The sequence below is a fragment of the Peromyscus californicus genome, unplaced genomic scaffold (assembly GCF_007827085.1).
Source record: "Peromyscus californicus insignis strain IS unplaced genomic scaffold, ASM782708v3 Scaffold_5__1_contigs__length_169319896, whole genome shotgun sequence".
Lineage (NCBI taxonomy): Eukaryota > Metazoa > Chordata > Mammalia > Rodentia > Cricetidae > Peromyscus > Peromyscus californicus.
In genome coordinates this window covers 95,545,204-95,833,561 of record NW_026294573.1, presented here as the reverse complement: position 1 = coordinate 95,833,561, position 288,358 = coordinate 95,545,204, and the positions used below count along the sequence as shown (strand labels likewise).

At 37.9% G+C, this 288,358-nt stretch overlaps 2 long non-coding RNA genes across 4 annotated transcripts; both read right to left on the bottom strand.

Moving 5' to 3' along the window:
* Nucleotides 1–55,734: 55,734 nt before the first annotated feature.
* Nucleotides 55,735–59,701, bottom strand: LOC128097201 (uncharacterized). Its single transcript, XR_008213806.1, has 3 exons — nt 58,871–59,701; nt 58,089–58,152; nt 55,735–57,332 (listed from the first exon to the last, which is right to left on the bottom strand). It is a non-coding gene; the product is annotated as an uncharacterized LOC128097201 (long non-coding RNA).
* Nucleotides 59,702–121,725: 62,024 nt separating this feature from the next.
* Nucleotides 121,726–219,483, bottom strand: LOC128097750 (uncharacterized). Of its 3 annotated transcripts, none has more exons than XR_008213971.1 (7): nt 219,194–219,483; nt 205,666–205,785; nt 199,083–199,161; nt 147,639–147,929; nt 126,799–126,911; nt 125,441–125,486; nt 121,726–121,833 (listed from the first exon to the last, which is right to left on the bottom strand). It is a non-coding gene; the product is annotated as an uncharacterized LOC128097750 (long non-coding RNA). The 3 variants fall into 3 exon arrangements; XR_008213969.1 differs by lacking the exon at nt 219,194–219,483 and adding an exon at nt 218,401–218,646; XR_008213970.1 differs by lacking the exons at nt 121,726–121,833; nt 125,441–125,486; nt 126,799–126,911; nt 147,639–147,929; nt 219,194–219,483 and adding exons at nt 189,015–194,439; nt 218,401–218,646.
* Nucleotides 219,484–288,358: the final 68,875 nt, after the last annotated feature.

Sequence of the window (288,358 nt, the reverse complement as noted above, 5' to 3'; positions counted from 1 at the left end):
CAGATTATAGACAGATGCATTTATAGCTGGGTTTGTGTTTACCTTTCTCCTCTAGTAGTGAGCAGAGTACCTTAAAATTCCGTGAACACTAGTTAGTAGGGGTGAAAGCACTAGTTAGACACTAGCTCATCCTCTCCATGTTCAATGAGATATTTAAGTGTTACTTTCAGCAATAGGGCCTTAACATCAGTTTGTAAATAGTAACCGATAGCCTTGGCAATAGCCTGGGTTTGGGGGCGGGGGGTGGGTTATCATGGGGCTGCTTTGACCAACAACTCAATTTGATATAACCTATTTCTGTCACTTGTAGTTTCAAATGATGGCAAGACATGTCAAGTTGGGGTTTTGTCTCCCCAGTTATTTGGTACTTCCATTTAGATTTCTTTCATACTTCATTATGTTTCCATATACCAATCAAATGGACCTATATTTTAGCTGTCCCTCCCCATACTCCCTCCCTACCCTCATCTTTCATCCGCTTCCCTGTTTGATTCTCCCATACTAGGCTCTTCCCTAGGCAATGTTCATTTATAACTATCTATTCTATTTTCCCTTTCTAGGGAGATCCTTCCCCCACTCCCAGTCCCTTACTCTAAACCTAACCTCTGTGGATATATACACTGTAGCCTGTTTATTGAAGGTTTAACAGCTAGTATACACATATATCCAAATACATACCATATTTGTCCTTTGTGGTTTGGGTTACCTCACTCAGAATGTTTTCTTTTTCTAGCTGTACCCATTTACATTTACCTGTGAATTCCATGATTTCATTCACTTTTGTTAACAACTGAGTAATTACTCCAATGTATAAATGTACCACATTGTCTTTATCCATTCATCCACTGATTAGCATCTAAGCTGTTTCCATTTTCCAACTATTATGAATAGAGCAGCAATGAGCATTATTGAGAAAGTGCCCCTGTAGTAGGACATAGAGTCCTTTGGGTATATGCCCAAGAGTATATTGCTGGATCTTGAAGTGGAACATTTCTCAGCTTTCTGAGGAACTGCCACACTGATTTCCACAGTGACTATACAAGTTTACAGTCTCTCCAGAAATGGATGAATGTTCTCCTTACCCCACATCCTTGCCAACATGAGCTGTCCTTTGTTTTATTGATCCTGGCCATTCTGATGGATATTACATGAAATTTCCAAGTAATTTTGATTTGCATTTCCTTGATAACTTTCCTTCATTTCATTTTTTCTTAATTGGAAAGAAAGCCCACATTCAAACTTTTCTTTAACTTCTGGTATTGTTTAATAAATTATTATATTATCTCTAATTTTATTAAATGTCTCCCCCATCTGCTCCCTCAGCCTGAGAGCATTCCCTTGAGAAAGAGAGCACATATTAGCAAAATGAATTTGATCAAGATTTAAAGGCCTTTATCTTTGACCCAAGGCTCCATGGAGTATATGATGCTTAAATATCAGGATTCTCATCACTCTAGGAATATGTGCTCAGTTACATATAGAAAACTCAAGGGTCCTGAGGAATGGTATATCTGATGTGATTTCTCTAGCAGAGGAGAACAGTACTTTTGATGGGTTTCTGTGACTGAAATAGTTGTAACTATCAGGTTTCCTGAAAATATGACATAATCCATCCTTTAATAGGCATAAATGAGTAACAATACTATTAAATTAAAGATTAAGTAGGTCATTGTGGCTAGGCCATCACATCATACCACTAAAGACTGTCATGATTTTATAAACTTAATATAATGTTTGTGCTAAATCCAAGAATCTCATTGTAACTTTTAGTCATTTCTGTACAACCTACCCTGCTACATAGCAATTTCCAACAACTGTTTTCTTTGCTCATTATTAAAAAATATCAGGATGCAACTTGGCATTTCTGATGGACCAGCCAGGAGTTACTGGCATGGTTCCATTGAGCTAGTGAGTCAGCTGTGTTTGGGGCAGCTGAGATGGGTCAGTAAGCCTAGCTTCTTCACTGTTTGCTCTTTCAGCTCTGCCCAAATACCTAGTCTTGATAGCAAGAAAGGACAATAATCCCACTGTGCAAAACATGGATGCTTTGACCATTCTGAAGGATAGTTCTGGAACAGAGTCATGCCTATCATATCCATTTGCTTAAAACAGATTCTAAGACCAGGTCAAAATCAAGGAGAGTTGATAACTCAATTGCATGAACAGAGAGAAAGTGACTTCCTGTGAGCCAAGTAGCAGATTACAAGGAAACAAAATCTCAGCTGTGATCAGAGATAGTTTGATTGCAAGATAGCAATAGTTGTTGAATAGTGAGACCAAATGGATATACCCATATCCATTTCTCTTGGGAAGTACTATGGATGAAAATTTGCAGTTTAACATACAATTTTAAAGTATTGTACTTTAATATAAAAATCATTAAAAATGTTATATAAACTCACCAAAAACAAGAACATTTGTATTATGAAAATCTCTTACACAGTAACTGGTTGCATGTTTAATTATTGTTTTCATTAACTTTAAGCACCTGTGACAGGTTGTTGAACAAGTTTCTGGAACCAATTTTGTGTTTTGTAAATGGACTAAGTTAAAAAAAAATAGCTAGTTTATAAGTATACTAACTTACTGTTAGATTAAAAACCCTGTTTGCTACCACTAGGAACTAAAAGCAATTATAAATGAAAATCTTCCTTGACTGAAAAATGAGCTAGCTGGTAATATCAGCATACTAACACTTATAGTAAACTTTCTTGTCTGGACTGCCAGCTCACAAATAATGACACAGAGACTTATTAATTATGAAAGCTTAGCCTTAGCTTAGGCTTGTTCTTAACTAGCTCTTATAACTTAAATTAACCCATTTATAGTAATTACATTCTGCCACATGGTGTTACCTTTCTTCCATCCCATACCTTCTGTTTCCTCTCTGTGTCTCCCTGGCAAATTTCTGTGCCTAGCTTCCTCCTCCCAGTTTCTCTCCTCTCTCTCTCTCTCTCTCTCTCTCTCTCTCTCTCTCTCTCTCTCTCTCCAGAAGTCCCTATACCTATCTCTCCTGCCTAGCTCTTGGCCATTCAGCTCTTTATTACACCATTCACAGCAATACATCTTCACACGGTGTGCAAATATCCCACAACAACCACCAGGGAACTTTATTGAATTTACATAAACATGAGTTTCTTAAAATAAAAAGTACATTATAATTACTGTTCATTAATTATCTTCCTACTTTTAAAGAGTCCATAATATTTTCTGAGACTGACCTATCTTACCATAATTTTGTTCAATCCTTTTCAAGTTTTAGTTTCCCCAAAGGTACTAGATCAAGTTGATCCTCAGGAAATCAGAAAGACTCACGTAATGATTTCATGATCTTCTAGCTCATCAATAATTTACCTCAGCCTAACACTTAAATTATTTTAAGTCATTCCTTTCAGAACAGTGTAGGGAAATACAATATTTCTTTCTAAAATTATTTCTGCCTTATCCTTCCTTCTACCTGCTCTTTCCAGACCACAGTGGTTTTCTGTATTAAGCTGGCTTGTGCAGATTAATTGGGGTAAGACATGAGTTAAATCATTGTTTAAGCTACCTTAATCCTTTAATTCGAAGAGAATTACAGATGCTATCTAAAATCTAACTTATCCTATTAAAGAGGATATGGGGAACATTTCTCTTGTTATAAGAACTATAAGGTTGGAATTTCATGGCCAGAGTTTCTATTTCTTAACCTTGATCTAGCCCTTGAATTTAAATGTGCAATGATTGCGTGCTTTCACAGTCTCTGTGAGTCTCTGTGCATCAGCCCTGCTGCATCTGAAAAAGGCTGTTTCCTTGAAGTCATCTACTACCTCTGGCTCTTACCATCTTAGGTGGGTGGATATGGAGGAGGGGGTAAATATAGGAGGAATTTAGAGAGAGGAACAAATGTGATCAAAATATATTGTATGAAATTCTCAAAAATAAACAAAATCAAATAATAAATACATATGAAACAGTGTAAGAACTGTGCAAGAGAGAAGTAAACCAAACATAATTTTCTCCCTAAGCCCTCCTACAATTTACGATTTTAGAAAGTTTTAGAAAAGACTTTTTCTAATATTTAATTTGTAGAATCATGAATTTGGGGAGGGGACTGGACCTGCCTCAACTGAATGTACCAGGCTGAGCTGAATCCCCAGGGGAGTCCTTACCTGGAGGAGATGGGAATGGGAGGTGGATTGGGGGGTGGGTGGGCAGGGGGGGTGGAAGGAGGGAGGACAGGGGAATCTGTGGCTGCTATGTAAAATTAAATTAAATTATAAAAATAATAATAATAATAATAAAAAGAATTTGGGAGGGGGATATTATGTATTGGTTTGTATTGCTTTTGTTTTGTTTTTTGTGTATTGGACTCTGTTGATCATGAACACAATAGTAATTACATATTTCCTCAGAGTTTAACAAGCCCTATGCCTGACTTTTTTAGGTTTCAGCTTGAAGAGCTACTTTAAAAAAGAACTCTGGTTACTCATTATCTACTCCTTACATGATAGGTTTTCACTCTCAATAACAGTGTTTACAGCAGTTTTCTGGGTTGCTCTGGCCAAACACTAACAGATGGCTTAAAGCAGCAAAGGCTCTTTATCTTATACTTCTGGAGCCTAGAAACACAACCCTGAAGGATCTTCAATGTTTTTCTGAGGGTTTGTTTTGTTTTGTTGGTTTTTCCAGATAGGGTTTCTCTTTGTAGCCCTGACTGCCCAGGAACTCACTCTGTAGACCAGGCTGGCCTGCCTCTGCATCTCTGCTGGGATTAAAGGCATGTATCACCATCACTGACCTTTTCTGAGGTTTTTAAGAGAGTTGGTCTCATGTCTGTATTTCTTTTTAAAAAATAGTATTTTTATTAACTCTGAAAATGTCATACAATATATTTTGAAGATATTGGCCATCAAGCTCATTCCAGACCCATCCCCATCTCCCTATCCATCCAATATTATGCCTTCTCTTTTTGTTGTTTAAAACCCATTGAGTCCGATTGTTATAGGGCAACTCCATCTAAAGTACTTTTGTGTGTATGTATATGTATATAAATATGATGTATATTTTAGGAAGCTTCTGCAGTAGTAGGTTTCAATAGGACTTTTTCAAATGCCATTAGAGTTAGTTGTCCCTTTCTATATTCCCTCCCCTCCCCTCCCCTCCCCTGCCCTCTCAACTTTCACCCCATATTAGTTAATAGTGTTTTATAGTTTGAGTGTAAAACGTCTCCCACAGGTTTAATATGAACACTCAAGCACTAGCAGGTGGCACTATTTAGGGATGTTCTGGAAACTTCTAGAGGTGCATCCTAGCTGGAAAACTGGTCACTGGAGGCAAGTCTTTGAAAATAATATTCAATTATCTTTCTAGACAGAGTTTTCAGGTTCCTAACTGCAGGATATAAGAAGCCTCTGGCTACCCAACACAAAGCTATTGTGCCTGCGATGTCTTCCCTAAGATGAATGAATAAATTCCATCTGTAGTTGTGAGCCAATACAACCTTCCACAATTAAGTTGTTTCAGGTATTTGGTCACTGTAGTAACAAAGATTTGGTCATAACTGACAATCATTGGCATTCCTGGATGCAGTTGTGATCTTCCAATTTTTGCCACCATTTTCACAGGATGTTCTCACAGCATTTCTGTGTCCAAATGTCTCAAAGGCAGAAGTCATGTTTGATTACCTCTACACAATGATTATATTTACAAACTGTGTTTCTAAGACCAAATCCATAGATACTAGAGATTGGGAGTTTCATCATCTTTGCAAAGCACTCAGGCAGGGTCATGGTCTTACTCTTATCAGTGATTCTGAGTATTCCCGTTTCCATTGTGTGAAAGCACTATTCTTCATTGGCCCCTTATATTGAGAATTCAGGGATTAAACTGGATTTTTGGCCAATATGTTATAAACCTGAAGACCTATCTTCATGTTGGCAGTTTGTCTTTTGGAGTTCTCTATAGAACTATTTTTCTGTGCACTGTACACACCTATGTTTGAAATTCAGGTCACTTTGACTAAGAATTACCTAGAAAGAGGAGCTCTTGAGTTAGCATAGGGAGTAGAATCCTATTGATTACTTATGCCAGAGTTAAAGCATGAGGAAGCAGGAGTTCTTTGGGTTTTGAGCCAAAAGTATATGACAAGTGATTTCTTACCTTTACTACATTGAAATATATAACATGCACTATAATTTTATTGTCTCAACTCACCAGAATCTAACATCAATGTGACCAAAAAAATGGCCTGTATTATTCTCTATCTTATCTTAGTGATCAGAAGACTGATAACAATAGTAGGTAAACAATAAAATTTGCTGGATGCATTAATGAATAGATGAAAGAATGAAATTTATGTACTGGGTTACATCTTTCCTTTTATTATATTTACTGTTGTACTCTTTATTTTTTCTTCAGTACTGGGAATTGAACCTATACTCTTGCAGATATTAAGCAAGTGCTGGACCACTATTCTAAGCCTTAGCCTCTTTTTTACTTTATATTTTGAGGTGTAGTCTCATTCAGTTGCTCAGGCTAGCCTGAAAATCCCTCTTTAATCCAGGCTGGTCTTTAATCTTCAATCTTGCCTCAGACTGCAAGTAGCCAGGATTGTAAAACTGTTCTACCAGGCCAACTTTCTTCTTTGTGTTTTATGCAAACTTTTACTTTGACTTAAAAAAATCATCATCTTTGTGAAATTCAAAAACTGAGATTCTACTTGGGTAAAATTGGTTTAGGAGAAAATCAGTTTTATAATTAAATACCGATTCTAACTAAAAACTGTATGATTTTGGTAAGGTGCTGATTCATCTCAAGCCATGTTCCTCATTAACGAGAAGGGACACATAGAATTGTTGATTATTTAAGAACTAAATAAAATTGCCTAAGGTAAACAAGCTGTGTTTTGTCTCCTCTTTACAATACATTGTGTTTTTCTTTGGTTCAAAATGCCTAGAATAATAAAAACATGAAAAAAATAAAAAGTCTTTAATTCATCATAAGTATCAATGGGAAGAAATAATACTATTTCAAAATGTTTAATTTCCTTTGGGTTCAGTTTAAATTAAATACATAATTACATTTTTGCAAATCTTAATTACCCAAATGAATATTTTAAAATTACATTTTAATTGAAAAATCTTTATTACAGACATACATCTCTCATATATATTCTTTGTACTTAGGATTTCAGAAATGGACATATAGGTGGTCTGTGGCATGCCAATTACATCAGTAATATTTACAGGCAAAGAATAAGTGGATTGTTATTTCCTAAGTCATGTATTATCTTTTTAATTTATTTGTGTGTGAATGTTTCAGTGATAAAATTTTATGATGAAAGAAATAAATATAATTCTCTTAAAATCAAAATTGTGAGCTTTTGTTTCTTTATTTATTTTGGGGATGGCTGTTTTGTTTTATGAAGGCAGAGTCCCATGTAGTCAAGCTAGCCTCGACCTCATTGTATAGCAGAGATGAAGTTAAACTGCTGGTCCCCTTGGGTCCTCCTCAAAAACACTAGGATTGAAGATACCTGTCACTGTGTTCAACTAGAATCTCTCTCTCTCTCTCTCTCTCTCTCTCTCTCTCTCTCTCTCTCTCTCTCTCTCTCTCTGTCTCTCTCTCTCTCTGTCTCTCTCTCTCTCTCTGTCTCTCTCTGTCTCTCTGTCTCTCTCTCTCTCTGTCTCTCTCGTGTGTGTGTGTGTGTGTGTGTGTTTGTGTGTGTGTGTGTGTGTGTGTGTATTCACATGTGTTTGTGTAATAGCTTAGTTATGTGGGCATGTGGGAAAGCCAGAGGTTGACATTAAAATGTCTTTCTCAACCCCCTTTTTACCTTAAAATTTGTGGCAGTGTCTCTCATAAAACTTTAAATTCAGAGTTTTTGGTTAGCTTGTCTGTCTACCAGTCCGCTGAGATTCACCTATCTCCTCCATTCTAGTGCTAGGATTAAGGCACCCCCACTACACCCAACTTTGTACGTAGTTCTGGGGATTCAAATTCAGGTCCTCATGCTTGAACAGAATGTGTTCTACTCACTGAGCCATCTTCCCAGCTCCAAGAATGGCATATTTGAATGGGATTCTTATCTTTATATGTTCAGATAAAAGAAATCATGTCATTTTTCAGAAAATGGATGGAACTGTAGAGCCTCATGTTAAATGAAATGTCAGATGCAAAAAGAAAGATACATCTTCTCTCACATGTACAAAAACAAAAACAAAAGCCGGGCGGTGGTGGCGCACGCCTTTAATCCCAGCACTCGGGAGGCAGAGGCAGGCGGATCTCTGTGAGTTCGAGGCCAGCCTGGACTACCAAGTGAGTTCCAGGAGAGGCGCAAAGCTACACAGAGAAACCCTGTCTCGAAAAACCAAAAAAAAAAAAAAAAAAAAAAAAAAAAAAAAAAAAAAAAAAAACAAAAACAAAGATCAAATAAAAACAGGAAGATAATCTGTAAGTAGGAAAGATACCACTGGGAGTGGGAAGGGGGTCCTTTATACACAAAGGGGGCCAGTTGTTCAAATTCCGAATCTTTCACTACCTACTTACCAATAGTTCAGGTTGTGAAGAGAATAACATGGAGATGTGACTCTTGGGAAGTATCCAAATACAAAAAAATTGAATTATTCATTCTAAATAAAATTTACTATGTCTAGTGCCATTTTATTGTAATTATGCACACACATTAACTTTACCAATAATGTGCTTCATCTAAAGTTTCCATTGAGTGTGCATGATGCCTCAGCAATGCAGAACCTCCTCTCTCTTCTGTCTTGCTCTCCTTTCTAACACACATATTCAGCCCCCTTCCCACTCCCAGTGGCACCTTCCTTACTTGAAGGTTGTCTTTTTGTTTTTATTTGTTTTATTTTGGGGCATGTGAGAGAAGATATATCTTTCTTTCTGCATCTGGCTTATTTCATTTAACTTGAGACTCTGCAATTCCATCCATTTTCCTGAAAATGACATGATTTTTTTTATCTTTGTAGGTTAATAATACTCTAATGTATATAGATACTATCCTTTCTTTAGTAATTTGTTTGCTGATGAGTACTTGGACTGATTCCCTATCTGAACTGCTGTGAAGAATGCTGAGATAAGCTTGGAGATGAAAGTATCGTTTTTCAAAACTTTTACATCAATTGTACTCTGGTGAGTTGGGCTAGACTGCAATCAAGTGGCACTTATTTTAGTCATGTTTCCTTACACATAGAGCAACAACTTAGTAAACGGACATCTTGAAAGCTTTCTCTAGACCTTCATTTGTATCCATGGAGCTCTATGTATTTGATGGTGAGAAATATCAATAAGTTCAGAGAAAAACTGTCAGGAGACAGACCCAATATCTCTCAACCACAGAGTAGAACCGACCTAAACACACACCCCAATTTAGAAATACATATTGTTTTTCATTACTAGTGCCTAAAGTATTTACTGGCTTAAAATAACATAAATTTACTATCTCACAGTTCTATAAGTAAGAAATATGTCAAGAAAATAGATATATACATCCAAATATAACAGGAATGATGAATGAAATTTCATGTGACTTGGGTGTGACTGATACTTTCAGTCTCATGTTGACTGTGCAATAAAACCTCTAACTCATTAATAATAAAATTATTATCCCAGAACTCTGGACAATGTTATTTGTAGTTCACACATTGTAGATGTGGCTTTTTGTTTAAATTTCCCTATGAGATGGGGAAACTTGAGATATGTGCTCAGAATCTACAGTTAGGTAGGAATGGCTCATATTCTAATGAAGAATCTGAAAGCCCAGGATGGTCTAAAAGTACCTCTTAGTTGCAAAACACAACTGAATATAACAAGACAGATCGCATCACTAATGCTTAGATATATTGGAGGTTTCCAGAGAGACTATATAGAGGCAATTAGCAAATTGACAACACAAGGGATATAAAACCAAGTTGAGACGGTCCAGATGAGTGGACACCATAATGCATTACCTTATAAATTATACAGGTGCATGTGGAGATGCATTTACTGGGAACTTCAAACTGGTGCAGAGAAGATCAAAACTCTGAATTTACCCATTAGTTAAATATTATTGGTGTGTATAATCTGTATACTTTAGAAAACTTGATATCCATTAATTGTTTTAAAGATTCTTCTAAGAATTAAAAGAGAGACAAAACACTGAAGTGCCTAGTACGTGGAATCAACAAACCTACTATGCCTTAACAATTTCAAAAGGTTGATTGATTAGCATCCAAGTGTCAGCTAAGAGTGCAATGGAAGCAATGAGTAAGATCATAGGTGTGACTGAGGGGAAAGACACTTGACTCTGAAGAGAAATGATGGTTTTGATGAGATGGCATGAGGAAAAAAAACAATTTCACTCTTAAAGAACATGAAAAAGGATACATAGTCACAAATTTAAAGTATGAATTTGAGGGGAAAGGAACTATTGTTACAAGGCACCCTCATAGCCCTCTATTTATTTTCTAATCCTCTAATCCAGGAAATCAGTGCAATTATCTCAGGTATTATTCTGATAGAAAGACTTATCTTTGTATTGATGGTCTGGCAAACTGAATATTTTATACTAAGCTAAGTATTATAACTGAAGCAATAAATTAGAGAAAAGTGAGGAGGCAGAGAAATATAGACAGAAAAAGAGGGGGAAAGAGAAAGAAGGAAGGGGCAGGGATAGAGTGGGGATGGAGAAAGGAGGGGCACAGATAGGCACAGGGATGGGTCCACCTGGTTTGGGATCAACTGACAAGTCTTCCTGTATGTGGAATCTCTTTAGCATTAGCCTATTTCTGCTAATAGACTTTCTACTTAAGAAAAGGCAGTAATGAAAGTTATTGTTTTATGAATGATAACAGGAAGGCTGCAGGTCTTTGTTAACAAGGATCTTATTTCTGGGAATAGCTCACCCTTTAACAACCATCTTCACCAACAGAGTGAACATCGCTACTTAACAGATGCACATACTTTCTCATTATTTATGCATTTATATACATATCCATCTTACTCTATGACTGACTTCTGTCAATTAACAATGCATCTTCAAGTTTTTATATGGTAAGTAGCGTATTTCTTTCATGAGGTATATGCTGCATTTTATATATCATTTAAAATACATTTAAAAATTTCACCCTCATATATGATGAAATATAATCATAACATTTGCCATTTGTCCCTTCCAACTCATCTCATTTCTCCTGAACATATCCCCTCTCAACTCCATGTCTTTTTATTTTTTTGACAATGCTACCCATATAAACACAGGTGTCAGGTCCACCCAAACATGGGGATCCTACAAGTGTCCACATCCTCAATTAAGAATGATTCTCCCTCTCCCAACCACTATCCTCTGCCAATAGCTACTTAGTATGGAGTGAGACCTAGAGATCATCTTCTCCATCTGTGTCTGTTAGCAGGAGATTGTATAGCTTGATCCTGTACAGCTTAACACAGCAGCTGTGAGATTATGATTCCAGTAGGCATGTCATGCCTAGAAGACAGCATTTCTCAGTGTTCCTCCCCATCCTCTGGCTACTACAGTCTTTCTGCTTCCTCTTCTGCTATGTTCCCTATGCCTTAGTGGCGGGGTTATTATAGGTTCTCCATTTAGAGCTGAGCTCTGAGTGTTTTATTCTCATCACTTAGAATCATTATACATGTGTCCATTGGCTGCTGTGCACTGCAAAGAGAAGCTTCTGATCAAGGCTGAGAGCAACTCATTTCTGTGAATGTAAATATAATTAGTTAGAAGGCAATTTGACCACTTAGAAAAATAAAAATAATAGACTCTACCCTAGAGCCTATAACATCCCAGCCATAGGCCCTAGACAAAGCTTACAACACCAGGCATGAAATCCTCTCCTGTGGAGCAGTCCTCAAAGCCAATCAAAAACTAGTTAGTAGCCCCAAAACAGTCATGTCATGATTGTACCAGCAGACATGTGTAGACTGGTAGGTCAGTATCACAATATGCAGGACCCAGTACTGACTAAGACTACTGATGTCTTTTCAAACCCAGCAGCCTGAGACACTTCCAGTTCTATGAAAACCAACCAGCAGGGAAGAAGTTTGTGGTCAGCTGGAGATTCATTCCTCCATATCCTGCAGCCAGTGTGCATGCTGTCTTCAGCAAAGGGGTCTCTCTATGCAGTGCGGTGGCTAAGCAAGAGCATTGGCAATGGCTTGTGTTGTTTCAGAGACTTCTGTAGTCTCCCTGACCGATAACTTGTCGGGATGTATTCCACATCTTTTTCTACAATTTTCATTTAATAACCTGTGTTTTCTGGGGGCCACATTGTCCACCTGTGCAGGGTAATTCAATTTGATTTGCTTTTCAATGCATTTTAAAATTTGCTTTCTAACTAAGATGTTTGTGTAAGGTTTTCCGCAGACCCTTTGTTTCGGTTGAGCCACCTGCTCTTCTCTCGTCTCCCACAACCTCCCATCCCCAGCCACACTTATTCCTTTAACTCTCAGTATCTCTCCACCTCCCTTCTTCTCGTGTATGCTCACTTGCCTTTCACCTATTTTAAAAAGTTTTATGACAAAATACATCAAGTTTCCGTAAACCTTTTCATATCCACTTCCTTCAGATTGCCCAGCCTCTTAATCCGTGATTTCTCCCATACTCCTACACCCCTCCCGGTTGAAGCCTTCCCACTCTAGTGTTGCAGCTCACTGCTTTCATTTGGCCTATAATCTATTATCCCTGTTCCTAAACTTGATTAAAGTCCCTTTGGACTTTCCAGGCTTCCACTTGTGCTTCCAGTTTGGTTACACAAAACCAAAAACTGGAGATAGGATCTTCACATGAGCAAGTGAAAAAAAAAATGTGGTTTTTGTCCTTCTGGGCCTAAGTTTCCAACCAATAGAATTTTTTCCAGTTCTATTCACTTCCTGCAGATTTAATTATTTCAACTTTGATTATAACTGAGTTATACTCTGTTGAGTATATGTGCCACATTTTTCTTATCCATAGACTTCCATGTCTAATTCCTAGATATTATTGAATAAAACAGCCATGAGTATGGGTGTGTGTCTAGAGTATGATATAAAGTGCATTAGATATACATCCAGGAGTGGTACAGCTGGAAAATGACTGTCCTATTTCTGGTTTCTTTGGTTTTGTTGCTCAATTTTCTAATAGGTCTTTGATAATAAACCCAGAGCCTGATATTGGTGTAAATGTTGAAAGATCAGAGAGACAAAGGAACAAGCCAACTCTTACCTCTAGGACTCCTCAGCCTGAAAAGCCTCTAGTTGCTGTCTCCTCACACCTTATATATCTTTCTCCACCCAGCCATCACTTCATGGGATTAAAGGCATGCATGCTGCCCAAGTACTGGGATTAAAGGTGTGTGCCACCTCTGCCTGGCTCTGTTTCTCTCCTAGACTGAGTCAATCTCATGTAGCTCAGGGTAGCTTTGAACACAGAGTTCCAGACAGACCTCTGCCTCTCAAGTGCTAGGATTAAAGGTGTGTGCCACCACTGCCTGGCCTCTATGTTTAATCTAGTGGCTTTTTCTGTCCTTTGATCTTCTTGCAATTTTTATTAGGGTACACAATATATCACCACATGGTTCTGTTTTATTTTGGAAGACTCCAAACAGAATTCTACTAGTTGTACTAGTTAACACTCATACCAACAATGGACAAAAACTCCTTTTCTGCCACATCTACATGAGCATTTGATATCATTTATATTTTGATGATGATTATACTGATTGGGCAAAGTGGAATCTTGAAGTATTTTTTATTTGTATTTCCTTGATGACTAAGGCTGTTGAGCACTGTTTTAAGTGTTTCCTAACCATTTTATTTCTTCTTTTAAGACTTTTATGTTTAATTCCATAGTGTAGCCAGTTTTCTCTGGTCCCACCAGCCCTATGGTCCCACAGTCCACTTATAAAATAATCACTCAGAAACTTATATTAATTATAACTGCTCAGCCATTAGCTCAGGCTTATTACTGACTAGCTCCTACACTTAAATTAACCCATAATTCTTTTTTATGTTTAGCCACATGGCCTAGTACCTTTTCCTAGTTCTGCCTTGTCATCTTGCTTCCTCTGTGTGTGGCTGGCAACTCCTGACTCTGCTCTTCCTCTTCCCAGCATTCCTTTAGTCTTCTAGACCCCATCTATACTTCCTGCCTGGCTACTGGCCAATCAGCATTTTATTAAACCAGTGTACAAAAGCATTATCCCACAGCATTTCCCTTTTTCTGTCTAAACAAAAAGGAAAGTTTTAACTTTAACCTAGTAAAATTACATATAACAAACAGTTATCAAGCAAGAATTATAGTTACAACATCTAGTCTATTTTGTATTTGGCAAAATTAAAGAAAATATTCTATCTATCATATATTTGTGAGTCTAAAGTTTCATATCTAATTTATCTTTTATCTTAACCAAGGAAAATTATAACTATCTGGTCTTCAACTACATCAAATGCCCCAGAAGGATATAACATAACCTAAGTAAACAAGAAGAACATTGTAAGCAACTTCCAAAAATCTAGAAAGACAGAGACAGCTGGCTACCTGGACAGTCAACCAAAGTTCCTCTGTAACATTGGGGCATCCATCTTCAGCCTATAGGCCTAGATTATTTTAGCCAATTCTCCGTGTATCCTGTAGAATATCTGGCAGTCTCCTCTGCAAAGCAGGAACCTGAAGGACCATCTCATCTTGCAAAGTTCAGTGGTCACCTTCCTATGGGTCCTGGATGTCCAGTTTATGTAACATACTGTCAATCAGCTGATGCAAGGGCACTTTTTTGCCCAGTGGTTAACTTTTGCCACAAAGAGAGCAAACTCTATAATGAGTTTCTTCAATGCCCATCATCTTCCTTGAACTATTTGGTGCTGCTGCCAGGAGCAGATGTGTCTCAATGTCCAGAAAAGTCTAAGTTCTTAAAACATATTAAATGTCATATTCTGTAGGTCTTTGAAGTGTTTGAAGATTACCTACCTAACTGAAATATATCTACATATATCTAGAAAACTTAACTAACATGACTACAAGTGTGATTATCATAGATGACTAATTATTAATCTATTTAATTATCCATTACAATTTAAATGAGTTACATAGACATAATACCTTAAACAAGAGTAGAAATATACATACAATATAACAAAATTAATTTAAATTTGTGTCAATAAACCAAAATCCATAGCAATGTAAAATATTTTAAGCAACTTGTTGCTCTTTAATAGTGGATTCAATAATCTACCCTTTTATCCTATTATATCAATATCCTATATTTCTATATCATATCCCCCTTTCTTCTTTTAGAAAGAGATTGACTATGACCAATAACAATTTGTAACCAATATCTAAACAAAGACAAATACCCATAGTCTAGTTTTTGGGAATGTGAGTGTAGTTTTCTAGGATACTTCCTGCTGATAGGTGGTGCTGGTAGTCTTATGGGGATCCTTAGAAAATTTGAGATAATGGTCAAGTCCTGGGAAGACCAGCTATAACTTTTGTTGACAGGTGCCATCTGTTAAGGTTCAGGAGGTCTGGCTTGATCAAATCTGATCCATCTTGACCTGGAACAAATCCATAGCCTCTTGCTTCCTATGGGAACAAAAGCAGAGCCTCCTTTCCAAAACAACATAGCCTTAGATCCAAATTTTGAAGTCAAGATAGCTTTAAAATATACATATTGGTTTAACTCAGGAGCCTTTATAATTAAATGTCTTTCTGTAGTTAAAAATCCCAAAGACAAAATGATCCAGACTCTCTGTGTAATTTCCACCTTCATGTGGCTTATTTTTTATATTACTTTTACTTTCTTTTTAAAGACTTTATTTTTTAAAACTTTCTATTTCTTTAAATAACTGTCTATATTCCTTTTTCTCTCTCTCCCAAGCCTACATACATTTTTACACACACTGTAAATTATTTAGGGTTTATCCCATCTGAATCTAATTTATTGTGAATCTATTGCTTTAAACTGCAGCATGACTAAGGCAGCTTCGGCTGCTGGCTCCGCCCACCTCAACTTTCCAACATGGAAAAACTACGTTTACAGCCAGCTCTGGGAGAATCGTGATCTCTGCTGACTGTGGGAGGCATTGGGTCCATGCCTCCATCTAGCAGCATATAGGCCAGAAACCTCTTCTTTCTTTCCTCTTTTTTTTGTACTAGCAAAAGCTATATCCATCATACACCATGCTTCATGGCTTGGAGACACCTCTGTGTAGAGCGGCAGGAATCTGCCATGCTGCACTCAAGCCCACATACTGTGAACCGGCCATACTGTAGCTCAAGTCCACAAGCCATGGTGTCTCTGTTCCTTGGCATCTCTACATCTCAACCAGCATGAGACATGATGTAGAAAGCTGTTTTGGGCTCCATTATTGTGGGTTTAGAAGCCCTTTTAAAACTCTTTAGGTCTTATGGAAATTCAAGAGCCCTGCATTGGGACACCAAATGTAACCAAAAGTTTTCTCTGGTCCCCCCAACCCCATAATCCCGCAGCCCACTTATAAAATAATCACTTAAAAGCTTATATTAATTATAACTGCTCAGCCATTAGCTCAGGCTATTTACATATATATATATATATATATATATATATATATATATATATATATATATATAATTTATGCTTAGCCACATGGCTTGGCATCTTTTCTCAGTTCTACCTTGTCATCTTGTCTCCTCTGTGTGTGGCTGGCAACCCCTGACACTTCCCAGCATTCCTTTAGTCTGCTCACCCCACCTATACTTCCTGCCTGGCTACAATCAGTGTTTTATTAAACCAGTATACAAAAGCATTATCCCACAGCACTATAGTCTCTTTTTTATTAGGTTATTTATTTTCTTGGTGTTTAGTCTTTTAAGTTCTTTATATATTCTAGACACTAATCTACTATAAGATGAATGGCTGGCAAAATTCTCCCCCACTCCATTCTGTGATCTGCCTATTCACTAACTTCATAGTTCCCTTTGTTGGACAGGAAGTTTTTCATTCCATCACATCCCATTTGTTAATGGTTGGTCTTATTTCTTGTGCTCCTGGAATTTTATTTAGGAAGTCCTTAGATGTGCCTGTAAGTTGAAGCATGTGCCTCCTTTTTCATGTAGACTTTAAGATGTCAGGTCTGACATTGAAGTCCTTAATCCAATTACTTGAGTTTGCTCATGGTTAGAGGGAAGAATCCAACTTCTATATGTTTTCTATATGTTGAAGTTCAGTATTTTTTTACCAGTGTATATTTTTGCCATAATTGTCAAAAATCAAATAACTATAATTGTGTCTACTAATATCTGGGTCCTCAATACTATCCCATTGATCAGTGTGTCTGTTTTTATTACTACAGCTCTGTAATGTGAAATCAGGTATAGAGTACGTTCCATGGTATGTTTTTTGTTTAATATTGCTTTGTCTGTCCTTAGTCATTGTGCCTCTGTATATTTTAATTTTTTTTATGTCTTTGAAGTATAGCTTTGGAATTTGATGGAGATTACATAGAATCTTCAAATGGCTCTTGGTAGGATATTTATTTTCTCAATATTAATTCTTCCAATCCATAAGCATGGGATCCCTGTTCATGTTCCAGTGTCTTCCTCACTTTCTTTCTCCAGTGTCTTAAAGTCTTCAATATTGATGCATACAGTTTCATAAAATGAAAATTTTAATCATCAATATTTTATTTTAATATTTCACTATTGCTGAAATATATACTGTTTCAAAAATCAATTTTTTTGCTTTCCACAATAATGAAATTAATATTCTTGATAATATACATATACACATGAGCACACATGCATACAGGTATACATGTATAACACTTGAAATTACTCCTTGTATGAGTACTAATATTTGGGGGACCCCATAAAAGAGGGGGGAGGATCTTAGGAGGCAGAGGAGTTGAGGACATCGTAAGAACACAACCCATAGAAACAACTAAGCAAAGCTCATAGGGGATCTCAGAGACTGAAGCCACAATCACAGACCCTGTATGAGTCTGAGCTAGGTCCTCTACATGTACATCATGGTTGTGTAGCTGGGAGTTTTTGTGGGACTCCTAACAGTGGGAGTGGGGGATATCTCTGACTCCTTTGCCTGCTCTGAGGACCCTTTTCCTCCTACTGGTTTGACTCGTCCAGCCTTGATATGAGGGTCTGTGCCCAGCTTTAGTGTAACTTGTTATGCCATGTTTTGTTAGTATCCCTGGGAGTCCTGCTCTTGCTTTTTTTTTTTTTTGAAGGGAAATGGAAAATGAGTGAATCTGGGGGGAAGGGGATGTAAGGGAGAGGACTAGGAAGAGTGGATGGAGGGGAAACGGCAGTCTGAATGTAATGTATGAGAGAAGAATCAAAAGAAAAATATCACAATTCTCATTAAGAGTATGTACATAGTATTACTATACTCACAAATTTTTCCCTAGTTAGATGTACCTATTTTCAATGAGTTGTTTCTTTCAAATATTCATGATCTTGTTCTTGAAAGCATAATATATCATAAATAAATTTTTCTCTCATTAAAATTTTTATTTTAATTTCTGTTCCCCAATAATTGTATTATTCATTTGAAATATATACATAAACTTCATTTCACTTGCAATTTTGATATGTAGAAACTTTAAAATGGTTTTAGAGTATAGTGTTTATATATGTATTTACATATGTCTTCATACACATAAATGTGCGATTCAATGCTATATAACAAATTTGTGAAGAAAAGACGATAAATTGTTAATATAACTATTTCAGAATGGAGTAGCATAATTTGACCAGATTAAGTATAGAGGAATAACTCCCTATTTCCATTTTCAATGTCTTATTTTTACTAGTATTGAGGTTAAAATATTACAAATAAATTTCACCAGGTTGTCTTTGAATTAAATCTTTACTTAAGATCCCGAATTGTTTAAATTGCATATAAATGACTACTACACAAAGAAATTTACATCTTTAGTTCTGGGATATTTTGGTTTCTATTTCTCCTGCTCCAACTTCTACCTTTGTTCTGCTGTCTTCTTGACATTTCCTGAGAGGCTAGTAGAACTGCTGGAATTTTCTCACTGTCCATAAGCTTTTCCTTAGTCATAGAACTGTGTTCTGAAAGATGACCTTCGGCTCAGTGTTCCAGTCCACCAGCCTAATTTCTGTATTTCCTCTCAGTGTTACCCCGTTTATTTAGCTCTCTCTTTGTACAAATAAATATAATGTCAAAAGACAGCTAAACACTTACTTTCACTCAGAAATATGTTTTTTTTTCTTGTCCACACATGTTTCCCAATGATGCTGATTATACTCATTACAAAGTTTCCTTCTGTTTACCCTTAGGCTAAGTTCTATTTATTATTTTTGTTTTTCCTGAAACATTTGGTGACTCCTGATATTCCATTTTGGTTTATAGATGTGAACAAAGGTTCATCAGCATAAATGTTTGACATATTCTCTATCAATTTGAATAATAGGATAATTTTTCTTACAATGCCCTTGGCATCACTCTTCTTTGGAAATGAAAGTCCTTCTTAGTAAATTCCCCTTAGGTTATGCTAATGGATTATTTTCCAGGTACGTGAATTCTGAGTCTCAGCAATGCTGTATATATAACATCCTCAAGGGCATTTTTGGAGCCTGTGATTGTGTCTAACCAACAGCTTCATCTGCTATTTGATTTCAGGGATGGATGCTTCAAAATTGCTATTGATTGAGGATAGCACACTTTCAAGACTCATTCCAAATGCACACACAATCATGTGCATGTTTTTAAAATGATAACTAAAATGACAGAATTATTTTTCTGGACGGTACAGATAACCACATATATGAACGCACATTTTGCATAGATGTGTGAAAATGTAATAGGTATTACATATAACAAGTAAGGAACTTATACACATTATTCACTTCCTTCTAAATCCAATTTGTTGTATTTACCATTTTATAGACTTTATATTTATGAGAATTGACCATTTTATAGACTTTATGAGAATTGAATAACCAGCTGAAACATCAATATAAATAAAATATGTCCAAATATTCGCTTTCCATTAATTCAGTGCCACAGCAAGCATTGTTTCCCACCTTCATCTTGTTTCATTTTTTCACTTATTTCCTCCTTCAGTTTTTCTTCTCATTCCTTTCTTTCCTGTCTCTCTCCCACCAAAAGGAAGAGGGTAAGGGAGACAAACACTGTATTTTAAATTTAGACAAAAAGAAAAAGGTAATTTAACTGTGTTGTCTATAGGAGTTTTACAACTGTTTTGTGAAGAACTTTAAGAGATTTGCCTGAAATCCTTTGAGATTAGTTTTCATAAGAAATGCTACAATAGAACAAACTTCAGCCATGGATTGTGGGACTATAGGAGTCTGTTATTCACTGAGAACACAGTGTTAAACCAATGCTTTACATATAACTTCAGCCATGGATTGTGGGACTATAGGAGTCTGTTATTCACTGAGAACATAGTATTAAACCAATGCTTTACATATAATTTTAGCCATGGATTGTGGGACTATAGGAGTCTGTTATTCACTGAGAACACAGTGTTAAACCAATGCTTTACATATAACTTTAGCCATGGATTGTGGGACTATAGGAGTCTGTTATTCACTGAGAACACAGTATCAAACCAATGCTTCTTTACATATAACTTTAGCCATGGATTGTGGGACTATAGGAGTCTGTTATTCACTGAGAACACAGTATCAAACCAATGCTTTACATATAACTTTAGCCATGGATTGTGGGACTATAGGAGTCTGTTATTCACTGAGAACACAGTATCAAACCAATGCTTTACATATAACTTTAGCCATGGATTGTGGGACTATAGGAGTCTGTTATTCACTGAGAACACAGTATCAAACCAATGCTTTACATATAACTTTAGCCATGGATTGTGGGACTATAGGATTCTGTTATTCACTGAGAACACAGTATTAAACCAATGCTTTACATATAACTTTAGCCATGGATTGTGGGACTATAGGAGTCTGTTATTCACTGAGAACACAGTATTAAACCAATGCTTTACATATAACTTTAGCCATGGATTGTGGGACTATAGGAGTCTGTTATTCACTGAGAACACAGTATTAAACCAATGCTTTACATATAACTTTAGCCATGGATTGTTGGACTATAGGAGTCTGTTATTCACTGAGAACACAGTATCAAACCAATGCTTTACATATAACTTTAGCCATGGATTGTGGGACTATAGGAGTCTGTTATTCACTGAGAACACAGTATTAATCCAATGCTTTACATATAACTTTAGCCATGGATTGTGGGACTATAGGAGTCTGTTATTCACTGAGAACACAGTATCAAACCAATGCTTTACATATAACTTTAGCCATGGATTGTGGGACTATAGGAGTCTGTTATTCACTGAGAACACAGTATCAAACCAATGCTTTACATATAACTTTAGCCATGGATTGTGGGACTATAGGAGTCTGTTATTCACTGAGAACACAGTATTAAACCAATGCTTTACATATTACTTTAGCCATGGATTGTGGGACTATAGGAGTCTGTTATTCACTGAGAACACAGTATCAAACCAATGCTTTACATATAACTTCAGCCATGGATTGTGGGACTATAGGAGTCTGTTATTCACTGAGAACACAGTATTAAACCAATGCTTTACATATAACTTTAGCCATGGATTGTGGGACTATAGGAGTCTGTTATTCACTGAGAACACAGTATCAAACCAATGCTTTACATATAACTTTAGCCATGGATTGTGGGACTATAGGAGTCTGTTATTCACTGAGAACACAGTATCAAACCAATGCTTTACATATAACTTTAGCCATGGATTGTGGCACTATAGGAGTCTGTTATTCACTGAGAACACAGTATCAAACCAATGCTTTACATGTAACTTTAGCCATGGATTGTGGGACTATAGGAGTCTGTTATTCACTGAGAACACAGTATCAAAGCAATGCTTTACATATAACTTCAGCCATGGATTGTGGGACTATAGGAGTCTGTTATTCACTGAGAACACAGTATTAAACCAATGCTTTACATATAACTTTAGCCATGGATTGTGGGACTATAGGAGTCTGTTATTCACTGAGAACACAGTATCAAACCAATGCTTTACATATAACTTTAGCCATGGATTGTGGGACTATAGGAGTCTGTTATTCACTGAGAACACAGTATTAAACCAATGCTTTACATATAACTTTAGCCATGGATTGTGGGACTATAGGAGTCTGTTATTCACTGAGAACACAGTATTAAACCAATGCTTTACATATAACTTTGGCCATGGATTGTGGGACTATAGGAGTCTGTTATTCACTGAGAACACAGTATTAAACCAATGCTTTACATATAACTTTAGCCATGGATTGTGGGACTATAGGAGTCTGTTATTCACTGAGAACACAGTATTAAACCAATGCTTTACATATAACTTTAGTTCTTTCGTTTTTAAAGACTATTTAAATATTTTATGTTAAATGTCTTCTACCTTTCCATTTTTGCCGTAATGTGTCTCCATTTCAAGTGTTTAGCCTCAAGTGTAATTACAGAGGGTTTTCCACATTTTCCTCCTCATTCTCTTCAGATTTGACTTAACAGTGGAATTTAAGTTTGCCTCAGCTACATCAGAAGTGTGTGAACAGACAGCCAGTGGAATGCCTTTAATTTGTGCAGCAGAGAACTTTGAGAACCAAGCACTCAGAGACTTCTAGAGTCCAGAAGTTTCTACATCTTAAAATTAATACTCTCCTAGCATAGTGAACATGTACATCTGCTACTCTGAATATTTTAATGAGCTAATGTCTACCATATGCCAATAGCAATCTGCACTTACACTGCTCTGGTGTCTGTGACCTTAACTATTTAGCAGGCATTACCTTCAATAGTGGAAACATGAAAGTACAATTTTCTGTTCAGCTCCTATTTCTCAAAACTGTCACTTAAAAATGGAGAGTGACTTCCCTCTCTTCAGTTCTGGCAACCTATAAAGCATATTAAAATTGTCTGAACATGTTTTATTATCCTGCATTACCTGACTTCTTTGCCAAAATGATTCCTGTGAATACCTGCCACAAATACTTGACATTTCTCCTTGACATTTTTCAAATGCATTCTTAACCTTGACATCCACTACTCCTACCTCCTTTCAGGCAACCATCAAGTGTCTCCTGGAGCTCTTCAAGGGCCTCTTACTTGTTTCTCTTCTAATCTGTCTCCTTTGGTCTATATTTCCCACTGCTATTAAAACATTCTTTATAATGTAACAGCCAGATTTTAATTCTTTGATCCAATTCTTTACTGCTTCTCTGCCATCTTCCACTATTCTTATAGTAAATTCTGAATTTATTCCTATCTTAGTTTCTAGGATCCAAGGCATTTTCTTTTCCATCTTCATCTTTCATTGCTCTCCACTTATTCTCTTCAAGCTCTCAGTGAACAAAAACTACAAGTATTCTCCTTCCCAAATTGTTCTGCTTCTGCCTCTCCATTCTCCTACATTGACCTAGATTCTCATGAACATTGAGTTGATACTTTTCCTATATGAACATAACGAATCTTGTATTCACCAAACTTTCTTTTAATTATCTACGTGCATTATTTTCTTCTATAGTGGAAAGAAAAGTACCTGTAGGTCAGAGAAAAGCATTATTCACTGTTTTATCCAGGACTTAGTATAGTTTCAACTTACAGAAAGTTCTTATTTCAGGAACATGGAAGTATGTTTCTGTGTCAAAATGTTTGCCTGATTGAATCGGGTTTCTAAATTGACTTCAGAAATGGAAAGCTCAGAAAGTACTCATAAGTATGGCAGTGGGATACAATTTAGACTTATGCATAGTCCTGAGTCAGCATCATGTTGTAACATTAATAACTACTAATGGTTCATATACATCCATGAGAGCATAAAAGCTCACACTCAAAAAAGAACCAAATAAACTGTTAATTAAAAAAAAAACAATATAGCATAATAATTCTATCTTTTGCCCCTGGCACCTGGGAGGGATAATCTAAATCACTGAAATTATTTGAGAAGTAAGCATGTTTTTGTTATTTATAAGTCGTTTATATCACATCTGAGTCTGTGCTAAGAAAGAAAAGTCACATTGACCTTTAATGACCAGAAAAATCCAACCATGTGGTTAAAAGCTTCAGGATTTAAGGTAAACTAATATCTGGGGATAAAGGGATGCTTAAGATTGAAATGAATCATGTGGGCAGTGATTGAATCAGTTAAACCTGATTAAACTCAGTAAAATTTCTGAACACCAAAGATTGATGGAGTTTCTTGGTATTGAGTTTCCTGGCCAGTGAACACATTAATGCACCTTGAACCCACTGGAGAGATTCTGAACACTCCGCACAGGGGGACCACTGACTTCCCTCTATGTCTTTATTGCTTTGACTGATCCTTTAGATTCTTTGCCATAAACTTGTGATTATAAGATTATAATACAATAAATGTACAAATCATTTTCATGTATTCCCAAGCATAAAAGAGACAGGAAGATTTCCTCAAATCTGTTCTGACTTGGGTGAGAACTTCAGATGTTGGAAGAACTCTAAACTTACCACTAGCATCTGAGATGAAATTGGTCCAGATATAATTAGCTTTAACATGTGAGTCTGTACAACCCTACAAGATTAATTCTAGAACTGAATGGTAATATTGACAGTACAGACAGCAACAGTGCCAAAGGTCATTAAATAGGAAGAGCGGTATAATGAGAAATAATGACAAGGGAGAGATGAGACAAACACTGGACTTAGAAATGCACATACTTTAAGGACAATTGTGACAGAAAAACCATCCAACAAAACTGAGAATGTACTATTATTAAAGTAGAAGTAAATGACCTATAATTGAGAAAGAAAGAAATATGAGGAAAATATTGAAATGAAAGCAAAATGCTAAAGTATTTAAGGGAGGAATGATGGATAAGCTCTGATTTTATTAAGAGATTAAATAATGGTACAAAAGAAGCACCAGCAAGTAGATTTTTACTCACAAAAAAGACCTCAAAATGCCAGTGGATGGGGAAGGAACCAGGAAAGGGTATGGGAATGGGATCAGGTTGGGGGAGGATGGAGGGAGAGAGTACAGAGAGAGACAGCTGGAATCTGGGAGCATCTCTGGGATGAGCCAGAAACCTAGAGCAATGGAAATTCTCAAGAATATATGAGACCCAGGACAACCTTAGCTGCAAAACTCTATGTGATTAATAGCTCAAATGTTTTCACATTCAACATGTCAGTTGAAGTTTTGGTTTTTTTTTTAGGTTGTGTAAATTGTTTTTCATCAATAAATTATGTTTTAAATGGAAAAAAAAAGAATATATGAGGGTGACCCTACCTAAGACTCCTAGCAATAGGGGATAAGGAGCCTGAACCAGCCATCTTCTGTAACCAGGCAAGACTTCCAGTGGAGGGACTGGGACACCAACCCAGCCACAAACCCTTTGATCTATGATTTGTCATGCATACAAGATATGCTGGGTGGAGTAAAGATGGCACAGAAATTGTGGGAGTGACCAACTGATGACTGGCATAGCTGGAGATCCATATCCTGAGAGGGAGCTCCCCACTGAGGGCCAGGACCCAGAAGCAGGATACCCTAGAGACCTAGGATAGAACCAAACAGGAATGAGGAGAGGGAGAAGTCAATGAAATGACTCCCAATGACATTCTTCTATACTCACAGATTGATACCTAGCCCAATTGTCATCAGAGAGGCTTCATCCAGCAACTAATAGAAACAGATGCAAAGACTTACAGCCAAACACTAGGTGGAGCTCCGGGAAACCTGCAGAAAAGGGGGAGGAAGAATTGTAGGACCCAATGGTCTTCATATGGAACTCCTAGCAACAGGGTGGGGGGGGGGGGCGCATATCTCTGACTCTGTTGCCTGATTTTGGGACCCATTCCTTCTGCTGGATTGGTTCATCCAACCTTAAAGGAGGGTTGCCTGGTCTCACATCCCCTTGATATACCATGACTGGCTGATATCCAGGGGATGTTCACCTGTATCTGAAGAGAAACAGTGGAAGAAGAGTGGATGGGGGTGGGGAGGGAGGGGGACGGGAAGAGGAGCTGGAAAGAGGTGCAAGAGGGGAAGCTTTGGTCAGGATGTAAAAACAATAAAATAAAAACAGAAAATAGAATGAATACATGCACATATGATCCCTCCCCCAAAATATAAAAAATAAAAAGAGAAACAGTGCTATATTATAACCACAGGCATCGTAACAACAGTAATTGTTATGATATCCAACATTTAATGCCTCACAGTCCCCCTTTTCATGACTGTTGTTAAATTAAAGTAGATTGAGAAAACACCAAATGCAAAGAGTTCTACATTCAAATCTTTGAATAAGTTGTCAAAAAACAAAGCTGAGACTCACCGTATTACCCAGAGGCAGGAATAAATGTAGATGTAACAGAGGGATGAAGCAGTAGTGTAAGGATTGTCAGATGATGTGTGTTGAAAAAAATCAAAAGTATGGAGGCAATAGTGTTATTCTGATAAACAATAATCAAGAAATTGTGTAGTTGGAGTTTTCTCTCCGGGTTCCGCCAAGCCCCAGCAGTTCCTTAGCCCACTTATAAAATAAACACACTGACACGTATATTATTTAAACTGCTTGGCCATTAGCTCAGGCCTATCATTGTCTAGCTCTTACTCTTATATTCAGCCCATTTCTATAAATCTATACTTTGCCAAGTGGTTCATGGCTTACTGGTACCTTAAATCTTCCTTGTCCTGGCAGTGGCTGCAGTCTCCCTTCCTCAGCCTTCCACTTCCCAGAATTCTCCTCTTTCCTTGTCCTGCCTACACTTCCTACCTGGCTACTGGCCAATCAGTGTTTTATTTATACAGATTAATATCCACAGCACTTCCCCTTTTCTTTTTTTTTTCAAAAAGGAAGGTTTTAACTTTTGCATAGTAACATTAAATATAACAAAACAGTTATCAAGCAAGAATTATAGTTACAATATCTAGTCTATTTATAATAACTAGCTTATTTGGCAAAATTAAAGAAGATATCCTATCTATCTTACATTTGTGAGTCTAAGGTTTTATATCTAACTTACCTTTTATCATAACTAAGGAAAATTGTGACTAGTTTCAACTACATCAAAGACCTCAGAAGGATATAATATTACCTGAGAAATGGGAGAAGGATGCAAGCAACTTTCAGGAGTCTTGCAGGGTAGACAGAGACAGCTGGCAGCCTGGACAGTCATCCAAAGTTCTCTTGTAAAGTTGGGGCATCTGTCTTAAACCCACAGGGCTAGAGTCTCTCAGTCATTTTTCTCTGTGTCCTGTGGAATGTCTAGCAGTTTCCTCTGCGAAGCAGGAACCTGAAGGACCATTTTGCCAAGCAAAGTTCAGTGGTTACCTTCTTATGGGTCCTGCATGTCCAGTTGATCAAGCAGTCCAGGCAAGAACAGTTTATTGCCCAAATGGCTATTTTTGTCAAGAAGAAGATTAACTCCATATAGAGTGTCTTCGATGCCCATCCTCCTCTCTGAAGTAAATCGGTACTGCCAGGAGCAGACATGTCTCACTGTCCAGAAAGTCTAAATTTTTAAAACATTTTAAATGCCATATTCTGTAAGTTTTTGAAGTATTTGAAGATTACCTATCTATCTGAAATACATCTATGTATACCTAGAAGACTTAACTAACATGGCTATGAGTATGACTATCATAGATGACTAATTATTAATCTATTTTTTAATTATCCATTACAATTTAAATGAGTTACATAAACATAATACCTTAAACAAGTGTACAAATATATACACAGTATAACAAAATTAACCTTAAATTTGTATCAATAAACTAAAATCCATAGCAATGTAAAACATTTTAAATAAATTGTTGCTCTTTAAAATAGGTTCAGCAATTTACCCTTTTATTCTATCATATCTATATCATATCCCCCCCTTTTTTTAGAAAGAAATTGTATTTATAACTAACCTGTTTTAAATAAAAATATTGTTTTTTTCTGTCCCACACCAGAGGGCTCTTCTGATTTGGGACACAAGAATCTCTTAACCTTTTTTTTTAGCAATATACCTGGGTTTAGAGAGGGAGTGAGCCAATTTCATCTCCAAAGCCAGCTTGGTATATTTGGGAATTTGGGCATAGCTTCTCTTACTACTTCTTGCTGGAAGGGGGCGCTTGCTGGATGGGGACACAAAGAAAATTTTAGGATTATGGAGTAGTCCGTGAGGGTGCATCGTCTGAGCCAGTTGCCTTGAAACAGTTCTGGATGTTGGATCATCTGGGCCTTGGTGTCATTGGAGACCTTTCAGGGGGTCTTGGCTGGTCAAACCTGATGTATCTTAATCTGGAACAAATCTATAGCCTCTGGCTTTTTGTGGAAACAAAAGCAGAGCCTCTTTTCCAAAGAAATTTTTGAAGACAAGGTACCTTTAAAATATACATTTTGGCATAACTCAACAACTTTTACAGTCAAATGTTTTTCTTCAGTTACAAATATCAAAGAGAACATAATCCAGATTCTCTGTGTGATAGCCATCTTTACGTGGCTTATTTTTTATATTATTTTGAACCTATTGCTTTAAACTGCAGCATTCTAAGACTGAAATGGTGTTGTGGCTGCTGGCTCTGCCCACTTCAGCTTCTCAACATGGCAGTGGTATGTTTTCTGCCAGCTCTGGGAGGCATCAACTCTCAGAAATAGTGGGTCTAAGCTTCTACCAAAGCAGCGTGTAGCCCAGAAACCTCTTTTTTTTTTTGTTTTGTACTAGCAAAGGCTAAATCCACCATGCAGCTTAATGTGTCACTTGCAGAGGCCTCATTCCTGCTATACTGTAGGTTGAACATGCATGCCAGGAACCCGCAGTAGCTCAACCTGCAGGCTGCTGCTAACTTGAGAGAGACAACTAGGAAGCTGTTTTTAGCTGTTTTAGAATCTTTTTTCTCAGGTTTTAGGTGGAAACTCTTGCCAACCCATTGGGTGCCATTTGTAGTTGGAGTTTTCTCTCCGGGTTCCGCCAAACCCCAGCAGTCCCTTAGCCCACTTATAAAATAAACATACAGATGCTTATATTATTTAAACTGCTTGGCCATTAGCTCAAGCCTATCATTGTCTAGCTCTTACTCTTATATTCAGCCCATTTCTATTAATCTATACTTTGCCAAGTGGTTCATGGCTTACTGGTACCTTAAATCTTCCTTGTCCAGGCAGCGACTGCAGTCTCCCTTCCTCAGCCTTCCACTTCTCAGAATTCTCCTCTCTCCTTGTCCCACCTATACTTCCTGTCTGGCTACTGGCCAATCAGTATTTTATTTATACAGAGCAATATCCACAGCAAAATTGTATAGTAACTTACAGCTACAAAGAATTCCATCATTTTTGCACTAGGTAAAAGAATATTAATATGCAATATGAATTGCTATATAATAATCATAGTTGAGGAATTTTACTGACTTCCAAATTTACATAGCACTTGTTAACATCCTTGGTTATCAAATAAACAGGTATTCTATTGGAAATACAATTTTATAAGGCTATCTATATAATAAATATTTGAAATTTGTGCTTGCAAATGAAATATTTGCATGAGTTTATCAATACACAATGTGATTATATGAATACATGAATTGTGTAGTTTATGTATGACCTTCTCTGAACAACATCCTACCTTAGAATGAAGCATTTTCATATTTGTTAGAACCTTGGGTAACTTTTTAACACGGTTGAATAAAAATGTATCCATCTGAACACACACATACATGTAGAAAATACTCCTAAGTACTTAAAGATGACTGACAGATTTCATACATTGAAACTGATTAAAACTTCCAGCACATTTTAAAGATAAATGATGCAAAAATTAACTTGCAGCCATGTTAAAATTCCAATTGTCTGGTCTACAAATCGAGTTCCAGGACAGCCAGAGTGGTTGCACAGAGAAACCCTGTCTTGAAAAACTAAAAAAGAACAAAAAATTCCAGTTGTTCAGATTTTAATGTTTATGTTAACTCTTTCCTATCCATGGGGTTCTTCTTACTGGAAATTAAGAACACACACACACACACACACACACACACACACACACACACACACACAGCAGTAAGATGTTCCCATATAGTAAAGGTGAAGAAGACTGAGGTATCGCCTAAATGGGTCCTTGTCCTGCACACAGACTCATGAAATGGGAAGGGCCTCTGAGCTACTTCCATCTTCGTTTTTGTTTGTCTGCCTGCTGCTTGCCAGCAATCAGCTGCATTCAGCTTCGAGCATGAAAACATATGGTTTTTGCACTTCAGTTCTCTCCTCACAGTTTGGAAATCTCTGGAGACATTTTAAAGATCAGGATCAATCTGTCTCAAAGACTGTTAGGAGATTACATTAACCCCTGGTGCACACTGATAGCAGAGCTGGTGACCATGAACCTCTTAATCCTACAGTATAAGAGTTAGCTTTCTTTCAATAACATCTGACCCAAGTCAACCTCCTTAGCCACATAACAGCCTTTTTCACATAATCATTGATCTTAAGCCATGAGTGACCAAGTGAATGCACAGATGCGCAATCCATGAGTGCAACATAGAAGAGAATCGTCCTTTGTTATGCTTCGCCAGTCACAAAATTGGACATTTTCTTGCAAGGGGAACTTCAACATTGCCACCTCGTAGCCAGCTTGTCTTTCTTCATAGCATGTTGATCATATAGCAGCAAGCTCTAGGTCAATTCAATGAGACAGTCAAATTGCAAATTTAAAATTAAAAACAAAATTCCAGCCGGACATAATCAGGCTCTATGGACACAAATTTATATAGCTTAAGCCACATATAGTTAGATATACATTCTAGAAAGTTGAAAATAAGTTTACGAAAATCCGTACAATTTAAGTACAAAATTCTGCAAGGGAAAAGCCTCCTCAAGGATGGACTTAGACCAGTTAGCAATAAATAAACTGAAACAGGAAATAATTGGAAATGTTCTGGAATTCTCTTTTTCCCTAAAATATATTTCAAAGTAGCAGAGTTTACTCTCAGTCCACTTGAGAGAGAATCCCTTAATTTGTTTACATTGTAGTCAATATGATAATAAAAATAAATTCAGTTTATTTTTATGTATTAGTGTTTGCCGCAAATATGTATTGTGTACCATGTGCATGCTTGGTGCATGGAGGTCAGAAGAAAGTGTCAGACCCCATGGAAGTAGAGTTACAAATGGTTGTGAACCACCATATGGGTGCTGGGAAGCAAACCTGGGTTCTCTGCAAGAGCAAGTGCTGTTAACTTCTGAGACATCTCTCTAGCTCCTAAAATAAATTTTATTTTGAAAAAGGAACTATAAAGGGGGAAGGTCAAAAAACAAATAACTCCTCTTTCTGTGGAAATACGATTTTGTCTTTATTTTTTGTGCATAGAAAGAAGTTGCTTATGAGACCCACACAATATTGAGTGTAGACTACATAAACACTTAAGTTGCTGTTGTGAAAGAGATAGAAAATAGCATAATGTTAAAATCCTATCCAAAAAAATAATAATTCTAATAATGTCAGCATGCATGAGAAAGATAGCTGCCACATCACTCAGATTTCTGTTAATTTTAATGTTAAGACTTGTTGTGACACGAAATTTACAGGAAGTGGATTTTTCTTTAGATACTCAGTTATCATATAGTTCTTTAATATATTTCTTCAGTAAAGTTCTTGAATTCTTTTACCTGTCCACAATGTAAGCGAAAACATTGGGAAAGAAACTTTCTGAAGAGATAAGTCAACATAAAGATGTAGGTTCATGGGCTAGAGAGTGGGCTCAGTTGTCAACAGTACTTGCTGTTCTTACAGAAAACACTGGTTGGGTTTCTAGCACCCACATCAAGAGATTCGCAACCTCTTGCATCTCCAGTTCCAGGAATCTGATGCTCTTTTCTGGCCTCCCCAGAAACTGACAAATATTTGGTATACATGCATATGTGTAGGCACTCAGACACACAATAATATAAATAAATAAATCTCTTTTAAAAAGAAAAATAAATAGAAAATAAGAAAATGTTTTTGAAAGATTTAGATTTATGAATGAAGAAAGTACATATACACCAGGGCCTCCTGGTGTCTACACCAGGCCTTTATTGTCCTTTCCGCCCTACATTCCAGTCTCTCCAAACTTACCCTTAATTCTAATGCTTGCTGCCTGCTGGAGCTCCTCTTTTCCTACCCCATCTACATTTGCTGAGGACTTAACCTCTTGCGCGCGCGCACGCACACACACACACACACACACACACACACACACACACACACACACACACACAGCTCTTTCCTGATTCCCCTTTCAGCTTCTCCTTCTATCTCATTTTCAATCCTTTGTGTCACCGGCCAGCCCGCAGAAATCTTACAAGGAATCCCACAGTGACCAGACTATGCTAGGATCCAGAGAGGGTAACAGTAACCAAAGAACAGAATGCCCACTCAACAAAGATGAAACTAAATATCTATGCCAAGAAACACTTCAGACATCATAAATATGGATGCCAGATCCCAGCACAAAAACATGAAAAGTCAAGACATACTTTCCCAGAAACCAACAAACTCTGTTGAAATAGGCTGTGAGAAACACAGTATGCTAAAAACACAAGACAGGGACTTCAAAGTAACACTTAAATATTCAAGGACCTTAAAGAGGATACACATAAAGGCCTTAATGAAGACTGTGAAAATACAAACAATTGAAATACCAAAAATAGAATTAAACAAAGAAATAGAATCACTAACAAAATCCCAAACTGAAATAAAGCTGGAACTGAAAAACTCAGGATGTCAAAGAAAAACCTCAGTGATCAATGCCTTTGCTCAACCCTTATCAGAGAAGTTTCTTCTTGCAGCAGATGGGAATTAGCACAACTAGACAAATGTACACACAATGAGAGACTTTGGAGCACTCAGTCATAAATGGGATGTCGTCACCAAATCCCTCCCCTAAAGGCTCCAGAATCTATGCAGAAGATGAGGCAGAAAGACTGTAAAAGCCAGGTGACAACTGACTCCAAAGAAATAGTGCCTTCCAGACACAATAAAACTGATGAACATATGAAGTCAGAGACTGTGGCCGACTGCACAAGACCTGCACAGGCTCTAAAGAGTTGGGATCTCAGCACCAAAAGGGGAAGTGGACACAAGGTAGCAACCCTAACCGAAAAAGCCACTGAAGTCACAAGGGGAAAAACAATGAGTAGTCACTGGATATATCACCAAGGCAGGTCCCATGCCCAAGAGTAGTTGGCCAACACAAAATAAACTACACATTTTGTTTTGTTTTGTTTGGGCATTTTTTGTCATACTGATTTTTCTGTTTGTTTTGATTTTTGTGTGTTTTGTGAGACTTTTTATAAAGGGGGTGAGAACATAAAGTTGGGTAGGTAGTAATGTAGGGAAGATTTTGGAACACTTAGAGGAGGAGAAAATGTTTTCATATAAATTTTTAAATTAAAAACAGAATTAAGTCTATTTCACTTGCAACTCATTGTGTGTTTTATCAAATTGTCAGGGAAGAACATTTAGAGACAGTTCCTAAAACCTTTTATATATCCTGATTTCTGTCACAGGACCATAGGTCATAGGACCATAATATGTGAAGTATGTAGAGTTTTGGAAATCTCCAAAGTGTCAACTCATTCTACACAGAACCCCTGCAGATTTTTTTTTTAAGAATCCTTTGAAACACTGAATTTCTAGATCTTCTGACTCATTGTTGATTTAAATCCCCAGAAGAAACACCACTATACATGAATTATTCTTGAGAATTCTGTCCACATATATCCATGGATAGAATTTAGAAGATATGTGAGAAAAAAATCACAAAAGTAAAAGTCATCTGTTTCCATCCCTCTGAAGATGTCAGTATAAATCCTCCCAACCTGTGTCACTTTTGATACAGACATCCTACTAATGTACACTTAGGACTTCATGGGCTGTTCATTAAATGCAAATATTGTAAGCTATACTCTATCTTCCCTAATAATGTATACCTTTCTGATAATTTAAGCTCAAACAAAATATATCAATAATTTATGACACTTTGGCATGTAAGAATATACCTGGATGATGAAAATACAGAAATTGTTAAAAGGAAAAAAAAAGAAGCAACATCAACATATCTTGTTTCTATTGTTTCTACGTGAAAGAATGCTGAGGATTTGTGGAGGTGGTTTATTCTAGGCATGCTATTTTCATGAACAATTCTTCAGCCCTGATGAGATAAGCTTCCCATAAAAACTTCTTGTTGATTGCATTGTCACTGAGAAGAGGAGAAGGATGACTTGGAGACATCAAAACTCTAGCTAATTACTTTGAGATCACTGCTTCAGAGAATTTTAATAAGTATTCCACAATTCTCTATGATTCTAAACATGTTGGCAGGGAAAAGAAGTTGATCTCATATTAACTTTTTCAGTTATTATGTCTCTAGTTGCAGGAATAATTATAATATGCCTAAATGCTTGGATATAATGATTTGAACAGGAAAATTGTATCAAAACTTTTACAACGCTGATACATTTATAGTCATTCTATCAAAATCTTAGATTTGAAGTATTATTTCCTGTGGTGGTATTGTGTTCCCCAAAATATTGTGCACCCTAATAAACTTATCTGGGGTCAGAGACAGAACAGCCACTAGATACAAAGGCTAGAAAATGGTGGCACTCACACCTTTAATACTAGCATTCCAGAGACAGAAATCCCTCTGGATCTCTGTGAGTTCAAGGCCACATTGGAAACAGCCAGGCATGGTGACTCACACCTTTAATCTCAGAAAGCGAGCCTTTAATCCCAGGGAGTGGTGGTAGAAAGCAGAAAGATATATAAGGCTTGAAGACCAGGAACTAGAAGCATTTGGCTGGTTAAGCATTTGGCTGGTTAAGCATTTGGCTGGTTAAGCTTTCAGGCTTCTAGCAGCAGTTCAGCTGAGACCCACTCTGGAAGAGGACTCAGAGGCCTCCAGTCTGAGGAAACAAGACCAGCTGAGGATCCGGCGAGGTGAGGTTAGCTGTGGCTTGTTCTGTCTCTCTGACCATCCAGCATTTCACCCCAATAACTGGCCCCGGGTTTGATTTTATTAATAAGACTCTGTAAGATTCCTGTTACAATTTCCTTAAGCAAAATTTTATTATGAATCAGCATATGGTTAAGTCATTCAAGCACTATCAGAATTATTTATATCACATATATTACATAACATATTTAATCAATAATCATCTTCACATGGCAAAAATAGTTTTTAATTTAAAATAAAATGATTCATGGATAAATTCATCAATGCACTCTTGATTAAACATATAGAAGCTTTAGATTGAGGCCACATTTACAGTATTTGGACTTTAAATTTGTCTTCAGAGGTAGCAGAGAGAGGGAAAGTTTCTCTTGTTACAGTAGCCGGAACATCACAGCGGATCTAGATAAGCTTGGATTGAGACATAAATCCAACTGCTTGGCAACCCGAATGTTGTCCTGGAATAGCTTATATATTAGCTATTTATCACATAGACACCAGCAACAACAAACACTACCACAACAACCTGCTAATCGTACAGCAACTCTCAAGTCCCCTTCCTGCACCAATGAAAGACAGGCATCCTGGATGGCAGAACAGAGATTAAACACGGGTTATGGGGAGTAGCAGAGAGGGGAGGCTAGAAGAGAGAAACTGCAAATGAATCATTTAAGGCAGTTCCTGGAGTGAGGGAGTGGCCATCTTAATATGTTTTAGATCAAAAGATATGCTGATTCTTATTAAAAAGATAAGCTTCTCCAGGTGTCATCCTAGAACAACTTCGTCTGGGGAGGGGGGGCGAGGGGTGACTTTTCTTTCGTTTATCAGAGGACAAAGAGTGGTTTAGGATATCAGCCCAACGCTTGTAGTTATGACCTCCTAGGAAAGCCTTTACTGCTCCATTTACACTAGGAACAGGTATGGAAATCTCTAATGCATTCCCTATCTTCAGAACCTCGTTAATACTAGCTGAATCTTTTCCAGCAAACAAAGAAGTAAAGAAACCAAAGAAGCACAAGTAGATGAGCACATTCAAGTGTCATGAAGACATCATCTAACATTGTTGCTCATAGTCTGTAATAGTAGTTCTCAACATTCCTATAGGCGAGACCCTTTAATACAATTCCTCATGGTTGGTGACCCCCCAACCATAAAATTAGTTCTTTGCTACTTCAAAACTGTTATTTTGCTACTTTTATAAATTGTAATATAAATATCTACTATGCAACCCCAAAGGGGTAGCAACCCACAGGTTGAGAAACGTTGGCCTAAAGATTTCTTCTTGGGGACCTCTGCCTGAAGGAAGCTGGGTCCTTGAAAACACCCCAGAAAAAAGCTATCAAGGTGCCTCAGCATGGAAAGCACACACCTGGATTTTAGAACAACACATTCACAAAGAGTAGGGGTCTATAGTTTGCTCATTCTGTTCATCCAAGTGAATATACTGAAATATGTTGTTGGGTGAAGGCTTCTTCTTGGTTCACGTCTAAAAGGAAGCTATTTGGTGGCAAATGACAGATGGTTTCAACTGAAAACGGTGTGTCAAAGCAATGCACACACTTCAAAGAGAAATTAGAGTGGGTTGTCCCCAAGAGAGGGTGGCAACACGGAGGGTTCTATGCTGTGGATTACAGACATCTGTCTGAGTATTTATATTGTGGATGACATATTTATAGGATAAAGTTATCATTTTCCCTCTCAACTCATGGTTTAGCTCTCCGTTTTTAGGGTCTTTTTGGTTTTGGTTAGGGTTTTTTCCCCCATGATTCTCTACAAAATCCTACAAAGGTGTGAGGATGCCAAATCCACAATGTAAATAACATTATAGCAAAGCAAGGTCTTTGAAAATTCAGACCCGCCATTAATGTGCACCTATAGGGAAATTTCCCAGTGCCTAAGTTTTGTCTATATCAGGAACCACTTGTCCATAACCTATGGGCATTTAATCACAATGGAGCATTCTATCATGAGACACAGCTACAATGATATAATCAGAGTTTCTTTGATTACCTCATATCTAACCATTTTCTTGCCAGTGTCAGAAGCATCCACCCAGCTTTTGAGTTGTGCCTGAAGTCCATTTAAATTCCCTAACCACTAGACACACGATCTCAGGAATCATCAGAGAAATACTTCAAAGTACGCTGCCATCTCTGAGTGATGATGTGGCATAACAGAAAGTTATGGGAATAAATATGAGTCTGACTCCAAAACACTTGAGAAATTCTTTATTTCAGGCTTCAAACATCCTTGATGAAGCAATGGAAATCAATCATTTCCTCAGCATGAAGCTTGACCTTCAGAAAAGAGGTTGAAATGATTTGCTGCAGTTTTGTACAGAAGTGCAAAGAGACCTTCATTAATAGTCTACTCAGCTTATGTCATGTTTTTTACCAAAGTGATCTTGAAAAAACCTTTAGGGCAGAGATCAGAATATGATTAAAATAACAACTGATTAGCCATCTTTGACTCAGCTTTTCTAGAATTCCCATGAAAGCACAAATGGAGACACAATAAGTGATAAAATTTCATCAAAATCCTAATAAATAATACTTATAACTCATTGACTGGATCCTTTAAGGATATGCCAGCAAAATGCATGGCCTATACAGTTGAATAAGGGATCACAACTCAGAAAATTCTTGATTTAATGACCTCCCTCATAAAAAGATAGAAAACCCAACCCCCCTTTTACCATATGAATCTTTATTTCAAAGGCTCAACATTCAGAATTTTCATCAGATAAAATTATATTACCACACTTATTTCTAATTACAGATCTAGAATATTTGAATAAAAATATGTAAAGGCAAATCCTGAAAATGAGCATTTTCAACTAGTATACTGAGTGATTCTTCAACAAATTTTGAAGACTACAACACTATCAAGAACAGTTATTTTCTGTTTCAAAATCAAGAATTGAAAAAAACAGCGTGCAGATACCATAAAGCTCCATATGCAAGGTCTTTGATATGTGAGAAATTTCTGCTGAGTTTTCTCCATCTGCCAATAACATTTAGTTCTTATATTCTATGTTCAGATTTCATGAGGATGTTTTTTATTAGTATTGTCTGAAGAATCTTAAGTGTTCTAGGTTCTATTGCTATGAAGAAACACCATGACCATGACAACTATTATAAGAGAAAGCATTTATTTGGAGGCTTTTTTTTTTTTACAGTTTCAGAGGCTTAATCCATTATCATCAGGGAAGGAAACATGGTGGCATGCAGGAAGACTCTGGAACAGTAGATGAGAACTATATCTGATCTATAGGCAGAGAGAGAGAGAGAGACTAGGTCTGGTGTAGGCTTTTGAAACCTCAAAGCCAACCACTCCCAATGGCATACTTGACCCAACAAGGCCACACCTCCAAATCCTTTCAATCCTTTCAAATAGTGCCATTCCCTGATGACTAAACATTCAATTATTATGGAGGCCATTCTTGTTCAAACCATCATATTCCACTCCCTGGCCCCAATAGACCTGTACCCATATCAAAATGCATTCACTTCAACTTCAAAAGTCCCCATAGTCTTTCAAAGTCTCAAGACTACTTAAAAGTTCAAAAAGTTTTCTTCCAGGACTTTATTGATTTCTTCTAATTTGTTTGCCCTTTCCTCTAGTTGTTTACAGCGTTCTTCCCATTTTTTTTGTCTTTTCCTCTACACAAGCCTCTACCTTCTTCATGATGTCATTCATAAGGCTGTTTTCTTCTGCTTCTTCCAATTTCTGATGCTCAGGTCTAGGTGTTGGAGGAGGGCTAGGTCCTGGGGATGCTGTATTGCTATTCATTTTTGTTGTATGTGTTTCTGCCTTGACGTCTGCCCATCTCCTTGTGGTTCGTTCTTGGCCTTATCAGCACACTTGGTTTAGACAGAGCTGACAGATTCAGGAAGTCTATCTCTCTTGTCCAGATGGGAGCTCTCTTGTCCAAATGGGAAGTCTGTGCTCCAGAAGGGAAGTCCTGTACTCACTCATAGGAGGATACTAGATGTGGAACAGGGATGACTGAACTGCTACTCACATCACCAGGGAGGCTACCTGGAAAACAGGACCCCAAGAAAGACACAGGGATCGCCCAATGACAGAGAAATGGAAGAGATCTACATGAACAACCTGGACATGAGTGGGGGTAATGAAGGGCGAGGGTCGAGGGAAAGAGAGCTTGGGGGAGTGGGAGATCCCAGCTGGATCAACAACAGAGAGGGAAAACAAGGAATAGGGGACCATGGTAAATGAAGACCACACGAGAACAGGAAGAAGCAAAGTGCTAGAGAGGCCCACAGAAATCCACAAAGATACCCCCACAACAGACTGCTGGCAATGGTCGAGAGACAGCCCGAACTGACCTACTCTGGTGATGGGATGGCCAAACACCCTAATTGTGGTGCTAGAAATCCCATCCAACTACTGAGGGATCTGGATGCAGAGATCCATGGCTAGGCCCCGGGTGGATCTCTGGGAGTCCAATTAGCGAGAATGAGGAGGGTTTATATGAGCGAGAATTGTTGAGACCAAGGTTGGATAAAGCACAGGGACAAATAGCCAAACGAATGGAAACACATGAACTATGAACCAATGGCTGAGGGGTCACCAACTGGATCAGGCCCTCTGAATGGGTGAGACAGTTGATTGGCTTGATCTGTTTGGGAGGCATCCAGGCAGTAGGACCGGGTCCTGTGCTCATTACATGAGTTGGCTGTTTGAAACCTGGGGCCTATGCAGGATCCCTTGGCTCGGCCTGGGAGGAGGGGACTGGGCCTACCTGGACTGAGTCTACCAGGTTGATCTCAGTCCATGGGGGAGGCTTTGCCCTGGAGGAGGTGGAAGTGGGGGGTGGGCTGGGAGGAAGGTGAGGGGGCGGGAGGGGGGAGAACAAGGGAATCCATGGCTGATATGTAGAACTGAATTGTATTGCAAAATAAAAATAAAAAAATTAAAAAAAGAAAAAAAAAGTCCAAAAAGTCTCTTCTGAGACTCACAGCAATCTCTTAACTGTAACTCCCTGTAAAATAAAAGTCAAAAGGCAGATCACATACTTCCAACATACAATGGGACAGAATATACATTATAATTACAAAAGGAAAGAAATGGAACATAGTGAGGAAATATTGGATCAAAGCAATACTTAAAACCAGCCAAGTTCTGCATCTCTATGTTTGATATCAAAGTGTTCTTCAGATCTCCAAATCTTTTAGCTTTGTTGACTACAACACACTTCTCTCTCTTGGACTGATTCCATACCCAGTCTGCAGCTCTCCTTGGTAGATATCCCATGACTCTGGCATCTCCAACATCTTGGGCTCTCCATTGAAACCCAGGCTTCATCTTCATAGCTTTATGCAATAGCCTCCCTGAGCCATTGTGCAAGAACACCTCTGATGTATGGCTGGCCTTGTGGGCTTTCCTTAGCCTCAGAAGGAGATTCCATAATCCCTTTTTCATATCTTTGGCTGTAAAGTTAGAACCATGTGTCCAAAGCTGCCAAGTTTTGCTGCTTTATGGAACTGGAACTTGGCCCCCTCTTTCAATTACATCTGCATCAGTTTTCTGTTTTTGATAGTTTCCTTCACTGATTAAGCTTTTCTTTAATTTCTTTTCACAAGTTGGAAGCTTAGCTGGATAAAGTCTTGCCCTGAGGTCACCCTCCCTTTATTCCATTTAGGATAAGGCTTTTTAAAAAAATTTTATGTCCTTAAGCACTGGAATAACTCCATTACATTTCCCAGCATTTCTTAATGCTGTACTTAAAGCTCTCCTTAAACTGTACATTTTGTATTTTTCCTTGCTTAGCTTGATCCTTTTCATGACAGGCTCGATGTCTTTCTTTCTGCCTATGGATCAGAATATAGTTCTCAGATACTGCTCCAAGGTTTGCCTGCATGTATTTAAAAAGTATTCATTACAATAACACTTAAGGGTGATTCAGTGATAACAATGGTTATGAACTCTGTCTGGGGAAAATTTTTATTAGTCATTGCTAAGGAGGAGATGGAATTAGCTACAGAAAACACTAGTTTGGGGGCAGGAATTTCTGTTGAGATTGTTCAGTTACAGGCTGTGCCATCCTAGCTGTGGACATCTCCCTTTAGCTATTGCTAAAGTCAAGAAAATCAAAAGAAGATGTAGAAGTTATCCACAGATTACACACATGCAAAGTAAAAAGAAATGTCACCCAAAACAAAAGCCCTATATTTGGCAACATCATTCAAAAAGTAAATTTATTTAATGGTATTTACTGATATGAATATGTCAATGAGCCTTTCCCATAGTATTTTTGGATCAATCAAATGAATCATTTGAGAATCAGAAGTATTCATTTTTAAACTGATTCACATCCCTGGGAAAGATGATTTGTATTCATGAACAACATGTAACTTAGATGAATTATATGTTTTCTCAGACTGGTTCAAGCCTTGTCTGAATATAAAACAGCCTTAAAATTGGAGTCTCTTAAATGTGAGTTGGGTTCTTTTTACTATACAAAGCCCCCATAAATCCATGTATGTGTGAGATTAGTAACTGGGAGTGCATAGTAAGTACCTCAAGGAATAAAAAAGAAATATGATCTATAGGGAGTTGGCAAAAAGGGCAGGGATACTCATGAGGAATCAGGACAATGAATGTTTAAAACAGTAAAACCTTTTCACTCCCCTTCAACTACTGTTGCAGCCTACAGTGTATCCATGAGAAAAATGGGGTTAAATGGAGAATTATGCTATAATTTAAGGAAAGTATTTATCATTCTATACACCTTGAGCTCTTAGATATATTTTGATGAATTTTGAGTTCCAAGGTCCAAATGTGGTGTGATGTGATGTGATGCGGTGTGTGTGTGTATGTGTGTGTGTGTGTGTGTGTGTGTGTGTGTGTGTGTGTGTGTGTGCATGCCAGTGCTACGCTGGGTACCGGGAGTCAAACCCAAGTCTTGGCATACTAGGAAATCACTCTACTAGTGAGCTAAATCCCCATCTCTACAATGAGTGTAATTTAAATAATTTAAAGGTGAATGTGCACATGAAAATGCTTACTTAAAGGTAAACAAATCTAATCAAGGAGGTTCAGGAAATTTTCTGGAGAAAGTACAATTCAAAGTTCTCCTAAAAATCAATGTAACTGCAGTGGGAAGTATTGACAAAACTTTCTGAAATAGAACCAGCACAAAGTTATGGATAAGGAAATAATGAAATCTATGAAAGCAATTCTGAACAGGGACAAATATGCAACCAGGCTAAGAAAATTGATTAAGATTTCTCTTTGGGACTTAATTCAGAGAGGTATTCATAGCAAAGTTTGAAGCCACTGGAAATTTGAGTAACCTTAACAGGTCACAATTAATGGGCAATGGCCACCTGCAGAAGATAGCCAGACAGGGGCAAAATGGTTCAAGAAAACCTACCAACTATGTCACCCAAAAAGATTGAAGAACACCGCAAGATATTGCACTGAGCAGTTAACAACTGAAGAAAGACATTGTACTTTTCCCTTTGATGTGAATGAATACCTCAGAAGAACCACTGTAAGGGAATAATGGTATATTTTGACTTAACACTTAACAAGGGATATAGTTGAAGATAGGGATCAAAGCATGGTGGTAGGAGTACAGAGTGACTAGTCACCTTGTGTTCACAGCCAGGAAGCAGGAAACAGCTAGAAAGTGGGGCTGTGCTGTCAAACCTTTATCTACATAAGGGTCTATAACCATCTAAAACAACAGCAGCAGCTGGGGACGAGTGTTGAAACACATGGGTCTATGGGAGACACTTCATGTTCAAACTACCGTGGTCATGCCATGTTATATCACTCTTTAGATTTACTCAGCCTTTATTAATGATGGAGTCATTTTTTTTTTTTTTTTGGTTTTTTGAGACAGGGTTTCTCTGTAGCTTTGGAGCCTGTCCTGGAACTCGCTTTGTAGACCAGGCTGGCCTCGAACTCACAGAAATCCGCCTGCCTCTGCCTCCCGAGTGCTGGTATTACAGGCATGCACCACCACCGCCCGGCAGATGGAGTCATTTTTTAAGTTTTTATACAAGTATGTATTGTACACTGATCTTACTCCCTCTCATTCTCTCTACCCTCCCCAGCCTCATCTGTCTCCCATCCAATTAGTCACCTTTGTTCTCCTAGACAGTCTTGCTCCTACTTTCTTAAGTACATACAAGGTTTTATACATCTATATGGAATCTGGGAACCACAATGGATTTTTTTTAGTAGACAATGTTATCTTTCTGAAACTGACTTAATTTGTTTACTATGAGTATCTCCAGTAGAACCATTTTTCAGAAAATGCCATAACTTCATTCTTCTTTATGGCTGTAAAGGTCCCATTGTGTATCTACACCAAAATTTCTTTATTCCTTTATTGTTGGAGACCTGACTTTTATTGTGTGGTACAATAAACGTACCTTAAAATTTCCTTACTTGTATTGTTATAGTAGCATAAACTTACCTCAGAATTTCTCATTTAACCTCTTTAAGTATACAGTTCAGTAATGTTAAGTGAATTTGTCTTACTATGTAAACATCCTTGTTACCCATTTGAAGAATTTTTCATCTGCTCAAACTTTGCACTCAGTCAATAATAACACTCCATTCTTCCACCCTTCAGTCTTCAAAAGCATCAATTATAAATGTGTGCATTTTGTGCTCCATGCAGTTCTTGCACGTGGAACCATGTCATTTGTTTTTTGTTTGTTTGTTTTTGCTCAGTTATTTCAATGGCCAAATATCCCAAAAGTTTCTTTTTGTAGTAGGTGTGCAAAAAAATTCCTTTCCTTTTGAAGATTAAATAATATTTCATTGTGTGCAGGTTTCTACTTGTGCTCTCTCATAATGGACATGCAAATTGTTGCATCTATTAGTGGACATGTAAATTGCATTGGTTTTTGCCTATTATGTTGCATTTATAACTGTTCATTCTATATTTTCTTAATCTTGTTCCCATTTACATCCACTAAATGGCCAAAGAATGGCTTTGTTTTACAAAACACAGTCTGATTAAGCAATTGTCTATTTTAAATGTGTAATAGTTCAAACTCACTGATATATATGACCCCTGTGTGTCTCTGGACCTCTATTTGTCATATCTATCCTATCACACTGTGACTTCTTTCTTAGAATGGACCATATTCTTCTATATCTCTAGGCCTTTTATAGAGTTCTTCTTTCTTCAGATCTAGAAAGTTAATTTTCTCTTAGAATAGTTCTCATATTCATGCATGTAGTTTTCATGTTAGAGGACCAGTTCTTTATGGTCTATTATTATGCCGTGACAGTAACAAGACATCTATACTATAGTGCACATATCTACTAATTGCTAATGTTATACATGTAATGTTATTAAACTATTGTGTACCCCTCAAAATTGTCTTAATCCTTACTGTAGCTGGAGTTTTCCTGCCTGGCCCACAGTCAGGACAAATCTCTCTCACCCGCCAGTCCCACAGCCGCTCAGACCCAACCATGTAAACACAGAGACTTATATTGCTTACAAACTGTATGGCCGTGGCAGGCTTCTTGTTATCTAGTTCTTATATCTTAAATTAACCCACTTCTATAAATCTATACCTTGCCACGTGGTTCGTGGCTTACCGGCATCTTCGCATGCTACTTGTAAGGGTGGCGGCTGGCAGTCTCTCTCCCACTCAGCCTTCCACTTCCCAGAATTCTCCTCTCTCCTTGTCTCACCTGTACTTCCTGCCTGGCCACTGGCCAATCAGTGTTTTATTTATACAGAACGATATCCACAGCACTTTACCTTGTATTTAAAAGGTTATGTGCTATTTATCAATCTGCAGTCTTTCGTGGATCTAGGAATGATGCAAGACATTCTTCTGCTTATGCTAATTCAAGGTAATTTCCTGTGCCAACTTCAGTTTTCTACCTCTACTCACAATTAATAGCAATCACATTCAGTTGGTGAAATAGTTGTCATTATATTTACAATGAAAAATGCCAATTTTCAGAATCAGGTAAATTTGACCTGTCACAAAAGATGTTCACTCCTCTAGTAAGCACAACTTTTTAGCATGTGGCAGTCAAGTGTTAGAAAATAGTTTGAAGCTTCCATGAATAAAGGCAGAAAGATTCGAAATATTTCATTTAGACACAGGCCTCATGGCTTCTGCACCCTGATTTAATTAAATCAGATGCCTGTAAAACAGGCATGCATGCTTAGCATTATCAATTTGCTTTCTGTTTGGCACAGGATGAAATGTGTCATACTGAAAACTGGCATAATTCTAATTGACATTGACCCATGTAAACTGTGGATAAGCAGTCCTGTGTCAGTGATTTCATCGCTAGTGGGAAAGGCCTAATTGCCGTAATTTTATTTTAAAATAGGTTACAGCCAAACTAACCCAGATGAAATGGCAACTCATCCTTGGAAATGAGTCCTTAACTTGCTTAAAGCTATACACGCAGGCAAGTAAACCATGCTGGGATAATATGTAAAATCTCATGGGTTCGGAGTCAGAATTTAGAGCCTATGACTTCGTGTGCTGTAAACTTTCTTGGCCTTAGCTGGGGCATTTTATATGGCAGCATCTCAATTTCTGCATCTTCAAAATAAATATTAGATTGAGTTGTCTTTTAAGTTCTCTACAGACCTACAACATCTTGACCTTCAGTGACTGCTAAGATTACATTTTAACATTCAACAATAGGCCAGTAGTTGTTACATTCCTTAATTTATTTCTATTGGAAACTTTGCATTTTTTCAAAGAAATGTCACTTAGAACATATGTCTATGCAAATTTTTATGTGAGTATAGTGATTACTGTAACACAAATAGATATTCTGGAAACAGAATTCAAATACTTTATCAAATAGTTTTCCTTTTTTATTTGTCTGTTTGAATAAAATGACATTCAGGCAATTGACATATTTCCAGCACCTCATACAAATAAACATCTGCCAAAGAAATTTGATTCTGAAGCAGATTTGGAATTATAGCTATTGTTTTGCTTGTTTTAAGAGTTGTTGTTGGCACCATTACAGAGGTACTTTGTTTTAGGGTGACATTGACACATGTCTGCTTAAACGAATTAGCATTCCAATCTACACTGACATTTAGTTGAAATAACAAGTTCATATGTCAGTGTGAATAGACCTAAATCATTCCACTAAAATCTATGAACAATATGGGCTGTATTGTCACGTGTGCCTGCCACTGAAATAGAAGAGTGTTAGCTCTGCATATTAAACACCCAAAGACCATAGCACAAATACATAGGTAAACAGGAGAAAGGGAAGCTGGGTTTTATTATTCATGAAGATCTGATGATAGGCACTTTTTTAAAAAGCTGTTTTCAGTGCAGATTCTGCAGAATGCATATAAAGCCTTTATCTAGTTTACAAGGCTATTTATGTGCTGACCCTTTCCAGCTCTCCAGTCTGATCTGTTGGTCTCTCATTTCTCACTAACCAGTCTCATACATTTTTCTCAGTTGTTTTGTTGTCTTGCCTCTAACTTGTTTGGCTCAAGCAAGTTCTCTCCTTGGTAAACTTCTCCTGTTCACCTCACAAACCCAGCTCCAATATTTACTAATGTTCTTCCATCCAAGAAATAGTTGTAAAGTACATTCATATACACATTTGATGTAGAAGCAAAGGGTGGTCCATGAATCATTTGATTAAGTCCATGAAGCTAAGCAAATATAAACAGTTCAGCTTTTTAACAAAAAAAGGATTATTTATTTTTATTATAAATCTTACTATTTTATAATTTATTAATTATTAAAATTATTATTTGTGTTTTAAGTGCATATATGTATATGTACACGTATGTCTGGCTGCCACTGTAGGCCAGAGAAGGTATCAGATACCCTGGAACTGGAGTTACAGGAAATTGTGAGCCTCTTGACATGTGTTTTGAGAAATGAACTTGGGTCCTTGGAAAGAGCAACAAGCACTCTTAACTGATGAGCCATCTGTCTGTACCTTAATGAAAGGGTTCTAACTAAAGGGAATGTAAAGTGTTAATATGGAGATACAATAACCCATACTAGTGGTGATGTGGAAGCCACAGTAGTTACTATGGTACTGCATCAAGATACACCAATTAAGACGAAAACAGTCATTCATTTATGCACTGGCAGGGGGAAACACATTTGCCCCGTTTTACTTTCCTCAGAGCTTTCAAGTATGACTGAGAACATTCCTCAATAAATCACCTGCAAAACACCCTGTCAAAATAGACAGGAAGAAAAGGTTATGGGATACAATTTTTTATCTTTGATAACAGTGGCAATAGTTAAGGGATACAGTTAACTAGAGGAGAATGTCACTTGATTAAAATTTTCCTCCATTCCTACCTTGTCACAGGAAAGATTCAATTGAAGTCAAAAAAAGTTTAGACAAGTATTTGTTTTCCAGAATAAAGTAAAGTGACAACATAATCCAGGGTGCTTAATAGCAGGCAGCCCCAAGGGTGAGTACCAGTCTATTGGGTTCCTCTTTGTGGCTATTTAAGGGCATTGTCCTCATCCTTTTCTGATGTCATTGGTAGGTTCTTTGGAATAGCTACCTATTTTGTTATTGTTGTTATTGTTTGTTGTTTGTTTGTTTATTGTTTATTGTAACACAACACTGCACATGTTCAAGTCTAGCAATTTCCTTTCTTCTTCCCATGAATACTTAAGTGAAATCCATCAGAGAGCAGCAAAATTTACCATGTTAATTATGTGACAATGATGATAACATGAGCAGATACATGTGAGGATTGTTTCATCCTTACTTCTCATGCTCTAGGACTTAGGGAAGAAAGTCTCACAGGTTTTCTCTTCCTTTTCCTTAGAATATTTCTGGTCCAAAGTAGGTGGATCTACATGGAGTTTGGTCAGACATTTATGCTCTTGGAATCTTGACTCCACAATCTTTCTTATCTGCCTGGCTCGATAATCTAACAGAAACAGTGGGAGAGGCTGATCTACATAGAGACAACACAAAAGAAAAAGGCAAAAACTTACTTTGTCTTATTTTAATGGTTTTACCATGATTATTTACTTATGATATAAATAATATCATATATAGATATGTTTATGTGAGTAGCAAAGAAGCATAATGCTAGATAATTTGGCAAAATCTGAATTGTTTCTTTTCTACTATCAGCTTGATACAGTACAAATTATTTTTATTATTATCATTATTATTATTATTTAATTTTATAATTTAATTTAATTTTACATATCAGCCACAGATTCCCCTGTCCTCCCTCCTCCCGCCCCCCCACCCCATGCTCCCCCCAATCCACCCCCCATTCCCATCACCTCCAGGGCAAGGACTCCCCTGAGGATTCAGCTCAGCCTGGTAGATTCAGTTGAGGCAGGTCCAGTCCCCTCCTCCCTTCACCCAGGCTGAGCAAAATGTCCCAGCATAGGCCCCAAGCTCCAAAAAACCAGTTCATGCACTAAGGACAGGTCCTGGCCCCACTGCCTGGGGGCCTCCTAAACAGTTCAAGCTAATCAACTGTCTCACTTATGCATAGGGCCTGATCCAGTTGGGGGCTCCTCAGCTATTGGTTCATAGTTCATGTGTTTCCACTAGTTTGGCTATTTGTCCCTGTGCTTTTTCCAATCATGGTCTCAACATCTCTCACTCATACAATCCCTTCTCTTTCTCACTGATTGGACTCCCAGAGCTCCACCTGGGCACTGGCCATGGATCTCTGCATCTGCTTTCATCAGTCATTGGATGAGAGTTCTACCATGACAGTTAGGGTGTTTGGCCATCTGATCACCAGAGTAGGTCAGTTCAGGCTGTCTCTCGACCATTGCCAGTAGTCTATTGTGGAGGTATCTTTGTGGATTTCTGTGGACCTCTCTAGCACTTTGCTTCTTCCTATTCCCATGGGGTCTTCATTTACCATGGTCTCCTATTCCTTGTTCTCCCTCTCTGTTCTTGATCCAGCTGGGATCTCCCGCTCCCCTAAGCTCTCTTTCCCCCAACCCTTGCCCTTCATTACCCCCCATCATGTCCAGTTTGCTCATGTAGATCTCATCCATTTCTCTGTTGTTGGGCAATCTCTGTGTCTGTCTTAGGGTCCTCTTTAACAGGTAGCCTCTCTGGAGTTTTGAGTAGCAGTCTAGTCATCATTTGTTTTACATCTAGTATCCACCTATGAGTGAGCACATACCATGTTTGTCTTTCTGAGTCTGTGTTACCTCACTCAGGATGATTTTTTCTAGATCCATCCATTTGCCTTCAAACCTCATGATGTCATTGTTTTTCTCTGCTGAGTAGTACTCCATTGTATATATGTACCACATTCTATTTATCCATTCTTCAGTTGAAGGGCATCTAGGTTGTTTCCAGGTTCTGGCTATTACAAACAATGCTGCAATGAACATAACTGAGCATATGCCCTTGTGGTGTGGTTGAGCATTCCTTGGGAATATGACCAAGAGTGTTATAGCTGGGTCTTAGGGGAGATTGATTCTCAATTTTCTAAGGAAGCGCCATTTTGATTTCCAAAGTGGCTGTACAAGCTTGCATTCCCACCAGCAGTGGAGGAGAGTTCCCCTTGCTCCACATCCTCTCCAGCATAAGCTGTCTTCAGTGTTTTTGATCTTAGCCATTCTGACAGGCATAAGGTGGTATCTCAGAGTCGTTTTGATTTGCATTTCCCTGATGATTAGGGATATTGAGCAATTCCTTAAATGTCTTTCAGCCATTTGAGCTTCCTCTGTTGAGAATTCTCTGTTTAGATTCTCTGTAGCCCATTTCTTAATTGGACTGTTGGGCATTTTGATGTCTAATTTCTTGAGTTCTTTATATATTCTGGATATCAGTCCTCTGTCAGATGTGGGGTTGGTGAAGATCTTTTCCCATTCTGTAGGCTGTCACTTTGTCTTGTTGACCATGCCCTTTGCTCTACAAAAGCTTCTCAGTTTCAAGAGGTCCCATTGATTAATTGTTTCTCTCAGTGTCTGTGCTACTGGTGTTATACTTAGGAAGTGATCTCCGTTTCATACTACTAAAATTACTATTCAGAAAGGGGTTCTATCCAATCTTCTCTTTGTTTTGAACTACATCCCAGTTCCTCAAAAGATACATTCTAACTTCACCATCCCTCTAACCAAGGAATATTTCAGGACCAATACTCATTTGCCTGTTTCACACAGCTAAAGCATTGCTATGCTATAATTAAAGCCATGGTTAAACTACTGTTCTAAATGTCATATGCTATGTGTCATATATTTGGATCAAAGATGTGAAACTAAAGAAGTATTTTAAAGGAGTAACCTCAGTAATGTGCTGACTGTGCTAGTCATGGCATTATGTAATAAGATAAAAGGATTTATTAAAAAATACATGAATGATAAAATGGCCTGAATGCAGATACAGTGTGTGTGTGTGTGTGTGTGTGTGTGTGTGTGTGTGTGTGTGTGTGTGTAATGTAGTGTAGCGTAGTGTTTCTGTCCTGGACTTTAAAATGGATACAGAAAATGTGCTTAAAGTATTATTTGACTATGAGGAAAAATGAAGTTATTTAGTTTGTACGGAAATGGAAGGAACTGGTTATCATTTAGCTAAAAGAATTAAGCCAGACTCAGAAAGACAAATATTGTGTGGCTTGGCTCATGCACAGTATCTATAGAAGGAAGAAGGATGAAAGTAGAAAGGGCCTGGTGAGTTGAATAAGCAAATGCAGACACTTGCTGTCAAACCTGCCCATTGATTGAGTCAGATCCTTGAAACCCACATTGTAGCAAGAGAGAATGCTTCCCCAAGATGAGTCCGTATGCATTGTGGAATGCATGTGTGTCGATGCATGCACAAGTGCATGTGAACACACACACAAACACACACATACTAATCAGTAAATAAATGTAATACAAAAGTTAAAAGAAGGAAGTGGAAAGGATATTATTTAGGAAAGAGAATGACACCAGTAGGAGAGGGACAGAGAATAAGGGAGGGTAAGGGGAAGAGAATATTACCAAAATATATTGTATGTTTATGAAAGTGTCGTCATGAATCAAAATAGTTTGTATGATTAATGCATACAATTAAAAATAAGTAATAAAATGAACAATAAGGAATTCTACATTATACTGATTAGGAGTTAAAAGTAGAAAGAATAAATACCTTACCTCTTTTGTTTTCATTTCTCCTAAAATTTAGAAAAAAGATCATAAAAGATCTTTTATGAAAAAAAATTTCATTTTTATGAAATCTTGTTTGCAGTTAGAATGTACAATAATGCCTATCTCCTTGATTTAGAAAGAAATATATACAAATAGATACTCTGAGAGTGATCAGTGTCTATAATGTGACTTCTCCAGCTGTTTTGACCATATGAACTGCCGTCCACCTTTATTATTATTAATTTCTTCCATTGGTTAATTACAATAAAGGTCATCATTCGTTATTAACATTTCCCTGGTTTTTATTTTTATTTTGGTGTGGTATGGTGTGTGTGTGTGTGTGTGTGTGTGTGTGTGTGTGTGTGGTATGCACCCTTATGAATATGCAGGAAAGAAAATTGGGAAATATCAGATGTGCTCCCCTACTGTCTTTCTTCCTCCCCATTCTCTTGAGACAGGGGTCTCTTATTGAACTTGGGCCTCACCTTTCTGTCTATGCTGGCTGACTGGCAAAGCCCGGTAATTCTCCAGTCTCTTCCCCCAACAGTCCTGAGATTACAAGCATTCAGTTTCTCGGGCATGCGTAGCAAGCATGCTTACCCACTGAGCCATCTCTCCATCTCTTCCATTGATTTTTGGAACAAGAAATATGGTAGATTAAATGAATTATTGTCTCCTTTCTATTCTAGACCAAAGACATATTAGGTAAAGTATAAGCACAGAGTAAAAATTACAAAGAAATCTGTAATTGTGCTTCTTTTTTAAAGACAAATGTCTATTTTTATGTTTTCTTTTTTGGACTCTATGTATATATTTTTGATTGTTGCCTAAATGAAAGTGAAATCAACACAATGCTGTAACAACCCAGGAAATTATATTAGAAGGGAACTCCATAACTCTCTGAGGTTATAAAACTTGTCTATAAGTAAAGACAGCCACAAGCCTATTGGAATTAGTGACAATATGGAATTGTGAATAACACTATAACATCTGAGGATCTGCCTATATGACAACAGAGAGATGTCAGCCAACAAGTCACCAGAAACCATGGAGGGGAGTAACACAACAGTGTGCTTCTACCTTGAGACTGCTGGATTCAGGAAGAAAATGTCAGCCAACTAAAAACGGACAGCTCAAAAATTAACTTAAAAATTAACATAAGAATTAACATAAAAACAAGTTATTGCAAACCTTATGCAACCTGACAAGTAGAAAAGTGTAAAAAAAAAAAAATCAACAACAACAAAAAAACACCAGGCGCCTGGGTCAAGGATCCCTATTTTTTCATACAATATATTCTGATTATGGTTTCCCCTCCTCCAGTTTAGTCTACTCATGACTCCATTTTGCCCAAGATATTTTATGTGACCCTATGTATAAAGGTCTACATAAAATAGGCATGTAATTCACATATTTACTAACAGTAAATCATAAATAAATTCATTTTACAACAGGGAGGGAGGGAGGAAACCTGAGTATTTACATTCCAGATTGGGTTCTTCAAGTGCAAGGCTTTGGACAAATCACTGCATTTCTTACCTACCTGTGAAATGAATCTGTAGACTCTACAGCTTTCTGTGGTTTCATCAGTCTCTAAAATATTATGAAGCCTCTTATATAGAGATAGAAATAACAAAACTTCAACACCATGAGAATGGAGTGACTCCTGATGGTATCAGACACTAGCACAGTTAGGATGTCTTTATTTCTTATTTTTTTATTAAAAATAATATTTTGATACACTATATTCTGATTACAGTTTCTTCCACTACTAACATCTCTCAGATCCTAGCCATCTCTCCTCCCATCCAAATCCCATACCCTTTCTTTTTTCTCTCTCTAAAAATGATAAGAAAAAAATTGAAACAAAGCTAAATAGAAAACAAACAGAAGAAAAAAAGCCAAAGAAAAAGCACAAGGCACATATATAGACACAGTTCTCAGACATAGAAATCCAATAAAAACAGAAAACCAGAAAGCATACTAAAAACACAAAGTATATGTAAGAGAGAGAGAGAGAGAGAGAGAGAGAGAGAGAGAGAGAGAGAGAGAGAGAGAGCGCTTAGAAAACATTACAAGGCAAAAGACCTCCAAAATGCAGTTGCGTTGACTGAGTTCATTTTGTGTTGGCCATCTACTGCTGGGAATATGCCTGCCTTGATGCAGGGGGAGGGGCTTGGACCTGCCTCAACTGAATGTACTAGACTTTGCTGACTCCCCATGGGAAGCCTTACCTTTTTGAAGGAGGGAATGGGGGTGGGTTTTGGGGGAAGGCTAGGGGAGAGAGGGAGGAGGGAAGAAAGGGGGATCTGTGGTTGGTATGTAAAATGAATAAAAAATTCTTAATAAAACAAATAAATAAAAGAGTGGTGTGTACACCAGTAAGACTCTGTTGGAGAAAACTAATTTTTCATTCGCATGTAGTTATCAATTGGAGATGGTTTCTGGGTTAAGGATGGAAGTTTGTATCTACTTTTCCTCTTACCACTGGGATGTCGTCTGTCCCCAACCCCTGAAGGATCTTTACATGTTGCCACAGTCTCACAGTACTTGAGTTTATATGGTCATCAGTCCTAAAGTGTTTAGAAGACCTTGTTTCCATGGTGTCCTCTATCGCACCTGGCTCTTACAATCTTTCTGCCTTCTCTTCCACAGGGTTTCCTGAGCGCTGAAGGAAGAGATTTGATAGAGATATTCCATTTGGGACTTAGTGTTCCAAGGTCTCTCACTCTTTGCACATTGTCCAGCTGTGGGTCTTTATATTTGTTCCCATCTACTGCAGGGGGAAACTTTTAGATGATGACCGAGGAGAAACTGATAAATAAGTATAGCAAAATGCTATTAGGAATCATTTTGTTGCTGTGTTCTTTAGCAGAAGAGTATTATTTGCTTTTTCCCCAGGCCCTGGCCTATCTAGTCTCAGGTTCTTGGTCATCCAAGTAGTATCAGAGATGAGTACCATTTCATGGAGTGGGCCTTAAATCCAACCACATAGTGGTTGGTTACTCCCACAACTTCTGTGGTACTATTGTGCCAACATATTTTGCAGGCAAGACATCATTGAAAAATCAAAGGGTTTTGTGTTTATCTCTCTCCTCTGGCAGTATGCAGAGTTTCTTCCAGTACCATGAACACTAGTCTGTAGGAGTCAAAGCTCTAGGTAGATATCAGCTCAACTTCTCCATGTTCAATGAGTTGTGTAGATGAGTAGTATAGGTGTTGTCTTCAGCAACTGGGCCTTATCATAACTTTGTGGAGAGCAACCAATAGCATTGCCAGTACCTTTCAATGTTTTGGGGTGCCCATGAGGGCCCTTTGGCTAACAACATGGTTAGATATAACTGATTCCCAGATTTGCAGGCTTCAAATTGGTGATGAGAGATGTTCAGTTTGGGCTCAGTCTGCCCTGTTGTTTGGCAAATCCATTTAAATCTCCTTCATATATGTATATATTCTAGGAAGCTTCTACTATTTGGTTTCCATGTGAGTCCTCAGATGTCCCTTAATTTCATCTGTCTCTTCCTACATTCCCTCATTCACTCTCCTCTTCCTTCTCCCTCCCCATTTGGTCCTCTCATTCCAGTTCCCTTATCTCCTGTTCATCTATAACTATCTATTTCATTTCCCCTTCCTAAGGAGATCTTTTGTCCCCCTCTAGTTCCTTACTCTATAACTAACCTCTGTAACATGGATTGTAGTGTGCTTATTGAAGACTTAACAGCTAACATTCACTTATAAGCAAATACATATTTGTCTTTTGGGGTCTGGGTTACCTCACTCAGTACATGTTTTATCTAGCTTTATCTATTTACCTGTGCATTTCATGATTTTAATTTTTAACAACTGAGTAATGTCCCATTGTATAAATATAAAGAAAGTGTAGCAAACTTTCTTCATCTATTCCTCTGTTGAGCATTTGGGCTGTTTCCAATTTCTTTCTATTATGAATAGAGCAACAATGAGCATGGTTAAACAAATGTCTCTGTAGTAGAAAGTAGAGTCTTTTGGGTATAAGGCCAAATACAATATAGCTGGACCCAGAGGTAGATCTATTCTCAGCTCTGCAATTACCCATCACAATCATTTCCATAGTGGCTGTGCAAGTCTGCACTGTCATCAGTAGTGGAGGAGTGCCCCCCTTCTTCCACATCCTCACCAGCATGAGCTGTCATTTGTGTTATTGAACTTGGCCATTCTGATGGGTGTAAGATGAAATCTCCAAGTGCTTTTGAGTCTCGGTTCCCTGATAACTAAGGATGTTGAACTTTTCTTTAAGTACTTCTCAGCCACTTGGGTTTCCTCTGTTGAGAATTCTCTGTTTATATGTATACCCAATTTTTAGTGGGTTATTTGTTTTCTTGATACCCAGTTTTATTAGTGTTCATATATTTTAGATATTATCCCTCTATCATGTGCTCTTGGTAAAAAATATTTTCCCATTCTGTAGCCTATTGTCTTAATGATGGTAACCTGTACCATACAGAAGCTTTTCAGTTTCATAAGGTCTCATTTATTAATTGCTGAACTTAGTACCTAGGCTATTGGTGTTTTGTTCAGAAAGTAATTTACTGTGCCAATACATTCAAGTTAGGGTTTGTAAGAGCCTTTATTTTATTATTTATTTTTTATGTTTATTGAAAATAGATTCTTCCTTAATACAATACATTCCAAGCATAGTTTCCCTTCCCTCCATTCCTTCCAGCTTCCCCTGCCACTTCCCCTCTGTTCAAGATCCACTCCCCCTATGTTTCCTCTTCAGAAAAGAGCAGATCTCCAAGAGGTGACATCCAACGAGAACAAAGCAAGATACAGTAAGGCAAGGCAAAAGCCCTCATACTGAGACTGGACAAGGCAACCCAACAGGAAGAAGAGTCCCAAGAGCAGGCAAAAGAGTCAGAGATATACTCACTACCATTGTTAGGAGTCCCACAAATACACCAAGCTAACAGTCATAACATATATTCAGAGGACCTGGTGTAGACCCATGCAGACCCCATGCTTGCTGGTTCAGTCTCTGTGAACTCATGCGAGCCCTGCTTAGTTGATTCGGTGGCCCTTGTTCTCCTGTGTCCTCCATGCCCTCTGACTCCTACAATCTTTCCTCCCCCTCTTCTTCAGGCTTTCCTGTAGTGGTATTGTGTTCCCCAAAATATTGTGCACGCTAATAAACTAGTCTGGGGTCATGGAACAGAACAGCCACAATATTAAACATAGAGTATAGGTAGTGGTAGCACACGCCTATTAATCCTAGCATTTCAGAGGCAGAAATCCCTCTGGATCTCTGTGAGTTCAAGGCCACATTGGAAACAGCCAGGCATGGGGACTCACACCTTTAATCCCAGGAAGTGAGCCTTTGATCCCAGGGAGTGACGGCAGAAAGCAGAAAGATATATAAGGCATGAAGACCAGAAACTAGAGGCATTTGACTGGTTATGCTTTTAGGCTTTCGAGCAACAGTTCAGCTGAGATTCATTTTGGATAAGGACTGAGAGGCTTCCAGTCTGAGGAAACAGGATCAGCTGAGGAATTGGCAAGGTGAGGTAACTGTGGCTTGTTCTGCTTCTCTGATCTTCCAGCATTCACCCCAATACCTGGCTCCAGGTTTGTTTTTATTAATAAGACAATTTAAGATTCCTGCTACACTTCCCTGATCTCCAAGGGGAGGAAATGGGTAGAAATCTCCAATTTAGACTCTCTCTATATAATATGTGGCTGTGAGTCTCTGCATATGTTCCCATCTGCTGTTGAATGAAGCCTCTCTGACAATGACTGGACAAGGCACAGATCTATTAATACAGCAGAATATCATTAGGAATCACTTCATTGATTTTGTTTTTTGCCAGTCATCATGTTTGGTTCTACCTTCAGTCTCTGGGCTATCCAGTATTTTATTCCCTCTATTTTCAGAAGTTGTCTTAGTTACGTACCATGTTTTACATTTTAATGAAGGTAACTTATTAAAACCACCACTAAGCATGAGTTTTAAAGCAATTATATTAAACTCAGCGTGATTTTTAAAATTAGCTGATTCTGAGACTTTTCTTTGTCAGATCATTAGTAACAATTTTTGCCCAGGACATGTGGCCTCTATAACTAGCCATAGACAGCACTGAGCCTGTTTGAAGAGAAAAACAAATCATGAGTTGTGTCATTTCAGGCTGGCTTTGTCCAACTTGTGTCTCCAAATCTATCTTCATATTAGTGGTGGATTTTTTTCAGGACAGAATATTCACAGAGCTAAAAAGGAAAATATCAAAAACAAAATATGGTGAATAACAGGTTACTCAGAAAACAGAGACCACTCCTTCTAAATTTTGTGACATCCTTCAAATGTAGGAAACTAAGCAGAAAAAAATGGAAAATATTGGTGAGAAAATAGGGAAAATAATTGCTAGTCTCCATGGCATACAAAGATTCCTGTTCTCCCTTCAGATCACTCTAATTGTGATGAAAATAGAATACATTTGTGATCATTGTAGAATTAGGGACTGTAGCAAAGAAAGCAACTGTAATGATTAGATAGTATATATGTAAGATTCATGAAAAATATATACGTAAGTAGAATGTGAATGAAAAACATTTTATTACACAGATACATCAGAATATTATAGTTCTCACCATTCAGAGAAAAAAAAAGTTTCTTATTTGCAAGACCAGTAGACATAGAATCAAGTAGTCTTTGGTGATAAGCACAATATGACTATGGAGATGTTGCCTGATATCTCTGTGCCTCATTTTCTTCAATATGCAAGATGGACATAACATAGTACCTTCACCATATGCCAGGTCACTTTTTCACATTAAATATAACAATCTGTGAAAAGCAACACCAGCCACATAGGACCCTTCAAATGAACACTAAGGGCCGGTTTATGATGTTAACACCATAGCTGTTACCACACACTCAGAAGCTACCATTCCTCCTAAAGTGAAGCATAATAGTTAATTACCAGTGTCAACATGATTAGATTTGGAATCATCTAGGATACATACCTCTGAGCTTGTCTTCATGGTTTGCTGTTTGTGGGCTGCTCCATGTGTGGAATGGGTTCCCTGACTGAATCAAAACAGAATAAGGAGAAATGCAGCTGAGCACATTCATTATTTCCTTTTCCTCACCGTGGATGCAATATAACCGGGTATCTCACACTCACACCAAAAGACATTCCTCATCATAGATGACTGTACCTTCAACTAGACTCTCCTTAGTTGCTTTGGGCAGGTGTCTTCTTATAGCAATGACAAAAGTAACTCATACAGTAAGAAATCTCCCAAGTAGGCATGCATAATCAAATAAATAAGTGAACTTACCTGATTAGTGCTACTTATAATCATTCAAGTTCAGGTGTACACCAAGGAAATAGGGGACATTAAGTCTTTGGGGAAACCTAATATACTTTAATATATTTTTAATATTTTTAGATTATTATATAATTACATCATTTCCCTCTTCTTTCTTCCTCCCAAGCCCTCCTATATACCCACCTTGCTCTTTCAAATTCATGGCTTCTTTTTTCATTAATTGTGATTTCATACATACATGTATATTATAATTTAAGTGATTCTCTGACAAGAGCCCTATGAGTAAGTCACTGAAACAGTTGTCCTAATGTGTTTTCTGTGCAATCTACAAGAATTGTTTATGGAAAATCAGTCAAATATAAGTTAATTGACTCAGTGATCATAAACAGATAATAATAGAATAATCTAACAAGTATGTTTGTGTTTTGTTGCTTGGATATGGAAGAGTCTATGTGATATTACAGCACACTCACCTGGTGGCAAGAAGTTATATGCAGAAGTCTTGAGGTGTGGCACTGACCCAGTGAGTTGAGAAAACAAGAATGACATGCAGCCTAGAATAAGGCACAATGAAAAATATCTAGAGTATTAAAAATAAAAAAGACAGTTGAAAATATATATTCTTATATTTAATTTTTCCATTCCTTAAACAAACTGCCATAGGTTTATAAAATACTTTGATATATTTTGAAATGTGGTTTATTTATTCTTTTCTATTCACTCTCATAACTGAGAAACATCTCTAGTTTAATGATGAGATCTCCTCTTTCCCATACTTTCCCCTCAGATTTGCATTTATCATCATAAAACCACAAGAAGGTTTTCTGTATTTCTTCATCATCTCAAAGGGAAATTACATTATTGAAAATAATATATCCAAAAAGAAAGTTTAAATAAATACATTACCTAAGACAATTGCTCAGAGCTTATCCCAATATTCCCTTGGTGTGTTTTTCTATATCTGTCCTCTACATTTCTTTGAGTCAAATGAGAATAGAATTGTACAGTAAATAAACACTTTACCAAACATATTGTATTAATCAGAGTTTTCAAAGATAAGTTACCAATAAGACATACATTAGGGTGGCTATGATAAGGTATTTACTTTAAGGTGTTAGTCTACACAATTGTAAAAAGAAAGGTGATATTTATGGATTAGCTTTGTAGAGTGGAAACTGAGGCAGGATTTTGTTGTTACAGTCTCCATCAGAATTGATTTCTCCCTTGAAAACCTTAATTGCTCTTAAAACTTTCAACTGGTTGGATAAGACCCATCCATATTGTCAAGCATGATGTCTTTTACTTAACACCAAATAAATACACACTCTAAATATGTTTACAAAATACCTTCTCATGGCAGAATCCATAAATTGACCAAACACTGGATACTATAGGCTAGCCAAAATTACTCAGTTTTTTAGATTTATTTATTTATTCATTTATTTATTTACCCACACACATGCAAGTATCACAGGATGTATGTGGAGGTCAGAGTTCAATTTGAAAAAAAAATCATTTTTTTCCTTCTGCTATGTGGGTCCCAGTGGTCAAACTCAAGTCATCTGGGTTGGCAGCAAGTGCCATTACCTATCCTTGACTTGAGAAACTTCATCATCACACTTATACGTGGTGTTTTAGAATGAAATTGATATAATCCACTTTGAGTATTATATCACTTTAGCTTAGATTGTGATTGTTATCTTAAAGATGGAAAAATCATTTATTCTTCATGCTATATGTATTTTCTTGAGCTACTATGGATTTTTTAAAATTATCTTAACTTTTGGATGCAATTTGTTGTATCAACTTCACTCTGAAACATTACAAGCTTGATGGCTGAAGGGAAAAAGAGATGGTAAATCCCAAACTGGCTTTAAAGTTGTCATGTTCTGATAGTGATTTCTCTATACCACACCTCAGAATTCCATGGCAGGACTGTAGGGAGAATGGTATTTTAAATGTATAAATATATAAATATCCCACATAAGCATATATATATATATATATATATTTGAAAATCTGTTCCCAAGTTGGTGGTTCTAATTGGAACATTGGAAAGGCTTGGAACCATCAGGAGATTGGGCCTTGTGGGAGGAAGCACATCAATGGGGGCTGGCTTTGATGCATCAGCGCCTCATTCAATTTCCTTCTCTCTTTCTGCTTCTCGATTGTGGCTGAAATGTGATAGTTCAGCTTCCTGCTCCTGCTGCCTTACCTTCTCCTCCATCTGGACATCGACTCCTCCAAAACTATAAGCCAAAATAAATTGTTCTTTAATTTGTTTTGGGTCAAGATGTTTATCACAGTCACCAAACAGTAACAAATACAGAACATGCATTGTATCCCAACCAACCAGAGTACGGCAACTACATGGTCATGTCATCACCATGACAAACATACATAATAGTAACATAAAAATATGGAAGTAAATAATCTGAGGAATAAAATTTCTGTCATCAGAACAATTCTCACTATGTGTCAAAATGTTTCAAAAAGTTACTATAGTTTGAGACTTCTATACAATGTTATCTTTCAAATATTCACAGTGCAAACAAGGATTATGAAAAGTCATGTAACTTCAATGTTAATTTCAAAAAATTAATGGTATAAACATGTCTAGCAGTTTTAAATGGACTTTTTTACTTAATTGTTTATATGTTCTGACTAAATGAACTTAAAACATAAACATAAGGAAAATGTGCATTACTGAATGTTGACAAAATGCCTTAAAAAATGAAGGATGATTAGTATATAAAATAAAGACTAAAGTATTTTGGGGTATAACTTCATGTAAAACTTGGTGTTTCATGTACAAAAAAAAAACATGATATCTTTATGATAGGTAAGATCCTGCACCCCATGTATAACTCTGTAATTTTGAAAGTATGAGAATGTAGCAAGCACGGATAAAATAAGTCCAAACAATACTGTTTTAAGAGAGGTTTTACTATAGATACAGAGTTGACAATAATCAAAATGATTGACACAAAGGCTGATTCTCAAACACCTAGTGTGTATTCACAGATACATCCATTTTAGTCATTAAGCAATAATAGAAAGTCTACTAACAGCTTAAGAAAAGAAGATAGAAATGAATTAAGTGTTGTTCATTGATTTAGACTAATTTCTAGAAAGATAGATTTTAAAATAAGTTGGTGCTAGAGAAAATGCTAAGAAGTTAAGAGAACTTACTGCTCTTTCAGAGACCCTGTATCTGTCCCCAGCACCCATATGGAGGATCAAAACCATCATAGGTCTAGTTCCAGGTCAGCTGACGCTCTCTCCTGGCCTCCTTGGGTAACAGACATACATGTGGTGTACACACATACTACGTCTACCCTAATGGAGTGGTTAGCTTGTTTCTAGCATTTACCCAAAGAAATGGAAAGAAGTACCTAAGACCTCATTCAAAGGAATATTACTTTTTGTGAACCCAGCTCAACCCTCGGTCCACAGAAACTACTTAACCTACACATCATTTAAGAATACAGTCCCAAAGACCTACTCTGGATTTTCCCAGCTCCCTCTGACTCATGCATGGTGATCTATATTTACACTTTTGTAAATCCCGTTTCAATTACTTGATGATTTGCTTTCATGATTTCCAATACAGCTGTGTATGTGTGTGTGTGTGTGTGTGTGTGTGTGTGTGTGTGTGTGTGTGTGTATTTGATTTAAATGAGAAATAACAATCATTTGTTAGATGACAAGTCACATTTGAGGTCAGCCATCTTAACTGAAAAGTATCAGCATACAATGACATACAGTTATTACTAACAAAAGACTTGTTGGGTATATGTTTTACTCTCTGTATATGGAAATTCTGAGTGGTTTGAAGCTGTGGTCACTGCTCACAGGTACCAACTTTAGTTTCTACTATAACTTCTAAGATCTTCTTTGGTTGAATTTATTTGTAAATCCTATTCTCATTTTTTAGATAGTGTGGATGTGTGTGTGTGTGTGTGTGTGTGTGTGTGTGTGTGTGTGTGTGTCTTTGATAGGTCCTTTTAGCATCAAAAGATTCAAGTGCTGCTTAAAGATTCAAGGGCCTCACAAAAAGCCTAAAATTTACATTTTAACACACCTCACACATTTCTTAAAATAAATTGTAATGCAGAATACACTTTGAAGAAGAATGGAAAAATGAAATATTCAAACTTTCTAGTTCTGCAAAGAAATATAGCTATCTAAGGTGACTGAAATACAATATTAAGTATTCTGATGAGCTATAGGCAATCCACTTCACTGTTTTCCCTAGTATTTTTTTGATATATAGAAACTGTTCAATTTTTCTCAATAAATCCATCATCAAAGTATTTGTTGGGTCAATGAGATAATAATCAGACTGCAATAAATATTTTGTTTTCAGACATCATTTATAGTATACAAGGAGAGCACATAAAAGAAGTAAATTTATTGTTCAAAATTTAAAAGTCACATTAACTTTTCTATAAAGAAGATAATATGTGAATCTGTGGAGATTATTCTTTAAAAAATAAAAATCTCTATGTGTTCAAGTGTGCCTGACTAATACATTTTGGTCATTATGTGAATAGCTTTGGCTAGAGAAATCTTGGATGTTTTCTCAAGTCCTCACTAGTCACCATTCATGGTACTAGACATAACAGTTACAGGAATATATTCCCTATGCATTCTTGTGGATTTATCATACTTCCAAATATTCATGTCAGCCCCTGGATATGAATTTATTAAATTCCTTGACCACTTTTCCATTTATAAAATACCAAGTTTGGGCCTAGAAGTGATGTTCAAATTTTCTCCGCAAAGACAAACTAAACATGGTAGGGGCTTGTAAATAATTTTTTAACTGAATCAATCAGGAATTAGAAATATAAGCAAAATGCATATCAAAAAAGCCTCTAAATTTGAACTTGTTTCTCTGTGTGTCTAAATTCATTTTTATAGAATTTTCCTAATCCTTTCCCTTATTCAAAATTTATTTTAAAAACACTACAGGAACCATTATACCCAGCAGTGGATATTTCTCTTAACCTACCTACAACTTTAACTCTGTGCCAACTCCAGGTTGTGTAACATTTTGACTGTGTTCTGACAAAAAAGCTTGCTTGGAGTCAGAGGGCAGAGCAAGCCACTAGCTGACCTAAACTAACCATAGAGGTTTGGAGGACTGGAGACAGAGAGGAGACAGGAAGTAGTAATGCAGGGCAGTAAGAGGATCCCAGCCCTTTTGAACAGAGTAAAAGAAGAGGTAGGAGGTGACTAATTGCTGCTTCCCACTTCTCTGATCTTTCAGCTTCTTATCCTGATATGTGATTCCCTATTATTCTTTTATTAAGAAATTTTTTATTCATTTTACATACCAATCACAGATCACCTTCCCTCCTCTCACCCCTCCAGTCTTCCCCTCCTACAAGAAGGTAAGGCCTCCCATGGGGAGTCAACAGAGCCTGGTTCATTCAGTAGAAGCAAGTCCAAGCCCCTTCTCCTGCCTCAAGGCTGTGCAAGGTATCCCACCACAGGTAGTGGGCTCCAAAAAGCCAGCTCATGTACCATGGATGGATCCTGATCCTACTGCTAGGGAGCCCCTTAAGCAGACCAAGATACACAACTGTCTTGCTCATGTGGAGGGCCTAGTCCAATCTTGTGGAGGCTCCACAGATGTTGATCTAAATTTCATGAGTTCCCACAGTTTGGTTTGGCTGTCTCTGTAGTTTTTCCCCATCATGATGTTGATATCCCTAGCTCATAGAATCCCTCTTCATTCTCTTTGACTGGACTCCTGGAGCTCATCCTGGTGCTTGGCTGTGGATCTCTGCATCTGCTTCCATCAGTTACTGGATGAAGGCTCTATGATGACAGTTATGGTATTCACTGATCTAATTACTGGGGTAAGCCAGTTCAGGCACCCTCTCCACTATTGCTTGAATCCTGATTTTTTTTTGTTGATAAAGATTAATTAGATTAACAATTCATCTGACACCCAATGTGGGGCATGAACCCATGACCCTGAGATCAATGCCCAGATTCCCAAGAGGTGGGACGGCAGTTTCTGGTCTTTCAGTGGGATATGGATATTTGTCATCATTTAGGGGTGTTGGTTACAAGTTGATATTGGTAATGGTCAGGAAAAAAGCTGAACATATGAGATTAGATTCAGGGATCTTGTTCTGAAAAAAAGGGGGCATAGAGATAGGATAAAAGGGTAGATTATTGGATCTACTTTTAAACTAAAAAGTAGTTTACATTGGTACGGATTTTTGTATATTGATACAAATTTGAGTTTTTTCTTGTTATACTTCATATATGTTTCAACACTTGCTTAAGATATTTTTGTATATTGATACAAATTTAAGGTTATTTTTGCTAGAATCTACTGTACATATGTTTCTACTCTTGTTCAAGGTATTGTACCTATACAGCTCATTTAACAATGTAATATAAATTTCTAGTCCTTGAAAGTTATTATTACAAACTATGTAGGATAATAAAGAAATTCAGGTTAGTAGTTAGTCACTTATTACAATCAAACTTGTGGTCATGTTTGGCATGTTTTCAAGGTCAAACAAAGGTATATTTTAGATAGACAGGTGGTCTTCAAATACTTCCAGAGATCTATAGAATATGGCATTTAAGATATTTTAATAATATATTTTTATGACAATGAGACATGTCTGCTTCTGGCAGCACCAATCTGCTTCAGAGACGATAGGCATCAAAGAAACTCCACAGGAAATTTACCTTCTTTGTGGCAAAAGTTAGACACTGGGAAAGAAACTGCCCTTATCCTGACTGCTGACAGTACTCTGTGCAAATTGGACAAGCAGGACACAAAAGAAAGTGACTGCTGAACTTTGTCAAGACAAGGCGGGACAGTCCTTCAAAAATCCTGCTTCTCAAAAAACTATGTCAGATATTCTATGCCTGTAGGCTGAAGATGAATGCCCCAACATTGCAGAGGAACCTTCGATGACTGTCCAGACAGCCAGCTGTTTCTGTCATTTCTTAGTTTTCAAAGTTGTTTGCTGTGCACTTCCTATTTACTTGGGTAATATTATATCCTTCTCAGTTCTCTGGTGGAGTTGAAGACTAAAAACTTAAAGTTTTCCTTGTTATCAAATTCAAAAAAGAGATTCACAAAAGAGGTGTAAAGTGTATAAGATTGAGAGACATAAAAAGATAGTTTTGGGTTGGTAATACAAGTTAGGATAAAAAGCAAATTAGGTGCAACACTTTGGACACACCAAGATAGGACAGATAGATAATGGAGTATATTCCCTGAATTTGTCAAGTACAAATGATCTGAATATTGTTGATGTAATTCTTGCCTGTATATGTTTGTATATAGCTATTGTATTTAGTTTTACTATGTTATTTAAAACCTTTGTTTTTTATTTATACAAAAGGGGGAAATGTTGTATGATATTTTGATTATATTCTGACAAATAAAGCTTGCTTGGGGTCTGAGGGCAGAGCTAGCCACTAGCTGATCAAAATTAACCATAGAGGTTTGGAGGACTGCAGACAGAGAGGAGACAAAAAGTAGTAAGGTGGGATGGAGAGAGGATCTCAGCCCTTTTGGATGGAGGAACAAAAGTAGGAGGTGACTGGTAACTGCTCCCTGCTTCTCAGAAATTTCAGGGTCTTACCCTGGCATCTGACTCTCAATTTTTTATTGACAAAGATTAATTAGATTAATGCTTCACTTCAGCATGTTCCACCCTCTCTACACTTACAAGTATTAAATTGAGTAGTTTGTAGGTCTTTACTAACATCTCACAGTACAGTGTCTTTTCATATTATCTTGCTCATAAGTCTTGACATCAATTACTGCAATTAAATAGGTACAATAAAGGTTGAAGCAATGAGCAGCTTATTTAATAAAATCTTTGTAAAATTCTTAGGAAAAAACATTCAACACAGAAACTCTGCTGTCCCAGGAGAATATCACAAGAATCATTGTCTCTTAACAGGGTTCATTAGAAAGTGCCAGAAGTGATTTGTTCTAAGAAGTTAAATAAACTATATTTGAAAACACAAAGTGCAAAATAGATTGTTAAGAAATTACAGCCAAAACATGAATATTCTAAATGTCAGTCCCTTGAGAAAAGAATTTCAATATTTTTGCCTTTAAGGTTTTTATTTGGAAAAAAAATATGATTGTCAATCAAAAGAAAATGCCTGAAGGAACCAGGCCAATTGAGATGAACTGGTATTTTTCTTGCTACATGTTTGCTTCACTGAAATTGCCAAAAATAAAAGGAAGCCTCTGAGCTGGCTCAGGTTCCTGTGGTATCTACATCATACTGTCAACACTTCAGAGATCTTTAGGATAATATTTAGTTTCTGCCAAACCTAACTTGCCATTATTCTCCAGGCACATTCTTAAGATGTGTGAGTCTGATTCCCCATGTTCGTGTAGGCTCATCTGCACATCAATGGTTAACTATAACCCATAACACTCATAAGCAAAGCAGTTCTTTGCAATAAATTAGAAGGCTATAAAGAAAATAGCACAATTGAGTTCAGTGCGAAGATAGCACTCGACCACTCAGGGTCAAGGGAAGGAAGATCTCGTGTCTGTGATGTATCTTGTTTGTTGTGTCAATGGGAAGATGAAGTGGACAATGACCAGATGTCAGAATCAGAAGTTATCCTGATAAGATCAATAGTAGTATACAAAGCAAAACCACATAGTTGGGTAGAAAATTAAATCTAAATGAGAACATTCTTTGCATTAATGTGTACTGTGTAATCATTTTATATTGTCTTCTCTCCAAGATGACTGATTTCGCAGATCTTAAAAGAAAAACCCTGAAGAAAGGCAAATAAACAGCCATTGCTTGAGGGGCTTTTTGTTTGTTTGTTTGTTTGTTTGTTTCAAACTTTAATTCTTTTTAAAGCATTTTAATAATAATATAATTACGACACTTTCCTCCTTTCCTTCCTCCACCCCCTTCCAAGATCCCTCCCTCCACTACCTTCCATACTCCCCACTTTCAAACTGATAGCTTCATTTATTATTATTATTATTATTATTATTATTATTATTATTATTATTATTATTGGGGGTGTGCTCATGCATGTGTGTGTGTGTGTGTGTGTGTGTGTGTGCATTAGTTCCATATCTTGAGTTTTAAAAACCAAATCAGATCAAAAATCAGGATATGATTCTATTAGGAACAAATGATGAACAGATTGATGGTTATATATAATAATTCAATTAGATGAACAAAAATAATCTGAAATATAATTCACTAAAAATAAATAGCTTATAAAATATGGAAATAATGATAATATAAGAATTTTATCTTTATGACCAATGAACTTAAGACCATCATTTGCCATAGAATCTCAAAAGCAAACATCTACACAATTGATGGAAATCAGCATAGTTATAAGCTACGAAACTGCTAAGCTAAGGCCCACTTGCCAAAGAAGCTGAGAGCAGTTTGACAGTTACAAAATGCCTGGTCTAGAAGGTGGTTTAGAGAGTTCTCACTTTAACTGACTTCTTTCGGATGGACACACTACAACTGTGTAGAAAAGACTAATGATACAGTGTTCCCAAATTAAGTGAAATTTCCACAACTCTGTGATCATGTCCAAAGTCACTTGGTGTATTTTAAACATGATCATATGACTTCATCCAAGACACACAAAAAAAGAGGATAGATGCTTATTGAAAATACACTGTACAGAAAAGGCACAAGGAAAGCAATCTAGTGTTATTAATAAGCTAAATTTGATTTAAATGGCAGTCCCTGATTGTAGCGGCTTCCAAATCAAATCAATAAAAAGTATTCTGGTGCAATAACTCTACATAGAGATGCAAAATTAAATCTCCTTCTTCACATTTATGCAAAACACAAGTTGTGAGAATTTGCCTGTATTGGAATTTAATTATTTATTTCAATAAATATATATATTTTTAAAAATGAGGCTTTAGGCAGCATCAGATTTCTCCCCATGCAAATAGCAATTGCTCTTGGGGGAGTGCACAGCTTGATTATTGTTTCTTTGTAATAAAAAGAAAATCTCAAAGAATAACTTCAATTTTTTTAGCCGAAGATAACACATCAAGCACAAAAATACTCTGTAGATATTATAGTTCATATTGCAGGTTTAACAAATTCTTGCTGCTGATGAACAAAATTATCTTATAAAAGTTTTATTAAAATGAGCTTTTTCACGTATTAAAGGAGTGATTAGAATTCTTTCTCAGGGTCATTGTGAAGCTCAAATATTATATATTATTACCTTCTTATGACTTTAGTTTTTATGGCAAACACAAAATAAAACTGAACATTTTCCATTATATTAAACATTAAATAGCACATGATCTGATAATATAACTTCTGATTAGATGGAAATAATTTGCATAAACTGTAAAGTTACTGTTTAGAAAAGATAGGTTAGGTTTTAAATGGTAATGATAATTCAGTTTTAAAGCCTGCATCAGGGGATGTTAAACTTAAATTCCCTCAAAATACAAACAGGTAAATTAATGAATAAACACTACAAATAGAAAACAACTGGGATTCATGTATGCAGCTGCCCAGTTGCCCATAACATTGTTTCCTTGTAGTCATCTAGAAACTCTAGTTCTTACAATGTTCCCTCTCCCTCTTCTTCACTGATTCCTGAGCCTTGAGATCATATAGATGTGCCATTTGGAGCTAAGCACTCCCCACTCTCTTACTCTCTGCGTGATGACCAGTTATGAATCATGTTAATTATCATCTAATGAAAGAGGAAGTTTCTGATGAGGGTTGGGAGATGGGCTAATCTATCAATACATAATTACATCATTGAGAGTTTGATTAATACTATATCCATTTAGCAAAATAATAACAGTAGGCTCTCTCCTAGGGTCTATGACCTATCTAGCCAGAAATGGCTTCCATCTTGTGGAACAGACCTTATATCCAATCAGAAACTGTTTGAGCAGCACAGACAGGACTGGATAGACTTTAGAAAACTTAAAAGATAAGAAAGTGGGTGATTAGGGAGGTTGAGGTAGATATGGGAGGAGTTGAGGGTGGTGTGACCAAAATACATTATATATAAAAAAAAAAAACCCTCAAACAATAAATTAAAATGTTAGTTTAAAAATGTAACACACACAAATAAAGCAACTGGGATAATATAATTGATTAATGATGGAGGACAAAAAAAGACTATGGGATTAAGAGTATCTTTAAATTATTATTTCATTATACTTACCTTGAAATTATGTGCACCATCCAAATCAGAAGCAACACTACTGTCTTAAGAGGGACTAGACAGACAACACTACCCTGGCAGCCTCAAGGATCAAATCATCAGCCCTCATAACAACTATTTTGAACTAATATTATTTCTTTCAGATTTGGGAGGAAAACATATCTAGCCAGAGAAACAAAAAGGGGAAAAAAAAAGACAGTGAATAGACCATTAAAACACGTGTTGAGGAACACTCACCAGTCTACCTAAATTCTGACCATGAGTAGAAAGGAAGATACATCTATAGAAAGCTCCACATGGATCTGGGGGTTCAAAGAGCAGCTCTCCTGACATCTATCAGTAATTATGTTGCTGAAAATATAAGTCACATCAAAACAAACCTCATGCTGACTGACAAGAAACAAAGCAGAATTCTCAGGTTCTTATAATTTAGCAGTTGCATCAGAAGCAATCCAAAAAGCAAGTGCCCCACTCTTCCAAAGACCTAGAACTCTCTGAGTTGATGGGCTTAAACAAGTGGGTGATGGTTCCTTTTTATGGTAACATGCCGAATGTGGAACTTTGAAATAGAAGTCATAGGGGAATAAAAAGGATTTACTGAATTTTCACTCCTCTTACTTAAGGCTGCCTATGTACATTCTAGAGGCATTACCTAACTTTGTAAATAACTAAGGTACCACAGGTCATTATCCATATAGAAAATAAAGCCACAACTTAACATGTGTACTTAAACATAAATTATAAAAATGACAGTAATCATTCTCATGACCACTCAAAATCCAAAGAAAAGTGCTCCATACTGATATTCTTCTATGAAGTCAATGACAAAAGATTATCTATTTTAGTGTATGTATATTGCATACACACTATGTTAGTTTGTATAACAATCTTTGACGCTCCCGCTGAAAACAAATTCATATAAAATTAATTTTGGCCGGGCGGTGGTGGCGCACACCTTTAATCCCAGCACTCGGGAGGCAGAGCCAGGTGGATCTCTGTGAGTTTGAGGCCAGCCTGGGCTACAGAGTGAGTTCCAGGACAGGCGCAAAGCTACACAGAGAAACCCTGTCTTGAAAAAACAAAAAAAAAATTAATTTTGATTTAATTACTCTAAACTTATCTGAGAATACATAGTCTAAAAGAAAAAAAAAAGATTATACCAGAAAGCTTTTATTTTCACTATTGTTAATTAATTGTGTATAGCTAAAGTTTTCCTGGTCCCACCTGGCTCCCACAGGTCCCGAGGTCCTGCAGCCCTTCAGACCCAAATGAATATACAGAGGCTTATATTAATTATAACTGCTTGATAATTAGCTCAGGCTTATTACTGACTAGCTCTTAGACCTAAATTAATCCATAATTCTTGTCTATGTTTAGCCATGTGGCTTGATACCTTTTCTCAGTTCTGCCTTGTCATCTTGCTTCCTCTGTGTCTGGCTGGCAACTCCTGACTCTGCCTTCCTCTTCCCAGAATTCTCCTTGTCTCTCACCCCACCTATACTTTCTGCCTGGCTTATAGCCAATCAGCATTTTATTTATCAACCAATCAGAGCAACACATATTCACACATACAGAATGACATCCCACAGCAATTGTGTGTATTTTCATTGTGATGAATGTCTTCAAGAAAAAGTAAAATCAATACATACAAACAAATTCAACTTTTTGATCAATAATTTTTATGCAGATAATGAATCAAGTTGATTCCAACCTCCATTTCAGTTGTAGTCTAAAAGAGGAAGGTTAATGGTTGATAAAAGATTTATTTCACATGCACAATGAAAAAACTATTAATGAAAACAAAATTGACTTTTTAAATAAATTATATGTAAATATTTATATATCCAATAAAAGGTACTAATATATTCACATAAATAATGTTTTGATCTAAGAAATACAGTAAAAACTTATGAGGGAAACTAGAAGATAATTCTTTGCCAAATCATTTTATTCTGTGGTATCATATTCCATACAAAGACATTTAAAATATAGAAGTCTTAATTTTTAAGGTATAAGCATAAAATATTTAGTAAATGTATTACTTTAATTTTCTTACTATTCTCTGCTAAAAGGTAAAACAAATGTGAATATATTTAAACAGCTATTATGATTTGGACCATAATGTCTACTAAAGATTCATGTGTTGAAGACGTGGACCAAAATGGAGCTCCAGAGAAGTGATTGGAACATAACAACTTTGATCTCATCAACATATTAATCCATTGTCCATGATTTGATGTACAAATGAGAGATGATAGGAATTTAGGAGATAAAACTGAGTTGAAAGAAATTCATCCTTGGGGGCATGATTTGTGGACCAGTCCTACTCCATGCTTCTTCATCTCATGCTCTCTCACCAGGTTGTTGGTTGGCCATGTGCTTGTCACCATTATGCACTTCCTCAACACAAGTTCACAGGCACGAAGCCAGTAGTCACAGACTGAAGCCACTAAATGTGAGTCAAGATAAGCCAAGCCTCCATTAGTTTATATGATATGTATTGTCACAGCAATGAAAGATGACTATGCCAAGAAAAGACAGGTTAATATAAGTAAAATGCTTCACACATGTTCTGTACTTCTAAATTTTATTTAATTTGTCAAGTGTAAACTGTATATCTGGAGGAAGTTCAGTAAGAATTTCTCAACTATGTAATTATTTTCAGTAGAAGTCCAAACTATTTTGTGATTAAAATTATTTCTTAATTTTGTAGAAAATTGAAGCCAGTGTTTCATAGTGTTTTCCAGATTCTGATCAGTAAGAATCAGGAACTCTGGAATGGATATATGTATCATATGTATTAGTATATGGGATAGAATATATTTGACAGAATCAAAACATGATCATTTTACCAGTTGTTTCAGTAACATTATTAGGATCAACTTTCATTGGAACAGCTTGCATCATAGTTTCTCCTCCAAGCTAGCCACTGCTAATATTCAGGATACATAGACTTGCCAAGTATTAATCATGAGCCTCATCTGTGGTGATATTGTGTCCCCCAATATATTATGCACCTTAATAAACTTATCTGGGGTCAGAGAACAGAACAGTCACAATATTAAACATAGAGGTTAGGCAATAGTAGCACACACGCCTGTAATCCTAGCATTCCAGAGGCAGAGATCCATCTGGATTTCTGTGAGTTCAAAGCCACACTGGAAACAGCCAGGCATGGTGACACACACCTTTAATCCCAGGAAGTGATGGCAGGAGGCAGAAAGGTATATAAAGCCTGAGGACCAGGAACTAGAGCCTGTTTAAGCTTTTAGGCTTTTGAGCAGCAGTTCAGCTGAGATTCATTCCGGATGAGGACACAAAGGCTTCCAGTTTGAGGAAACAGGATCAGCTGAGGAATTGGCAAGGTGAGGTTAGCTGTGGCCTATTCTATCTCTCTGATCTTTCAGCATTCATCCCAATACCTGGCTCCGGGTTTGTTTTTATTAATAAGAACTTTTAAGATTCGTGCAACACTCATCCCTGAAACTTATACATAGACCAAGTCATAATCAATGATATGGTCTGAATATGGAGTAAAAATAAATTCGTACTAGAAAACTAAGGTAATGTCCCCTGAAAGCAGGTAATGGAGGTCGGACAAGATAAATTAGTGGTATCTCATTAAAGAAAACTCTCAGGACTTAGCATACAGGTATGGAGCAAAGAAGAACAGAATTATGAGAGGTGGCATCTCAACACTTGTATTCCTCTAGTGTAACACAAATCTTAAAGGGTCTTATTAATAAAATCAAACCTGGAGCCAGATATTTGGGTGCATGCTGAAAGATCAGAGAGACAGAACCAACTACAGCTAACCTCACCTCACCAAGTTCTCAGCTGATCCTGTTACTTCAGACTGGAAGCCTCCATGTCCTCATCCGAATGGATCTCAGCTGAACTGCTGCTCAAAAGCCTAAAAGCTTAACCAGGCTTCCACTGAGAAGTTAGCGAGGTGAGGTCAGCTGTGGTTTGTGTTCTGTCTCTCTGATCTTCCAGTATTCACCCCAATACCTGGCCCTGGGTTTGTTTTTATTAATAAGACCTTTTAAGATTTGTGTTACACTCTAGCATTCATAAGTTAAAATGTAATGTTAACATGATGGTATTAAAGGCAAATGCTTTGATGAGGTGGCTAGGTCATGAAGACTCACCTATATTATTTTACAGAATAAGGAAAAACAATTATTAAGATCAAATTCTTCTAATTTTTTATCTTAATAATTGTTTTTCCTTATTCTACTTTAAGTGCTCAGAAACCTGACTTTATTTTTTAAATGATACTTTGGATAATAGATGATGAAATAGGAAACTTGTTAACACAAGTTACTGCCCTGCCATTAATTAATAATCTACATATTTTCTTGACAAATATGTAAAACTTTTAGAGCTTTAAAAACTTATATGAGACAACTCAAAAGAGAAACACCAGCAAATTTGAGCATCAATTCAACTGTAAACTTCAAGAATCTAAAGCATGTCTTCTATGTAAGAAAGGATAAAATAATCCGATAAAAACAGATTGAGATTTCTAGAATGTGTCAAAAAAGAGCATAAGAAGGCAGAGAATATAAAGAAAAAGCCTAAAAGTAAATAGTAATAGTTATAAGTGCTGAAAATAGAGTAGTTAATAGGGAGGGTGTTTGAAAGAAAATGGTTCAGTACACATACGAAAAAAGAATAAATAAATGAAAGTTATCATAGAATGTTTTATACATAACTCACACTAATAATTGGGGTAATTGCAGAAAAACAAATAGATCAAAAACTAAAGAAAAATTGACACAAGAATATAATTCTGAAAGAAAATGTCAAGATATAAAGCTATTTGTGACAGGCACTCATAGTGAAAACTAGTTAAGTGGATATCTGCTTTGGAAAGTTACATTTTGAAGACAAAGAATCATAGGGACATCTCAGCACATGAAATGTGTCAACTGTGTCAAAAATTCAAATATTTTTATATGTACCCTTTTCGATATCTTCTACAATACAACAGAGAACATAATGCAAATGACTTTTACCAGGGGTTGAGGGTAAGAATTTCCATTTACTCACATAAGCATTCATGCAATGGTAACAGAAATGAATTCTCCAGTTCACTATGGTGTAATCTTTTAGTATACCATCCCATGATTCTACTTTCCTTTAAAAAGGAGAAAGAGAAACCTAAACACAGCAATAGCACAACTGATCATTGTAGAACACTCAAAGCTGCACTCCAGTTTATCAAATGTTATTGTGTTTGCTAATATGTTTAAGAAAAACTGAACAGGATAACAGATAGAGGGTACAATGTCCTCTAAATGTAAAAACAGAAGATCCCTATTTAAAAAGATTCTCGGGGCTGGAGAGATGGCTTAGTGGTTAAGAGCACTTGCTACTCTTGTAGAGGACCTGGGTTTGGTTCCCAGTACTCACATGGTAGTCCACAACCATCCATAAGTCTAGTTCAAGGGGGTCTTCTTTTGGTCCCCATGGGCATCAGTCATACACATCACATACATACACAGATGCAGGATAACACTCATAAACATTAATTTTTTAATTAAAAAAAGAATCTTACATCTGACATTCAGAAGAAAGACAATAATGTCTTATTTATTAGAAATCTTTCTAAAACAAATGCTGGAGAAAGAATAGATGTGATAGCCTAAATATGCTCACACAGCCCAAAGAAATCCACATATCAATTTGAGCATACCAAAACTAATGGAATAAAATGAAATCAATACTAACATGGAATGAAAGCAGTACCAATAAGTACATTCACACTTACAAGTACCTACTTTACAAAATCATAAAGTAATCATAATAAATAGCTTAATAATGTACCTTATGGCCTTCAAATAGGAAACAAGCCAATTCCTAAATCAGTATATGAAAAAGATAATCAACAACAGAGCAGAAATTAATGAAATTAAAATGAAAGCTACAAAGAATGAATGAAACAGTTGATTGCTTAAATATAACAAGAATGACAAACTCATCCAAGCTAAAAGAAAACAAGATCCAAATAGATAACAGTGGAATCAATAGGATACATTTTAATTATATTACACTAAATTGAAAAATCTAAACAACAGGATTAATTTCTACCTTCATATGACCCACTAAAACTAAACTCTGATGAGGTAAACAAATTAAATTCTAACAAGCAATGAGACTAGAGTAGTAATAATCCATCAACTAAAAGTGATCCAGGGTCAAAATGAGTTGTTGATGAATCCTAACAGACTTTTGGAGAAGAGCCAATAGAAATCCTTCCCAAATTATTTTATAAATCAGAAATAGAAAGAATGCTACCAGAGTTTTGTGTGAATCCAGTATTACCCTTTTATTAAATGCAGATAAAGACAAAACAAAACAAAGCAAAGTATAGAACTATCTCCTGATAAAAATAGATGCCAAAATATACAATAAAACATCATAAAAATATTTAAAAGCACATCCACAAACTATTAGCCATGATGAAATTGGCTTTATTCCCAAGATGCTGGGATGGTTCAACACACAGAGCTCAGCTAATCTAATACATCACAGAAAGAAATTCAAAAACAGAAACTACATTATCATCTCAATGGATGCAGAAAAGGCTTCAGACAAAGTTCATAGCCTTTCATGACAAAAAAATCTTTGAAGAAACCAAGATAAAATGCAAAAATCTCAGCATAATAAAGGGTATACATGACAAACCTATGGCCGCCATTCTACTAAAATCAGGACTAAGACAAGGATGTCTGTTCTCTCCATTCTTATTCAACACAGTGCCTGAAATATTACCTAGAACAGTAAAATAAGAGAAGAAAATAAAATGAATACAAAAAGGAAAGGAAGAAGTCAAAGTATTTCTATTTGTAGATATGTTTCCATCCTTAAAAGAGAGACCTTAAAGGTTCCACTAGGAAACTCACAGTTCTAATAAATACTCCCAAACAGTGGCAGGTTTCAAAGTCAAAATCAATAGCCTATGTATATACCAATAACAAACACATTGATAAATAATTCAGAGTGGAAAACTCATTCATAAAACCCCCAAAGCATAAAATAAAATGCAATAGAATAAAGTTGACCAAGGAAGTGAAAAACCTCTATAATTTAAACTTTAAAGCACTGAATAAAGTAGTTGATCATATTAGAAGTTGAAAAGACTGCCCATCTCCATAAATTAGAAAATTTAATATTATAAAATGATTAAATTCCAAAAAAGTCTACTTATTGATCAAATTCAATCTCCATAAAACCTTAAATGTCATTCCTCACAGAAATAATATTAAAACATATATGGATTCACAAAGGACCCAGGGAACCAAATCAATCCTGTGCAAAAGGAATAATTTTTTATGTATCAACATACCTGATTATAAGTTATCCTTCAGAGACACCATAACAAAAACATCATGGTTCTAGCAAAAAAACTGACATGAAGATCAATGGAGCAGAATAGGGTCTCAGACACAAAGCAACACAGCTTCAGGTGCCTGAAAATGACATAGATGATGAAAAATATATTTTGGAAAAATGACAGCATCTTCAATAAACAGTGTTGGCAAACATGGAAAACACTTGCAAATTTATCAAACAAGATCTGTGTCTCTCAAGTTGTATGAAAATCAACTCCATATGTATCTAAGACCATAAACACTGTAACTGGTAAAGAAAAAAGTAAGAAAAACATTTCAAGCCATCAGCATAGGCAAATGTTCTCTCTGGTCGCATAGAGAGCAGTGTCAATAATCAACAAATTGATTTCTCAAAAGTATAAAACTTGTCCAAAAAAAGTGGGGGGAACAACCAAGTGAAGAGAGAGCTGATAGAATGGGAGAAAATCTTTGCTAGCTATGCATTTAACAGAAAACAAATATTTATAATATGTAACAAACTCAAAAGAACTCAACATCAAAAAGTAAAACCCAAAGACCTCAATACAAATAGATCAATGGAATGATCAGAAGGTTGTCCAAAGGACAAACACAAATCATCAAAAAAACAATGCTCAACTTTTCTAACACCCAGAATAATGCAAATTAGGAAGATGAAAATTAAAACAAATTTGAAATTTCATCTCAACCCAGTCAGAAGTAACTAATATCAACAAAATGACTGACAAATGCTGTCAAGGATATGGGGGATGAGGAACCCTTATCCACTATTGGTAGGATTGCAAACTGGTGTAACAACTCTGAAATTAGTATGGAGAATACTCAAAAAAGCTAAAAATAAATCTACTATGTGGCTCAACTATCCCACTCCTTGTTATGTGCCCAAAGGACTCAACATCCTACTCCTCAGACACTTGATCAATTATGTTTATTGCTGCCCTTCTAATAGCCAGAAAATGGAAACAACTTAAATATCCTTCAACCAATGAATGGATAATGAAAATGTGGTGCATACAGACTATAGAATACTATTCAGTTGTAAAGAAAAAATTAATTCATGAACTTCACAGGTAAGTGGATAGAACTAGAAAATATTCTACATAATGCAGTAACCCAGGCCAAGAAAGATAAATAGTGCATGTTCTTCTCACCTACGGTTCTGACCTGCAAATCTCCAAATATGAATACATAACTTGGAATAACACAGAAAACAAAAAAAGCCAAAAGGAACCATGGCAGGGATGAGGGCATAAGGAGTACTAGAAAGGGCTAGCAGGATACAAATGATATAAAGGGGAAGTGGGGAAATGGGTTAGGGGAACGTCAATTGAGGATGATGGAGGGAGATTAATGAGAAGGAGGAATGTTCTCTGCAAGCTACCAAGGAAGAGAAGCAACCTCAACAGGACTTGTACTGGAAACCTGGCCAACTACCTGGGGCTAGTAAGTTCATGAATCTTAGACGAGAGTCTACTACCACCACTATATTAGACCAGGATATTTCCTAACTGTATTCTATGTACTTAACATTATATCCACAGAGAAATGTAGTCCTAACCCCTCATCAAAGAAACTTCTCTTTTGAACAGATGCAGACCATTACAGAAAACCACAACTGGCCAAAATGCTAAGAAAAACTCATTCAGTGCCCAAATCCAGAGGATACATCTGCAATACAACTATGCAACTCAGGCTCAAGGAACATCCAGAAAGACTGTAAGAGCCAATGTAGACAAAATTCTAAACCATCTTATTAAATAAGAAACGCAGAGCCAAATATAGAGTAAAAAGCCCAAGAGATCAGAGCACTAGCCAATAGCCTTTAGCTTACCAGTCGCTGCTGCCCTTCCCCTGAGAGAGAGACCTTCTCCTGTGTGGCCTGTCTTTTTATTGCGTTTCTGTTCTACCTTCTCATTGGCTCTAAACCCAACCATATGATTTCCTCATCACTGCCTATCTATACAGACCTCCAAGTCTCTATAGTTTGTACTGAGATTAAAGGTTTGGGTCACCGCTTGGCTGTGTCCTTGACCACACAGAGACTCTGCCTGCCATGTGATCAGATAAAGGGCATGTGCCACCACCACCTGACTTCTGCTAAATGGCTTGCTTTTAGCTCTGATCCCCAGGCAACTTTATTTATTAACATACAAATAAAATCACATTTCAGCACAAATAAAATATCACCATATTTCTCCCTTCTATTCTAATAAAAAGAAAAAAGGAAAAAACTAATATAAAAAAGCTATATACAATAAGTACAATAACTATATACAATATATACAAGCAAGAAATACATAAACAATGTCTAGTCCATTTGCATTTGACAAACTCAGAGAAAATATTCCATTATTCCATATACCTAATTCACTTTCTATCCTAACTTATATGACAAACAGAGAACTATCTCATAATGTCTTTCAAATTTATACACTTACACCTCTTTAGTGAGTTTCTTTTGGGTGCCATTTGTAGCTGAAGTTTTCCTGTGTCCTGGCCTGCTGGCAGTTGGGACAAATCTCTCCCACTCTCATCCCCAAGTAAACACACAGAGACTTATATTACTTATAAACTGTATAGCCATGGCAGGCTTCTTGCTATCTAGATCTTACATCTGAAATTTACCCATTTCTATTAATCTATTAGTTGCCACATGACTTGTGGCTTACTGATACTTTACATCTTCTCATGGCGGCAGCTGGCAGCATCTCCTGACTCAGCCTTCCACTTCCCAGACTTCTCCTCTGTCTTTGTCCCGCCTATACTTCCTGCCTGGCTACTGGTCAGTCAGCACTTTATTTATCAATCAATCATAGCAACACATTTTCACAGCATACATAAAGACATCCACAGCAAACCAGAGGACCATGGAGTCTGCTATTAGATTGTGTTTCTTAGGTAAGCTACACCCATGATACTTCAACAATATGGCTGCCTAAACAAAACCAGCAGAATGGCCACACTAATAAACACGCTAATGTGGGAGGGGTGACTTTCACAGTGTCCTGCCCCTACACAAAGAACTATTAGCAACTAATGACTACTCACTGAGGAAGAATTAGTCTTACCCAAGGATGAATCCTCTAATTTGTTTTTTCCCTTTTGTTCTTTTTTATTAAGAGATTTTCTATTCATTTTACATACCAACCACAAATTCTCCTGTCCTCCTCCCGCCCCCCAGCCTTACCTCCCAACCCACTCCCCATTCCCACCTCCTCCAAGGCAAGGTCTCCCATGAGGAGTCAGTAGAGCCTGGTACATTCAGTTGAGGCAGGTCCAAGCCCCTCCTCCCTGCACCAAGACTGTGCAAAGTGTCTCACAGTAGGCACTAGGTTCCAAAAAGCCAGCTGATGCACTAGGGACAGTTCCCGATCCCACCGCCAGGGGGGGCCCCTATATAGTTCAAGCTCAACAACTGTCTCGCTTATCCAGAGGGCATGGTCCTAATTTGTTATCTAATAACAAGTTATAGTCTCTGAAATTATATACATACAAACAACACTGGATAGACTCAGCAGGTTTCATTTATACATTTATGCATGTGTATGTAAGCATGGTAATCAAAGAAAAAGATGCCATTAATTTGAGAGGAAGTTAGAGGACAGGCATTGGACCCTCGCTGGGTCACACTTAAGCCACACTTAAGGAAGGCTCCATGCCCAGCAGTAAATGGCCAACACAAACAAACTCAGTGGTATTTTTGTAGATATTTTGTCTCATAATGCTATGTTTGGGCATTTTTTGCCTTACTTGTCTCTTGCTTATTGATTATGATTTCTTATTTTGTATTTTTATGGTGTGTGGGGGAGGGGTGTGTGTGTGTGTGTGTGTTCATGCATGAGCATGTGCACATGTAGGTGTTTCTTGTGCTTTATCTTTTTTTTCTGTTTGTTTTATTCAGGTTGTTTTTTAATTAACCTATTCATTTTCTAAAGAGAGAGACAGAAAGAAGGCATGCAATTGGATTTGTGGAGTGGTGGGGAGAATACGGGAGGAGATGAGGAAGGAGAAACTATTATTAGAATATACTGTGCTGGAAAGAAAACATTTTCAATAAAAAATAAAGAAAAATGGCTGCATCTGGGATAATCAGATTAAGAGAATTAAAATCTCAAAAAGAGAAATGTGCATATTTTCTCTCCTTTTGGGGTCCTAGATTTTTTTATAGATGCATAAAATCATGTATTTATAGATGACATGAAAGTAAAAGTCAAATCTCGAAACAAAAGAGACACATGGGATGAAGGGGATGAAAGAGAAGTACCGAAAGGTAGACGAGGGAATTGGCTCCAAGCTCATTAACAACCTATATGAAAATGCCCTTATGGAACCCAGTAGAATAAAATTTTAAAACTAGGGGAACGAGTTTTGTGAGCCCACATGCATTGCCCTCTGTTCTAGCATCACTTCCGCTGGTGCTCGGCGTTCACAATGACTCCTTGTGGAGTATAGACTGCTCGCCCTATTTCTGGGGTCTAGTCCCACCTCTGTCTCCTTCCTTCCTCAGAGAAATGTCTCTCTTTTATTGGAAAAATTGCTCATTCTCACATCATTATTAAGGATCAAAGTCAAAGATGAGAATAACCACACATCTGCCCCATATTCATTTATATCTCAGGCATTTTCTTAGAGGTATTTCCTTAGTTTCAGGAAACACAAATTGCTCAGAAAAGGGAAATGGCCTCATCTTCAAGGGTTTTCCTTCTGTTTGACTTGGCCATCAAACCAATTTTCGTACTATTCTGTAGTTTTAGAATGGGTAAAGATTTTGTATTTAAAATTCTCATGTCTTTTCAATTATATTTACATTTGTTTTCTGTCATTCAGTACTCTACAATCTTTCACAAGAAACTCTTCCTGTACATTCTTTATTCCTAAGATTTACGCATCTGAGCAGGACAACTGTGGGTAAGCAGGAGGCCTACTGGAGAGGGAAAGACAGGCTGTCTTTGCATCAACATCTGCACAACCATCCAGCTGGGGCTCACAGATGACAGCTTCCCAAAGCTGAAGATGCAGCAGCTTCTTCAGCCTGCACCTATGACAATTTATCTGAAGTCCTATGCTGCCAGTGTCCTGATGACGAGGTGGCAGGACGCACTGCCCAGCCTGAAACGGTGACAGCTTTCTCACTGAACACAGAAAAACTACAGGAGCAAGAGACACCTCCATGCTCAAGAAAAATGAAATCTTGGAGAGGTGTGGTTAAATGAAGTAGTTATAAAGCCGAAGGCTCAGCCTGGAGCAGTAAACAATTGTCCAACCTGCTGGAATAACCTTTGCAGGGATCTGCAGTGACTAATAAGCAGAGCCAGCTGAGGCAGCCAATCCCAGGGTAAGACAAGATTGATTCCAGAGCTTTGCAAGTAAGTGCAGCCCTTACTTGACTGAAAACAGCTCATTACATATTTGAAAATAATAGACATTTAAGAAATAAGGAAGCTGTGAAAGTCCTCAAATAGAGCAAAGAGTTGACATTACTTTAAAAATGATTTTGAAAAGAGAAAAACATATTTAATCTTTATATTTTAAGAGAATCTGGTACTTTTTTATTGCTAGAAGAGTGGAAACATAGAATTCCAAAATGAAACAATTAAAATCATAGTTTTGCTGAAAGTCAGATTTTCTTTAGGAAGCTTTGCATAAAATTCCAATGCATGGGTTCAGGCTACTGAATGCTTTTGCTGTGTAATCAGCTGTTGCAATAGACCTTACTATGGAGGTAGGTGGAGTTCAGAATGATCACAGTTTTCCCCAGCAAAGTAAACTGTAAAATTGAGTCATGAACTTTTCTAGTTTATTCAGTTGAAACTAGCACCTAATTTTTAATTTATTCATTGAAGTTGATAAATATTTATTACGTATATACTTACTCTAAGAACTCTCTTAGGAGTTTTGGGATATAGAATGGAATTAAAAATTGTCACCATAATGGAAGCAACTGACATGAGTTAATAATTACAAGAAAATGGAATGAGAGCTGCCTCAGGCTTTCAAGAGAAGCTTTGCAGATGTGACACATGGCCTTGTAGAGTGAATTCTTATAGTTTTATGTTGCCTTGGCATCCATTTTTTATTTTAATTTCATATCAGAAGCAGGGCTCAGCCACTTCACATAGTTGGCAGGTCTACAACTCTTCCCACCTCTCAGTGTTTTCAGTTCACATGTCGGCCTTCTGTACTTCCTGTTGGTGAGTGTCTCCTGAATGATGGAAAGATACATGAGTGGTTTTGCTGATGCCCTCACTCTCAATACACAAAGGTGTCACGGTGTCTACCTCTTAGTCAGTGTCATCCGCTGGGATTTTTACTTCTTCTCTTTACAGCTACTCATTAAAATTTCCATAAGGAGTATCTTTGGAAAATGACTAGGACGTTCATAAAAGTATGGAACAAAAAATACACTCTCCTATACCCTCTTTCCTGATGTTGAATGTCAAAAATTAAATATACTCAAGCTAAATAGTGTCATATAGATTTTATTTTTATAGTATGTGAGGATGAGAGAAAAAAACTAAATTTAAATTTAGGGAGAAATCATCCCATTTAAATCTCTAAGCGCATAATACAATTTTTAATCATTAGAGCCATGTGCACTTTAATGTTTTCATTTGATTGTCTAAGTCAAAAATGCCTCTCATTTACATTTAATTAATAACATTCACAAATTTGTCACTCTATACCCATAAACAAATGTAAAACACACACCAACAATGAATGTATTTAACTTTTCAACTTTAGACAATACTGATTCTGACTTTCTCTGAAAATATTTTAGAATCGCCGTTTATAATGAAATGCTTTGCTCATTCAGTAATTGTTGAAGAATACCTTTTTTAACCTTGAATAAAATGCAAAGAGTTTCCTGCTTTTGAGGTCTTTGATCAAAATTTGAAAGCATATCAATGGTCCCATAGATAAAAATGATGTCAGTAGATAGACAGATGCTCTGGAAACAGACCCTTAGAATAGTCCATTGAAAGGTTGGCTGCCTCTCTGTTAAAAATTCCCCCCACTAACTCTATTTGACTTTCATTTTTCCCAAAATAGCTTTTCAACTTACAGGAAGTAATGCATAATAATCAGAGTGATGCAATTCAGTTGCACTAAATAGAAAACAATGATCTCATTCTACCTGCCTTTAATTCTACTACTAAGACAATCAATACCTACCCCAGCGTTTAACATTTTTCCAATTTCTTCTAAAACACTTGTTCAGGTACTAAGCTAAACATGGTAGCTGGAACAGGCAGGTAGTTCTTTCTTAGGCAAGAGAACACAAATTAAAAACTGTATAATTGGTCAGAGCTGCTTGATCTGATATTTACCTTATAGAAATAGTTCTTAATAATGAGTTATGGGAAAGTGCCATGACATGTCCTCCCTCCTCCTATTAAAAAGGGGTGGGAAATGGAGGGTAGGGGATAGGGGATGAGAACATAAGGGAATGGGATGGTTGAGCTGGAAAACGGATGGAGTGGGAAAGCAATGAAAGAGATATCATGATAGAGGGAAACATCCTGGGAAAAGAGAGAAACCTGGTGCTAGGGAAGTTGCCAGGAATCCCCAAGGATGACCCCACCTTGAACTACTAAAAATAGTGGAGAGGGTGCCCGAACTGAACTGACTTACCTCAGTGACGAGATCGGTGAATACCCTAACTGTTATCACAGAGCTTTTCTCCAGTGACTGATGGAAGCAGATGCAGAAATCCACAGCCAAACACCAGGCAGAGCTCCACGAGAAGAGGAATTCTATGAGTTAGGGACGTCAATATCATGATGGGGAAACCTACAGAGACAACCAAACCCAACTAGTGGGAACTCATGAATGTTGGATCAAAGGCTGTTGGAGCCTACATGGGACCGGGCTAGGCCCTCTGCGTGGTGAGACAGTCATGTAGTTGGTAGGATCAGAATCCATCCCTGGTGCATGAGAAGGCATTTTGGAGCCCACTACCTATGATGAGACACCTTGTGCAGCCTTGAGGCAGGGAGGAGGGCTTGGACTTGCCTCTACTGGGTGTGCCTCCCCATGGGAGGCCTTGACTTCTTGTGAGGAGGAGTGGGGGTGGGTTGGGACTGGGAGGCTGGGGGAAGGGAGAGAAGAGGGGGATCTTTGATTGGTGTGTAAAATGATTGGAAAATTTTTCTTAATAATAATAATAAAAGGTCTGAGAACTTTCTTCTTCCTTATGTCAATGGTAAAATGGAGAAGGTTCCAAGAAAGATTGGGAAATTTTGCAAGAAAGGAAGCTGAACCCAGTTTTCCCACCATCTAGGAAACATTTACATCCTCCTCTGTTACACAAAGAGAACCCAGGGAAGTTCTTTAGGTGAGTAAGATGCGAGTTTCCAGACTTGAACATCAAGAAGTTGCCTTTGTCCTTCCAGAGAGTTTGCAGGCCAATCTCAGCTGAATCGGCTACATGTTAATGAGAAAAGGGACTAGGACCAGAGGAAAAGCAGTTGTTCTCTATGTCTGAGAGATTCAAAGGCTGAGTGACCTCTAAGAAAGATGCTCTAGTTTCAGCTATCTTTTTGGCAACCAGCCTCTGGGATTGTTGCAGATAGTAGAATCCCAGGAATGTGAATCAAGTAGGGCTACTCCATCAAGGGCAGACTCTGATCCAAGAGCTGCAGGAAGCTCACAAAGTATCAGCCAGAGAAGGCTTTGCAGGTTTCAGAATCCGTGCTGTGCTGAGGAAACTGCAGAATTTAAGTGGGGATTGGGGTGGGTTACACTCCTGTCCTCCATGAAGAACTGCAGTCCAGTCTCAGGATGAATCACAAAAGCCAAATTCAGAAAACTATACACACTAAGATCCTTTTATAAAGTTTGAAATTTAAGCAAAATTAAGCAATATGTTGATTTGCAGTACATAGATGGGTGACATCTCTTTTTTTAAAAAAAAATGATAAGCCCATCAAACCTCATCCAACTACTGAGGGATCTGGATGCAGAGATCCATGACAAGGCCCTGGGTGGATCTCTGGGAGTCCAATTAGCGAGAATGAGGAGGGTTTATATGAGCGAGAATTGTTGAGACCAAGGTTGGATAAAGCACAGGGACAAATAGCCAAATGAATGGAAACACATGAACTATGAACCAATGGCTGAGGGGTCCCCACTGGATCAGGCCCTCCAAATGGGTGAGACAGTTGATTGGCTTGATCTGTTTGGGAGGCATCCAGGCAGTGGGACCAGATCTTGTGCTCATTGCATGAGTTGGCTGTTTGAAACCTGGGGCCTATGCAGGATTGTTTGGCTTGGCCTGGGAGGAGGGGACTAGACCTACCTGGACTGAGTCTACCAGGTTGACCTCAGTCTGTGGCTGTGGAGAAGGCTTTGCCCTGGAGTAGATGGGAATGGGGGGGGGGGGGGGGTTGGGGGGAAGGTGAGGGGGATGGGAGGGGGGGAGAACAAGGGAATCCGTGGCTGATATGTAGAACTGAATTATATTGCAAAATAAATTAAAATTAAAAAAAAAATACTTAAGGAAAAAAAAAAATGATAAGCCTGGCGGTGGTGGTGCACACCTTTAATACCAGTACTAGGGAAGCAGAGGTAGGCAGATCTCCTTGAGTTCGAGACTAGCCTGGGCCACAAAGTGAGATCCAGGAAAGGTACAAAGCTACACAGAGAAACGTTGTCTCAAAAAAAGAAAAAAAAAAAAGATTAAAAAAAAAAGAGAGAGACTGAAAACATGCCTCAGAGGTTAAGAGAAATGGCTGCTCTTCCAGAGGACCCAAGTTCAACTTCCAGTACCCACAGGGTGGCTCATAACTGTCTGTAACTTGAGACCTAGAGGATTTGATGCTCTCTTCTGGCCTCTGTAGACACCAATCATACCTGTGGTGCAGAGACATATATGCAGGCAAAACAGCCATGTAATAAAATAATCTTTAAAATTAAAGAGCAAAAAATAAAATATAATTATAAAAACAAAAATAAATAAGGAGCAAAATAATGTCGAGCATAAAATTTTATATATCAATCACCTTAGAGCGATAGGCAAGGGGACAAAATGAGGAATATCACATGACTAGAGGTAATTAAGAATGAAAACAAGAAATATTCCATTTCTTTTTTTCACAGTGGATATATTTTAAGAAGATTTAAAAGTAAAGTTACGGCCGGGCGGTGGTGGTGCACGCCTTTAATCCCAGCACTTGGGAAGCAGAGCCAGGCGAATCTCTGTGAGTTTTAGGCCAGCCTGGTCTACAGAGCAAGATCCGGGACAGGCTCCAAAGCTACACAGAGAAACCCTGTCTCAAAAAACCAAAATAAATGAATAAATAAATAAATAATAAAGGTACGGTATTCTCTCCTGATGTTATTATTAAAACCCTGAAGATATTCCAAGCAAGCACTATTCCAGCTTTCTTCCGTCTTAACATCCAAACACTTAGACCAGCACCTGGTTTATAAAAGACACACAGCAAATCACAGTGGAATGAGTACTGTGATGTGGAGTGTGTTTGTGACACCTTTGCATCTTTCGTGTGAATGTTTTATATGGAATCTTCATTTCACAAGAACTTTGGAGTAGGAGAGTTACATATTCTTTATATTCTTTAAAAAAGTAGCATTGATTTTAGACTTTTTCATCTCTCTCATAATCCCCTTTACTACCTTCATGGCACATGCATGTGTATATAAATTTATACTCTTAATGAGAAAAGAGTGTGCTATTTGTCAGAAAGGCAAATTCTATAAGCTATATACTTTTTATGTTATATATTTTTGATAGAAAATTTTTTTCATTGCCCTCTTCCCAAAATATCTCGTATTTTTATCACTTCTAAGTAGACTTAACCACACGCTTGATAATCTTTTCTTCCCATTGGGAACAAAAAGGCCAACCCATCTCAACTCAAAACTGAAATGGCAATTCTTCTTGTTAGCATGGAAGCAGAGAAAGACATATACGTTGGATGATGATTTTAATTGTCTGTGGCATCAAATAACATTAATCAGATTCACCCAACATTCCTGAAGAGAGAGACATGGATAAATATGTGTTGGAAATCTTATATAGGCAGAATTACACAAATGCCGTGATTTTCTAGTCCTTGAACACTGTTTTATGAATGTCTTGTAGACCTCTATCCTATTACCACAATTTTTATTTAATTAAGATGGTATTCAAGTCACATGTTCTAGCATGAGCAGGCAAAGGACCGTTATTAAAGTTTTTATATTTCTAAATCCTTGAGAACAAAATTAGAGGCAATGTCTGGATTGCTTCATCTCCTCAGCAAAGTGATCTCATCCACTGTGCAGACATACTCCCTAATTTCACTTTCATAAAGTAATCTGATAAATGGATATAATATTAAACTGACTCCTAATGACTTATCACCAGACCCATAGACTAAGATATCTCTCAACTCTCACCACAGAAGCTTGTTTCTGGGCATCACAGAAACACAAAACTGGTTAAGATGCAGAGAAAAAGAGAGCAGAAGAATTCCATCCCTAAATGTAACATATATACCTCAGATACTCCTCCAATGGTCACTGCAGAAGAGGGCCAGAAAGAGTGTAAGAGCCAGAGGTGGTAGATAATGAAAAAGAAGCAGTGTCATCCAGACACAGTAGAGCAACCAGACATAAACACCTCACAGCTGCTGTGACAGCATGCCCAAGACCTATGCAAGCACAAGCCAGAACAAATCACAGAATACAGAGGGGAGGTGTGGTGATATATTGTGTCCCCCACTATACTGTGTACCCTAATAAAACTTATTTGGGGTCAGAGAGCAGAACAACCTCTAGATTAGACATAGAGGCCAGACAGTGGCGGCACACACCTTAATCCTAGCATTCCGGAGGCAGAGATCCATCCGGATCTCTGTGAGTTCAAGGCCACACTGAAAACAGAGCCAGGTATGGTGGCACACACCTTTAATCCCAGGACTTGAGATCTCATGTCTTGCTTGGGAAAGACACACGCCTTTAATCCCAGGAAGTGATGGTAGGTAGCAGAAAGGTATATAAGACATGAGGACCAGGAACTAGAGGCTGTTAAACTTTCAGGCGTTTTAGCAGCAATTCAGCTAAGATCCCTTGCGGGTGAGGACTCAGAGGTTTTCAGTCTGAGGATTCATAGAAACAGAATCGGCTGAGGAGTCGGTAAGGTGAGGTTGGCTGTGGCTTGTTCTGCTTCTCTGATCTTTCAGCGTTCACCCCAATATATGGCTCCAGGTTTTTTTATTAATAAGACTGTTTAGCAATTCATGCTACAGGGAAGTGGACACAAAGTTCTACTCCTACCTGAAGAGCTATTAGCAATTGTTAACAGCTAGGAGATGAAAGGTTGTTTCTCTAAGACTATAGCCCTTGATCAGTTGACCACACTCCAGTGGAAAAGCATCCATCCAAGAATATTTGAGCAGCACAAATTGGCCTTGATGGGGAGGAAAGAGACAACATTGAGTGGGAAGGGAAGTGGGTTGAATCTGAGAAGAGTTGGGGGAGGGAGGATAAATAAGATCAAAACCCACAATACAAAATTCTAATAAGGTACTAATAAAAAATATATTTTAGAAAACAGGAAAGCCCATAGCTATGTGTTTCTATTCTAGTGATATTTATCTATAAAAAGAAATTGACTGAATCTAGGACCCAATCATCTAAAAGTGAATAAGCACTCCAAAAATTAGCATTTAAAGCAACAGGGCATTGTGATTCTTAGTTATTGATACTACCTCCAAATTCTGTTAAGACTTCACTATCTCTCCAACAAGTTGATGAAGGTTTGTGGAGTCCTGGGTCATTTTATCCATACAAATATGTATATGATTAATTGCATTAAAAAATAGGGTGTTTATCATTTGAGCAAGTTGTTTTAATTTAGAAGATATAATCAACAAATAAGATTTTATTTTATAATAATCTATGCATCTGATATTTATCAAGTACATTATTAGGTAGATGAATTAACACTGAATAATCTTAAATTATCTTTTCTGACAAAAATATAAAATTTTTAATTCTTCCTTACTGAAAGAAAGTTTAAAAATATCTCCATATTTTAATACTTTTAGGCTATTTACTACTTTTCATTATTCTTATATTAGCCCTGAAATCATCTCTAAACCATTAAAAGTTTTAGAACTTATAAATGAGAGAAGACAAATTTAGTTTTTGGTGTGAAGTCTAAAAATAACTGCTTAGTGTATAAGTTTATAAATCAACTTTTCACAAATAATACATGCTTTTTAAAGCCTTCCATGACAAACTGAAAAACTTTTTTTCCTTACTTCAGCATCTGAAATCCCCAAGGCATTAGAAAGTAAGGGCATTGAAAGTTTCCTTAACAGTTAAAAAGTAGCTTGATAAATCAAGAATCATTTATGAAGTTGAGTGGAAAGATCTTCATCCGTGCTGGGAGAAATGATGGAAAGATAAGACTTCTCTCAAATTGTGAATATATGAAAATGATCAAAGGTATTTAGCAAATTATTTTTGCAATCTGAAGTGTGGACCTCAATAACACATCCTGAGATATAAAAATTGCTATGAGCAATATTCTGTATACCTCAGTGAATAAGCCAACATCAAAGATGTCTCTTAGGTTTTGATCCCTGAGTAAAAGCAGTTAGCTGAGCTCTGTGCTATGCTATTGCTTCAGGTCAGAAAGCTTGAACTTCTCCATTTCAGATACTCTGAAGTGTGAAGTCATTAATAAAAATGTAGGAAGTTATTTCTATCATATTCTCCATTAAACCTCATGAGACGTAACATGTAATAAATATAAATACTTCCTGCTAATAAAGCTAAACTATGAATAGGACTTTCCTATTACCACAAATGTGTTATAACTTGCTTCACATGTGGGACAATGCCCTTGTGCATGCATCACACACAGCATCAGAAGAGTGACCCCAGTTCTGAGGGTGGCACAAGACCATTATTTCTAACATGAGGACAATTGTAGGGGTAACTATGTGCCCCTACAGAAAAAACAATTTAACTCTCTTTTATAGCCTTTCGGATCAGGTGTAACCTAGATATTTTATAGCTATGTTCTTAAAATTGTAACTAATGTTACACCTGAACAGTACAAACTAAAAATACAATTGCATTTATGGACTGTGTAGCTGTAAACACACAGGACCAAATTATGTGTACATATGTTATTATGGCAAGAGACCACTTAAATTATGATTTCCTTGATCTACGCATCTTTAGGGTCATGTAAGTATCCTTCTTGGTCTCTTTCGCCTGATTTGCTTCTACATAATTCTATCTTTAAATGCAAACTGGGGAAATGAGTTTCTCTGTAGATAAGAGTAAAATTAGGCTAAGGAATTAAAAATAAGACATGTATGAGTCCATAAAATTTTACAGGCTAACAATCTGGAGACAGGGATTTTAAATCTCACTTCCACAATAATTAGTTGTTTGAGGAACAGTTTACTAAAATGAATTTCCTTAATCTCAACACATGTTAATTAAGATAAAGTGTGACAAGAAGGCTCCTTTTAAATGGCATGAGATGGAACCCATACCTGATACTATTAATGAGGTCAAGAACCTGAGACTAGATAGGTTATAGCCCCAGAGGAAAGCCTACTATTATTTTTCTGCTAAATGAACGTAACAATAAAACAACTCCTAACGACACATTGCTATACACATAGATCAGTGCATCAATCACTCAGTCCTCATCAGAGAAGCAAATGATAATTAACACAGAGACCCACAGCTGGAAAACACAGAGAGAGTGGGAGATTTTGGAATGCTCAGCCCTGAGTTGTATGTCTTTATCACACCTCTATGCTCAAGGCTCAAGGATCCATGCAGAAGAGAATGGAAAGATTGTAAGAGCAGATGTGGTGACATCTCCAAGGAAAGATTGTTTTCCAGCACAGCAAGGCAGATGGACGCATGAACTCACAGAGACTGTGACGCTTGCACAAGACCTGCACAATCTCAAGCCATACAAAATCCCAGCATTGCAAAGAGGAAGGTGGCATGAAGTACCACCCATAGCCAAGAAGAGATGTGCATGTAATAGCTATGAGGAGAGGGAAAATCTGTTTTCTCCAGTGGTATGACATTGAATGAAGCAACCAAACTCCAGGGCAGGCCCCATGCTCAGTAGCACCTGGCTAACACAAACTGAACTCCGAGTTTTTAGTGACTTTTTCCTTTTCTTTTCTTTCTTTCTTTCTTTCTTTCTTTCTTTCTTTCTTTCTTTCTTTCTTTCTTTCTTTCTTTTTTTTTTTTTGAGAGAGAGAAAAGGAACTTGAAGTTGGGTGGACAGGGAGGGTGAGTATCTGAGAGGACTTGAGGGACAGGATAAAATGTGATAAAAATATACTGTGTGAATATTAAAAAATTCCAAATACAAGGATTTCTTAGTTCTCCAATTCTTAATATTTCTGTTTTTTTTCCTTTAGCCTCCACAGATAAATATGTGCAATATGCAATTCACAAAGATGTATAATACATTATTTTTAAATTTATTAGAGAGAGAAAAACCAAACCAAAAAGCATAGCTGAAGGACGCATTTTGACAACATAATGAATACACTTTTTATTAAAGGGTGCACTGCCTAATTTTATGTCAACTTGACCCAAACTAGAGTCATCGGAGAGGAGGGAGACTCAACTGGGAAAATGCCTCCACAAGATCAGATTGTAGGCAAGCTTGTAGGCCATTTTCTTAATTAACAATTGATGGGGGAGTGCCCAGTCCTTTGTGGGTGGGGACACTCCTGGGCAACTGGACCTGGGTTCTATAAAAAAGTTCTGTATGTAGCAAGCCAGTAAGCAGATTTCCTCCATGGCCTCTGCATTGGCCCCTGCCTCCAGAATCAGTCTTTCTTGAGTTTCTGTCCTGACTTCTTTTGGTAATGAACAGTGATATGGAAGTAAAAGCCAAATAAACACTTTCCTCCCCAAGTTGCTTTGGTCATGGTGTTTCATCACAGCAAAAGTAACCCTGACTAAAACAAAGGATAAGAATAAAATTTTAAAGAAAAACTGAATCCGACTGCCTGTGCATTATTTCGGAGCTTTCTGAGAAAATGTGAGAAGAGACGAGAACACAGAGGGAATCCAGTGAGCAAGTGTGTACAGGAAACAAGACTGAGACCATTGCACTATGTAGAAATTCACACCTCCTCAGGGCCCCGTAGTAAGACTGAAGCCACTGGAAGATAGATAGATAGATAGATAGATAGATAGATAGATAGATAGATAGATAGATAGACAGACAGACAGACACATACATATTTCCCAGTGTTTCTTAAAAGCTGCTGCCCAAAGATAGGGCAACAAGTCCCACTAGGCGTTTTTCTTGTGACAGAATACAGGCCCTGTGCATAGATAACTGTAAACCCTCAGATGTCTGTGTTACCCAGACAACATTAAAGGACCAAACAGACTCTTATTAGAAACACTCTACTCTGAGCTTTCGTAACCCTGCTGGGATCGTCGATTTTTCATCAGCCCTCCTGGGTTCTGTTTTAGACAACTCATGCCTTCAACTTTCCATTTCTCCCCATCAATTTTTAAAGAGCATTCATGTTGGCTACTTCCATCATCCCTTTGTCAATTCAGCAAGTTTTGAAATTATGTATTCAGAGTAGAGAGTCTCTTTTGCTCATATGGAAGAGAGCACTGAATTATTTTGTAGAATTGAAGCAATTACCCATTCTTCTGCAGAACTATCATTTTAAAGGTAAATTATGCACAATAATGTGTAGCAGGCTTTTAAAGAGGATATCATTGTATAATTGAAAAAAATGCATGGAGGTAAAGTTGAAAATGTCTTCTGTGTCCCCAGCCTATCTCTTAGTATGACCATTCTACCTCCATACTCTATCCTTAACATAGAGTGGCTATCTGACTATCCAATAAGTCCCTTAGGGCAAAAAGAATTACAGGAATAAAGAAAAATACACAAAGTTTAAGGAATTATTTTTAAAGTATTAAAGTAACATAAAATCCTAAATGTGAATATTCTTAACAATAAAGTACCAGTAAACATAAAGCAAAAGTAACAAAACTGAAAAGTAAAAATCCACAATCACAATTGAAGATGTCAGCACTCCTCCCCATCATCCATAGAACAAATAGAGATGAAAGGTCATTGCACAAAAAGCCTAGAAAACACTGTCAGTTGATTTGACCAAACTGATATTTACAGATTGCTCCCCAGAGCAAAAGGCATGTATTATCATCTTTATGTAAACATAAGAACACACCAAAATGTACCAAACCCCAGGCCAGAAAGCAACCTCATGAATTTTAAAATAATTTGAACCATAGAAAATATGTTCTTTGACAAAAACAGAAGTAAAATAAAAACCAATGATGGAAAACTTAGAAATTACTTCTACTTTTTTTGAGTTGCCTAATTTTTTCCTTTAATTGAAAATATTTTTTTCTTGCTTACCATATTCCGATTATAGTTTCCTCTCTCTCTACCCCTCCGAGGTCCTCCCCATCCTCCAATCAGAATCCATTCATTTCTGTCTCCCATTAGAAAAAAAAAACAGGTTTCTAAGGAATAATAATAAAATAAACTATATTAAAATAAAACAAAAACTAACGCATCAGAATTGGAAAACACAGAAGGAAAAGCATCCAAGGGAAGACACAAGAATCAGAGACCCATTTGCTCACACATTCAATCATCCCATAAAAACACTTAACTGGAAGCCATAATACACACTCAGAGAACCTGGTGTAGATCAGTGCAGGTCCTGTGCATTCAGCCTCAGTCTTTCTGATTTCTATGTGCTTTGATCATGTTGATTTAAAGGGCTATGTGTTCTTCGTGACCTCTCTCCATCTGGCTCTTGAAGTCCTCTGCCTCCACTTTTATAGAGTTCCCTGAGCCCGAAGGAGAGGGATTTGATGAAGACATCTCATTTAAGGTTGAGTGTCCCCAGGTCTCTCACTCTGCATAATGTCTGGTTGAGTGTCTCAAATTAGCTTTGTCCTAATTTGCTGTAGGAGGAAGCTTCTCTGATGATTACTGCACAAGGCATTGATTGATGAGTAGAGAAGAAATCATTAAGAGTAATGTTCTTAGTTTGTTTTTATTGTTTTGTTGTTTTTCTTTTAGAAAAGTAGAATTTGGGGTTGGGGATTTAGCTCAGTGGTAGAGTGCTTGCCTAGCAAGTGCAAGGCCCTGGGTTCGGTCCTCAGCTCCAAAGGAAAAAAAAAAAGAAAAGAAAGTAGAATTTGGTTTTATCCTAGGTTCCTGGATAGTAGTAGTGTCAGGTAGTCTCAGGTTCTTTGTTCACTGTCAAGCAGTGTCCAGTATTGGTCCATCTAGTGGAATGGCCCTTATGTCAAATCAGACATTGCTTGACTCCTCCCACAAGCTTTGTGCCACCATTTAACTAGCATATCATGTAGCAGGAAACCATTGTAGATCAAAGGGCTTGTTGCTGGCTTTGTTTTTCCTTTTCTCTTTTGGTCATCTGCAGAGTAGCTTTCTGTAACAAAGACTCAAAAATGCAGGAATGAAGGTTCAATAAGGGCAAAAGGTCCGGTTCTCCATGTTCTGTGAGTTCTGTAGGTGTTGTCTACAGCAACGGAGACTTGCTGTCACTTTGTGAAAAGCAAGCTATCGTCTTGGCAATAACCTGGGTTTTTTTTTTTTTTTGGATTCCCAGAGGACCCCTTTGCCCAACAACTCAATTAGATATAACACAATTCTGGTACTGGAAGCTTCATTTGGTGACAAGAGATGGCCAACTGGAACTCTCTCTCCCTCATTGTTTGACAATTCAATTTAGTTCACCTTCACACTGGAATATATTTTAGGAAGCTGCTAATGCATTACCTTTCCATACTACCCCTAAAATGGCCCTTAATTTTAGCCCTCTCTCCCTGTTTTTTCTCCATTGTCCCCCCACCATACCCTCCCCACTTAATCTTCCCTTTCCACATAACCCCTCCATCCATAACTATCGACTCTATTTTCCTTCTGTAACAAGATCTGTCTGTACCTACAAGTCCCCTACTCTGTTCCTAACCTCTGTGGTTCTTCAGCTTGTTTCCTGGTGATCATTTACTTAATAGCTATTATCCAAATATAAGTGAATGCATACCACATTTATTTATCTTTCTGTGTCAGGATGAATTTCTCTGGTTCCATATAGCTGACTAAACACTCCCTTGTGTAAATGTACCACATTTCCTTTATACATTCTTTTGTTGAGGAAAATCTAGGTTGTTTCCGATTTCTGGCTATTATGATTAGAACAGATATGAATATGTTGAGCAAGTGTCTCTGTGGTAGGTCAGAGCATCCTTCAGGTATATGCCTAATAGTGGTATAGCGGGATCCTGAAGTAGATCAATTCCCAATTTTCTGAGGAGCTGCCAGGCTGATTTCCAAAGTCTCTATACAAGTTTCCACTTATTCCATGTCCTAGCAAGCATGAGCTTGTGTGATTGATCTTTTTTTTTTTTTATAATTTAATTTGATTTTACATATCAGCCACGGATTCCCCTGTCCTCCCTCCTCCAGCCCCCCTCCCACCCCCCCAGCCCACCCCCCATTCCCATCTCCTCCAGGGCAAGGACTCCCCTGGGGATTCAGCTCAGCCTGGTAGATTCAATTGAGGCAGGTCCAATCCCCTCCTCCCTTCGTCCAGGCTGAGCAAAGTGTCCCTGCATAGGCCCCAGGAAATCCACAAAGATACCTCCACAATAGACTACTGGCAATGGTCAAGAGAAAGCCCGAACTGACCTACTCTGGTGATAGGATGGCCGAACACCCTAACTGCCGTGCTAGAATTCTCATCTAATGACTGATGGAAGCAGATGCAGAGCTCCACACCCCAGGTGGAGCTCCGGGAGTCTAATTGGCGAGAAAGAGGAGGGATTATATGAGTGAGAATTTTTGAGACCATGATTGGAAAAAGCACAGGGACAAATAGCCAAACTAGTGTGATTGATCTTAGCCATTCTAACAGGCTATAAAACCAAACCTCAAAGTAGTTTTGATTTGCATTTCCCTGATGACAAAGGGTGTTGAACATTCCTTTAAGGGTTTCTCAGCCATTTGAATTCCCTCTATTGAGAATTCTCTGTTTAGATCTGTACCCCATTTTTCACTTGTGAAATTTTTTGATATCTACTTTGTTGAGTTCCCTATATATTTTAGATATTAGCCCTCTATCAGAAGTGTAGTTAGTAAATACCTTTTTCCCATTACATAAGCTACCACTGTGTCCAAATGACTGTCTTTTACCTTACAGAAGCTTTTCACTTTCATGGGGTCCCATTTATTAATCGTTGGTCTTAATGCCCATGCTAACAGTGTTCTGTTCAGAAAGTCTTTTCCTGTACCAGTGAGTTCAAGACTATTCTCCACTTTCTCTTCAATCAGATTCATTGTAGCTGGTTTTATGTTGAGGTCTTTGAATCATTTGGAGTTGAGTTTATGCAAAGTGATAAGTATGGATCTATTTGGATCCTTCTATATACAGCCATCCTGTTTGACCAGAAACATTGTTGAAGATGCTGTCTGTTTACAGTGTGTGTTTCTGGTTTCTTTATCAAAAGTCAGGTGTTCACAGGCATATGGATTTATTTCTTTAGAGAGTTCAATGGAGAGTTTTTCAGCCTCCATGAGTTTGTAGGCTTTCTGTTGTTGTTATCTAGCTTTAATCCATGATTGTCTGAAAGGATGCAGGGAGTTATTTCAATTTTCTCGTATGTGTTGAGACTTGCTTTATGTGAGTTTGTGGTCAATTTTGGAGAAAGTTCCAAGAGGTGCTGAGAAGAAGGTATATTCTTTCATGTTTGGGTGAAATCTTCTATAAATATTTGTTAGATTCATTTGGCTTATAACATCAGTTAGCTCCAGCATTTCTCTGATTATTTTTTGTCTGGATGGCCTGTCTATTAGCAAGAATGGGGTATTGAAGTTTCCCACTATCAGTGTGTGAGAGTCAATACGTGATTTAAGCTAAAGTAGTGTTTCTTTTATGAACTTTGGTGCCTTTGTGTTTGGTGCACAGTTGTTAAGAATTGCAATGTTCTCTTGGGGAACTTTTCCTTTGATGAGTATGAATATAGTGTCCTTCCCTATCTCTTTGGACTAGTTTTGGTTTGAAGTCTATTTTCCCATGTATTAAAATGGCTATACCAGCTTGATTTTTAGATATATTTGCTTGGAATATCCTTTTCCATTTGTTTACCCCTTTCGATGTCTATCCTTAATGTTAAGATGTGTTTCTTGGATGCAGCAGAATGATGGATCCTATTTTCATACCCATTCTGTTAGTCTCTGTCTTTTTATTGGGAAACTGAGACCATTGATGTTGAGAACTATCACATCCATTCTGTTAGTCTCTGTCTTTTTATTGGGAAATTGAGACCATTGATGTTGAGAACTATCAATGACCAATGATTGTTTATTCCTACTATCTTGTTGTTTTGGTGGTAGTGATGGCTGTTTTTATGGTTTATGGGTGGTGATTGTGGTGGTGGTGGTGGTGGTCGTAGTGGTGGTGGTGGTGGTGGTGGTGTGTGTGTGTGTGTGTGTGTGTGTGTGTGTGTGTGTGTGTGTGTGTGTTTCTGCTCTTTTGATTTTCTGGTCTGAGATTCTTTTATTACTCATTGTTTGTGGTTAACCTCTTTAGGTTGGCATTTTCCTTCTAGCTCCTTTTGTAGTGCTGCATTTGTAGTTTGATGTTGCTTAAATTTTGTTTTATCATGGAAGGTCTTATTTTCTCCATCCATTGTAATTGAAAGTTTTCCTGGGTATAGTAATCTGGGTTGGCATGTATGATCTCTTAGAGTCTGTAGCACATCCTTACAGGCCCTTCTGGTTTTCAGAATCTCCATTGAGAAGTCAGGTGTTATCCTAATAGATCTGCCTTTGCATATTAACTTGGTCTTTTTCCCTTGCAACTTTTAATATTCCTTTTTTGTTCTGTACATTTAGTGTTTTTAGATTTATGTAGCAAGGAGACTTCTTTTCTAGTCCATTCTGTTTGGTGTTTTGCATGCTTCTTGTACTTTTATAGGCATCTCCTTTAGGCTAGGTACAATTTCCTTTATGATTTTGTTTAAAATATTATCTGTGCCTTTGACCTGGATTTCTTCATCCTCTATTCCTATTATTCTTAGATTTGGTATTTTCATACTGTCTCAGTTTTCCTGATTGTTTTGTGCCCAGGATTGTTTCTAGATTTAACATTTTCTTTGATCAGGGTATCCATTTCTTCTACTGTGTCTTTAATGCCTGAGATTCTCTATCCCATCTATTGTATTCTATCGGTGAGTCTTGCCTCTGAAGTTCTTGTTTGAGTTCCTAAATTTTCCAGTTCCAGATTTTCCTCAGTTTGGGTTTTCTTTATTCTATTTTCATGTTCCGGGTCTTGAACCATTTTATTCACTCACTCTTGGTTGAGCTTTTATAGATTTCTTTAAGGGATTTGTTCATTTCCCCTTTAAGGACCTCTATTCTGTTCCTTAAGGTTATTCTACAGTCTTTTTCTTGAGTTTAGCTATGTTGGAATACTTAGAGACTGGTGTGATAGGGTTGCTGGGCTCTAGTGGAGACATGTTGTCCTGGATGTTATTGATAGTATTTTTACACTAATGTCTAGGCATCTGGGTTTGGGAAGATTATAAGGTGCTGATACCTGCTCTTGTCTTTGTGTGGGGCAAGTTTTGTTCCTTGGTTTCTGTTGCCGTCTCTGGCTCTTAGGAGAGTGTGGTGACTGTGTATTGCCTGGTAGGAAAATTTTTCTAGGATTCTGATAGTGTGACCAACAGGGGTTCCAGGTAAAAGGTGTTTGTGGCTATTGGAAGTTGGCACTTAGGAATGTGGATAGGCTAGTCCACGCTGAGGAGTTCCACAGGAGAAAGGAAAGCAGGATGTTTCACCAGGATCTACTTAGTTCCCTGGTAATGATAGCAGAGGGTGAGGAGAGGATGCAGCAGAAAGTCTGCTACAGAGCTGGGGATGAAACTGGAGGATTGGACTTAGAGGAATAGACGGAGAGGTAAGGATCAGCAGTTACCCTACTGGCTTCCCTGGTCAGGATGGCTTTGGGTTTCCAGGGAGTGCTTGTTGGAAGCTGTGACAAAGCGCTGAGTGAGTGAGGGAGTTAGGAAGGGAAGATTTGTGTAATCCATAGGCTGGGAGAAGAGAGATTTCAGCATGTGTTCTACTGCAGAGCTGGGCATGAGAATGCCTCCAAAGTTTATAAATTAAATACCACACTGACAAGTAGCCAGTGTGTAAAAGAAGTCACAAAGAAATGAAAATATCAAGCAAATGGAAATGAAAACTCCCAATACCAAAGCTGGCCATGTACAATCAACTTAGTACTCAAATAAAATGTCGTGGTATTAAATGAAGACAAATTTAACATCCTGTCAAAAAAGAGTATGTGGTGAATGTCAGTAAGCTTGCACATTTAGAAATTAGATTTTTAAATGGAAATTGAAACCCGAGACATTGATTGGGTGGAGAGAAACAAAACTCTCTCACACAAATAAGCTGTGGGACTGCTTCAAAGCACTGGAGTAAGACTAATAGGAAAAGAGGGGAATTGTTGTACTTCAATAAAGTGTGAATAGCACGGCTCTCAAAAATGGCTATTACTAAGAGTATATGAAACATGTACCAGAAGTAAATATATGGAAAATGCAGCCATTTTTTTTAAATCAACAGATTTTGTAAACTATAGTGTGTAGACAAAATATCTTTAAGTTTAGTCCATGATACAGCTTGCATCAATGGTTTGGTTCTTTCAGGGCTGAATAACTCTTCATTATAAAAATAAACCATTTTATTATCCATTTTAATGCTGAAAGATTTAGATTATTTCTCTTAACAGCTAAAAGTTAGAGTGTTAATTACATTATGTATGTAGATACAATTACTTAATTGCTGTAAGGGGCTAGATTTTACTTTTTAGACTTCCCAAAATATTTCCCAAAATGAAAACTATTATCATAATATCAATGAGCAGTATGTGGAGGTTCTCATTTCTCTATACCATTGCCATGGTGTTATTGCCTAGTATTTAGATTATAGTATTGAGTGATAATAAAATGGTGCTGCAGTACTGTGATTTTAATCTGTATTTCACTGGTGACAAAGATATTAGTTTCTCATAATTGATTACAAGTTGCCACTAATTTAGTAGCTTTGAGGAACATACATATGCTGTCACATAGCTTCTATCATCAGAAATGAGGCTCTTAGGCTGAGGAGATGAGTCAATGTTTTTATGTAAATATGAGAACATGAGTTCAAATCTCCAAAATGTATGAAAAAGCCAGGCATGGTGGTGCGTACCTGTGTTATCTTCACTGAAGTGCATATCTTGGTGGAATAATGCATATAGCAAAAGACACCCAATGTACTTGTGTGATTTCCCCAAGCTCCTGTACAGACATGCACCTACATATACATGTTTATATACACGAACACCAGAGAGAGAGAGAGAGAGAGAGAGGAAGCCAGGCTCTATTGTATCATCTGATTAAACTTTCATATAGCTAAAAACAGATATTAGCCAGGAGTAGCCTATTACTAATAAAGTTTTATGAAATACTCACACATAGGGATAGCCCATCACCTTTGTAATATTTTATTACTCAAAATCAAGTCAAAGATTTTCTCTATCCTCAAAGGAAAGATAGCATGCACAGAAGTGAAGTTAGAGAGGAGGAAGCTAACAGGTCCACAACTAAGATATGAAACATCATTTCATGTAAATATCAGTCATTTAGTGTCATCTGTGGTGAAATAATAATCCACACCTCTGGCCTATATTACCATCAGATTTCTATTTCTTACTCATTTAAGAGGTCTTTATTAATATATTAACGCTTTAGGAGCTCTTTATTAACATATTAATACTAAAATAAGTCCTTTCTCATAAAAATATTATGCTATATTAGTCTATAGACTATCTTTTCATTCTAACATATTTTTGAAATATAAAACATTGTTTGAATTTTACAAAATTCCAACTAATAAAGTTCACTTTTCCTTCAAAGTTCTCATACTATTCAGACATTTTTGGATAACTTTTCTTTAGCAGTTCTATTAGATATCATGATGGACAAATCCCTCTGTGGTGCTGTACTTTTGAGGTCTAGATTCAGCTTCAACTCTGTTCAACTTGCACAAGTGAGTGAAGATTTTCCACTTGTTCTCTTTCCTATCATTGTTGTCCTTATAGAAGAATAAGAAACCCAACTAGATGTTTCACTTTCATAGTGATTCATAGTTTCATGCCATTATATTTAGCCTGAAGTCAATGTGGGTGGTTTTTTTCCCTTCCTTTTAGAGAAATAGACTCTGTTTGCTTAGACATATTTGTCTTCACACATATATGTTTATGAGTCATACATGGAGACTGAATTCCTCTAGGGATACATCTGTGAGATACAGTGTAATTTGGCTGGACTTCAAAGCATTCTTTTTTGTCAGGTTTATGTACTGGTTTCCATTTAAGGTTAAGTGAAACAAGCAAGACTCAAAACAACAAAAATCGCATGTTTTCTCCCATATGTAACAACTAGATTGACTTTACTGAATTTAGTTTGGTTTAAGTAATATTGAAGAGAAGAACTCAAGTATCCTCGGATGCTCTTGAACTCTCTATGTAATCAAGGATGACCTTGAACTTTTGAGTATCTTGACTTCTTAACTCCGCCCACTGAGTGTTGGAAGAAAAGCCTTTGCCCCATTCCCAGTTTGTGTAGTGTTGAGGAACAGACTCAAGGCCTTATACATGCTAGGCAATCACTAAACCTCTTGAACAATATCCTTAGCCCGTGTGTGTGCGTGTGCGTGTGCGTGTGCGTGTGTGTGTGTGTGTGTGTGTGTGTGTGTGTGTGTGTGTGTAAGTCATGAAACTACAAAGGGAATTATGAGACAAGAGATCTTAAGGAAGAAGCAAAAGGGTAAAGAAAATGGGATATATACAATAAGAAAGCAGAATGTGGGCTATTAGATAGGAGGAAGGGAAACAGCTGGGAGAAGGGTAATAGTTGAGAAAGGCAAATAAGAGAAAGTATTTCAAAATGCCATAATAACACACATTATTACAACACACTAAATGATTTCTAATGCCATTGTGCTATACTCAACAATCAGTTTCTTACTTGTCCATCATCAGAAAAGTTTCCCCCAAAGTAGATGGGAACAAAATACAGAGCACCGCAGCTGGACCATGTGCAGATAGCAAGAGACCTAAACAGCATGACTCCATCAATTCCCTTGTCTCTATTCTCACAACTCAGGGAACCCTCTGGAAGAGGAAGCAGCAAGAGTGAAAGAACCAGAGTGGGTGGAGAACACCAGGAAATGGGGTTTTCTAAACACAGTAGGACTAACACACATATGAACTCACAGAGACAGTAGCAACCTGCACAGGACTGTATTAGATAGAGTCCTAGAGCTGAAATGAGAAATGGACACATGCCCCATCCCTAACCAGGAGCTATTTCCAATAGATAAGCACTAGAAAATGAAAAAATAGTTTTCTCCAACTGCATGTCACTGGGTACACAAATCATTCTCAAAGCCAGGAACCTGCATGACAATAGATGGCCAACACAAAACAAATTCAATGGTATTTTTGGAGGGTTGTTTGCTTTTGTTTCTTGATCCTATAATGCTTTGTCTGGCTTTTTTCCTTATTTTTTTCCTACCCTACAGATCTTTTGTTTATATATTATGTTTTCATGGGATTTCTGTGTTGTCATTTTATGTCTCTGCATCTCTATGTGTTTCTTGTGCTTTGCCTTTCATTCCTTGTTTTTGTTTGTTTGTTTGTTCATGTTTTTTGTTTTTATCTTATTTAATAATTTTTTTTTATCTTTAGATGCCTTTTCTTTCCTAACAAGAGAGAACAAGAAAGAACTTGAATTTGGGTGTGTGAATAGGTGGGAAGATCTGGGGGGAGGTGGTGGAGGGGCAACCATAATCAAGATATATTGTATGAAAAAATATATATTTTCCAAATATACAAACACACACACACACACAAAATAAAGAAGTACTGCTTATTTCTTACAGGCAGAAAAAGTAGGAGAGAGCCCAGTTGAATGTAAATATTCTGCAGGTCTCCAGGAAGCAAACTACTTATGTGAGATAATAGAGCACTACAGTGGATGTAAGTTCAAATCTATCAACCCGTTACAGCTAATATTTCAGGATAAGTAAATAAAACACTGAGTAAGCAATTCATCAAAGAGCTAGGATCTGAGGAGGAGAAGGCTGCAGAGTATTCTATCCTTCAACACAGGAAGGTCAGAGCATACTACAAAGTCCCCTCTACCCCCAAGCAAGCCTATATTAACTGTAGGAAGTAGTAATAGTTATTAAAATATCATCACATTACTGTGCTTATGTGTTTCATTTGTTATTGGCCAGTTCATACTCTCAAAATCTTTTATTATTCATAACATTTTGGCTAAGGGTGTACCAGTTGGGAGACTGTCTAGCACCACAAATCCCTGTCTTTGATTCCCCAGTACCACAAGCACTAGGCATAGTTGTACATGCCTGTAATCTCAGCACTCAGAGTAGAAGAAGGAAGTTCAGGAATTCAAGGTCATCTTCAACTACATAGAGAAGTTGTGGCCTGCCTGAAATATGTGAGACCCTGTCTCAAAGCTAAATGATGAAAACATGGCAGTAAGTTTAATGGACATGATATTAAAAAGTGGCTGATGGGACAAACAAGGAAGAAAAAAGATAAACTAAGGCATGTGGGTTTGTAGTAGGAAAAAAAGAGAGACGTCTTCATGCTGGCCTTTGCTTGTTGTGAGAGCTTCACCAAGGTTAGAAACCCTCAGAATTGTGCAATTGTCCAACATTATACTTTCTAAGAATTAATTACTATTTTCATTATTAATGCAAGTGTTGTGTCAGTAAAGAAAAGACAGACCATATACCCTGGCAAAGGACCTACTACTACTCTACTGCTATTATTATCATTATTATTATTATTATTATTATTATTATTATTATCATTATACTAAATTAACATAGTATTAAACTGAATAACTTCTTAATAGCTATTCCCATAGACTAATGCATTTCTCAACACTCATCAGAGAAGCTTTTATTTGCAGTTGATTGTAATTAATATACAGATATGCAACTGGTCAAGTGCAGAGAATAAGGGACTATAGAATTCTAAACCCTAAATGGGACATCTCTATTACATCCCCTCCTCCCAAGGCTCAAGGATCATTCAAGAAGAAGAGCTGAAGAGCGTAAGAGTCACAAGTGGTAGGTGGCTAAAAGTAAACAGTGTATTTCAGACACTGCAGGGAAACTGAACATATAAACTCACGGTGGTTGCACATGACCTGTGCAAGCTCAATCCAGACATAGTCCCAGCTTGGAGAAGGGAGGTGGGCAGACAACTCCACTCCTAGCAGAGGAGCTCTTGGTACGTGATATCTGCCAGAAGAGGGAGAACTAACTTTCTCTAAGAATGTATTCCTTGGTAATCAACCACACCCCAGTGGACATCCAAAAATATACAGGCAGCTCAAACTGGACTTGACAGGTGTTTAAAAACTAAAAATAAGAAGACACAAGTTGGGTGGGTAGAGAAGGAGTGGATCTGGGAGGGCTTAGAGGTGTAGTGAACTACATCCTCAAAGAACTAAAAAAAGTTAAAAAAAAAAAAGGTTCTGGAATAAATTATCTGTAGCTATTTTTAAAATGAGTTTTGTCCCACTCTTCCTGAAAATATTGAGTTAGCATCAAAGAGCAATGTGTATAGGTCAGCTGGTGTTCTTAGATTATAATGTATTCATTAGCAAAAGTGCACTGTGCTGGCAATTAGCTTAGCATATAACTGTCCTTTCACTCCGAGTTCCCCAGGGGATAAATAAAAGCAAGCAATAGCTTCATCGTGATGGTCCTGATTAGATACAAAGTTACAAGCCTGTTCTTGCTGTGTGTGGTTGTTTCTAACCCTGTCCAGTACCGCAGAGGAAAGGAAAAGACACAGGTGAGGTGTGTCAACTCGATGACCACTTATTTGATTTTCTGCACCATAGCAAAGAGTAAAATAAATATGAAAACTGAGTAGGTACAGTGGATAAGGTTATCCATCAAAAAAGTTCCATCTTTTAGTGATGTAAGTCTTCAAAGTTCATATCCAGATAGGAGACTGATTATTAAGTCAGTTTTGTACATTGGAAACAGAAATGTCATAAAGTGCTTTAAAGAAAATGCAATACCTGGACAAATACACTCAGATCACCTACCTGGAAGAATATGATAACCTTAGTGTACAGCTTTCCAGTCACCCACAATTCTAAATTAGTTAAGTGTAGAAATATGAGAAAAATGTTTCTAATTTTACCTCCCAGAATAAAACTCTAAATATAGGAGAGAAAGATTTCAGCATGTATGTTACAAGCAAAGATTATACATCTTTGCAATTTCCCACAGAGCTCCAGCAAAATCACTAATAGGTAGTTCTCCTTCCATTTTACAAAAAGAGAGTTGTTGGTTATAATTAGTTTTGTACATTTTATTGTAAGAGCTGCATTGGGAGTGTTATTGTGCTAGGAGAAATTCTTAGCTTTCTCTTAGCTACAAATAAATGGATAAGCATATTATCATTATGAATGTTTCAAGCCTGAAAGTTACTGTGAGAAATTCCTAAAGGCTGCAAGGCCCATAACAAACTTGTAGTTTATGTAACTAGTCATCAACCTTTCTATAAAAATAGGTTTTTGAAATAGGAGCTTTTATTGAACCTAATAAATATTTTATCTCCAAACTGCTGATATTATAATTAACATCAGTATTAGTAATTAGGTTCAGACCATATACAGCATTTTTTCTTTTTTTTACACAGGTGTGTTATTTAAATGTTAATATTCCAACATTTTCTTCAAAGAGAGGATGAAAGGTTTGAAAAACAGCTGAATGAACTGGCATTGGTTAGACAACTAATTGAACACAAGAAAAAAGTTTCCTTAAAATAAAAATAAAAAAGAACCTTTAAAATACTACCACCAAATTTCCTCCATGTGTAACATGACTTTTTGTGTGTAGAAATAAAAACATAATTTTGTGGAGCATAGAAACTAGTTAGTCTTAATTTTACACTGCCATTTTTTTCAGAAATCATATTTTTAATTATATTTTCCTTCTTCCATATTAAATAGAAATTGTTTCCTTGCTTTAGGAAATTCGAACATAATATATTATCAGACTTTGATAATACCATCTCTTTACTATGGCTATGTAAATACAGCTAATTAATTCACAGCTTTAAATTGGTGAGGTCAGTAAATAGCATGAGAGATTACAAACATCTGGATTGGAAATCTAAACTCTTCAAATCAAAGTGATTAGTGTTGTTTGATGCAAATCTCAGTAAATAAGAACTGTAGGCTATTTGCACAAGTGACATGTCTCAGAACAAATTGATGGCATGTGTGTGATAAACTGCAAATGCATAAAAGTTCTTGATGTTTACTGGAATTAGGTATACCAGATGTCACATTAACATTTGGCAAGTAGCAGCCTATATGAGTGATTAGAGAAAGTAAATAGTCTACAGGGTTTTAATATAATGTGTGTATGCACCAGAGACTTGTGAAACGATTAAATATTTAAATGTATGTACTGACATTGTACCTGGTGGGTGTGTTTAAGGGAAGGTGCCAAAGCAAAAATCAATGATTCATAGAGGTGAGATTTTTCTTCTTGTCCATAAATCTTAGAAACATATGCTTCACTAAAAAGATATAGATCAATGTCTCTTACAGATTTGTTGAAAATGTTAAAAGAAAAGTAATAGGAATACTACGGAAGTGTATTGAGTATCGCATATAAAACATGATGTGCACACAAACACCACATTCTCTCACATTTACACATAGAAGTGTAAAATTCACTGAGGATCCTCCACAGTCTCCATATGGCTAAAGTAAGTTAATGCTAACATTTAGACTACATAGAAGTTAGGTTAGCAACATCAGATCAAACAACACTTGAAAATGGTGAGAAGTTAGCCAGTCACAGAAGCGTGAGGAAGCAAATGTCCAAGTGAGAAGGGTCTAAGATTTGGGCCCTCCACTAGGACTACCTCTCCCTACTATGTAGCTACCTACTCAACCGTAAGTTACTGTATATAAAGTCCCACAAAAATAACAGAGAATGTGAGACACTGAACAAGAGTTTTGAAAAGTAAATTGATAAAAGTTGGGATCCAGGAATCAGATATCAAAAGGAAATGTTTAAAAAACAAATCGCTCTCATGAGACTGTGAAATTGAAGGCCAGGAGAGAAAATGAGAGAGAATCAAAATGTAAGGCTTTAATTACCAAGCACTCTCCAAAACTGATTAACTGTATAAAGCAATGATCTTAAAGAACATTGTGAAATAAAAGAGAAGGTTAAAAGCAGCCAGAATGGCTATGGAAGCCACAACTCTTCAGAATGAAATCTTTAATGTTCTTAGAAAAAAATAACTGCCAACTTTGTAACAAATTCTTTTAAAACAAAAGCAAAACACACATTACCCCAGGCAAAGAGGAACAAAGAGGAACAGGTTTGATTCTAGCAGAAAGACAATAAATAAAATATATAAAATACAATTTAAAGCCAAAGAGCAGCAATCCCTGAGGGACGTCTACAAATGCAAGAACATAAAGTAACAATAAAATTAAGATGTGGGGAACAGAAATATGATGGACATTCAAAAACAATAAAATATTTCCATGTGCATTGAAGATTAATGCATGCTACATATATAGTGTACATTTATATGCCATCAATGTATACATATCACTATTATTTTATTAAAATAATAAAATGATTCATGTATCATAATGTAATTATATGTCAATAATCCTATGTGAAAATATTTTTAATGTTATTTTTAATTATGTATATCTGTGTGAGAGGAGAATGTACACATCCATGGACATAGTGCAGGTGCCCAAGGATGCTGGAACAAGGCTGTGGATCCCTAGTGCTGGAGATACAGGTGACTAATAGCAACCTGACAGGTGTCAGGAAAAGAACAGTGCATGTGCTCAATTATTTACCCATTATCACAGTCCCAAATATATGAAAAGAGTCAGCATCAGTAATTACCAGAGAAATGTGAAGTGAAGCAGACTTCCAATGCCATAACATCCTGACTAGCATATCCTTCAATTTCTACAAGATAGTCCCTAGAAAAGTACTGTCTTTGTGGGAAAAGCAATGATTAAGCTCTATATTTAGAGTAAATGTGTTCTTGGGTGTTTTATTCTGTAAACATGAAAGGTTCTACTAAGTGAACACATAAGAATGTTTGCAGGACATTGTGAATCCTCTGCCTAACTAAACATGTCTGAAGATAGCCACAGGAGTCAGATTACCACCCTTTGTAAGTGTACATGGCTGGAAACCTAAACACTGAAATTCAGTGGATCAGAAAAGTGATTGGTTCCATAATACATTTTTCAATGGCTATGGAGGAAAGTTTCAGAATAAATAAAATTCCAGATAAAAGTGACAACGTTGGGTGGGGCAGGAGGTAGAGGAGTAAAGATTTTCAAAACATGAAGCCTCTGAGATTATTTTATGAGTGCTTTTCTATCCTTGGGGAGCAGGGGAATAGCTTTCCTCAAAAAGGAAAAGACTACAAGCAAATCAAAGACAATGTTTGTTCTAATGTCACAGGATAAGCCAGTGTTGAAGACAATGTTCTAGTGTCACAGGATAAGCAGGTGTATAATGTCACAGGATAAACCAGTGTCGAAGACAATGTTCTAATGTCACAGGATAAGCCAGTGTATTCTGCCTTAGAACCTAGACGATGCTGTGATTTTTGGTGTCTAGTCAGTAGACTTGAACAACAACTAAAGAGCTTAAGAAATAAACATGAAGCAAATTTTAATTCTATTTTGCAAACACATTAAAATATTAAGTTGTTAGTTAAATTCTTAACTGCTTGACAGGTCCCACTGGAAAGAGATAGAGAATAGATTATGTGGAATGACTAAAGGGAACACAGGTTCTTGAGATGGACATGGAGCTGGAACACAGGAATTGTATTCCCTCTTTCTTTGTATATATAAAACATAAACCAGCCGGGCGGTGGTGGCGCACGCCTTTAATCCCAGCACTCGGGAGGCAGAGGCAGGCAGATCTCTGTGAGTTCGAGGCCAGCCTGGACTACCAAGTGAGTCCCAGGAAAGGCGCAAAGCTACACAGAGAAACCCTGTCTCGGAAAAAAAAAAAAAAACATAAACCTATGCATCAAACAGTATGTAGCCATCTGTTCCTACTAAAAGTGTACGTTTTATTTCATCAAACAGTTCTATCCTGGGTAAATTTGGGGGAAGTTTAATTGATCAGTTCAGGGATACCCCACAGACATTGACAAATACGATCAATTGCTCTATTTGAATTTTTTTCATTATGTGTGCTAGCTTAGACAACATTTATTTCAAAATATTTTATATAAGTGTTTTTGTATTTTCCATTGTCCATCTCATTCTAAACAAAGGTTGAAATACTAAAAATGATTTTTTACAATTATTATAGGTGGCATCTTTTTGGATCTTATGTGTGATTTATTCATTAGGAGTGTCATAGACTATGGAAATCCTAAATATTTTCAAAACACTTATCATAAATCATCCAAATAAAGGTCCTGTAGCTTTACCTTATAATCAGCTACCCAGAATTTGCAGAGAAGAGGAGGCTAATGAATGGCCTCAACTTTCTATGGAACACAATCATTCCAAGTGCACTATGTGAATTAGGAAGTAAATTTTTAAAAATTAGCCTGTCCTGCAGAAAATGTAACAAATAAGCACTTAATAACTAAAAGAGTCTTCCAAAGTAGAATTTTTTTCAAGAATATATTTTTTGGGAGTTTACCAAAACATCTAATAAGCTGAAAAAAAACTTTCTGGGAAGAGTGAATTTTGACATAAAGTTATTGCTAGACTTCATATATACATGTGTGTGCATGCATATGTGTGTGTGGTTGGTGTGTATGTATGTGTGTGTACATGTGTGTGTGTATGCACACACACACGTACACTCTCGGGAATCCACCACAAAAAAAGTGTTAATATATGTTTATTAGTTTACACATATTTAAACTAGTTAATGGATTTAGGGAGTTTTTAAGATTATTGAAGACAAAAATTCAGAAAACCTTAAGGAGAAGTATAATAAGTAGAGCTACATGAAACAAAGGTTAAAGAGCTGCACACTTGCTATGAATAAATTCAGTATTATTAACTTACTCGGAAAAATTTTATCTCAAAAGCATAGGCATTACAATATTAAAAGAAAGCCGAGGCACACACAATAAAGTTAGCAACTGTATGTTGAACAAGCATATTATATATAATTAAGATTCATTTTTCCACTCAATAATTCATTTACTCGGCCTTAATGGGAATGGAAAGAAGATTTTATTGTTGGGTAATCATCTTCTAGGTAGTGTTTTGCTAGCTCACATGAGAGCTGTAAACTGTGCTGCCAAGAAGCAAGGCAAATTCTAATTGTCTCACTCTTCTTTTTTACACATAAGGTAAATACCAGCGTCCTAGGAAAACAGCAGAACTCTACTGTTTTATGAGAATAGAAAGGAATTCTTTCTAATAACCCCCTAGGGTGCTATCTCTGTCTTTTGGTTTTGTGAGATAAAAAATAATCTGGAATAAAGATTGCTTGATGGACAGATCTAGTTTTAGTGGACTTCTGGATCTTTATAAGGAGTCCTGAGGGATGAGGATCTACAGAGCTGGGTAGTTAACGCAAAAAAAAAAAAAAAAAAAAAAAAAAAAAAAAAAAAAAAAAAAAAAAAAAAAAAAAAACTGAAGGAAAAATTAAAGGTCGGTTATTGGATCTGAAACCATCAGAATGAGTATGTTTTTCAAATTGAATAATTGGGGTTTTAGTGCCTGAGATAGACTCATCATCTTTTGGTGCTAACAACTTTTTTCCTTTTTTTTTTACTTCCCAGAGAAATAAAATTCATGCTCCTGTCTTAAGTTTGTGCTTTTGTACATTCCATCATTGACGTAATATGCTTTTCTTATTGATGACAGGAGTGCTGAATTCACGGACAGGCAAGATGAGTGAATATGGTATCCTGGTGCTCTTGAATGTGCATTGCAAAAGGTTTGGGGATAGCAGACATTTGTCCTGGGTTCAGGGTGAAAAGGAAAAGAAGCAACTGATCCAGTGACAAAGGTGTAAAAATGTAAAAGGACAAAACCGATCCATTTATAGTAATCATGAATTTTAGCTAAGCTGGATATCCAACCTAGGGCCTAGCATATGCTTGGCAAGAGCTCAAACACAAAGCTATATACCCAATAACTACAGACATCTAATTAATATGTCTCCATTGGGTCTTATTAAGCCTGCATGGAAGTACTTAAGAGAATAGTTAAAGAGCTTCTCATAAAATATTTTCCTACATTTTCTGGCAGAAAGGGACATAGTGACATACCCCCATTTGTTTTAGAAAATGAAAGGTTTCCTGCAACACAAACAATTAAAAGACCACAGTCAAATTGCAAACTCAAAATAAGCGATGCCCACAGTAGTTTGTGGTTCAATGTTAAGCTGTCTCTTCCCTTCTACTCACCCTGGTAATAGAAAAATGAAGTGGAAGAAGAAAGCAACCTGCAAAAGCAGGTAATCACCTAGACTTTGGTACAGCCAGAAGATAATTCACACAGTCTGATTGCATCAAGTATTCCCTTTTTTAGAATAAGTATTCCCATTTTATTTTTTTTTAATTCTATACCTACATTGGTTTTAAAAAGAAAGCTAGTTAACCTAACAAATGACAAGAGTAAAATAGAACAATATAATATTATTTTTTAGTAGCTTCATATTACTTGTTCTTAAGACTGCCTATTTAGAATCTCTTGGCCGGCAGGTTTTAACTGAAAACTGTGTGGAAAGCTCAACCTCACTAGACCAAGAACAAAATAGCAACGAGAAAGCTAAGGACTAACTTTCTGATAAATCACAGAGGCTGTACTCTACCTTATTATACTCAGACTTACAAATTAAAACCTCAGCTCATATTTCTCATTTTCACCTTTTCTATTTTTCCAGGAGGACTATCTGGCATTTTCTTTCATTTTGTCTCATTAATAGTAATGAGTCAAAGTGAAAAGGATTGAATATTGAGCCATCCATTACTGTTAATGGTAACATTGGTGGAGAGCATGTCCCATGTCTAATGATGTCAGCTTTCTTATTTTTTGAAGACACGATTTTCAGGGCTCCTTTATGAAAAAGTATCTTTGAAAAATAATTTTGTCAGGCTAATATGAAGATTTCTTCCATAGTAAACTATTTTATTTCCTTGGTTTCTCAAAAGAAAATTAGTTGGCTTATGTCCTAAAGCATTTTGACCATACTTTTCTCAGGGTGCTTTTAGTTCTGTATTATAGTTTCTATTATAAGAATAAATACATCCCCATGTAGATAATAAGCTGGCTTCTCTCCACAAAAATATAGCCAGGACATGAAATAAATATTCTTGAATGAATATAAAGTAAACAAAATGAAAATTATGTAGTATATTAAAACTCTATTAAATAAAATTCAATAATTTACACAGTTTACTTTTTAGTATCCAAAATATAACATAGATATAGCATATGAGAATTAAGTACACTATGGAATGAGAGAATAAACTGACCCTTTTAGATACATAAAAGAGCATTGTCTCCTAGATCAGATCATGAATTTTCTTATTTCTAAGAAAATGTAAACCAAACATCCCTTAGAAAATAACAGAAATGTTAAATATAATTATGTTGAGAAAATCAAAGGTGATACAAGTGGTGTAATAGTTGACAGCTTTAGAATGGAAGTGTTATTTTCTTTACTAATTGAAATCCAGGCAATAAGAACCTAGGGTGAAACACTGTTAAGATTTTTAGCTAGCTGCCAGTGGGACTATAGACCATGAAAATCCTATACTAAGATCTGAAACAAAATGCTGAGAATTCACTGAGAGTGGCAATGTCTAACTTACTTGGAAAATTGGGACAAAAAGATAGAGATGCATAAAACACCATAATGCATTTGGGTGAGAATTAATCTCAATCGACTCAAAACTGTAAGAAACTTCAAACTACAGCACAAAACAAAACCTTTACAGCCTTCTTTATTTTATTATTTTTAATTTTAATTAAAATATAATTCCTTTAAATAAAGCATTGTAGTTAGAATTTCTTTGGGGTCACAGACTCACAAATAATGACATGGAGATTTACTATTAGTTATCAAAGCTTGGCCATAGCTTAGGCTTGCTCCCAACTAATTCTTATAACTTAAATTAACCCATATTTTTTTAATCTACATTCTTTTACATGGCTTGGTTACCTTTACTCTGTACTGTCTATCCTGCTTCCTCCACATCTGGCTGGTAACTCCTCCTTTCTTCCTCTCCAAGTCTGTCTCTCCAGAAGTTCTGCCTAGCCCCTTTCTGCCTACCTAATGGTCATTCAGCTCATTATTAAACCAATCACAGTGACACATCTTTACACAGTGTAAGAGAATATTCTGTAACAAAATACAATTTACTTCTTTCCTTCTCTTTTCTCCCTCCTACCTCTCTCAGGTACCCCCTCAAATTGATGACATCATCATCATCATTATTATTATTATTATTATTATTATTATTATTATATGTGCATAAATATGTAAATACAACTGGATGAATCACTGTAGCATTACTTGTGTGTGTATGATTTCATGGCTGACCACTTTGTAGGAGAAAACCAATTAGGGGGCTCATCCCTGGGGAAGACTAATTCCCCACCTCTCAGCAGTCATTAGTTTCCTATAGTTCTTTGTCTAGGTGTGGTACTCTATGATATTTCTCTCTTCCATATTAACATATCTATCAATATTACCATTATTTGGGTCTTATTTAGGTAGTCATGTTGTTGATGTGTCATTGGGTATAGCATAAAGGGGTCTAGAAAAGGGACTTGCAAGATACAGGTAAAATAAAGGGAGAAATGGGGAAAATGAGGAATGGGTCTCTAATTGGAGATAGACAAGGAGCTCAACAAAGAAGGAGGAGGAAAGAAGGACAAATCCCACTAAGGATGTTTAATAAAGCTCAATGAACCATTATTTTATATTTACCTATAATTACATGTAATTCAAAGAAGAATATATGAGCTGGACTTAACCAGAAGCCTCCTTCCTGCAGTCTGACTTTCATATTACCATACAGTGCTATGCACGCTAACAAGAGAAGGGAGCAATCAATAGTCCTATCCAGCTGTGATATCTATGAACCACAACAATGACCAGCATGGAAAGATATCCTAAAAGGTACAATCGTGTCACTCACATTTTAGTGCTAAGAAATAGCTATCTAATGAACCTAGGACTTACTCAACAGAAGATGAATCATGTCTGGTACTAGAAATATAGCCAACTACCCAGGGCTAGTAAGTTCACAGATCTTAAAGGAGAACCTACTACCCCCATTTTAACAGGCCAGAATAATTCCTAACTTCACTCTAAAACTTGTACTTATGTCCACAGATAGGCATAGAAGTGACCCCACATTGAAGAAACTTCTCCTTTCAGCTGCCAGAGACCGTTATAGAAAACCAGAACGAGGCAGAATGCAGGGATCAACAGATTTGGGGGATCCCAGCCCCAGCATGCACATCTACAACACAAGTCCTATACCTAATACTCAGGAAAAATTGAGGAAGAGGAGGCAGAAAGATTGTAAGAGACAGAGAACCAGAAAGTCTGCTGAGATTATGTCTCCTAGGAATGACAGAGAAGCTATACCCATTTTAATTTTACTGCCTTATTAATATGTGTGAGTAAAGGTAGGACATCACTGAAGGAATATTTAGAGGGTCTATCTTGTTCATGGCACATCTATCCATCTATCTATATATCTATATATCTATCTATCATCTATCTATTCAACTACTATTTACATACATATATTCTTGCCTCTTCTTTTCTCCCTCCTTCTCTTCCTGTCTCTCTTTCCGAGCTTCCATGAAGTGGCCAGCTTTCCTCTCCCATATGTCCCTCCCACCATGATAGTTCTGCCTTCCCAAAGGCCTTATACCAATGGTGCTCGCCAACCATGGACTGAACATCTGAAATCATGGGCCAAATTAATTCCCTTTTCCTGGAAGTTGACTAGCTCTGATAGTTTGTCATATATTTTTGTTTGATAGAAACCTACTAATGCATTTGCTTTTAAAAATATGTTTTGTCATCTTATAACAGAAGCATAGAACTAAATCCAAAAAGAGAAAATGAATATATACATATGTATATAGAAAACCCCTCATGAATTCACATGTAAACTCTGTATATTTGTTTCTCTAGGCCTGAAAAGCTGCTCTATACCTACTGTCCAAACTTTCCCCGTGTCTGTGAAATATCTTGACTTGATAGCAAAACTGAGGAATGCTGAGCACTTGCCTGCCATAGAAGTTATAGTACTGCTTTATAAAAAAAAAATTATTTCCCGAACATTATCTCTCATGATTCCTTGATCACAAACATGAAGAGAAACAGAGGTACTGTTTGACCCTGAGACTGTTCACTCTGAGAGTGGGAACTGGGTAGGGCCACGATCAAAACTTCTGCATATGCATCCCTTGTCTGATTCCTTATCACACTTCCCAAATGACCAAATCATATAGCCCCACACAAATAGCACAGTCTCACCAAGAAGAAATACTAGGAATATAAGCAAAAATATGCAAAATAAACATTTAAGCACCTCTAAAAGGTTTGCATGTCCATCACAACTTAAAAATAAGAGATTCAGTTTGTACCACAAATATTTCTAAACTAACAATGATTTCCTATCATTTACTTACCACATATATTCTTTTAGATTCTGTAAAGTGCTTCCTGATTTGCTTGTTTGGTTGTTTGTTTTAAGTTTCTATTTAAAACTGAACTAAATTGTTTTTAACTACATTTCTTTTTTTAATAAATATTTTATTTTATAATTAATTTAATTTTACATATCAGCCACAGATTCCCCTGTCCTCCCTCCTCCCACCCCCAGCCTTCCCCCCAATCCACCCCGCATTGCCACCTCCTCCAAGGCAAGGTCTCCCCTGGGGATTCAGCCCAGCCTGGTAGATTCAGTTGAGGCAGGTTCAGTCCCCTCCTCCCTTCACCCAGGCTGAGCAAAGTGTCCCTGCATAGGCCCTAGGTTCCAAAAAGCCAACTCATACATCAAAGATGAGGTCCTGGTCCCACTGCCTGGGGGCCTACTAAACAGTTCAGGCTCATCAACTGTCTCTCTTATCCAGAGGGCCTGGTCTAGTTCCATGGGGGCTCCTCAGCTATTGGTTCACAGTTCATGTGTTTCCACTAGTTTAGCTATTTGTCCCTGTGCTTTTAACTTTTTGTTTTTGTTTTTGTTTTCCAAGACAGGGTTTCTCTGTATAGCTTTGTGCCTTTCCTGGAACTCACTCTGTAGCCCAGGCTGGCCTCGAACTCACAGAGATCCGCCTGCCTCTGCCTCCCGAGTGCTGGCATTAAAGGCATGAGCCACTGCCGGGCGCTTCTAACATTTCTAATGTTCCCCTTGTTAATTCCCGCCCCAGCAGCAGTCCGCCTCTGCTGCAGGAGCAGTGATGTCATCACCTGTCACCAGGTGCCTTCCACCATCAGGTTCGCCACATGCGCATTCCTTAAAAGTGCCTGCCAGGTACAGTTCGCTCTCCTGCCTCTTCTCTCTTACCTAGCTTATCTCTCTTGCCTCTCTTATCTCTTGCCTTTTCCCTGTTCTGTCTCTGTCTGCCCACCTCTCTCATGTTCCCACTCCCACATGCTTTTCACTCTTTCACTCTCCACCTCCTCCTCCTCCCTCTCCCCCAATAAACCTCTTGCACTAACTCTGTTGCGGAGTGGTGTGTTTGCTTAATGGAATACTTTGGCAGGGCCTGAAAAAGACCCACTTTGCCTTTCTTTTTCATCCTTCCACCCATGGTTTATACAGCCCATAATTCAAAACCCACCCTTATCCTCTGAACTGAGTTGACCAATTACACAGCCTGAGTCCCAAAACAAGCTTCTGTGGAATTTTGCACCCTTGAGGAAGCAGGCATTTGTCTAACACAGTGTCCTGCACTGACATACATGGTTTCACGAAGAGGCTGGCTCTGAAGTCACCAATCTGTACTTTGAACAAAATCTGAAAGCAGAAATGACCCGAAACAAAACCCCTTCCCGAAGTGATGATGTGAAAATCATTGAGTTAGGTTCTCTTTCTGGACTGTGAATGTGAAGCAGAAATGAAGAAGAGCAGAAAAACTGACGCTGAGAAAGATGCAGAAAGCCTGTGCTGCCGCCAGACTCCAGAGTGAAAGGTGGTTTAAAAAAACCCTTTCAACTCGCTTTGTCATGGCTGGAAAAAAAAAAAAAAAAAAAAAGGATAGGATTAAAAAGAAATGTTCACTTTATGATTCTGTTTTGATACTAATCCTCACAATGGAACTCCTACAAAGGAGGTTTGGAATAGCATAAGCACTCATCCAGGCCAAATGCTGTTACTAACACAAATCATAACATTTGTTTTACTATCTGCTTCTACCTTAGGACATGACTTCAAGAGTGCAGGGGACAAGGACTTTCTTCTTTCAGTAATTGCTTGTTGGCATAGCAACAAGCACAGTGCTTAGCACATTGCAGATATTCCAGTAAACGTTGAGATGAAATAAATATTAACTTCCTCCCATCACCATTGTTGTGGAACAGATTATTTGTTTAACTATGTAAAAATGTGTTGCATTGGTTTGTGTTGTAAAATAATTGTTTAATTATGTAAAGATGTGTTGCTTTTTACGTTGTCTGCCTAAGACACCTGATTGGTCTAATAAAAAGCTGAATGGCCAATAGCTAGGCAGAGGGGAGATAGGCAGGGCTGATGGGCAGAGAGAAAAGGGAAGCCAGCCAGGAAGAAAAGCAGAATGGACAGTACATAACGAGGTAAATGAACCTCAGAGCAGCACATAGATTGATAGAAATGGGTTAGTTTAAGTTTAAAAAACAAAGAGAGCCAGCTAGAGACAAGCCTAAGCTAAGGCCAGGCATTCCTAATTAATAATAAGTCCCCATGTCATGATCTGGGGCTGGCAGTCCAAGAAAACCTGCTACACACCATCTTCCTCATTTTTCCTTTTTGCCACATTGTATTTAACCACCTCATGAAAACTCATGTGTTCAAGTAACAAACTTAGATTTTGTTCATTGTTAATAACGTAGGAATCACTCCGATTTGCTTTATGTCCTAAAAATTACATGTACTTCAAGAAGCCCCAATATAGTCTCATGCCTATATTTCAGTGATCTCTGTACCTGATATACAATATGGAGAGCAGACAAAGTTATGGGAGTATTGGTACTAATGAAAAGAAAAAGAACAGTCTCTACCTATTGGGTAGAGGAATTGATTTAAAAAAAAAAAAAACCTTCATTTTATTACTAAAAAGGCCTTTGTTATCTAGACCAAAGCATTTGCATTATAAATGAGAAAATTAAGATCCAGACAAGACAAGTAATCAACAGTGCATAAGAGGCTAGCATTGACAGAGCTGGCACTGTTTGAGGGTGTTACTTCCCATGACTATAATAGTCTCTCCTTTACATTATGACACAGGAAGGTGTATTGTGCATGATGGTAAGGTGAACTAACATGAGATATTTATGCTATTTTATCATAAGATAATGTGCAGCCATGTAGCATTAGGTTTAACTTTATTAGCGATAAGCATCTGTGTAATCCATCCTTGGGGAGAAAACAGTTCCAGCAATAATGGTGTTGACTTCATCATTGTCAACAAATGTACTAAATTATTAACGGATATCACAGATGCCAACTAGGATGAAAGACTAATGGCTTATGGTACTCTCATTTATTTGATTTACACATATTGTCAGAGACAACCTTTATGGAGGAACATAGAATAATTAAGCACTTGTCAGAATGGCTAAATGTCACTGTAAAATAAACTAGTAATCTAAAACCCTTGGGACAATTTTCATATGTCACCGACTCTCCTGGGAAGGGAAGTTTTTGAAGCACCATTTTGTAAAATGTAGCTAGTGTGGCAGGCTAAAAGAATCAATAGATTTCATTTATGGATCTGAGAGTAATGGGCCAGGCAAAAATCCAAGTTGTAATGGGATATAATAAGTAACTAAATTTTAGGGAAAATATGAGATATTTATTATGAAGGGTCAAGTACAGTTGAATAGATTTCCCTAAAGCTTCTACTTTATCTGTCCCCCTCCTCTGATTTCCCCTCCATTCTTTTATTTTCTCCTTATTTCACTCTTTTTAGCTTTCATAAAAACTCCAGGCATGGGGTTGGAGAGATGGCTCGGGAGTTAAGAGAATTTATTTATTACTCCATCACAAGGACCAGAGTTTAGATTTTAGTACTCGCATCTGGCAGCTCACAAACATCTGTGACTCCAGCTCCAAGGGATCTGACACCCTCTTCTGGCTTAAACAGACACCTACACACACCTATGCATGCACACAAACAGACATACACACAAAAATAATATTAATAATGATAATAAATAACAAAAAATCCAAAAAATTAATAACCCTAAATATTAACCATTAGTAATAATTTATGCATCCTCTGTCCCTTTCTTCTCTCCACACCACAACCAATCTATTAGATGATTGTTAATTTTGTAAAATTAGATGTTTCCTTTTTTTCCTTTTCATAACATCATTAATATTCTGTTTAAACTGAGTATAGCCAGAGAACTAAGTAGTTAACTTTCTTTCATTCTTTATGAAATTCCAGGCATTGTTTTTTATTCAGGTAACAAGTAGGCAGTATAGTATTAACTACAATCCCTATGCTGTCGATTAGCCTCCCAGAATTTATTTATATGACCATTAAAGTTGTGTATCCTTTAATTACTACTTCCCCCTTCCTTCACTCTCAGCTGTTGGCAACCATTATTCCTGTTTTCACATAACTGCAGTTTTTTTTAAGAATATGCATTGATTATAAGTGACATCACACAAACGAATTTGTGTAAATACAAAATAATTTTTAAAATAACATCATATGTTCTCTGACCTTACAAACACAAACTAGAAATCAAGCTAGGAAGGGCAACAGTAAAATCACAAACAACAAAAAAGACATGGTATAACTAAGGAATGCATGAATCAAAGGAAAAAAATCACCAAAAAATGAATTTGTGTGTAATAACATTTTGCCTGTATGACCTACAAGAAATTACTCAACCACACAGTTTGAATATATCCTATAAGTCTTAGGATCTGGGTTTTCTTCTTGGCTGCTTTACATAATTATTTCACTTCCCAAGCTTCATGCACTTTCTCCAGGCCACAAGGTGTTATAATTTAATTAACCAACATCTCTGCTGTGTTTGTTGCCCTGAGATTGGCAAAGTGCTTGGTCAGAGAGCTGTAATTCCAGTTATCTGTCGTTTTTCCTCCTGCTTGGGTTGGAGAGGCCTTGTTTCTCACTCTAGATATACCCCTTCAAGAATCACTTTGGCATGCAATGTCCCTCAAGGTTCAAATAAATCAGCATAAAGCACAGAAAGAGGTCTTCTTATGCTAATACACAAACAACAGCTACTGTGTGAAGTGGAAAGAATATCTCTATTTTCTTGGCCATAATAAACCTCTCTAGCATCAGAGCAGAAGCTAACACAAATCTCAACATACCTTTCGTGGGGTGGGGTGGGAGGGTGGGTAAAGGTCCCTGTCGTGCTGAGAGTTCTTTCATTCTGATGGCCCATCTGACACTATGTTGTGATGGATGTTTCACACCAGGATGCTCTATTCTCTCTGAAAGTAGAAATTAAATTTCAAATGTGACATTATAAAATATTCATGTCCCAAAGCTGCCTTTCAAATTAAATGGTTGCATGTGAAAGAAGTTTAATTTGCTTCAAAGTTTTTACTACAAAGTGACCAAATTTATGTTATTTTCCTTTCCTAAGAATAGAACATTTTAGATTTGACCGGAATTGAGTTTCTAGTTCACCCTTGATTAAACCAGTTGCGTGTGTATTACTGCCCTGCATATTCTTTTATTTCCCCAATGTTGTAGGAAACTCCCTGAAAGGATTTTGGTAGGGGACCATAACTACATAAGTCTTAAGATATGTCTTTAGGTAATTTGAATAGAAATTTAGTTTTGGAACATTGTGTCATGAAGGAGAAAAATACAAAATTGTTTAAATATGACTTGATATATAACTTAAGATTGTTTGTTTCAAAAGACAGATAATCATAAAACACTGTCAGTTTCAGCTGATTTTCCTTGAAATTTTTAAAGAATCTAAATTGAAAGTCTTCAGAAGAAATCAATTTTTTTTGCATTTTTTTCATTTTTCTTTATTAAGAAATTTTCTGCTCACTCCACATGCTATCCATAGAACCCCCTCCTCCCTCCTCCCACTCCCAGCCCTCTTTCCCAAGCAACCCCACACCCCACATCCTCCAAATCGAGGTCTCCCATGGGGAGTCAGCAGAACCCAACACAATGAGCCTAGGCAGGTCCAAGCCCCTTCCCACTGCACCAAGGCCGTGCAAAGTGTCACACCACAGGCACTGTATTCCAGAAGCATGCCCAAAGACCGGACAGATCCCGATCCCCCTGCCTTGGTGCCCCCGCAAACAGTTCGAGCCAAACAAGTGTCTTCCATATCCAGAGGGCCTAGTCCAGTCCCATGGGGGCTCCACAGCCACCAGTCCACAGTTCATGGGCTTCCACTAGTGTGGCCGTTCATCTCTGCATGTCCTCCCATCATGATCTCGATGTCCCTTGCCTGCAGTATCTCTCCTCTCTCTCATCCAGAGGGTGCCTGGACCGGTCTACTCTGGTGACCAGCCTAGCAAATAACCTAAGTGTCATCATAGAGCCTTTGTCCAGTAACAGATGGAGGCAGATACAGAGATCCACTGCCAGGCACCAGACTGAGCTCCGGGAATCCAATTGAAGAAATCAATTTTAAAAGGCCAAAAGATGCAATAGCAACATATAAAATACAAGGTATTTCTGTATTTGAAACAATAAAACACTAGAGCTTTAAAAATCCACATCACAAAAAGTAGCATGTAAATCTGAGTTAGGGGACCATCCTAGCAAGGCATTTTCCATATCTGAAGACCAAAGATAGAGACATCAAACAGTTAAATCAGAAATCCTTTCAGGATGAAAAATAAACGGAATCCATCCAAATCAAAACATCAGCAAACTTTTTGAATAATTTGACAACTACTTTTTAAAATATATATATGGAAATTCATGAACTTTCATCCCTTTGTAACAGGTTGCACATAAATAAAGAGTATAGAGCTGGCATTATAATACACACTTTCAATTGAAAATAATACAAAAGGATACAACATATGTATCAACTGATTTATATTTACTTAGAATATAATGTGTAAATATGTTTTATTAGTTAAATTTGCTTCTAACAATTTCATATACAAACACACAAACATATATAATGTTTTCTGATTATTCTCACAACTTGCTAACCCATTCTATTTAAATACTTAAACTCTCTTATTGACAGAGGGAAATAGAACAATTTAAAGTTCAAACACCACTGCCAGCATTCCGTCATGCAATCCTGACAGTTGCTTATAATAATTAATCTCATGTAAAGTCAGTCACCATAATGAATCCAGGTATTAAAGATCTTATTGCAGACTTATTACAGAAATGAGAGAATCAGAGGTATTTTGAGTTAGCTGTAGAAAATTCTCCTTATGCAAATAATGACAGCTGTTCAAACATCTACCCGAGTAAAGCCATAGTTCACCGGTCTTTATATGAACATACTTTTGATTATTTCTCAGCCTGGCTTATAATTTATCTTATTTATAATGTCAGGTCCATAAGGATCCAGATTTAAGGAAGTGGGAAGTGTATTGGAAAAGGCAAAAGGAAGCCTTCCTTAAAATTAAAAACAGACCACTATATAAGAGAAATAAAGAAACAGATCTTAACTTTGATTCTCAAGATGTCTGTAAAAAGAACTGTGAGTGGTTAGGGGTAATTTTATTCTCCTAAGCACATTTTGTAGGAATCCCCTGAGCCGCTTGGACATCCCAGGTCAACTAACCATATTACCTCCCCTCTTAGTCAAGAAGACTTCAAATACATTGGCAGGTGCCACATTTACTATGCAGTGACAACGCACCATAGAATAGGGACTCTTCATCAGAAAGAAACAGTTACTCTGATAATCACAATGCCTTCATCTGAAGCTAGTCCATCATCTAATGATAGCTCTACCTCCCTAGATGGGAAACAAATACTGAAAGAATGTTTAATTTGTCTAAATTTTAGCATGCTTAGGTGCCTGAGTGTATATATGCACAACACATGCATGTAGGTGGCCACAGAGGCCAGAAGGGGACATTCTGTCCCCTGGAACAGGAGTTACAGAAGTTGTGAGTGACCCAATACAATTTAATTTTTAATACACTTACTAATTTATAGTATTACTAATATTAAAACCTTGAATTTAAACCGATATAAATAAATACATATATTAAATAAATAATTGAACAAATAAAAAAAAACACATAGCGTAACTCTAGAGTTTTGTGGAGGTTGCTTATCAATGTGATATTTCTAGTTTCACTTTGCAATTTATCCCCAAAAAAAACAAATTTGTAGCCATCCCTAAAGAGCAATATCAGTGTCTGTTTGGACCTGTACCAAATTATCACCTTTAAAATTAAAAGGGTAATAATCTTTCTAGTTACTATATCTTTTTTTTTTTTTTTTTTTTTTTTTTTGGTTTTTCGAGACAGGATTTCTCTGTGTAGCTTTGCGCCTTTCCTGGGACTCACTTGGTAGCCCAGGCTGGCCTTGAACTCACAGAGATCTGCCTGGCTCTGCCTCCTGAGTGCTGGGATTAAAGGCGTACGCCGCCACCACCCGGCTACTATATCTTAATATCAGTTTTTATTTTTTGTTTTTTCATGTTTATTTTTTTCTTTTTTCTTTTCTTTTCAAGACAGGGTTTCTCTGTGTAGTTTTGGTGCCTGTCCTGGATCTCGCTTTGTAGACCAGGCTGGCCTCGAACTCACAAAGATCTGCCTGCCTCTGCCTCCCAAGTGCTGGGATCAAAGGCATGTGCCACCACCGCCTGGCTCATGTTCATTTTTTAACCTATTATTTACAGTAAAACATACATTTGTGGTTTTATACTATTATATCATATTTAAAATATTGCAGACATATAAACATCAATAAATATTGTGATAGGAAACAGCTAGTAATCATCTTAGAAGAAAAATATTACATAGGTAAAGGGAGATATAGGTATCTCTCCTTTCTAGATATAGAGAACACTGGTGCCACCAATGATTAGTGTACTTCAGTTATACTATAATAAAGTGTTAGTAGGTAATTTAATCTACTTACCTTGTTTTAGTAATCTATGTCATATGCTTAGCCAAATGACAAGATTCTTAAGCCAGAAAGATAATAATAGAAAGAGACAGACAGACAGAGGGGAGGAAGAAAGAGAGAGAATATAAATTGGTATTTGGTTCACATAACTATAAAAGCTGAAAAGTCCTAAGATCTTCAGCAGACAGAGACCCAAGAGTTAAAAATATGAACTCCATTCCATGTATTAAAAACTAGGCATTAAGAAAGCCATTTTGAGGGCAGAGGAGGAATGGTGGTGATCCAGGTCAATTATCAGGCACCTGAAATTCCTTTCCTACTCAGATTTCCTACTCTGTTAGATCTTTAATAGATTACAGAAAGTCACACATATTAATAAAAGAAATTGTCTCTATTCAATTAACTAATCTCTATATTAGTTTCTCTCCAAAATATCCTTACAGACACAGGTCAACATTTGATTAAATATCTGGGCACCCTGTAGCCCAGCCAATCTGATGCATAAAATTAACCACTTCTTTGCAACTTCAAATTCCTATATTGGGTTTGTACAGAAGTCCACAGTGAGACTGAATTATGTAAGAGGAATTTTCCTGAATTCTCTCGGTTTTCTTTTGCTTTGAGTTTTCCAAGCATGTAAAATTGAGAATGACTCTATGAGTCATGGTAGGTTCCATAAGTCAATGGCTTCCTATGGAGTGACTGAGGGAAGCTGGTGTTTGGCAATAATATCTGTGTATGGTAATGAAAGTCACAGTGCTGTGGGGAAGCTGACTTAAGAAAGCCAATTGAACATAAGTGGGTTATATCTAAATAATTCTAAAATACTTTAGAATCTTTACATTCACTTTTAAAATGATGACAGTCCTTTAAAAAGAAAAAAATTAATGTATGAAAATATAGGTAGTTTTCTTGCTGCTGCAATTTACATCATGATGAAGAGGAAGGAGATACGGCTTAAATGCCCTTCTCAAGTGGACCCTTGTGAAAATTAAGCCCATTAAACTCAGATGGAATGCAAATGTAAAAGGAAAATCCACCCCATTTTCAGGAGCTCTCCATTCCCACCACCTGGCACTATCTGTTACTATTAATCTACCCTCATTCAGTGGCTTGTTTACATATACCTTCACGGGTTTATGGACAGTGCGATCTTTTCTATTTGGGAATAATTCTGAACAATGGACTCTATGCACACATGTGTACAAGTTTCTATTTGAACTTACAATAAATTATAGTCATGCACAAGCATAGTTATGAATGGTAACTAACACATGTTACTATTGCTACCTAAAAATGACTTCAGGCTGTCTCACCATAGAAAGGTGAGTTGATAGATGTAAGAAACCTAGAAAAATATAAAAACAAACCTTGACAGCTGAGAGCTGTGAGCTGGTGTTGCAGCCAGTAGCTGTATTGTGTCCTTGCTGGTTATAAAAAAAAACTGCAGAATATCAACATCAGGAAAGATTAATCTGTGAGCCTGTTGGAACAAGACAAAAAGGAGAGATTCGAAGATGGCTGAGGAAAGGAGCCCTAAACTCACACCTTCCTAAACAAAGTAAAATAAAGAATCAGGTGGGTAGTTGCATTTTGAGATAAGTAACTGAAAATTTTGGAACTAAGGAAAGGACTGGAGCCATGTTGGGCATGGAGAACAGGACAATAGCATAGAAAAGAAATTGTTCCCCTACAAGTTGTGGAATATTTGTTTAACTATGTAAAGATGTGTTGCTGTTTCACCTTGCCTGCCTATGGCACCTGATTGGTTTAATAAAAAGCTGAATGGCCAATAGCGAGGGAGGAGGTATAAGTGGAACTTCCAGGCAGAGAGAGGAAGTAGGGGGAGGAATTTAGGCTGTGGATGGAGGGTAGAGGGAGAAAAAAGAGACACCCTAATGCATGAAAATAAATAAGAGCAATGTGCTTAGGTAATAAATTCTAACACAACACTGTATTTTAAAATATTTATTGAAAACGCGTTCCCTCGAGTTATATCCAGCTACATCAGGGCTCTACAATGATAGAAATGACCACAGTAATAAACCCAAGTAAGAAAACATAAAATCATCAAAATGCCCAGGGCTGAATATTAACTCTTCCCATTATTAAATTTCGAAGAAAAGAGTCAAATACAATGTGTTTGTGATTATATGCATTATAATAAATTAAATTTAATATTATATAATATAATGAATATAGCAAATAATTCATATAAATATAACATGTCCATACTGCCTCATTTGAACCTTAGCTCTTAAACTGAATAGGTTTGTATTCATGGACAATTTAATTAACATCCCTGGACCTCAATTTCCTAATCTGATAAATGAGAATAGCAATGAGACATATTATTGATGTGAAAAATAAATGATTAATATGTGTAAAGCTTGCAACAGCATTGTGGAGTTACTCTATTATTTCTTACTACTATACTTACATTTTAACTTAAACATTTTTAAAAGTCCCAAACATTCTCTTGCTCCCAGTGTTAAAGGACAGTGCAGTTGCCTCTCACTAGACACTTTTATGCAAAGTCTGTTGTTTCATTAGAACCTATGTGTTTAACCCATTCTGCCCTCAACATTACCATAAGCTCATTTGAGCTATAATTTATAACCAATAAATTTACTAGTTCTAAATACATAATTTGATGAGGTCTGAGAACTACAGTTTTGTAATCATCATCACAGTTATGACAGAACATTTCTGTCTCTTCCAAAAATTCATTCATGCTCCATTTCAGCTAATATCATCAATCCAACCCCCGGGTCCTGACAACTACCAAATTATTTTTTTATAACTATAGCTTTGCATTTTCTGGAATTTCATATAAATGGAAACATACATCATTCAGTCTTTTCTCTCCGGCTACTTTCCCTTAGCAAAATACATTTGAGATTCATCCCTTTTCTTGCATATCTCAATAGTTCGTTTCTTTTTATTATTAAGTAATATTTCATTGTATGGATGAACTAATCTTTTTCACTTCATGGGGAAAAATGGGAGAATGATTCATTTTCTCAGGCAAGTTGGAATAAAAGATAAAACTTCTCAAAAGTCTTGTTTGACTATTTTAAGGTCAGAGAAGATCAAGGTCATCGCATAACTTTGGCCCTTTTGCAAAGACAGATTTCTTGTCCACAACATCTACATTTCTGCCTTTATTAAAAAAAAAAAAACCTCGGCTCTGGAATGTATGTGTATCTTCTATTTACCTGAAAGAATGCACAGTACAACAATGACTGGTGGCTCCAACCACCCCTTGTTTCTATAGAGACAATTTTATTTGCCAGTCCTTGTCAGTCTATCAAATTCTTTCCCGCATGTTATTCTTTACAGCTCAGCTGAGATTCCACTTTCCACATATTGTCTTTCCTATCTCTTCGAGTAGTATTAATTACTTCTTTCTTGGTGTCCCCAAAGCACCACCAGGTATATAACTCGACTAAATTATTCACTTAATAATAATTCATGACCAAACCTAGGCATGCCTCTTTTATGAAAAAGACGGTGCTGTTCAACTTTGCTCCCCCCAAGAGCAAGTGCAACTCTCAGCATCAAAGTAGATATTCAATGAATGTTTGTTTAACAAAAGAAAGAAAACATATAAAAATGCATGCATAAAAGAGCCCTCCAGTTGATGCACATCTGTCATGGATAATGCATGAACGTGAGCACAACTCACTGCTTTAATTGCTTGGAAACCTACTTCTTTTCAGCCCATCGGTTTTCACCAGGACGGAGAAGAAGTCTGTTAAGGTTCTGATAAATCTTGCTGAGTTTTAGGGAAACAACTGCTCTCTGCTGAAAAGAGCACTTAATTATTCACAGTGCATCGGGATTCCTGTGACATGACTAGCAACCAGCTTCTGGCCCTTCAAGAAAGGAAGGATGCATCCGTAATTAAAATGTGACCCATACTGTCTCCTACTGCCAGATTCCCTTGAGTAGTCACTGGGGATGAAATTCTAATTATGACATTTGAAGAAATAAAATCCTCTAGGGGAAGCAGCCTCCAAAGACATACTGGATGTCGACAGCTGCTGTGGAAATTACTTATTTTAACCTTTGCCATAAAAATTGTAAAACCAACCCAGCTCCTTCTCTGTAGCAGACATTTTTGGGAGATGGATTTGTAGGTGTGTTTTGAGGATTAGCCTAAAGCCAAGACAGCATCATTTTTACAACAGAAGTTCCATTAAAGTTTCTTGAATTTCTGTGAACTTCTGTTCAGGAAGTCCTTTTAAATTCTGATGAGCTGACATTTGAATGTTTCAGTAGCAGATGGCTATCAGCTAAAAGAAGTACACAATATTTTATTCTTACTAGCTGAAACCAAATTTGAAAGTTATGATAGATTTTTCTAAATTAAAACTCTTAGAATCTTGGGTCATACATTAAAGACACTTATGAGAAGAAAATGCAAACTAACTTGTATTTAAATGTTTCAGTGACTTTGAAAATCAGATGAAAGTTTCTGTAAGTTCCTACTCATTAGACAGAATATATTTGAAAATCATCATATCTGTATAATACTATGTATTAAAGTTCAATATGATGATGGAATGATCAACTGTCTAAAAGTTGGATCATTTATCAGCTAACCTTACAAAGATTTTAATTAAGAAATTATTTTTAAATAGATAGCTAATTTTTGTTGAATTCTATATCCTATGGGAGATTAAAAAGAGTAGGTCAAGATTTATGACCAACAGAGAACCCATTTGTCCTCTCCAAAACTGTCTTGATTTTGTTTCTTTAATTTATAAAGTAAACTTCTGCATTGCCCTGGCCCAGTAATATGCAGACGATGGATTGCCTTATGCCATGCATCCAATCCAGACAACAGAAGAACATCTAGAAAGTGCTACAGTTTGGGTATTAGATCTTTAGGGGTCCAAAATGCCTCCATGTGAAAGGTTCGGTCTCTGTGCAGGAGCTGCTGAGGAGGATTTCAACTCTTAGGGATAAGGCCTGCTGAGAGGTCTTTAGGGTGTCTCATGCTCCACAAGGTAGTTGTGAAACCCTAAGTAGTTTTCTCCCATAACATGCTCCCACCAAAAAAAGCTGCCTCACCACAGACCAAAAAGCAATGGTCTTATTGAAAAGGACTGAAAATTCAAAGTTACGACAAAATAAACATTTTCTGTTTAGTGGTTGATTATCTCAAGTTATAAACAGATGACAGAAAAATGACAAACATATTAGTACTGAAAGACACCTTGTCATTACTCTGCATTTACAGATGATGACTGAGGATGGAGATTTTAATTTTTTTACTGAAAGATTTAAATCTAATTAGGAGGAATTTTTCAGTGTAGGTTTTCCTCAGTTCTTGTCAGTACTAAAATGATTTATATGTTTGAATGACTCCATTTTTTCTGCTCTAACACCAATTGATACAAATTTTTATTTTTTTTTTAAATAACACAACCCAAACCCATTCACAAAAAATTTCACATTTTAGTGCTGTTTTGCCATATTAACAGAAGGCAGATTTGGATGTGCCTAAGAACTTACCATATTCTCTTTCAAAATGACCTTCTCACCAAAACAGAAAGTCAAGACATTTCATAAGCTCCTGCCTCACTCAACTGTGTCATCATCAACCACTAGTAAATAACTCCAGACAAGTAAAGTGTTAGCTATTTCAGAACTTGATGAATGGCTTTATGGGCCCCTTCTCCTAGCTGTCATTGTTCTGACAGTGTGATTGAATACAGTGCTTGCCCCATACCAATGGGAGATCGCCACGAAGGGCCCTGTATATTTCTCCATGCTGTGGTCACATGCTTCCAGGACAGCCCTGCAGTACTTAAACCAGCAACCTGTTACCTCAAGGGGAAAGTGAAGTCTCATTTTTCAGAACCCCACTAAGTAAAAATTATGGATCAAAACTCCTCTCTTCAAATAGAATACTAATACATCCTTGCAAACCTTGATATTATCCCAGCTCTGAAATTTAATCAAACCAAGTGAATGCTGAACAATGTTCTAATTCATTCCAACTAAGCTCAGAAAACTGTAAGGAGAATATAGCATCAAGCGTCAGATTCCTTTGAATTCAAAAGGTTATCTATCAATCTCCTCTTCTTTTTCTCTGCATCTGTGTTGGACTGTTATAGATCATTCATATGGTGCTCATACTTGCCTAGACACTCTCTTTCACTGAAGATTCAGAGCTAATCCCAATAGACGCACAATATAGATTGGTTCTTACCACCCTTTCTGAAGTCTTGTGTGCCTTAGCTATATCACCCATGGAAAGTCAGAATCCAACATATGAGCCAAATTTGTTGTTTACAACATTGATCTGAGATAACTATACTAACAAAGCAACTTATAATATTTAATGTCCTACCTTTGATATCTTATTTGTTTTCCAATTTAAAGCTATTTTCTTTTCAGTTTTTTCACATTATAAAGCAAAATTCTGTACAGGTCTAGCCCATTAACCCCTAGGTTATATAACCTAATGCTCTTCTCCATTTTTGAAGACTGCCCTACATAGACATGTTCTATTCAAAGGTATTAGCTAATCCTATGATCATTTTCCAGTAGTCATGGTGAGTTAAAGTCTTGGACATAAACATCTTAAAATTCAGTCATAGCTTCTACTGAACTTGTACATGAGAAATTTATATTTTTAACACAAAGAATCACATAAGCAATTCCTCAACTCTCTATTACAATATTGCTCTGCATGCATATTTTAGATGAACTTAAAGCCTTCACAGCTGAATAATGAGAGTATTTTAGAAGTGTGCAAAATGTATATAGAGTTCTAGTGAACTTTTCTCATCTGGGCTGATAGTGTTCCCTACAACAGCCAATGGCCACATGATAAAAACCTCAATATCAGACATGTAAAGCCCTCCTTTAAGTTGTCGGCCAGGGCTGTTGAAGAGATCCCTAAAACATAGGGTCCATTGCTTTTGCCTTGGTTACCAGCCCCCAAGAGGTAGAAGGAAATCCCTACTGATGAAGACACCATACACTTCAAAAACAGTACCCAGTTCCTAAAGTGGAACTGACCTGAAAGCCCCCTCCCTGGAGACCAGCTTTCATGGTACCAGAAGGTTACATGCAAGCTTTTAAAAGAGAAAGATAACCAAAATCCTTCCCAGCTAGGATGTACATCAATGACCAGCAAGGCACACTATCCCTACAGGTACAATAGTGGCATGCAAACCTTGTCAGTAACCACAGCTATCTAAATGGATGTAAGACCCACTCAACAAGAGGGATACGATGCCTGGTCCTGGAAACCTAGGTAACTACTCAGTGTAGGATGAATTGCTAAATGTTCTTATTAATAAAAAAAAAAAAAAAAAAAAAAAAAAAAACAGGAGCTGGATATCAGGGTAAAAACCTGAGAGATCAAAGGAATAGGAAAAGCCACAGACAACCTCACCTCAACAACACCTCAGTCTCCAAAGAGACCTACTTCCTGTATACCCACTCCTATATGCCTTTCTGTTCTGCCATCTCATTTCCCTCTGTCCAGCTACATCACTTCCTCTTTCTGCCCAGATCTGTCACTTCCTGTCTGTCTGTACAGACCTCCAGACCTTTATGGTTAGTGCTGGGATTAAAGGTATGTACCACCATGACTGGCTCTGTTCCCATTGTGGCCTTGAACTCACAGAGATCCAGATGGATCCCTGCCTCCCAAGTGATAGGATTAAAAGCATGTGCTACCATTGCCTGACCTCTATGTTTACTAAAGTGGCTAGCTCTTTTCTCTAATCTTCAGATAAACTTTATTAGGATGTTCAATATTGGGGGACACAATACATCACCACAACTCAGTGCTAGTGAAAGCATGGCTATTGAAGGAAAATCTACAACCAATGATTTACTAAATGAGTAAAATTCCTGACTACAACCTATAATTTTTTGTTCTTATACCCACAGATGAGTGTAGTCTTCATTTGTCATCAAGGATAATTCTCTGCAACAGACAGAGAACACTGCAGAAAACTACAACAAATCAAAATGCATATTTTGGAGCCCAGTCCCAGTGGATACATTTACAAAACACTCCGAAACCTAAAGCTTGGGAACATTGAAGAAGTGGGGACAGAAAGATTATAGAATTGGGGACGGTGATGTGAGATTGTGTCTCTTAGTAACATCAGGAACTACAATTATAAAGTCTCACCAACATGACTGTCTGCTGTGGGATGTCTTTCTCTATGCTGTGAATATGTGTTGCTGTGGTTGGTTGAGAAATAAAGCTGTTTAGTCAGTGCCAAGGCAGAATAAAGTTAGGCGGTACTAGAGAGACAGAAGAAAAAAGGAGAGTGGAGGAGACGCCAGACTGCAGCCCAAGGAGCAACAAGATGCCAGCAGACTAGTAATGCCACAGCCACATGGCAATATATAGATTAATAAAAATGGGTTGAGTTTTAAGACATAGCTAACAAGAAGGCTGCCCCATAGGCCATACAGTTTGTAAATAATATAAGCCTCTGTGTATTTACTTGGGAACAAGTGGCTGTGGGATTCGGGAGGGAGAAATTTGTCCCAAATATGAGGCTGGGCATGACTGGAGAAATTTCTGGCTACAACTGTCTGACCATGAGCTGAACAAATAGAAACCAATTAACATGTAAAAGTCCATGAGGCCTCCACTCTACACAATAACACAAGCGAATGAGTAAATCTGGGACAGATAGGTAACCCTTGGCAGGAAGGAACACACCAATTAGTTGTTCAGTGCCAAATGGTCATCCCTGAAAACATACATATAAGAGTATATGGATTCAAAAGTTTATATTTAGAAATATATTTGTGTATATAAATACATATATGCATACAATGACAATCAGTGACAAAAGAGGCCATTAGTTTAAAGAAGAGTGAGAAGAGGTACATGAGAGGGTTTGGAGGGAGGAAAGAAAGAAAGAAATGTTGTAATTAAACTATAATCTCAAAAATGAACATAAAAATTCAAATAAAAGATGTGTGCAGAAAATGATTATGTTTGAAATATATAATTTCAAGGTGAATGTACCCCTTAACTCCTACAACAATTAGCAATTAAGAAAATGTCTCCCATCGTGCTCACAGCCCAAGCTGACAGAAGGAATTCCTCTACTAGGATTCCCTCTACCAGGAATGAAGTCTGTGTCCTGTGACAAAAATTAATTAGCCCATCCCAGTTTCCTAAATGCCATGTATTGCCTTCCTTCTCTTCCACTGAAGCTTAGTGATTCTTTGTCCTGTCAACAATAGATTTAAAAGCACGAATTTTGACTGCTGATGCCAGTGTCATCAAAATTCCTAGATGTTAAGACCTCCAGTTATAAATATTAAGGATATCTGCACTGGTCCTAACAGCAGCACCATTGGTTGTGTGCTTAGTTCAGATGTGTGTTCTTATGTATGCCCACTGGGCCTTTCATTTCCCTTTGGAACACCATGTCTAGCATCCAAAAATAGGTAAGCAAGTAAATAAATAAGGAAATCTACACTAGCCCTAAACATGAATTCTAAGATGTTAGATATTTATAAATTATTTTTTATTGCTGAGGACAATTTTATTGGAGCAGGGGAAAGGAGGAGAGGCAAGATGTAAATCTCAGCACATGCCCTGAGGAGAGTGGAGACTGGAAAAGGCCATGCTGTTTAAATTGAGCAGGATGGAGGAGAGACACACAGGATCATGAAGCTCTAGAGCAGAGAGATGATCTCTAGAGAAGGAGGAAGGCAGTCTCAAGTGTTAAGGCAACCCATTGTCTGGGGAAATATGCTTAGAAAAAAGACAGAAGAAAAGGAGGAACTCAGTAAAGGGAATAGCTATATGTCTGTGGCCCTCTAAGACTGTGCTAGGAGATGAGAATTCTGGGAAGGAAATGTTCATGAGCTCATTAAAGGGCTGATTATCCCACTGATCTCTTCAGCATGGTTTAAGATGACCCTCTCTTCCTCCAGATCCCTTTATCCAGGTCACTGCCCAGCTGGAATGTTAGGCTAGCCATTTTGTCCTATTGAGCAGAAGTTTTCTCTTGATGGGTCTTCAATGCTCTTCTGCCATTCTCCCCTCTCAAGAGGTAACCCTAAATCATTTAGGACGTGGGCCATAATAGAATACAAATTGCTCATTTTTTTTAAAAAAAAAATCTCATTGACCTTCCAACAGCATGATTCACATAGTGCTGGATTCCTACTTCAAGCTAACTTTCAACATGGATTTTGTGACTTGACTCCAAGTTAGGCAAGGTTATATTGTTTCCTTGAGAAATTAGTGATCAGGACTTGAGGTTCTAGCAACAGTGCAGTGAACCAGGTGGAGGACTCCTAGTTTGTGCACAATGGAAGGAAGTTAAAACCTAAGAAGAGGAAACAGAGGAGACCTAGAGCCTTGACCCCATTAACTTTCTTCTAGAGTAGTATCCGATGTCCAGATTCACTTCTGCCTTCTTGTCACTTAACTCTACACTAAGGTAATGTAGGAATCTTCCTTCATTGCTTAAGATAATTGAAATAGAGTAACTGTCACTATCACTTGAAGACAGCAGGAAGGGTTCCCTTTGTGCTGATGTCCGAAGGTGATTTTTGTATCCTGTCAGTATTGGCTCTGAGCCCCTAGTTCCTTCAAACAGATAGAGCTCACTAACATGAGAAGTCTGGGCTTTCAAATTTCCTGGCTTTTCTATGCATTATTGGAGCTCTAATGTTATTACTGTGAAATATTGGGCTCTTACTTCCAAACTACTCATTTTTTTAAATGCTATCATTCAGGCTTCTTTATTCTCCTCACTGTAAGTATCAGTTATGATCCCAAACAAGTTGTGTTATATTCTGAATCATGTACCATTTTCTTCCATCCAAACCTGGCCCAGAGACAAAGTACAAAGATCGTGCCTTCATTCTTTCTTACTGAGGATCTTACAAAAGTGTCTTACAAAGGCTTTTGGGTTTCCTTTAAAATTCCTGAAATTTCTATGTAGTTCCTCACAGATGGGTTGCCAATTTGGCCACCCAGAAGCACAGAGTAGAATGGACCAGACAGAGCTTTCAGATGGTGTTCGTGGATGTAAGCTAGGAAGAATGAACTTGATTTTTGTACACAGACAAAAGAAAAGAAAAGAAAAATCTGTAATTTTTTTAAAGCTTAAATAATGTTAAGAGTATGTACAGTCCTATACCATGTCTCAGAATCATCTAGAACAAAAACAAAACAAAAGAATATCTTAAACTTAGATTAGACAAAATTCAATAAAAACTTTCTACATTGTTTCATTTACTTTACTTGATATTTGGCCTATTTTTACAATAAATAAGTTATTTTTGAGAGAGAAAAAATAACCAAATAAAAACTTGCAATTGGCTGGGTTTTTTTTCTGCTAAACCTAGAGGTTTTATCTACATTATAGATTTCTTGTAATATTCTGCACTCATGCTGTTTTCACTGTATCTTTATTTCATTTGCTGGAACAGAAAATGGAATATAGATATGTCTGTAGCTCCAGAGTAGATGGATGGACAAGCGAAAATAATCTGTCATTGTGTCTTTTTGTGAATGAATTGTTGATACAAAACAGGCCAACCCTGAAAAGAAATGTGCAAATTGAGTCAAATTACAAAAATGTACTGTGAGAGGTACATCCAATGCCTTTTCAGGAAAAGAATCGAAAGATAAGAAATAGAAATAACAAGAACTTCACTTTCATGCTGAGGGTTGACAATTACAGTCATATCTCTGAAGATTTCTTCTTCATATTTAACGTCTTGTTTTCTGAATTTCTGTTCTCCCCAAAAGAAAGTCTTAGAAACATACTAGTAAAAGAAAATATAGACTGAGGTGTGTGTCACTTATGTTGTTAAAGAAAGGAAGGGGTGGATAGATAGTTCAGCAATTACAAACACTGACTATTCTTCCAGAGGACCCAAGTTAGATTCCCAGGATCCATATCACAACTACCAACTGTCTGTAATTACGGTTCCAGGGGGATCCACTACCCTCTTCTAACCTCCACAGGCACCACTAGTGAGTTATAATAATTTGTACAAAACATAAATGCACATAAAATAAAAAAAACAATAAGTCAAAAAATGAAACAAAATAAAGGGTATATGAAGCCTGGGGATGGCTCAGTTGGTTAGATGCCTGCTGAGCACGCATGAAGATCTGAGTTAGGCTCTCCAACACCCACATAAAAGCCAGGCATTGCAGCACACATCAGTAAGCCTGGTTGGCGCTGGTGGTGAGAACAAAGGCAGATGCATTCCTGCAACCCAGTGAGCACCCAGTCTAGCCAGTCAGTTACTGCTGGATTCAATGAGATATGCTGTCTCAAAAATTAAGATAGAAAGCTGCAGAAAGGGGCACAACACATCAACCTCTAGCCCCCACACACGTGCACATAGACACACACACATACCTACACACATCTCTGCACACACCCAAAATGTATACACACAAAGTGTATGAAATCTAAATGAATTTTGTACTTAGACTTGAGTCCCAACTGCAAGATAATTTATATGTCTACAAAAATATTTGAAAATCTAAAAACTCCTATATTCAAAATTTCTCTATTCCAAAGCATTTCAGATAATATATTCTTAACAGACAATGTGTTTATACCTTTATCATCCAAAATACACTTTCAAGTGACCGTATACCCTCTTTACCAATTGGAGATAGGGAATATTGTATATCTTTACTTCAAATATCAACACATGAGTGTTTTGTATAAATAATTCTTCAGGGGGATGGTGAGATGACACATGGATTAAAAGAACATACTGCTCTTTCAGAGGATCTGAGTTCAGTTCCTAGTACCCATGTCAGGTGGCTGACAACCACCTGTCACTCCAGCTCTAAGGGACATGAAGCCTATGGCTTCTGAGGTTATTGTACTCATGTCACATAAACACCTATACACACACACACACACACACACACACACACACACACACACACGCATACACCTAACTATAAAATAACAACAAATATAAGAAATAAAATAAATAAGCAATTCCTCAAAATATTTGAATCATTCCCACTGCCTTCATGGCCATTCTAATCATCCCTTTTCTATTTTAGGGCCATCCGTCTTCTTACTTTTTTATTTGATGTGCTCTCTTCATGCATTCATTTCTTCACCCTAGTTTGAGCACATCACCTGTGGTGGTTCGAAAGAAAATGGCCCCTAAAGAGAGTGGCACTATTAGGAAGTGTTGCCTTCTTGGAGTAGGTGTAGTCTTATTGGAGGAAGTTTGTCACTATGGAGTCAGGCTTTAAGGTCTCATATACGCTCAAGACATGCCCAGTGTCTCAGACCACTTCCCGTTGCCTGCAAGTCAAGATGTAGGACACTAGGCTACTTCTCCAGTACCATGTCTGCCTGCACACTACCATGTTGTACCATGGTGGCAATAGACAAAAGCACTGAAAATGTAAGCCACCACATTTAAGTGTTTTTTCTTTATAAGAGTTACTGTGGTCGTGGTATCTCTTCACAGCAATAGAAACCCTGACTAAGACACCACCCACATTTTTGTTTACTCATATACAGAACACTGATAAGATGTAACTCTTTTAGCTCCTTCCTGGCTCTAGCTCTCTGCCATGATTTCACAGCATGGTATTTTACTAAACACACACAGTCTGTCTTCCAAGGTTAATTCTGAAAACAACTTCTACTACAAATCAACTTCAGGACTCAATAACACATGTGACTAGTATTTGATTATCGGGCCTGAGCTAGATGCACTGTCTACAGTAGTGAATAAAACAGTCCAGCTCACAATGTTCTAAACATCCAACAGAGGCCTGTTCATGTTTTCTTGCCACAGTAATTGGCACACAGTAGGATTCTGCCCAAAAGTAATGAAGGAAATAAGAAAGGAGATGGAGTCTTCATTCCAGGTGGTGATTACTGTGGGTTTTCTCTGAGAGGAAGTGAGATGTGATTTAAGGCAGAATAGAATGATTAATGAACTATGGAAGATCCTGCCTAACTTTTAATCTGATGATTTTTTTTTGCCAATTCTAGAAAAAAAAATGAAGGTTGTGAATACACAATAGCCTTGGGATTGACAATACTTTTATTAGCGAGTTACATATCAGTGAAGTGAGACTACAAAGAAAGGTATGCATGAGAAACATTATAGTCAATCTTATTAAACAATTAGCGAAGTCATTTTAACAGTTACTTTCTCCTAAGGGATTAAGAAGAATTGATTAAATATCCTTCTAAAAGGAGAGGCAAAAGCTGACAGTTATATTATTTAGTAATAGTATAAATCTTTTTTGGAAAGGCTTTATGTTTTTAAAAGAGACTGCAGTGGAAATGAATGAAGTCCTAAATGAGCTAAATTGATTTAAGAAACATTTAATGATCTCATGTAGCTTTGTATTTGAGAGCAGTTGTAGATTTCCACTCTCGGTATTTCATTAACAGTTTTCATTATTGCTGCCATCATATTAAATGCCTCTTTTGTGTCTCACATCCTTCACAGCAGAGTGGGATTCATATTTAAAGACTGAAGGTGTTCCTTTGTCCTTGCTGTACTACTCATCAGACTTTCTTGACCTTCCCTTACCTGCAATGTGATTTCAAGATGTAGGAATTTATTTGCCAAAAATTAATCAACCTTGAGCCTCAGTCCCACTCTTTTGAAGGGGCCCAAACCAAAGCCATAGATGGGAGCCTAATACTCGGTTCACAAGTTGATCTGAGTTCCACAAAATTTACAGACATAAGGCATTATAGCTACAGAAAAACATTTTAAGTGTCATTTCTCCTACAAACTTTCTGCCAACAAAATAACCAGGACTCTGACTACCAGGAGGTTAAATTAGAAATATAAATATATATTTATTGAGATATATAGGCCCACAGAGGACAGAAGAGAGTGTTGGATTTCTGGAACTGGTTGTGAGCAGCCATGTAGTTTGTACGGGTCAAACCCAGGTCCTCTGATCTGAAAGAACAGCAGTGCTCTTAACCACTGAGCCATCTCTCCAGCCCCCTATATGTGAGATGCTCTTATGGCACAGATTGGGAAAAACCCGGGGAAGATCTCTAAGACCTTTCTGCAGGAAGAGATATGCACAGACTCACTGTATGCTGACCAGCTTCCTAACACTTAGTAAAGGAAGGAAATAAATTTCTGGGTTGATTTGGTCCATTTCATCCCAAAGGTTCACGTTTGTAACCACCTAACATCTTGTCTGCTAAGACATGGAGTCTATTCTTTGCTCATTTTAAGTGTAGAAATTATAGAAAATGTAGAGGAAAATGCAAATGGGAATTGTAAAGAAGCTTCATAAGCAATTTCCCCAAGCTCTTAACCTAGTTTAAACCTTATCTGACAAGCCAGACTAGCTTACAAGACATGAATGTAAATTCAGCATTGTGATACTGAGTGTTCTGTTATTGGGTATACACAGATTTAGGATTATTATTTCCTCATACTAAATCAGTCTCTTCACTATTACCTAGGGATCTTCCTTGTTTCTTTGTGTGTGTTCGTGTTCATGTATCTGTAGGTCTGTCTACATGTGCTTCTGTAAATGTGTAAGCATGGGACAGAAAGTCAACCTTGAGTGTTGTTTTTGAGAAGCCATTTACCTTTTTTTTTTCATTTTTCTTTATTAAGAAATTTTCTACTCACTCCACATACCACCCACAGATACCACCTCCTCCCACCCCCAAGCCCTCTCTCCCAAGCCACCCCACATCCCCATATCCCCCAAACCAAGGTCTCCCATGGGGAGTTAGTAGAGCTCGGCACGCTGAGCCTAGGCAGGTCCAAGCCCCTTCCCACTACACCAAGGCTACGCAAGGCGTCATACCACAGGCACCAGATTCCCAAAAGCCTGCCCATGCACCAGGGATGGATCCTGATCTCCCTGCCTTTTTTTTTTTAACACAGGCTATCTCACTGGCCTTCAACTTGCCAAGTAGGCTAGACTGGCTGCCCAGGAGCCCAGACATGCACCTGTCTCTGCTTCCCAGAACTGGGATTACAAACAACACACAAACATGGTCAGCTTTCTTATGGATTCTGGAGGTTGAACCCAGGTCCTCATTCTCACAAGCCAACTACTTTACTGATCGGAATGTTTCCTCAGCCATTCTTGTCTCTTTTCACTGTCTTTAAAGTCTATTTTACCTAATGTAAGTTTAGTATTCCTGCTTTCAATTTACATGAAATATTTCATTATATCCTTTCGATTTCAGCCTATATGTGTCTTAGGAGGTAAAGTATTTTTGGAAGCTACATGTAATTGGATTTTTTTTCAATCTAGTCAGTATCTATTTATCACTAAAATAGAGAATTTATCCACTCATATTCCAGTTATTGACAATTAAGATCTTACTATATTTGGTGTATACCTTACTTTCTACTTTTATTGTATTTCTTTTCTTTACTACAGTTCTTTTTTTGTGTAAATGGTTTACTCTCATAATACTTTGTGATATTTTGTTTAAGATTCTGGATGTCTGTTATAGATTTCACTTTGTAGTTACTTGAAATAAAATCTTTTTGATTGCAACAAGTTGTTTTGAAATAATAGCAACTTGACATGGTTGCAAAATAAGAAGTGCCTAACAGAAACCACAAGAAAAAGAAAATGCGTGCCAAAACAGCATGATTTTGGTTTTTTAGCTCTGTGCATACTCAACCAGCCCCACTGGCCATTTGACACACCTATAGACACTGGTGCTTCTGAAATGGGTCAAAACCTGAGCACACAACCTGCCAACCCTAGCAGAACACCAAGACCCACACTGCTCTGGACTCCCTGCTGCTGATTTGGATTATAGCCCACAACTGACTGTGCAACTGTCTACAAAGGCAATGCTAACTGGAATGGAAATCACACACAGACTGAAGCTATCTATCTTCCTCTGGCACTATTCTACAGGCTACACCCACAGGCAAACCTGGAGAAGGGAGCCTCTGGGATCTAACAAAAATTAGATTTCCCCATTCTAGCATTAAGGTCTAGGGCAAAGTTTTATGTTTATTATCCTGTCCTACCCACAAAGAAAGAGTCCCTGTCTCAGACTATTAACCACAACAACAGATCTGGTACTGAAATCCAAGACAGAGATTTAATGTCTTACTTTCCAAAGGGAATTTTTACTCTCTGCTCTAAAGCCCAAGGCTGGAGGAGGGGAGGTGTGTGCAACCAATCTCCTGGCCTAAGGCAGGCTCAGAGATTCATAGGAATAGGGGTTTTAGGCCTTTTCTCAGGACTTGGTTGAACTGTGTTTGGTCTGGTATTAGGTTTGAAGGATAAGGTCTGGATTTCATTCCTTCTCTCCACTCAGAAAGTATCTTTTTCCATACTTGACTACTTTGAGTTAGAAGATGCATAAAGCCAACTCTTCTTTCTTACCTTTTTGTTTGTATATAATAAAATCAAGTTTTATAGACTGTCACCTGGCCTCCTTAGTTTCTGTGAACTACTCTGATGTGAGAATAGCTAGTAGACCTCTGGTGTCCATAGGCAAGGATCACCAGAAGATTTCATTCCAAGGACATCATGCTCCATCCACCCAAGAGGAATAAAAATTTTAAGTGAAATTACTTAGTCAAGTTTTTAATCCTCAATCTAAAATACAGAGTCTTAGACTTTGATGCATCATCTTATGATTTCCCAAATCTGCAATGGCACAAAAGAGGCATGCATCCAGTAGGAACCTTCATTTGAGTTTGAATTTTGACTGTTTCTCAGGGTACAATGTGTGGTAGACTATTCTCTAATGATCCTTGGTGTTGGTTTCAAGCTAGACTTCCAATAATAAAAATAAACAACCAGTAATCTATGGTGACATTAAGACATGATATAAGTTAATTATATTAAATGCATTCTTAATTTATGATATTTTCATCTTACTATGGTTTCTGGAGATATAACCCCATTATCAATAAGAGTGCCTATAGTAACATTTATATGTTGTTAGTATATATTAAGCTCTTCTATGTGTAAAGGTATAATTTTAGCACTAACTAAGGATAACTGTGCCCATCAGCATCTTCTATCACACAATTAGTATAGAATTTTACCAAAACACCAATTTGGTAAAAGCATTTTATCCCCTTCTTGAACTCTATTGCATTGAGTATGTCCAAGGCTCATTTTCCCAATACTTTCCCCACCTATATTTCATTTTTGATGAACTGGTAGTTTATGTTGCTTTCCTACTGTTTCTTTTAAATATCCTGTGGGATTTAAAAAATAGATTTAAAACAGTTCTAACATGATTATACCACATGGTACTGGCATAAAAACAGATGGGTTGATCAATGGAATTAAATTGAAGATTCAGACATAAATCAACACACTGATGGATGCCTAATTTTTGATAAAGAAACCAGAAATTCACATTGGAAAAAAGAAAGCATCTTCAAAAATGGTGCTATATGTAGAAGAATGTAAATAGATCCATATTTATCACACTGAACAAAACTCAAGTCCAAATGGATAGATCAAAGACCTTAACATAAAGCCAGACACACTGAACCTGATAGAAGACAAAGTGGTGAGTAGCCTTGAAAACACTGGCACAGGATACTTTTGAATAGGACACCAATAGCACAGGCACTAAGATCAACAATTAATAAATGTGACCTCATGAAACTGAAAAGCTTCTATGAGGCAAAGGACACCTTCAATAGGATAAAATGGCAGCCTACATAATGGGAAAAGATCTTCACCAACTCCATATCTAACAGAAGGCTAATATCCAAAATATATAAAGAACTCAAGAAACTAGACATCAACAAACTAAATAATCCAATTTTAAAATGGGGTACAGATCTAAACAGAAAATTCTCAATAGAGGAATTGCAAATAGCTAAGAAACACTTGAAATGTTAAACATCTTTTGCCATCATGGAAATGCAAATCAAAACTACTTTGAGATTCCATCCATTGCTGATGGAACTGCAAACTTGTACAACCACTATGGAAATCAATATGGCAGTTCCTCAGGAAATTGTGAATCAATCTACCTCAAGACCCAGCTATACAACTCTTGGGCACATACCCAAAGAATGCTCAATCATACCACAAGGACATTTGCTCAACTATGTTCATTTTAACTTTATTTATAATAGCCAGAAACTGGCAACAACCTAGATGTTAATCAGTTGAAGAATGGATAAAGAAACTAGTACATTTGCACAGTGGAGTATTACTCAAATATTTTTTTTAAATGACATTGTGAAATTTGCAGGCAAATGTATGGAACTAGAAAAAAATCATCCTGAATGAGGTAACCCATACCTAGAAAGATACTTATAAGTGGGTGGCAAATGATAATCAAGCTACAATCCATAGACCCAGAGAGGTTAGGTAAAGAGGAGGACTCTAGGTGGGACTCATGGATCTCCCTGAAAGGGAAAATAGACTAGATTTTGTGGGTGGACTGTGAGTAGTTGGAAATGAGAGTGGGAGGGAGGGGAGGGAGGGAGAGAGTACAGAGAAAGATGGCTGGAATTTGAGGGACATTTGGGTCAATGTTAAAACCTAGTGTAGTGAAAATTACCTGGACTCTATAAGAGTGACTCTAGTGAGGACTCCTAGTAACGTAGGAGACAGAGTCTGAACTGGTCAATTTTTATAACCAGCTAAACCTTCCAGTAGTTGGCAGGGTTTGCATTCAGTCAAGTCATAGGCTGAGGGGGTCCCATGGAGATACCCAAACAAGCCAAGCTGATGCTAGGCAAAGGGTCACTCTCCAAAAACTGACAGAGGGGCACCATTGCTGAGGACAACATCCACACAGCTCATTGAAAGTAGAACAGTCAAGCAAGTGCCTGCGTGGAGCCTTCAAATCTATGTTTTAGGCTCTTTGAGGCAATAAGGTACTTATTATTCAGTCTACAGAAAGAGAAACCTGGACATAGACATAACCACAAAACATTCTACCTACCATCTGTCCTGCCTGCAAGAAGTGCTGGGGTAATGGTGGCACAGAACTCATGGGAGTGGCCAAGCAATATGTGGTTTAACTTAAGGTCCATGCAAGGAGAGGTAGCCCATATCCAACACTGCCTGGATGCCAAGAAACTGAAGACTGGATAGCCCAGAGATACAGGATAGAATCAAACATTACTAGTCTAAAAAAAGCCAAGAAATGATTCCCAATGATATTCTGCTATGTTCATAGATCAGTATTTTGTCCAGTCATCATCAGAAAGACTTCTTCCAGCAGCAGATGGTAGAGGGTGTGGAAACTGCCCACAGCCAGACATTATTCAGAGAGAGAATCTAAATTTAGGTCTCCATTGGGTTCCTGCCCTTGGAGATCAGGGAACCCCACAGAAGAGGGGGAGGAAAGACTGTAGGAGTCAGAGGGCATGGAGAACACCAAGGTCTACTGAATCATCTAAGCAGGGCACATAGGGCCACAAAAGACTGAAGTGGCAAGCATGGGGACTGCATGTGTCTGCGCCAGGACCTCTGCATATATGCTATGGTGGTCAGCTTGGTGTTTTTATGAAAGTCTTAAGAGAGGAAGCAGGTGTTTCTCTTACTCTGTTGCCTGCTCTTGGGACTCTTTTCCTCCTATTGGGTTGCCTTGTCCAGCCTCAAAATGAGGGCTTTTGCCTTCTCTTATTGTATCTCATTTTGCTATGTTTGGTTGCTGTCTCTTGGAGGCCTGCTCCTTTTTTAAGTGAAATGGAGGAGGAGTAGATTTGGGTGAGGGGGGAGATGTGATAAAGATGGGAGGAGAAACTGTGGCCTGGATTATTGTATGAGAGAAAAATCTATTTTCAATATAAGAAAAGTGAATTCTACCAAGCTTTATCAATGTTTGTGGAGTTTTTCATAATTGAGAGGGGAGCTTCAAGAATGGACCTCTGATACTAATTAACTACTTAGATTCTCAACTTTTATTGTAGATTTCTTGCTTCTCTGCACTGTTTTGATGAAATAACACTTATCTCATCTGAATGGGAAAGGGCTTTTCCTGACTCCTTCTGATACATCTGCATTAAATTTTCTTAAAGGTGATAAGAAAGAAAACTTAAGGTGTAATTAGCCTTTACTAAACACTTCTAAAAAATACCATCTTTAGCCTTTTCAATTAACTAAACATAAACAGACTTCTACCTAAGGAAAAATCATCATTTGTTGTATCAACTACATCTAATTTTTGAACTGCAGCAAAATCTCCCATACTTCACATAGATAGGAGGAAGGCTCCTGAAATTTTTGAAAGGTGTAATTCCCCTTAGAAGGATTTGTACACATAAAGCAATTAAACATGATTTCAACATCATTCTTGTGATTCTTTCACAAAAGGCTTTAATTACTATTTATATTCTGCTATTTATCTCAGAATAAATAAAGTTGTCCATAATTAGTATCGTAGCCTCTAACATCTGTCAAGCAAATATCATTCTTTCTGGGAGACATGAGATATCAGTACTTTAGGAAGCACTTGTTTTCCAGATAGGTCATTTGCACTTTGGAACAAGGGGAAAAAAAAAAAAACTTCATCAGCCCCACTCATTACTCTACTGATTTACTGCGTGTCCACCTTGATGGCTGGAAGAACGTTCTTCCTTCCCTCTTCTGCATGACTGGAGTATGGGTCACAGAATTTTGCTTTTAGGTACATGTCCTGGCTAAATCTGGCCATTTCCCAATCAGTTTTGTCACATCTGTCTTATGTCAAAATGATATACTTGAACACTAAGCTATAGCAAGGAAAATGTATTTTTTTATTGTTAGGTAGTTTTTCACAGGAGATGGGATCTGCCTCAGGCAGGCTGAGTGTGCATAATGGGTTCATTTCTGTCATCAACACAGGTACACACCCAGTGGACAAGAGTCAGCCCCAAACTGCCTGACCTCTTCATCCTGTGTGATTAAAGCAGCTTTTCAACAAATGTATTACATAAATAACCTTTTCATCGGAATGAGTTCCTCCCAGATTCTCAAGTTTAGATATTTATCTTAGAAGAGTCGTTAAAGGATGCCCTTGAATGAATGTCAAGTTTTGATCATCAAGTTTGTTAGCTGACTTAGGGGGAAAGTTGAGAGTTATAGCAAAATACATTTGAATTTAAACTAAGGAATGTCAAAGGGAAAAACACTAAATTAACAACTTGACAACACAGAAAGGAAAATAATATTTGCCAGCACCAAGTGTGGAGCATTGAAGATCTTTCAAATGACTGGCAGTCTAAAACAGACAACGTTCACACTTATGGTTACCTCAGAGAAAGGAGCGTCCCGACGCTGTGGATGGAGCTGAGTAGGGAGAGTGCTTGACGAGTGTACCCTGTGCTCCATGTTCAATGCCTGGAATCACAGCACTGAACAATTTAAAATTACCAAAAAAACTCAATGATTTCTTCAAAACCTTCTCCGAAGCTGTGACATGAGATCTCCAATGAGAGCCAACTCAAATATGATAAATATGCATGTGTAAATTTTATTTTTCTTACTCAGTACTTTTCTGCCCACACTGTTGGCAGTGCAGCATATTGTCCCAGGCATAACCTCCTAAAAAAGGAAAAAAAAAAGTGGAACCTTATCAGTTAGCCTATAAATTCAAAATTAATAGAAAAATGAATTATTCATCTGTATTTATAGCCTATGTATAAGTATCTGGCCTTTGCCGTCATAGTTGTTTTTCCTGTGTGAATTAATAATTGATAAGGAACTGGTCATTTTCAAATACAGAAAACCCTCTGCTCCTTTTTCCCTGACACCACTTTTTTCTAAATCCTGGTGTAGCTTACATCATCTCTAACCACCTGCAGCTATAGGACCTCAGAACACTTCATCTTCAACACTGTCAGGCCTCCAAGCTCTTAAGAGCCGAGAAGATGATAACGATTTGCTTTGGTGCAGTGTCCTCTGGACCAAAAGTGCTCCTCAGATGCAAGATTTATAAAAGCAGACACACTTGCTTTAGACATTTTCCTTAACACTGAAAATAAACGTTTTGTGACTATTTGTACTGCCGTATCGTTAAGAGCTTTGTACGCTGAGATAGCTCATCACCGTTTGATGTGGGATGACCCTTCTGTCCACTGTGAATATGTATTACTCTCATTGGTTAATAATGAAGCTGTTTGGCCTATGACAAGGCAGGATAAGGTTAGGTGGGACAATCAAACAGAGGACTCAGATAAAGAGGGGTGGAGTCAAGAGAAATGTTAGCAAGCTACCCAAGAAGCAAGATGTTAGAGGACCAGTAAAGCCACAAGCCACATGGCAATACATAGATTAAGAGAAATGAGTTATTTTAAATGTAAGAGCTAGTTAGTAATAAGCCTGAGCTATTAACCAAGCATTATGTAATTAATATAAGCTTTTGGGTTTATTTGGGTCCAGGCAGTCAGGACAGAAAAGTTCTGCCTCCATTTACAGCCATTAACACCATATTTCTTGGAACTAAAACCAAAGTTATGTAAAAATAATAAAATACTTGGAAAATTCTGTATCTGGTTAATTGTATCTGCTTCTATACCTTCTTTCTTTATTGTACATGGGCAATTCAAAGACAAAGAGCTGTCTTTTAAATGTACTTAGATTTATTTAATCTTGTATTTTTTCACCAATTAGTCATGATTATGAACAAGTGTAGATTACATTGGGTACTGACAGAATATCTGCAAATCAAAAATAATATAGGAATTAAATGGGATTATTATTAAACCTCAGATTAGGTTCTTTCTTTTCTTCTTTCCATTTCTACATTTGCCAGACTGGAATGCTAATCTGTAACATGAATCTTAAAAGGTCTTATTAATAAAAAACAAACCTGAAGCCAGATATTGGGGTGAATGCTGGAAGATCAGAGAAGCAGAACAAGCAACAGCTTCCTCACCTCACCAATTCCTCAGCTGATCCTGTTTCCTCAGACTGGAATCCTCTGAGTCCTCATCCAGAATGAATCTCAGCTGAACTGCTGCTAAAAGCTTAAAAGCTTAACCAGCTCTAGCTCCTGGTCCTCACGTCTTATATACCCTTCTGCTTCCTACTATCACTTCCTGAGATTAAAGGCATGTGTCACCATGCGTGGCTATTTCCAGTGTGACATTGAACTCACAGATATCCAGAGATCTCTGCCTTCGAAATATTAGGCTTAAAGGTGTGTGTGTGTGTGTGTGTGTGTGTGTGTGTGTGTGTGTGTGTGTGTGTGTCACCGTTTTCTGGTCTCTATATCTAGTGGCTGTTCTGTTTCTCTGACCCCAGATAAATTTATTAGGGTGCACAATATATTGGGGAAAACAATATCACCACACTCATCTGTTCTCAACAGTTATAAAAGATCATCTGTTACTTAAATTTCTCTTTTGTTTTGTTTGAGACAGAGTCTTCAAACTGGCCTAGAACTCACTATGAAGCTCAGGTTGGCCTTAAACTCCTTCCTGATTTTTCTGCCTCTACCTCCCAAGTGCTGGGAGTATAGGTGTGTACTAAGACATGAAGCTTTGAAATAGTTGAAAATATAGATATAGATCTATATTGAAGGAACTTTATAATGTAGTCTACACTTGCTATCATAACATGTATTCATCAGTTATTATTGAGAATACTCTCATCAGATTATGCAATATGTCTTCTCTGAATATTTATAACAGGATTTTTGTGTAATTTCTCTTCCAAAACTGATTCATTCCAAAAAAAAAAAAAGAACCACTGAAAAGGAGTTTAGATTTTTGATACTATGATATGTAGTGTTAATAGTAGTTCGTCTTGTATAAATATCTAGAGTCAAAATCATATCCATCCTTTTGCAAATATCTGTAAATTCTGCTGTGTGCCTTGGGTACTAATTTCACCTGCAAGTTTTTTTATTTCCAAATCTTACATCACATCTATTGAGCACCAACCTGTGTATTAAGTGTTCACTCTCACGAAGTGCAAGGCTCATCTGTGTTATGCAGGGACACTGACAGTTCACGACCAGGGGTGTGTATGTCATGTGCCAGATAAATTGATATGCTGGGTGTGGAGGCTTTTACATCATTGCCATCAGTAACACCATACTTGTTCTGGTTGCAAACTTCAGTGTATCCCCAAACAAAATTGTCTCTTCCCTCATATTCAAGAGTCAAAAAAGGAGATTTTATTAAATATCTAAATTCCGCATCAAAAAATGACTACAACTCATATTTAAGTATATGGAATGTGTGTATAAGAGAGAGAAGAATGACAGAGAGACACACATAGAACGAGAATGAGTTTTTAAAGTACAAATTCCATTCAGTGCTCCCTTGGGATTACAGCACCATAATAATCCAATAATGATTTGAAAAGAAGAAATTTGCAAAAAAAAACACTGCAGTATTGTTTTATATGTATGAATATAGAGATATACAATGAGCATTTTAAAGTTTCCATTTAGCATTTTAATAATTGATATCCTATTATCCAATTATATAGTCAAAGACTAAATAAACAAGGAACTTTCCTCTGAAATGGTTATCATTTAAGTTACAGATTCTAACTTGGAGTACCTGATGATACAGGTGCATTTATGTGATTTGATGCATGAAATTAAATAAAAATTCATTTTTAATCTTAAGTCAACATTTTAACCTTTAATTCTAGGCTTGCTGTTACTCACATATATGCTAATAAAAGAAAAATATTAATTGCGGCAAAGAAGTCTGTTAAGCCATTCATTTAGCTTAATAAGGTTTTATATTCATAATTATTAATTATCCATGCAAAGGGCTAATTTCTGGGAAAACATGTTCAGCAGCTTCAAATATTTGTTCATCCCCACAAGTATGCACTAAAGATGTCAGGAAACCTGCAGAAAAGAAAACTGAAGGTCATTTCTGTCACCAGTCTCAGAGCAACATGGAAGGAGAAAATTAATGCTGGTTCGGCCAAACAAAACTTTCTGGAATGGCAATTGTTTCTGTTCCCTCAAGACAACCCACAACTTATTCTTTGACAATGAAAATAATTCCTGAATAAGTTTATTATAAAATCCATATACTTTCCAAAGGGCGTAGTTCATACTAAATTTTATGGGTATTTGTTTGCAGGGTGCATTTAGAACTCCCATTCAGATGGACAGAAATGAATCTGCTTTGACCAAGTGAAAATTATCAATGCAATATTATTGAGCATCGTTGGGAGATGGGGATTCAGCTGCCCTGTAAACTCAGCTGAGAGACGGTGCTGTCCATGGTGATGCTGGTGAACGCCTCAAGGAATTACATGGGTAAGAAAGTTGATGAGGTGTTCATTCCTCTCTGGTTTTCAAAGTAATCGGATTTGCTATTTCAGTGTAGAAGAAAACCTCTGGGCCTTTTGGTATTTGCCTGAACTTTAAATACTAAATCTATCCTGCATTGCTGAGCCAGTCAGCTCAATCTATACTCTCAGAGTCATGTCCTTAATGGAACAATGAAAATATGGCATCTGTGATCAAGAAAACGTGAATGCCTGCTACTGCCCGCTTTCATCACATACGATAATGTTAAATTCACGGTTCTGAAATCATAATTTGCCATAGTCGATTGAGATTGTACTAAAGTTTGTAATGTTATGAACAATTCTCTTTTATTTTTTTAATTTTATTTTACAATACAATTCGGTTCTACATATCAGCCACGGATTCCCTTGTTCTCCCCCCTCCCGCCCCTCTCTCCTTTCCCCCAGCCCACCCCCCACTCCCACCTCCTCCAAGGCAAAGCCTCCCCCGAGGACTGCGATCAACCTGGTAGACTCAGTCCAGGCAGGTCCAGTCCCCTCCTCCCAGGCCGAGCCAAGCGACCCTGCATAAGCCCCAGGTTTCAAACAACCAACTCATGCAATGATCACAGGACCCGGTCCCACTGCCTGGGTGCCTCCCAAACAGATCAAGCCAATCAACTGTCTCACCCATTCAGAGGGCCTGATCCAGTTGGTGGCCCCTCAGCCATTGGTTCATAGTTCATGTGTTTCCATTCGTTTGGCTATTTGTCCCTGTGCTTTATCCAACCTTGGTCTCAACAATTCTCGCTCATATAAACCCTCTTCTTTCTCGCTAATTCGAGTCCTGGAGCTCCACCTGGGACCTAGCTGTGGATCTCTGCATCCATATCCCTCAGTCGTTGGATGGGGTATCTAGCATGACAATTAAGGTGTTTGGCCATCCCATCACCAGAGTAGGTCATTTCGGGCTGTCTCTCGACCATTGCCAGCAGTCTATTGTGTGGGTATCTTTGTGGATTTCTGTGGGCCTCTCTAGCACTTTGCTTCTTCCTATTCTCATGTGGTCTTCATTTGCCATGGTCTCCTATTCTTTGTTCTCCCTCTCTGTTCTTGATCCAGTTGGGATCTCCCGCTCCCCCAAGCTCTCTTTCCCTCGACCCTCGCCCTTCATTACACCCACTCATGTCCAGGCTGTTCATGTAGATCTCATCCATTTCTCCGTCATTGGGCGATCCCTGTGTCTTTTTTGGGGTCCTGTTTTCCAGGTAGCCTCCCTGGTGATGTGAGTAGCAGTCCAGTCATCCTTGTTCCACATCTAGTATCCTCCTATGAGTGAGTACATACCATGTTTGTCTTTCTGAATCTGGGTTACCTCACTCAGGATGATTTTTTTCTAGATCCATCCATTTGCCTGCAAACCTCATGATGTCATTGTTTTTCTCTGCTGAGTAGTATTCCATTGTGTATATGTACCACATTTTATTTATCCATTCATGAACAATTCTCTTAAACAGATCAATTATTTTAGCAGAATTACCAAGGCAAATTTTAGATGATTTAAAAATAAAACTCTTTTCAAACTTTCAAAACTGCATATGTTTACATGCTAGGTGCTAAACTGTCGATAATTAATTAGCTGATCTCACATAGTTATGGTGTTCACATACAGATAAATGCAGAATAATCACTAGGAACTATTGGAATGTTGACTTTTCTGTGTAAACATTATTACTAAAGCCAAAATTTTCAAAAAATGATTAAGTAAATTCAAAACATTTCCATAACAAGTTATAATTGCGCATTAGAACTAAAAACGTCAGACAAAAATTTCATAGATAAGTAAAAATCACTGATACTCAGTTCATATAAGTACAAATTAATAAGACATTTCTAAATGAACTTGAGTGCCTCATTACAAAAACAAGCTTCTCCATGCCCTTGTGACAGGTGATTTTTGGAAATTTCCCCTAAGAAAACACTTGAACAAAAGCAAGAAAACATTCCCACAAAGTGGTCAGTGCCATCTTCTCAACAGCAAAACAGAGGGAAAGGCTGAAAGGCTTACTAAATTATGATGCATTAATGTATGGATGTTGCACAGCTATGAACAATGATCATTATGAAGATAAAATATAGACAACTAATTGTAATACCATCTCAAGTGGCAAAACAGAAACTGAAGATTGTAGTTCATACTTCACATACACCGTAAAAGAAGCCATTTGTAAATAGCTGCATGGAAATAATAGGCAGAAACTGAAACTCCTGCTACTTTAGTATTGAGTATCTTTTGTTCATTTTTTAGTAGCAGTAAATATAGAAAGTATAACAATAAAAGTAAAAACACCATTATTATATCCAAAGTAAAAAGCCACATTGTCAGAAAAGCTGAAACAAATTTTAATTTTAGAATAGTTTCGCTTTCAGAGTAGTTTCAAGTTCACAGCAAAATTGAGCAGAGAGTGTGGAGTGCTCATCTGTGCCTGTCCACGTTCACATATACACCACCCTCTGATATCAGTATCACCAGGGCGGCTACTATTCTAACTGATGAACTTAGAGGGACACATCACCATCACCCAGGGGACATAGCGCAGTTAGGAATCACTCTCAGTTTTTCACATTCTGTAAATACAAGTACAGACAAATGGGCAATGTCATGTTTCCACTTATGGTGGATGGAATAGTTTCATGATGCTCCAAGTCTTCTTCCCACTATCTAGTCATCTTTCCCATTCCCAACCCTCAAAGTTATTGGTTTGCTGAAACCTTTACTATGTACAACTCAGAAGGATCTAAATGGGAAACATGTATAGAACAATTTTTTTAACTAAAAAAAAAAAACAGTAACAATAATACTAGTCTTCTTATTGTCTACTTGGTTGGTTGGTTGGGTTGTTTGTTTTTGTTTTTGTTTACTCTTTACAGAATTTCATGAGTTCTTTTCCTATTTTGGATAATTATTTTTTCCCTTTAAACTTGTTTGAGACAGGATCATGTGCCTTTGCTAAAACAATGTTCTGTGAACTAACAGTTTACAACATACCATTAATATGATTCCTATAAACTATTGTGTGCCAGGACCAGACACTTGTGTTCCCTGTGGGTTGAGGATTCTTTTCCTCTGTTCAGACAGAAAAATCTCAAATATCCGAAATGCAGCTCCTTCCTGCAAGCTGCTTAGAGCTTTTCGTGTCAGTGGCCCTGGACTCATCTCTAAGATGAAGTCCCTGCAGCCCAGCACCTGGCAACAAGTGTTAATAGTGTGTCAGCTTGTGGCAATGTGCAGAGGTTGTTTCATCTGCCCATATCAATAATTCTCTACACTTCCTCCACCCTCCTTTCACAACTCCTCACCTTTCACAATCTAACAGCCCCTTGTTGGTCACAGCCTCGGGTCTCCCTTGCCTCTTACCTGTGGCTCTTGGCAGCCTCCTGTCTTAGGAGCACTTCCGACTGCTGGGCCTCAATTTCCCAGGTCTCTGCTGGCAGCTGTTCTCTGGAACTTTTGAGTCCCCTTCCACCTGCTGAGTGTGCTGAGGGTCAACAGAACCACAAGTTCTTATTCCTATTCCACACTAGCTCAGCCTGCTTTATTGTGATAAAGGTTACAAGTAGGTGATTTTTTAAAAAACACCTTTTGGAGGCTTTACTGGACCTCAAAGTGAAAGATGGAAGTGTAATGGTAATCAGGATCGAGATCTCCCGCATCACAGCATCACAGAGGAGAGTAAGAGAAGGGATGCGTTATGGAGTCAGTCACACAGCCACAACCCCCTCTCTGATGAGGGAACTCCAGTCTGTGAAGGCATGCCTGTTTCACCTAGCAAGGACAAGGAAGGTAATCACCCTGACCTAGCTGAAGACATTGGAGTAGCAAAGGGCAAAGTCATAATGGGGTCAGATGAGGGTCAAGGCCAGAGTGAGGCCTCCTGCACACAGACTGGGACGAAGTCTCCAGAAGCAGAAGCAGGACCTTCAGGGGCATCATAGTATCTCCTGGGGTAGCTGCAGCTGGAGAGAAGTTTCCTCAAGCCCACAAGTCCTTTAAAGCAGCCAACGTTGTGAAGACAGTACTTCAGGAGATGGCAAAAGAAGCAGCTGGCAGTGGATGATGGCTCTATAGGTTATGCAGGAGCTACAGGGCTGAGCTTCTGACTGGCATCTTCTCAGCTAAATATACAACAGTGTACTGACAGCCCTGCTGAATTTGGGGACCAAAGGGACAACAAAAGCAGCTACTCATCCTGTATAACCTGTGGTAATCACACAGTTCTCCACAGCAGTTGGAGATATGCACCAGAGATGTCCAATAGGTAGTAATTAAAAGAAAAAAAAACATTAAAACATCACAGCAAAGAGATCTAAGGAGATGTTAACATTCTTCTGTATTGAATGTTATCTAAGAATGCTGGTGTCCCAGGAGAAAAATATCCTTAGTAAAGTTCAGGTCCTCTTACTCTGTTCAGAGGTTCACACCAACCAATTTATGAGTTTTCATCAGCCTCTTAATATCTGAATTACTAATCTTATACATGAGTTCAAAAATACTTGAGTACTCTGACTCAGATTTCGTGCACGCTATGGCCTTTTGAGAACAGTATAAAACATTTCATTGTTAGCTAATGACATAGCATTCCAAGTTGATTTTATTAACACAGTCTCGGGTTTCACAGTGTGATCAAATATCGCACAACAGTAAATGGAGAGACAGTAGATCAAAGCCAGGTGTTTATTCTTCTGTTGTAACTCTGAGCTGCACAATTTTTGGAAATTATCTACACATTAGAATGACTTCAAAGAAATCATTTTACATTTGAAGGCATGTATATACTTGTATGTACCGCTAGTGGTGGGAAAGAGCATACAAAGAAACTGAAAATATTTTTTCCTTTATACTAAAATAAAGCTTATGCAATGTTCTCCAATCACATACATGCCGTCTAATGAGGTACTCTTATATACTAAATGTATGCACTTTGCAATTAGTTTAGTTTATTATCTTTGTTGTATTGTGTACACACAGTATATGTAAATATCCGTGTCACTGTAAATGTAGGCAGAAGTGTGTGCAGGAGCACATGGATATGGAAGTGTACATGTGTGTGTTCAGGAGAACATGTATGTGGAGACTTGTGTGTACAGGAATACATGCACATACATGTGGAGGCCAAAGGTCAATGTCACTTTACATTTTATTGGGTTTTTTTTTTTTTTTAAACTGGAAAATATTTTCTCTGTGGACCTACCTGGATTGAATCTACCAGGTTGAGCTGAATCCCCAGGGGAGTCCTTGCCCTGGAGGAGATGGGAATGGGGGGGGGGGGACTGGGTGGAGGCTGGGGGGACACGGGGGAAGGGAGAACAGGGGAATCCGTGGCTGATGTGTAATATTACATCAAATTATAAAAAAAAATTTAAAAATTTTAAAAAAGAAAATAGTAAATGACAACATTTCCTAATAAGTCCTTTTAAGCCAAATAATAGCTGAATTATACATATAAATATTAATTAGATTCTGGTATACAGAAGAGACCTATCTTCATCTGTTCAGAGAGCTATGTTTTACTTAAGTTGTGTAAGTGAGATTCCTATTCATCTTCCCCTTCACTGTTTGATTTATAGCAGACATTTTTCTATAGGCTAATCCATAATCTAAAAAGCTTTTAGCCGGTACATCTTATTTTTTAAGACAAAGGTTTTCAGTGAACTGGTCCTCACTAACACAGTTGAACTGGATGGCTCACTGGCCACAGAGTCCCACTTGTCCATGCTTCCTTGCAACTGGAGTTCCAGAAGAACACTGCCATGACCAACTTTTTGCATGAGTGCTAGAGATCTACCTTGGGACTTCATTTTTGACTTAACTATCTCCCCAGGCCCAATTGGTCAGACTTACACTTAAATATTAACTTCCAAAAAAGACAGGAACAAATTTCACCTACTTGGTTTATCTGAATCTTTAAGATTCTGAGTTTGGAAGTGATGCTGATAGGAATAAGTACTGTTATTCCACCAAGTGCAGTGTAGCCTTCTTAGTCAATGCTAGACATTAGCATGACTAAATCTTGGGGAAAATACTTTACTAGACAAACAACTTTTAATATTTCAATTTCACAGAAAAGTAAACCTCCTTAAATATATATTCTTAAGTCTTTAAAAGTCATAATAGCTTCATATTCCTAATATTGTCATTGATATCATTTCAAAGTGGCTTCTACAAAACATGCTTTTTTTGTCAAACATGTTCACATATTTGTTTTCAATGTTAACTAAGATTTCTCTAAACACTACTTTTAAATTATTCACTTCCCTTAATGTTGGTGTTTAAAGGGTTCTGAGAACTGAACTTTTAGAAATAATGTGGAAATTAACAAAATGCTTTGTTTTTAACTACATTTCAAGCAATGTATTTTTTAAGACTCTTAATTTATAGTGACTAGTTTGTTGCCCCAAATTCATCATAAGGATATATGCACATAGATTTAAAAAATATAGTTAAATGTTGCTTACTGGATTGCTCTCCATAGTTCCTTCAATTTTCTCTTTTTATACAGCCAGGTCCACCTGTCCAGGGGTGACATCACCCCCCAGTGGGATGAGGCTCTCTATATCAATCATTAATCAAGAAAATGCCCTATAGAATCAATGTGATGGAAGCATTTTCTCAACTGAAGTTTCCACTTCCTAGAAAATTCTAGCTTGTGTCAATATGACAAAAGAAAAACTACTAAGGCACACCCCAAAAGCTACCCATCTTCTCCATTAAGTGTACCAATTATTTGAGGACCTAATAGCTTTTGGACACTAACTTAGTTCTGGAGAAATAGAGAAAAATATTAGACATGTCCTTTTACTATGGGAGTTAAACATCTACTTGGAAGCAGTCACAATACTATGTCATGCTTCTTTAGTAACTACAGAAAGGAACATATTCAAAGATATAATCTTTGTTAAATCATGAATTAATGAAGTTGGCCATATTGACTCCAGTTTTACAGTGATCACTGGTAGGATGAGAGGAAAGTTGGTGATACTGTGAAATGATACTGCTTTTTTGAAAAGAAATTTGATTCTGCCAAGAGATGTGGTATATTCTGATTTTTAGCATGCTTGCAAGCTAAGCAATTAATATATAGTGTATTTGTAAAGATTAGCATAAGACATGAAATGCTTATAGCTGCATTATCTTTAGGTTCTTGTGACAGCTTGTCAAGCTGTAATTTACAGAATGAAAGAGTCACATGAAAATGCACATGTAAAGTTAAACTAAAAGAGAGATGCTTGAACCTAATTATTTCACAGTAGACAGTGAATGTTCTTGGCCATTGTTCTGAGGTTCTACATAGTCTCAATTCTGTGAGGTTATTTGCTGCACAACCTTTGGAACAAAGGTACTAAGAGAATCAGTTTACAAAATGTATATTAAACATGAGTCACGGAGAATTGTCTCCCAACAGATCTTAAGTATCAAAAGTCTAAAAACAAATCTGGTACTGCACTTTAAAAAAATGAATTGTTGCCGGGCGGTGGTGGCGCACGCCTTTAATCCCAGCACTCGGGAGGCAGAGCCAGGCGGATCTCTGTGAGTTCGAGGCCAGCCTGGACTACCAAGTGAGTTCCAGGAAAGGCGCAAAGCTACACAGAGAAACCCTGTCTCGAAAAAACCAAAAAAAAAAAAAAAAAAAAAAAAAAATGAATTGTTATGTCAGACTCAAGTGAATAAAAGATCTTATTTGATACAGAAATAACAAATTCAATTATGCAAGTGATTGCAAGGAGAAGGATTGAGGAAGCAAACTCAATTCTCTCAGTCCTATTTTGTTCTAAAAATAGTATATAGCCAGGTTACTTATAAAAAAAACAATTTCTCACAAAGACATTTACAAAGCATAGCTGACACAGTCTAGGGATCTATAAAATTTGTGTTTTCCACAAGCAGTTTCCTACAAATTAGGAATACACTACTGAAATCAATTCCACAATGAAGACTCCCCTGTTAACAAATGCCACCAGTGGATTTTCCAATAGGTATGTCACTGGCATATCTACTTGAAGATAAGTGAAATGTTTATACAGTTCTTGATATATTTAACTTCTTGATATCTTTGATAGTAAGATAAGCAAGAGTACGTATGTCACGTGTTTATTGTGAAGGCTAAATGAGCTAGTAAATGCTAATATAGGGCACGTATAGAACAAGACCCTACGTGGTGTAAAGCCTATCTTACTAGATGCTTGCACTAAACCCATGACAAAAAATGTTTATAAAACAATATAACCATGTAAAAGTCTACAATATCATCTCTATTTTGCTTTGGGGAATTATTGAACGTTACAGCAAAGTATTTATAGTGTGTGGTTAAATAAAACTAATTAAGCCTGAAACGTATTTCCATATTATACAAACTTTTAAAAATATACCCACGTGTAATACCCCCTAAAAAAAAGTTAAGAGAAAAATTCAGTCTTAATATCTATTGAGATAAAGAATGAATTATTTTCTTTAATGGTAATATTTCCTTTACTTTCTGTAAGAAAAAAAATTGACCTATAACACATTTATAACAGAAAAATAATACTTCAATTAAAATGGGATTTGTAATAATAGTATGTGGACCTTATGAACCCAGGTTGATTCAACTTTTAATCAAAATCTTTGTTTCTAACACTTCTTTAAAATTACAAAACAATCTGTTAAGGATGAAAAATATTTGCAATGTATTATAGTGCTTCTATTTTTTTCAAATATTTTATCTCCCATACCAATACTTTATTTACTTCTTTAATTTATAATGCTTCCAGTATATATCAGTACCAGATTTATGTTTCCTATATTCCATGGGGAGCTTTTCATTGGCTTAATAGAGGGAGAAGTTTACTTGTAGATTCTCTTTATCTGCCAGCTAGAATTTTGAGTGGCATGCTAGACAGAAGCTTAAAGGTGACATCATGTACAAAGTTAGAGACTCCTTATTAATTACAATGTTGATTGTATGAAAATAAGCTTGATTACAAAGCCCGCCCATTGAATTCAGAGACTACAACAGTTGGTTCTCTGACTTTCTATTTTCTTAACAAAAAACAATGAGTTGTTGTTTCAGTTGCTTTGAACTGAAACACGTTTTAGGAATGATGTAACAAACATAAAATTTAGGTCAATCCAAGAATAGTGAAATTAAATTCAGATGACCTGACTCAGCAGCATGTTCTTTCTCTGTGTTAAGATGAATTTCTTTTGTGAAGCAGAGTTTGGAAGTTATGGAAGGGTAATCTCCTTTCACAGAATGTCATTCTTTCATTACTTTGGTGTAGAATACTAAAGAGATCAATTTTACTGCGTCTTCTGAACAGAAGGGGCATATACTGCAGATAATATCATTAATTAAGATACAACAGCAATAGTTAGAGTAGTTAAAGCCCACGAGGCCTTAATCCTACACAAAGAACTCCAGGCAACTAAGGAATTCTGAGAGTGGGAGAAATAGTCTCCAACTGGTTGTGTAATATCAAATGGCCATTCCTGAAAACATACATACAAGTAACATTATGCAAACTGAGTAGGCTGCACTTAAGAATATACACATGTATATATACACACACATGTACATATGTAAGATCAACTAATGAAAAAAAGACCATAAATTTGAAAAAGAGCAAGAAGAGATTTTTTAAGAGGGATTGGAGGAGGAAGGGAAAGGGGTAAATTATGATATTACATTGCTATATCAATAATAAATAATTTTAAAAGAACAGAATGAGATCAAGGACCGAGGCTTCTACATACAGCGTGATCTTACTGTTAGTAAACCAATCTAACTCTTTTTAAGCCCCTGCCTTTCAAAGGAGTCATTTTAACAGATACTCACATAGGAATGTTCTGGAAAAGTTCTCTTGAATGAAGTGGAGTCGTATAAATAACATAAAAGAGTAGACTAGTTTTTATGTAAATGGAATTCTAAAGCAGAAATCTGTACTTAAGTGAATTAATGTGTGTGACCAAGGACAAGAGACACTGGAGCACCAACACAAGTACACTGAGAGCTCATCTACAGCACATTGTATACTGAGTCTCCTAGGAGAAAAGATAAAGGTCTCGCTGAGTGATAAAGAAGACAGACATGGCTGCCATCACCAAATGATGCCAGGTTATATTTGAGTCAAGAATGCCTATGCTTGGGCATAGGAAAGGGGCAGGAAAAGCAGAAGGTGACCACACCATCAATGAGAGAAAAAAAAACAAATGATAAAATACAGCCTGAGTAAAGATTTTTTTCATAGATTTCATAGATAATATTAATGAGTGATATGCAAATATACATGCATATTTTATCTGGAGTTCAAGAAAACTGATCAGGAAGACCTCTTCAGTAGATTTTGATAGGTTATTCACTTGGCTTCAATAACAAAGGGTAAAAAATAACATTGCCTGTGGGTTTTCTTTACTCAGGGAGAAAAAAAAATCTGAAAATGAAGCCAGCTGCCAGATGGAAGATGTGTTTTCAGAGCTCAGAAAACCGAAGCAGAACTAACACTGCTGAACAACTGCAACTGGGGCATGCCTTGGCGCTGCCTATCTGTTTGCATTCATTCATAAAATCTTAATGTTTAGACACTAAACAGAACACAGAAGAGACACTGATATGGTCTGCTAAGTAGTAGTGCCAGATGAAGGTCTATTGCTGTTAAAAAACACAATAGCAGAAGCTACTCTAATGATTTAAGAAAACACAACTGTGGCTGCTCTTTCATCTAAGAGGCGAGAGCTAACTCATAACATAACAATTACTTCATATAAATTACTTATGATCAGTATGGATTCCACTATATCTTGCAGTGATGTATGCAGTCTTTGCTTAGGTTTGTAGTAGTGTCTGAATCAAGCTTTCTTTGGTGTGTCAATTTGTAATACGGTAGGACCCTTGTTTAAGCTTGCTTGCCTAATTACCATTTAATTACTCTGTATCAACTATTTCTGAAGACAATTTAGATAGCAGTAGACTGGTGTTTTAAAATAAGATCAATGTACAAAGAGAGAATAGAACTTGGATTCAAACAAAGGAAAAGTTTCATATCCTTTGTATCTTTGCTTCGTCTATGAAAACTGATAACTATTCACCTCATTTTGTAAATAATTCAATTCTCATTACATTATTAATGTAAATATGTGCTATGTGCTTTATAACAAGATAACAAACATATAGTTTTTTTATTGTGACAGGTGGGTTGCTTAAGTCCAGAATATATAAACAGTAAGGAGAGACTCTTTAGAACAATCTGAAAGGAAGCTAGTCATTCTTTATCTCTGTGTCCTAGATTCTAAATCCTCAGCCCGTTTCACTGTTAGTTATGACTTATCTCATCCAACATGAGGATTGATCTATGTATACCTACAGGCTAAAGCCTGACTCATATGAGAATTAGATGCTTCCAGGAAGGTATTAATAGTTCTGTTGCTGGCAAGTTGTATTTGGATATGATTCATGCCTGTCATGGCTGATGAATGAGTTTCTAAAGGTATTCAAAACTCCAGGTACTTATAAGAGTTTCCTGCTGAAACTTCTTGATCTATGCTAATGCTGTACAGCATCTGTGCTAGGATGGTTATAGAGTGACCTCCCTGTGATTGGTCTTGGGATACTGAGTCTCTGGTCTCAGCTCCAGGTCATTAGTCATACTCATCACTAGTATCCCCTCTGTCACTCTCACATTGATAATAGCACACAAAATGCCTACCCCACTTAGACCTAAAGTTTTTGGAAATAGATATCTCCCTAACATGAATCTGAGCCTGCCACATGTTCCTAGTATTTACAACATAGTTTACACCACCACACCTTCCTTCCTTCTTATCATGGTTGCACTTTATGCCCTGGTTGAGGACTTAAATTCACATGAACTGGTTCCACTTCACGTCTATCTAGTTTGTCTTCCTGTTCCTTGGAAAAGCTCCTAGCACCAATAACATATATGAGGCATGTAGCTCAAGGCACTCTTGGTTGCATTATAAAGACTCATTTAGCATAAAATTTCTACAATTAGGAGTTAGTCTGTGGATGCTGCTTTTATGAATATGTTAGACAGAGTTTGCCTGTGTAGCCAAACAGGATTTCTACTGACTTTACTTTCTGTTCATCAGTATATGTTCCATACAAAAATTATTAAATTAAATAAAAAGAATGACCAAATATTGCATAGACAATACCAAATTTTTCCCTGAAATCTGTAAAAGACAAGACTACAGTCTACAATAAAATTTCCTGGGGAAAACAGGAGAATAAATTCTAAATGAGTAACAAAAAAATCTGACTGCCCTGTGTCCTAAGATGGCTTGGCAGTTAAAAGCATTGCTGATTTTGCAGAGGACCCAGGTTTGGTTTCCAGCATCTACATTGAGGTCTCACAGTTGCTTGTAATTGTAGCTCCAAGAGATCTTAAAGGCACACATATGCGACGCATGCAAATATGCAGGGACTCACATATACCCACAAAACAAAAATAAAAAATAAATGAACAGAGAAGTAAATCTTGAAAAAATGCTTTAAATGATCCAAATACTGCCTTACAGAATATTGTGTAAAAAGCTGAACTCTTCAGATAGCTTTATTTTCAAAATCCTCACTATTAGAATGTCTTTTTTTGCCTATTCATTTTATTTAAATTAAAATACATTTCATCATTTTCTTCTCTATTTCCTCCCTTCTAACCCTCCCATGTTCATTCCCTCCCTAATTAGTAACCTCCTCTTCTTTAATTGTTATTATATATACATATAAGCAAATAATATAAACACAAACTGCTGAATCCTTTCAGTGTTAACTGTACACATAGGAGTCTAGGGCTGACCACTGAGTATCAGCTTTTCATTAAGAAGGCTCATTCCTGGGTAAGCCTAATTCTCCCTCTCTCAGTAATTGTTAATTGTTTTTACTTCTTCATCTAGGGGTGGGGTCCCGTGAGATTTCCTACATCTACATTGAGATGTCAAGTATTGTTAATTGTTCGGGTCTTACTATTGAGATTTCATGGATATAGCTTCCCTGATGTCATTAGACTTCTTAACAAAACATGGGCCATACACCTTTCATCAGCAAAGTTTCACTTAATATAAATATTAAGATAATACATAAATCAATAAATTATAGATTTAAAGCTTAAAACATGATAAAATATTGGTTTTTAAAATTTTAAGAATAATTTTAGCACATGTAACTTTTAATTAACACAAAAAATATTGGATTTCTTTGACATTGTGTATTGTTTGTATTTGCTCCCCAATATCCACAACCATGCCCTCTCCTCACATCTCAATTTTCTTTATCCTTCCAAATAATCCCTCTTTTGCATTTGTATCACATATACCTATACACATAGTTATCTAGATTATGTATACAAAGACAAGCATGAGATATTTTATCTTTCTTGCTCCCCATTAATCATTTCTCCCTCCTGTCATCCATCTTCCTCCCCTCATCTCATAGTCCTCCTACTTTGGAATCATATATGTTCACATATGTGCATATATTCATGTACATATATGATCTCTAGTTCTATCAAATTTTCCATAAATGACATTATTTCATTACTCTTCACAACTGAGTGAAATTCCATTGTGCCACATTTTTATCCATTTGTTTGTTGACTGAGTGTCTAGACTGGTTCCATACCTTGGTTAGTGTGACTAGTGCAACAATAAATATAGTTGTTCAAGTGTCCCTGTGGTAATGTGACTTAGAGTATGTTGATTAAATATGCTGAGTAGTAGTGTAGGTGGGTCATATGGTAGCTCTATGCATAGATTTTTGAAGAGTTTCCAACCCTGATTTCCATACAGGCTGCACAAGTTTACATTTCTACTAACAGAGTATGTGTTCCTCTTTCTTCACCTTCTCAGCAGCATTTGTAGTCATTTGTTTTGGTTTTTAGTTTGGTTTGGTTTGGTTTGGTTTGGTTTGGTGTTGATGGAAGTTCATTGCAGTTTCAATTTATATTTCCCCATAACTGAGAATGTTGAACATATTTTCAAGTGTTTATTGGCCAGCTGTATTTCTTCTTTTGAAAAATATCTGGTCAGTTCATTTGACTATTTATTGATTGGATAGTGTTATTTTGGGCATTTAAGTTTTGGTACTTTTTATGCATTCCAGGTATTAATCTTCTGTAAGAAGTATAATGAAAGGCTAAAGACATGAATCAGAGATTAGGATGACTTCTTGTTCTTAGGAAGACCAAGTTCAATTCCCAGCACTTACATAGTGACTCACAACTGTCTGTAACTATGGTTCTGGAAGATCCAATGAACACCTTGACTTCTGTGGGTACCAAGTATGATGTGACACATAGACATACATATGAGAAAATCACTCATACACATAAAATAAAATAAACCTAAAATATTTTTAAAAGAAGTATAATTAATAGATTCCACCTTTTCTATAGGCTCTCTTCACTATCCTAAACATTCCCTAGCTGTGGAAAAGCTTTTTAATTTCAGGTCACCCCATTTGTTATGTCTTAGGATGATATTTTGTTTTGTTGGAGTTACTTTCAGTTTTTTGCCTTCTTCTACATTTTAAGTGTTTTTATGGTGTTTTGTGTGGACAGTCTCAGAGTTTCTGGTCTTCTATTAAGATCTTTAGTAAATTTGAACTGATGTTTATGAAGCAAGAGAAATGTGAAACTAGTTTCACTTTTCTATATTTTCTACATTTCCAGCACCATTTATTAAAGAGGCTCTTTTTTATACCATGTGCTTTTGATACCTTTGTCAAAAATTAGGTGGCTATAGGTGTATGGGTTTCTTTGTGGTCTTCTGTGCTATTCTATTTGATGTCTGTTTCTGCTGTCAATGTTGTGCTGTTTTTGTTACCATATCTCCAAAGTATGATTTGAGAAATGGTAGACTGATTTGGCTGATTGGGCTTTTGGAGCTTCCCTATGAATTTTATAACTGCCTTTTTCTAGTTCTTTGAAGAATGTTGTTGGGCATTTTATGGAAATTATGATAGCTACTCTTCATTGTTGACTATATTTAGAATCACCTACAAAAAGTACCTCTAGGAATGTCTGCCAATATATATTTCTGACAGGGTTTAAATGAGAAGGGAAGAGAAACTTGAATGCAACCCCAGGGCTAAGGTCTCTTCTTGAATAAAAAAGAAAGTGTGCTGAGCACCAGTGTCCACCTCTAGCTACAGACACAGTGTGAAGGGCTGCCTGACACTCATGCCACCATGCTACTCTATAAAGATGGACTAGATAGCTTCTTTTTTGTTTTGTTTTGTTTTGTTTTTGTTTTTGTTTTGTTTTTTGGGTTTTTTTTGGTTTTTTCGCGACAGGGTTTCTCTGTGTAGGTTTGGAGCCTGTCCTGGATCTCACTTTGTAGACCAGGCTGGACTCGAACTCACAAAGATTCACCTGGCTCTGCCTCCCTAGTGCTGAGATTAAAGTTGTGCGCCACCACTGCCCGGCAGATCGCTTCTTAAAACAAGAGCCAAACTAAATTATTTGTCACAGCTAAAAGAAAACTTGCAGATTGTTTCCAGTAATATACCCATTTTCTTATTAATTCTGACAACATATTACATGGGAAGTCTCTCCAGTGGGTAGCATCTTCTTCAGTTTTTTTCTTTGGTGTTTTAAAGTTTTCATTGTAGAGGTCTTTCACCTCCTTAGTTAAGGTTATTCCTAAAATTTTTAAAGATATTGTAAATGGAATTTTTGTTTAAATCTTTTTGATCAATTCCTTTTTATGTATTTTTAAATTTTATTTTATGTTTATGAGTGTTTTGTCTGCCTGTATGTATGTGCTTGGTGCCTGCAGAGGTCAGAAGAGGTGATTGGATCCCCTGGAGCTGGAGTTACAGACAGCTATGAGCCACCATGTGAGTAATGGGAATCAAACCCAGGCCATCTGCAAGAGTAACAAATGCTCTTAACCTCTGAGCCATCTCTCCAGTCTTCTTGGTAACTTTTTAATCAATATATCAGAAATTTATTGACTTTGGTGTGCTGATTTTATAACTTGGCACTTTGCTGAAGGTGTTTATCAATTCTAAGAGCTTCCTGGTGGAATCTCGGGAGACTTTTAAAATTATAAGATTGTGCTGTCTGCAAACAGGGGTAATCTGACTCATTCCATTCCTATTTCTCTCTCCCTTATTTCTTCCTCTTGCCTGTGGCTGTCAGTCTATTGAACTACAGTACCTTATCATATGTCTGATTTTAGAAGAAAGGCTTTAAGTTCTTTTCCCATTTAGCTATAATTCTGTTACATACAGTTGTTATTATGTTAAGACATGTTCCTTTTATTCTGGCTTCTCTGGGGCTTTTATCTGAAAGGATGTTAGACTTTGCCAAAAGCCTTTAATGTATCTGTTAGGATGACCATGTGATTTATATCTTTATGTCTATTTATGTAGTGTGTTGCATTTGTTGATTTCAGTTGGTAATAATCCTTAAGGTTTCCTCTTCATATGGAAAGGTACAGAAACACTAGGAGAATTTTCTGGACTTTTTAAGCTAATAGTTGTACATCAATAGTATAGATTTGGACATTTGTGAACATTGAAACAAAAACTAAAGAAAATGCTGACTTTAAACAGTTCCGAAGGATGAAAATTAATTATTGAATGCATTAGTGAACATCAGTTGAAGCTGTTATATGTCAGGTGTTAGCACCCTGGTCAGGGTTGCTTATCAGAGTCTTAAAAGGAGGAATCATCTCTGCAGAAAAGCAGTTTGCTGCTGCAGAAAGTGGGCGGTGACTTGTTGCATCCTTCTGTCCATCCCCTAACTCTGATTATTTTAATGTCTTTCTTCCCCTTCTCTGTCAGAAATCGTGTGACTTAAACCAGCAATGAGTCAAAACCTGCCCCATGATGAACAGAACCATCTGTTTGTTTTTCTCCCCAGTCTTTTGTGGTTTTCTTTTTCCAACTGTTTCCCTCTCCTTGCCTCTTTTTGCCTTTTGTTTCTCTTCCATCTGTCTTCTCTGTTTCCTTGAGCCTTTGTTAATATGTAAAAACGCTGACTTAAAATAATACCATCTTACATTTCTGGATAAATTAGGAGCTGTGTATATTCTTTCCATCAGTGTTTTTGAGATTGTAACAGGAACTCTACTTAAACAGACTGAGAGTAATATTCCTTAACAGGCAAACAAACATATCTGGAGCTATGATTTGGTGAAAACAAAACCTCCAATTGCTATGCTGCCTCCAGCCACTCAGACTCATCTCCCCTGAGCTCTGCATTTCTGTGGAGCACATCCTTCTGTGCTCCGGATTGTTCTGTCCTTGTCTTGTTTTGTTGATGGGGACAAGCACTGGTGGCCACCAGAGAACCTTCCTTTCCACTAGGAACACATTTCTCTATAATCTTCATCAATTTCTCTTCCCCCCCACCCCGTCTTCAACTTGTTTTTCCCTTTCCCTAAATAACTACAGAAGCAATTTTAAGTCCTTTATTAGTAAGTATAATTAGGTTTCTTATAAAGACTATGAAAGAAACTCTTAACCCACCAGATCTAGACCCATGAAACTAACTGAAGCAGAGATCATGAGCCTGACAGTCTCACTGCCTCTCAAAGGGGAAATTAAGGGCAGTTTAGTACAAAAGGGTTAAAAGCGGATCTTTTACTGGATAAGTAATTAACTAAGATGTGGGAAATTTTATGACATGTAATTTGGGATTGTTTTACCACCAAGATGAGAAACTTGATAAATGATTACCCAAATAAGCAAGCTGTGTATACAGATAAAGATAAATTAGAACACTAAGTGTTCTAGAAGCAAAAATGGAATATTAACTCCTTACTGAGTTATCTTACTGGTTAAAAAAAAATCCCTGATCACAAAGTTAAATTTCTGACCCAGGTGCTCTTAGTTTTCCGTTCAGATGGCTAAAACACGTGAAAGAAGTGGCCTTGGTTCTAAATAGGCAGTGGCTGTAGTTTAATACAGAGAAATTTTTCACCAAAGTATCGATTAAATCTTCTCCTGATGTACTCTAGAGAGGCAGGATATTTTAGACTGTATCAGTTCTCTGCCAGGAAAACATCTGTTCCCCATAAGTACTTTCTTTGAAGTCAGAGGACACTATAGGGATCCTAAGTAACATGAGACAGTCTCTAACAACCAGGTATCACCCTATCTAAAATGCCAATACACTCTTGATTAAAAAACATAGTGGCTATATGAAATAATTTTTAGGAGAAAACTAGTTGTCCAAGATCTCAACTAAAGTATGTAGATTAGAAACTTAGTATATGGTATTGAATTCCACAGAAGTCTGTATTTCACTGTCACCACTCAAAAATAGATGAAGGAATACCGTGAAAGGGTGAAGAAAGCTGAAAAAGATAGTTAGATTATAAGAAAACAATTGGGATTAATCTTTTCTTAAAGAAAAATTGAAATGGGAAATTTAACAAGGATGAGTCATGGAGTTTAATGTATACCTACTAGAATTAAATTGAATTGGCTGCCAGATGACCACACGTACCTGTAGTTGAAACAAGGAAGATTTATATTGATTATCAGGTCAGTTTCCTATAATCTAAAGATCATAAAAATTAGATTAAATTATTAGAGCAAGACTTGAATGCAAATTTTAATATTTGTGCAAGATTGTGTGCATTATAGTCCATGAGAAAAATTAACAGTTACGATGAATTCAGAAGAAATTAAGATGACAAAGGTTGTGGCAAGATAGCATGTTCATACTGTTTAAGAAATTACTAAAATAATCGGGGATATTCAGCTTGAAAAGATACATAACTAGAAGCTAATGAAAGATCGTTATCATCCATGATATCTTAAGGATCCTCTGAAAGTGGATATGCCATTATTCAAGAGTCTTACTATCCAAAGTATGGTCCACAGACAAGCAACATGACCTGGGAACCCATAAGAATACAGAATAGCAGATCGCATCTTGTGAGGACCTGCCCCACCGCGAACTTAGGTCACCTGTGAAGAGGTGGCCTGGAACCAAGGAAAGGCAAGTGCAAGCCGCCGCTAGACTGTTCCCCAGCCTCCCTGTTACCTGGAGACAATCAGACGCAGCAGGGAGTCAAGTCAAGCAAGAACTCATTTATTGATGGGCAGTAAGCCTCTTTTATACCAGAAAAACTCAGAACCCTAGGAGGGGATAAAGGAACCAACCAATCATTTTAAAGTTCACCCTATTTACAAGTTGTTTATGCCCTGACATCATCTCCTGTTTTTAGCATAAATAACTTGAGCTACTTCCTTTCTCACTATTTGCCTTTAATCTCCATACAAACAACCCAAGCTAACTTTCTTTTAGCCATCCTTTGTATCCATTCTCTGTACAAACAGCTTAAACTAACTTCCTCTGTTACCATTTGTATCCACTCTCTACACAAACAGCTTAAAGATTAAGCTCTATTTATCTAAATTTCTTTCGGCACCCTCTTTGCAGCCCATGTATGCCCCACACCATCTCACACACATTCAATTACTGTGTTTTTTAATGTGCTTATTGGTTGATTCACCTGCACATTCATGTCTGAGATGTGTTTGTAGAAGTGTCTTGAAGCTCAGAAGCAGTAACCACTCAGCTGTATGAGTCAAATGCCGATTCTCAGGTTCATGCTCAGACTTGCTGGTTCAGAATTCCAGGGGGTATAAATCAGATAAGCCTGAGAAACTTCAACCCTGATAGACTAGTAAATCACCTAGATTTTGACTGACTGCAGCTTCTAAAATTTTATGCCATGAGCCAGTATGCTGGTTTGGGAGATAATGAAACCTAATCATGGGGCTATTCTAAGTACATGCTGACCATCTGTCAGAAACGACAAAAGCAAGAAAGTCTGTTCTCTATGAGAGGCAGAGTCCAATGATTCTGCTTCCTTCTGAAAATAAAACGTAGATTCTCCTAAATCCAGCTGTGATTTCTCGGGCCAATTTGCAAGGACGCATTTACTAGTGAAAGCTAGAAGCAAATCCACATATAAAAAGCATGACCTCATTTGGGGCCCATTCCTACAAATAATGCCTTTCAAGAGTGTTTGCTCAAATAAACTGTGATCCCAATGACACAGAGAACTGAAAACAGGACCACGGGTTCTAGGAGGTAATTAAGGATTTTTCTACTGAGCTCAGCTTGAATTAACTTCAAGGAGTCTTGCAGCTGCCTAGATTTTCACACCAAGTCATGTCATGGTGGATAATTTGACTCTGTAAGTTATTCACAGTTAATTCTTGTTAAATGAAGCCCAGCGGCAGTTTTACCATAATAAGGAAAGAAAGTACTGCTTGTTTTATTGCTAGAAAAAAAAAATGTTCACTGAGGTGAAAAATCGAGACTCACCTATGATCTGTTAATACACAGGTAATTGTTATGTGGAGTTCTCAAATTGAGCAGCTACAAGAGTTCTCAAATTGAACTGCTATCAAATTCCACTCATTTCTTTTTTTATTACTCTGGTTGTTTGAAGATGAAATTCAATTATAGTTTCACCCTTCTATTCCAAACTCAAGTACCAAGTTGCACCATACAATCAGGATCGTTCAGTAGATAGCGTAACAACTTCAGGCAGCTACCCTTTCATCTAGCCTGGCTGTCTCTCCTTTTCATATATTAATGATGTCATGAGGAGGAAAGTATGGTTCTGGGCACAAATAGAAAGTGAAACAAAGGAGAAAGAATCTGTCAGAAGTTCAAATCGTCTTTGCCAGTCTACCATCTAAACCTTAAATTCATGACCCATTTCTTAACGCAAGTGTCTAACATCTGTGTGGCTTCCCTTCCATTCATAGTAGAAACCTTCAATTAGTGCTCAACTCCCTTCCTGAATCCCAACTCCTAATTTTTCATTGATTTATTCCTATTTTACCTTTTAAAATATCCTTTCTATGCACTTCTCATAAACAAAATAATGGTTCATTTTTTCATATAACACATTTCAGAACAACAATTCTGTTGGATACTCTCTCATAAGCATCAATAAATGTACAAAAGTCTCTGCTGATCACGTAGTTCCCGAATTATAGAACAAGCATTCATCTCCTCTCCCTCATTCAAATATTTTCCATTTTCTAAACCAGTTAATTTCTACCATGATGACCTATAAAGCAGATCAGATTCTATAATAGAGTTTAAATGTCCCCCAGTGAGCTAAAACTCTCACTGGGGGACATCACAGCTAAAAATAAATAAATAATAATCCCCTATGTGAGTAGTAATGAAAACCACCTGAATTCTTTGGATAAAGACTAAAGAAAAACAGGAAGATAAGGTGGAAGACAGAGGAGTAGGGAGAAAAGAAAGAAAGGGGAGAGGAGGAATGGTGGGAGAAAGGGGAAGGACAGGAAGGAGGGAGGGAGAAAAAGGGAGCTAGGGAGTCTGGCTTTCAAAAAGCAAAACAAGAAAGAGGGAAAAGATGGGAGGAAATGAAGAAAAGAAGGAAGGGAATTCTCTAGTGCCCTTCCATTATCTTGTAGATTTGAAATGGGGCCAAGAAAGTTGGCTTTTGATTAGGCAAATTCAGAAAGCTCCAAGCTACAGAATACAAAAGAGCATAGCCACAAAACGCATAGCTTAGCACCCAAAATCCTCTGTGACATGCCATGATCCAACACATGTCTGTACTTCATCATATTATCTAAGGTATACTACCCTCTGTTTGGGTCATTTTCCATCCTGTCTGCACACCAAAATTAATTGTGAAGATCTGTGAAAACCAGCACACTCTGACTGCATTCTTGGATCCCTGCAGAGCATAAATCTGGAACTCAAAGTGCATTCTGTGAACAGACTAATAAGTGACCCTGGCATTCATACATCTGAAGATGAAGTCTTTTGCCATAATCACGTTACATTAGACAGGCAGCCTTTTCTCAGGCAGCCAACCTTTCTCCTTTCTATCACACTGCTGATACCTTGCTTTTGACTACTTTTCTCCCTTTTCTAACTCAAGAAAATATTTTTAAACACTCTCATTTTCTGTCTGTGATGACTTCTTTTCATTCCACTTCGGCTCAAAGGTGTAAGTTTCCCTCTCTTGGGTTTCCAGAATAAATTACCTATGTTCCTAACCCCTGAATGTGCTGTCTTGCACCAGCATGAAAAAGGTCTCCTCCTCTGCTAGATTGGAAGAGCCTTATTTTCAGGAATGATGGCACATTCTTCACATAGCTTTTATAATTCTACAGCTTTTGGAAAAGCCCTGAAAAATAAACGGGAAGAAATAGAAGCTTTGGGGCTGTAATAGTAAGAGTATTTAGGAAACTGGTAACATTTTTCATGACCTACATAGCCGTTACAAAGATGTATTTATGGCTACTCATTAAATTGTCCATTTATAATATGTGTGCATTTATTTTTGTGCTGTAACCTCAACGAAAACTTTTAAAGAGACCATAAAATTATCAACCATAGGAGATACAGCCACATTACAAACTCAGAAAAGGTCTCTAATAGGTTCTTGCTTAGTTGTATCTAAGCTTCTCTGTCATGTTAAATGATCCTTCTAGTAAGTGGAATAATAGGCCTGCTTAAATAGTTATTGATGGTCTACTACATCTTTTAAAATGGGGAGTGAGATTACTGTTAAGTAATTGGAAAAGAATTTCTTTTAATCTGATTCAGAAATTCTGGTTTCTACTCTAGTTTATCCCCACAACAATTTAGCACTTAGAAACTCAAAATCTATAATTCTGATTTTTTGAGACTCAGGGTTCTATAAAACAAAATTGATATTTAATTCTTTGACTGTACAATATGTTAAACTAGGATAAGCCCCAGAAATCAGAAAATCTCACTGCCCTTCGGATGACCACAGACAGCTGTGGAGATGGATCATGAAAGCGAAGTGTGAGAAGAATCACAAGACTCTTGGGGAGAGTATGTGTGTATCAAGAGACTGCACTCCTGACACACAGCCTCACCCAGAGTCCTGTAGTAAAGCTCCAAGGAACCACATGTCATGTTGTCCCACCTGGATGGCTGGGAAGAGATGGAGGAAATGATAGCGTGGAAAACAAATTGTTAGAATTAAAGCCTTGGGTAAGGCAGGATATCCCCCTCCTAATGTTGACTCTTGGTGGAAGTTTGACTGGAGGTTCTCCACTATGTGACACACATATTTTATTCCAATCACATGCAAAACACAGCATTAAAGACAGGAGCAGTGGACAGAAGAGACAAAAAGGAAGGGGTGATTCATTTTATAAAGTCAGTAAATATGTATTTTATACAGAGAGAGAGAGGGAATTCAGGTGACATGGCAAGTGCTGTAACAGGGAAATGAAGATTGTGCTTAGGCATCTATCTCTGTTTGAAGGAAAAAGAGAGAACAGAGTTGAGCTTGGTAAGCTGGGAAATCAGAAGAAAGTATCCAAGAAGGAGGACTGAGAAACAAGAAAGGGATCTAGCACAGGCTAGCCAAAAGAAAGGAACACAAGAAGTTTGATGTGTGAGAAAACTGCTGACTGAAATGAGGAAGTAAACGGTGATAACTACTGACTGTGTAGAACCAGTCAAGACCCAGTGTGTGGCAGACAGTGCTTTAGAGTTTGGCTTACAAGGGGAGGAGCAGAAGCTTCAGAAGACTTTAAAATACAGAGGCATAAGAGTTGTATGAAAGGGAAAAAAAACGACACTTTGATTGTAATTTGAAAAACTCATTGCAGGGAAAACCAGATGGAGCAGGGAAGTAAGCTAGACTTCTCAGCAGGGCACACCCCCCTCTGGGGAATCGTGAGCTGCTGCAGAAGGGAAGACATAGGTGGGCATGTGGTAATTTGGGGAGATGAACATTTTACAGAGAATTTGGAATAAAAACAAATTTTGTATTCTTAGAAGGTTTTACCATATACCTGTGCAAACAAAGCCAGCAGCCAATCTCATGATTTTATCAGGAAAGCTCAGAGAGGAGAAACATTTTCTTTGTAGCAGATGAGAAGCTTTGGCACTTTGGTCTAGTGCCTGAGGCTCTGCACACAAAACTGGAAAAGCAAAGACAATGGCTCTGCTCAGTCACAATTAGCGACAGTACTAAGTATCAGCCATGGGTATAAAAAGCATGGTGTGTATTTAGATGTTTATTTAAAGTGCTGGCTTTATTATTGAGGGGATGCAAATTCTTCTACATTTCAATATCTGTTTTGTGGAAGAAAAGAAATGAACAATTACTCCTTGAAACTTCCACTTTAAACCACATTTAAAAACTAATCATGCAAAGTTTGAGGAAAGTCGTCAGAAGTTTTAGAGCTAAAAGGAGAAATGCCTTGACAAAGGGGCAAAACAGTAAAAAGAACAATCAAACAAGCAAATGAAAAATGATTTGATACTGCCTTCCAGATCAGCTTCAAACTCGTCATTCTGAAAGAGGATTTCATATTTAGAAGTGCATTTAGGAAAGCGCTGTGCTACAGAGAAAGCCAAATCCATTCAAATAAAAAGGGAGCTGTGGGAAGATGTTGCCTTAGAGATTTCACTAACTGGTACATTTTAAGACATTCTGAACATAGGATTGATTTAATAAGATACTGAGGTAATCCCAATTACTTTTTGCAATTGTTTAAAAATGTATATCATAATAATTTGGCTATATGATTATCCTTGGAAGATTAAGTACATTAAAAAAAGATTCCCCTAAAAAAACAGAATATAGTCACAATATATATATATGTATATACACAATATATTCTGTATACATATATGCAGAAACAGTTTACTGTATATGTATTTGTATATGCGTGTGTTTAATGTATGCATTTATATATATACAGAAATTATATGTATTCTGAATATACAAACATATGTTTATACACATAGACATATGTGTGTGTATACAGAAACACAGAAACTTTGTTATGAAGAATTAACTTACAATTATGAAGCCTAGCAAATCCGAATATCTGCAGGATGAACCATCAAGTTGAAAAGCCTCCGAATCAGAAGAATTGAGGGTGTAGTTCAAAGGCTCACTGGTGCAAACCCAGAAAGAACTAATGTTTCGGCTCAAGTTCAAAGGCAGAATAAAACTAATATTGATGCTTGAAGGAAAATGTCTCTGTGCTCTCAGGTGGCAAACTTTCTATTGAGTTCATGCTTTCAGCTGATCAGATGAGACCCATCTGCTTTATTGGGGGGGGTGCAATTATGCTCTACTCAATGTGCTGATCTTGTTGTTAATCTTACCTATAAGCAGCCCCACATACGCCCCAGAATATTGACTGCTAACTTACAGTTACGTACAAACAAAAAGCACTGGTAAAGTATTGCACAATAAAGTGAGGAGAGACAACAGTGTGCTAAACACTTTAAATTGTGTTTAAATGATTTTTTTTAATTAAATGATTTTTGCTACAAAGAATGTTTTGAGAGGGTGGAGAGATGGGCCAGTGGTTAGACATACTTGCTGCTCGTGCAGAGGGACTTGAGTTCAATTCCCAACATGGTAGCTCAAACTGGAGTCTGTCAGTTTCAGGGGGAGCTGTCACTCTCTTCTGACCTCCAGTGACACCAGACACACAAGTGGTACACACACATGCATGCAGGCAAACACTCGTACAGATAAAATCTGCAGTAAAGAAATGATACATGTGAGAGAATATTATACAATGTATCGTATACATCAAGTGATCAAATGCATCAAAACATTCATGGTTCCCATTAGTAACATAATTGTTATGTTTTATATATCAGTAAATAATAAATTTTAAAAGTGCCTTGAACATGAAATTCATAACAATAACACAAACATACAAATGTCTATAAACCCAAATCATTTCATAACATTTAAACATAAACCTCAGAGTTTGGGTTCTTTGCACTCATACAATACCCCTAAAATCCATTTCAATATAAGTGTTACAATAAAGCAAGCAAAACAAAGACTTGATAAAAAAAAACAGCCACAGCCAAGTGGGTATTGTCTTAAAATAGGAAGGCAATTCTAGGAGAAGTTATAATTAGGAAGAGCATAGTGGTGACATTTAGGTGTCCATAAAAAGATATTAATGGTTTGGAGTTATAGAGGGTGTTATGGTTCGGATATGAATGTCTTTAATAGGCTTATGAGTTTAAACAATTGGTACCCAGCTGGTAGAAATGCTTTGTAAGGTTGTAGAACTTTTAAGAGGTTGAGCCTTGTTGGAGGAAGTGAGTCAATGGAGGTAGGGCATTAGGTTTTATAGCCCTAGTCCACTTGCATTATTCTCTGTTTAATGATTTTGGGTGTGACAATGTGACTGGCCAGCCATCTTGAACATCTGCCCTCCAAGCATCCCTTTCCCTGATGAGTTGTACCCCCCCCCCCAACTGTAAGCCCAATAAACACTTCTTCTCTAAAGCTGACTGTCTCCAAATACTTGGTCACAGCATAAGACAGGCAACAACTACAGAGAGTGTCTGTCATTTTTACCTATATCACAATGAGGCATATTTAATAGTCTAAACAAAACTGAAGGACCTCAGTGCTGATGTGGCCAGAGACGCTCTCCAGGGAGTTGAAGTGATACCTCTTTGAGCAGGGAAAACACAGCATTTCTATTAATCGCCTCCATTTTCATTATCAGCCTATTTTCCTCTCTTACGATGATGTGTTATGGAATTCTTGCACAGTTGACCCTTGCAGACTTGGTGACATTTTGGCCATTTGCTACATGTCATTCCTTTCACAACTGTTAAGCCACACCATGAAACTGGAACTAGAAGGTGCTATGCTGTGATTTGAACAATTTAAATTGGGCAGAATATTTTTGCAATTAAGAAGGCAAAGGAAGAGAGATCAAAGCAGCTGTTGCACAGCCCTGGGTCATGAAAGGTTGACAAATATCCTGTAATATTGCTAGTAAAGACCAGCAGGGGCCTGACTCTTTTTACCTCCATGAGAAAGATGCAATTAACTTACTTGCAGGTTACCTCCAAGCAGGGGGGAAAATATATATCTGTAGAAGTCTTCCTTACTCATATGTAATGCCTGATCATGACACACTGGGTTTAGCTTATGATAAATTCATTTGACTAATGTTTATTTCCAAATTAATCTTAATCTTTCTTTACTAGCTTTTGTGTGTGTGTGTGTGTGTGTGTGTGTGTGTGTGTGTGTGTGTGTGTGTGATGTATGCCTTTATTTATTTCTTTTCTTTCTTTTTTTTTAATGCCGAATGCTGTTTATTGAAGGAGGGAGGAGGTCTTAAATACAGGCTTACAGCACAATGGGAGAACCCCAGAGGGCAGAAGTTCGCTACCAATGTTTTACAATCTTGCATCTAAGCTGTTAATGCCCAATATACAGGATACACAGACAAGGAACTTCCCTTAAGCATTCAGGAGGGTGGAACCCGGCAGAAAATTAGCATGGGGAGGACATCAAGGTCAACGTCAGCAAGTAAGGCAACAGTTACCCAAAACAGGGGCCAGGGCCTTACAGGTCCCCCCTTTTACTAAAAAATGAGCTTCTGACTTAGGTTGCGTGGGACGTCAGCAGGTCACCTTACCTGTCATGGAGACACCTGCCCAGGCCACACAGGCACTCACTCTGTCTTAGGTTGGTGAACGCCCCCCAGGCATTACCCGGCTCTGAATACTCATTATCATACAGGCTCTATCATGTGTGAGCTGCAGAGTTAACTGCTGCCAAAGACTCAAAGTGGCGCTGGGCTTGCAATCTGTGTGTTCGACACAGAAAAGAACAACAGAAGTCCTAACCCACCCATAGTCCATAGGCTAAAGGCAACTGAGTCATTCCCTTCCTTAACGAGCCTTACTGCAAATTGGAGTCCTTGACAGATGGTATCCCAAAAGCAAATGGAACTTGAGTTTGTAAATTTATAACTTTCAAAGCCAATTGAAATGTATATAACTATTGAATTAAATTTATCATGCCCAATAGAAAGAAAGATTAACTAACTGTGGTAGCTCTTGCTAGAGTTTTCCTGCCTGGCCCACAGTCAGGACAAATCTCTCTCACCCACCAGTCCCAAGCCGCTCAAACCCGATCAAGTAAATACAGAGACTTATATTGGTTACAAACTGTATGGCCGTGGCAGGCTTCTTGCTAACTGTTCTTACAGCTTAAATTAATCCATTTCTATTAATCTATACCTTGCCACGTGGCTTGTGGCTTACCGGTACTTTACATCTTCCTTATCCTGATGGCGGCTGGCAGTGTCTCCCCCACCCAGCTTTCTGTTCTCTCCATTCCCTTCTCTGTTAGTCCCGCCTATACTTCCTGCCTGGCCACTGCCAATCAGTGATTTATTCATTGACCAATCAGCAACACATTTGACATACAGACCATCTCACAGCAGGTAGCTACTTTTGCTGCCAGGGTCTCCACTGTGCTAGCTGTAGTAAGCAATTATGAAATGACAATCCCAGAAACAGTAGCAGCGGTGGCCGCCACTGTTATAACAGCAACAACGGCATACAAGGTAATGTATGGTAACTGCTTTTTCAAGTATCTTTGAGAACGTGTCACCCAGACATCTTTACTAGCTTTTATCTGATTGAATCATTTTATTCATTTGTGGTGAAGAAATGAGAGAATGTTTTTTCCTGATTTGGGGTAAAACTCCCCCCAAATGTTTAAGGTGAGAGGGTTGTCTAATATTTGTGACTAGCTAACTCCAGGGACAAGAAAATAAGTCAATAAATGTCACTGTAAGTTAGCTTATAAAACATACACAGAGATAGATCGATATGTAGATGATAGATTATATGGCAAAAAACTATAGCATACATAAACAAGAACACATACATAAAATCTGCAGGTAGAAGGTGTCACACAGAGCTACACTACCAATAAACTTTGATAAATCAATAAGTGAAAGAAGGAAATAATTAAAAGAAATATCTCAAATTATTTCTGAGTTGATGATACTATATGAGATTAGTTATTATAAGACCTGGAAGCACCACAAACTCAGTTTTGTCCTAGTGGTTAATGCAATTTTACATTCTATCGTATCATATCAGTTCCAACAACAAATACCAAAATTCAAGAAGTCACAAAATGTGTACAGGGTGGGTAGAATCTGGGTAGAATCACTGTGTAATACTACAAGCAGATCTGCTAAGTTGCTTGCCCCTACTGGGTTACTAGTGCCTTGAATTGTATGACTTTCAAGACACTGAACTTCAGCCCAGAGGGAGGCTTTCAACCTTCCTGCTAGAGACATACCATGCCAGTCCCTGAAGCATGGTAGATTATCATTAAATCATTTGTCTCATTTCCTCCTCAAAAAACCTATGGTGAAATTTCAGAAGAGAAATTATAATTCTCAAGATTTCAGAGACGAGAAAAGTGAGCTTCAGAGAAATGACAAGGGATACTTATGTAATGAAAACTAGTCTATATTAGACCCTGGGGTTAATTATAGAAAGACTGATTCTCAGTCCGAGGCTAGGGATTTATAAAATGGAAGATACTCGGCCTGCATGTGCCATGTGCTGACACCTGCTGGTTTAAGCAGGGCCTCAGGCTGATTAGGCCTCCTTTGCCCCATTGGCAGGAGTTGAGTGACTGAGAGTTAAACACACCCCCAGTAATCACAGAAAGCACAACATTTGGATGATTTTTAAAGTTGGCTGTTTCAGTCCTGGTGACATTTTATAGAACCACACAGACAGCAATCATGCCTCACAGAACTCAGAATTTTGAGTATGTTGTAGAAATTTGGGCTTTCTTTTCAGCAGCCTTCTGTCTTAGGAAACTCACAAACATGTCTGACAGGAGTTTTGCAGAAGCAGAATGAGATCTGAGTTTCCCAATTACCCAAAGGCCTTGCTCCCTACTGTGACCCTGGAGGACCTTTGCTGGGCCACTGTCACCTCTGCTCCCTCAATTGTCACCTCAGTTCCTTCAACCACACACTGCCAAAATGCGCTGTCTGCAGTTCCACAAAAAGGCCAACCTCCTTTCTATAGTTAGGCCCTCCTTAAAATCCTCATTTCTCTTATTCCACTCCCCCACCTTGTTTTACCATTTTCCACATACAAGCTTAGCCATTATTACATTTGAAAATCTTTCAGAATGCCCCTCATCAAGAGTATGCTTATCCAAGTGTTACATGATACTCTTTTTGTAAAAACATCACTCACTAGAAGGTAGAAAATCCTTGAAAGGTGTAGATATTTCCCAACTGCTAGAAATACATCTAAAATGCAGGATAAGCTCAGAAATACCAGTCAATATTGAGAACTTCCTGGTAAAAGGATCCATGAGTGAACTGGGGGTGAGGGGTGGGCAATGGAGGGTAGGAGATAGGGGATGAGGACATAAGGGAATGGGGTAGTCGAGCTGGAACAGAGATGAAGTGAGAAAGCAATGAGAGAGATACCATGATGAAGGGAGATAATATGGGGATAGAGAGAAACCCATTGCTAGGGAAGTTGCCAGGAATCCCCAAGATGACCCCAGCTTGGACTACTAGAAATAGTGGAGAGAGTGCCTGAACTGAACTGGCTTGCCCCAGTAATCAGAATGATGAATACTCAACTGTCATCACAGAGCTTTTCTCCAATGACTGATGGAGACAGATACAGAGATCCATAGCCAAACACTAGGCAGAGCTCCAGGAGTCCAGTCGGAGAGAGAGAGGAGGGATTCTATGAGCAAGTGCATCAGGATCATTATGGGGAAACATGTAGGGACGACCAAACCAAACTAGAGGGAACTCATGAAATTTGGATCAATGGCTGTGGAGCCTGCATGGGACTGGAGTAGGCCCTCTGCATGGTGAGACAACTGTGTAGCTTGATTTGCTTGTGGGGGGGGGGCTGGTGGTAGGATCAGAATCCATCCCTGGTGCATGAACAGGCTTCTTGGAACCCACTTCCTATGATGGGACACCTCGTGCAGCCTTGAGGCAAGGGGAAGGGCTTGGACTTGCTTCTACTGGCTGTGCCTCCCCATGGGAGGCCTTGCCTTCTTGTGGGGGGGGAGTGGGGGAATGGTTGGGGGGAGTTTGGGGGAGTGGGAGGAAGGAAGAGGGAGATCTTTGATTGGTGTGTAAAATGAATGAAAATTTTTCTTAAAAAAATAGATTCAATAATCTTTTTATCTTAAAAAAAGGATTTGTAGTTGTTAAATTAACTACTTTCACATGAACAGGAAGCATAATCTTACAAGAGATGAATGCCATGCACCCTGTCCCTGTGACTTCCATTTGGTTCTGACAACAATTACATCAGAAGGAGGCCGTAAGAGAAATAGGAAGCTGAAATATTGATTGCATTGACTTCTATTCTACTTTCTAGGCTCAGTAAAAAGCTTCCTACCACTGATGCCCTGCAGGGGGCTCTCCATGAGCTGCAGCTCTCACTTGACTCAGTGATAGAGGCCATGCTTTGCTCTCCTATCATCTGTTCATTTCGCTTTATCCTCCTCCCATGCACCTTTGTATATAGGTTGTCGTGAGGTTTTATCTCCGAATAGGATCCTAATCCATACAGTCTTACATTTTTGTGAGCTTCACAGACTTGTAAGTGGGAAGCAAAAGCTTTTTGAATATCAGTAACCCCACTCAGATCAATATATTACTAGTAACACCAGAAGTTCCTGAGGATTCTTACCTCATCTGGTGCAATCATCAATTCCTAGAAGGTACAGAAGGTATAATATGCATAGTACAAGTTATGTATTTTTGTTTCTGTGTGTGTGTGTGCATGTGTGTTTGTCTATGTGTGTGTGTGTAGAAGCATGTTTTGTGAATTGCACTATGTACATGCAATGACATGTATATGGAGATAGGAGTGTAATCTAGGGTGTTGGTTCTCACCTTCCCTCTTGTTGGAGACAGACTCTCTTGTTGCTTTCCTCTGTGTACACCAGGCTAGCTGGCCCATGTGCTTCTGGAGATTCTCCCGCTTACATTTCCCATCTTGCCATAGCAGCACTGGGACTACATGGCTATGCTACTACATCCAGTTATATGTGGGTTCTGGGTATTCAAATTCAGGTCTTGGTGTTTATGCAACAGTCACTTTTTTTGCCTACTGAGTTATCTCCTCAGCCCTTGCATGTTTACTAAATGGTAAGTATCCTTCAAATAATCAACTACAACTCTACAGCCCAGGGCCTAAGGAAGGTGCCTGCTGTGCAAGCATAAGGACCTGAGTTCAGTCTCCAGCAACTACATACAAAGCTAAGGATGGTAGTGTGTACCTGCAGTCCCAGCACTTGAGTGGCAGAGACAGCTGGATTATAGGGACTTGTGGCCTCCAAGCCTACCCAAATCAGGGAGCCCCAGTTCCCACTGAGAGACCCTATCTCAAGGAAAACAAGGTGAAAAACTCATGAGCAACACCACCACCAGAAGCTGACCTGTCCTCCATTTGCTCATGCACACTTGTACACTTGCACATAACACACACACACACACACACACACACACACACACACACACACACAGACTGAATAGCTTCAAGGTGAACTTAAAGCAATCCTAATCAGAAAAAGGTGTGTTCTAGAAGAGCCCTGGCTATGATTAGAGTGATGATGAGCATAACGAAATGGGAGGAATCCTACAAGCTTAGAACATTTAAGATAAGTAATACTTATCATCTAGCTAAGGAATTCCCTGAGAAAGCAAGACCTGAATGAAACTCTTCAGTTGATAGGTGCTGTGCTAACACTTATACCCAGATGTCTTCCTGTAACCACTAATAAGTCCCTCTCTGTGGTAGATACCTTCAGACACTGCAGGGGTGAGTCGCTATTGCTTTAGAATCCTGAAGAGCAGACCTGAGATCTGAGACTGTTACTGTGCGCAAAGCTCCACTTACCTCACCCTGCAGACATCAGTCTATTACTAAAGGTCATTAACTTCAGTAAAATTTCCATGTATAGGGCCTATGTGGGTATATTTAGAATTAGGAAGCCTGAAAGTCTGGTTTGAGATTCTGAATAAAAATTGCGAAAGTGCAGGAGGGAACGAAAGAAATTAGACAAGGAACCCACTGATGTTTCTTGAGAAAGTGCCTCTACTTCCCCCTTGTGGTCAAATTCCCTTAGAATTAGCACTTTCCCCACCCACCCCACCTCGAACAGTGTTTATTATGGCTTAATCACTCTTCAGAAATAAGATTTCTCAATAACAGAATGGATGGGAAACACACTTGATAGGATAGGGAATGTGTAAGTCTTAAAAATAGGTTTTATAAGAGATTTAATTTTTCTGAAAAGGTTTATCAGAAAAACCAAGACACTGAATAGTCCTGAGTAGGGAAATCTATGTGCTTCCATCCAAGAGCCTCAGCTATAAGGGAAGTAAACTCTAAAACCTGCATTCACTGAAGAGCCTGATGGAGCAGAGGCTGAACTCTACCTGCATCCATCCAAGAACCTTAGCTATATAGAGTGGTGAACTCTACCACATCCATCCAAGAGCCTCAGCTATATAGAGTGGTGAACTCTACCACGTCCATCCAAGAGCCTCAGCTATATAGAGTGGTGAACTCTACCACGTCCATCCAAGAGTCTGAATGGTTCACAGAGGTGAACTCTATTTGTATCTGCTTCTCATGATTGTCCTGTAAAGTAAATGCCACTACCTTCATGTGAATAAAAAATCCACTTCACATAAAGCAGACTTGAAAGTTCTTGACTGTTCAGAGCTTACCGCTTCCTGAATTGTACAGGCATCTGTACAACCACAAAAATATAGGACTAGGTTGAGGGTGGGGTTTTTTTGAGATTAGAATACAATTACAAAATTTCTCCCTTTGATTTTTCTCACTCCAAACCTATGGGAGCGGTTTTCAGGTTCCTCGTGGCTTTATCCAGCAGGTCCGCATAGAGGATGATTAGGACCACGGGCCTGAGTGCAGTTGTCTGAGATGGTCTGCACTTGGCTGTGCTGGGGAGTGGTGGATATCTTTTGCTCCACCCTTTGGCATCTTTATTAATACCCTGGGGCAGAGACAGTCAGGGCCCATTGGAATAAGTTCCAGGCCCTCTCGAGGCTATCCTGTATTTTCTGTCTGTTTATCTCCACAATCTAAATCCTTCTATCTAATATTTCCCACTGCTCGCACTCAAGAAAACTCTGGGGAGCTGTGGGGTTGGTGAGTAAACGCCCGCACAAACCCTCCCATATGCTGCTCTCACTCTCCTTCAAATTTATGACCTCTTTTTTCATGAATTATTATTGCATGCATATATGAATATACATATATATTCCTAAACCTAGCAAGTTCCATTTATATAATGTTACCTCTATGCATGTCTCAGTGCTGACCATTTGGCACTGGACAATCAACTGGTATACTCTTCTCTTGGGAAAACCACATTCCCACTCTCAGCTTTCCTCGGTTGCCTACAGTTCTTTATGTAGGGATCAGGTTTCCTGGCTTTTCCCCATCCAGCTTGGCATGTTCGTTGATGTCATTATTGTTCAGCTCACATTTGGGCAGTTATGTTGCTGAGACTTTATGGCTGCAGCTTCTGATGTTACTTGGAGACAGTTACAGCAAACTTACTGTTCCTCTGGCGCTTACAATATTTCTGCCCCCTCTTCTGCAATGATACCTGAGTCTTAAGTGCCGGGGTGTTTTGTAGATATAGCCGTTGAGACTGGACTCCACATCTCTAATTTATTAGACCAGCATAATCCCTAACAACAATCTATAAACATTTGCCCTCATACTCACAGATAAGAGTAGTCTTCACCCCTCATCATGAAAACTCCTCTTGGCAGCAGATGAAGACCATCACAGAAACCTAAAGCCAATCAAACTGCAGAGCTGTGGGATTAGGTTTTATCAGCCTTGAAGCCAACTTCTATTCAATTTCCTGAGGTAGTATAGTTCTACAAATCTTCTCTTGATTTCTTTCTATATTCTGCTCCTTAAATTTTCAAAAGTCATTTCCCTTTTTAATAATGATAATGGTGTTAATTACTAGCTTTGAATTTTTAACAATTTAATACATGCATATAATATACTATGATCATATTCAACTCCTCATTACCCTTCCCACTCTTATTGACCTTCCTCTTCTTCTTCTTCTTCCTCCTCCTCCCCCTCCTCTTCCACCTCCTTCTTCTTCTAATCCTCCTCTCACTTTCATGAATATTTAAATGCAAGTGACCACAGAGGTTGTGTTTATGTACCTTGGGCCGTAGAGAGGATGGCGTAGCTGCCTCATTTAGGGCTGCCCATTCAATAGTCACTTGTTCTCAGAATTTTGACGAGTTATGAGTGTTTTGATAGTAATCACCCACTGCAAAAAAACAAGCCACTCTAAGCCAGGTGAGAGTGATGCTAGCTCTTGGAGATATATATATATATATATATCTATATATAGATAGATATATAGATAGATATATATAGATAGATATATTTAAAAGCAGTTTAACTTCGCATCTGTTTAACAAAGCACTCATAAGGATATTCCCCACGAGGGCCTGACCTGCCGGTCATAGGTTTTGGCCAGGATTATTGTACCAGGCACATATTCTCTTTCAGTGGGATATGTCTCAAATTCAATCAGAAAGCAGTTGATTACCCCCAAAACAATCTTAACACCACTGCACCAGGGGGCCTATCATGTCTGGTAGGTCGATAATGTCGATAATGTAGCACTAAAGGTGCACAGCTGGGAACAACCAGTTCATTCTCAAAGTTGATCTTCTAACAAAGAAAGAGACTCAATAGAGACAGAACAAGACTATTTTCTTCTGAATTACAGTAGCCACATCTGGATTGGTGCATATTTGGGGAAAAAATCTGCAACATTATATGGCGCTGCCTGTCGCATGACATGACAGGAAGGGTAAAAGGACATACTAACTGTGGGTTTAGCCGTTTTATTAACACCGGAGAATCTTGATTCTTTTTTTCCCTGTGCTACTGGGTGTATTGAATTCTTCCCAATTGTCTCATAGTATTTAGAGGATGACTACAAAATGTATTGATTATCAGATTTAAAACCCATTGTATAAGGCATCAGGAGGACTCTTAGGGACATGGTGGATAGTAGTAGAAGGTAGTGGAAGAAGACATAGGAGAAATCATTATCAAATTCTAAATGCCTATTTTTTTATCTCTGAAATGCAAAGGGCCATCTAGTAAATAAATTAGTCCATTTTCTGCTTCAGTTTAATTCTTGGCTTTATAATTCACAAGACTCCGACCCTCATCAAGTTATGTTCCTTTCTTAACTTCCACTCCCATGTCAGTGAAGACAACAAAAACCCTTTCAAGGGTCAAAGGAGTAATGTTGTTAAGCACTTAGCATGAGGAATTGTTCAGATGATGCTTGCTTTTTGTATGTGAGACTGGAAATTATTCAAACTTTGCTTTTGAGAGGGCATCTAACTACAAGCTCTCAGTACTTATACTTGTGACCCATGACAAGAGCAGAAATGCTCGGAATGACATTTCTTCAATGATTTTCTAATAATGAGATTCCTTTTCATACTTTTCAGCCTTACTAAATACATCTCGTGTCTGTACCACAACAACATGTGCTTCAAAGGTAGTTGTGTATATTTTCTTATTTGGTGTGACAAGTAAATGCTTCAGTTCTGATTGCAGGGCCACTCTGGCCACAGCCCTCTTAAGTTCTGACTGAGTGTGTTGTTAGGAAAGACCTATAGGGCAGCTCCTACATTTCACCAGTGCAAGAATTTAGAGAAACTCTGAAAGTACACCTGGTGGCCTCTGCCCTTAACACATGCACTAGCCCATGGGAAGTTGTTAGTTGTTTCCCACCAATATTCAAATGTTTACATATTTGATAATAGACTATTACACATTTTTTCAGTTATAAAGCATAACTTTAGAGAAATAAGAAAGACAAAATATTTTATCATTGAGAGTACAATCATGCCTTATTAACATTTTAATGCATTATTTCATGTAATATTTTTCTAAGAATAGTGTTTTGATTTATTCGATAAGGGGAGCCGAAAACACATAGAGTTTTCAGCAAATCAACAAGTAAAAATATATGCACCTAACTCCAAAATCTTCCCACACATTAAAATATGTCATATTTTAATATGTCATAAATAATGACATATTAAAATATGTCATGCATGCATTTTTGTTTAGGAAACATGCACATGTATGAGCATGTATGTGGAGGCCAGAGATCAGGTCAGCCTTGGGTGTCACCCTCAGTTTCTCTCCACTTTGTTTTGGTGAGACACAGCTTCTCACTGAATCTAGAGCTTGGTATTTCTATTAGATTGACCAGCAAACCACAGAGATCTGCTTGTCTCTGCCTTCCCAGTGCTGGGGATACAAGCACAGTACCATATAAGCTTTTGACATGAGTTCTAAGTATCAAACTCACACCATCATCCTTGCACCATAAGCACTTGTTGGTTCCAGGGTCTTACAATAATGGAGGAGAGACCACCAAAGTCTATTAAACCAGAAGCAAACTTTATTTCAGAAAAAAATAAAATAAAATAAAATCACAGTGGGGCACAAAAGCTTATCAGCTAGCTGAGACCACAGCCAGAGTTGGATTTTAAGACTGTGACAGTTGGATGGGGGGGGGGGGTTATGAGTCCCTTTTTATAGTAAGGGGGAAGGCATTAGGCACAGAGTGCATGTTAGGAGTCATGTAGTTAACTTTGGTCCAGGCAGTTATTGGCTATAAGGGGCAAGGGGGTTAAAAGTTAACCCCTGGCTGTTGACAGAGGAGCAGGCTATAAGCAGAGAGCCATTGTTAGCAGTTAACCTTTAGAGCTGATGACTGTCAGTTTTCACCTCTTAAGCTTATAATTTTATTTTTCTATATTCCTGGATCCTTCATACTTTACCCACTGAATCTTCTCCCCAGTTCCTGTGATTATCCAAAGCTGAAAACTCCAAAAGAAATAAACCTTAGAGATGGAGTTATTATTGAGAACCCTCTTATAAACCCTGTCAGCACTAGGAGAAACAAATCGCAGCAGTATTAATAATGATGGTGTCCTCCCCTGTGTTCCCGTGGTATGTTATTCATATGTTCTGAACCATAACAACACTGTCTCCTTGTAAATGCTCTGTGAGCTTTTTGAGGACTAGAGCTCACACATGGAGAATCCAATGGAGTGGATAAGAACTGCAACTCAGGAAAACAATTGTTCAGACTGCTGACATTTAGAGAATTTCTCTGTCTCCTTGTTGAAAAACACAGGACACCAAAGGGTTGTTCCTATCAGATCACATAATCCACGTATGAAAAAGTTTGCGCACAGGAAATGTTCAGTAAATATTAGGTTTTATTGTCTTTGTAGGTCCAGAGCCTAAAATAAATCTATCATTCAGCCAAAATTTTCTACTTTTCAAGATAAGCCATATGTATACTGTTGAAATCCAAAAGATCAGATACAGGCATGTCACCGATACTTGTGGACTTCTGGAAAAGTACTTAACTCTCCTGGATTTTTACTTTCTCGGCTCTAATAAGGGCACAAATGAGCATTTATATCCTCAAATTCTAATTATGGCTACAGATAGACTCTAGACTCAAACACTCTGACTTATTTTTCATCTAGATGTCTGCCCTTTAAAAGCAGTACTGGTGAATGAAAGACCATGAATGACAACATAGTTTTGTTGACACATTTGACCCTCTTTTCCAGAAGGGCTATGCCAATTTCAATTTCAGTAAAAGAATTTTTATTCTACTCTCATCAACATGAGGATAGCTGTTTTTAAGTGAGTTTTAACTGTTTGCTGTTCTGTTCAGTGCTAATTGCTTCGTGGTCTTGTGTTTTGATGGTGCCGTCATTGTCTGGGCTCAGCTTTGCCAGGCTTATCTATACAATGCCAATTTGGACACTATTTCTGACTCTGTATTTTCTCTTCCTTTTCTTGATCATTCATAGAATCATTAAAGATTCCCTTGTCAATCATGTAATACTACATTATATTTCAATTAGTGATTCTCAACTTGTGGGTTGTGGCCCCTTTGGCAACCTCTATCTCCAAAAATATTTACATTAAAATTCATAAAAGTAGCAAAATTACAGTTATGAAGTAGCAATGGAAATAATTTTATGGCTGAGGATGACCACAACATGAAGAACTGTATTATAAAGGGTCACAGCATTAGGAAGGTTGAGAACTACTGATATAAACAATATTAGCATGATATTAGACTTTTTCATCATTTCTTTGCTCAAGATACTGACTTAAGAATGATTACAAAATAACACAGAAGACTAGCCAATCCTAAAACTCTTAAAAAACATAAGCTTTGATGCTACTTTTCAAAATAATCTCTAAAATACTAAATAGAAACCAAACTCGGACTCAAAAATTTATTTCTGAGACATATCTTATAGAGCTTATGAACTTCTATTTATAAGCACTATCTCATTAGAAAAATGCAAAACTTCACAGGCACTCATGAAAAACTGTGAATAAGAGCTTTAAAATTTTCAAGTTGTCACATTACTTAAAAATAGCCTGCTCCTGCAGCTAGAAGCTTGAGTGAATTCTCACTGATTAAAGTTTAGACCCTCTTAAAAAATGTAATGAACCAAAACAGTTTTTCTAATATTAAGTACCGTCTCAGTAAATCTAGAAGTTAAGTATTAAATTGAATGACTTTTTCACTAAATTAAAAACACCAGCCACTATACAAATATTAAAAGGTTTAGAAACGTTTTGGAAAAATAGGATTAGTTTCCTTTTCTTCATTGATACAAAAAAAAAACTTTAAAAAGCCACCAAGACTAAACTGATAACATATTTTAAAGATACCTAATCCAATTTTTGTTGTCCATATACTTATTAGAACATGGTCAAACTCCCAGTGGCCAATCCCTTCTATTTCCTTTCGGGGTGGGAACAAGAGTATAGGATAGATCCTGGAGGTCAATTGTAATCAGGTAATTGTATGAAAGTCCCAAATAATAAAAGTATTATGTTGGGGGAAAAAATACACCAACAAAAGCAAAAAAAAAAAAAAAAAAGAGAGAGAGAGAGAGAGACACCCACTTACTAATTCATCAACCACTCCTAAAGACTTCTTTTGATAATGCATTTTTTTTGTAGCCTTTAGGGTGGTACTCTGAGAGCTGTAACTGCCTTTGTTTCTCTGTCCCCGGAACACAGGAGCTTGTTTGCCCCTAACCCCACAGAGTACTTTTGAGCTGAGAAGAAATAACATCTTTTCATCTTCAAAGCCATCATTGTGCTTAGTTAACTAATAATTTAATGAACTGAGTAGTGGCTTAGATACGAGATCAAAGGCATGATCACGTCCTTCTTATTTGGGGCAAAAGATAGGAATTTCAAAAAACTCCTAGACAATTTTTTTCAAGTTGGGAGTTACTAAAGGAGACATTTATAGGTCTCCATATATTCACAGTGGGGGAGAATGAGATATCAAGAAACATTGCTCCCTCTAGGAAATATTAATGTTCTGGTGTGCCTATGAAGCCTCTGAAGGGATTGCTGTGGCTTAGTGGGTCAGGGGAATTCACACATGCTCTTTCAGCTTCCAAAATATGCAGAAAAGGGTACTTGGGTTATTTTAAAATTGCAACTTTAAAGGAAGAACAGAGCTGTAAGCTCAGAGTCATTTGAGAGATGTGCAGGCTATGAAACAAAACATAGTCAGTCTTTTACATCCAGGCACCGTACATCTGTATACTGAGTGACCTCAGATCAAAACTATGGGTTAAAACTGTGTGCCAAACATGAACAGACTTTTTCATGTAATTATTCCGTACATAATATAACTATTTGCATAGTGGTCATATGTCGTAGGTACTGTAATAATCTAAAGGTTAAAGCATTACAGAGGATGTGAGGCTGAACAGATGTTGAACTCAAATATGATGCCATTTGATATCTTGAGTATTATCCATCAATTCTGGAATCTATATGTAATCTAGATCCAATCCTCTTGAATATCGAGGGACAAAGATAATAATCATTTACATATAAATTTTTTTTAAATATTTTAAAAGAGGAAAAAAGATTTCTGTATAATGATTCGTTACATCACTTCAATGCACATCAAGATGGACTAGACTCTAGGAGAGAGCAGAAAATGTGTTCAGTGACTGTATTTTTTTCTCAACATCTAGGAAGATATTTCATACTTCAAGGGTATTTAGTACAAGTGAAATGAATGAATAAGGGATGTAGAATCTACCCAGAACAGATTTCTGTCCCTCAAATATATTAGATCTACTGGACCTGAAGTAATGTTGCTGACATTAAGATGAGGCTTCTCAGTAGAAACCAGTAGGGATGAGGCTGAAAACCTGAAGTGAGTGTCCCAATCCAATGGAACAGCATAGGAGCCACACATCATACTGTAACAACAGAGTGCTTGAGCCCAAACAGTGAATCAAAACAAATTTCCCGATGGCAAGGCTAGATAAGTATTTAAATTTCTTGTTATTTAAACCAAACGGAAACCATTGCTTTCTTACACAACTGAATATTCATATGAAGATTGTAGCTGTGATGTTTTTATGTGAGTGTTTATATGTCTGTCATTATCCTAGAAATAGTTCCATTTACTCTTATGTTAAGACTTCTAGTATGTTATACATGGGATTAGAATCTCAGGTTTTTAATAACAGACAGACCTAATTTGAAATTCTGTCCATTCGATTTGTTGGAGCGTGCTCTCAGAGAAGATATATAACAGCTATAAACTCAGTTTCCTCATCTACAAAGTATGAATATTGTTAGTATCTGCACTGTAAGCTTGTTATTGTGAAAAGGAGATAGCACACAGTAAATTTCACGATCCTGTATATTAATTAAGGGTGCACTCGTGTGTGTGTGTGTGTGTGTGTGTGTGTGTGTGTGTTAACAAGAAATAATTTACTGACAATGTAGAGGTAATAAACACAGAGAAAAGAATAAGATTTGGGTTCTTTTGGCTCCATTTATACTTCTCACTCCAGAACTATTAAAAATTATCCCATCTTGGTTGGGGAGAGCTGGCCCTGAGATCATAAGGGCAGGAGAACTGCACCTGTCCCCCCACCAGCTGCAATACTCAGGAGAGCAGGCCCTGCACCACTCCTAGGCAGCACAATAGAGCCAACCCCATGGGTGGAAGTGTGGGTGAGCCAGCCCCTAAGTTTTTAAAATGGAAGAGCTGTCCCCATTACTCATCTATCATGTATCTGCATGGGTGGGTGAGAGATACCTCTGAGGCAGATGGGAGAGCTGCCCCTGCCCGATACTAGCTACAACACTTCAGAGAGCAGGCCTTGCACCTCACCAGGGCAGCATGATAGAGCCAACCCTGTTGGCAGAGGTGTGGGTGAGCAAGCCCCAAAGTTGTGAGCATGGGAGAGCTGTCCCTATTACTCATCTGTCATGTGGCAGCATGGGCAGCAGAAAGATGCCCTCCCCACCTTCCCATCAACTCCTGAGGTATGTAGGAGAGCTGGCCCTGACCTCATAAGACTAGAAGAGCTGTCCCTTCCCCTCCCCAGCTGCAGCACCTGGGAGAGTAACCCCTACACCAGGCCTGGGAAACACAGTAGAGCTGACCCTGAAGGAGTAGGTATGAGGGATCAGATCCTGAGGACAGGCAGAACTGGCCCCTCCCCTTACTCATAGCTGCAAGGTACACCACAAAAATGCAGGAGAGCTCACCCTGGTGGTGAGGACAAGGGAGAGCTGGCAGGCTGACCAACCCTGCAACTATCCAGGCCCAGAACCAGGGTTATATGTTGGCCCACCTCAACATCCATCCCATTTGTGATCTGCTGGAGCAGGTGAAGGGACCAGTCAGTCCTACAAACCCAAAGCTGCAGGGTTTCCACATCACAGGGTAACAGCAGGATAACCAAGAGGAGTTCCAGTGAGGGCTCAGCATCAATAGTGTAGCAGAAACCAGAGGCCTCGAACCAGACCAATGACTCTTTGCAATGAACACCTGCAAGTAAAGATATATGGACAAAGGGGTGTACTGTGTGACTCACTGTGTCATACTATAGCTTCCATGACTAGATTGATTTTTTTTCCTTCTTTTTTCTCTTAAATTTTATTCTATTTTGAGGGGCAGAGGGTGAAGATGAAGGGATGAAGAAATGAATGAGACAGAGAAACATGATGTGAAAGACACAAAGAACAAATAAAAAGAAGGAAAAGAAAAGCAAAAAAATTATCCCATCTAAAAAGTTAAAATTAAAGTACATGAGTACTATCAGCATTTGTTATTTCTATTTTTATTGAGTTGTATAATTACATAAATTTCCAAATGTGACCACCAAGATAAATCTTATCATGGACTGAACTCACATAGGCATGGTTCTTTCTCACACCCTTCATACCAGTGTTTGTCCCCTTGCTTTTAGTTCTAATTGCTTGAGGAGATAAAATAAAATCATTGCAGACAGATTTTCTGGAAATCAAGGCTAGAGAGTAGAACTGTTCAACAATGTTTTCATGGTCAGTACACACTGTCATCCTTCATTTTCCATGAAGCAATCATCACATTAGCTTCTGGCTCCTCTTACTTCCCCCAAACTGAGTTTCAAAAAAACCTGAAATGATCTGTTCTGAACGCTTTAGTTCATCAGGAAAGGTACCCTGGCATTTCGCAGCAAAACTGGTACAACTTTTGATGTAGCTTCATAAAAAGAGATGCCTTTGAGTTAATTACACCTGTAGAAATATTCCCAAGCACTTCTAGGAATGCTCACAATTTCTCTGGTGAAGCAGCTGGCTAAAAGTAGCAAAACTGTTTGCTAAGAGAATAATCAAATCCCCTACAGAATTTAATAGCCAGCAATTGATACACAGGCACCAAGCTCAAGAATTCTTTAAAAGTTCCTTAAAAACTTGTATACTGATCCAAACTAGCTTGATGTCACTATAAAAGATGAGAACCCAGACATCTGAGATCCTATCAGACAACAAATAATCAGATCCTTCCCCATAAATCTAACATATCAATATTTAGATCAATGGAACCCAGGCCCCTTGCTATATTTCACATATAAATTATAAAAGCCCATTTTACGCCATGGGTAACTTCCCAAATGTTAATTAAGTGCTTCCTGCCTTGGTGGTGGTGGTTGGGTGATGGTGGTGGTGGTGGTGGTCGTGGGGCGGTGAAGCGGGGAGTAGTAGGGTGGTGGTAGAGGTGGTGTTGATGGTGGTAGTTGTAATAGGAATCTTAAAAGTTCTTATTAATAAAATCAAACCTGAGCCAGGTATTGGGGTGAAATGCTGGATGGTCAGAGAGACAGAACAAGCCACAGCTAACCTCACCTGGCCAACTTCTCAGTTGGTCTTGTTTCCTCAGACTGGAAGCCTCTGTGTCCTCATATCTGAATGGCTTTCAGCTGAACTGCTGCTCGAAAGCCTGAAGCTTAACCAACTAAAAGTGCTTCTAGTTTCTGGTCCTCATGCTTTACATACCTTTCTGCTTTCTACCACCACTCCCTGGGATTAAAGGCATGAGTCACCATGCTTGGCTATATCCTTGAACACATGGATTTCTGCCTCTGGAATGCTAGGATTAAAGGCGTGTGCTACCACTGCCTATCCTCATGTTTAATATTGTGGCTGTTCTGTCTCTGACCCCAGATAAGTTTATTAGGGTGCACAATATTTTGGGGAACACAATACCACCACAGGTAATGGTTATGATGATGTGGTGGTGGGTAATGGTGGTGGTGGTGATGGTGTTGTGGTGGTGTGGTGGTGATGGAGCTGATGCTTTCTCATAGTGGTGGTTTGGTTTTGGTTTTTGGTTTTTGCCTTTTTGCAGCAATAGAGTCTAAGGTTGCCAGATCATTACTTACCACATTCATTTGGTATTGCCTCATTTTAAAAATAATGTTCTGTGTGCATCTTGGGTCTGATATTTTTACTTTCTGATCCTACTTTGTCTAAAATTAAAATCCATAAAATAGGAAATGTGTTGTGATTTTACTTCACATTGAAGAGTGTTGATATTTAGAGTTTACTCTACATCAAGTGGGGAAACATGCACACACAGGTCCTCTGACTCCTCCAAATCCCCATCAGCTGATCTGTCATTAATAGACAGTGCCAATGCCTATTTGGAGATAAATGATTTTACAAACAGGTAGTTCTGTCAGAAAATAAAACTGCATTGTTAAAAAGAAATACAAAATAATTTCTGTGATGAAGAGGGAATATCATCTGGACACTTGCAGACTCACAATAAAAATATTTTTCACCAGGAATTTCAATAGTAGTGTTTTTATATCTGAAAGTGTGGATGTAAAACTCAGTCATCTCAGATAAAATATTCTCTCCAGATAAGTGTAGGTCATAATATGCAGAGAATTCTTTTTAGGCAGCACAAAGGGTTAGTTTTTCTGCCCCCAGTGGCAAGTTATTACAGTTTTATGTGGGAGCAAAGCTATAAGCTTTTCCTGTTATAAATAAGATCACTCTTACTTCACTCTAAAAATAGACGAAGAAGGAAAGTGGTACAGATCAAGAGCTTATTCAAGAAGTGGAAATGATGGCTAATGGGAGAGGCAGGTCGAGGTCATTGTTTCTTCCCCAACAAGCACTCTTCGGGTTTTTGATTTGCCTGCTTGGATAAGCAGCACACATTCTACACACCAAAATAAAAATAGAACTGCAGTATGATGCAGCCATACCCAAAGACTCTGTATCCTACCACAGAGATATCTACTTATCCATGTCCATTGCTGCATGTTCTCTCTAATATGTAGGTCATGGTTTAAATTATCAAATATGGGGTTATGTGAGGTTTAGTGTACACAGATGTCATAAAAGTAGAACAGGTCTCACAAGATGAGGGAAAAGAGGCTTTAAGGAAGGGGGTGTGAAGAGTAACAGAACATGTGAAAAGAAAGTTGAAAGGGTGGGACTCGAAGGAAGAATGGTACAAGTAGAGCATGGGGCAGAGATGAGGAAGAAGAATGGATTGTGGAGAGTGTTAAGCACTGTGAAAATGCCAAAAGAAAATCTCTTTGTATGCAAATTAATGGAAGAATATCTTAAAATTTTAAAAAAGTGAAATATATAATTAAAACTCGTTTTCTTTTTAAATTAATATATAATATTTTTATGATATATGTGTAATTTTTATATTATACATCATTTTGGTAAAGTTAGCTACTGTGATTCTTTTGTACCAAAAGAAAATATATATATACAGGTTTCTAAAACTTGAACAGTGATGACCATACCCTCAACTCAGCATGGTGCTTTGTGAAGCCTTGTAACAGTTAACTTCCCCTGGTGACATCCTGAACCCTACACTGGCTATACCTCTCTTTAATTTGAATTTGGAATACAATGTTACTATCTAATTAAAGCATAGAGACCACAGGCACTTCTTCATTTCATAGCTATTGAAAGACTCCTTCTTAATTTGTCTCTACTTCCTCCAAATCTCTGTGTTAAAGACCAACATCACATACACACTTGTAAGGAGAGGGTCTGTTTGTTTGTTTGTTTGTTTGTTTGTTTGTTTTTCGAGACAGGGTTTCTCTGTGTAGCTTTGCGCCTTTCCTGGAACTCACTCTGTAGCCCAGGCTGGCCTTGAACTCACAGAGTGCTGGGATTAAAGGCGTGTGCCACCACCACCTGGCAGAGAGGGTCTTTATTGTCCCTGAGGCCATACACTCTTTATGTAGCTAAACGAAGTAGTTAAGCAGCTAGAAATACAAATTAGTGTGAAAAATACATTTCTATGGAAAAAGATCTTAGCTTTTTTTAAAGCTTAGGTGTTTCTGCAATTCTCCTTCATCCCTCATTCTAACTCTTAGCACCATCAGTGTTTTTACCAGCTACCAATAATAGTTACCAATTCATAGAGCACTTACAAATATCACTTTTAATAACATTTTATTACCAACAATAATTATTTAATTGGGCTCTTATAGTTTTATTGTATTGTATATGTTCTCTTTACACTGCCCTATACTTACATAGCAGTTACAATTCGCCTTTTGGATTATTGTACTGACAACATCTATGTATTAATCTTATTCTGCTTCAAAAGAAGCATATCAGGAAGATATTTATTATAAGTTGATACAAAAGCTTCTGTTTCTGTAGTATCTCATGAATCCTGGAATCTGATTGAGAGCTAATGAAGAAAAGACAGGTACTCAGATATACATGCAGTGAAGCAGGAATTACCGGGAGTCAGTTATCTCTGCAACCTAGAACCTCAGCGTGTTTATTAGGCACAGAACAGAGAGTAGTAGGAGATCTCTATAGATGAGCCTCTCAGACTGTAAACATCCTAGAGGAAGAAGTTGAAGTTGCTGGTCTTTATATACAATGTTCAGTCATCCATAAATACTGATACTTGGACTCCAGATGAAAGTTTTGCCATTCTTCTTGAGCCAAGCCCAAATGGGTAATGGCTTTGCCAATTTTCCATAAGTCCAAAGCCTTAGAGTCCTTGAAATGCTTGTGCCCATGTCATGCAATGCACAACCACTCAGGACGTCACTCATCAAGGGCTTCCTCCACTCCCTAGAGTCATCCTCACTCCTATATTATTTTCTCATCTACATATCCTTGAATTTATTTCCCATATTTGGTATTGCTTACCTGAAATTGAAAGCAACCTGTTTCTGAACTGTGTCCACATTCTGTGTCATAGATCATGAAAGTCCAACTGTGGTCCTACCTGAAGAACAGAAAACAGAAAATGTTTTAAGCATCTAAGCCCCTAGAATAGCCATAATGCCATTTACAATTCTAGATCATGGCAAGTCAGGAGCTGGCATTAGACTCATTAAGAAAGACTGACATGGTTGCCGTTCCTTAGAGCATTGGCAAGAATGGAAGTAAGGGCTCTCCCCAGTTAGGATTTAAATCAATCAAAACTGAGACTAGAAGTCAGCAAAAGAGTATCAAATTCCTGGTATTATTACTAACAAAACTGTGATTTGATAAGGTAGCTTGCTTTCTGAGACAGTCAGATTCTTTGTGCTTAATGCCTGAATGAAAAAGACGAACCCATTAACTCACAATGAACAGTAAATGGGGAAAACCGCACTCATGAGCAACTAACATCTAAAAGAGAAAAAAACAGATATTCCCTGAAAATATCCCACTCACAAAGGAAAGAAAAGATAGAGTGCTTGAGCTTTGAATTACCAACTTATTCTCCAAAATTCAACAGAGAATCGGTCATTCCACTCTCCTTTCCTCTAACTACCCATGGAGAGAATAATGGGGACCATATAGACTCCAGTGAGGATTGCCACACTCACTTCAGTCTTTCTATGAGACATGGACAATAGGACATAGTAAATGGCCCCTTTAACAGTCCTGAAGCTCATCCTCAGACCATCCCCTGCTCCTCCTGAGTTCTCTTTCTTGAGAGAATGATCTTCACACTTCAGTATACTGTTCTCAATTATTTCAGGGGTACTATCTGAATACAGGAAAATGGCATTGCTGTTTGCAAGTCCCAGAGCAATGGACAATGCTATAAAGAGACAGGGAAAAAAACAAACAAGCATGATCCTTTCCTATTCAGACATAACCAAGGAAAGAATTTTTAAATATTCCATTATATTCTTTAAAATGCATTAGGCAAAAAACTAAAGAAAAATGAAAAATAATAATAATAAATAAAAAAGTACATTAGGACCTGACACAAATGTTTATACAGAAAATATAGTTTCACAAGATTCTTTTTAATTTACCATTCAAGTCTTTAGCCATACATATTCTTTATAAGCATTATTTTAAACACTATGGTTAACTCAACATGTCACAATATATTCAATTATTATATTTGAGAGATTTTTTTCTATTTATAATCCTTAAACAAGTATTTTTTATAAAATATAACAAAAGAAAAATTTTATTGGCACCAGAGAGCCTTGTCCTGTTGTATAAAGAACTTTAAACTTTTGACTCATGTACTTAAAACTTTTTCCCAAGATTTATAGCCCTTAAATCATCACCTTATTATAAAACTGACTGTCTCACTGCGTCCTTTCCAACATTCAGTGCATCAGAAATGGAATTGATATTAATTTACATTGGATAGCCTGTGTTGAAACCATTCAGCAAAACCAAAACTGTACTCCTGTCTCATGAAAACTGAAAAACCATAAATGTGAATTGTTCTATAATTCTATACTGTTTCAAGTTAATTTATGGTGCAGCAATAAATGACCATTCCACATGCTTTTTCATGACTTTTATTAGTACCACAGTAAATAATTCATTAATTTTTATTATTGTATATGTCAAGAATATTTCAGGAATCTGTTTCCAGAGTATAAATATGTAAAGATGAAATTCTCTGGTTTTCCTATTTATGCATATTTAACACCTACAATAACAATAGATACCCAATAAATACCGACTTAATAAATAAAATACCTACTACACTTAAGTAGTAATTTGAAATGGACAAGTAGATAAACTGATACAGAGTAGCTGGGGAAGCCATGCCTAGAGATCTAGATTCAGAAGTCTTAAACTTACCAAGAACAATATTGGAATTAAGTAGAAACATCTAGCTTTATAGAGAGAAAACTAACAATGTCCGTCCTAGTTAGAGTTACTATTGCCATGATGAAATACCACAACCAGACCAACTTTGGGAGGAAAGAGCTTATCTGGCTTCCATATTATTGTTCATCATCAAAGAAAGACAAGACAGGAACTCAAACAGGGCAGGAACCTGGAGGCAGGAGCTGGTGCGGAGGCCAAAGAAAGGTGCTGCTTACTAGATTGCTCCATATGGCTTGCTCAGCCTGCTTTCTCATAGAACCCAGGACCATCTGCCTAGAGATGGCACCACCCACAATGGGCTGAGTCCTCCCCCATCAATCACTGGAGGAAACTGAGGTTCCCCCTTCTCAGATAACTTTAGCTTGTGTCAAGTTAACATAAAACTATCTGACACAGTATTCCATGCCATGCCTTGTAATATTCCTGTATACTCTTGCATACTGAGAAAAGAATAACAAAGAAAATTGGGGGTAAGCATCATGTGATGGAGAAAATAAGAAAATCAGTTATCAGAAAGTGACAGCAAAGAACAACAAAAAGTATTAACTATAGAATGTTCACTGTTTGCCAGACATGACATTTTGAGGAATTTATCTCATCTAAGTATGGAAATAATCCTTTGAAATAACCCTAGATATTCAACAATAGATTAATGAGTAAATAAAGTGTGATATGTGTGTGTGTGTGTGTGTGTGCGCAATGGAGTTTTATTCAACCATAAATATGAACACAATTATGGCGTTATAGGGAAATGAATGGAACTGGAGATGATATTTAGCAAAAATAAGTCAGACTCAAAGAGAAAAATAACAAATTTTCTCTCATATGGGGAACTGAGAAATTATAGATAACTAGATAGACAGATAGGAATGTATAGGACACAAATGTAGGAGGGGTATTATTTTAGTAGAAGACTAATGGTTTGGTTAAGGGGAGCAAGAGAGTGAGTAATAAGGAGAAGACAAATCCATGTTTTCTTTCATACACAGATCTAGGGGTGTGTGTGTGTGTGTGTGTGTGTGTGTGTGTGTGTGTGTGTGTGTGTGTGTGCGCACATGTGCCATGAAAACAGGATGAATATCTGAAGAAAGAAGGAAATTAACAGGAGGGAGAAAGGTCCCAATGAGTGGTGCATAAGCAAAGTACAGTGATTCACATGTATGAAAATACAGCAAAACCCACTATTTCGTATGCCTACTTAAACTCAGTCTACGAACAGTTGTGCATATCTGTAACCCGGCACTTGAGAGGTGGAGGCAAAAGGAATAAGAGCTCAAGGCCAGCCTCAGTTACATAATGAGCTTGAGGCTACCTTGGGCTACATGAGACTCTATTTCAGAACTGATAAATAAATGAGAGACAGACACAGAGAGGGACAGAAAAGAGGGAGAGACTATTTTATTTTAATATAATACTTCACTATTAGAGAATTCGATACAATGAATATGAATCATACTTAGCCCCTTCTCCTCCCACAACTTCTCCCAGACCTACCTGACTTTTCCACCCCATCTCAACTTCATATGCTTTTCCTTCCCACAATCCACCCTGTCCAAGTTGTGCCCCTGGGTATGAAGCCATCTACTGTGGTATGGTTGACCCACTAGGAGTCATACCCTTAAGAAAACTGACTCTCCCTCCTCCAAAAACCATCAACTGCCAATAGCACCCTAGCTAGAGAGGAAGGTGGAGGTCCCCTGGCCACTTCACACTAGAATGTTGATTAGCATGATCTTGGACAGCTAACCACAGCCGCTGTGAGTTCGTTCGTGTAGCTGTCAAGTCATGTCCAAAAGATACTTCCCCACAGTCCTCCCTGACCAATGGCTCCTTCAATCTTTCTGCCTCCTCTTCTACAGAGGCTTCAGAGCCCTGAGGGATGGGTGACACAGATGTCCCACTTGTGGCTAAACATTTCACTGACATTTATTCTCTGCCTTTTGATCAGTTGTGAGTTTCTGAGTTAACTATCATCCAATGTACAAAGAAACTTCTCTGATGAGGCAAGAGAGAGGCACTCATCTATGGATAAAGAGACACAAATTTAGAAGGCAGTTTGATTCTCTGTCCAACAACAACAATAATAATAGGTTTATCTCTGGGACCTATAAGCCCCATGTGGTGGTTTAAATAAGAGTGGTCTCCATAGGCTTATGTAGTTGAATGTTACTCATCAGGAAGTAGAACTCTTTGAGAGGATTAAAAGGATTGGGAGGTGTGGCCTTGTTAAACCGTGTCACTAGGGGGTGTGCTTTGAGATTTTAAAAGTTTGTGCCAGTCCCACTCTCTCTCTGTCTCTCTCTCTGTCTCTCTCTCTCTGTCTCTCTCTTTCTCTCTCTCCCTCTTTCTCTCTCTTTCCCTCCCTCCCTCTCTCTCCCCCTCTCTCTTTCCCTTCCTCCCTCCCACACTCTCTCTCTTATCTCTGTCTCTGTCTCCCTCACACTCTTTCTTTCTCTCTCTCCCCTTCCCTCCTCTCTCTCTTTCTGCCTGCAGATCATGATGTAGCTCTCAGCTACTTCCCCAGCACCATGCCTATCATGCCTGCAGCATGTTCCCTGTTCCCATGCTCCCTGCCATGATGATAATGGACTAACCTTTTGAAACTGTAAGCAAATCCCCAATTAAATGCTTTCTCTTATAAGAGTTGTTGTGGTCATGATGTCTATTCATAGCAATAGTGACTAAGACACTCCCCAACCATGAATTCTTGGCAATATTTACAGTATCAAGCATGCATTTTATCCTATGCAAGAGGCCTTAAATCAAATTAGACAGTAGCTCCATATATAATGTGTGTGTGTGTGTGTGTGTGTGTGTGTGTGTGTGTGTGTGTTTTGAATTGAAACTAACCTACACAGAAAATAGATAATGCTTCCTCCAAAAGCCAAAAATACATTATTTTCACAAATTAATTTTAAAAAGCAAACTGCAGGGCTGGGTTCAATGGCTCAGAGAATAAAGGCATTTACCCTCAGTCCTGAAGACCTGAGTTTGATCTTTGGAAGGTACATGGTGAAAGGAGAGCACTGACTCCTGCAAGTTGTCCTCTGACCTCCACAAGTGGTGCATGTGCATACATGCACACACTTTAAATAAATAAAGTAAAAGAAAATGCAAAAATAAAAACTTTGAGGATAGATTTTTGTTAGTTTGTAATAAATAGAGAGACGATGCATTGCCTAAGGTAACATGTCAAAATGCATTGAGTGAGTCTGTTGTAGACTACCATTCCTGTGTCTCTATTAGACTATTCTTGAAATTGGTGCTTAATGTTAATTTCTTCTAAAGATGTAATATTTGTGCTCTCCTTTGTGAAATCAAATTCAATTTTTTTTCTAGCTAGTAAAATGCAATCCCACACGGAAAAGTACCAAGGCAGAATGAAGTTACTGGTTGCTGGCAAATGAGAAATGTAACACCTCAGGAAACATCAGGTTGCCCAAGAGGGACACTTTAGGACAGTAGCCGCTTGACTTTTTCCATCTACCTTAGAACATTCTATGACTTTTCCTACATGCCAGAATACACCTGAGTAAACATCATAAATTGTATTTGGTGAGGAGAAAGGCCTAGTCACAAGTCATGATTAGATCATGCTGAATGTGTAGTCAAGCACAATGTTTCTTTAGGTGAATAGTGATCACAGCTATTAATCATTTAATTGAAGAATTAAATGAATTCACTTCTAAGAAACCTGTTATAAATAGAGCTTGTGCCACCACGGTCCTGAAGATTTTAAATTATTTTCTCAAACAGAAGAAAAGCAAACAATTATCAAAATAAAAAAAAAAAACTTAATCACATTGTAAAATGTTGATAACAGAGAATTTTGGTCTAAAATGCCATGATATTTCCCAACCTAGCAATTTGCCACCGAAAATACTTCAAATGCATATACATAAGTGATTTTCTAGTGAGTGATATGATGACTAAATATATTAGAAATACTTTTCTGCAGTGTTTGCAAATGTATATGAGTCGCTGCAGCCAGTCTAGAACACACCCAACTTTCCTGATTCCACGACCAAAGAACTCAGCCTGTATTTTCAAAGCATCTGCATATATGCAAAATATGTATGTAAACTGAGAGACAGTGAGTCTTGGCTTTAAAATCATATATAATGCTATTGTCAAATTATAATTCTGATCTAAATCACTGCAGCAAGATCCTTGTAAGTGGTTTCCAGTCACATTATCCTCAAATTTACCAAATACAGTGCTGCAAAAAATCTGTCTTCAGAAACACATATGCCCAGTATCTGCTTTAAAGACTTTTTCCCAAGAGTTCCCTTTGCCTGCAGGAGGACACACAAGCTCCTAACAGTACAAATCCTGCACTCTGCACACCCCACCTTCTATTTCTGTGGTATTTCTCATTACTCCCCGTGTTGCTCTTTATGCTCCAACAGTTCCAAACCACAAAGAGTTTTCTTCCAAGGAGCCCTGTGCATTAGCTTATCCCGCCCCTTTCCCAGAACAATTTCTATGATATTCCGCTGTCAAGCTCTTATCCTTTAAGGCTCAACTCAGGCATCATTACATTCTGGAATCTTTCCTGACCCTTCTAGATCTGTTTGCAGCAAAGCAGTTTGCACATCCTTATCGCCTATCTTTGAGATGGCATAGCTGTTTATTCAAACATTTCTCACCCTACCCGAAGGTGGTTTCCAGGAGCACAAGAGTCATTGATCATTTCCCTTCTCTCCTACTGTCAGAGTTTGGCACGTGGTATCGATGCTGAAATGCTGACACTCATTCTCCCATCAGGGATTCTCTACAAAAGGATAAATACAAAGGAAAAATAACATTGAGAAGTAGTGGGCAGGTTTTATTAGTATCTACATTACTTTGATTATTCTGAATATGGGATTTTCTGAGTAGTGCTTCTGTTGTGAAAAGGTAGGCCTTGAAAAGCTTAGCAACCACTCCTCAATCCATTTCTCTGAATATGAATGCCCATCACTGTAAATGAGGAAGGGACTCCATTTCCATGTTCAGTCACTGACAGAACATGGAGCACAGTTGAATGAGCGGAGGAAAGCTCTGTCAGGAACATTTTCCTAACAGATCTCCCATCCAGTACTCACCAGACCTGATCTTACTCAGCCTCTGTTGTAAGACCCGATTGAGTGCATGCAGGGAGGTATGGCTATAGACACATAGATGTAAGAAGCAAGAAGGAAGTAGAATGTGTGATCCTATATTTTATATACATTAACCCACATTCCTGTCAAGCAGGGCAGGACATGTTCCTGTCAGTAAAGATCTTGAATTCAGCCAGAAAATCAATTTCTTGTTCCTTAGGAAGGTTCTAGAAAAAGTTGGAAGTGATGACATGTGAACCCTACTGATTCCTCTCCTGTAAATTCTTACATCTTATAACAATTTATAATATTCAAAGTTTCAGACATATTATATAATGCAATATTCAACAGCATGAAGTTGCTAAGCATCAATGTTTCTATTAACAGATTAGGAACTAGTAAAATAAATAGTTGTGGTCATAAAGATAAAGAGCAGCAAACACATAAGATCAATTTTTGAAATGCACAACAATGTTTTCAGCTAAGCAATGTGCCACAGAGACTGCTCCAAATGTCCATGCATGAGAGCTGCCAACTGCCACAGCAGGAAGACTAAGCATGTTAGAAATGTCCCTGTAGTTCTCAGTGTCTGTGTCTGTCCCAGTGGCCAGCCTCAAGCACACCTGGATATCCTGCCCCCACTATTCCAGATACTTAGCTGTTATGTCTGTTTTGACAACTCTTTGGCACATGGTATAGAGTATAGGAGAAGAAGGATGTAAGCAAAAATAAACAGCTCTTGAGACACTATATAGATATGTGTTTAATGTCAAGAATCCCATTGCAACCTAGTTATTTCAATTTGAACACAGACAAGGTCTGGTCTGTTTATGGGATCTAAAGTTTGGGGTTAAATGGTTTACATGAACAACTAAGATTTTCTTACAAAAATTGGGGGAAAGAAAAATGTCTAATTCCCTGGGGATTGAGTGTTTCCTAAGGAACCTCATCCACAGAAGAGAAATGTCTAACAAGTTTTAGGTTTGAGAAGGCTTAACATTTCTGTTGACTCCATAAGAGAAGGAAACAGTAGCATTTCCAGGAGGTCTGTATGTTACTTACACATGCCTGTAAATGCTTATAGAAGAAGCAGGAACTGAGAGCAGAGGTTATATTCATAAACAATACATGTAACACACATATATGTTACATTTATATAATTCATGTGAGTCTACTTCCCTCATTGCTTATAGGAGCTTGAGAATACTGAAATTAATGCATCACAGAAAGACCTTTCTACAGTTGAAAACCATCTCTGAGTCATCTTATAAAAATTTAGAAATTCAAGCATGAACAGTTTAGAAAATCAATAAAATACATAATGCTGTTTTGATCTATTTTCACCAAAAAGGAGTAAAAAAAAAATTAGCTGACACTTGAAAGGGATCATTACATTTAATGGGAAATGCACTTTTGTGAAACAGCTCTAATCATCTGACACACTAGATCAATGGATACAAGAATGATGGGTAATTTTCTATAATATTCTTTGCCTCAAGTATTTGATGCTAAGATCATCACTCTGACATCTAAGTACACTAAAGTACTTGAAAAGCACCAACTTGTTAAAGACAGTAGTGAGCGACCTAATCTAATTATAAGACTTCCTTCTGGAATCCACAGATATCATCCTAACTACAACGCTAGGTGAGTTACAATGCTGAGTTGCTTTTTTTCTCTCAATCTGCTATAGATAATTAATAAGTTATTACAAGGGGAAAAGTTTAAATTCCAAGTGATGTAAAAACTGAATATTCAAGTTGGAGAAAATATTCAGTGGTTAGGAACATTTCTTGTACAAATATAAAGATGTGAGTTTTATTCTTAGTACTTATGCCTGCAACTCCAGCACTGTGGAGGTGGAGAGGCAGGAGATCACTAAAGCTCACTGTCTGCCAGCATAGCACCAGAAAGATGCATTGTCTAAAGGAATTAGATAAATGAGCAGAACATTAGACATCTTAATCTAGCTTCCACACAGGCATGCACCAGCATGAACCACATCCACCCCCCCCACCCCCCCTCCCACACACATAGGGACATAGACCACACACACATATACCACACTTAAATCAGAGCCACATTTTGTATTAAATCTACAATTTAACATAGAAAAAAGGGGCTGTGAAAGAATAGACAAATAAATAATCAGGGTCTTTTACTTGTAGAATAAAGTAGCACTTTACTATCAGTTGGGAGAATGTCAGAGGGATAAAGTCAAGAGTAAAACCTATATCACATCAATGTCAAGAAGGTAAAAATAGCCAACAGGGGTTTCCTGGAAATATATAAAAAAAAAAGTTTACTTTAAATTTTAATGTTTCAGTTTGGGACTATATTAATGTTTCTAGGACCTCAAGTTCATTATTACAATGAATAATAATGAGTCATATCCCATAATGTTAATATTATGTCAGTTTATTTTTTCCTCAACCTTAAAAAAAAACTGTGAATCGTTTTCTCTTCTCTAGACCACTCTAAAACAGAAACAAAGTATCAAATACAGTAGACTTGAAGAGAGAATTTTCATAAAAGAGAGAAGACAAGGAGGGAAAACAGTAAGTTACACAGAAGAGAAATTCATGGGCAGAACACTGAGAACAAGAATACAATGATAAATCATGTTCTAGAACAAAGCTTCTCAAGGAGGGTTCTTTTGAAATCTAGAGCTCTACAAAGTGTCATGAAAGTATTCTTGAGATTGTCTCTAAGATATAAATAAAACATCATTTGTGGATCTATGTGGCTCATGGAATGGCAGCATTTACAGTAGAACACAGTAAGTGAGCAGCTAGTCCATGATTTCATTAGTAGCCCTTTAGCCCTTGTAGCTGGAGTTCTCCTAGTCCTACTCGGCTCGCAGATGCTCAGACCCAAATAAACACACAGATGCTTATATTAATTAAAACTGTTTGGCCTAATGGCTCAGGCTTCTTGCTAGCTAGATCTTACACTTAATTTAATCCATAATTCTTATTTATGTTTAGCCACATGGCCTGGTACCTTTTCCCAGTTCTGCCTTCACATCTTGCTTCTCATGGTGGCGGTGGCTGGCAATGTCTACTGACTCAGCCTTCCACTTCCCAGAATTCTCCTCTCCACCTATACTATACTTCCTGTCTGGCTACTGGCCAATCAGCATTTTATTTATCAATCAATCAGAGCAACACATTCACAGCATACAGAAAGACATCCCCAGCAAGCCCTGAGTTGCAGAGTCCACAAGGACAGCCTTCACTTATGTGGGTACGTATTAGTTTTTCACATGACTGGAGGGGCCACCAACAGTTGGTGAGTATATGATAGCAGAAAGAAGATGACAGGCTGATGACACCAGTGTCTCCATCCCTACTGAGGTCTGAATATAAATTACCTCTCAAAAAATCATATGTTGAAAGTTTTGTCCCTATCTAGTGGAATTATTGAAAATATTTGCACTATGAAGATGTTAACTTTGTTTATGTATTACTTCATTGGTGAGTTATGAGGAGGCAAGGCATAGTTGGCGAGATGGGTCATTACAGATATGTCTTTAAAAGTGTATCTTTGGTTCCTGGATTCTAGCTCTATGCCTTTTGGCTTCTTGTCTGCTATGAGGTGAGAGTCCCTCTGTGCCTTGTGCTCCAGTGTGTGATATTCTACCTCATCATAAGCCTGAGACAATAACCCAGCTGACCCTGGACCCAAATGTCTGAACCATGAGCATAAATAAATCTTTTCCTCTCTAAGCTATTTTACTCAAGTATTCTGTCTCACTGACAAAGGACTGGTTAAAATGAAATTGCCATGAAAAGTAGGGTCATTGTTATAATTTCCTCACCATGTGGGTCAGATGTGGTTGGTATGAGCTTGTAAAAGAAATATGAGAAATGGAGACACTACTTAGGAAAAGTTTAAAATATGATAAACAGATCTTCATAGATTATTTTGATGGCAGTTCAGAAGACCAGAATGCTAATAGGTACAGGAGTAATAAAGACTGTGCTCATGAGACTTGTAGATAGAAATAAAGACACTACAGGAATTGGACTAGATGCCACTCACATGATATTGAGGTTATGAATTAGTCTATGTTATGCTCATCTCTTGAGACCTTGAGTGAGGTTGAGTTTATAGGTGACAGACTGACCAATCATGTAGAGAAAATGTCAAGTCAGCATCAGGCCATCAAAGTTTAGTCACAAAGAGAGCCTCCAAGTGCTGTGGGATGTCTTTCTGTACACTGTGAATATGTGTTGCTCTGATTGGTTGATAAATAAAGCTGCATTGGCCTATGGCAAGACCGCTTAGAAGCAGGTGGGAAATCCAAGCAGAGATATGGAGAGAAGAAAGGAGAAGAGGGGAGATGCCAGCCTCGGCCTAAGGAACAGCAAGATGTCAGCAGACCAGTAATATCACAGCCATGTGGCAACTTACAGATTAATAGAAATGGGTCAAGTTATAAGGGCTAGCTAAGAAGAAGCCTGCCATAGGCCATGCAATTGGTAATTAATATTAAGCCTCTGAATGATTATTTTATAAGTGGCTGAGAGACCACGAGACTGGGCAGGACTGGAGAAACCTTCCAACTATATCCAAAGTAGTACCCAACTGACAGAAAGCTCTATACCCTATTACCCTGACAAGCTCTTTCATTTAAGATTTCTCAAGGAAAAGCATGACCTCAGTTCAGACAGTGCAGTACAATGTGCTTCTAGATGATCAGCAGTCTGGGATCTGCAGGAAGACCTGTTCAGCTCATGCCCATGGCTACCTCATCCCATGCCTCAAACTGGGGTTAGTCCATTTTTCCATAAGCCTTTGAGCTATAGATCCTTTATTTGGAAGCTAGCCTCTCTCTCTCTCTCTCTCTCTCTCTCTCTCTCTCTCTCTCTCTCTCTCTCTCTCTCTCTCTCTCTCACTCACTGAAGGGAAACTAAAAGATTAGGACAAAACACTGCAGTTTGCGCCCCCATCCACCAACCATTCTCCATATCCATTCTCTGCTTGTCTCACTCAGTAGCTTAAGCGATAAGGTGACCTAAAGTCATCTTTTGGAAGTAACTCAACTAAGCCAGAATTGCTGAGTTTGTCAAGCCACAGACACAGTTAGGCAGGAACATTCTAAAAAGCACTCAAGCAGATCATCTGCCTTCTATAGGGTTTTCTCTGACTCAACAATTTCATTTTTGCACTCAGGGCCCATCCACTGACCTCTTCACCAGCCCTCCTTGTCCATTTGTTATTGCTCACACTTTTGCAAGCAGTCTTACTTAAATTAAAGCCACTCTCCTTCACACAGGTGACTACTTGGCCCTTTCCTCATTGGGAATATTTTCCTCACAGTCATATTTCAAGGCTCCCCTTGAATATTGTTATATTAAAGTCATGGCCCATTTGGGGCCTGACCCATAAATCAGGTTTGCCACATCTACAAACCAGCCTAAGCTTCCTCCCCACTTCTGTAAAGTGTAGATAGAAACTAAGGACTGAGTTGATTGACATAAGGGTCTGAACTAACAGTTCACACTTGGGATTCTTAAGTCTAATTCTGCCCCTTCAAGGTCATATTGTTTGAGAGTCTCTCTGCTCCAATGGGAGAGAAAATAGTTTCACAGGTGTCCACACACTAACCATTCCCACATCCAAATACACTGATCTCAGCTATAAACTGAGGATTTGTGAGTGAACTCACAGAGATTATATTCCTACCATAAGCCCAACTTTGGCTAGGAATCCACATTTTACCTTGTTCCTGTAGGCTTCCACCCTAGACAGTCATGGAGATGTGAGGCATTGAATTCAACTCAAAGCCTATATACCTAATAATCTTCCAAATGGACACTATTTACTCAACACAGGACAGTAAGCAAATGACTATAAATGTTTTGAGTAAATATTAGGGAAAAACATTAAAAACTAGAATATGGCAAATTTTGTCCTCCTGGGGACCTGAGCATCCCTGCCAAGTTTTCTGGGTCTGAAAACTTTAAAGAGAGCTTTGACTAAAGAGTGTGACTTTGAATAAAGGTGACTCCTCCAATCTCCTGTGCATTAAGCAACATTGCTGATCATTCTCTTCTGTGTTATCATTAGGACTATTGTGTTCTGTCAGTCTTTCATCGGCTTCTTTAGATGCTCCTCCGACCTTGTAAATCAGCCGAGCCATTGCAATCTTCCACTATGGCTTTAGGACTTTTTCATGTCTATTACTATTAACAACATCAAATCATGTTCATCTCTATGACTGTGAGCACTGCCACCTGCAGAGGAGAGCTAGCCCTATGCTTGTTAGCGAAGATGTGCTCATCTTTTCAGGGCAATCTTGAGGGCCTTGCTGAATGGTGCTTCCTGCTCCCACCTGCTACTTCTCTGCCTTCACACATGGATCTACTCTGGCATGTCCTCACTCTTTTCGTTTCCTACATTCTTGGCCCCACATCCCTCTCAATGATTTCCTGGGAGAGAGAAAATAACTTCTCTGATGGAATATACAATCAGAAAGACCTTTTCAATATGGAAAAGGAAATCTTTGGTGCTCTAACTTAGCTGACCTACAACTGATTTGAAGTTATACCCAGTATTTATTTCTATTGCAAAAAAATAATATATTTCATAGATTTGAATTAAATTACATTATGAATATAAGCCTTTTTCATTTTCATATTCTCATTGCATTATTTTGTGTTTTATTTATGTATGTATTTCACAATCAAGTCTGATGGTTCAAGTGCAATCTTTGAAGACAGGATGTACTATGAAAAAGAGTTTAGATTCTGGCTTATGATTCATTTACATATGGTTAGTGATGAAGAATTGAAATTTTCTAGGTTATTTTACTGTGCTGGTACATCAAGAAAGGGGTGGAATCTTATCTACAAGTAAATACCCTTATACAGGGTTCTTCCATGTTGGTTGTGATAGACAAGTGAAATGTTGCAATGTCTTCAAAAATCTTGAAAAGACACTTAATTACAAATCACATCCAATTGGCAAGGAAAAGGGATTTTATTTTAAATAGCTATAGGAATTCAAAACAGCCTGGAGATTTTTTAAGAAAAGTCATACTCATTCAAAAGTTTCAAAATTGAGGTATCGAATAACAAAGCACACTGTCTTAAAGAAAAAGAAAGTTATACTGTTGGTAGTTAAAAAAAATTAACACCACTCATCTGGTGAATAAAATGAGATGCAGTTGGAGAAACTGTAAAGGTCCCATTCTTAAACCAAATAAGTTAATGTAGTGATGAGATGAGACAATGTCACTTAATACTGAAGCAGTTTCATGTGGTGATCTTAAAAAGCAAGAGCCTGTTCCCTAGATCAGTTAACGAATAGATTTAGACAATAAATATTATGCTATCATACCTGTATCACCTACAAATGTTGGAGAAATTCAAATATAAGTTTACTCTTCAATCAGTTGCTGAAAAGCAATAGTATTGGTGGCTTCTACTGAAGAAAAAGAAAACAACAACGTTCTTGGAGAGACTGCCCTGGCAACTAGCCCAACCCTGCCCCATCAATGATTATAGACACGAAAGTTTCTTACGTTAATTATTTTAATCATCCTAACATGGCCTCCACCCCCACCCCCTGCTCTTTCCACAGGAAAGTTTTAATGAAATCAATCACTATCTGCCTGATGCTACAAAAATAATTAGCCTTATAAATAAGCAAAAGCCAAGGTTACTTTAAAATGTTGGGGGTGGGGGAGGATGTTGTAAAGCCCTGAACATATAGCATAAAATGTTTCTCTCCATGCAGAAATCTTTGGCTGAGCACAGAAAAGTTGCCAATATGGTTTTTTATTTTAAAAAGCACTTCAAAAAATTACTTCCAAAACTAATGTTTAAAAAAATTACCTTCAAAACAACTTCTTCAAAAAATAGAAACTGCATCACCTTCAATGTTGTTTCAAAAAAAAAAAAAAGACACCAAAAACAGCTTACTGAAGTATTTTCTTCCCATGAACACAACTAAAAGAATCTTGACTGTAAAGGAAAATGAATTTTATTGGGAAATAATAGATTTAAAAAGTGTATGTTTCACCTTCTTGAGTACAGTATGGGATGGGGCATAGAGGCCAGGAAGGGTAAGGGGTCATGAAGAGGAATACGGGATGAGACAGTTTCAGAGCCTCCCTTTGTACTCCTTTCCTACTGTGCACAGTTCACGTGGGTGGGACACATGTACAGGAACAAACAGCATCATGTCCTAACACTGTATTCTTAGGTAAAAAAAACATAGACCGTATCCAGGAGCTCCATCACCATGACTTAATCTCTTATGGCAGACACCAAGTCATGTTACAGCATCTAAGCAGTTGCTTGAATCCAAAGAAGTCATTCACCAGAGGCCAATTATTGTCTTAAAGCATGGTTGCACAGTCTGTACCATGTGAGACTATGAGAAAGTTTCTATGGAAAAGAGAGAATTGGGGAGGGGGTATATTTTGGAAGCAGAGCCCAGATTTTTAGTGGTGCCAAGAAGGGAATGCATATAATTTGTAAAGCACCCACAGGGCTCTAAAACATGATTAGTCAAACACACAGAAACATTTTCAAACCCTTTCTTAATTGTAACAGATGGCTGAGCAATAAATTTCTATTTCAAGCTAAAGGATGTGCTGTAAATATATCTGGCTGAAGCCCAGGCTTGCCAGGATAGTGTTTCATTGTTGGAAGAAGATTGAGTCTGTATTAGGGAACTGTTAGAATTGGCCCCATTAGCTGCCTGGGTGGAACTGTAATTATTGAAATTGAAACCTTTAATATAATACAGTCACAGACCTAAAAGGAACAAGTCCTGTATTATAGTCATCTCATTTTACACAGAAAAAAAAATTAAACAAAATTAAAGCCTAGATAAGTTAAGTGATTTTCTTCTTACCACACAGCTGATTAATTACAAAACTGAAACCCAAACTTAAACACCTGGCTTTCCACTTACCATTATGTCACCAGTAATAACAACACTCAAAGAAAAGAAGCAATAACTCACCCAAAGTCACACAGATAGCTGGCAACAACATTTTCTGTTCACCCAGAACATCTCACTGGAGAGTCTGATTTCTAAATCACACTCTTCAGGACAGGTTGGAAAAGAATTCTCAGCTTTTAGCTTGTAAAAGAATTTCCTGTTGAGGAATGTATGGAATGGAGAAACAGGCATTGTGTCTGGATGAAAAGGACCCACATTCTAATCCCAGCCCTGTCACTAGTTAGCTGTGTTCAGCTTGGCCATATGCAGATCTCATTAAACCTCTGCATATTCATTAACAGTCCAGAAAACTAGACAGTTGCACCAACAGCTTTGATGTGAGTTTCCAGTAGGAAAGTGTAAGCCAGGAACAAGCCAAGCATTCTGCACATTAGCTGGGTCACTTTTAATGTCCACGTCAAATGTTTAGATTCTTTAGGATGTCATTGACTTGAAATAGGGTGAATAGATGAAGTTCTATTCTTTAAAACTACAACAGACACCCCCTTGTGTCTTCAAGTCAGTGGTTAGAAGCTGAAATAGAAAGAAGATGAAAGTGGTACATTCAGAAATTTTTCACCCACCCACAGGTGAATTTCAACTTGAGACACAGGAGGCTTTGAAAACGTGTTGTTTCTGTTTCTGTTTTTGAGACATATTCTCACACTGCAGCCCATGGTCTGGAACTCATTGTGTAGCCTAAGATGACCTCGACCTCATGGTAATCCTCTTGTCTCCACTCACTAGTGCTTGACTTAGAACCACAAGCTCCCTTGTCTGATTTTAGGCTTCAAATTCTGATGCTCCATATTTCAACTAGCGATCATTATGATGGAGTCTTTCAAACACTGACTAGTCCCATGTCCTTCTTGCAGGAAATGCCTCATTCCTTCATTCTCCTCCCACTCACATATCTGAAAGAAATGTGGCTGTCCTCCTCAAATCAGACATAAAACCATGAGCTAAAGGGAGAGGAGATGTTAGGAAGCCTTGTAGGCCGTCAGAGAGATTAGGTGACACTGGCCTTTCCTCTGGACCCTTCAGCTTGTTACTGGTGTACATCAGGAAGACCAAAATCGATCCATGATCCCTGAGGCAAGGAACCTGGAATTATTATTTTATTTTATGGCTAAGCAATTGACCTTCCAACATAGAAATCTGGACTGATCGTGTTCACACAGTTCCAGTAATGCAAGGACATTGCAAGAGGAGGAAGTCCAGAAGGGTCATCAGAAAGATACATAAGCAAGAAGCAGAGCTTAGCAGGTCAAATGTCCCAAAAACAGAGTGTCAGGTATGGCTAGTGATAGGGCTTTGACTTCCATCAGGCTGATGGATCTGGGGAACAGATATGGGGAGTGCCACCCACACTGGTGAAGAGCAAGCACCAAGGGCTTGGGAGGCTACTTCATCAGCTTCTAGAATGTGGGACTTTGTACAGCTAGTTTACCCAGCACTCCCTTCTTAACGTTGTCTGAGAAATAAGTAAATCTTAATCCTATAAGTTTCTGTCACATACCAAAAAAAGGTTGACATTTTCTCAGTTCAAATGTGTAGACATGAGCACACAGATTGTTCTACTACAAAATCCTGTTTGTGTAAATAACACAAAGTTATTGTGTTACATATAGCTCTGGAGGTTGGAAGTTTCAAATAATTTTTCTTTCCAAAATTTATTACATTTTTAGTGTGTATGTGTGCGTGTGTGTGTGTGTGTGTGTGTGTGTGTGTGTGTGTGTGTGTGTGTGTGTGTGTGGTGTTGCACATAGGCAGGTCAGAAGACAACTCATGGGGTCTAAGTCTCTCTTTCCGGCATGTGGGTCCCAGATCCTCAGGATTGGTGGCATTTACCAACTGAGCCATCTCTATGGCCCTGAATTGAATCTTGTTTATTAAAATCGAGATGTCTGAAGCTCTAAGAGAAAAACAGTCTATTTCCCTATTATGGTTTAGGTGTAAAATGTTCACTGACAGACTTGCATGTTTTAGAACTTGGTACCCTGCTGGAGGTGCTGTCTGGCAAGGTCTTGGTCAGAACCCTTAGGAAGTGGAGCCTTGCTGGAAGACATGGATCACGGTGGGCTAGCCTTGAGGTTTCATAGCTCAGTCCTGCTTCCTGTTCTCTGTTTTCTGAAGGCCAATGCAATGTGACCAGGAGTGTCTGGTCCCTGCTGCCTTGTTCTTCACCCCAGTGGTGGACTAAAGTATAACCTTGAATTTTAACAAAGATAAGCCCTTCCTTATGTTGATTCTTCTCAGGTATTTTGTTACAGTAATAAGAAAATTAAACCATATACTTACCTTCTCTAGTTTCGATGGCTAGCCTGCAATCTTTGTTCCTATCTTCAAAGCACAGCTCTATGATGTGCTCTATCTGCCTTTGAGTCTCTTGCCTTCCTTACACCTGATTATTACACTGAATCCACCTGAGTAATTCAAGGTAACCACTCCATCACAGCTTCCTTAATCTCATCATAACTGTGAAATCCCCGTAGATGTGTTCTTAAGGACATGTAGTTAGGAGTCAGGCATTGTTAAATATGAGTAAGGATAATTTACTGAATATGTATTGTGAGCACTCTTCCTGTAGATGAACAAAACTCTTGGAAACAGGACATTTAACCCTTTATGACAGGCAGCAGGAAGACCCTCACCTTATGCCCGGTTGCCTTGTACAGAAAGTGGCCGCAAAGAGGCCCTCTCTTCGTCTTCTCAAACAATCCACAGTAACTTTGAGGAAAGTTTTTCAGCAGCAACCACCACTGCAACTATTTCTCCTGCTGCTGGAAGTCCTACTGGTTTCAGGGGGCCTTGCACTAATATTGACCATTCCAAGTAAACTGTACTGGCATTGGAAGGCTCTTCTCCAGACAATACAAGGGTCTTTGGAAGACTCTACTCTAGAAAAGGCAACTTCAGTCAACTCTAGATAACACTGCTCACCCTGCAGTTACTCTCACTAAGGACTGGAGAGAAAGCACCTCCCAGTAACTCAGAAAAAATACAACAAAAACAACAGCAACAACTGTGCTTAGTGCAATGCGAGGCTTGGGGTTGATGAACTAGAAGCCTCACACTATCACCCTGTGATGAACAGAGAATAATCTGAGCACATGTTTACCAAACCCAATTCTATCTGTACAAGCAGCCTATTTCTCAGTTTTGGTGAATCAGCCTGGTAGATTTCTTTCCTATGCATTATCCCCTGGTTTTGCAAGGTATGACTCCAATAAAGACTTTTCAAGAATTATTTTATCTACTTGTGGTCTTATTATAGGTAGAGTGGGCTGATGCAGCTGCTCAAAGAACAAAAGAACCCCTGGGACTTTTAGCCCCAGACCTACCTGGAAGAAGAGGGAAGGGAGCTGAAGAGTTCCAGGGAGAAGCTGGGGACAGAAACTGCAGAGAGCTGAGAGGACAGATGGTGAGAGACTATAAACAACCAAGGATGAGAGCTCCAGGCTCCAGGTGCTGGGAGAGTTCCTGGGAACTTCCAAGGGCTACAAGCTAAGAGTCCCAACACACAGTCATCGGAAATTATAACACTGGCTGCTGGCATTAAAACTTCACAGCAAAACGTCTCTGCCCTGAGTGCCAAAAGATCTACAAGCCTCTGGCTTTTAAAGCCTGGAGATCCTTAAGCCTCTAGCTCTCACAACCTAGAGCATTAAGCCTCTGGTTCTGTAAGTCCAACCCACATCCATCTGGCCCTGCAGTCCTCGGCACTGCCAACACAAAGGAAGCTGTGCCTTGCCTATTCATGATTTTCATCCAAAAGGAGCCAAATGACCCTCAGCCAGCCGTTTGTGACTCTTTTACAGGGAACATTAATATATTCACAGCTTCCAGCAATTACAACGTGGTGGTATTTGAGAGGTCTCGCCACCAAACATCTAAAATTGTTTATCTGAAGTTTTAAAAACTAATGCACTCATCTCTATTCGCCCTTGGGGTCTCTTTGACATAATATCCTATGTTGGAAATGATACAAGTGCATTGATATCTCTCTCATTCTTTTTCTCACTCAAATTCTAAGATCCCTAAAAAAAAAAAATTCCCTTATTTATTCCATTTTCATCTTTAATTCAGACTCTTCCAATCTAGTCCCTTGATTATTTCAAGGGCATGCAAACTTACCTCTGTAGCTGAAATTTTCTCCAGTCCTGCCTGGCCCACGGTCAGGACAAATCTCTCTCACCCGTAAGTCCAGCAGCCGCTTAGACCCAACCAAGTAAACACACAGAGACTTACATTGCTTACAAACTGAATGGCCGCAGTAGGCTTCTTGTTATCTAGTTCTTATATCTTAAATTAACCCATATCTATTAGTCTATAAGGTGCCATGTGGCTCGTGGCTTATTGGTACCTTACATCTCACTTTTCATGGCGGCAGCGGCTGGCAGCATCTCTCGACTCAGCCTTCCTGTTCCCAGAATTCTCTTCTCTGTTTGTCCTGCCTATACTTCCTGCCTGGCTACTAGCCAATCAGCATTTTATTTATACAGCGCGATATCCACAGCATACCTCCATTTTCTTTCTACTTAATTTCCAATATGCTTCCAGAGTTATGTCTTAACAACAACACATAAAGGAGTTTATTTGAATAAAGGATAATTCATAAATTAGGAAGCAGCAAGCTGAAAGGAGGTTGTGGACTACATTCCAGGAGTGTGAGTGACAAGCTTTTCCTGTTTTGATGAATACAGCAGCAAGGCAAAGGACTTCTCCCATTGGATGAAGCTAAGTACCCAGTTGTGTGGGTGTGAGTCTATAAAAGGGTCGGTAACCAACCAGCTTCTTGGCTGTGCGTGAGAGGCTGAGCCTCAGCCGGGTGTTCCTTTGCTTCGTCTTTCTCTTCTTTTTAAGTCAGTTAAAGAAATGCCTTGAAGTTCACTTTCAGTTTGCTTACTTGTGAGTTCTGGGTACAGAGAAAGCCTTAAGCTAAGGATCTCATTTGTTAAAATCTAACCGTGTGTCAGACCATTGTTTAATGATCACTTACCGTTTAACATGGTAAAAATCCAAGTACCTCAGTTTGAAATCAAAATCTGTAAACCTTCCTACCCCACTCTATTTCCCCTCTAATCCTGTTTCCTATCCCTCAGACCCTACCCACATAGAGTACTCAGTGTCTCCTACAGATGCCCCCAGAACCAAAGAGTGTTGTGACTTTACTCACCATATTTCTGGACCTCCCAGTTTTCTCCTATACCTTGATATTCAAGTTAACGTTTTTGTAAGCCCACCCAAGACACCAACCGTGTCTGTCAATTTGTCTAAGCATCTCTGCTCTGGGTGCTGTGCTCTAAAGGAAAACAGCCATTCTCATGACCGTCAAAAAAAAAAAAACCTCCCGAGTTCTCTTTACTATTTAAATTCCACAACTCTCATTACTACTTGATACTTTTATGGTTGTACATAAATTCCCAAGTAAGGTCTCATTAAAAAGCAGAGACTAGTTCTCTGTTTGTTTTTGAAAAACTGACCCAGCATTTAATATGGTTTAGGTCATTCTAAGTGCTGTATATTTCTGTTGTTCTTGTTCTGAGTAAAACAGGGACTCAGTCTGATTCTTTACAGAATAGCAGATGAGCAACAGTCTGGGGAATCAATTGGAAAGTGCTGATAGGCATTTCAAATTTTACTTGGGATGGATAAAAAAGAAAAAGATTTCTTTTAGCTTTTTCTTTTCCTTACTTTTGTTTGCACTGGTATTTGGAAAAATAAATTAAGGAAGTGGAAGGAAAGATATGAGTATTCTAACTCAGTTTCAGAACTAGACATGTCATACACATAGCAACACCTGGAAGAAGCTGAAATGGTCAGCACATGAAAAAAAATCTCAGGAAACAAAGTACAAATTCAAAAAAATCCTCATAGCAGAATTTCACTGAGGTCCTTGCAAAGCAATCATCCCACTACAGTTGAGGAGATGATGCTCTTCAGAAGAGAGTGGCTGGCCAGGGAGCAGAGGACTTAGTCGTCCAGCAAAGTTGCATTCTTACATAAATCCTTATTTAGTGGTCACACAAGCTTTGGATACCATACCTGTAGCAAAATATCAGAGCACACAATATGAAGAAATTAATTGTGATATCTTATGAACTCCTTCTTTGTGGTTACCAGAAATCATTGTTTATGCCAGAAGCACTAACAGGCTATGATCACATCATGTAGATTACAGATAAGAGTCTTGGGAAAACTACTTATTAAAATGCATGTAACCTCATTGTTACCCAAGGCTTTGTATGTGTGACATCATTCATTTTAAATAAAAGACTTAATGAATGAACAAATAAAAAGGAATAAAGGGTAACCACTTCTTTTTCATCTTTTCTAGAATGTATGTTTTATTTTAGTGCTTTTTTTCTTGAATAGAAAACTACAAACTCACTTCTCTTGAGATCTGTTCAGATAGAATTAATTATTTTAAAATCTTAGTTCAGTGGCTGGCATATGTCCTTGTTGGATCCCTGAAACTATTATTCCTCCTGAAACAAACCACACACACACACACACACACACACACACACACACACACACACACGCACGCACACACACACACACACACACACACACACACACACACACACACACACGTTTCTTTGTCTACAGAGTAGAATTCCAGTTTATTCATTACATAGCATGAAAGACAGTCAGATACGTAGGAAGATTTTACTAAAGCATAAAAACATGATGATCAACTTAGCCTTGCTGTTAACTGAAGGGAAGAACAAATAAAACAGAAAACAGAGTAAAAATAAATAAATAAGTAGGACATTGATATAGTGTATCTTTTCTGTTGTGTAACTGCCTATGAGATGTTAAGTTGAAATATTGTCTAGCATTTTGCCAGTAGGGAAAAAATAACAACAGATGGACCAAGCAGAAGGCAGAGCCAAACCGTTTTGTATTCTTTTCATTGTAATTTTTTTCAGTTTCATTACAGATACGACTGAGATAGACAATCTTACATCAGATAAGATGCATCAGACAGTCTTACAATCATGTAACATAAGTGTTTCTTTTAGGGTTATTTTTATAAATAGGGCATTACCACTAAGGTCTTTTCCGGAAGAGAGAGATGAGGCTAAGAGTGCTTCAGAAGTAGGATTATGTAAGACTAGACAAGACTGGGAGATGGCTACAAGGAGAGTACACACATGATGTCACTGCCCTGCACTTGATATGAACTGATCTTTCTCATGAAGATATCTATTAATTACCATGCCCTAACTTTGATCTTGGTCAATTTGTCATCCAGAGCTAAGTGGTAGAACAGCAAAGGCAACAGATGTTGGGAATGACAAGCCAAATTACTGAAAACACTGCCAATAATTTCCCCTCAAAAGTAAATGGTCTGACTTTCTAATCTCCAGAATTCATTTCTTTCATAAACAGTTAGTTGATGGCTTTGTGTTGTCAAACTAGAATGCCATCTGTTTCCTAGATGCAAATAACCTTACTGCTGCCACACCTGCTAAGTCCATCCTCCCAGTTTATCTCTGGTTCTTTTGTCTGTGGGATCACTTCTTTTAGCTGTAACATAGTCAGACTCACAGTTGAAAGCCTGATACCATTTCCACAGGAAATCTGCATATTCTCTCAGGTATACCTCACACCTAAAGCTTTTACATAGCACATTGCCTGGCATATTTTATGTCATTTTTAATCATAATCATACAGAAGCATATTTATAAAATATCTTCTTAGAAATTATATATTGAGGTGCACTAATTAATTAGTGATAGGAACTAGCTTTGCTTAATAACTTATTTGTATAATGTGTACTAATCTATATGGATTACATAATCCTTGATAGTTAACTATTATTTCTGAAAAAAATAAATCAATATATTTGGAGTTTTTATCTTTTCTTTTTTATTAAATTTTTCAGCTATTTTACATACCAACCACAGTTTCCCCTCCCCCATTCACTCCTTCTCCATTCAGAAAGGGGCAGACTTCCATGGCAGTCAACAAAGCGTGGCATATCACGTTGAGGCAAGACCAAGCTCCTCCTCCTCCTGCATCAAGACTGGGCAAGGCATCACACCATGGGGAATAGGTTCCAAAAACCCAGATCATGTGCCAGGGACAGGTCCTGATCCCAGTGCTAGGAGCCTCACAAACAGACAAAACTACATAACTGTCACCCACATGTAGAGGCCCCCTAGCTCAGTGAGTTGGTGAGTCAGCTCAGGTCAGCTGTCTCTCTGGGTTCCCCTGTCATGACCTTGACCCCATCCTGGCTCATACAATCCTTCCTCCTTCTGTTCAACAGAACTCCTGGAGCTCCACCCAGTGCTTGGCTATGGATCTCTGAATCTGTTTCCATCAGTTATTGGATGAAGGCTCTCTGATGACAATTAGGGTAGTCACAGGGTTTTACTATGCTCCCTAGACTGTCTTCCACCTCAATCGGCTGCTTTAGAGTGACGGGATGACAGACTAGGACACCATGATGGGCTTCACTTTGTTGTTTCCAGCTGAGAGACCTAGAGTAGAACCAAACACAATTGGCAAAACAACAACAAAAAAATGAAACTATTCCTAAAGATATTCTGCTGTACTCATAGATTTGTGCCTTGTCTTGGCATCATCAGACAGGCCTCCTTGAGCAGCAGATGTGAGTGGGTAAAGAGACCCACAGACAGACATCATGTGGAGAGAGAACCTAAATTGGAGTTCTCCACCAGGTCCCTCCTGACAGAGATCGGGCATCCCCACTGAAGAGAAGGAGGAAAGATTGCAAGATTGAGAGGGGATGGAAGAAACCAGGAGAACATGGTCCATTGAATCCACAAATCAGGGCTCACAGAAACTGAAGCAGCAAGCACAGGGCCTGCATGGGTCTGCACCAGGTCCTCTGGGTATACGTTGTGGCTGTCAGTTTGGTGTTTTTGTGGGACTCCTAACAGTTAGGAGCAGAAGTATCTTTGACTCTTTTGTCTGATCTTGGGACTCTTTTCCTCCTATTGAGTTGCCTTGCCCAATCTCAATATGAGGGCTTTTGCCTTGTCTTATTGTATCTTGTTTTGTCCTGTTTGGTTATCATATCTTGGAGTCCTGCTCTTTTCTGAAGAGGAAACATAGGGGGAATTGATCTGGGGGAGAGAGGAGGTTGAGGGGAGCTAGGAGGATTGGAGGGAAAGGAAACTGTGGTCAGGATATACTGTATGACAGAAGAATTTACTTTCAACTAAAAAAAAGAAAGGAAATTTTCCCAGGTTCTGTGCAAGATTGGCATCAAGGATACAGAAATGATAGAACACATGTGGCTTTTGCCCTCATGAGGATTACATCTAGCAGAAGAGAGGGAATTTAAATGTATTATTAACTATGACAAATGCTATGAAGAAACAAGGGCTGTGAGCAGAGGTCATAGCTACAATTCAGGTTAGAATGACAGAATTATAAATCTTTTCTCCAAAGAAGAGACTTCACAAAGATGACTGTGAGAAACGTGAATACAAAGTAGATAGAAGAGTGGACTAGACAGTCCTTTAGGTGGGTAAAAGGTAACTCTTGACAAGAATGGCTGGAAGACAGGTGAGCTGCTTGCCTGATTACATGATTGCTGGCTTTATTGAACTGCTTTTAAAGCCAACCAAGGGGAAGGCTGGAATGAAGCAAACACAGACTGGAAAACCGTAGGTGTTTACAAAGTCACATTTAAGATCTCCATAACTCCCCTGTGTCACTCAAATGGAAAATACTTTGCTGGGCTAAGTCATCTACTGACTTCTACTCCACTGGTTTTCCTACTCGATCACTATGGGGTCTTTTGTTACTACTTTATTTTGAAGTTATGGCTTCGAAAGACATTCTTGAAAATACCCAATAGAATAGTGAGTTCCTACTTCCAACTTTAGGCTGCATCAGTGTTTTATTCTGGAGACTGTTTACGTTTATTATATTAAAATGTTAGTTATACTAAGAGTGATTGCCTGCCTCCCTAGCATCAAGCCTCCTGCTTTTCCTAAATATTATTTATACCTAAGTTTAATCCTCACAAAATTCTGACTTTCTAAATCAAGATATTAATGTTCTGGAAATGTAAGCACCTTTTCTAAAGCCCCACAAGTGGAGAATACTGTGGCCACGAATTCGGAAGAGTATCCTCTAACTCAAACCAGTTCTTATTGTTCCACATCACGTCATCTTTTCAACAACCTGGAAAAAAATGAAAGCACCCATAGTCAGTTGAATAATCCTTCTCCACAGTGCTTTTTTCCTTAAAAACATAAGGTACTAACGACATGGGTATACGTGTGTTGATGAACAGATGTTGCTATGGAAACAAATAAGAAACTCATTGCTCCTTCACATGAGCAGAAAAATGGTCGTTGACGCTGTTTTTGCTTAGTTTAGGTTGACAGAAGGCTAAAGTGAGTTGGGTCATGGTGCAATGGAGAACAGCCTGCTCTTCTTGTCAAGGTACTCATTATATGTTTAATGGCTGCCTGAATGGTTACTCATCCTAGGTCGAATGCTTATTATATGGTTAATCATCTTCATACATTGAATGATTATCTAAACTTCACTGTTACTTAGGAAAAAATGTGGCTATTCTGCAATAATTCAGTACTATATTGGATCAACTTTGTGAAATAGTGCACCTTTTTATGAAATGTAATATTTGGTAGTAATTCTTAAGAATTTCACACATGTATCATCATATTCATATATACAAATCAGGAATAACTATAAAGGAATAATTATAATTTTAGGTCAGTTTGTGTATAGTATTACAAATCAAAATTCATTTAAAAATTGTCAAATAATGTTCATACAAACCAAAATATTTTCCTATAGTTTTCATGAGATGTATATAGGACATTTTTCGTACAAGATTTATTAAAACATCATTACTGATCTTTATTACAAACTATAAATTTTGTCAACGTAGAACACTTGCTTCATCAATTACAATAAAATCTACACAAAAACAGGATTTCATTACTTGACCTCATCATATGTCCCATTCCCAACACTCAGAGCCATACCTTATACATGTTGACATACAAAAATGTTTGAATTAATAAACTAGCCAATAAAGCAGCCAAGGAGGATTTTTTTTTGCTTATTTGTTCTGTGTTTTGAGCTCATGCTATTCTTGAATTCTGATTCTCTGTGTCAGCCTATTTATACATGGAAGAGCAGTTTATCCTATGGCTCCATCAATTGTTATCAAGAATTATCTGTCAATCACAGGGAACAGCCTTAAGATGTAAGTGCCCTATAAATAAAAGACTATAAAGAAGATAGCAAACCTTTCTGATAGTGTCCACCAGTTTCAAAGCTTATTCTATCTCTCTGCTTTGTATAATTAGAACTTGAAAATAATCATATTATCATTTTAATTATGACTATTTGAGGTGAATCTCTCTATTCATGGTTGAAATCATTCAGATGTCTTCCTTTTCTTTGTAACATGGATTTGTGGTTCTATGGTATGTGTTCTACTGTATTCTGGACTTAATACAAATGTCAAAGTCACATTTTTAAGCATATGAAGCATCCAAAATTTTGTTCTAGACAAAGATTAACAAGGCATAGCCTTTTCCATAGAGGAGCATACAAAAGTGAATGGAAACATAATCAACCACAAATACCAATTAAAGCAAAGGCAGAGAGAGTGTGTGCTTACAAACATAAGAATCATGATCCCATTTTGCTCCATTTACTCACTTTTCATATATTCATTGTTGGTGCTGACAATTCTTAAGAAGCTAAAACTGCATCTGTATTGAATCTATAGATATTAGAAGGGAAAGGTATTTGGATTGTGTTGTATATAAATATACACATTGAACTATGAATATCTTAATCAAGGTTTCAATTGCTGTGATAAAACACATTGATCAAAAGCAACTATGGGAGAAAAGGGTTTATTACAGCTTAACATTCTAAGGTCACACTCCATCAACAAGGGAAATCAGAGTAGGAACTCAAGGAGGAACTGAAGCAGAAGCCATGGATGAGTACTGCTTACTGTTTTGTTCCTTTGGCTTGCTCAGTCTGGTTTCTTGTACTCCACAGGACCAACTGTCCAGGGATAACACCATCCACCATGGGCTGGGCCCTCCCTCATTGATAACTAGTTAAGAAAATGTCCCACTGGCTTGCCTACAGCCTGTTCTTAGGGGGGCATTTTCTCAATTATTGTTCATTCTCAGATAGCTCTAGATAGTGGCAAGTTGGCAAAACAAACAACAAAGACCCAAAATGTTGGAATAGTTAAAATTTAGATTCCCTCTTTCCATATGTACTGTGATTTTCTTCTGCTTCATAAACTTTACTGGGTTGAATAGTGTCTTTCAAATAATCACGTCCACCAAGAACCTGAGAAAGCAACATTATTTGGAAAATAGATTCTTCAGAGGCAATGTCAATGGCATGGATGGAAATGAGTATATGCTGGATTCAGACGACCCTAATCTGGTGGTACTATGCTTGTTAGAGACAAGGGACTTGTAGAAAATAAAATGCAAAGACATTTGATGGAGGCAGAGATTACAATGGCATGTGGGATGCTAGAGCAGAAAAGCATCTAAACTGAAGCACTGAAGAGTGTGGTCTTGCAGTGGAAAAGGGCTATGTTTATAAAAGGACAAGGGGATTTTCTTACATTTTGTTTGTTTCTTTTTCACAAGTTTAGTCTCTGACTGGGCAAAATGGTGACCACTTGTAAGAAATGACAATCCATAAAATAACGGTTATCAGAAATAATGGGATTGACGTAACTAGCATCCAGAAGGTTGGACTGAGGTATATGCAAATCTACCTCACAATTTATCCTTCCCTATGTTCAGCAGTGTTTGAAATTACAATCCAAATAATAACAACGATAGCACAAATATCTGCTCAAATTAACTAGGATTCAAACTATACAATGCTGAGTCAGGAAAGGTGGTCAATACTAGCTCTAGGTCAGTGAGAGAAATGACGGGGTTAACTGAGGAAAGAGAGCCATTTGGTTGTCAACTTGATTATATCTGGAATGAACTATAATCCATAAATGGAGGATACACTTGTGATCTGTATCTTGAGGCAAAAAGACAACATACCTTTGATCCAGATCTTGAGGCTGGATGACACATGCCCTTAATCCAGATTTTGAGGCTGAAAGGCACTCCTTTAATCTGGACCACACATTCTGCTGGAAAGACAATGGAAGAAGGAAGGGGGTGTGTTTGTTCTTTCCTTTCTTGCCTTAACCTCATCAGTATATCCACTTCTTCACTGGTGTTAGAGTCTACATCTTATACAGAAAACCAGCTGAGACACCCAACCTCGTGGAACTGAGCAACTACTAGATTATTGAACTTTCTATTCACAGATACCCATTGTTGGACTGCAGCCTATAAGACATTTCCATAAATTCACACACACACACACACACACACACACACACACACACACGCACACACGCACACACACATGCACACGCACACACGCGAGCGCACGTGTGTGTGTGTGTGTGCGTGCGTGCGTGCGTGCGTGTGTGTAGATAGATAGATAGATAGATAGATAGATAGATAGATAGATAGATAGATAGACAGATAGATCCCATAAATCTGTGACTCTAGAGAACCCTGACTAAAACAAAATGTCTCTCAAAAGCACCATAGACAACGAAAGAGTAGGCTTGATATATACAAAAACCCTCAGCAGATACTAGATGATGAGATTCACCCAGGACTCTGACTTTCAGTAGCCACTAGCTTGTGTACCCAATAACCTTCTCTTGATATCTAGATGTTATATATGTACCTATCCTTATCCCCAGAATTCCTTCAACACTGAGCCATAGTTATAGGAAGAACTGAAGAGGAAAAAAGAAAAAGTATCAATTATTAGGACAACTCTGAGTGACTAGAAATAACTAAATCCATTTATTTTCCCCCTAGGTTTGCCCTAAATAAGTATTTCAACAATTAGGTGAAACTGTAGCTTAAGACAAAGACCAAATTTAGCTATTAACCTAGCATCAAATCCGCTTTTGATAGCCATAGCCTATGAACTTCCTAATCATTTACAAGATGCATACGGTGTGAAAATAAATTAGTTGTAGAAAGGTAAATGTGCTTAGATTTACTGTACCAGGGCTTGCTCAGCTCTGAAATCATGTGGTGGGAAGAAATTAACTGAGCTGCTGTGAATTCCCTTGCAGCACATCTTCTATGTGGTTTTCTTCTCCAGCGTGTAGTGAGAGCCACAACATTCTGTAAGCAATTTCTCTTGCACAGACTCACACCTGGTTTCTTTTCCTCACTTCCAAAGGTGAGATAATTGTAAACAGAACTTTAGAAAGTTGTACACAAGAGTTGTTTTGAAGACAAAAATGCCCTAAACATTTCAGCAAAGAAAAATAGTCAGGTAAGATAATATTTTGTGAATTGTTATCAATTTCTAAATAAGAATTTCAAAAAATAACCTATGAAGTGAAAAACAAAACCCAGGATCCATCAATCTAGTTATGTTGTAAAGTGTAAAGATATACTATTCTCTGCAAAGTCAGGAGCTACTACTTCTCAGTTTGAGGATATTTACACCTTCATTGTCTGGGACTAGAACATTTGTTCGTCTCCCACATATAAAAATCAGCTGTTCTCCAATGAGAAGGCTTCTCTATTTATCAATCAGGATGGATCAACATCATAACTTTTACGTAATACCCCCAGTCTCTACATGGATTGCATTGGCCCTCAGGGAACCAACTTACTTCTTATGTCTCTGGGATCACAAATTAGATCATGTTTGATGAATGCATAAGAAATGAAAAGAGCCTTGATCCTAGGCAGCACCCTCAAAACAAGCTTCCTTGTTAATTGAAGAGCTTACACCTTAAATAGGAATTGTCAAGACTGACAAACTCCAAAAAGAAGAAAGAGACAAGGGGAAAAGATAATTGACACTGATTTCAACCATCACATACACACATTGACTGAACATTCATACAAATGAAAGTTTTAGAAACATGCCATGGAAATTCAGAACATGTTTGCTGGCAGTTACGTTTCTCTCTTGGATCCTATCAAGAGGTCAACTGATCAATTAGAGACTCGTCACACCAACAATTATCTTTAAAGCAGACTGTCCTTATCAGCCATTTTTGATTAACGTGAAAGGCAAAGGGTCAAGTCTATATTTCACTTGAATCATTTTTTTCTTTTGTCAGTTTTAGAGGAGAGGAAATTAACTGAAATGGGTAGGAGTGTACAAAAGCAAATTACCAGCCAGTCATTTTACTCAAAATGTCATTCGTTCCTGTTGTTTGTCAGATATATCAATTTGGTCATTCATTAACAATTCACCTCAAAAATCTCATAAGTGAATATCCTAGTTGCAGTGAATGCCACCTAGCAGTCTGTTCAGATTTCTATATGTATCACTATTGGCTGTTTTGTAAAGTCCAGTTTTAGTTGTTATTTTAAATGCCTGCTGATAAAACAACTCTGTGCTTTGCCAAATCTGAGTCAGGTCTTTCAGCATTTGTCATGAATCTCACTAAAGAACTCTCTAAAGCTCCTGTATTAGGCAGGTCTGAGGAGTAATGAGGAAGCAATAAAGCTGGATGTCCCTTTGCTTTACAAATCTATCATGAAAATGCATGCTGTGCACCATTACACTATATCTAACCAATAATGCAAACTAGTCATCTAGCTACTTTAGGAGAGGTCTGAAGCAGAAGGAGCAATAGCCTGGGGCATTGAGAGGTGCAATTTATCCCTGCTTCCCTTTACCCCTTCCATTCCTGTTGGTTCAGCTACACTTTAAAACTATAAAGGTATGGCCAGATATGTATTTGAAAAAACACTGTTGTAATCTCACTAAACACCAAGTTACTAGTTTGTCTATAATTCTATTGGCTCTTAAAAGTTCCTGCTGCCTCCATGAACACTGCTGGTGTTCATGCCCAGCTTCTCAATCCCTGCACATGGCATAAGGGCAGGTGACATGTGACTAAGAAGTTTTCAGTGATGCTGGCACTGCTGGACCATGCACTGGGAACTTAAACTTTAGAGCACATAGGTACAAAAATCTATTTGTAATTACCTGAATCCTAAATGAGTTCCATCCTGTGTGCATGTTTTAGTATAACTGAGTAATGTTTTAGTATTATAGTATTGTGGCTACCACATAATTTGAGATTTCCATTTTCTTGTATTTAAATTCTAATGAGAGTTGTTTAATATTTTATAAAATCACATTTACCAGTAAAAAGTCATCCCCAGCTACAATCTAAGCACCAGTAACCCACACTTCTATCTGCCTGTGTTTATGCAAGTATATAATAGACAAGGTTGAAACTCCTTTTATAAGCTTAAGTATTAAATTAATAATGAATATGAAAATAAAAATGATCTCTATATTTCATTAATGTTAGTTGTTTCAAAGATATTAATACCATTATTGTCCTATTACAGCACAGGCATAAAGTACTCATTGAAATTATTGACTTGTTTTGACTATAGCTGTTGGTGTTCACTCTCAGTCTGATATTCTCTAAGATCTGCCACACAGCTTCTCTATATCCTGTTCATTACTGCTTACTGTTATATACCATTCCCATTGCCTATCAGAGAATATGATTTATAGTTTCATATATATATATATATATATATATATATATATATATATATATATATATATGACTGTGCAGGCTAATTTTATGTCACCTTGACACAGGCTAGAGGTGTTTGAGAGTAGGGAACCCCAATTGAGAAAATTGATTGGACTATAAGCAAGACTGTAAAACATTTTACTAATTAGTGATTGATGTGGGAAGGCCCAGTCTATTGTGGATGTGGTCATCCCTGGGATGGCAGACCTGGGTTCTATAAGGAGTAGGCTGAACAAGTCCATGACCTCTGCATCAGCTCCTGCCTCCAGGTTCTTATCCCATTTGAGTTCTTGTCCTGACTTCCTTCAGTGATGGACTATGGATGGGGAAGCATAAGCCAAATAAACCCTTTCCTCCTCAACTTGCTTTTGGTCATGGTGTTTCATCATTGCAAAAGTAACCCGAACTGAGACAGAGATCCATGGAAGGATTTCAAAATAGAACATTGTTTCCTACTCTACCCCTTTCTTATATCATACTATATTTTAAAATGTTACTCTCAGCCCTAATCTGACAAACAGTCATCTCCAGTGAATAGTGATGAATGAAAAGATTCTGGGTGCACAGGTACTGAGAGTAAATGATGGATGAGTGCCCATTCTTGAACAAGATATTTATACCATCCCCTCTATGGCTCAAGGAAGAGTGCAGAAGATGTGGAGGGGTGGATGTAAAAGCCAAAATATACAGAAGAGGGCTGCAAAATACCATCTTCTGCATAAGACACAGCCATTGTGAACTGGAGCCCATGGTACTTCCGGATGCCTGAATGGGTTTGCACATAAATGGGTCTTCAACACTCATGCAAGGATGGAGGAGACCGAGAGGCCCTGAACCTCAGTGCTGAACGACTTGCTACTGATACATTCAGGGAGACTGTCAGCTGTGTACCCACTGGTGACTTTACCAGCCTCCAATGGCTAATCCCAACCCAATGGTCACACAAATCCTAGTCAAATCAAATGGGTCACAAAATAAAATCAAAAGTGGTAAGTCAGGGAAAGAAAAATGGGAAGGAAGAATTACAGGAGGTGTGAGGGAGGGGTCCATAAAATACAGACATAGAGAGTAATCAACATGCATTGCATACACACATGAAAATATAAAAAAGTTAATTGAAATAAGGACCTACTTCATATGCAATCATACTCCACCTCTCCATCCTTTTTTGTCTTTGCACATTAACATGCTTTTAATTAAGTTTATTTATCTCCTTTTCCTAACACTTACAAATTTATCTATTTCTATTAACTCTTACACTGTTTTTCTTGTTTTGATTATGCTCATATGTCTGTTTTGTTTTCATAATTTTCTATAAACTGATTTCTGAATACCTGGTATGAATTAAATCTAAAAATTCATTGTAAAATAGTATAATTATCATACCATTTCGGTACTTCAAGATACCCTTTCATGGAATCATAAGTGAACATTTGTCTACCTAAACATATATAATCTTAATACATGTCCTCTTTCTAATTGATCTTAGTATAGCCCCCAGTCCTCGTGATTGCTCGACAGTTAAGAATGTTTGCTGTGCAATCATGAGAACAGGAGTTAGCAACCAACACCCATATAACAAGTAACAAGTAGTATGGATATAAGAGGCTTGTTCGGCTGTGTTGGCTTCCAGCTTAGCTGAGAAAATTTTAGTCCCAGGTTCAGGAAGAGACCCTGCCTCAAATGAATAGATAGAGGGTACTATAAAGAGGATACTTGACACCCTCTTTTGGCATTCATGTGCACAGGGACACACATTTATGTGCTCATATACTCATAAACAAACGTATAAAGGCACAAATAAATAAACCTTCAGAAAAGGGAAGAAAATGGAAATATTTGTTATAAAGGAGCTGTTCTCCCTGATAATGTTGAGACCCACTGATCTAGTCAAATGCCTCCAGCCAAATTTGAGAAGTAGGAGTTTGTAGGAATAAAAGGGGGATGGAGAAACTATTTGCTGGAGAAAAAAAAATTAGAGGCACTCAAGTCTTCTACAATCAGAGTTCAGCATTTTCCATTTCAGTGACCCTATATCTAGAATAAAACTGTTATGATTATTTTTTCCTATTTTGGTATAGAAGGTAAGAAGTCAAACAGTTATGTAATTTCTGGCTGGATTATGATAGCAAGTGAATTTTCTTCATGGCTTCAAGTATCATTTTTTTCTGTAGAAAATTTCATGTATTGGTTTTTCTATCTAAAATCTATAAATCCAGAGGTTCTTGTTTGGGCCAAAGAAATTGTGCTATAGATGATCTCTTTTCATGGTAGCATACCTTTATCCTGCCTCCACATGCTAAGAAATTGGTTCAGGCAGCATTTGAAAAAATACATTTCCCAAGGAAAAGCACAGAAATGGAGGCAATCATCTCCAACTGACAGAAAAGAGTAGTGAGCTAGTGAGCACAGGAAAGTTGAGAATGTAATCAATACTGAATCAAACTAGTACAATAAGGTAACAGATGATTAGACCACAGCCTCTAAAGGTATGATACTTACAACCCGGGAAGGGCATGGGCACACCGAACGCTGATCTCGGCGTTTGTTAGCACTCTCATTGCACATATCACAAACTGATGGAAACTTATCAAAAGTTTTCTACCACAAGACACAGGAATTGAGTATGTCTTACTGCGTGACCTGGAAAAAGGAATCACTCCCACCAGCACCTATATTTTAAAGTTACCACTATAGCTGTCCACAGAATCAATGCTGCTACATTGGTTTTATTGCTATTATTATTGCTGTTATTGTTTTATGATTATAGATTTTGTGGCTGGTTCTTTTATATCACACAGCAATAAGGTCATTGTAAGAAACAGCAATAAGAGATTACTGCACTAAAAAGGCTTTAATTATCCTCTAGAATCTCAGGAGGGTTTTTGTTTCTTTCTCTCTAATCACAGGAAGTATGTAACATATCCTGTCTCTGTTTCCATCTCTTTTTGTCAGAAATTTCTAAGTCACTTGGGAGTATAACTACAGAAAATATATGGGTATATAGTGGCCTTTTTTTTTTTTTGAGACAGGATCTCACTATGTAGCTCTAGCTGTCCTGAATCTCACTATGTGAACCAGGCTGGCCTTGAACTCAAGAGAGGCGCCTGCATTAAGGATGTACATAACCATGGCCAGTTATGAGCTCTTGATACAAGCATACTTCCATTTCTTTCTCATGGATGATTGTTAGTCTCTATTATCATTTTGAGCAATCAGAATCATGTAGGATATTGAGGTTCTCTTCTGTTTTGTCTCTAAAAGCTTTTCAGGGAGGCTTGATTAAGAGAAATGACCCACCCTGAATTTGAGGAGATCTGAACAAGGAGCTGGGGGCATTTATGAAATAAAGGAGGAAAAGGAGAGAACAAGTTGAGCACCAGCTTTATCTCTCTACTTCCTGATCATTCCAAATGTGAACAAATTCCCCGGCCATGTCAATGTCTTCCCTACTATGATGGAGTTTATCCTTGCAAAGCAGGAGCCAAACAAAATCCTCACCTAAATTGCTTCTTGTCAAATATTTCATACAAATTATGAGAAATGTAAAAAAAACTCTATATTTTCCTGTTTTCACATTTTTTGTAAGTTTTAGAGTAAGACTCTTTTTAATCATGTGTACAATGTAACCGATGGAAAATACATTTGTGTAACTTGGATTGTGATGACAGAGCCACACATAGTCACTCACAGTCATGTGAGGCTGTTGATTTTTAAAGTTTTCCAGTTGCCTTAACCTAAGAAATATGCTGTCAAGGGATTCATAAAGAAGACTCATTAAACAACTCAAAGAATTTTTACATATAATGAAAAACATTGCAGAATGAAATTACAGCAAATTCACCAAACTAATTATGCACTTAGGTTACCATACGAAAAAGGAAATGTGAGATAAACTAGTTGAGGGTTCTACTTATATCCAAGCAAGAAAAATGACAAGTAAAGGTATGAAGTTACTGTGGAATTGATAAATTCAGAAGTAAACCAACAAAAACTCTTAGAGTGCATGACAGAGACTCAGAAACTATTGAACCTTCTAAAGGAAACTAAAGTCTGTCAAAAGAAAAGGTAACAGAATAGTTAGCAAAAAATGTCTCTGAAGAAACATGCTAACTGGTATTTAAAGAGTGAAGGGAACTGGGTGTGGTAATGCACACCCATAATCCAGCACTCAGGAGACAGAGGCAAGCAGATCTCTGTTTGAAGCCAGCCTGGTCTATAAAGTTCCCAAATAGCCAGGGCTACATGGAGAAACCTTGTCTCAAAAGAAAGAGAGAGAGAGAGAGAGAGAGAGAGAGAGAGAGAGAGAGAGAAAGAATTAATAATGGGAGGTGGTGGCACACACCTTTAATCCCAGTACTTGGGAGGCAGAAGCAGGTAGATCTCTGAGTTCAAGGCCAACCTGATCTACAGAGTGAGTTCCAGGACAGCCAAGGTTACACAGAGAAGCACTGCCTTGAAAAAAACAAAATAATAATGACAATAAATAAGTAGTGAAAGGAGACTATCTGCAGTTAGGAAGAGAAAAACACAGCACTAGATTATCAAGAGAGAAAAGAACGTCAATAATTTGAATGACAGAACATACAGAGAGGGCAGAAGTATAGTCGAAAGTTTTTCTGTGTCCCGCCTGGCCCACAGTTGGGACAAATCTCTCACCCACAGTCACAAAGCCTTTTATAAAATAATCACACAGAGGCTCAATATTAGTTATAACTGCTTGGCCATTTGCTTAGGCTATTACTGACTAGCTCTTACACTTAAATTAAACCATAATTCTTATTTATGTTTACCCATGTGGCATGGTGCCTTTTCTCAGTTCTGCCTTCACATCTTGCTTCCTCTGTGTCTGGCTGGCGAATCCTGACTGTGCTCTTACTCCTCCCAGCATTCCTTTAGTCTGTTCACCCCACCTCTACTTCCTGCCTGGCTACTGGCCCATCAGTGTTTCATTAAACCAGTGTACAACAACATTATCCAACAGCACAGAACTGGAAAAAAAAATGTGTTCATTGGTTTGTCCACCTGTGTGATGAAATAATTGATAAAAATGAGGCACTAAATATTGTATGTTTTTCCTGAGTTTGGGGCTTTTGAACTACAGTTGGTTGACACCTTTGCTCATGGGCTGGTCTGAAGTATGGTAAGAAGTGTGTGGAGAAACAAAGCTGGTTACAACATGACAGCTAAGAATCAGAGATAAAGAGGAGGAGGAGGATGGAGAGAAGGATGAAGAGGATGAACCAAACACATACTATACCCTTCCAAAGCATGCCCTACCTTTTAATCGTGCATTTAGCAAGATTTCAACAGTGGGAAGCTCACTGACAAAGTTGGAGCCTCATGCTCTGGTCATATATCAATATTCCATCCCTGAACAGTGCTGCATTGATGACTAAACCTTGAGTAGATGAGTCTTTAAAGGACTTTTCATATCCAAACCAGAAAAGGTGAAAACTCAGGCCAAGATAGGGTCTAAAAATATGGCCTAATCTGAGACTGTATTTTTCAAGTTTTCAAGTGAAATTTAGCTTCCATGTATAGTATAAATTTTGTATGTGCTAAAAATATTTTTCATATATATCAGTATATATATATATGTGTGTGTGTGTGTGTGTGTGTGTGTATATACATATATGTGTGTATATATACATATATGTGTGTGTGTGTGTGTATATATATATATATATATATATATAGAGAGAGAGAGAGAGAGAGAGAGAGAGAGAGAGAGAGAGAGAGAGAGAGAGTCTCACTCTGTAGCTCTGGCTGGCGGCTGGCATAAAACTCACTATATAGACCAGGCTGGCCTAAAATTTAAAGAGATCTGCCCACCTCTGCCCTATGAGTGCTGGAATTAATGGTGTGTGCTACCATACCTAGCATGGATTGTGTTATTTAATTTGCTAGGAAGACTGAGAGAATGGTGGCCATGGGATAGAAAGAATGACAGGTTTTATATTACTATTTTTGACATGAGACATCTAAGACTTAATAGACAGTTAACAGGTGCATATCTTTGAGTTTCAGATCTGGAGCAAAAATATACATTGCAGAACTAATAATGACAGATACATATGTTTTAAAATCATAGGAAAAAAAATCAAGGACACAGGCCCATACATCTCTGTGTCTTGTCATCTTTCAACATCTTCACTCCGAAGAGTGGACCATTTAAAGAAATGTGAGACCCATTGGGGTCTGGAATTTTGATTGAGTAGATGATAACTCTTCACCACATAGCTTTCGGTTGTGCTAATTTTGTTTGTTTAATGAATAATCTGATTGACAGCGTCTATTCTAACAATGTTATCTCTCTTAGGGGAGTTATATTTTTTATGTTGTGTTGTGGTTTTGTTGTTGCCTTATAGTCTCTGTTCATTTGAGCATTGAAAAATACCAAAATCTTCCTGAATTTCCCATTATTGTCACCATTGTAATTGATATAAATGAATGAAAACCAAGGAGTCAAGAGTTAGATTGAATGAGTCCTAATTATACAAAGGAAACAGAAAGAAAATAAATTTTTGTAGGATCTAAATATTTACTGAGTGTGTTTACGTGTGCCTTTTCCTACAGCAAATATTTGGGGGGAGGTACCTAACCCAGTTCTAGATACCAGGTAACAGACAACATCCTTGGTACCATGTAGACTGGAAATGGGGGTAAGTCCACAGAGAGCTTACCCTGTGCTTTATAGTGCACTGTATTTCATGAACTTTTAGAATAGTAAATAATAATGATTTGTAGGCTTTGTTTTTTTTTTCATACACTCCCACTTTACATAGTAAGTAAGGTTAATGTGTCCTGAAATATAGAACAATAGGGGGAAAATTCAGTGTAATAGCTAGGCTTAATGACTGGATGATTAGTCGTGCATCCACACGTGCAAGGGCACACATGGCAGAATTTGAAGCTATTTTATAGAATGAAGTCTTATTTTTGTACAACTAAACAGATTTCTCAGTTATAACCAGAGTCGTTACAAACTAATATCCATAACTATTTTAAAATGAGCCCAGAAGGTTGAATCACAAAGTGTTTTTAATCTTTCCTAAAGATATCAAGAGTTTCATTTACATCTTCAAGAGATTTTAAATGAGAATTCATACCAAATTCATAATTGAAAAAATTCTTCTATTTAGACAGAGTATAAAACCTGTTTATGTAAAGAGGCTCCTGCACAATTAAGTTCAGTACATCACCTGACTGTGTGGTTAAAGTCATCTTTCAATAAAAATGCAAAAATAGAAATATAGGCTGGTTTTAAAATAATGGCTAAGTGTTCAGTAAGGATGGATGTTAGGTACTATGGTTTATTACATTTTTAATATCTTAAAATGGCAACTTAATACAGTTGAAATTATAAGGAGCATATTTTCTGCCTGCTACTTTTTAATGAAAGTTGGTGAGATATGACCAGAGATCAGAGGCTAAATCTTTATTGCACTTATGAAAACAAGAAGGAATTTCTAAAAATGAAAGGGTAACTCCCAGCTGTGAAAACTTTATATTTGTTTTTAACGGATTTCCCCCATGCCATGACACACATGTCAAGTCCCCCTCTCCAAAGCAGACCTTTAAGGCAGAAAGTGTTAAATCACAAACACAATTGATGTATTGAAACTTCTACAGGCATAAATATATCCTTTATGTGACCTTAATGGAGACATTGATCAACCATGGAACACAGATTCACTAGAGGGCAAAAACCATCATTAGAGTATCAGAGCCAAGAAAAACATTCATAGGTTGAAGTGTTTTTTGTATTTTCTCTTCAGAAGAGTAAGTGTAAATTATTATTTTCCTCTGGCTTTGAAAATAAGAGCAGAAATACAAAACCTGTGTTTTTAAACTCTCATTGTGATAAAAAAACAATTCAATGTAAATGAGCTTATTGCTGTTATTTCTTTTCAAGGCAAAGAGGGAGGGACAGAAAGAAAGAAATAGAGAGAGAATAAATTAAAGTTACGTGGTGGATAAAAACAAATAACAAAGAGCAATGAAGAAACTGAGAAGGGGAAATGAGTACCTGCTTACCACTAAAACAACATCTTCGTTATGTAGAAACAAGTCTTCCCAAAGACAACAGACCAAACCCAGAAAATAGCCTTAACTTGAACAATATAGATGTTGATTTCCTCTTGCACATAAAAGCTCAATGAGAACACCACCAGCACAAGAGCCCGATAACTTTGGTAACAGTGGCTCATCTGTTATGTTGCCCTACACACAAGCCTATGATGCACTGAACCCCAAGACAGCTGTTCATGTGCTCTCTTAAACCAAGACCATATCAAAGGAAAGGCCTACCTTTTTTATTAGTGAAACTTCCCCAAAATTGCTATAATGTAGCTATTTCTTCCTCCACACTGAGACATTCTCTTCAGGAGAGACAGGGATACACAAAGTCTAAGGAAGTTCAAGAAGCATACAGGACCCAGGAAGCTCATCAAAGTTTCAAAAGTCACATGCCCTATCTCAACATCACACAGCAGTAAATGACTGTTGAAGAGGAGACTGTCCTGTGGATGATGTCTGCAGGTGGGAATTCTAGTGAGAAATTTTTCATCATGCTGATATCCATGCTGAACTGTGCTGAGCAGGGTTTTATTGTTGATACAGTTGCCTTTCAGATACACTCCTGGAAATTCAATTTACTGATTGTTTCACTAAGATAGACTTGGGTAGAACCGATTCATTTGTCTGTCATCAGTGCTATCATGCATGAACAGAAGTCCATTCCTATCTCCCAAGGGAAAGTCACACAACAGATTCATTCTCCCTTTAGTTAACACATACCAAAACATAAATGTAAGGGAGTCCATTGAATATAAATTTTATTCCAAGTTAAGTTGGAATTTGCGTTAAGATCTTTAAAAAATGTGCATATCATTATATGTGAGCAGTATTCATTTTCAAGTTGACTATGCCTGTTCAGATCTTTAGCATTTTATTCTTTCCACAATTCCAATCTAGAGTGGAAATCTATTAATGTTGTGAGCTACAGCATCTGAATTTTATATACTGTTTTAGTAAATACAAAGTGTTATATGTAATACTGGAAAACAATATATATAAAAATATTTTAAAATACTATCTCAATTCATATGCTTCTATTAGACATTTAGAAAATGGGGTTGTTGTAATTTGATTTCTGCTGCTGTGATCAAACTTTTTGACCAAAAGCAACTTTGAGAAGAAGGAGTTTATTGGGTTTAGACTTCCAAGCCATGGTCCTTCATTAAGAGACTTTGGAATGGAAGCTGAAGAGACGAACCATCAGCAGAAACCATGGAGAATCACTATTTGCTGGCTCCCTTGCTGGCTAACTCACAATGCTTTCCCAGCTTTCTTCCACAGCCCTGGACAACCTGTCTAGGGATGATGCTACCCACAGTTGCCTGGGCCCTCCTGTGCCAATCAGGGTCATCAGAGAGGAGGAAGCCTCAATTAAGAAAATGCCTCCAAGGAGCCTTGCAGCTGGGGGTTGGCTGAAGACCCCCCCCAGGCCTGCCTTCGGTGCCTTGAGGCACTGGGTGGGCTGAGAACACTAGGATGAGCAAATATATGGTGGAGAAATGGGAGAGAAAGAGAAGCGGAGCGATTCATGTGCCATGGAGAAAGGCATAACCGAAGAAGCAAAGGTGTTGAGGAACAGGTTGACCTGGGTGGCCTGCACTGCCACCCAAGGCCATGGTAATGTTTGGACCAATGCTGCTGCTGAGGGCCATGTCTGGGTCCATGGCCCTGCTGCAGCTGGGGCTTGTGTTGATGTCTGTGGCTCCTGTTACCACCAAAGGACATGCAGATGCCCAGAATCTGGGCCTTCACCTGGGGCCATATTAGTGCCCAAGGATCATGCCGCTGCCTAGGGCCATGCCGATCTAAGTGGCCTGTGCTGCCACACAGGGCCATGGTGACATCCGGGACTGGGCGGCTGCTGTGGACCATGTCTGGGTCTGTGGTCCTGTTGAAATCTGAGGGCCTTGTTGTGTAGCTGGAGAATTTTTCTCCAGCTCCCACCACCAAGTCCCGCCAGTCCCAGAGCCCACTTATAAAACAAACACACAGACTCTTAAATTATTTAAACTGCTTGGCCATAGCTCAGGCCTATCATTGTCTAGCTCTCACTCTTATATTCAGCCCATTTCTATTAATCTTTACTTTGCCACGTGGCTCGTGGCTTACCGGTGCTTTACATCTTCCTTGTCTTGGCGGTGGCTCCAGCTGGTCTCCCTTTCCTTCCTCCTTCCTCCATTCTCCTCTCTCTTTGTCCCGCCTATACTTCCTGCCTGGTCACTGGCCAATCAGTGCTTTATTTATATCGAGTGATATCCACAGCATTGTTGAGCTGGGCCCCACCCTTCACTGGCCCTGGGAGATCTGGTCCTGTCCCTTGTTGGCCTTTGCAGTTGAAAAATTGGCCCGCTCCACGCAAGAGAGATGCCCCTAATGACGCGGCCTTGGGAGACTTGATCCTGTCCCTCATTTAAGAGCTGGCCCTGCATTCGGGAAACCTGGTCCCAGCCCTCATCTCAGGCGACCAACGCAGCTAATACCCAGGCCTACATACATCCAGTCAGTGCTTTGAGTTGGACCACCCCATGGATCACCTGCTGAAGTTCATGAAGGGACTGGTCCTGTGGAGCCATAGCCACAGGATCTCCATGATTGGGGTAACAGAAGAATATCCAAGAAGAGTTTCGGTGGAGGTCCAGTATTGATGGTGTACTAGAGGCCAGAGGCCTTGAACCAGATCAACAACTTATTATAATGAACATTTGTAAGTAAAGCTGTTTGAACAAAAGGCTGTCCTTCAGGACACACCAAAACTCCCAATGCAACTAAGACAAATAGAGAGGCGGGAAAGATGGAGGGTGAAGTGGGTTTTTTGTTGTTGTTTTGTTTTTGTGTAACTAATATTTTTATTTTCTTTTGGTGGGGGATGCTGCAAGAGTGAAGGGCAGATATGGAGGGATGAGAAATGAGTAGAATTAGGGTGCATGTTGTGAAATTCCCAAAGCATCAATAAAAAAAATTCATTTAAAAAAATGCCTCTATAAGATGGACTGTGGGCAAGACTGTGGGATATTTTCTTAATGAGCAATTGATGGGGGACGGCTCAGCCCATTGTGGATGGGGCCACCCTGGTCTGGATTCTATAAGAAAAAAAAAAGCAGGCTGAGCAAGCCATATGAGCAAGTCAGTAAGCCCCATCCATCCATGACCTTTGCACCAGCTCCTGCCTCCAGGCTCTTGCCCTGTTTGAGTTCCTGTCCTGGCTTCCTTCTATGATGGACTACAGTGTGGAAGTGTAAGCCAAATAAACCCTTTCCTCCCCAAGTTGCTTTTGGTCATGGTGTTTCATCATAGCAACAGTAACCCTAACTAAGACAGCTAGGCTGTGGCATGGCTCTTTGTAGCCCTGAGGTGCTATTTAAGAAGTCCAACTAGCTACACCACCATTCTCCGGTGGCCAGAAGAGAAGACTGGAAACAAAGAGAGATGTCCAACTATCTGTAATGGTGACATATGAGAAGATGAGGTGGGTTGAGATACCTTTACCTTTTCCAGAAACATGTGTCATCTAAAAGGGATAGCACTACAGTTTGATCTTGAGTGTTCTCAGGCATGTGTGTTACAGGATTGGTCCAGAAGGCATGTTATTGGGATATAAACTATAGGCAGTCAGTGCCAGTGGAAAGCCTTTAGGAGGATGTGCCTTTAAAGATCTTTGTGAGACCCTGACCCTTTCTCTTGTTTCCTAGCCATAGGGTGAGTGGTTCTGTCCCACTGTACATTCACAACAGAGTAAGCTGCCTCACCCAAGTCATATGGCAAACCAGTCCTGGACTAGAACTTTTAATATTGTGAGCCATCCTGTGCACACAAAATAAAATTATAAGTTAATTATTCCAGGCATTATTTATTTATTTATGCCTGTTTCTGAGAGTTGGTTCTGTCCTTCCTCCGTATGTATCCAGGAGACCCAACTCAGGTCATCAGTCTCCATGACAAGCACCCTTACCCACAGAGCCATCTCACAGGCCCCAGGCTCAATAACTGGAGGTATCCATAACTGTCTTCATTTTTCTGTTCTCAAGATACGTACTGACCCTGGATGATGTAATCTGAATGTTGGATACTGAATACTTTCCCTGTGCTAACTTTCAAATATGTATTTTTTACCTTGTTCCACTTGATAGTAATCCTTTCCCTTGTGTCCCATTTATGTGTCGTTGTGAGTTTTTTTTATATGAGAACTGTCTCATGTATACCTACTATTGGCTTTTCCACTGACACTTTAATTTAGTATGTATAAGCAGAATGATTGATCCTTTGCCATAAATTTCCATACTTGATAGGTGTTTCTTCTTCTCAGTAAATGATACCATCATTTTTTCAAACCCCTGAAACAAGAATCTGGGAAGTTGTGCTATATTTCTATAGAATACTCACTCCATTCCATCTGACTGTATTCATTAAATAACCCAAAAAATATAGCTTCTGTGCAGTGACATACCATAGCAATGTTATATGAATGTGCAGACCTCATCTATTTGCCTTCTGTCAGCCATTTTCCCCATGACTTTTCTCCTATATAGTTGGTATAATTTCCAAGGTGACTTGCTGACCATAAAATCATTCTGTGAATACCAATACATTCTAGGACTATGAAACTGTAAAGACATATATGGCTTGGACTTGGCTTACCCCCTGGTCACCTTTACCCTTTCTTTCACTCAACATGATTGTCATACACACATTAGCTACCAGAGGCATTCTACATAAGATTTGTCACACTGGCCCTTTCCAGGAAATGATATGCAACTACTGGCATTTTCAATGAATGCTAAAGAAGACTAATTCAGTATTTTCACAACTTAATCATCTGTTGTCATCTTCCATTTCAAAATAACATATGATTTTCTAGCCTCTTCAAACAAATAACAAAGGCCATGAGAGAATGAATAGCATATTATACTTAACTGTCTTTTCTCTACAGCACTTTGTGTGGCTTTAGGAAACACACACACACACACACACACAAATGAATGAATGAATGAATGAATGAATGAATGAATAAGTAAAAATGCTATCTTTGAAACAAACCTCCATTTTAATGATTTATTAGTGATTATCAGTTTCTGATGACTTCAGTTTAAACATCTGAATTCTAGCATTAAAAAAAAAAAAACTTGTGAGGAAATAGAGAGATGGCTCAGTGGTTAGTTTGGTTCCCAGAACTCATATCAGGTGGTTCACAACTCCAGATCCAGGTCATCCAACTTTCTCTCTGGCCTCTTTGGGCACCTGCACTCAAACATACACACACACACACACACACACACACACACACACACACACACACTTTTAAAAAGAAATTTAAATAAATTAAAAGTCTTGTTAGATTCTTTGATTTGAACCATAAATAGCCATGGCAAAAAAAAAAACCCTCATTTCTAAACATTTGAAAAACTAGGTATTTGAAGTCTATATTCACTTATATGAGCTGATACTTTTTATGTATTATCACATTGCTATTGCTGAGTATGGCAATTAATTTATTTATAAGCTGATACTAAATACAGATAACCAACAAGACATGTAGGATGTGCTAAGGATTATAAGAGTTAACAAAAGCTGGGTAATGTTGGCGCACATCTTTAATCCCAGCACTGAGGAGGCAGAGGCAGGTGGATCTCTGAGTTCTGAGTTCAAGGTCAGCCTGGTCTACAGAATGAGTTCCAGGGCAGTCAGGGTTACCAAAAAAATCTTTCCTTGAAAAGTCAAAAAAATAAAAAGTAAATAAAAGCAGACACAGCCCATGCTATATGCAAATCTCATGAAGTCAAATTTAATATTTAACTATACCATATAACCAAATGTAAATATTTTAAGCATCATAATAGAATGGAACTAGGTATAACAGAAACACATGAAAATAAGGCAAAATGAGACACCTATTGAAGACCATGTAGTCAAAAGAGGATTTCTTTATTTTTATATGCAGAACTAACGTACATCACATTCTGCTTGGTACAAAGTAGTAGAAAGCCATTTCTGTAACAAGATTCCTGAAGAACTGGGACTAGACAAGGTCTAAATTTCAAGTAGAAATTCTTGTTTCAAATAAAACAGAAAGAAGGTGTGTGGGGGTGGTAAATACGTGTCCACAGAGGACATCCCTGCCTCACGCTCTTGGTGTCCTCAATAAAGTTGAAGGCCCAGCAGAAAGGACTTGGCAGTAGTAACTAAACAACAATGTGAGAAATAGGTTGGTAGGGAAGAAACACAAAGCTTTGTGGAAGGGACTATGGGGTACACAGGATGTGGATCTTCTACTTAGGGTGTTGGGCAATTTGAACGTCAATCATGGTAGACAGAGCACACCAGCAAAAGTGTGAGGTATGAATCTTGGAAGCTGTCTTGAGGCTGGATTTAAAAGCCTCTTTTACTCCTTGGGAAGACCAGAGTGTACTGTAGGAAGGTGTTTTGGTCAGCTAAGTCAGTGAGCATAAAAGAGCCTTAGGATGCTGGTTGTCTAACAAACTACATGGGACTCATTTTGTTGCTTTCACAATTGGTGCAGCCCTGTTTGTACATATTGACTGAATACCAGCCTCTGGTGTTGGCCTATAGGTGGGGGTTATGATCTATTTTCTCAGCCTATGAGCAGAGACACTTGGACAGTGGTAGGTAAGCTGGTATTTATGTGCATTTTCTACTATACCATGCCAGTAACTATTTCCCACATTTCCCACATTACTCATCCTTTCAAAATCCCTACCTTCTTATTTTAATTTGATGCATTTATTTCTCACTTCCTTGATAACTCAATAATCATGAAAGAAATTTCCTAGAGGCAAACAATATCCAAAGTTTTCTTGTAAATTTCTACACTGGGGTTGGCTACACACTCCCCTTAATAAGTCTGATATGAGCAGTTTTCCTCCAACACAAAAATTCTTTCATTTAGTAACAACTATAGTCTGCACTCACTGTCTATATAATACCCCAAATGTCTAAATTTATCTTTTCCACTGCTTAACCATCATGCCATGAGAGACATATGGGAACTGATATTGAGTGATCTCACATTCACTCAGAAGCATCAGCGCATTGGAGGGAATAGTAGGGTAAATACTTGTAGTATATAAATTCATATTTATACCTTTAGTCTCTCATTTTTGGATAATGAGAGCTGGCAGATACGAAGTGCTAATATGCATTATAGTACAGATGCATTATGTGAGCCTACTGGAAAAATATGATGCAATTTTCCACTTATTAAATTTGATAGTCCATTTAACATGCTTAGCATAGTGCAGGGCACAGTGTAAACAATAAGCATTGGCTATTACTAGCAATACTTTTAGTATTAGTGCTAATATTCAAGAGTTTACACTACAGCCAAGTGGAAAAGACAAATGTATATAAAGATAAATAGTGGTGTGGTAAGTGCTAAGTAACATCGTGGGTGCTCAGAGCAGAAGAGGGCACCATCAGCCACAGCCTCGATGATTAGTCTTGAAATGTTATGCATAAAAATGCCCAAGCTCACAAGAAGAAAGCCAGCAGCTGTGAAACAACAGTTCAGATAAAATATAGGACAAAATTGGAGGTAATTTTCAGGCCATTCCCAAAACAATTAAACCACAAAATCGAAGTTTACATGCATGTGATTTATGGTTTATAAAACACGCTCGCTTTCGTTACCTCATTGAGTAGCATGGAATTTAACCGCTAGGAGATTAGGTAATCCTAATCTTGATTCACTAGCGAAGCTGTCCCTTTGGCATATGGTGAGTAGCAGGAGCTCCTTCTGCACAGAGGCAAAGTGATGGGACCTAAAGAAGAGCTCTGAGCCCAGCACCCTCTTGTATTCTTCCTGTTTCGCCCGAAACAATAATTCACAGAAAATAAAATGTACTAAGGTAGTAAGTGCCAAAGTTAATATATTATTTAAAGTATTTTTGTTGTGTTGACAAAGTCCATTTAAAAAACAATGAGAAAACCTTTAAAAGTGGTGTAAGCATCAATACTGTTTTTCCATTAACCAGACACACTGGTATCATCTTAATTCAAATATTTGTAAGCAGAATGAGGGGCTCATTTTTATTCACAATGCCTTTCCTATCCCATCTGGCATAAGCAATTTCCTTTTGTTTGCCTTTAAACTCTGTTATAAAGAAATTAATTTTACCCTACGGGCTTTCACTACAAATTTCACAACTTTCATTCTGCTTATTTCTCAATTTCATCATCAGTAACAAATTGTTCTTGTGGATGGAATTGTACTTGTCAATTTTTCTACTTCAACCCATCAGATTTTTCATTAGGTCTTACCACTAGCAAAATTCTTTGTTTTCTTCTGAAAGTTGTCAACAGCTATTATAATTATTTTATCGTAGGAATACATACTACATTGGTGTATACACGCTAATTGGAAAATTACTTTTCTAAATTGGTTTCTAATGAGAATGATTATGAGCCCTGTCACTTAGACAAGTGGTCCAGTGAAAACAGAATCAATTTGGCCCAATATATACAATTAATAACTGAAAATATAAGCATGTACCTTGTCATTATTTAACCACCCTTCTTGCAGTGTACTTTATAACTTCAGTAAGTGTCTAGAAAAATCTGCCTGTGTATAACTTCTGCTCACTGAAGCCAGTGGCATTTCAAAAGTAAAAGACAAAAAAAATTGAAAAATTATTTGACTTTAGTTTCTTGATTTCTGCTCTCAGTTAAGCTTGAATTTGCTCAAGGACAGAAAGACTGACAAGAGAAAACTCCCAGCCTCAAAGAGGTCCAAGTGTAAAAACACCACACTCACAACTGCTAGCTGCTCTACATAATGAGCAGACTACTAAGTTTACAGGCTACATAGATATTTTCTCTTATTAGTGATGAGATAAAAGTATACTCTAGAGTGGGTTTTGCATATGTGTACACATGTGCATTCCACTATAGAGCTTAGAGGAATACACTGGGCATCGTGCCCTATGTACCGTCCACCTAATTTTTTGAGACAAAACCTCTCATTAAACCTGGAGCTCACTAGTTGATAGAACAGCTGGCCAGCAAACCCACAGGACCTCCCTGTCTCTGGCCTCCACTTCTGGAATTACAGCTGTGCACTGTCATATCCTGGTTTACCACGGCCCTGAGGATCCAAGCGCAGGTCTTGATGCTGTGCACTGAGCACTTTACCCACTGAGCCATCCTCTCGACACAAGAATTTAAGGAAAAACATGTCTGACTCTGGGGAGGATAGAGAGCGATGTAAAAATTTATGTGGTAAGCTGTCTTTTTTTCTTAATATCAATGTTCGAAGAGCCGGCTTTTTTAGATATGCTGGAATGTTTGGCTATGGTGCCACTGAGTCAGGATAGAGATAGGGTGTTAATACAGCTGATATTGTTTGAATATTTCAAACAATCCCTACAAGTATGCATCAAAAATAGTCTTAGAGAGGCATCCCTTAAAAATACATACAAAACTTTAATTATATCAGTGCAAAACATGTACAATTTTTTTTTAGACTAAACTTCCTCATCTGAAAACGATAGTACTACTTACATTCTACTTTTCATGTACTTGATGCTTGGATAATGTGTGTTAAGGGTTTAGGACAGTATCTTTTCATGTATTACTTAGAATTTAAATTTGCTGGACAAATGCAATCCACCTTTGGACATTCTGAATGAATGTGAAATATGAGGTATGAGGCTATGGAGCATCACTTGGGATGGACAGAGCCAGTTCTTTTGTGTAGGAAAGGAAGTATAGCATCAGAAAGTCTATACATGATCCCATGGTTGATGAAGGGTCAGAAGATGCTACTTTGGGTAGTGATTCAAGTAAGTATCACAGGTTTGTTTTGAATAGTTGAAGCTCACAAGTCTGTAGCCTGGGAGAAGATGATGAATTTTAATTTTTTATGAATGTCTTTGGGTTTCTAGTACTGTGATGAAACACCATGACCAAAGCAACTTGGGAAGAAAAGGGTGTACTTGGCTTACATTTCCACATCACTGTTCATCACTGAAGGAAGTCAGGACAGGAACTCAGACACAGAAGGAACCTGGAGACAGGAGCTGATGTAGAGGCTATGGAAGGGAACTGCTTACTGGCTTGCTCCCCATGGCTTGCTCAGTCTTTTTTCCTATAAAACCCAGGACTACTATACTAGCCCAGAAGTGGCCCTACCCACAATGGACTGCCCCCACCCCATCAATCACTAATTAAGAAAATGCACTAAAGGCTTGCCGTAAGCCCAATCTTATGGAGGCATTTTCTCAACGGAGGCTCCCTCCTTACCAGTGTGACTCTAGTTTATGTCAAGTTGACATAAAACTATTCAGAACAAGCCAGGCGGCAGTAGCGCACACTTTTGATCCCAGCACTTGGGAGGCAGAGCCAGGCAGATCTCTGTGAGTTTGAGGCCAGCCAGGTCTACAGAGCGAGATCCAGGTTAAGTACATGGAACTCTGTCTCGAAAAACAAAAACAAAACAAAACAAACAAAAACAAAAACAAAACTCTCCAGAACAAAGAATGATGCAGTGTGTGAACCAGGAAGTATGGGGGTGATGATGTCAACACCCAAGATCACTGTTGCCTGCTGTTCTTGGGGGTCTGGCCACCAGCCACCAGTCTTCATGGAACACTGACACAGGTCAGAGCTTCCTAGTTGGTGATCCAGCGCTAGGCCTCCATGCAGGGGTCATGGGAAGCAAATAATATGAAACTCTAGCTGGTAGGTGCCCTGGAACAGGCAAGAAGGAGAGAAAAAGGGAGGGGTCTTACGGAGTCATTGGTGGCCACTCAGACCACATTACTTTGCTTTGGCTATGCTTACCAGGCATGTACTGCTTTCAGTATAGCTAGTATTTAAGCTGACTCCTCTCAAGCTTCAAGTACTAAAATTTCAGCCCCGCTGTGAATTATAAAGAGGGTAAGAACTTAAACCAGCTAAGGTGTTCACAGGTGAGTGGTTTGGAAAAGGTGATTTGAACTGGATAAAGTTGTTAGGGTGGGGTCCCCATGACTGAGCACAATGGCTTTACAACCGATTGCATATACATGCTCCAGATCACTTGTCCTGGACTGCCCTGTATAGTCTTGGGACTCAGCAAGAAGACTGTCACCAGCCCTGGCCCCTCAACTTTGCTCTTTCAGAATAGAAGCTCAAACAAACTTCTTCAAGTATTTTCTGCTTTGCCAACAAAAAACAAACTACTGGAAGGCAGGAACAGGAAATACAGGGATAATAAATCTGTCATGCATATGAGTGGAGTGTGAATTCAGATGACCTAGCTCTGGGTCAACTTCTGTCTCATGGTGTGTATTGTCGCAGAAAGAAAGAAAGTGGACAACTGACTGTACAAGGACCTCAAAGTCCCATGCAATGGAGGCCATCTCTTTCTGAGGTCTTTTTAACCACCCTAGACCCTTCCTCACCTCCCTCACTCCCAAGGAGAGAACAGGTCTCCACCCCTCTAGCACAGGGCTGCTTGTGAACGCAAGCCATTCACAGTGCAGATGTGGGTGGCTTACCTTGATGGGGCTTTCTGCTGGAGCAGGTTGAAGGAAGCTCTTTTCTGTGGAAGGTGGACTGAGTGGGGTTTTGCTTGCCCTACCACCCACTCCTCTGCTCTCCCTGGGCCAGCAGAGGCCCTACAGTTGTATAATGTGTTTTCCCAGCCAGCAGCTTTCCTTTAGCCAGCCTTCTGAACTCTTGTTTGTTTGTACTCATTCATTCATTCATTTACTCACTCATTTATTCATTAATAAATTCTAAAGGAGTACCTATCCCATGCCAGCCAGGTGCTAGGAGCTAGGATGCAGATACAAACAGACACTGCCTCTGTCTGGCTCTCTGGCTACTGGCCACCTTGAAATGTGCAAATACACACATGTATTGCGCATTTACACATGTTGTTCCAAACATTTCACGTAATAATTCAATGAATTGTCACAGAAACACTTTCAACAAATAGTATTATCATCTCTGTCTGACACAAGAGGAACTACAGCCCAGATGGGTGAAGAGGCTTGCCCTCCATCACACAGCTCCTAGGGAAACCAGGAATCAGACCAGACATCTTGGCCTTTGACTGTGAGATCTTACCCACTTTGATTAATGTAGCTGGAGTTTTCCTGGTCCTGTCAGGCTCCCGAGGCCCTGTGGCTGCTTGGACCCAAGTAAATACACAGAGGTTTATATTCATTAAAACTGCTCAGCTATTAGCTCAGGCCTACCACTGACTAGCTCTTATATTTAAACTAACCTATAATTCTTATTTATGTTTTGCCACATGACTTGGTACCTTTACTCAGTTCTGCCTTCACATCTTGCTTCATCTGTGTCTGGCTGGTGACTCCTGACTCAGCCTTCCTGTTCCCAGAATTCTCCTCTCTGTTCACTCCGCCTATGCTTCCTGCCTGGCTACTGGCCAATCAGCGTTTTATTTATCAACCAAATCAGAGCAACACACATTCACAGCATACAGAACTATATCCACAGCACTTCCCCTTTTCTTTTTTTTCAAAAAGGAAGGTTTTAACATAGTAAAATTACATATAAAAACAATTATCAAGCAAGAATTATAGTTATAATATCTAGTCTATTTGTATTTGGCAAAATTAAAGAAGCTCTAGGACAAGCTAGGGACATGAGTAACAGAGCATAGCGAAACTTGTAAAATGACTTCTTCCTGAAGTCCTCTGAAACAGAACAGAGTGTAGCGACACACAGTGTTTGGCAGCACTAGGCAGAGGCAGCTTCAGTCCCCATGGAAACTACAACAGACACTTCAAGAAACACACACCACACACACACACACACACACACACACAAAGCATGTGCGAGCACTCCACTTCCTAAGATTGTTATGCTTTCTTCATTGGCCCAGGATCGTGTTATATGAAATCACATTTAATTTAAAAAGAAAAAAGTGAACTGACAGATGTAATACCTTCAAATGTATAAATGGAGAACAGGCCTAATGGTGTCTGGCTAGGGGGAGCCAGATTTACATAAATAAGTAAGTGTTCAGAATGGATGCTTCGCTTTCTTCCCTGTTTGTTTTTTTCCCCTGCCATTAGGTATAGTTTTGTGATTTGGGTTCCTTTTAGATTTGGGGTTCTGAGTATGTGTATGTGTTTGTGTGTGTGTCCAAACCAGTCCAAGCTGGTCCATACAGTCAAACTTGATTCAAGTACTTCTACACTAAAATACATAAACATGGACATGGTGGTAGGATCATATCAGATTAGGAAGAAGAAAAATCAAGTCTAAGGGTTTGCAGAAGAGAAAGATGGACTCTGAGATGTAATCTTCTTCTTTTTTTTTTTTTTTTTTTGGTTTTTCGAGACAGGGTTTTTCTGTGTAGCTTTGTACCTTTCCTGGAACTTGCTTTGTAGACCAGACTGGCCTCGATCTCACAGAGATCTGCCTGCCTCTGCCTCCCGAGTGCTGGGATTAAAGGCGTGCGCCACCACCGCCCGGCAATCTTGCTTCTTTTTTCTTCTCCACAGCATGCTAGAAAGGTTTAAAGAATGAAAATATGAGATACTACAGAAGTTCTTAAGGAATTCAGTACATGGGATAAGCGAAAATAAGGGAATGGTTTAAAAAGACATATGAGGAGTCAGTGTTACTGTTAACGATTTTGTGCATGGGGACCAGGGCCAGGGTATTCCAAGAGTGCAGGGAAAACATGCCAGGCAGACGCAGCGGCAGGCTGCTGTGTGAACAGTCACTCACAGTCAGGCACTGCATCCATGTGGAGATAAGTTTATTATAATAGAGAGATAAAGAGAAAGAGGGAAAGAGGGATACAGAAAGAGAGAAAGAAGGGTCAAGGGTGCGCACACCTCGTGGGAATGGAGAGAGAGAGAGAGAAGGAAGAAGGGAGGGAAGGAGGGGCAGTTGTCTTTTTTAAAGGGGGACTTTACATCAGGACTCTGGGCAGGTCTTCAAGGGGCAGGTTTCCAAGGGCAGATTTCCAAGGGGTAGGTCAGAACACTAGCATTTACTCTCCACACATCCTGCCTGTGACAACACATCCTTTTCCTAGAGAACCAGAACCAGGGTGTGGGTACTTAGATATCTTGTGGTGGAGGAAACAATGCATAGGCAAGGTTAAGCCAAACACATGTGCCTGAATTGCATCGCTCAGCTGTTGGAATTTAGATTCTAGCATAATCAATTCCTACCCTAGAGTCCCATTTCAGGCTCTCAGTCCATTATTATTCCCACAACAGCTTTCAATTTCCCACCTGTCTTGAATTTGCAACAATTTTCTCTGTAGGATAAAAATATTGTGACAATAGAAAACTTGTGCAAATAACTACTGTTAAATAGAAGATACAGTCCCTGAATTCATATACCAAAGGGTTGCGCTACATAGTTACATCACAGTTAACAAAAATCCAGGAGACCACACCCCATACTCCTAATAGAAACAGTGAAGACAAAACAATGTGTCATGTGAGGCATAAATATGGACGATTTCTGGTTGAAGTGGGGGCAGAAACATGATGGGTGGTAGAAACAGCTCACAAAAATAAAAGTTATTGGCTATTGTCTAGCACTTCTTATAAAGAAGATGAGACACTAGCATTTGCAGTGTGAAGAAGCAACGGAAATATTGTCCCTGGTGAAAGGCATCCAAAGGCATGCTCTTGTTTTTCTACCATCTGAAGGCATGGGGTCTTTATAAAGCTTTGCTTTCCCTGAAGTCAGAAATGCAGCCACTGTGATATAACCCATGAGTGGGCTCTGCAATTACCAGCTTACACAGTGCTGTTTCTTTTCAAACAACTTTATAAATAAACCGGGCATTTCTTGAGACTGACACTAATAAATGGTCTGTAGCATTTTAATCTGACACTGCTGTTTCCTGGCTGTCGAGGACATAACTGGCAACCCTCACTCTTTGAGTAGCAGGATAATCGGAGATGAATCTAAAGTATTGAATACAGTGTTTTTAAAAACCATACTGTTTTTCTTCTAAGGAAACTTGAAGTTAGAATATGAAAATTCCAGTCTAAAAGAATGCTTTGGGGGAAATGGTCTCAATGAATAAATAAAAACAATTGTAATTAGCCTATCATCTAAGGTATTTATATGCAAATGATGCCTCTAAAGTACTTGAGGTTGCCTGCAAGTAATTTCTTCTCTTAGTCATAAACTTTAAGCATTGTGCTCACTGTGGTTTTGCTCTATTAATTCACCTAATAAACCATTTCTTTATCATTAGTGCAAAGGTAAACTTCAACACAATTTAAAAAATTTAACAAAGTGTTGTAATCTATATAAATCTCCAATAAGTGCAAATTTAAATGTCAGAAGCAGACCTTGAAAGTTATCACACAAACCTTTTTTATTGTATGTCTGTCTGATCACACAAGGTCTTAGATTAATTGACAGTTGTAACTGAAAAGAACCTAATCTCACTTTTAAGACTGTATATGATGCAGAACAATCTTAAGACTGCTGATGTCAAAAGCCTGAGTCCGCCTATATAGGCAGCAGATTTTATACTTGCTATGTGCATTCTCATAAAGGGATCCTGTGACATGCTAAAACACAAGGCCGTCCCCAGGAGAGCAGCTTTCTGAATCTAGTTTTGACGCTGGGGGACTGCGGAGGAGGTAGGAGCCACAAAGCAGAATCAGCTCCCGTGACAGAGACTCTCAGTTCAAAGAGGTAAATGCAAAAATATGAGAGAAATCGCATCTCAGCACAAAAGCCAGGAGGCCCTTGAGGATAGATGATGCCAGAAAAATGTGAGACTATTGTGGCTGCCAGAGTATATTAATACTATAAATATAGATGATTTCCTGAGGAAAAAGGTCCTTGAAAATGTACCAAATGTATGATGCTGAATATCAAGTTCAACAGCCAAGACGCAGAGCTCCAACAGAGTGCCAGTCTCCCTGCCCATCCTTTCATGGGGTCCTGAATTATGCCTGCATGACTCACATGCAACTGGGAAGCAACAAGGTGCCAAGCAGAAAACCTTAATTCTTTTCAGATTTTTCTCCTCTTTTGAGATTCTCCAGCTTTGAAGGTTCAAGATCTCAAGCCAAGCCCAGTGCCTCTCTTTCTTCCTGCTGCCTGAGGATCTGGATGTAGAACTCTCGGCTCTTTCTCCAGCACCATGTCTAACTACCTGCTGCCATGCTTCCCACCAGGATGATAATGAACTAAGCCTCTGAACTATGAGCCAGACCCAATTAAATGTTTCCCTTTATAAAAATTACTGTGCTCATGGTGTCTCTTCACAGCAATAGAAACCCGAATGAAGACAGAAGGTACCAGGGACTGAGGTACTGCTGTGATAGGCCTCACCGTGCTTTTGTTTGATGAGATGTGGACTTTGGGAATTCGGATTAGAAAAGCAGATGAAGGCTTTAAGTGGGGCTTAATGGGCCATACTTGTAAGAACATGGAAGACAATGGTGCTGAGGGTTTTTTGAACTGTGGGGGCCTGACTCAAGAGGTTTCAGAGGAGAATTCTAGTATGTGGACTAGAGACTGTTTTTGTTATATTTTGGCAAAGAATGTGGTTGTTTTCTGTCCTTGGCCAAAAAAAATACGCCCAAGACTAAATTGAAGAGTATGGATTAACAACTTTATCAGGAGAGATTTCAAAACAGCCCAGCATTGACTGTGTTGTGTGGTTTAGTGGCCAGTCTTATGCAGATCTATAATGAAAAGGAGCAAGCTGAGAAAGGACAAATTCAAAATGTATGGTTTGAGGAGAAAAGGGGCACCAGGACTTTAAGGGAGCTGAATCCTGTGTTCAAGGAAATAAAAAGATTAAAGTAAAGTCTGATGCTAAATGGAATAAAGGGAGTGGTGATTTTAGGGCAAGATTCCACCCAGCTAAGCTTCCACCTACTGAAAAGGAATTAAAGAAAAGCTTAGGACTATGTGTGGTGGTACATACCTTAGATCACAGCACTAGGGAGGGAGAGGCAGGCAGATTTCAGAGTTCAAGGCCAACCTGGTCTACAGGGAGAGTTCCAGGACAGCCAAGTTTAGGAAGTGAAGGAAACCATTAAAAACAGAAAACTGGTAAAAAATGTATTTGAACAAGGGAGCCATTTTCCAGCCCCAGTAAGCAGCAGAACTTGACAACTTTGGTCATGTAGCTTTAGAGCCAAAGATACAAGAAAGTGGTTATGAAATCTCTGTCCATGACTAAGGAAAGCTGCTGAGTGTTATTTATTAAGCAGCGCAATGTTATTCATTAAGCGGTGCTGTTTATCATGTGAGAAAAGCCATGAGGTACAATAAAACCCACTATAAGAGTTTATTAAGGGAAGGGAACAGAAGGGTGTGCTTAAGCCTATGGAAAGATTGTGCAGGGAGAGAACTAGGACCCACTTTTATAGATTCCCCCACACATGTGCAAATGGGCTTATGTAGCTATGTCATGCATGCGCATAGATTATGTGATCACCCAGTGAGCAAATTACATGATCACACAGTGCATGATTATGCAGGATGTAAGGCCCTGGGATAACTAAGCATCTTGCCAGTGCATGCACAGTCATGGGGGTGGGGGGGGGGGATGGCTAGGAATTCTAACACTGAGGCTATTTTGCAGTAATAGTAAAGCCTGGATTGCCTTGGAGATTCCAAGATAATGGAGATGCCAGAGTTGTGGGATACCTGCTAAGGAAGCCTGCTAACTGGGAATGGGACCAGCCCAACAGAGAGAAATGTGTCACAGTCAACAAAGCTGAAAGGAGTTGGAGATCTGAAGAGAACTTTGACACTAGACATGGAGATGCAGTTTGGAGTTTGCCCAGCTGTTTTTTGGTCTTGCTTTAGTATAGTATTTCCTCATTATGTTCTCTTTCCTCCTTTTTGGAATGATAATATATATCCTGTGCCATTGTATATTGGAAGTATGTGATCTGTTTTTTATTTTGACTTTAAAGAGGTTACAGTTAAAAGATTGCCATAAGTCACCAAAGAAACTTTGGACCTTTAAACAGGGTTAAGAATGTTGAAGACTATGGAGACTTTTGAAGTTGGACTAAATGTATTTTACATTATAATATGGCTACAAGCCTATGGGAGTCAGGGAGTGAAATATGGTAGGTTGAATGAAAATGTCCTCCATAGACTCATAGAGTGTGGCATAATTGGAGGTATAGCCTTGTTGGAGGAAGTGTGTCACAGGGGGTGGGCTTTGATGCTTCAGAAGCTTAAGCCAGGCCCAGGGGCTCACTCTCTCTTCCTGCTGCCTGATGATCTAGATGTAGAACTCTAAGCTACTTCTCCAGCACCATGTCTGCCTGCCTGCTGCCATGATTCCCAACATGATGATAATGGACTAAACCTTTGAACTGTAAGCCAGCCCCAATTAAATGCTTTCCTTTATAAGAGTTGCCATGGTCATGGCATCTATTCACAGCAATGAAACTCTAACTAAGACAGATACCTATACAGTTGGTAAAGGCAGCCTGGGCTTAGCTATATAGTTTCCTGGCTTCAAAGTTTGGCTCAGTCATTGAATATTGTTATTAGTGGGCATGATTCTATTTCTGACTTCTAATGGAAATGTAGGCTGGGTATCTAAACTGGAAATGATAGTATTCACCAGAGTGATTGTTCTGAAAGTGGTGATCACAGAGATCTGAGCATGATGACTAACTAGTCTGAGCCACTCTGATCTATGTAAATGCAGGGATTTTAGCAAAGAAAGTACAACCAGTAACAACATGTTTCCTTTTCTTCTTGTTTCCTTTAATTCAAGAATGAGATTTTGAATTTTAAGGAATAATTAAAACATTATTAACATTTATTTGCTGTCTCTATCTGTGTGTGTGTGTGTGTGTGTGTGTGTGTGTGTGTGTGTGTGTGTGTGTCTGTGTGTGTGTGTAGGTCAGAGGATACTTTGCAGGAGTGCATCCCACTTTCTATCATGTGGGCCCCAGGGATTGAGTTGAGGTCATCAACTTTGGTGGTGAGTGCCTTTATGCTCCTTCCTAAATGAGTTACTGACCAAAGGAATGGGATGTCTTTATTAGCTAAAGAATTCATGTATACTACTAAATCAGACTGAGAAGGAATGTATGACTGAAAAAGGCTTTTCTTTTATAAATGGGAGAAATGATTGTTAAGTAGGCAATTAATGCAATTAATAGATTCTGTCACAGTTAGCATCCCATGTACCCTGGTTTGTCTGGACAATTCTAGTTTGTTCATACTTATGTTCCAGGGTAACAATAGTGTTTCTTTCACTCTTAAAAGCTTGTCTATTCAGTTGATTAGCTTGAACTGTTTGAGAGGTCCCCAGGCAATGGAGCCAGAACCTGTCCTTGGTTCATGGGCTGGCTTTTTGGAGCCTGGGGCCTATGCTGAGACACTTTGCTCAGCCTTGGTGTAAGGAGGAGGGGACTGGACCTGCCTTGGCTGAGTCTGCCAGGCTGGGCTGACTCCCCAGGAGAGACCTTGCATTGGAGGAGGTGGGAGTGGGGGGTGGATTGTGGGGGGAGGGCTGGCAGGTGGGAGGAGGGAGGATGGGGGAATCCGTGGCTGATATGTGAAATTAAGTTAATTATAAAATAAAAATACTATTAAAAAATCTTGTCTATTGATACTTAATCACATGACTAATACAACTAAAATAGTGCTACCCATTAATAATTAGAGTATAAAATATATGATTTAGTAATTAACTACTTAATAGTGTTGTCAACGATGTCCATAAATGGACTCAGGAAGATAGTTTCTGTCAGTAAATTTCTTGACACACCAGCATGAGAATTTAAATTCATTCCCTAGAACCCTTGTGGAAAAACAAAACAAAACAAAACAAAACAAAAAACAAAACAAAACAAACAAACAAACAAAAAAACAGGCTTGAGCATGGCGGCACATGCTTGTAATCCCAGTGGTGGGGAAGAGGGGACAGCGGGTCCGTTGGGCTTGCCACTTAGGCTTGCCAGGCTAGACAGCCTAGCCTAAACAACAAGCTCAAGGCCAGTGAGAGAGCATGCATCCCCACTAAAAAGACAAGTTGGAGAGCAGTTGAGGAATGGCACTTCCTGCTAACCTTTTGCTTCTATAAGCACGCACTCATATGCAAGTACAGGCACAGACATGCTCACTCCCCCTACCCCACCCCCCACACATGCAGAAGTAAAGGCCAGTGAGAAAAGGCTTAGAAGTGACTTGAGCAGTGATGACTGAAACACTGTCATGGTTATGGGGAGAGAAAGAAAGACAATATTCTCACAGAAGTAGAAATTCAAAATTGAGCATCTTTTGATATAAGATATGACTGAAAAGTGAGAAGAAGCTTAAATATTTGAAATTTCATGACTGGGGATAAGTCACTAGTGGAAACTACAAAGTTAGAGAGTTCAGTGAGAACAATGATGAATTCAGGCTTGACATGTTAAATTCATTTCTTCTGTGAATGTTGGGTGAGAAATATCAAGCAGGTGTTTTGAGGCTTCTATCAGAGGCCTCTGTGGTAATTTAATTAGCTATATAATCTTATTGGTAGATTCTCATAAAGCTTTGAAGCCAAAAAAGAAGTAAATATGTATTTTAGATCTACTATCTACTCAGCAAATAATTACTGTGTCAAAATGTTCTTCTAAGAACTGTGGAATCACAAGTGAACAAAGTGGGTCAAGTCCTCACTCTTTTGGAACTAATGTGGGAAATCATATCAGACAAAAAATATATTGTTGTAGCATATTTTGCTGAAGGCTCTGGAAGAAAAATAAAATTATTCAGTTGTTCAGGGTGGTCCCTTTTGACAAGGAGACACTTGAGCAAAGAGCTGAGGGAAGTAAACTCTCCAGGACAGAACACTTAGTCTAAGGGATAACCCGGACACAGATTCTTACTGGAAGTCTCTCATCATCTGTCGAAACAACAGTGAGACCAGTCTGGCACCTAGGGAAAGGGGAGGCTCGAGAAATGTTACAAGATCAGACAGGCAGCCAGAGGGGAGAGAGAGGGAGGAGGAGGAGGAGGAGGAGGAGAGAGAGAGAGAGAGAGAGAATAATGCAAATGTTCAGTTTCAAAACAGTATGTTTCTAGTGTGGTGGCACAGGTTTTAATCCCAACATTCAGCGTGCAAAGGCAGGCAGATATCTGAGTTTCAGGCCAGCCTGGTGTACAGAGTGAGCCCCAGGACAGCCAGGGCTACACAGAGAAACTCTGTTTCAAAAAAAACAAACAGACATAAAATGGAATAGTATGTTTAAATGCTTAGATTAATACTTGATTGGAGACATTCACTTAATAGTTGAAAAGATAGAATTTGAAGTTTGAGGAAAGGTTTGGAATAGAGCTATAAACTCTAAGGTTATGAGAAAAAACATATATTTAAAATATTGGGTCTTCCCTAGAGAATAAACACAGATGAAAGAGAAAAACTGTCTGGCAACTGATAGCCCCGGGATATTTCAGTGTTGGAAGATCAAGGAGATGTCTTTGAAAAGTAAGGGATCTCTAAAATATGATTGAACTGATTCAGCAGTGTTCTGATAAATGTTTAACAAATGGTTCTCAAAACTTAAAATCCTTAGTTCTCAGTGCTTGTCAAGTTTAGTGATATATTTTTACCATGATCATTGTTCAATAAACTGTACCAAATGCTCCTTAAAGAACAAGCCAGAACAAGATTACTAAATGATCATTAGGAGATAGAGAGATGGCTCAGAAGTTAAAATCTCTTACTGCTTAATCATGAGGACCAGAGTTCCAATCCCAGAATCCATGCAACAAGCTAAGAGGGCTAGAAGTGGAGATAAGGGTAAGAGGGGACATGAATGACTGTCAAGTCTAGTCCAGTCTAAACCCATCTGGTCTTGTCTAAACCAGCAATGAATTTTATAATCTAAGCTGAGAGCTTTACTTAATTCTTTTCTGGACTGCACTGCCCTGGCATTTAAAGACATGTTTAATCTTATCTTTTATCAATCTCTGTTAACAGCCTACCTTGTGTTGTTTTTTATGTCAGAAACTTCAATGTCATCTTCAACAATTGATCCTCACCACTTCAATCTCGAACCCATCATGAATCTCATCATGTACAGAGTGAGCCCCAGGACAGCCAGGGCTACACAGAGAAACTCTGTTTCAAAAAAAACAAACAGACATAAAATGGAATAGTATGTTTAACTACTGTATGTACAACTGTCTCCAAAATCTATCCCATCTACTTTTCCCACCACTGCATTTCTTTGGTTTAGACCTTCACAGAAATCATTTACTCACCAATGACTCTTCTAGCCTCCAATCTACTGCTCTAGCACCAGAGACGTGATTTATGATTTTTTTATCATCTGGTTTTCAGAGAACACTTTTGAGTCAAGAAAGTACCTCTGATGGTTAAACTTGATTGTCAACTTGACTACATCTGGAATCAACTAAAACCCAAGCTTCTGAGTGTTCCTGTGAGTTATTTTCTTAACTGCGATTATTTGAAGCAGGAAGACCCACTCTAAATCTGGGCCACACCTTCTGGTGGCAGCCCACACAACAGGACATGTGTCACTCTTGATGGCAAGTTCATCTTTCCTATTGCTGCCACCAGTTTGACATGCAGCTTCTTTAGGATGCAGCTCTCCTGCAACATTCTGGGACACCAGCACCACACTGGCACTTCAGAGACATCCAGCATCACGAACTGAAAAACTACTGCATTCTCAGCCTTTCTGCTGTGAGATAGCTGTTGTTGAACTATCTGGACCAGAGCCTGTAACAAAGCTAATAAAAACCCATATACTATTCATTCTATCTGTTCTATTCCTTTCGAGGACCCTGGCTAATTCAGTTCCACCTTGTTTTCTGCTCTACAGTCACAAATATATTCAAAGAAGACCTGTCTGCCAGGCAATCCATTCCTTCACGAATCATAACTATAGAAGAGAGAGTTTCACTTAATGACATTAACTCAGCCTACCACTTTCTACTTCAAATGAAACTCTTGTTTAAATAAAGGTCTTCTTTAACAGAAGAAAAATTGAGAGTGGAAAAGGACCATGGTAGTTAGGCAGCTAACAAATTATCCACAAATCATGATATGGCAAAATGGTAGCTTTTATCCAGGTATTACTTCTTTTTTTAGGCAGAGAAAGAAATTCTTAAATGTAATAATTAAACTGTGATATGTATCACTTTATTTTTAGGAATGTTTTCTCAACACTCACGTGGAAAAATATGCTAATATATATATATATATATATATATATATATATATATATATATTATGCACTGAAATTCTAACAATCATATTTATACAAAATACAGCACAATGGATTCAGATAGTAATACATTTTATCTCAATAAATATAATTACTGCATCTGCACATGAAAAGTTGTATACAAACTTTGTACAAGTTCAAAAGCATGGCCAAGCTCATCTAATTTACGTCCTGTCAATATCTGCCAATTTAATGGCAACACAGAGATTGCAAAACATTGGTCAATGGTACTGTGTAAAAGATGGTGTAGACATATGAGAACGGGCAGAACTTATCAGGGTTTTTAAAACCTCAAGCTTTGGCAGGCAAATGCATCAGTGCATAAGGTAGCTGCTGCCAAGCCTGAAACCTAAGTGTGATCCTGAGAAACCACATAGAAGAAAGAGAAAATCAATTCCTCACATTGTCCTGTGTCCTCTGACCTCCACACATGCATAATCACACACACACACACACACACACACACACACACACACATACACACACACACGAGAGAGAGAGAGAGAGAGAGAGAGAGAGAGAGAGAGAGAGAGAGAGAGAGAGAGAAAGAGAGAGAGAGAGAGAGAGAGAGAGAGAATAAATAAATATAAATAATGTTTTAAAAACACCACTTTCATTTCAAAACACATCACCCTTGTGACACATTTTGAGTGCCATCTGTTTCAGCTTGGCCCTATGCTAAAACTCAGTTCATGTTTTTCATCAATACACTACCTCATTAATTATTTTACTTTCATGTGAAGCTTTGAACATGTTCCACACCTTTGCAGGTAGATTGTAAACAACAATTGACAACTATTACCCCAAAAGGCTTACATTTCTTGTAGCAAGTTAACAGTGCAATCTACTAAACGCTCATTATTCACAATCATTTCTCTTTATGCCCATTCCTCTTGGGTTTGTCTATTCTAGAATTTATGCTGATAATGAGCTTTTGAACACTGATTCTATGTGACATGGGGTCATATTTGAAAGCATTTTATCAAAATAACTGGAAATGTAATTTTAAATTCACCTCACTAATACAGCTGTCTTTAATCTCTGGGGATAAATGGTGACAAATGAGGCTTGGTTTTTGACCAGTTTAGCTCCATCTGAAAGAGAGTGGGTGTTTTATTGGAGCTTTTAAGTGGATAATAGGCATGCAGTGAGCATTCTGAGGTATGATAATGAGCTCTATGTATGGATACAGAATTATTTTCCACTATGCTTCTGCACAAGAAAGTATTTGCAATTTATAAAAGAATCAGAAGACTATTTACATGGCCACTGGGATATGTGCTAAATTTCCTTATGCATTTAAATATCCCTATTTTCACACCCACTACAACCATTATTTAGTTTGCAGATTCATTAAACTTCACAATGTGTACTTATTAGCTGCCAAAGAAATCATGCCAAATTAGGTGTGCATTTTTATTACTAAAAAAAAAAAGAAAGAAAGAAAAGTATACAATAATGCAACATGCTCAAAAATGTTTGAATCACAAAATAGTAATAAAGACAAAAAATGTTTGGATAAAAATCTTTCAACCAAGTCTTAAAACTAACGTGTTTAGTGCGAATGTACTCCAATTAAAGAAAATAATAGCTGTGATTTCAGCGTTGACTTGATGAAAGTAAATGTAATTATCTACTTGCTAAAATGTGACAGACCACAGAAATGGTCTGTGACTATGGCCAGAATAGAGGAACCATGGAATCATTGCACAAAGCAGAAACTTTAAGTTTTGCAGATCTAAATGTGGTTAGCTCAAATATATATAAAGGGTAAATTAAAAGGCTATGTGCCCTCACAATAAAGAGTCCTGATTTCTAATGTAACCAACAAGAGGTTTTCACAAAATAGGCTAATATGAACACATCTACAAAAATGAGAAATGCCATTATACCTTATATTTATGCTCATCCTTACCCTATAGAAAATAGAAATATGGTTTTTGTTTTTTTTTTTTTTTTTTTTTTTTGGTTTTTCGAGACAGGGTTTCTCCGTGTAGCTTTGCGCCTTTCCTGGGACTCACTTGGTAGCCCAGGCTGGCCTCGAACTCACAGAGATCCGCCTGGCTCTGCCTCCTGAGTGCTGGGATTAAAGGCGTGTGCCACCACCGCCCGGCCCGAAATATGGTTTTAAGGAAACAGCCTGGACTGTGATACAGACAACTCTAGATTCATACCCTGTCTCTGGCACTTCTTAGACATACAGTTGTAGGCAGACTACATATCCCCTTTATTCATTTTTTCACTATTAAAACATATCAAGGAGGGCCTGGGATGTTCAACTGGTGCATTGCTTGCCTACCATGCATAAAGCCCTGGATTCCATACCTAGCACTTCATAAACCAGGTATGGTAGGTATCACATGTCTGAAACCCCAGTAAGTTGGAGGTAGAGGCAAAAGAAAAGACAGTCAAAGTTGTTCTTAGCTTTTTTGATAAGTTCAAGGCTAACCCAGGATACCTGAGACCAAGGCTCAAATTAAAATGACAAATGATAAAACTTCTAACTCAAATAATGAACTGACTTTAAAGCCCCATAGAGTAAAAATATTCTGGAGTCCTTTAAGTACTAAGTAAATAGATCTTGTGTGTGTGTGTGTGTGTGTGTGTGTGTGTGTGTGTGTGTGTGTGTGTGCTTTTAAGATATTTCTAGAATTATAGCAATAAAGTTTAATAATCATGCAGCATGTCACTAAAATGAATTGTTTCCCCATAATAAGGAATGAACAGGCCCTGTATTTAGGTTCTTATCTGAAGACTTTACCTTAGATCAGCTATGTAGTACAAGCATTAAAATGAAGAATTGCATTAGGCTAAGAAGTTGAAAAGCAAGCAGAATTGGCTACCCATTGAGTAGTGGCATCAAGTTCCACACAAAGGCACCTGTCCAGTGTTTCTGAAGAAAGGCTTATCATACATAAGCCCTTGGGATTTCCATGAGCTAAAGTCAAACAGAAACAAACTCACACTCAAAAGAGAGCAAAACGAATGCCTACATGAATGTGGTGAAGGAAGAACAACACATTCTCAAACTCATTTGAGGCCAGCATCATGTTTGTAACAAAACTGTAAAACAGACATTAAAAGAGAACAAAACTATAAATTGATATTCCTTAAGACATAATTAAAATTATTAACAAAACATCTGTAAACAGAATCCAACAATGTCCCCATATAAATAAATGCAGATACGTTTATACATATAGATACATAAATACATAATGTATACATATCTAGGTATACAAAAGAATAATAAATCATGAGCTAATGACCAGCTATATTACACAGATAAAAGCTATATGACCCTTATAATTATCTCTTAGATGTAGATGAAGCCTTTTCCAAAACTCAACATCTCTTCATAATGCAACCAAAACAATTAAAAATAAAAAAAAAATTTGGGGGGTTTTTCAAGACAGGGTTTCTCTGCGTAGCCCTGTCTGTCCTGGATCTCACTCTGTAGACCAGGCTGGCCTTGAATACACAGAGATCTGCCTCTCTATGCCTCTCAAGTGCTGGGATTAAAGGCGTGTGCCATCACAGCCCAGTAAAGAAAAAAAAATTTAATAAGCTAAAAATCATCTGAAGGTGAAAAAAGGGCTGTTGAGATGGCTCAGTGGACAAAGCACTGGCTGAGTGAAATCTTTCAACCCACAGTAGAAGGAGAGGGCAGATTCCCAGTAGCTGACTTCCGGTCTCCACATGCACACTGGTGTGCATGTAACAACAACAACCATAATAAAATTATAAAAGTAAAACCTGCGAGTAGTATGCTTAGTTATAGATAGCTGACTATTTTCCCCCTAAGAATGTACTTCTTGGAATATTTTAACCAACATGGTACCCATTAACATTGACTAATTCAGTAAGGCAAGAACTATAAATAAGAGCATCCTGTTGATAAAGATTATTCTTTCAAATGTTCACTACATAGCTTTGCATTAGCTTTTTGTCTCTGATCAAAACCCCTGAGGAAAGGAAAAACTCATTTGGGTTCACAGCTGCAGAGGTTTCAGTCATTCATGGTGGGGGAGGCAGGGCAAGGCAGGGCAAGGTTGGGCACTCATCTCATGGTGGCTCCTCTTGTTATTCTATCAAGGTCCTCAGCAGACTGGGTGGTTCTGCTCACATACCAGGGGCATATCTTCCCTCCCAATAGAATAGTCCTCCTAAAAACACCCCCACATCATGACTAGAAGTGTGCTTTACAAATCTCCTAGGTGCCTCTCAACCCAATCAAGTTGCCAATCAGGATTAGCCATCAAAAAGTCCTTACAAGAAATTAATTGAAAAAGAGGATAAATGAGGAAAAGTATAATTTAATATGTAAATGAAGCTTAGTGTATAAATTATATAATTAGATGAAATCCATTTACCGAATATTATTAAAAGTATTTTTATTTCTCAAAAAAGACTGTGTTGAAATCATTAGAAATCATAACTTTTACAAAATTTGTTTCTTTTCTCTGTCCAAAATGAAGTACTGAGGAAGAAATTGGTTAGGAATTATTCTATCATTCATTATAATTTTACTTAATTCAGACTACAGTCTACAGTCAAGCTAATTATTCTTATAGGATTAATTTCAGGTTGATATTATTTTACTGTTTCTAGAACATTTAATTGAATGTTCAATAAGGAAGATAAAGCATTTCTGTAGATGGGTGATTACACTGATATTGGAAAACTAAAGAAAACATGAAGGCAATAATTCTGTATATCAATTTATCATTGTCTTCTATTTTAGCACAAGAAGCATTCTATCAACAAGGAATAAAATGAACTATAAAGAACAGACTGGGGCTAGAATTCTACTTAGTGGTAGTGTCTGTGCTTATCATGATGAAGCACTGGGTTCAGTTCCCAGTACTGCAAAGAACAGAAGAAACAAAGAGGGAAAGGCAGAGACAGACAGAGACAGAGACAGACAGACAGAGAGACCGAAAGAGAGAAAAGGAGGGAAGCGGGGTTCTCCTAACAAGTCCATTGTTTGCACTTTTTCATAAATAGGTCTGTTTTATCCATTGCAGGTGCACAATACACTTTAATGTATTTTTCCTTACCCTTATGTTATGGATTTTTCCCATTTTTCCATGTTGCCTTTTCCACAGCAAAAAAAAAATTTTAATGGATAATTTTCAGTCTACAAATTGATACCTTGTTATTTACTGAATTATTTCCCAGTTTCTAAATGTTTATCTTTCAATTTATCGGCATTGTATGTAAGTTAATGAGCATTTTGCATGTGATTTCCCCACCCCCATCCATTCCTTAAAACTAATGAAGAATTTTGGCAATAGCCACAACTTGAACAATTTCAGTTTTGCTCTTGGTTTGAAAAGTTTACTATAATTTATATTCACAGCCATGTTCATGAAGATAACACTTTCAAGAAAAGCTCATATATGATACATAACAGTTGTAATGGTAAGTTGTTGGTTTGACTCAGGGAGGGGGGTATGCTGAGGAGAAAACCCAGGGTATTATACCCGCTAGGTAAGCACTGTGCCACCAAAGTGCGTCCTGGCCTATGACATCTGGTTCTACTTCTTTAATTAGCACATTAAATTTGTGTTTCATATTTGTACATTCTGTAGTATATGAGAGGAATTTAGTCTTTGGAGTCATATAAATGTGGTTCAATATTCAGTTCTAGTTACATCTAGTTTTCTAAAGATTGGTATGTTTGTTAATGACTGTTGTATCAAAAATTAATTCATATATATATATATATATATATATATATATATATATATAGTACATAATAGCAATTAGTGAAGAAAGAGGCCATGAATTGGAAAGAAGGCAAAGAGAGTATACGTGAAGGTTTAGAGGGAGAAACTTATGCAATTTCAATCTCAAAAAAAAATAAAAGTTTTTTTTAATAGAATAAAGTAAAATAAAACTCAAACTCAGTGGCTTAAAACATAGTTATATATAATCTATGGGTCAGTCACATGATTCTTCTAGTTTTGTCTGGGGTCATTCAAAGAACTATGAATACTTGCCACTCAGAAGGTACCTTGGAGAAGATGGGGAGGAAGAATTGTAGGAGCTAAAAGTGTTGAGGACACCACAAGAAAAAAGCCAAGAGAATAAACTAAGAAAGGCTCATAGGGGCTCACAGAGACTGAAGTGACAGTCATGCAGCCTGTATGGGTCTGGGCTAGGTCTTCTGCATGCATATTATGATTGTTAATTTAGTGTTTTTGTGGGACTCCTAAACAGTGGAAGTAGGGAGGTGTCTCTGACTCTTTTACCTGCTCTTGGGGACCCTTTTCCTCCTATTGGGTCACCTTGTCTAGCCTTGGTAGGAGGGTTTGTGCCTAGTCTTACTGAAACTTGATATGCCATGGAGGCTGACTTGAATTTGGTTGATATCTCTTGGAGGCCTGCTCTTTTCTGAAGGGAAATGGAGGAGGAGTGGATCTTGGGAAAAGGGGAGGTGTGGAGGGAACTAAGAGGAATGCAGGAAGGGGAAACTGTGGCCAGGATGTAATGTGTGAGAGAAGAATGAATAAATTTCTTTTAAAAGGGTAGCTTGGAAAATCTTGTGGGGGTGGTGCTGGCTCTTTTGTTTTATTTTGGTTTGGTTTGGTGGGTTTTTGTTGTGTTTGTTTGTTTGCTTGCTTGCTTGTTTTGTTTTGTTTTTGTCAACTTTATACAAGCTAGAGTCATTTGGAAGAAGGAACCTCAACTGAGAAAAATGTCCCCATCAATTGGCTTGTAGACAATCTTGTGGTGCATTTTCGATTGATGACTGGTATGGGAGGGTTCAGTTCAATGTGGGTGATTTCACCCCTGGACTGGTGGTCCTGGGTGCTGTAAGGAAGCAGGCTAAGCAAGCTATGAGGAGCAAACCAGTAAGAAGCACTCCTCCATGGCCTCTGCATCAGCTCCTGCCTCCATATTCCTGCCCTGCTTGAGTTTTTTTGTGCTAATCTTCTTCAATGATAGGCTGAGATGTGGTGCTGTATGCTGAAATAAGCCCTTTACTTTCCAAGTTGCTTTTGGTCATGGTATTTTATTGCAGAAGTAGAAACCCTGACTAAGACAGGGCAGCTCTTTTGTGTGCTTGGTGGTTAGGTAGAAATAAAATGATCTAGGATAATCTCACATAGAAGAACCAGGCTGTCTACTACATAGAATCTTATTCAGTCAGGGGCCAGTATAGATTTTTGTTTTTATTTGCTTATTTTTGTTTTTTGTTGTTGTTGTTGTTTGTTTTTCACAGAGCAAGTAATTATGTTCTAAGAGTAAGCAAGTGGAAGGCTTCTTAAGGTTTTACTGGGGCTGGTTCTAATGTCAACTTGCCACAAATTAGAATTCCTTGAGTAGGGAGCCTCATTGAAAGAAGTGTCCTGATTGCCTTGATTAATGTAGAAAGACCCAGTCCAGTTGTGGGCAGCATCTTGTGGTAGAAGCCCAGATAAAAAGGGTACAGCAGAAGGAACATCATCTCACCCTTTGCTCACTTGGCCTTCCTCTTGCCCTGAGTTAATTTACCTGTTGCTGATGTTGCGGCTGCTTCCTATGCTGATATTAGAACTAGCACTTCCAAATTTTCATCCTGATTGAGAACCAGCAGTTTTCTGGGCTTCTGGCACCATATATCCTTGCAGACTGAGCAACTACCAGTCATTGTCCCCCTCCCCACCCCCGGTGAGAGACACCGTTTTGAGACTATTCTGACTACTGAGGCACCTAGCCCCTAGACCAAGTAACTCCTAGATTCTCAGCTCTCAAGTGTGATTCTGCTGTAACCATTTTACTATTTTAAAGCTGAATTAGTGTATATATTCATCCCATTGGGTTTGTTCCTCTAGAGTAATCTAATACAGGCTTAAACTAAAAATAATAATAATGATGATGATGATGACAATCACACTCAACATTCTCTTGGTCAAACACTAATCACATGTGCAGCTCAAATTCAAGCAGTAAAAAGCAAACTTGCACTTCACGAAGCATCAAAATTCTCATGAAGGAATGTGTGCTCTTCAAGCTTATTACAAAATTAGGCAGAATATTTGGTTATAAAGACCTTAACAATGGCTGTGTGTTTAATGCATTCTCAACATGTGCCAAACTTGTATCCTTTGTATGGTTTTGCCACCAAAACCCTGCCTGTCGTAGGTGTCTTATTGGGGTTACTATTGCTGTGATGAAACACTGTGACAAAAAGCAAGTTGGGGAGGGAAAGGTTTATCTAACTTACACTTCCACATCACTGTTCATCAATGGAGGAAGTCAGGACAGGAACCTAGGGGCAGGAGCTGATGATACTTATACTGGCTTGCTCCTGCCTTGCTTGCTCAGCCTGCCTTCTTATAATACCCAGAACCACGAGCCCAGGAGTGGCTCCACCCACAAGGGACTGGACCCACCTACATCAATCACCAATTAAGGAAATGCCCTACAGGCTTACCTACAGCCTGACCTTATGGAGGCATTTTCTCAGTTGAGTCTCCCTCCTCTCTAATGACTGAAGTTGACACAAAACTAGACAATATAATAGGTCTAAGAGGAATATTAAGCAAATATATTATAATAAAATCTTTGGAATGTGTTCTGAAAACAGATTTTAAAGATTCTTTGATATAAAAACATAGTTAATTAAATGCAATTTTGCCACAAAAGTATATTTAATTCATGTCCTACAAAATATTCAGCCAAATAAATACTGATGCTAAAATCTGTGGCAACTTAGCTATTTTTCTTCAACTCCTAAGTTTCCTAATTTATATTTTCAGACACATAAGAAGTGGGGATTTTAAGAGGAGATATTTAATCATACTCAATATGTAATTTGTGCAGTACCATTATTTTGGGCAATAGATTTTCTTTATAGTAGGAAAATAGAGTATATAAATTCTACATCGTGTGCTGGGAAAGAATCAGTGTAGCTACATACTTCTCATGCTTCAAGGATTTTTGCTGTAATAGAAATCTATAGGAACATGACACATTCGAACTTCACTGCCTCAGCGTGTCAGCAACAGACATGGTAAGAATACATTCCCATGAGTTCTACTTGCTGAAATAAAGCACGTACGCTGTGTAATAGCTAAACAAATATTACTACTTTGTTTACAATTTTAGAAGCCATTTTTCCTTGTCAAAGAACTTTGAAACAATATGTGCATTTTAAAATTGGGCAGATTAAATCAGTTTGCAGATACTTATGTTTCTATATGTAATAATTCTCAGGGCTGAAATTTGAGATGATGGGAGAATATAATCATCTACCCTATCCCTGTTAACTACCAAGCATAGTCATACACACCTGCAATCCAGCACTCTGAAGGCGGAGGCAGGCAGACGATTGTGAGTGCAAGGCCAGTTCAGTCTAAAGAGTGAGTCCAGACCAGCCTGGACTAAAGAGTTTTCACTCAAAGAGAAGACAGTGTAAGAGTCTTTAAGCATGTGAAACTATACCCAAGCTTGAACATACGATGAAGAAGAGCACAGCTTGAGCATTTGAGCCTTTTGAGTCACCCCTTCAAAATCTTGCAATAGTTCAAAAAGCTGAGACATTAGAATAATAAAAATCATGAGCTCAGCTGTGTTTCCTACTTTATTTTCCTTGTTCTATTCTTATTCTTATATTTATATATAAAATATCTTATATTCATTTAAAATATAGTTGTTCTAAAAACCTTCATGTTTCCACAATCTTTGCTTCTTCTCAAAGATAATCTTTCATTAACCAAATGCTTATCATTTATTTTTGTGTTTCTAATATTTAACATCTATAAATATATGAGTGGTATATTGATCTTCAAGTATTAATAATGTATAAATGATATCATACTGTATGTGTAACATATTTATCCTTACAGTGATGAATATTTTAAATATTTCCAGTGCTTCCCCTTTTTCAGCAATGATGCCATAAAGTTTTAAACAAATCTTCTTTTGTATGGGAAAGTTTCTCTGCAAAAAAAAAGTGTTATGAGGATTATGTGTCTGCAGCTTTACTATATATTTTTATAGTTCATCAGCTGTATCTGAAAATATCTGGGTTTTTGACAAATTTTCTTTCTAACAGAAGTTAGGTTGTACCTCTTTGTCGTGGCAGAATGACATCTCTAGCCTACTGTTATTCTTTCATCCTCTGTACTAAGAACTCAGTCTAGGACTCCACTATGACACTTGTCCACCTATCTCATCAGAACTGTGAACCATGCTGACACTACAAGGAGGAACCATATCAACAATGGCCCCTTGTTTCACAGCAAGGAAGGAGTTTATTTGGTGCTAGCTTGATGTAACTAATGTGAGAATGGGCACTTCTTTGTATGGAGAAAATGTCTGATTAAAGGTTGATTGTATCCCAGTAAGACGTACTCAAATGAGTTTACAGAGGTCCAGAGATCACAGAGCAAAACTTTTATCTTCTTTTGTAGCCTAGAATTATTGTTGAGAACCTCTTCCTCCATTGTGTGTGTGTGTGTGTGTGTGTGTGTGTGTGTGTGTGTGTGTGTGTGTGCGTGCACAGAGAGAAAGAGTGGGAGAGAGAGAGGGAGGGAGGGAGGGAGGGAGGGAATGCACTTGAGTGTTATCCATCTTCATTTTGTTCAGATGGAGTCTGCCTTGGCCCAGCACTCTTGGATTAAGTTAGGCTGGCTAGCCATCAGCCCCAGAGATCCGCCCATCTCTATCTCCCTGGGATTTTGACTACAAACACATGCTAATATGCTGCTGTGGGATGTTCTGTATGTCAAATGTGTTGCTGATTAGTCAATAATTAAAACACTGATTGGCCATTGGCAGGAAGTGTAGGCGGGACAAGGAGGAGAATAAAGCTGGGAAGTGGAAGGCTGAGTCAGAGAGACACTGCCAGCCACCACAATGACAAACAGCATGTGAAGATGCCGGTAAGCCACGAGCCATGTGGCAAGGTATAGATTTATAAAAATGGATTAATTTAAGCTGAAAGAACAGTTAGCAAGAAGCCTGCCATGGCCATACAGTTTGAAACCAATACAAGTCTCTGTGTTTACTTGGTCGGGTCTGACGGCTGTGGGACTGGCAGGTGAGAGAGATTTGTCCTGACTGTGGGCCAGGCAGGAAAACTCTACCTACAATATGCCTGGGTTTTTTTTGTTTGTTTGGCATGTACTTACTGTGCATGTGTATCTGCATGTTCATGTGTGTATGGGTACACATGTAGTTGCAAGTTCACCCATGTGGAAGTCAGGTATTGACACTGGGTGTTCTCCTCAGTCATTTCTCTCACTTGAATCCAGAACTTGCCAATTTGGCTAGTTTAAGCAGGCAGCTTGCTACAGGGACTGCTTGTCTTTGTCTCTTGTGTCCTAGGGTGACAGGCAGATCTCTAAACATCATTTATGTGAACTCTGGGATCCAAACTATGGTCTCCAGTGTACATGGAAAGCACTTTACCCATTGATGCATCTCCTCAGCCCACACATGGCTTTTTGTGTCAGTTCTGAGGTTCAAACTCAGGTCTTCATACTTGTGCAGCAAACACGTTACCAAATGAGCCATCTCCCAGTCTTTGTTAAGCATAATTAATCTGCTGTCCTAAGTTCTCTTAGAAAGTCTATTTACCGGGAAGTGTTTCTTGTTTTGGGAAGAGACATCTTTAATTTTCGCTGGATTACAGCTCAAGATCCAACTTTTTCCCCCTGATTACTGACATTCCCCACAAAGTGATAGACTTATTTGTGTCTGTAGCTCTGATGCTGATCTTTCAAACAGTATCATATTTGTCTCATAAGTAGCATGATCATAACCTCATCACTCCCAGATGATCCATTTATTACAGGTGAGGCAACTGAGAATAAGGGAATAAAAGCAATCCCTCAAAACAGCTGTAAAGTAGGGAAGGTTGGGACATAGCTCACTCTTTCTGCTTCTTAGCAAAATAATGTTTCTACTATATAATTTACCCAAAATTATTTCCTTTAGTTCTTACAGCTTTTCTCCTGAAATTCTATTGATGTTGCTAAACAAATTAAGTTTTGAAATGTATTCTTAGTAATGTTCTGTAAGTATGACTTTAACCTCAACATTATGTAACACTGTAGGCAGTATCCTAGTCAGAAACATTCTTTCAACCTATTGACTTACAGCAACAGTTACAGAGCAGAAACAGATCCCCATAAAGTTAGCTCAACATTCTTAATTTTCAGATGAGATAATGTAGGTGAAGTCTAAAGAGGTTATGTTACTTGATCAGTGTCATGAGGTTTATAGTTAAATAGAATAAATAACTAATAATAAATACATAATACAAATTCTAGTATTCACACTCAAGATGTGAAAGACATGAATCAAAGATGAGTGGCTGTACCACATAATGTAGAGGCATGAGAGTTTCACAAGAAGTCCAAATTAGGCATTGGGTTTTAGGCAAAGTAAATTTTGAGATACTGACAAGATAGTGGAAATAATGATTAGGCAGTTGGACCCAGTAGCCTGAAGTTTGATGGATATGCTGGAGTATAGCAGGGTCTCTACTATAACAAGCATGGAATGAGGGGGTGGGCAAATTGATAGAGCATCCTGTAATAAAGAGGCTAGCAGATAGAGACTGCTTGGCTTGACCTATAGTCTATATGCCAACTCTTACTACTATAGTTTTGTGAAGACAGGCTAAATTAATAGTTATTGAATATCTATAGGCAAATAATGTTAGTAGAAACATTGTGATATAATAGGATGATCCTGGATTTTAAACTAGAACATGATGCTCTTTCACAGAAGAGAATATTGTGAAATATTACTTTAACTACGTAAAGACGTTACATTTGTTTACCCTGCATTTGTTTAATTATGTAAAGATGTATTGCTTTTACCTTGCCTGCCTAAGGCACCTGACTGGTCTAATAAAAAGCTGAATGGCCAATAGCTAGGGAGTAGATGGATAGGTGAGCTGTCAGGCAGAGAGAATAAGTAGGAGGAGGAATCTAGGCTCAGGAGAGAGAACAAGGAAGGAGAGAATGAGGGAGAAAAAAAGGGAGACGCCCAGGATCAGCCAGGCAAGCAGCCACCAGACAGACACAGAGGAAGCAGCAATGTAGGACATACAGAATGAAAGAAAGGTAAAAAGTCCCAAGGCTAAATTTGATAAAGAAAAACAGGTTAAATTGATATAAGAGCTAGTGGGACAAGCATAAGATAAGGCCAAACATTCATAATTAATAATACATCACTGGGCGCTGCTAGTCTGAGAAAGCCTGCTACAGAATACAGCTTCAATTGATGTGAGTCATGAATCAAATGGGCAGACAACCTTCTCCTGCCTGCACACTGAAGGACTGACTCAGCTGTAGTTACCATGTTTTAAAGAGTTATTTAATTTTTAAAACATGTATGAATGTTTTGCCTACATGTATACTTGTGCACCACCATGCCTGTCAAGTTCAGAAGAGGGTGTTGGAGTCTCTGGTACTGAAGGTAGAGATGGTTGTGAAATACTTTTGTAGTTGCTGGTAATCAAACTCTGATCGTCTACAAAAGCAACATATTTATTAACCACTGTGCATCTCCAGGCCCTATAGTCACATTTCTTAAGGTCATACTCCTTCCACTGGCTCACATTCCATGACTGATTTATGAAAGAATAAAAATGCTGGAGTCTTAGCTTTTTCAACTTGACACATGCTTAAGTCATCTGAGAAGAAGTCTCAAATATGAAATTGCCTAGATCAGACTAACCTGTAAGCAGTCTCTATAGGATTTTCTTGATTGGTAATTGATGTAGGATAGCCCACCCACTGAAGGCAGCACCTTCCGTAGGTACATGGTCTTAGGCTATATTAGGAGAATAGCCAACATGAGCATGAGTCACCAAGCTTTGTTCCTCCGTGGTTTCTGTTTCAAGTTCCAGCTTGAGTTCTTGCCCTAACTTCTCACATTGATGGACTGTTCCCTGGAAGCATAAGCCAAATAAACTTTTCCTCTCCTAAATAGTTTTTGGTCAGAGGGTTTTATCACTGCATCAGAAATCAAACTAGAGCAAGCATCTAGACCTAGTTCAGTATGATGCTGTAGAGAACACTGTAGAATTTATCCTGGTAGAGTTTCTTATCATTAGGATTTCTTGTAGCCCAGCTTTTCCTTATGCTCAGTACTGCTACTCTTCCTCTCTTCACAGATGTTGATGTCAAAGGCAGTCTTTAATAAACAGTGCAAGGATTAAAATATATCCTGGTACCAGCTCTCTAGAGTACCCAACTCACAACAGTCCACGTTATTTTTCAACTCCATTATTTACCACATAAATATATTTGTGGTTGGTTGAAAACCTATTAACCAAGTTTTCGATACTATTACTAAATGGCAGATTCTCCTTCTCAATCTGTAAAACTAACTGGCTATGGCTGCTTCAGTGAACTAAGGAACATAGTAGGAAAGGCTTTAGTGTGATGTATGACTTTGACACTGGGGAGTAAAGGACATGGGGCTTCTGTTATTTGCTCTTGGGATGTTCATTCTGAAAGCCTTTCGCTACCGTGTGAGAAATTTAACTTCCATGAAGCTGCCATGGAGACAGAGCAAGTAATGAGACCATAAGGAAACCCGTATCTAAAGAACTCTAACTGCTTTTAGCTCCCAGCTGTTTGCATTGTCCTTGAACAGTGACTAAATGTGTAAATAAAGCCTTTGAGGTAAACTCAATTCCAGCTAATATGAAGTTGCAACTGCATGAGAGTCCATATCTAAAGAATAGCAAAGAAATTACCCTAACTGGACATCATATGCTACCAAGTAAAACCCACAGTGACAGAAATGGGTTACATCTTTTTGAGTTGTTGATCAAAGGAGTCTTATAGACTGCCCCCCAAACCTTACAGGCTGTTGTCAATGACACTGATTACCTTCTTCATCCTGAAAGTCAAGTCACTACTGAGGAGAAAGAAAATCATCAATTTCACTCAGCTATGGACCCTTGAGTTACAATAGCAACTTGCCTACAATATGCCCCCTAGTACAATAGTAGCACAAATGTTACAGCAGTATCCAACTACTTTCTAAAATTGGATTTAAGGCCTGCTCTGTGAGATATAATCCATACATGACACTATTAATGAGGACAAGAACCTAAGACTAAATAGGTCATGGACCCTAGGGTTCTTTCCCATAAGTTCTGTCCCCCTACTTCCGATAAATGAACATAACAATAAAAGTGACTCCTAATGATATATTAATATACTCAAAAATCACTGCATTGTTCAACAATCAGCAGAGTAGATTTTTCTTGCTGTAAATGGTAATTAATATAGAGACCCACACTGAACAATGTGCAGAGAATGATAGACTTTGGAGCACTCAGCACTAAATGGGATGTCTTTATCACACTTTTCCCCTCAAGGCTCAGGGAACTAGGCAGAAGAGGAGGTGGAAAGAATCTAAGAGCCAGAGGTGGTGGACAACTCCAGAGAAACAGCAATTTTCAGACATAACAGAGCTGAGGCACATATGAACTGTGACAGCATGCACAAGACCTTCACAAGTTCAAGCCAGACAAAATCCCAGCATGGAGAAAAGGAAGTTGGCACAAAGTCCCAACCCTAGCCAAGAAGCTGTTTGAAATTGATAGCTACTAGGGGAGAGAAAATCTGTTTTCTCTAATGGAGTGCCACTGGGTATATCAACCACACCTCAGGGTAGGCTTTATGCTTAGGAGCAGTTGGCTAGCACAAAATAGCTTTCATTTTGGGGTGTGTGTGTGTGTGTGTGTGTGTGTGTGTGTGTGTGTGTGTACTTTCTTCATTTTTATTGTAGGGTTTTTAGTTTAGTTTTGTTTGTCTGTTGGTTTTGTTGTTGTTGTTTGCTTGTTTGTTTTAAGAGGGAGAAAAGTATCAAGTAGAATCGGAGGACCTGGAAGGAGTTAGGGAGGGAAAATTATTATCAAAATATGTTTTTGGGTTTTTTTTTTTACAAAAAAAAAGACTAATTGAGCCAAGGCAAATCTCCAGTGAGCAAAATAAGTGAATTATTGTATTAAGCAATTGTTTCAGGGTGGACTGTTTCTAGATACAAAATAGCTGCAAGAATAACTTAATAAAATTAATCCTCTCATTCTCAATGTCTTGATCTATAACATGAGAATATTTTCTAAGCCCCCTGAACTCATCTTACATCTAACCATATTGAGGAAATAACATTAATAGTATGTGTAAACTTGTTTTACAAGCTGTAAGAGGCATTAAAGGAACGATTTATTATAATTATCACTATAAATCCTCATTAGCTAGGAGCTGATTGTACAGAATACCAAAAAAGCAAGTTGCTAACCTCAAGGAGAATGATATTAGCTCTCAGTTTACAATTATTTATCATAACTACAAAAATTTAAATAGAATTTTCTTGAATGGAAAATAAAAAACAAGTGGATTTAAAAAGAATAATGCAATGTTTGTTTTTCTTAATCTACTCCTTTTGTATAGTGCAGATTAAAGGGCATTTTCAAGTATGTCTGTGAGAAGTGAAACTTCATGTGCTCCTACTATTCCTGTGTTTTTCCCATTGAACTGCCCACTGCCATCCACTCTTTATCCTTTCCCTATATATTTTGAATGTCCATATCTTTAGCTAGATATAAATGTCTTTAAACAGAAAGTGTAGGAATTCTTCAAAGTCATGCCCTGAAAGTGTGATGTTTTGTAAGTAAAAGGTACATAACAAATTCATAAATTAAATTCAAAAAATACAAATATGATTTGATTAATTTGGGAAATCAGTGGTTATTTATTACTAATCTCCTGTTTATTTAATTGAGAATTCAACTACCTGCTTACTCTAGTTTCTCCTCAGTTTTTCAATTTTTCTGTTTTCCAACCATCTGCCAAATACTCTAGTCCTAGCCCCCTCCCTCCTATTCAGGCACATATGGGATTTGGATTTCTGAGCTCCATGTGATGAATAGCTATTAATCACGGTGAATTATAATTTGAGTAATGTTTGTTACATTGGGTGGAGCATTTAACTTCTGGTCCAAAAGCCTCCCAGAATTCTTGTTCCCTGTGATAGACTCACAGGATCCTCGGTGACTAACCCATTAGCCCTGCTTCTTTAGTGTTTAACCAGAAATACTGTCCTCCTCTTATGACCTGAAACACAAATGTAGCATCAATAGAAAACAAATTTTTGTTACCTTTTAATCCCTTGATATTTAGTCATCTGCTCTCCCCCTGCAGCACTTCCTGAAATAGCCTTGCTGATATACTTAGTGACCACAGTTGATGGATGAGTTTGGCAAAGCTTGAGAGCAGACAAATCACAGCTCAGGTACAATTTCTCTCCATTACAATTCCTTATCAGTGGAATCTAAATTGCTTTAGCAATTCAGCACAGAAGTTGGGATGCCAAATTGTTACTATAGAGACCACATAACGCTTCTAATGACTGAATCACATGCACTCTTTAGGCTTTCCAAACTCTACATTAAATTATGTTAAAATTGTGTTCCAAATTACATATGGAGTTGTCTTTGATAATTTCCTCAGGGTAAAGACTTGATGAGAAAATTTTATTTAGAAAGATTTTTAGGGAGAGCCATCCAAAACATTTGTGCCCAAGTGAAGAAGATAGAATTGGTCAGCAGAATTTGAACTGCGGTGCGATCAGAACAAAGGCCTCACCTGATGGAAACAGGGGCTGTTCAGAGGACGCTTGAGTATTGCAGTGTGTGAAGCAGAGCTTTTACATGCCTACATCAAACAGTCTCGGATATGGATCACCACAGAGAAGGAGGGGAAACTCCCAGTTGGACAGCCTCTTTCAGTGAAGGCAAGGTCTGGGGAAGGGGGCTCAGTGGTCAGGTGTCAGTAGTTACTACATGTTCAACTTGAAGGATCCTGTCCCAACAGGGTTTCTGAATGCTGCAACACAGCCTCTACTATATGAGTAATATAATTTTTCCCCATTTTATCATTTTTAAATGTGTGTACAGATGTATGTATGGGTGCATGTGCACATGTGTACAAACGGGGGTGACAAAGTTTAACACTGGGTAGTGTTCTCTATTGCCCTATACTTTATTTTCTGCGGAAAAAGTCTGTCACTCAACTTGGGCCTTGCTGTTTCTACTAGACTAGCTGGCCACCAAGGCCCTGGGATTCACCTGACTCCATCCTCTGGCACCAAAGTTACAGTACATGCCACTGAACCTGACTTTTTACATGGGTGCTGGAGAATCTAACTCAAATGTTCATGCTTGCACAGCAGACATTTCTATATCCCCAACCCCAAACACTTCTAATAATAGGATGGGCAACTCAACAACACATCATTTCCTATTAAAAGTATTTCTTCAGTTTTTGCCTACCCTGGTATGTATGTTTGGCTATTATTTCTGTCTCCAACTAGAAAAATTATAACTCTCATAAAGATATAGCTCAACTATCACCTGGGAAAACCATTCCAGGAAACTTCTTCTTGTGGACATTCTTGTGCTCTATACTAATCCCATAGTAGAGGTTTGTTCTGATTGAGGAAAAGGCTCTGTAAGCAGATGATGGTAGAACCAACTGCTCCTCAGCTATGAGAAAAAAAAATCCAAAATGAAAGACAGACTGGAGCAGTGTAATAATTAAGGAATGAATAAGAACATTCTAGGTCTTATGTGTTTTCTAGGGTCTTACACAGATAACACCAATCCTGTGCATCCCAGATTATTTTGTCAATAGATACAAAGTGTTTTGTAAGCTAGATTATGTTCTCTTTTCATCTTTTTCTACAAACTGTTCCCCATTGTTAGTCACAAAGCTTTAGCAAAGGCTTGTTTAGTCTTATTGTTTACTTCAGTGCTTTAAACAGAATAGATCATTTCAATTCCTTTTCAGACTTTTGGTCTGCCATCATTGACTTAATCCCTAGCCATGGCTGCAGTTTGGTCATGGTATCAGTTATTGAGAACCTTTACCAAAGAAGAAGGCAAAACTGGGAGATAACTCTGGGTTGCTATGAATCCTTTTCCTATTCCAAACCCTTTCTTGGGTCAACCTTGGGTTATTTGTCTTAAGTTTTATTTTCTAGGAAAGCAATTTCTTTACACTTACAATTAAAATTATTTGTATACAAGTTTTACTGCCTCATTAGACCTGAAGTTACTAGAGATAAAAAGTAAATTTGGGGAAATCACCAGAAGCCTTAATTTCCCCATTTGTAGAAATGAGTGGCTATAATTCTTCAAAGGCTCTTCCATCTGCAGAACTTGCTCATTTTGTGTGAGTCAGCCTGAAATGCTAGGATGTCAGGGTTCTAGAAAGGCTAAGAATGCCTTATCTGTGCTTTCCACATTAGTTTGCTGGCGGACAGACTGCCTACATCATTTTTGCTGCTGTCAGGCCAAATAACAGCTCTGGAAAAACAAAGTAAAACAAGGCAACTTCACAAGAGCCGTCATTAGGAACTCGGGGGCAATTTGACTTAGAGCGGCTTGAAATTTCAAAGGAAAAGCAGAAACCACAATCTGTTTTCTCATTTGCTTCCTGCTTCCTCTTTAATCACACAGGCTCTGTCTCCCCAAAGATCTTCCTCTAAACAGCAAACACATTGCACAGCTTGACCTGTAATTTAAATCACAATTAAGCTTCCAGTTAGAATGTATCTTCATCATAAATCTGCTATGGATCTCCCAGTGTTTTGTTTAATTCCCTTATCCTCTTAAGCAGCATGACCCCAGTTTTATTTTCCCTTGACATAAAATGCTGAATTATAGCTTATTTATGAGTTTCATGAATAAGACTAATTTTGTTGCCATTTGCAGAAAAATTCTCACCAGGTTATTATACTCCTAGATCCCATTAACTCATAAAATATACAAAATAAAAATTATTCCAAATTAGTCTTCCAAGCAGAACTGCAGACAACATTTCTTTGTATAAAAAGATGCCACCAACCAGCACTAATGGGAACATCTCCTCTTTTCTCCCTGGCTCAGCACTGTACCTATACTACATTCAATTGGGTTTTTATAAAGATTTGTAAAGCTGCCTATTAACTTGTTATGGTTTTTATTCTTAATGAACATTGCTTTTACAATAAGAATTCTACAGTGTTTACAATGATTCCAATTTTATGTTTTTGTCTGAAGTCTGGGCACCAACTATAAACACATACTAGAGTGGAAATGTTGGACCAGCTGGTGAGCTAAAATAGTTGGGGTTTCGATGACTTGAGGGCTTTGGGAGTCACATGGGAAGAGCAGTGGCCTCAAGTATTAAAGTTAATAACCACTGCAAGGGTAACCTAAGATTACTGTAAACATTTGTGCTTTAAATCAATAAGAACTGATATCCACCAGGATGTAAAATGTATGTGGCAGAAATTGTTAAGGTTCATTGACAATGTAAGGTTTCAGATACTTTGTGAATGAATGGATGGTCTTTTAGTCTAGGCAGTGCTTATGTTCAAAGTCTAGACCAGAGACTTCCCTCCCTCATCTGCAAAACAGAGATGATAACAATAAAATAGTGCTTCATGAAGTGGCTTAGGAAAAGTGATTGGGACTTAGTGAAGCACAAGTCAAGATTTTGAGCAATAAGATTACTATTAACAATAACCTTAAATAACATAATCCAAAAATAACGTTATTTAAATTTTCCAAAGAGGGACAGCAAGGGAAAAATGTTTGAAAGTGCAAACATTATTCTTTATCCTAGAGTGTGAAAATGTTAACTTTTAGCCTCAAAAAGATTTTGTTTTTGTAAAAATTATCTGAACACCATTTATAACAACATTCTGGTTGCAAAACAAATGCTTTACACATGTAGGCAAATAAATGAATTGCCTTAATATTATAATGTATTGGCTTTTATGTGTACCTAGGTCATACTAGGTCTGTATGTCACTTATTTTCATAAAAACCTGTGTTTTCCCCCAAGCAATTGCCCAAGGAAGACTAGGAGAGGATTCCTTGAAGTGCCATAAAGAACACAGAGACATGATTTTCATTAACTATTCAAAAGGGATATCAGAACTAAGCATTGAGGCTGATACCTCACCTGAACTGCACTATGTCATACAAATGGCAACAGTTTTAAGAAAAAAAAATTCTCAATTCTCAAAAAAATGTCTTGATGGTATCTAATCATATCCTGAAGACCATCAAAATCCAAAGGGCAAAACCACTCTATCTGAATAAGGAGAGTAGAGATTTAAAGGCAACCAACTGAAGTGTAGGGATTCCCAATCTGTCATCTACCCACAGTTGGATAGAGGTGAAGCAGAATTCAATGTGTAGATATGGTCAGAACGAGAAAGAGAGGGGAAGTAGTGACCAACATGACTTCTAACTTCCCATGCACTTTATTTTTTTGATGAATTGTGGAGATAATCATTAAGAAGTTTAAATGTGGGAAGAAACTGAAAAATATGGACAAGGAATGGATGCTCTGTAGCCTGGAAAGACTGGCCATCTTTATGTGTATGTTTATATAGTTGCTTGCCCACTCAACAAACATTCATTAGTAATTCTGAAAGAAACTGGCTGGATTCTAGATTTCCAGAACTAACACCAATGACAATGTACTTACAGGTGGATGTCCAGGGATGCCAATGGGGAATTATCTTGGTTACTTTTAAAGGAAGTGGGATGATTGACCCAGAGCAGGCAACATTCCCTGGTTGTTGTCATTGATTGTGCAAGTGTTCTAGAAAAGGAGCTGAGCAGCAGTATGTACTCATCTCTGTGTTTCCTGATTGTGGATGGCATGTGACCACCTTCTTCAAGCCTCTGTTGCCTGGACTTCCCTACCATAGTTGACTTTACACTTGTACTCTGGGTGAAATAAGACCCTTTATCCTTTGAATTGCTTTTGTCGTGTAATTTATAAAAAACAACAAGAAAAGAAACCGAGATAGTGGGAAATAACCTAGAGAACATTTAGCAGGAGTCTGTCTACATAATAAAGGGCACAAAGGAAGGTTAGTCATACAGTGACAGCTGCTAAGGAGGTAGGCCTTGGATTCCAGTCTTACTGATTTTTATTTATTTTTAAGACAAGGTCATGTGTATATCAGGCTGGCTTCAAACTCACTCAAATATCACAGAGAAGGACCTTGAACTTCTGAACCTGTTTCTAACTAAGGGCTGGGATTGCAGGTATGTCCACCATGCCTGCTTTAGAATTTTAGTCTTTTGTTCTGAAACCACAGCTGTCCTATAGCATAGGAGAGGCTTGTTTCTAGCTCCCTCCAACAAACGACACTTGGAGAAGGATGTGATGCTGAGAGTTCTCTGAAGCATACGTTGGTAGATTCATCTATAGTAGATGCAACCTTATGAATGCTGCAGTAGCCAGTGATGGCATTACACAGTCCATTCATTTAGCCAGCGAAGAACTTTCAAGGCCTTCAATATGAGATCTAAGAAAAATGACCACTATTGCTAAGCTGTGGAACCTTCAAATATTGTATATTTTATGGGCCATACTGTATATTTCAGTATTCAGTGCATTTTTAAGTCTTTACATTTTGCACATCCTTAAATTGGACCCCAAAGTAGCAGTGCCAATGACAATGTCCTAAATGGCAGTCTGGGCTCAGCTCAGGCTGCACTCTGATTGGGTAAATACAATTACTAGCAAGTAAACAAATCCTAAATCTCAGCATTCCTCAGAAATCTTCTGAAGTGAGTTTATGTTTGTCAGGAAAAGCCATTACTTCACTTATCTGCCCCCAACAGCCAACTACTGGCAATCAGCATCTAGTTTCCAGTCAACTCAAACAAGACTGTAACAGATCAAAGGCCCAAAACTAGCCCTCAGGCTGTTCTGGCCTGCACCCCACCTCCCACTGCTCTAACTCCCAAGCTATTCTGGCTCCCATGCACCCCCTCTCCTTAAAATAGACAAGGTTTTCCCTTCTTTTGCTGTTCTCTCTACCCACACTCCAAGAGACAGCCTGGTGGTTTGATTCCCCAATAAAACTTTCTCTCTACGCAAAGAGTGGTCTAATTCAGTGATTTTACTGAACCCCGGCTCACACACACAAATACTATGAACCTGTTCATATTAACCAATGTTTGGTATATTCCTACTAAGTGTTTGTCACTGAGGTGTGTCAAAACGGTCTACCACAAAAGGAATACATGTCAGAAGAAAGTGTGGATAAAGAGTTAAATGAATATACAAGCGCCTATAAGAAGATAGATGGAAGCCAGGTGGTGGTGGCAGACTTAATATCCCAGACTTGGGAGACAGAGGCAGGCAGATTTCTATGAGTTCAAGACCAGCCTGGTCAACAGAGCAAGTTCGAGGACAGCCAAGTCTACAAAGAGAAACCCTGTCTCAAACCCCTCCCCTGACAAAAAGAAAAAAAAAGATGGAGATATAAACAATCTATCAGTAATATCAAAGTTAAAATTAGGATGGTACATTAACTATTTCATAACTGACTTCTGGACATTCTGTAAATGTCTTCTAAATTTACTCACTAATTCATCTATTCATTAGAGAAACTATGAAGCACTTCTTTTTTGTCTTCAGTTGGTGCTTGGTTACAATCATGAACAGGAGATGATAATCGGAAGAAACAGACAACAAATACAGTTTGAGAAGAGATAATAAAAAGTATTTCAGCACAAAGAGGTCAAGGTTAATTAAAATGTTCACCAAAAGTGTTTATAGGAGAGAACCAGTCTGCCTCCCTTTTCAGGCATAAAGACCATCTTACAGTAAAGACAAAGTAGGTTCATTCCTGTTTAAGATTAAATTGCTTTTTTCAAGGACTGGTCAATGCCCCACCTGTAATCTTAACTACAAATACATTTGTACAGTCTGTTCCAGTAATGGCAAGCATGTCTTTGTTTCAAAAAGTTATTTATAACAATCTTACAACTCTACCTTTGTTTTAAAAGGTTATATGATCACCTATGACTACCTGTTATTTTGACTACCTTGTTATGCCAACCTTGCAACCATGTCTTTATTTCAGGAGGTCATTAAAAATAGCTTGTTACGCCTATGTTCTGCCCCTGTTACCCCACCTACTTTTTGCCCACCAAATCCCCTATTTGGAAACCTCCTACCCCTGAGCCATAAAGCCTTGTCTCTCACACCCAACGCTGATCTCTCAAACCCCATCCTAATGGGAGGCAGTACATGAATAAAAAAAGCTCACTTGAATTAATTTGGCCATGATGTTTTTGGTCTGTGGTCTTTCTCCTCCTATCATTGAGATTAACAAAACAAATAGTAGGACCACAGAAAGGGCAGAGACAGGTTACTAGCTTGTCTTGGATTTTAAAAACAAGAATGAAACTAGAATGTGAAGAAGAGCTATTTTGACTATGGAGGCCTGTAAAATTGTGTAACAAATAGAGGAAGAAAAATTGCACATCTTGTGGGAATAATCATGTGTGCAGATCTATTTGGAATCTGATAAGAATTGAGCTAGCTAACAGAAAGAAACCAACTGTTGGAAGGACAGGTAGTTCTGCCATTGATTTAAAATAAAAACCAACCAAAGAAACACAGCAAGGGGCCACCATGGCAGGGAGAATAAGAGAAAGAAACTTGTGGAAGAGGCAATAAAAGGAAAGAGTATGACAAAGTAAAGAGGGATGAAATGATAGCTCTGTCTATAAGCTAACAAAAAGTGGAAAGATGGAATGATAAATATGACATGTGCAAGATCAGACTAGATTTTGTTAGTAATGCTTAAAAATATTTTCTTAAGAGATGGTACCAGACTTCTTTAGTAATCACTGGGTTTTAGGAATAGCTATGTTGAACACAGAATGTGAGAATCTGTAAGTTGGGGTCAGTAAAAGAAAAATAATGAATGACCCCTGATATTCTTCATGAACACAAGAGACTCACCCAACATGGTCCTTTGATTGGCCCCTTTGTGAGGGATCTGATCAATGAGCCACAGTAAAAAGTCGTAACAAAAGAATGGGCAATTAAAAAACAAACAAACAAACAAAAAGACAGTTTTTAAACAAATGCTATCATTGAAATTATAATACATTTGTCTAACCATAAGTGAAAGGATATGACCATTAAGGGGAACAGGGAAGATGGCAGAGCTCTACTCTGTCACCCTCAGCAGCCTGAGAAGTCCCACTACCTTTTAGGGACCTAAACTCAGGCCAAATTGGTATTTGAATGAAATGGAGACATGACAACTCCCAGGTATGTTTGAGGAGGTTTTTATTGTAGATATGAGGGAGAATACAGTCAGAGGCATCTGGAAGAGTACAGAGAAGGAAAGAAAACAGCAGACTGAACATGACCAATAAACTGAACCAGGCCATGAAAGGAGAGGGAGGAGAGAGAAGGGACCATCTAGGGAACCAAGGAAACCAATAGAACCAACAGGACAAAAAAGAGCATGTGGCCAAAATGGCAGATTTTTATAGGAAAGAGAAGCTGGGGGAAGGGAAGCAAAGCCACCGGACTGGAGAGGTTTAGCACA